This window comes from Eumetopias jubatus, unplaced genomic scaffold, assembly GCF_037043125.1.
Source record: "Eumetopias jubatus isolate StellerSeaLion01/CBP00866 unplaced genomic scaffold, mEumJub1_p1.0 scaffold_2, whole genome shotgun sequence".
Lineage (NCBI taxonomy): Eukaryota > Metazoa > Chordata > Mammalia > Carnivora > Otariidae > Eumetopias > Eumetopias jubatus.
The window spans coordinates 166,925,961-167,193,605 of record NW_028274808.1 but is presented as its reverse complement, the minus strand read 5'-3'; the positions used below and the strand labels follow the sequence as shown (position 1 = coordinate 167,193,605).

At 38.5% G+C, this 267,645-nt stretch overlaps 1 protein-coding gene, 1 long non-coding RNA gene and 1 pseudogene across 2 annotated transcripts; 2 read left to right on the top strand and 1 right to left on the bottom strand.

The window, feature by feature from the left end:
- Nucleotides 1–2,501: 2,501 nt before the first annotated feature.
- LOC114197563 (uncharacterized) lies at nucleotides 2,502–3,993 on the bottom strand. The gene is made up of 3 exons (XR_003606923.2): nucleotides 3,729–3,993; nucleotides 3,573–3,639; nucleotides 2,502–3,437 (listed from the first exon to the last, which is right to left on the bottom strand). It is a non-coding gene; the product is annotated as an uncharacterized LOC114197563 (long non-coding RNA).
- Nucleotides 3,994–25,249: 21,256 nt separating this feature from the next.
- GRXCR1 (glutaredoxin and cysteine rich domain containing 1) lies at nucleotides 25,250–144,708 on the top strand. The gene is made up of 4 exons (XM_028088637.2): nucleotides 25,250–25,651; nucleotides 95,064–95,306; nucleotides 135,331–135,396; nucleotides 144,459–144,708. The coding sequence occupies exons 1-4, from the start codon at nucleotides 25,250–25,252 to the stop codon at nucleotides 144,636–144,638; spliced, it is 891 nt and encodes a 296-aa protein (XP_027944438.2). The 3' UTR covers nucleotides 144,639–144,708.
- A 94,978-nt stretch (nucleotides 144,709–239,686) lies between these two features.
- Nucleotides 239,687–241,591, top strand: LOC114197575 (nucleolin pseudogene; annotated as a pseudogene).
- Nucleotides 241,592–267,645: the final 26,054 nt, after the last annotated feature.

Genomic DNA, 267,645 nt, shown 5'->3' with positions numbered 1-267,645 from the left:
TTTGGGAAATGATACAGTTAGGGACCATTGATACAGTTGAAGAAACCCAGACTTTTAACTAACCATATGCAGTGAATCATTGACTGAGTTCTGACTTAGAGTCTGAAATAGTTCCCTCAGGCTAGTGTCCATTCATAAAATATTGAAATGTACAAGCCAGGTTATTTATCTCTATCTGTTTTTACAACAGGGGATTGCACTCAGGGCCACTGGTGCTTTGTTGACATGAAAATGTTATTTAGTCCTCTAAAAAATGAAACATAAAGCAACAGTTAGAAAAGCCAGATGAGCTCTCCAGGTTGTTCAAAAGGGGTTTTGTCCTTTTCCATTTCCCATAAAAGCCCAGCTGTACCTTCTAAAATTGGAACTCATTCATGTGCTGTCCAGGTGCCAGGGCATAAAAATCAAATGTGGAGAAAGCTGAAACAAGATATTTCAAAAATAGAAACAAGATATGGGCATAGGGAAAGAAGTAAATGAAAAGTAAGTAAATGGAAAGGTAGGAAGCGAAGAGAAAAACTTGCCATATGGAAATACTTTGATGGTATAAAATGCACATAGGATTTTATTGAACAGTGAATTTATCGGATAAGAAATGATTGTTAATCTTAATTGTTTTAGATAGGTTGGATGCTCAGGTTCATCCATTCAAGTTATCTGGCCTATATTTTTACATTTAAAAACTCAAAATGTGTGAGTTTTTATGTGGCTGGACTTGAAGCTAGGTAGTAGGGAAGTTTGGAATACAGCCAGATCTACCAGTTCTGAGTGCAGTTTTCTTTTCACACTGAGGACTTAGGCGTAAGCAACGGTATGCATCTGAGGTATGTTTAGAAGGGCGCACAATAGTACTTGTGGGTTTGGTAACCATGTGCAGAGAGACAAAGGAAGGGGATGGGATTGGAGAGAAGAAATTCTAAATCTGCTCAAAAGGAGTGCTATTGGCAGAAGTGGAGCTGATTAGAAAGAAGAGAAGGAGGAATCATGATGTTCTATTTTAGATATTTTATGCTTAGGTAACAGAGGCACACCTTGTTGGTAATGTCTGGTGAGCATGGGGACGTAAAGGAAAGTCATGAAATAGCTTTGAACCATTAATATGTTTTCATTCCGATGTTCCATTTCCCTAAAGCCAATCTATGTATAATCAGCTCCAGAGAGCTAAAGGTTTTCCCATCTGGAGTTTTGGGTCACAGAGAAGTGAGCACCAGGGAGTTTATGCCTGGATGATGCTTTGCAGAAATAAGAAGGAGCAGTTCCTTTGGTGAATTTTCCCCAGTGACTCAAGAGTTATTGGTTGTAAGCCGCATAAAGCTATTCAAACTAGGTTAAGTAAACAGGTGCATTAACTAGAGGTATACATGGCAGGACATTATCCCAGGCCTCACGAAGAGCCAAGAGCTGGAAATCCCTAGGAGTGAAGGCAGCTATTTTCTTTATCTTGTTAACGTTTGGAAGCTCTCAGAACTGCTATGTTCTAATTCCAAGTAATCTTGCTGGGCCAGCCAAAGGGTAGGGTTATATGACCCACTGCAAACTTCTTAGTAGAGCTGTTGGAATGGACACTCTCGAGAGGCTTGCCCAAGGCAAGCAATTTGAAAATATGCCTGCTAAATGCCATTGGCAGAATACTCTAATGGGAATGTGGAGGGCAGTGGGTCCTGAGTATGTTGGAGGAAATGCTGCAAGGCAACAAATTTGCAAAAACAATACTGCCATATTAGAATGCTGAAGCATTTTAAGAAAAGGCTGGATAGGGACTTAGTTGATTAACTTTATTATTATTTTACCAGATAATTAAAATAAATATTACTAGTTAGAAGGGAAACTTGTCTCATTCCTTAATTTTTAAATTCATTCAACAAGATTTTTGGAAAACCTTCCAAGTGCCTTCTAGTGATTGTTCTAGATGCTGGAATATGGAATATAGCATTTATCACAATTGTGGTTTTTTTTTTTTTTTTGCATTTATCACAGTTGTTTAAGTCTTTGCTCTAGAGCAGCTTACAATGGGAAGACAGACTATAAGAGACAAATCGTTAGGATGTGAAGAATAATAAAGCAGGTTAAGGGAAATAGTGGCAGATTTTATCTAAGTTGTCAGGGAAGGCAGAGTGATTATATCATTTCTCTTTTTTTAAAGATTTATTTATTTGAGGGAGAGAGAGAGAGCATACACATGTGCAAGCGGGGGGGAGGGGGAGGGGGAGAGAGAACATCTCAAGCCGACTCCCCGCTGAGCACGGAGCCCAAGGCGGGGCTCGACCTCATGACCCTGAGGTCATGACCTGAGCTAAAATCAAGAGTCAGACGCTTAACCGACTGAGCCACCCAAGCGTCCCTCATTTATTTTCTAATGGAGATATTCTGAGTATGAAAGCAAGCACTATTTAGTAATTCTGGAATAACAGACATCAACTGGCACTGTCCCAGGCACCCTTGACAGCAATCTGATCACCCCACTGATAGTGTGACATAATAAACAGACCAGGAGAAATCGGTGAACGTGTGGTGTATTTATTTAAGGGAAAGTGGTCCAGGAAGAGGGAATGCTCGAACCACTCTGCACAGACTTTGGGCATTGCGAATTTATAATTTTAGAATTTCTAAAACAAGAAGAGGACTCCACCATGGCATTGCCTCTCCTAGGAATGGCACCTTAAGGACTAGCCATACGGGGACTGGCTAACCTGCCCTGTCTGAGCCTGGCCACTGAGAGAGCTGATTGTCAGTGTAGGAGTATGGAGGCATTGCCAGTCAGAAGACCTGTTCCACACTACGGTCACAGAAAGATGGTATTAATGTAAGGTTGCTTTTTGGGGCACCTGGGTGGCTCATTCGGTTAAGCGTCTGCCTTCCACTCAGGTCATGATCTCAGGGTCCTGGGATAGAGCCTCACATTGGGATTCCCTGCTCAGTGGGGAGTCTGCTTCTCCCTCTGCCTCAACCCCTCCCCACCACTTGTGCTCTCTCTCTGCCTCGAATAAATAAATAAAATCTTAATTTTTTTTTTTTTTAAATGTGAGGTTGCTTTGTAAAAGGCTGAGCTCAATTTGTGGCTGTATTTTGAGAAGCTCTTTCTGTCTAGAGACTTGGCTCAACCATGGTCTGAGAGCTCCTGTAGAATAAGCCGCTGCTTCTGTTTTCTGGGTGTGATCTTCGCCTCACACACGAGCCTCTGGTCCTAGCGGTCTTCGAAGAGCTTGGGCTGCTCACCCCGGGGCTGTCGGCTGTCACAGTTCAGTTCATGGAGCACCATGCAGCTACTTTCCTGTTGCCCCTTGTTCTCCACAGGTCTTGCTCAGCTCAGCGCGATCATGTTCTGTCAGGAAACCACATTCTGGGGTAAGGAAGCTGAGGAGCCCAGCAGCATGGGGAGGTTGCACCTTACGCCATATTAGCTCTTCCTGCTCCTCCCCTTCCTCACCATAAAGTACCTGTGGGCACAAAGGTACTGTTCTGGATAACAATACACAACAACACATGAAGATTGATAGCTCTTACTCATTGGGGGTGTACTTTTGCCAGACACTTAAAAACATTAGGCATTCAAAACTCAAATTCTCACTCACCTGTGAGACAGGTATAATGCCATTAGGTTCATCCCTGTGAAGTTACTTATACTCTATCATTTTTGACCTACAGAAATGACATTTTCATACAGTGAGACCTAATATTTTACAGGCAAAGAAAGGAAAGTTCAGTGATGGTAAGAAAAATAAACTTACCAAAGTCACACAACTTGACTCATAATTAGAATTTTCATGCCAGTTGGTTGGCTTCTGGGTCTGGGTCCATGCACTTTTCCTCACTGACAGCTCTATCTTATATAAAATAGATTAATTCCTTCTTTCTTTGGAGAGCTTCAGGATAGAACACACTGATCCAGAGGGATTTGTAGAGCCTACGAATTCCCCTAATTCTGCAGAGAACTGACCCATTGCTGGAACATTTAGACCTGAGGGAAAGACCCTAATGCACAAGCTCATAAACATTAAGAGGGCACTGGGAAGTCAGAAGCAAAAAGGGAAATGGGCAAATGAGTCAGCTCAGAGGAAATCCTTTTAAGAGGTTATGCAAGGACATTGCTGTGATCTGGATGTGAAACAGTTGGCTGCCAGAAGCTGGCACCATTTCCCAATGGGGGTTCCTCACATCCCAAGTTCCTCAAGAGATGTCTGAACCAAATCGGCTGGGAAACTAACTGTATTCTCCAGCAATCAGACCAGAGCCAGTAATGGCAATGAGACTGGGAGCTAAGGGGCATTTCTCTGTTTCTCTGTCCTGCTAGCACCCCCCCACCCCAAACCCTGCTTCTGTTTTCCTCTGGATATCTGCATTTCCTCTTTCCCTCTCTTTACAAGTGGCTTTCTCAGTTTCTTCATGCATATGGTAGAAAATTATCCAAGAATGACCCTAAATTTTAGTGCCTACAGACATGGATGAGAATCACTGCATAAAGTTAGAAATTCTCCAGAAAGACAAAGCCAAATGATTAGGGTTAGGTCTGAGGTCTCCTGAGGCCAGGGATAGGTTCCATGCACACTGTCTAAGAAGGAGACATGGTACAATAGGCAAATTGATGTGTTTGCTATAATTGGTGTCAAGCCACACTGAGAAACTAGAGAAGTCTCTTTTCATGCCTTTTTTTTTTTTTTTTTTTTCCTCTTCTGGTGTGTCTTTGCTCAATCAAGAGTCTTCACAGCCTACCCCAACACTGGGCTCTATCTTCCCTCTTCCCAAGCCGTCCCATGCCACAGGAGGCTGTAGTCCTGGCTGTGATTCAGGTAATAGATGTTTGAGTTTGCAAATAATTACATATTTGGCTGCTAACATCATCATCTGATTGAAAATTAAAATTTTCTCTCACGAAGCAGCTATTTGGGTGATCATTTTGCAAAGTCAACTTCTTCAGATCCCTTTCCATTGACCTGATGTGTAAGGCATGTGAGAGCCATTGGAAGCTAAAGTACTAAATGAATGCAAATTGTTCCCATCATAACTTTATGATGCGTTGAGGGCCACCTGGAAAGCTTGTAGGGAATTCTTCTCAAGATTTTAGTCTCAACTGTCCTTGGTCATCTTTTAGATTACAGAAGAGTATTTGATGATCATTGCATTCCCAATAGGAATAAGAAACCTGACAAAAGAATAAAGTCAACGATGCTAGTCCATTTTCTGTGCTTCTTTGGAGTGTGTGTGTCCTGTGCTGGCTGAGCCTGGGCAGAATTCAATCTCTTGAACAGATGCCTGTAACAAAAAGTTAGCTGGGCTCTAGGGACGGCTAATGTCTCCATGGGCTGCAGAATGTTATTAAGGCTTGATGGCAATCTCCTGACATGTCAAAACTGAATTAAAGAACAGGAGCTGCCTGCCTGGCAGTGCTGAGGGCAGTTGGGAAGCTCAGCAAAGGAACAGGCATTAAGGAAGAAAGAATGCTGACAGAAGCTGGGCAGGCAGACAGAGCTATTTAATTCAGAGGGGTGGGTGTTAATTAATTGATTTTGGGTGAGGGAGATCTGATTTCTGAGCTAGACCACAAGCTGTTGCCAGTCTAGTTGGGAACAATGTCCTAACAGCTGTAGGAGTATCATCCATCGTCTGGATGGCTGACCTCATATTGTATCCATCTTCTTGTGTCCAGACTCAGCGTGCTGTGTCAGTTGGATGCCGGCAGCTCATTTTTCTTCCCCTTCAACATTACTCTTGTCTCTGCTTCTAATATCTCCAAAAACTCCCCTAGAGCCCCCAAATGATCCATGGCAAGTAGAAAGAAGGAAACCAGGAGTGAGTGGAAGTTATCACTCCTTCTAGAATGGCATAATTTTAAAGGTATGAAGTCTTGGCTTCCTATCCTTTTAAGATGGGTCAACTCCTCCCCAGAAGAAAGGTTAGTCATTAAAATTCACTAAAGCAAATGTCAGGCTCACGATGTCCTGATTTCCTATCTGGTCTCTGCTTTCTCACTGTGAAAAATTACTTTCTCTCAATTCCATTGTTTCACATAACAAAGGGCACATCCAATGATGTCCTCCCACATGCAGTTGTATGGAGACATTTATTATAGTAATTAATTTTTCAAGGTAAAAAATGGTATGATGTATTCTGAAATACAAACAGAAATGAATGGGGGTTTTTGGGTAGTTTTTTAAAGGTTATTTTGAGGTAGTGGGTAAAGCCCTGGATCTGGGTACAGAAGCTCTGGTTCAAGCAAGTCACTTAAAAATCTAAGGAGTCCTGTATGTATTTGTTAAAACTCACCAATCTGCAGTACTAAAAGGGTGCATTTTATTGTGTGTAAATTAACCTATATTTATACAAATATAACTCAAAGTCCAAAGAATAACTTTATTTAGTAAGTATGAAGGTAAAATATGCTCATCTGGAAATACAAAAAAGTAAAAACTAGCTATCACATCTCAACCACGAGATAATCACATATCTATTTTGGGTTACAGTGAGCTGAGTTAATTACATCCTACTACTCAGGATGCTCTGTCATCACTGGTCCATGCAAAGCCCCACAGTCCCCCTTCATCTATTCCTACTTTTATTTCTCTCTTACGTACCCTTACAAAATATGCTTTGATTTACATCACCCTTGTAAAATATGTAGTGTTGCTTTGTGCGTTTGTTTGTTTTTATTCCACTTAAATGAAATATTAGTGTCTGTAGAACCCATTCTGTTTCTAGATTATTCTAGTCCATACTAATACTGTGTTAAAGATATATCAGAGTTATATGGGAACTTAGCTCATTGATCCTGATTTCTACATAGCATTTACAAGGCTGTTGTCTCCAGTTTCCTACAACCCCACATAATATTGAAATAAAGCTCCTCTTACATGTCCCCTTGTGGACCTTGAGGTAACATCTCTACAGTATAGAACTGTGAGTGGCTTTCCTGGGTCATGGGATCCATAATGTGTACATCAGTGTATACACCCATCAGTAATTGTAGGAGGCTTTCAATTTTCCACATCCTCCAACATTTATGTATTTAATTAGTTTTCTGTCTATATTTTTTTAAAAAATAAATATTTTCTTGTTATAGAATTTACTTTTAAAACCTCTTTTACCATGACTTTTTTATGTTTTAAAATAATGTTCTAGTGTTATATTCAAAGCTAGACCTTAATTATTGGACTACCATCCTTTGTTTAGCTGATAGCCTATTTCGTAATATTCAGGTAAAATATGCTTCTAAGATAGGACATAAACAAGTCTACAGCAAAGGCGACATAGTTATCAAATTAGTAAGTTGAATCACTGATATTTGGACATGGGTAGGGATCAGCTTCTTGCCAGTCATAGGTTATTCCTAAGTATAACTCTTTGGTTAGAGGAAACTAATGAAACTTGGACTATATGAAGAGAAATAATTCAATAGGTAAAATGACAAACTGAAAAGAAATGGAAACCTAACTTCTAGAGCAATTCTACATATGATATCCTCTGACAATCATGTTGCTGGGCACGCGCTGAGTCAATGAAGTAAAAAACAACTATCAGTTAATCATGCCTCTTATGTAGAGGAAGAGTCATTGACCAGAATTACCTTATGATAGAAGGTATTTTTTAAAAATTTCTCCATTTAGCCATATGTTTACTTTTTTATATGCTAAACTTCTTGTAAGGTTTTTTATGATGTTGAGTAAAATTAAGCCAACAGTTCTGTTAAATTCTACAGTGATTCAATATGACCAGATGTTTGATGTAGATATTGATTATTCTCCACTACTCACACCATCTCTGATACAAATCCTCCCATTTATATTGAATGTTAGACTGATACTCTGAGAACATCAATGATTTGCTATACCTCAGTTTTGGAGAATTCAATATTGACATGTTGAGCAAGAGAGTTGATATTAAGAAGGATTTATTTCAGCATACGAAAACTAAGTAGATCCATAGACTTTGATTAAGAATTCTTCTTTGAAAGAGTCTTCAGCCTTTTATATTGAAGATTTCTTATGCATATAGTGTACATCATGATCGACATAAAAGGAATACCAGAAACCCGAGTGTGGGAAGAAGAAAGATAAGAGTGCTGATCATAATTCTTTTCTAAAATGTAACATTCTGGGGCGCCTGGGTGGCTCAGTTGTTGAGCATCTGCCTTCGGCTCAGGTCCTGGTCCCAGGGTCCTGGGATCGAGCCCCGCATCGGGCTCCCTGCTCCACGGGAAGCCTGCTTCTCCCTCTCCCACTCCCCTTGCTTGTGTTCCCTCTCTCACTGTGTCTCTCTCTATCAAATAAATGAAGAAAATAGTTTTAAAAAAGTAAAATGTAACATTCTGCATTTGTCTGAGATTTCATTAGACTTATGTAAGGGGTGATGAGGAAAACTGGAAGAGATGACATAACCTTCCATGAAAATGTTCTTTTTTGATGACAGGATGTTATTCACTATACACTGTGCTAATCAGGACAGCATAATTCAAGTCATTTATTTATGAAGGACAAATATATTTCTTAATAAGGGAGCTCAAAGCAGACTATAGAATAGGACATGTGGACATGTCTCCCTTTTTTCTTGTGTATTTACTTGGAACAAAGGGAATTACTTTCTGTGAAGAACACTGTATTTTGAGTACTACCACTTAAGCAGAAACAATTGCAGATACCTTGGGAATTTTTGGAGGTTAAAATATTTATGTTCAAATTGCTGTGTTGGTATTTGAACTGGATGTCAACTTAGAGAGGAAGAAGTAGAACAGGCCACTTTCTATACTGATGGAGATCAGTCTTGTTCATATTTGTATAGGCAGGGCCAAGGACGATGCCAGGTACAAGAAACCTACTAAAAAGTATTTGCTGAATGAATGAATGGGTTGGGAAATTAAGCAGTTGAGTTTGTGAGGGACAAAGTGAACCTATAAAGATGAGGATTGCTTTTCTGACTTTTGAAAGGTTAGTGGCATTCAACTTCAACTCAGATGTTTCATTTATGTAGGACCTAGAACAGTGGGATAAATAATGAATTAGGAATAATTTTATCTCATTGTGCCTCATTTCTGGAAGTTGGATATATTAATATTTACCTCCTATCTTTATTTTTCCTCCTTTTTCTGGCTTATTTTAAATTTATTGTATGTTGCTATCTTATATATATTTTTGTAGCCTTCTTTTAGTCTCTATAAGAATTGGGTAAATACAGGGACACCTGGGTGGCTCAGTCGGTTGAGCGTCTGCCTTCAGCTCAGGTCATGATCCCAGGGTCCTGGGATCGAGCCCCACATCGGGCTCCTTGCTTAGCGGGGACCCTGCTTCTCCCTCTGCCTTTCTCTCCCTCTCTCTGACAAATAAATAAATAAAATCTTTAAAAAAAAGAATTGGGTAAATATAAATTGAAATAAAAATAGCTGTTTTGTTTTAAATCAAATTAGACCCCTTGTAAGTAAGGCCTCATAAATTCGTCATAAACAAGCATTTGTAAACATTTGAGAGGCCATTATTAACATACCCTCTGCTTATTACTATTTTAAGTGAAATAAAAGACTGTTTCCCCCCAGTGTGAATCACAGCTAATGCGCTGTCCCAGCTCCTCATTTTACATGTCCGTGTTAGAGTTAGTGCATGACTCACCATTTAGGCCCAATTTGCCATCTGTAAAGTGAATGTTTAGTAATCCCCTATTGTCAGGAATGTTCGGAGATTGAAGGTAAAAGGAAGTGTTCTCTGATTTACCCAGTTCATTCCTTCCATCTTCCCCCTTCCCCCCCCACCTACAATGCATATTGCATTTATGCTGTGAAATGTGATCAGTATTGGCAAGAGAACATCTTGGGGGTTTCAGAGAAGCTCCATTCTGAAATATCTGGAAGACCTGAGCTTGTCTCCATGGAGGGGTGAGAGGAGCCAGATGCAGTGACTTTGACCACATAGTGACAACCCAATGGAGCCAGAGTCTTGGGAAGAGAACAGAGAGGCAGGAAAGGAGGGTAGTGGGAAGATGGAAGTGGGGAGGAACACATGTTGGATTCCTCTTTGAGGCTGACCTTATTGGATAGAAGGTGACCCCATGCAGATAGCAAATAAATTAATAGCCCATCCTCTGGACCCCCGTGTGTTCCAGACCTATGGTTAAGAATGCATCCCTTTGGGAGAAGATGGCAGAGGAGTAGGGGACCCTATTTCAACTGGTCCCCAGAATTGAGCTGGATATCTACCAGCTGAACACCCACGAAATCAGCCTGAGATGTAAGAAGATCTAGATGTCTACAAACAGAATATCACTGGTGGTTGGTTCCGAGGTACGAAGCAGGGACCCGTGATTCCGCGGGCAGATATCGGAGGATAAACAGCAGTGGGAGCGTGCCCGGCCGTGGGGATCCTGCACCGCCGGTGAGTGATAGCCTCCCACACTGGGGACCGGGCAGAGACTCGCAGACCGGTAGTGGCGGGGAAAGGACTCTAGACAGAAACCAGAGCGGTGGGGCCATGCGTGGGAACTGGGGGCGGCTGGCAGTTTTAGAAGCACAAAGGACAGGGACGTGCCCCAACCTGGAGGCAGGACTGGGGGCACTGCGGAGGGGTGCACAACCCAGGACACTGCAGTTTATAGCAGCACAGACAGAAACGTAGACAGTGTGGCCTGGAGAGCTCACTGAAGAACAGACTGCGATCTCTCTGCTCTGAGGCAGAGGGTTGGAAACGGTCTCCTCTGCTCTGACTCTCGGAAGAGATGCGGAAAGTCACCAGGGAAAGCCGCCAGAGAACAAAAGAACAAAAGAACAAAAACCGGTTTCCATTGAGCCCATCCCCCACCACAGGGGGCAGGGAAACTCTGCCCAAACAGGTAACAGTGCGGCAGGCCCGTCCCCCAGAAGACAGGCTGGGAGAACAAGAGGCCAGCAACCCTAAGGTCCCTAGAAAACAGGTGCAACTTGCTTGGGTTGTGGTCAATAATTTGGACTCTATACATTCCCTCAACCACCCCTCAACAGAATGACTAGGAGGAGGAAACCCCAAAATAGGAAAGACTCAGAGATTATGACTTATGCCACAGATTTACAAATGGATACAGATATAACCAAGATGTCAGGGTTGGAATTCAGGCTAGCAATTGTGAAGACAATAGCTAGAATGGAGAAAACAATTAATGGCAACATAGAGTTCCTAAGGGCAGAAATGAAAGCTGAATTGGCAGAACTTAAAAATGCTATCAATGAGATCTAATCTAATCTAGATAATCTAACAGCTAGGGTAAGTGAGGCAGAAGAACGAATTAGTGACTTGGAAGACAATTTAATAGATAAAAAGGGAAAAGAGGAACCCAAGGAAAAACAACTCAGAATCCATGAAAATAGGATCAGAGAAATAAGTGACACCATGAAACGTTCCAATGTCAGAATTATTGGAATCCTGGAGGGAGTGGCGAGAGAGGACTAGAAGATATATTTGATCAAATTGTAGCTGAGCACTTCCCTAATCTGGGGAATGAAACAAACATTCGTGTCCTAGAGGCAGAGAGGACCCCTCCCAAGATCAAGGAAAACAGGCCAACACCCCGGCATGTAATAGTAAAACTCGCAAATCTTAGAACCAAGGAAACCATCTTAAGGGCAGTTAGGGGGAAGAGATTCCTTACGTACAGAGGGAAGAACATCAGAATAACGTCAGACCTATCCACAGAGACCTGGCAAGCCAGAAAGGCCTGGCAAGACATATTCAGGGTACTAAACGGGAAGAACATGCAGCCAAGAATACTTTATCTGGCAAGGCTGTCATTTAGAATGGTTGGAGAGATGCAGAGCTTCCAAGACCAGCAGAAACTGAAAGAATATGTGACCACTAGGCTGGCCCTGCAAAAAATATTAAGGGGGGTTCTATAAAAGGAGAAAGACCCCAAGAGTGATATACAACAGAAATTTACAGGGACAATCTATAAAAACACGGTCTTCATAGGCAACATGACAATAAATTCATATCTTTCAATATTCACTCCCAACATGAACAGCCTAAATGCTCTCATAAAATGGCACAGGGCTGCAGATTGGATAAAAAGACAGGACCCATCCATATGCTGCCTATAAGAGACTCATTTTGAACCTAAAGATACAACCAGACTGAAAGTGAAGGGATGGAGATCCATCTTCCATGCCAGCGGACCTCAAAAGAAAGCTGGGGTAGCAATTCTTATATCAGAAAAATTAGATTTTAAACTAAAGACTGTAGTTAGAGACACAGAAGGACACTATATCATTCTTAAAGGGTCTATCCAACAAGAAGATCTAACAATTGTAAATATCTACACCCCCAACATGGGAGCAGCCATCTATGTAAGCCACCTGTTAACCAAAATAAAGAGTCATATTGATAACAATACGTTAATTGTAGGAGACCTCAATACTGCACTCTCAGCAATAGACAGATCATCTAAGCAGAAAATCAACAAAGAAACAAGAGCTTTGAATGACACACTGGACCAGATGGACCTCTTAGATATATACAGAACATTCCACCCTAAAACAACAGAATATTCATTCTTCTTGAGCGCACCTGGAACTTTCTCCAGAATAGACCACATACTGGGTCACAAATCAGGTCTCAACTCATAACAAAAGACTGAGATTATTCCCTGCCTATTCTCAGACCATAATGCTTTAAAACTGGAACTCAATCACAAGAAAAAATTTGGCAGAAATTCAAACACTTGGAAGCTAAAGACCATTCTGCCCAAGAATGTTTGGGTCAACCAGGAAATCAAATAAGAACTTAAACAATTCATGGAAACCAATGAGAATGAAAACACATTGGCCCAAAACCTATGGGATACTGCAAAGGCAGTCCTAAGGGGGAAATACATAGCCATCCAAGCCTCACTCAAAAAAAACAGAAAAATCCCGAATTCACCAATTAACTCTACACCTTAAAGAACTAGAGAAAAACAACAAACGATGCCTAAGCCATGCATTAGAAGAGAAATAATTAAGATTAGAGCAGAGATCAATGAATTAGAAACCAGAAACACAGTAGATCAGATCAACGAAATTAGAAGCTTGTTCTTTGAAAGAATTAATAAGATTGATAAACCACTGGCCAGACTTATCCAAAAGAAAAGAGAAAGGACCCAAATTAATAAAATTATGAATGAAGGGGGGGAGATCATGACTAACACCAAGGAAATAGAAACAATTATTAGAAATTATTATCAACAACTCTATGCCAATAAACTGAGCAATCTGGACGAAATGGATGCCTTCCTGGAAACTTATAAACTGTCAAGACTGAAACAGGAAGATATTGACAACCTGAATAGACCAATAAACAGTAATGAGATTGAAGCAGTGATCAAAAACCTCCCAAAAAACAAGAGTCCAGGGCCTGATGGATTCCCTGGGGAATTCTACCAAACATTCAAAGAAGAAATAATACCTATTCTACTGAAGCTGTTTCAAAAAATAGAAACAGAAGGAGAGCTTCCAGAATCATCCTCTGAGGCCAGCATTACCTTAATCCTCAAACCAGGCAAAGACCCCATCAAAAAGGAGAATTTCAGACTGATATCCCTGATGAATATGGATTCCAAAATCCTCAAAATCCTAGCTAATAGGATCCAACAATACATCAAAAGGATCATCCACCACGACCGAGTGCGATTTATCCTTGGGATGCAAGGGTGGTTCAGCATTCGCAAATCAACCAATGTGATAGAACACATTAATAAGAGGAGAGAGAAGAACCATATGGTCCTCTCAATTGATGCAGAGAAAGCATTTGACAAAATACAGCATCCTTTCCTGATTAAAACTCTTCCGAGTATAGGGATAGAGGGAATATTCCTCAAGTTCATAAAATCCATCCATGAAAAACCCACAGTGAATATCATCCTCAATGGGGAAAAGCTGAGAGCCTTTCCCTTAAGATCAGGAACATGTCAAGGATGCCCACTCTCGCCACTATTGTTCAACATAATACTAGAAGTCCTAGCAACAGAAATCAGACAACAACAACAACAAAAAAATAAAAAGTATTCAGATTGGCAAAGAAGAAGTCAAACTCTCTCTTTTTGCAGATGACGTGATACTTTATGTGGAAAACCCAAAAGACTCCACCCCCAAATTACTAGAACTCATACAGCAATTCAGCAGTGTGGCAGGATACAAAATCAATGCACAGAAATCAGTTGCTTTCTTACACACTAGCAGTGCAGAAAGAGAAATTAGAGAAACGATTCCATTTACAATAGCACCAAAACCTGTAACATACCTCGGAATAAACCTAACCAAAGAGGTAAAGGATCTAAACTCTAGGAACTACAGAACACTCATGAAAGAAATTGAAGAAGACACAAAAAGATGGAAAAACATTCCATGCTCATGGATGGGAAGAATAAACATTGTTAAAATGTCTATGCTGTCCAGAGCAACCTATACCTTCAATGCCATGCCGATCAAAATTCCAATCACATTTTGGAATGGAACAAACAATCCTAAAATTTGTATGGAATCAGAAAAGACCCCAAATTGCCAAGGAATTGTTGAGAAAGATAAATAAAGTTGGGGGCGTCACATTGCCCGATTTCAAGCTATACTATAACGCAGTGATCACCAAACAGCATGGTACTGGCACAAAAACAGACATATAGACCAATGGAACAGAATAGAGAGCCCAGATATGGACCTTCAACTCTATGGTCAACCAATCTTTGACAAAGCAGGAAAAAATATACAAAAGAAAAAAGACAATCTCTTCAATAAATGGTGCTGGGAAAATTGGACAGCTATATACCGAAGAATGAAACTCGACCATTCTCTAACACCATACACAAAGATAAACTCAAAATGGATGAAAGACCTCAATATGAGACAGGAATCCATCAAAATCCTAGAGGAGAACATAGGCACTAACCTCTTTGACATTGGCCACAGCAACTTCTTTCAAGGTACATCTCCAAAGCTAGTGAAACAAAAGCAAAAATGAACTTTTGGGACTTCATCAAGATAAAAAGCTTCTGCACAGCAAAGGAAACAGTCAACAAAACAAAGAGGCAACCCACAGAATGGGAGAAGATACTTGCAAATGACACTACAGACAAAGGGCTGATTTCCAAGATCTATCAAGAACTTCTCAAACTCCACACCCAAAAAATAAATAATCAAGTCAAAAAATGGGCAGAAGACACGAACAGACACTTCTCTGAAGAAGACATACAAATTGCTAACAGACACATGAAAAAATGTTCATCATCATTAGCCATCAGGGAAATTCAAATCAAAACCACATTGAGATACCACCTTACACCAGATAGAATGGCAAAAATTGACAGGGCAAGAAACAATAAATGTTTGAGAGGTTGTGGAGAAAGGGGAACCCTCTTACACTGTTGGTGGGAATGGCAGTTGGTACAGCCACTTTGGAACACAGTGTGGAGGTGCCTCAAAAAATTAAATATAGAGCTACCCTATGACCCAGCAATTGCACTCCTGGGTATTTACCCCAAAGACACAGATGTAGTGAAACGAAGGGCCATATGCACCCCAATGTTCATAGCAGCAATGTCCGCAATAGCCAAACTGTGGAAAGAGCCGAGATGCCCTTCAACAGACGAATGGATAAAGAAGATGGGGTCCATATCTACAATGGAATATGACTCAGCCATCAGAAAGGATGAATACCCAACTTTTACATCAACATGGATGGGACTGGAGGAGATTATGCTAAGTGAAATAAGTCAAGCAGAGAAAGTCAATTATCATATGGTTTCACTTATTTGTGGAACATAAGGAATAGCAGGGAGGACATTAGGAGAAGGAAGGGAAAAATGAAGGGAGGGAAATCAGAGGGTGAGACGAACCAGGAGAGACTATGGACTCCTGGAAACAAACTGAGGGTTCTAGAGGGGAGAAGCGTGGGGGGATGGGTTAGCCCGGTGATGAGTATTAAGGAGGGCACATACTGCATGGAGCATTGGGTGTTATACTAAAACAATGAATCGTGGATCACTACATCAAAAACTAATGATGTATGGTGAATAACATAATAAAATAAAATTAAAAAAAAAGAGAAAAGAATGCATCCCTTCCGGTAATGAAGTTGTTTCTTGCCTGTCCCTTTGGGTGTTGCACGATATTAAATAAAATTTACCTGTATATGAAAATTGTAGCATAAGTCCTTTTTTCATCGAATCTGAGATGCTATCAGCTAGAAGATGCATCCTTATTTTATGAACCACTGAGAAAGAAAGAAAAAAAAAAGCCCTGCTAATTTAATCATGGCACAATATTTTATTATGGCTTGAAATTTTTAAACATATGGAAAAAGCTCTTTGAGATGTATTTATATAGAGATTGTTCTTGTATATCGCTCTTGAGCATACATATAAAGGCAAATATATGTAAAATGAATTAATTAGGATATTCCCAAACACTCAGAGTTTGAGTCTTGTTAGTCACTTTTCCACTCAGAGTCATTGATGTGTGTGATTTTTCACACAAGGCAGTCAGTCCTTCTTGTGATCAAAAATGTTGGTGATGCGGTGTTTATCAAAAGTGTGCTTTGCTGTTGTCTTGGATTTTCTTCCAAGTCAGGGAAACTGGTCTATAAGTTTTAATGTGCAGGCAGTTATGTCATGACCATTCCAGATCTATCTGAGGGTCAGATGCCCACCAATTTCAGAGACGCTCACATGTGAGAAAATGCACATCTTAGAACTGTCGAAGCCCCTAGTAAATCCTCAACAGTGTGAGGGTGCACAGATCCCTTCTTGAACTACCAGAGCCGCACTCTGGGTTGAGCCTTTCATAATTATGCACTGGTGTACATATCACGCGGGCTTCTGCAGCCTGAGAAAATAGACGATTCCTAAATTACAGGCTTCCAACAGATGGATGGCTGGACCTCAGGGTCCCTTGCTCCAGAGCCTCCAGAATTATTTCAGGAAAGGGGACTCAATGGATCTCACATGGAAAACTGCCCAGCCCCATGTGGCAGGCTTTCCCCCTTTGGCTCATTCTTATCAATAGCTCTGAAGCTGCCTAGCTAGGCCTTACAGTTGTCACCTTCTGCCCCTGCCCCTTGTGAAACCCCAGTGTCCATGCCAGGGGTGTTACCTTCTAACAGTCCCAGCAATTATTAATCTTCAGGGTGTCAGAAATGTAGCAGTTCTCATATAGAAGTGGGATCATGGTTTTCTCAACTCCTCATCCTATTTTATTTCCTGGGTCTCAAAGCATCAGAGTTTATCCCTAGAGTCCACTGAATCTTCCAAGAGACTCCCAGCTTTTGGAGCTAATAATGGGCAGTCAATATAAATGATTCATGAATTTTTATTTAGTTTCTAATATGGCTTATATATTCATACTTGAAAAAGCTTCTATTTGCCAACAGAGCAGATCAAAGCCAACTCAGTCAGATTATTTTAGAGTTCCAAGTTTATATATGCAAAAGCTTTGGAAACTGCATTAACTCATTTGCAAAACACGATGCAAGAAGACATATCTGCAAAAGGTCCCCTTTTCAATGTGTAATTGATACTTTGAAAGATTTGACTGAACTCTGTGCTCTCCGGGGTGGCTGTGCCTTTCTAGCCCAGAGTCATCATCCACATTGCATCATGCCTTTTCTTTAGGGGAACGTTCCTGGTCATTTGGGGACTACTTGTGTGCTCTTAAAAAACTTTCTAGTTTATCTGTGGACTTGAAACTACAATCCCACAAGGAAAACAAAAACATCTCTGGATTGCTGAACGAACACAGTCAGTTTTTTTTTTTTTTTTGGTCTGGGCTCCCTGTTTTTCTTCTTCTTGCCAGTTTTAACCTTTATCTCAGACAGTAGAATCAACAGTCCCCTGTTACCCCAGCAACAGTGGTAGGATAATAGAATTAGGTTGTCCCAGGGCTCCATTTTGTCATCATGCTTTTGGAAGAAAAAAAGCAACATGATTATGAAATATAATTTGTGATAAATTTATGGCAGTTATTGGTAAAAACTGACGCATGTCAAATTTTCAGTGATTTAAAAAAATTCAGCCACAAGAATCAGACAGGAAGTGTGTCTAGGATAAGGATTTCTTAAATATATATTTTCCAGTCAGCTTTGCATGTTTCTTTGGACATTTTATTTATTTCATCAATTTAAAAAATAATGACTAAGAAAAATCTATCAGCAGGGTGGTTTCTGAGAGCATTGCTATTTTACCTCAATACATTTGAAAATTTGTAAGACTCTTTTACACATTCTGCAAGCACATTCTCATGGAAAAATAAATTGCCACTCTAGGGATTTACATTCCTTTGCTACCACATGCAGCACTGACGTTCTGTTGAAATCCGCTGCTGATCTGGAGAGCTGCTTTTAGTTTTCTAGGTTGATGTTTCTAAGACTGTGACTCTGTTTCCCTGTTCTCTTGTTTCTATCCTGATTCTGGAAAAATCTCAAGGATAAACTCTGGTCTTTATGATACTTAGTAGGATGCCTTGAGCATCTCTGGATTTGATTCAGTATTTTTAATGCTTTATTCATTACTCTTTATTCTTGAGTGCCATGTTCATTCATTCTGTCCGACCTTTTCTCCATCCCAAAGCAGTTGGATTTCCTTTGGATGGTTCCAAGCAGAACTGTGAGAAGTAAACTTCCCGTGTGTAGGATAAACATGTACATAATTTAATTCATTGATTATCTCTTTATTAAGAATTAAGAATGTTGGATCCATACACCAATATCTTGGAGTAATAATATAATACAGTTAGTTTAAAAAATCTTTCTACCATAAGACATATTTATAGGTATTCTCCATAGTGACAGTCTGATTGAGGAAGGATGTAAAAGTGATTTTTTTCTCCCAGTTTGAAGAATCTTAGTCACACAATACACAGAAACTCCTTATTCTAGAGGAAAGAGCAAAGTCCTTGTTTCATGCTTGAGAATGAACGTTGAGCTTATATAAAGCTCCGTGGTGCTAAGTGGACTGGATGTTTGAATTGCTTGGCTTTTATAAGTTGAAGGCAGCCAAGTCAAGTTTTCAACACCTAAATTGGTAAACTTGATTTATCACTCTTTGATTTTTTTTCTAGGACTTGGGTTCTATGGACAGAATACACTCTTTACTCTCTAGCATCCAACAATTTGTAATGTAGGATAGATGGTGCCTTTAATGACACCAATAACATTAGATATTTTGCCTGAAAAGTAAACAGCCATTATTTCCTACCTCACATATGCACTGGAAGCAAGACAGAAATAGATGAAAGTAATCATGTCAGTTGTTCTTTACCTGTCTCCTAAAATGTGAGGTCAGCATGTTCTGACCTGAAAATCTAACTTAGCTAATTTCAACTCAGGAAATATTTCTCTGAGCATTGTTTATCTGCAGAACACTCTACAAGATATAGAGGTGAATCAAAGATGAAAATTGAACTATGAAAGTCCATTGTGGGAAGTTGTTTCTCTGGGGATTCTTTATTGATCTTCCTTCATTTGCAGTTTGTGTTAGTTTTAGAGAGTTTATATAATTATCCAGTGGAAATGCTGGGGTGCATGTTGAATCCAGAGCTGAGCAGCCCAGGATTCAAAGACAGCCATGCCTACTTAGGGTCCATAGTGACAGGATGTAAACTAGTACCTAAGCCTCCTGCCCCCAGTGTAGCACTTAATATATGGTAAAGTCTCAGTCCAGAGATGTAAAGAGTGAACAAAGTTTTGGAAACTGAAGACCTTCTCCAAGACCTTAGTGAGGACAGACTCGTTGAGCCTTAAAGCTCTAGAATCAGACCAGAAACAGAATGGGATTACATTGACTCCCTGTCAGATAATTATGCTCATCTGGTTCCATTCTTCTCACTGTCCTCCAAATAGTATGTACTGTCTATTTAGCTAGTTAAGTAACTGATAAGAATTTATGGCTGTCATTTGTTGAGCAGCATGCTAAGCACTTCATATACATCATTCTATTTAATTTTTCCAAACATTCTATGCAGTAGGAACTACTATTTGATAGATAAGGAAACTGAGGCTCAAGGTCATTCAGAGGATGGCTGATCCAAGATTCAAACCCAGCATTGTGTGTACCCACAGCCCCCATTCATAACTAATGTATAAACTAAGAAATCCTCCATCTTTCTTGTTATATAATAAGAAAATAGTCCTGTTTTCAAAGAATACTTTCTTTAATGCACTTACTTTCTTTTGTGACTAGAAGTTCTGTGCACTTCCAATTAATAATTGAACTGTAAATTTTGATTTGTAAAGTCATGTTGATTAAGAAGGGTTCAATATTCTATATGCTGAAAAGTTTCAGGGACACTTTATTTTCCTTATTTCACTGATGGTTAGTGAATCTCTTTTCCCTTCCAGTCACCAGCATAGTTAGAAAATAAAAATCAATAGGTTCTCTCCATCCAAACAGGAGTTCTGAAAACAGCACTTGGGGAGTGAGTCATGGCTTATTGCTTCTCTGTTGTCAAGGGTTGCTGGAGAAAAGACAATCACTTTGTTAATGAGAGGCAGAGTTTCTGCTTCACTTCCAATGACCAAGTTTTACTGTTTCAATACCAGAAAACAAAATAGTGAATGTAATAGTTATAAAATAACAGCAAATGGAGACATGTTGTATATATTTACTATGATTCAAGGGATTTTTAAAAATTATGGTTCAAAAGCCAGGAATATGGTTAAAATTACTTCTCACCATGCAGCGGTAATCAGACACAGAATAGTATGTGGGGCAATATTTGGAGATAGGATAAGTAAAAGAATAAATTTTGATGTTCTGCTTTCTCTACAAATAAGGAAATAATTAGATATTCTGATTAAAAAACTGACACCAAGAAATACCCAGGCCTAGGTCTAGCTGCTGGGTTATTATTTCTACTGGGAATTGAGCAAGGAATTTTTTTTTCCTTTGAATTGATCATTAATAGTATTTCCCAAAGTAATTCTAGTTTGGTTAATGCAACATTCTGCCCTCTATTTAGCTTCTAGAATTTATAATTTACTATTTTAAACAAACAGATGCCCATTTGTGTTAAATTTATGAGTATTTGAAATATTTCTATATTGGTAATATGGTTTACAAGTTTTTGTTTTATGTTTTGAGGGGGTTGCATAAATTAAGGAATTGGGTTAAGAAGGAAAGGTCTTGTTAGTTAGGTTCGTTAGTTAGTTGGCCCTTTTTAGAAGGGTTTTATAGAATAGGAGTCGTAGTTGTCTTCAGTCATTCTGCCTCTATTTACTTCTTTGAACCAACCTGCTGATTTTTGGCCTCAGGGCCTTTACACGTGTCAACACAGCTGAGGAACTATCTCCGACTGCTCCTGCCTACCTCAAACCTTTCCATGATCAATCTCTTCTAGTTTTGGTAGACTCTCATTTAATGTCTCCTTTTCAGAGAGTCTGGTTGAGACTATTTAGTCTAAAGTAGGCTCCCTTCTTTTATCGTTTCTTGTTACAACCACCTCTTTTTCTTAGTAATGCTTGTTATAATTTCTATTATACCTTTATTTGTTTATTGTGTGTTATCTAATTCTAAAGGCAGGGAACATGCCTGTTGTATTCACCTGTATAGATCAGGCAACTCTCTGGTATTTCTTAGGTGCTTGATAAATATTGTTAAATGAATAAATGATTGAAAGAGTACATCTGAAGGAAGAGAAGAAGGACCTTCTTTCTGAAGGGAGGCTGCTAACCTGGCAGAGTGAGTAAAATGTAGGGAATAATAAACTGATAGTAGGAAAAGGTGGCAAACGGAGTAGTTAGAAGTTGCTGTATTAACATCAGGCAGTTGGGAACAAATTGTAAGCAGAATGAGAGTGGAAAGTGTTGAGAATAGTGTTGATGTTTTCTATTGGAGAGGACTGTCAATCTGGTTATTTCACGGAAATGGAATTATATATTAGCTTAAAATACACTGCATTGAACTCTAGCTGTTTTGTTTAAGCAGTGTTACCAATGGAAGGCATGGGCATAATTTTACATATCTTTATATTTACCATAGTGTCTAGCTGTGTCTTATCCTTGGGTGCAATTCAGTAGATACTTGTGGAATACTCATTGCCCGAATGAAAGAATAATTGCAAAATTATCTGCTGAAAAGAGCAGCTCAATTCTTATATCAGCTTAAGATAAGTATGTGAATTACAATTATCAAAATGTATTCTCACACTAGCAGATACCTCCTTATACTTGTGGCTGTCTGGTTTCCAGTTTACTGGACTTTCAGTTCATCCTTGAAAGAGAGATGACTCTTAACTAGTCTCATTATTTTAAAATAGTATATAAGTATATAAATATTAGATATGCATACATATGCATGTGAAGGTGCATATACACACACTATATATTTTTAATGTATATATTTAAAATATCACAAACTTTTTAATCATTCTATTGAATTTTTTCTATCCTTCAAGTATACTTATTGACTGTAATCTTGTGTAGCCCTTGTCTTGCCTTATTCAGGCTAAAATTAGTTGTTTCCATCCAGAGGACACGTAGTGTATATACACATCATTACAAACACATTGAGCATATGTTCCAGCTACTTTGCAAGCACAACTCACTAAGGCAGATATTGTTACCTCCATTCTACTGATGGGAAAATTGAAGATTTGGTTGGTGAAAAGAGCATTCTCACTGAGGTATGCTGGAATTTGAACCTAGGCTTTTTGACTTCAAAATTCTGCTCATGCTATAGCACTCTGTCCAACCCAAACATCTAGAAAAAGGGAACTAGGGCAGATTATATGAGGAGTTCAGGGCAAAAAATAATTGGGACAATCACAGAATTTTGATTTTTTCTTGATTAGGCTAATATTCATGCCTCCCCATTCACTTTGGTGTATTTTAAAGATCTGGACATTTGGGTATAAAACTGAATTATTTTTCTCTTCTTTCCCAATAAGTATTTCCTTACTTATGTTCTCTTGTTATGTACTTTGACTACATACTCTTTTACTTTGCCAAGTTAAAGCCTATGTCACTTATGTCACTTAGAGATAGTTGATAGAGTGCTAGCTCTTTCTCTCTCCTTTCCTTCCTCTCTTCATCTCTCCCTGCTTCTTTTTTGGCATTATATAGAATTCTCTAATATTTGATTCCTAATTCAATTAACCATGAGGCAGAGATTTCTATTTTTCTCCCATCTTTTTCTTCAGCGAGCGTTCTATATGAAGAAAATATTCAGAATGAAAGTCATCAGCAGGGTTCAAAGCTGGGAAATTATAACATCACTGAAATACTGCTTTTCAACTTGACAAAATAAACAATAAATTGGTAATATGCATTGTTAGCATTGGTGAGAGTGCAGTAAATAGGAACTCAAATGCTAGGAGAAGTGTAAATTTTACAGCTTTTCTTATCTGTAATTGGCCATTTATGTCAAAAGCTTGACATTAAAAAAAAATTCTTCCCTCATCAACTTTACCCAAAGGAATGGACACTAAAGAACTACTTAGATGTATCTGCACTGATTTTTGAACAAGAACGTTCAGTGCAGCGTTATTTTACTAAAAAATATTTTAAATAATTTAAACATCTAGCAATCCAGAAAGAGAAAGAAAATATGGTACAACTATTGGAAGGACTTTTAGCACATACATTAAATTCATGTTTTTCGAAATAAAGATCTAGGAAATGACTCGCTATACAATGGTGAATGAAAAAAGCAAGATGTTAAATATGGTATGATTTTATATTTGAGAACACTGACAAACAACCCTTAAATTTCAGCCTCCATTGCTTAACATGATAAAGGCTTATTTTTCACTGTGAATTTGTGACTCTGACAAGCTCAGTAAATGGCTTCAAGACTGCTGGGGTCATTCAGCTAGCAGATGGGGAGAGGGGAAGAGAAAGGGCATGGACAGGGGACTCTCTCTCTCTTAACTGCCTCGTCCACAAATGATGCATTACTTTTGCTCACATCCCATCAGCAAAAGCTAGGCACCTGTTCCTTTTCCCCTTAAATGGCAAGAGGCTGGGCAATGTAGTTTTGTGACCATCAGAGCATCTCATCTTCATAGAGACTGGAAGATATTTCACAAAATTATTAACATCTCTAGTGAGGTCATTCGTGACTTTTCTTTTTTGGTGTGACTTTTATTTTCAACGCTGTGCTATTATTGTCTGAATTTTCTAAAATAAATGTAAATTCAATTTATATCAGATAAAACTATAAACATTAAAAACCTTGAAGTGCAATATGAGGGCCAGCTGTGTGTCCTCCCTTTGGAGGTGCGGACAGGTTGGGGCACTCACCATTGTGTATGTTTTAATATGGCCTTTTATCTTAAGAGATTGTTCAGTCACTGGTCAAAGTATCAGCAAATCTGCTGAGCACACCATTAGGAGGTCCCTTCTCTATGCCTGCGTGATTTGGATATAATATTTATTAATACAGTTCAGGCTGGCTTGGAGGATTTTCCATTCTTCCCTCATTGTCCCATTAAGTTTCGTTCCAAAACCTTTCCCTTTGTCCAAGAGAATGTTTGCTGCTAGCAGAAGTGGGAAAGTAACAGCAAATGTTCTCTCTTTTCATAGTTTGTTAAAAAGTTATTCTTTAGCAAAACCACTTGTGCATGAAGATGCAGATTGAAAATGCATCTTACAATGCTGATGAAGTCTAATAGATGATTAAAGAACTAGTTTTAAAAGCTCTAGGTTGGCATGTAGTCCACTGCCTTTTTTTTTTTCTTAAAGTGAAGTGAAAGTTTATTAAGTGAAGGTGAGAACAGAAAGGAAGAAAAAAAAGCTCTCTAGGGAAAGAGGGGTCCCGAATGGGTTGCCCAGTCCACTGCCCTTTTTAAAGATCACCTGCTGACAGTGTGGGACTGAAGATAGAAGCACTGTGGGAAGACCAAGACTTGTCCCATCCTACACATTAGATTCCACATTTTGTCTCTGGCCTCCATCCTGGACAGAGAATTGTAGAGATACTTTTCTGCTAAGATCCTTTTCAACGCTCATGGTTGGCTTCAAAGTTGAAGTCTTTCATTTCCTTGCTCCCTACTTACTTTTTGTTTCACTGCATGCCACTTTCTTGCACTTGTCCTGTTAAAGAGTCCACCATGGCTGGTTAATATTTAAAGGCTGGGATCATTTGCAGGTGTTAGTTTAAAGGTAACCATAGCACACACACACACATTCATTATTAATAGCAGAGATGCACTGTAGGTTCTTAGGAATCTTCTTTCCTTTCGTTGTTAGTTTCGTATGGGTGTTGCTGTCGGGAGAATGAAGCTCTCATATAGCTATGTGGCAAGCGGACTCTTGCAATAACAAGGGATCCAGAATTATGTGAAGTGCTTATGTGGGTGGAAGTGATCATGCTGAAAAGGGACATAAAGGCAGAAAATGACAGGCCACGGAAAGTCCGGTTTCGGATCGCATCATCTCATAGTGGGCGGGTTCTGAAGGAAGTGTACGAAGATGGGCAACCATCAGGCTCTCTGGACTCTGAGTGTGCCAGCATCTGGGGGATAGATGGACTGAGTGAGTCTGATGGACAGCAAGACGGCCACATAGGATTGGAAGGTGATGAGTGTGAGAATGACCAGGATAACTTGCTGGTGTTAGCAAGGGCTGCCAGTGAGAAGGGTTTTGGTACAAGAAGAGTCAACATTTTAAGCAAAAATGGCACAGTCAGAGGCGTCAAATACAAAGTGAGTGCCGGCCAAGCTCTATTTAACAATTTGACCAAAGTACTGCAGGTAAGTCAATGCACTTTGCTCCTCCGGGGCTTTTTTCCTAACTCACCTTCTCAGTACCTCTCTGCCCTCCAGTTGAAAGCAAGCCTCTCTTATTCATGACTCCTACATACTTCATGAGTCACTCCTCCATCTTAGATATTGTCTCAACAGCCATCGATTAAAAATAGGGTCATTATGCTTAGCAAATTAGATGGATTCCCAAAGCCAAATTTCTAACATTTGAGTGGTCTTTTCTTCCAGTGTGCAATGACTAAAACAATGCATCTGTTTCTTAGCCAAGAAAAAAAAAAAGACAGACTATAGTGTTCAAAGCATCTGAGCACAATTTAGAAATTAATTTCTGGTTTATCATCCTTGAGATACCAGATTAGCATTTATCATCTCTTGTATAGATTTTAAACCAGAGAAGATGGAGTGCTGCATTCAGTGGCACTGGATTCAGTTGGAATAGTATGAAGCTGTAAAGATGAGCTTGGACTCTCTCCCACTGCTCTAGAGGTTGCAGGTTTTATCTGAGGTGCATTTCTTCATTCATTTGCCCATGAGAACTCTAGAATGGCACTTGAAGAAGTTATTCCTCTATAAATATATAGACTGAGATCCAGATTTTATAGTAAAAACATTAGCCTTGAAAATGTGATAGATTCTGCACAGTAATGTAGAAATGTATTATTCAGATCCTGGGGCCTTTGGCAATGATCTAATGTTTAGACAAATTTTTGAAATTGCCCGGAAGCATTGGTAAAATGATTTTCTGTTAAAAACGACATCATTATTTCAGGAATAGAATTCATAATCACTATCATTAAGGTAGCAAGCCAATATTTTTCATTGTAATACCGTTTTATATGATTCTCAATATTTAAATAAAATCTCCTTGATGAATTATTCAGTGCCTCTGCATTATATAAGGATGCAGTAGTGGTAGGGAGAAAGGGTTTTAGCCAAAGGTATTTGATTATTTTTCATTTCGAAGGAAGTATTTGGAAAGATCACATCACCAGGATTTTAAAAAAAGAAATTAAAGGGTAAAAACAGTTAAGATCCAGGGTTCTTTTCATATATAGAATTTATCCATGAAAGATTTCACTGGTTAAGGGTGGGGGTGGGGAATCAAAAATTAGCAACTGATGACTATGTTTGACTAGGTTGGAAAAAATCTTGTATGGATTTCTAGAGATGTGACTATTAGGTTGAGATCATCTTGGTGGCCTCTGTGTTTCACCCACTGCAGAAATTATTACTATTTGGTGTAGACCAAGACTCTATAATAATTAAGTTTAAAAAATGTTTGCATTTATTGTGATTAATTTAGCTTTTACTTGAATCATGATTTGAATTGCTTTATGATCTGGAGGGCTTTACAAAACTGCTGCACCAGTTTTACTACTTTGATTTGAATTTGTTCAATTCTCCCCAAAAAACTATTATTTATGAGTAAATAATTTAAATCTTCAAATCCTACAAGAGAAAAACTTTTCCTCCCTCTGGCTTTGTCCTGGTGGAGCAAGAAATTCACACATAGGAGATAAAGGAAATTCCAAAATCAAATGTTAGCACTAGATTAGTTTACAGTCATTTACTTGTATATTTTTCTTTCGCTTTTTTAAAGATTTGTTTATTTATTTGAGAGAGAGAGAGTGAGAGTGAGCACAAGCAGGAGGAGAGGCAGAGGAAGAGAGAAGGAGAGAAGCAGACTCCCCGCTGAGCAGGGAGCCCGACGTGGGGTGTGATCCCAGGATTCTGAGATCATGACCTGAGTGGAGGGCAGACGCTTAACTGACTGAGCCACTCAGGTGGCTCTACTGCTGTATTTTTCTATGCGTAATTCCATCACCCTTTTTCTTGAGAAAAAAATCCAATAAAACTGTCATTTCCTAATAACTTATCCCCACTCCATTTACCCTTTGCTTTAAGAAAACAATAGTGGTTACTAACAGAGGCCCCTCAATGTCTCATATTTAATCATTTTTTTTCTAGCTGGTCCTTCTTTCTTTATAATGTGGGTAAAGTAATCAGCATATTGTAGGTACTCACAATTTTGACCATCATCATTAGTTTCATCGTAATCATCACCACTGTTATGGAATGTTCTCTGATTTCTCCAGGACATAACATAAGTTAAAGGAGCTCTTACCTTGGATGGGAGCTGCCGGATGCACTATTTTAGGGGGTTCCCTTCACATCATTGTGTAAACAGCACCCCTTGGAGTGGTGCAATACACCTACACAGCATTATAGAGAGAACTAACTTGGATGCTTGCTGCTTGCTAAAGGATAGGTATGTCGTAAGGAGTGACAAATGTCTGCGGCATGTGCCTTAGGGTGACTGAGTAGGTTTCCCACAGTGCAGTAGCAGGGAAGCCCCAGGGACTAAAGGTAGAAGTTACCATTCAGTTACTCCTATGGCTATGGGACCAGATGTGACTCTTCCCTGGATCTCTGTATATTTTCTACATCTCTTAGAAAGTAAGCAAGTAAGCGGCAAACTTAACTGGATGTAACTGTGATGTAGCAATTTTTCTCAGGGAGGAAAAAATGAGGAGTGGTATCTTAGATATTTGATTAAAGTTTCAATGCACAATCTTATTGAAGCAAGGAACTATAATTGAAGAAACAGGTCTTTCTTCCTGTTTTAAGTTATAAAATCTTAAAGCACTCAACTTGAAACTTGAGAGGAAACACTGAATATAAATAAAAGCTTCCAAAGAATCTGTAAATCACTTGGCTTCCTCACTGTTACTTTCCCATTCTGTTATTCCTGTCTCCTAGAATATTGGCATGTATCTTGCAAAAATTTCAACTGTGCAGAGAGTAGTCTTTGAAATTATTTGCCTCAAACATTTATACTTCTTTAGCAGTACTTTTTTTTTTAAAGATTTTATTTATGTATTTGTCAGAAAGAGAGAGAGAGAGTACAAGCAGGGGGAGCGGCAGACAGAGGGAGAAGCAGGTTCCCTGCCGAGCAAGGAACCCAATGTGGGACTCCATCCTGGGACTCTGGAATCATGATCTGAGCCGAAGGCAGATGCTTAACCAACTGAGCCACCCAGGCCTCCCTCTCAGCAGTATTTATTTAGAAAATTATCTATAAAAGAGATGTTAGAGCAAATTCCCATTTCACTTGTTAATTAGTTTACCCTATAGAATTCTGGGTGGTTGAGGATACACAGTATCAATTAAGGTTTTTGTGGGTAGGAACGGACCAGGAGGTAAAAAGAGAAAAGTCACTTGGATGCTTAGGTGGGCCTTATAGAGGGTGGTTCATTGTTTCATTTGTGAATCACTCAAGGCCTCCAATGGGTCTAGATTATGGCTCTTCAGATACAGGTGCTTGGCTTTTCCATTTCTCCCAGAAACGACAAGAGTATAATGCTCAAGAGAGGCGGGTTTGGAAATCTGAAAACCTGAAATCTAGTTGTGGCCTGGAAATATGCATTTATTAGCTGCTGTTTAGGTTGTTTGTACATACACTAAAGTTTGAGAATCACTGACCTAGCGTGTAAAAGGGAAATCCATCCAGTTCACTAGAGTTAATAAAAATATTCCTTAATGTCCTTTATGTCTTCACTATTTAAGGGGGGAAACAAAGAAGTTATGTATTGATCTGTTACTTGTTCTTCTGATCATGTTAGATCACCAGGAAAGTCTTTCCTGAGCCAAAGATAAATACAGATATCCTGACAGACTTGTTTCCTACTGGTATCCTAATTTACCAATGTGTTGGTTTAGAAATGGTTCCTGAAATTACCAGTACATTATGATGTAGGTATTCTGTTTTAGCTCTTTTTAAGATATTCTGCTGAAAGGATAATCCTACCTAGATAAATGATTTTACTACTCATAACTGGAAAATTTTAGAAAAAATTATTTTTTATTTATTTTTTTAAATTAGTTACTTCATGGAAGACAAGTTACAAAGCCACTATATAGCTCATAGCTCTCGTCCACTTGGTGCATGATTAGATTTGAGATACACCTGGATCTTAGTGGCAACATATTTCCAAAGTCTCTTGGGGTGGGTCAGTGATGCAGATAATTAAGGTCATTTGTTTTTTCCTAATATTTTCTTCTGGGATTAAATTTCAGATGGTAATTAAGAATCAATAATCTTGTCTTGACCCTATCTTCAAATATGTATAATCTGTTGTATACTCAGAATCTCTTTCTGTAATTTCTATAATTTTAATTCCCTCTTTTTACAAATTTAAAACTACTATATTAGAGAAAAATAGATGCAAAAAAGGAAAATAGTTATACCACATATTATGCTGGCTCTTTTAAAAAAACTCAAACATATAACTTTCATCTTTGTATTTACATGAACATCTGTGATTGATGTGCTTATAATTATGGGCATTTTAACAATTCAAGATAAGGAAAATAAAGATAATCATACATTTGCAGAACAATTTGCATTTTGCAAAGGTTTTCACATACATTATTTTACTTGATCGTACTGAAGATTTTTGTGAAATAAGCAGGAAAATGAGTATTATAATGCCTGTTTGTAGATAACTGAGTGTCAGAGAAATCAAGCGTCTGACCCAAAGCTAGTAACATGAGAACCCTGCCTTTCACTGTTTAGGCTTTGTTAGTTTTTAAAAGTACAATGCTATCTACAAGAACACTCAGCCTTACCTTTTGAAATGTTATAATTACAAATAAGAAGATTGGTAAGACTAAATCATATCATAATATACTTATCATAGTTAACAATGTTATGATATGATTTAGTCTTTTGAAACTTCAATATTTGTGTAGCAGATTTAAAAACCTATTGTTTATTGAACATTCAGATCTTCACCTAGGGAAGGTTTTTCTGCAGAATTAAATAGCTTCCACTCAGTTTTAAATTTTATTTTCAAAATTTAGCAAAACTTATCATCTCTATAACATCATTTGATTAAATTGTTTTGAGATTGAAAGGAAGGGGGTGATGGGTTAGCTCAAGGAAGACCCCTGCTCAGCGATGTTCACTAACTTTAGAGATGGATGATTAACAGAAATTCCTGGCTGTACCTATTATTATTCATCTCTGGTTCACTTCATCTAGCTTTGGCAATAGAATAATATTCCAGTGAAAACAAGGTGATACTCTTGATGACTCCGTGGTCCCGGTGGTTTATTTGGATCATGCTGGAAAACAGCAACAGTAATACTAAATACTGATTAAGTATAGAATGCACTGTTCTTATTATTTAGGTGCATTGACATATTTATTTCTCATAGCAACTTTATGAGGTAGTATCATTATTAATAATAATTTGAACATCTTCTCTGTGTATGAAACATTGTTATAGGATTCAATATCACATTTACTCAGAAAAAATTCTTATGTAATGTTCTATCAAAATAAGCATTTACTGGGGCGCCTGGGTGGCTCAGATGGTTAAGCGTCTGCCTTTGGCTCAGGTCATGATCCCAGGGTCCTGGGATCGAGCCCCACATCGGGCTCCCTGCTTGGTGGGGAACCTGCTTCTCCCTCTCCCTCAACTGTTCCCCCTGCTTGTGCTTTCTCGCTCTCTCTGTCAAATAAATAAATAAAATCTTAAAAAAAATAAGCATTTATAAATGAAAATATTGCCTCTTTTAGCTATCAGGAAGTAGCAAGAAACTGTAGGATTTTTGATACAATTCCAAATGATGCAAGAAACTACATTAAGAAATTAGGTGACTTGTTATCCAAAAAGCAGGGAAAGAAGCACCAAAAATGGGCTGGTATTACTGATCTATTTTTTATGTACAATTAAAGCCTTGCCAACTGATGGACCTGAAGGTCCTATTGTTCCCAGACAGAGAACTGGTCCTAAACTCAGTTCGGCTACTCACCTGATGAATATCAGTACTTGAGAGATGAGTGACAGGTTGCTTTATTCAGGAAGCCTCAACTTGGGAAGACAGTGGACTAATGTCTCAAAGACCATCTTCCCAGTCTAGGCAAAGGTGGAGCGGTGGAGGGGTGTTTAAAGCAGAAGGCTTGGGAAAGGATGGGGGCTGCGTGCAGGAGACGCTGATGCTCAGGACATTAATCATATGTCAACGTGACCCTGAACAGGCTAGGCTGGTTGGTATCGGAGGCAGCTGTTTCTAATGGGGTCAGGCCTTAGCTTCCAGGAAAGTCTGGTCCTTTATTCCTCAAGGCCCGTGAAACCTCAAGCAAAGGAGGCTAGTTCTGCTTCCAACCAATGAACTGCAGTTAGCAGGCAAGGAGTGCATAAGCTTGAAGCAAGGGAATTGTTCAAACTAGCTGGCGTGCTGTGACCGTGACCATCTTCCACCTACCAACGCTTTGCTACTGGAGGCCACAGCATTTGAAACACTGACACTGTTGAGGACCTCAGTAAATGTTCTTTCTTTGAGTTAATGAACTAAGTGAAATTCTCTTCCACAGTGATTATTTTCTTCTTTTCCACCCCCTCTGGGTTTGGAGATTTCCCATATTGGATAGTGTCAGGAGCACGCCAGGAAGGCGCACACACGAGGAATGTCTTTCCACAATGTCAGCTTTATTCAATCAGAAAGCAAAGTTAAATCACAATTACGAAGCAGTTTCAGGATTCCAAACTCAATGACAATTCACCATGGGATTCAACATGGCTTCTTACACGGCACACAGAGCGGGACAGAAGATAAGCCACTCAACAAACACGATAACAGAAGGGCGCAGGAAGTTAAGGAACTCAACTCAAAGTCAGTCTCTGGGCGCACAGTTGAGATAAGGCCTTGGTCTGGTCCTGGTCAGCTCTCGGCACTCACTGCTCCTGATGTTCAAGCAGTGAAGGATCTTAGTTCTGTTTGGAGATCCATCAGGCAGAGCCTTCAGCGGCAGTTGCCTTTTTTAAGTGGTCAGACACTGAGGGGTCATGTCTGAAGAATCTGATAGTTTGTTGCCAAAATGCTTCCCCTCTTAAAAGGATTTCATCAGTTTCGGGTCTCTGCAGACCTCCTCTGGTTCTGCTCATTATCAGTTCTGGGGGGTCAGCTGACATGGGTCCCCGCGATGTCTCCTATCAGCGGTACCTTACCTGCTTGTGTCATGGCTTGACACAGGCCGCTGCTTGACATGAGAGACTCCATTTTGCTCTCTACAGATAGGAATTGATTTTGCATGGTTAAGTGTCAGTATCTTGCTCCGTTAAATTCTTTCTGTTGTAGGTTATCTTCTATATTCATTCAATCATTATTTTAATTACCATTTACTACATATCCATTATGGAGCCGTCACTAAGCTAGATAATGTGAGGACTAAAACCCAACTCCTGCCTTCATGAACTATTCAGTGGTGTATTGTGAATGGTTGTATAAAGTGATTTCTGTAAGAATTCAGATACAAAACTTGACTTTCTCTTCCTTTTCCAGAGGATTTTCCCTCTCTGTTTTCTTATTGGCCTAACATAGCCTCTGCACACATTCTTCATTTCTCCAATGCTTATCTTTTCCTCCATTTAGTCTTTGTCTTATTAGACCATCATTTTGTTGTAGTCCTTTCTTCAATTTCTCTTGCTTTCCTTCTAATTTAGTTCCATCTCAAGGTCCAAGAACTGAAGGGTTATCTGCATAATTAATGACTCTTACTTTGATCCTATGAGGGGCTCCAGAAGTCAGTTAACAGTGACTCTGACCATGAACATTTATCCAAGTTCCATGAATCTTACTACAACTTTCTCTCATTAGTTCAGTGAATATCTCCTTGGAATAATTCTCATTCTTGCCTTTTCATCAGAGCGCGTGTATCATCAGGACATGCGATCATCATGACATTTTAATTTGTGGAAGCTTGAAGCTTAATCCATTAATTTACCTGAATTCTGACTTTAGAACAACATGCTGAGCAAACCCACAGATTCCACAAGATGACTGGAAACTGCTTAATGAACTCTTACTGGCAACTATTGGTTGCCACATAATTAGGAAATTAGCATCTGATGTTTCTAAACATTAAAAGCAATATAATATCAGGACCAGACAAACATCCTTTGGGTGGCCCTACTCATGCTTACAGAGTTTCTGATATTTTCTCTCAAACCCAGTACTTTGAATTTTGTATAAAAGCAATATAAACATTTAATAGTCTATAAGTTGACACACTATATAAATGTGTCAATTCCTCAATTGCTATTGCCTGGAAGGAATTTTAGAAATTACAGACAGATTAAAATGTCATACAGAAATTTTTGTTAAGGGACGTTGGTTCATGTGCAAAGGTCTATTCAAGTAATAGTTAGGATGTCGTTGCTCAATTTTATTTTTGCAATAATTCATTATCTCACCTAATTTCTGACAAATTATTTATGCCTTAGAACATCTTGTTAGGAAGAAAGAGATAGATGCACATTTTGTTCATGTAACTCTCCCTCATAGTTAATAGAACTAATTGTAAAAGTATTCCTTATTTTTTGATTCCCAAACAACAAAATTAGCATTAATTCCCAACCTCTAGAGCTTTCCCCAATGATATCTGAAATGAGCTCCCATACATCGATGGCAGGAATTGACCAGGGAAAGAGGCAGGCCAGTCCAGATTGGTAGAAGGCAGGTTTAATAAGCAAGGGAACCTACATATAAAGCTTGTCTGGACAGCCACAAGATGAGTGGATCTCCATACCTGCCAGAATTTCAAAAGTTTATATAGAGGCCTTAACTGGCTTCAGTCACAAATACTATCCAGATGACCTCAACATCTTGCTGTCTCAAGGCTGCCTCCTTGAAACTGCTCCCACTGTGGGAAAGGTGGGCAGAGCATACATTCCAAGGGCAGGGGACGAAGTGAGGAGCCTCTGATTGCCTGTCAGCCGACAGTCATGTCTTCTTGATTAACTCCTCCAACAGTTAGGCCATGAAAGAATTATGTTGCCCCTTTTTTGCACCTTTTATGTAACTAAGGGTATGGAATTGAAGATCTTTATAATATGAAAAGTCTGAAAGCTTGACTCATCCACAAAAGGGGTAGAGTAGTGAAAGCCAGGTTACTGATTGGCAAGAGAGAGTTTTTGTCAGAAGAGTAGGCACAGGGGAATTATGTTCTAATGAGTCAGTGGAGCACAAACAGGGGAGAGTGTGCCAATCTGGAGGAGACTGAATGAGAGTCATTTTAGGAAGGGAGAAGAGTTGGGTGGGCTGTGACCTCAGGGGAAATTGACAGGTCTTGCAATTGGGGGGCAGTGGGCTTCATGGGTTAGAGCAGGGGCTGCATGGACAAGCTGTGGGATAGCCCTGCTTGTGAGTGTCCCAGAAGCAGCCCATGCTGGCAGAAGAGCTGTGCTTACCTACACGTGACCTTGGTTGTAGAGCCAGCTTTGTGTGTCCTCTCGTGACTGACTCGTGAGGCCTTCCTTTGACAGCTGTCAGCACACTGCTTGGGAATCATCTGGCAGAGGTGATGCCCTCTCATGTTTCAAGATTCTGCTGAGCTCCTTCCAAACTATTCCATGTGAACACTTCCCTTTTCAATGACACGGAACTCCTGACTTTCCCCAGAAATAAAGAGCAAGGCCTTTGACATCCACATTAATTGCGTGGTTATATGAAAGATAAAGCCTGCAGTATCCATATGTAGGGGAGACTGAACAATGATAATTACTCACCTGGTATATTACTGTCCTATTTCTTTTGAAACAGATTGCCACCAACTCGGTGGCTTACAATGACATAGATTTATTACTTTTTAGTTCTGGAGGTCAGAAGTCTGGAATGGGCCTTATGGGACTTTCTGTAGGGCTGTGTTCCCCCTGGAGGCTTTAGGGAAGAATCCATTCCTTGCCTTTCCCAGCTCCTGGTGCCTGGCCACATTCTTTGGCTCCTGCTCTTGCCTCTGCTTCCAGTGTTATGTCTCCTTTTCTAACTCCCCATCTTCTTCTTTCCCTTCTAAAGACCTTTGTGATTATACTGGGCCTACCTGGAGAATCCAGGATAATCTTCCTGTCTCAAGATCCTAAGTGCAATGATGTCTGCAAAGTCTCTTTTGCCATATAAGGTACTGTATTCACAGGTTGTGGGGATTGGACAGGGGCATTTTTGGCCAATCATTAGTCTGCCTGCCGTACCTAGTAGGTGCAGTAAACTTATTTTGTCTATGAGAATACTATGGCTTTGTGGTCGGTTAAATTTTTTTCCAATGTGTGTCACACATCAACACACTTCTGCCATGGCCATGTGAAGATGCAGCCCTTGACTTAAGTGTTGGCCACATGGCTCCCTTTGGACAGTGGGATGGTAATAGATGTGGCACATGCAATGGCTGAGTTTTCCCTCTTGCACCCCTTCCATCACCAAGTGGAGGGCATGCTGCAGGAGGCTGGCAGGTCCTAAGAGAGTGAGAGACACGAAGAACAGACCTGGACCCCAAAACAGTTTGAAGCCAAATTGTGCATAGCTTAGGCCAGACCTGCCTATTGCCAGCTAAACAGCAGACTCATGAGTGAGCAATAAATGCTTAGTGTTGTACTGCACTCTGTTTGGGGTGGTTGGTTAAGCAGCAGAAGCAAGCTGGTACAAGTTCACAGATACTGAGTACCTTGCTCAAAGTCACCCGATGGTAAGTGATGTAATTATCAGAAAGTTTGACTCCAGAACCTGGGCTCTTATCCACTAAGCAGCTAGTGCCCAACCACTCATTTGATGCCTGGATTTTCTCTATATTATCTCTGCCAAGATCGTACAAAGTCTAGGGGCAAGAGATTCAGAGTCTTTGGCAAGATATGGATTCAAGTCTCACCATCGTGTGGGTGTTGAACCTACCAAAACTGATCATACCAGGATAGGGAGAAGGCCATCTCATCCACTTCCATGAGTGTAGATTAAGACTAAATTAATATTTTTGGTGGCCACATCATGATGTTGGCTTGTTGACTCGTTCAAACATCTTTTCTCAGTGAAACGATTCATGAGGTTAAATCTTTCAATCCCATAAAACATCTGTTTTTATTTAATATGATACTCATTAGCTTTTTTCTCTGTTTATATACAGGACTCTATGTTCAACAAAATTTAATTTTGTGTTAGTCCAAGATGTTAATCCTTTTGGGCTCTAGTCTTATAACTAGCCGTGCCTTAGCCCTTTTTATGGAGTCAGTGGAACACAGTTTTGATAATGGCAAATTATCAGCGTGGAATGATATTAAGTGAGTAAAAAGAAATGAAATAAAATAAAGCATCCCTAATGAAGTAGCGAATGTACTTTAGTAAGTGTTAGAAAGCAATACATTTAAACTAGTGGTCTTTTTTTTTTTAAGATTTATTTATTTATTTATTTATTTATTCCATTTTTTTTTATTATGTTATGTTAATCACCATACATTACATCATTAGTTTTTGATGTAGTGTTCCGTGATTCATTGTTTGCGTATAATACCCACTGCTCCATGCAGAACGTACCCTCCTTGATACCCATCACCAGGCTAACCCATCCCCTACCCTCCTACCCTCTAGAACCCTCAGTTTGTTTCTCAGAGTCCATAGTCTCTCATGGTTCGTCTCCCCCTCCGATTTCCTCCCCTTCATTTTTCCCTTCCTGCTATCATCTTCTTCTTCTTCTTCTTCTTCTTCTTCTTCTTCTTCTTCTTCTTCTTCTTCTTCTTCTTCTTCTTTTAACATATAATGTATTATTGGTTTCAGAGGTATAGGTCTGTGAATTAGTGGTCTTTCTCTAACACAGAAGAAGGAGAGAAATGAATGATGTGTTAAGTGGTTGTACCACAGACTGTGTCAGCCTCAGAGGGTTCCAGGGGTTTCCCTTTACAGGTTCTTTAACAATGATCTTTACACATGACCCACAGAGTGCCAGAAACTTAGTTCAGGAAGGGAGTCATTTGTCTCCTAGGGGCCATGGATCCTATTTCCTACAATCTCAAGAAAATAACTGAGATTTCTGGGAGGCAGGTAGCTTGTAGTCATGGCACAAATTTTGTATGTTGGGCCAATTGAATCAATACTCAGTAGTATTGGCTTCTAGAGTCATGGAACTTCACTCACAATTAAAACTCAGTAGCAGGAGCCTGAAGTCTGAAAATTGGCCTCTCGGAGTAACTTGTGCTTTTAACTATAGTTCTGGGACAGCACAAAGTTATGCACATTTGTCAGGTAAAAGAAAGTATTAGGAAATCTCTTAAAGGGTAATACAAATAAACCAACCATCCTTTCCTGAGGTGACCACCTCTCTTTTTAATCATACGAAAAACTAAATCATGGAACCTTGAGACACAACATCATAGAGTCTCTTAATTAATCACAGCTGTCAGGGCTCCTCCTCTAATTGTGGGATTTTTCTTTTCATGTAGATATATTTTTTCTTTTATTGTTCCTCTTAGTTTGTGCCTACTTCAGCATCCTCCATGGCCAGTGCTTTCTGCCTCAGTTATTAAGTTGGCTTTCTCAAGAAGTGTTTTTCGTATTTCTGAGATTTCTGGAGATGAAACTGTACCCCTGAAGTGGAGGCTTGGTGGTGAGAGCTTATCAGGACTGAAGCAGACCCAAAGCCTGTGCTGGAAATTAGGTAGCTGCCCACTCAGTGTGCGCCACAGTCCCTTCCTCTCTCTTTTCCTTCCCTTGTTTCTGTTGGAGGTGGAAATGTGAGGCAAAACCCACCACTGCTGGAAACATCATTTGACTTGATTTTTCCATACCAGATTAAAAGTGACTAATAATTTGCCTCCTATTTCTCAGGGTGGACAGGAAAGTCCTATATTAGTTATCACTGGGGCTTCTTTCCCTACCCATTGTGATCTGCAGGATATGCAGTTTTGCAAGAGGCCAGAAAACCTAGAGATGGTGCTGGTCGTGGATTCTGGTGCATCCATCTTCATCTCTGCTCCTTCAGCCCCGTGATGCTTTACTGAGGCTGTAGGAGCTCACGCGGCCCCTCACATAAGTTCTTTCTCAGGATGCCCAACTTTTACTTTCTCTAATTCTTGAAACTGCCCAACTTCATCTTGTTTATGTCCAGGCCCTTGAAAACATAGCTCTATCAATTATTCACAGGGGCAACCCCCCCCAAGTTTCTAAGAATCCCCACTTTCCCTTACGAGAGAAAAAAGAGACAAATACCATAATTCTTCAGTAGTGTCTTAAATGATTTTTGTGTTCTCTCTCCCTCCATGAGGAACACTATTCTCTGGAGGGAGGTGACCTGGTTTCAGATGCAGAGTCTGCTATCTCCTGCGTGGGTTTTCTGGGGAAATTTATTTAACTTTCATAAGCCTTAGTTTTCTCATTGCTGAAGTCAGGATAATGATTGTGATGATTTCCTATGAACTATTGTGTATAAACCATTTTGCACAATGTCTGGCACATTGTAAGTGCTCAGTAAATACTGTTATTATTTTTATTACCCATATTCTTTTTTTTTTTTTTTTTAAGTAGAGCCCAACACAGGACTTGAGCTGAGATCCTGAGAGTTGGATGCTTCACCAACCGAGCCACCCGGATGCCCCTATTATCTGTCTTCTAAACAAACTGTGAATTGTTGGGGAGGAAGACCTTTCTCTGCTCTACCAGGTCCTTCTAGCTGGACTTAGAGAATCAAATTGATGTGAGACAGATTAACAGGAGAAAATAAAATTTAATAGTGTATATAAGGGAATCCCCACAGACATGGAAATTCCAAGGACAATGAGGCAACATGAAGTTTGCATGAGGAGAGGGGTGGGGTCTGAGGTTACAAAGGGGAGAGAGGCCATTAGCGGAAAGGTGAAAGGAGATGTTTCAAAAAATAAAGATTGCCCTATTATACAGATAAGAGTCTTAGGTAAAGGGGAGTCTCTGTTAATAACTCTATTCCTGGAACAGGCTCTCCTTGCCAATGTAAATTTAGGCAGTTGAAGACCAGGAAGAGAGCTTTTCCTTATCTAATGGGTTTTGATTACTTTTAACTCAAAATGATGTTCATGTCAAAGTGGCCCATCTTAGAGCAGCCTGTCATTGGCCCCTATAGAATCAGAGTCATTGCTAAGTACTCTGATAGGTAATGAGACACAAAGACAAATAAAGCATGATTTCTGTCCTCAGAGGAACTAAATTCTTTCTTATGAGAAGGACAAACTCAGAGTTACTGTAAAATATTGTAAGTACTCAGAGCTTACTGGGGGACAGAGGCAGGACATCTAAATTTGGTAAATCTTAGAAAGATCTTGTTCCCCTCACATAAGGTCTTTTAAAACCACGGCTGCATGGGAAGCCCTGGGCCACTCCTTCAAAGGCATTATGGTACTGCAAGTTTTGTTGGCTGAACTCGTTTCCTTTGGGAAATCTTAGCTGCTGCCTTTAAACTTGGCTTAGCCTCTGCCACACAAACCTGTTTTCCTGAGGCCAATTCCTCTGTTTGAGATTCTGTCTTGGCTTCGGCTCCTAGCTGGGTCCTTGTCTTGGATTCTGTAGTCTTAACCTCCTGTGAGTACTTGGCCTTGTGTTTGCCAGCCTTGCCCTTGGCTCCATACCTGGGAGCTCAGCCAGCCACCCATGCACCTAGTGTCTGAGCATTCCTGTACAGCACCTGTCATCCTAAAAGCCTGGCCTGGCTCTCCTGGGCAGAGGTGGTCTCTTTCTCTTCTTTAATAATAGCCTGGATTGACTTGTTACGCCTTTCAACACTAATCAGGGAGTTATTTGTAAATATACGATGTGCTCTGTTATAAGCCACAGGGCAGACTACTAGACATGGCTTAAAATACTCAGACATTTATTCGTTTATTGTATCAATTAAGAAGTCCAGAAAAGGCTGGTATGCTCAGGTTGTTTGGTGGCTTGATAATGTGGTAAACAACCCAGTTCCTCCTGTTTGGCTTTCTCATCCTTAGCTTGTTTGTGAACTTCCCTCATGGATTCGAGATGACTGCCAGTGCTTAAAGCCAAGCCAGAGTCAAAAACAGAAGAAGAAGCATAGCAAAAAAGAACATTCTACGTAGGTGTGCCTCTTCTCTCAGAAAGAAAAAAAAGAAAATTCTGGAAACTTCCTAGAAGTACTGTCTTACATTTCATTAGCTGGAAGAGGGTCTCATGGCTACTGCTTGTTACACCAAGAGGCTGGGAATGTGAATATATGGTGTTGTCTCTCTGGTGGAAGGGAGCATGGGGCATGGGCTTGGAAATAACTGTTGGACAAACAAGCAACAGTGCCTGCCACACCATTACTCCAGAACTTTGGTAAGATTTAATTTTTATTTTATGCAATTTAAATCACATCAGATCATGCTACTTGAATTACAAAAGCACTTTAATAGTGATCCTATTTCATAACATTTATTCTGCCTGTCCTTGTTTTTTCCTGTCTTCCCAGGTTCATTTCCTCTTATTTTATCTTGTTTTGTTTTGTTTTCAGTATTCATTCCTTCTGATTTCTGGCTACCATCCATCTTTTCTAAAGCCTAGAGCTTTTTACCTGATGCTATTATTCTAACACCAGAACTTCACAAACTTCAAATGACCAGAGGGATGGTAAACAATTTATCACTAAATGACCGCAATAGAAGTCTAAGTCTATTAGTTATCTGCCATCATCATAGCAGGGCGCTAATTGTGTCATTTTAAAAAGGTGCATGCCACATCTGATTTAAGCTGAGCCATCTAAGGCACCAAGGAGCATCCCCCAAACGCTGCACATTGCTTTATTTTTCCCTTCTGCTTGCCTACGTTGAATCAAAAACAAAATAAAATACAGAACACAATGAGTTACAGAGTCACGGGGATCATTCCCACAGCTTCTTCCTTCGCTGTCCCCCTCCTGCCCCCCGCTCCCAAGCCAATCACCTCAGGGGCTCTGCAGTCAGTGAGGCAGAACTCATTTCACATTTGAGGAGAACAATGATAGAAAAGCTCTCTGCATGCAGAGCAGGGCAGACTGTCTCTCAGCAAGCCGTTCAGCAAGGCTGCTCTGCTTGTCCGGATTTTGCTAGTCATAACAAGCTTTTTAAAACTATTATTTCAAAGAATATTATTAGTGTTGGTAGTAAGAGCCATCCTTTATTGAACGTCTGCCTGTGACAGAAATCATCTTTGGTACCTTTCTAACAATACTGTTTCTTTAATCCTCCACACATGTGCAAGCTCGATGTTAACTTATTTTGCATGATAGAAGCTGACAACATCCCAGTACGACTTGAAGGAAAATGAAAAAACATTTGTCCCCACATATTTTGGTCTTTATTTTGATCTGCCGCCTGAAATTCTTTCCATTATTTTCCCCATTTTCCTGCTCCAGCGATCTCTTAGGCTTAGGTTGAAGTCCCTAGGAGCGGAACCTGAGATTAGGTTCTTGTGAAAAGTGATTTATTGAGGGAGTACTCTCAGAAGAAAGGGGTGAAGGAAGCAGGTTAGGGCAGGGGAAGAAAGCTCAGCAAGGGAGAGATCTTGGCTGGAGACCAGCTTCAGTCTGGATACTCAGAATACAAATTGCACCATGGATTTGTTCCCACCTTGCAGGAAGGGGCTGGCATTTAGTATGCCTGTGTCAGTCTGTCCTTGGCCATTGGCTGTCCATGTATGTGTGTCAAGGCGTCATCCATTCTGCTAAGACATTTACCCGGAGAAAGGGGAAGCTGTGAGTTTTTAGCAGCCAGTGCTCACAATGCTGGGGATGCAAGGGTAATGGGTCAGCTGGCCTTGTGAAAGGAGACTGGGAGCATCCACTAGAGTCACCTCTTGCCCTGTTCAGATTTATGTGCTCCTTCCACTGAGTGTATTCCATCCAGGCACAAACTTGGCACAGTGAGTGGGAGAGTTAATGGGATAAGCTATAGCCCCCACACTATGGTTGGTCTGGAAGTGATAACTGGTGTTTATTTTCTCCCTCTATTATCATCCATTTTAGACCCCCTCCTCCTACCTAGCTAGCACTTCTGCTGGTCTAGGTGGTTTGCTTGGTTGGGTGGCCCATATTTTAAGTCCTTGTGGAGTCTGAGCCTCTGATCACTATGCCCTTGTCAAGAAATGGTTGCTGTACTCAACCATTTACATTTAAAACCAAGTAAGTCCCAAGAGAGGCACTTGGGTACCAGATATATTTTTATCTGCCCTTAAGATGTAGCAGCAGTTCTATCTCTTCGGGACGATCAGGGTCAAATCCTTCTGCCAGTAAAATAACTCCTTTTTATACTAACTGGATTACTGTCATGGTGAACCTAAGGTGACTAGATGTCAACCGTAGCTTCAAGTTTAGTGAGCCTCTCATTGTGTTACTTGGTGGAAGTATTACCTTCTGGGACCAAGAACTTAAAACTAATAATACTTAAAGTTGAAGGAATTCCCCCGCTGGGTGCCTAGGAGTGATGGTGGATGGGATCATTCCTACATCTTCCCATTGGCTCCTGGACCCATGAATTCTAGCTTTTGGCTATATAGCACCCTATAACAACCCCTGGCTTAAGGTATAAGTGGCATCCTGAAGAAGGATGCCCCTTTCCCACAGGGTGTCATCTAAGCTGATGCATCATCTGTACCTTCAAGATGCTACTCTAAAGATCTATCAGGTGGCAGGTTCTGGACGGTATGGTACAGGGTATGGCATGGTCTTGGTCTTGATCCAGAACCCTAGGGATTGGTGCTGTGTCTTTGCTGTTGAGGCTGGCTAGAGATTCTGACAGAATGCCCGTCTTCACTACAGATACTCTAGGAACATGGAATCTGCTGGGTTGTAGGAACCACACTTCAGTGTTGCTCATATTTCAGCCTGCAGCTGTTCTTTGTTTGAGCCCTGGCCCAAACGAGCAAGCTTCTGTGCCACCTGAAAAATGGATGTGTCCTCTAACACCTGAAGAGGTCCACAAAGCACTTTGCTTCTTTCTTAGACGTAGAAAGGGCAAAATAATTTGTCTTTCCTTTTGGGAGGAGTTTCCAATATGCCTCAATCCACCAGACTCCTAAATAATTCACCAGGAGTTGCAAGTTCTTGGATCTTTGTGGGGTTTATCACCCACACTCTGGAACAGTGTGTCTTATTATATTCAGATCTTCTTGCTCATCAGGTCTTATTAAGATGAGTTGTTAATACTGGTAGATCAGTGTGGGGTTCTGTGTCATGTCAATAGTCAGCTGCCCTTCCCCCCTGCAGTCTCCTTGATAAAGTGGCTCCCATGGTCTGAGGGACTTATCCTCTGTTCAGAGCAAGAAGCAGCTGAGAAGAATTAGCAGCCACCACTCAGTAGGTGAGGACAATGTACCAGCCCGGAGGAGTGTGGACAACCCTAGCACCCACCATACCTTGTAAACATAAAATGTTCTCTGGAGACAAGGGAGGAGAAGCATTGGGTGGGGAAGGGATCAAAATCCAGGATTCTAGAATCTCTCCTGAAAAGATTGCATTGAAGAGCAATGAAAGGCAGTTTGCATTTCGAGAAAGAGGGGACACCAGAGTACTGGTTGCCTGAGTTCAGAGTAGCGAAGGGCTTTCCTGTGGAAGTGGCAGTTGTGGGGGAGGGAGGGGGGAAGGTGTCGTGAAATGTTCAGGAAGTTAGTGAGTCGGTTGTGAAACGCTTGGCAGTTTGAAATTGGCTGTGGTGGGAGTATTCCCAAAACAGAAATTGACTAACACTAGAAATCGGGGCTTTGTTCCTCTCCCTGAAAGTAGTTTACCAGCACATCATTGTTACTAAAAAGTTTCTGAAAAGAATGTCAAAACAGGAAAAGGTGAAGAGTAGGAGAGCCCCAAACCCCCAAACTCTACCTACTTAATAATTTATCCTAGAGCCAAAGCTAGTCCCTGCACATTTTTCTTTTCCACAAAATGCAATCAGAAAGTGCCATCTGGTTAGCCATTTTTAAAGGCCATTATTGTCATTTTCTCATTAAAAAAAATCCATTTACTTCCAGGGCTTTCTCACTAACTTTATGTTGCCATAGATATGAAGAAACTCTCCCCCATTCCGTTTCTCAGCCTCCTGGGGATTTCTTCCTCATTCAACTGAAAAGCTAATCATGTTACTCCCCTGCTGAAAACACACCCATGGTTCTTTGGAGCATTTACATATAAAATCAAATTTCCTAGTCTGCTGTATGAGCCTGAGTTCTTCTCAAAAGCAGAATATGAAGTAAGGACTTGCATGCAGGTAGTTTATAGGGGAAGTGATCTCAGGGCAGGAGGAAGAGATGTGGGAGAGGAAAGGAGAGAACGCCAGTACAAAGGTTCATTGATTACTGCCATGAGCACCTAGCGTTCTTTTGATCCTACATCCTGCTGGGGCCTTCTGAGGAGTGTCTAGAATGCCTTTCAGAATCCACCTCAACAAGGGGAAGTTTTGTTTTTTTTTTTAAGATTTTATTTATTTATTTGATAGAGAATGAGACACAGAGAGCACGAGAGGGAGGAGGGTCAGAGGGAGAAGCAGACTCCCTCCTGAGCGGGGAGCCCGATGCGGGACTCGATCCCGGGACTCCAGGATCATGACCTGAGCCGAAGGCAGTCGCTTAACCAACTGAGCCACCCAGGCGCCCCAAGGAGAAGCATTTTTTGTGGGCTCTTTCCCTTTGGTGAGGGTTGCCCCAAGAGATCTATATCCCTCCCGCTCACCACACACACATTTCTAGGCTACATATGCCTAAGAGCTGAGTGGTCTTCTTTCAGTGCCCACCCTGAGGGGCTGGGGAAAATCCAGAGCTTGAAGCAAAAGATGTATGGCATAAATTCACGGGGGGTATCTCTCAGCACAAAATGAAACAAAGCTCACATGGAACTGTTTCTTGAAGCCGTGGTTAGGAGGTGGAACTGAAGAGGCGGCTGATACGCATGATGTATAAAGCTTTCCCTGATTTTCCTATTTACTCTCCCAGTCTCATCTCTAGACAGGGTATCCCTTAGAGCCTATATGTACCAATACAGGTACCCTCACCATACTTTGCAATTTTATGTAATCTGATTTTTCCCTTTCTTTTTGGTACATGCTGATTTCTCTTCTTGAAATTCTGCCACTTTTCTCTCTTAGTTAACTCAATCTTTTAAACTAACCTCAGATGTGCCTGTTTCCTGGAAGCTTCTGTGCTTCCCCCCAGTTAGTGTTAAGTGCCTCTATAGCTCTTGAAACACCCGTATCATAGCTCTACTAAAGCCCCATTACAACATACTACAACTCTAACACAGAAATCTGTTTACTACTCAGCCTGCCACAGAGATCTGTGAGGGACTGTATTTTAAATTTCCATATCCTGGGTGCCTAGCATAGTACTTGGCTACATAATACATGTTCCATAAGTACTTGTGGACTAAATGAATTGAGTACATTTTGATTTTGCAATGGACTGCTCTTCCCAAACAAAGAAAATCTAATCTAAGGCCATTCCAAAGCAATTAAACATGTGGCTATATTTTGAAAGAAGCTTACTACATATCCATATATATATATATATATATGTGATATATATAAATATATATATATATAAAATCAACAAAGCAATAACAATGAAATTGTAAAAAAAATCACGTGATAAATCAGTACTAATAAACGCAGGACTCCTACTCTCAAGAATTAAATAGGTAAGACACAGACACATAACATTATGAATAATAATAAAGGAGAAGATACCACACTGAGAGATGAAATACTGTAAGGTAGTACAGGTGAACAGGGAAAGAACTAGCAGAAAATATAATTACTAGGAGATCAGAGGATTGTGGGATCTTCTGGGGCTAGATGGACAAGGAAGTTTCTAGGCAGTGGATAAGATTTGAACTCGGCAGTATATGGAGTGGTGGACAGCAGTGACTCTGGAAAGGACCCCGTAGTTCAAACTCCTCAATCACATCTCACCTTTATCCATGTCCTCCTGGACAAATTGTGGTTGCCTCATCTATACATTTGAGTTTGTAATGATACTTGATTTGTGTGGGTATTGTGAGGGTTAAAGTAAGCAACATGTTTATAGAGATTAGAACAGTGCCTGGCATATAACACTTTATTACATATGATAAACTTACCTTAGAAAATGGGGCGGTGAGTCTCAGCAGAGACATAAGATATGTTTGGGAGCCAATAAAGGGAGTTTGTGTGGGGAAATGGTGGGAGGTAAGACTGGAAAGCTGTTTTGGATTCTTAGTGAGGAGCCAAAGGGTCAGCCATAGCCAGCAATGAGGGCAAACAGAGATAAGGTGACTATATTGTCTTAGTTTCCCCTGTGGTTTAACTAGTGCCTTGGTCTAACTCTTAGGACACCTTTCACTTTCCCAAGTGTCTTGTTTGGATAAAAGATATCTAAAAAACTGATATGTAAACAGGGGTCATAGGGATTTGTGGAGGTTATCTGGCATAAATATGTAACATGCACTCAGAAAAACATTTCATGGGTTGGTGACAAACTGTTGCATGTTTGTTTAAAATAATATATGTCTCCACAGAATCATAAAAACCCAGTACAGGAAGGGGCCTGGAGATATATGGTAGAGTTCCTTCTTCATTTTTATATTGGCACATTGTAACTCGCTTTCAGTGTATTTGGAATTGTTCAAAGAAATATGTGAAGCTGAATTTTTTTTTGTATAAACAACAACAAAAAACAAACAAAACACAAAAAATAGGGGGAAGTCAAAGTTCATGGCAAATAAACTACAAATAGCTCATGCACATGGGAAGTCCTTTACTTCATATTCAAATGACAGACCTGAACTATTTTCATATGCCAGATTTGGAATACATTGTCATATACATTCATCAATAGTTGGTTTGGACAGTGACAACACCATTATGTGGCAGTGTTTGTGAAGTGATGTCAACATTCTACACTTTGCCCTTATTATCTAATGAATATAATTGAGAAATTGGGAAATGAAAGTACTGATACCAGTGATATGAAACATGGTTCTTATGAGTTTAATAAGGCAAATTTGAAATCATCAGTTGGGCTTAAAAAAACAAATCAATCTGGTGTTGAGTCAACCTATGTCCACTCACTGGGCAGGAGTAAGTGGTGCAGGACAGGCCTTCCATGAGCCCTGTTGGCTTGTACCAGCTTGAAGCTGGTCAGAAGCCATGCAGAGCTGGTCACCACAGTGGGGAATGGGATATGTGAGATGTGACACCATGAAGATCTGAAGTGGTATGTGAGAGGTGTCTGATACAAAATCTTCTTTAGATTGCACTGGTATTTTCATTTCACCTGTGCTAACTTCTTCTTTGAGTTCGGTTCATTTGCTTGAAATGAAGGTGCAGGGCCACCTTGAATGGAAGAATATTTCTTTCTCTCTCTCCACTGACCGGTCTGGTAGTTTTTGGCACCACTACTTCAGTCTACAACCACATCTTAAATGGTTACTTAAGACTTTTGTTCTCTGGTGATACTGGGTATGTTTTATATCCAATTACAAAACTTGTATTGGAGGTAGCTTGGCTCAGGTTCTGTTTGCAGGGCTCTGTCTTGCTACATTTTGTATAAGCTATATTTCTAGGTAGCTAATGAGGTTATTTTTTTCCCCCCAGGTACCTGTCAGGAGATGATAAGTCCTAGCCTAGCCCCATTTCAAGTAATGAGTCTGGCTTTAGTCTATTGCTGTGGGAATTATGTGACTTCATCCCCATCTACCACTTTGTTTCTATTTCTGGTCCTTGATATAAATATCATGTTTTGATTTTTTCAAAAAATCTACCCTTTTTCATTTTAATCTCCCATACTGCTTGGAGCATTGAGTTGGGGCATATCTATACCTAAAGTTACAATGGTATCTTGACTGGGCATCTCTTGGAAAAATGATTTTGAACAGATAATTTCCCTTCCAGTCAAACTACTAATCAAGTATAAGTGTAGAACAAAAATGTTTCCATATGTGCCAAGATTCAGGAGCATTTGCCTTCCTCATATCCTTAAAAAAAAAAAAAATAAACATGCACTTTTACAAAAAAGAAAGGTACAAACCAAGAGATGAGAAGTTTTGGAATTTAGGAAACATCGTGGGTTACCTGAGATACATACACACATTAATCAAGAGAAAAGAAAGTAAATTATAAACATCAGGTAAAACCACAAGCTAAAAAATAGTCATGACCCAATATGTAGCACATGAAAATTCATCATTTTGAGATGGTAGTCAATGTTTTTTGGTCTTTCATGGCACTGACATTTTGAAGAATACAGTTATCTAGTAGAACATCCCTCAATCTGGGTTTCTCTGATGTTTCCTCATGATTAGATTCAGGTTACACCTTTTAGGCTGGGATATTATGTAAGTGATGTATCTTTCTGGGGGTATCATATCTGAAGGCACATGTCCATTTATTCCTTATGAATAATATTACTTGTGATTACTTTATTACAGTGTTGTCTAGTATCTCCACTCTATTTTTGTTATGTTATTTTATTTATTTATCTTTTTTCAGGTTCCTTGTTTTTTGTTTTGTTTTATTTTTGTTTTTGTTGTTGTTTTTTATTATGTTCAATTAGCCAACATATAGTACATCATTAGTTTTTGATGTAGTGTTCAACAATTCATTAGTTGAATATAACACCCAGTGCCCATCACAATACATGCCCTCCTTAATACCCATCACCCAGTAACCCCTTCCCCCCACAGTCCTCCCCTCTGTTACCCTCAGTTTATTTCCTGGAGTCCAGAGCCTCTCATGGTTTGTCTCCCTCTTCGATTTCTCCCCCTTCATTTTTCCCTCCCTTCCCCCGTGGTCCTCTGTGCTCTTCCTTATGTTCCACAGATGAGTGAAACCATACGATAATTGTCTTTCTTTGCTTGACTTATTTCACTTAGCGTAATCCGCTCCAGTTCCAACCATGTCGATGCAAATTCATCATTTCTGATGGCTGAGTGATATTACATTGTATATATGAACCACATCTTCTTTATCCATTCATCTGTTGAAGGACATTTGGGCTCCTTCCACGGTTTGGCTGTTGTGGACATTGCTGCTATGAACACTGGGGTGCACATGCCCCTTCTTTTCACTACGTATGTATCTTTGGGGTAAATATCTAGGAGTGCAATTCCTAGAGCGGGTTGTAGCTCTATTTTTTTACATCTCAAGGAACCTCCATACTGTTTTCCAGAGTGGCTGTACCAGCTTGCATTCCCACAAACAGTGTAAGAAGGTTCCCCTTTCTCCGCATCCTTCCCAACATTTGTTGTTTCCTGTCTTGTTAATTTTTGCCATTCTAACTGGTGTGAGGTAGTATCTCATTGTGGTTTTGATTTATACTTCCCTATGGCTAATGATGTTGAACATTTTTTCATGTGTCTGTTAACCATTTCTATGTCTTCTTTGGAGAAGTGTCTGTTCATGTCTTCTGCCCATTTCTTGATTGGATTATTTGTTTTTTTGGGTGTTGAGTTTGAGAAGTTCTTTATAGATCTTGGATACCAGACCTTTACCCATAATGTCATTTGCAAATATCTTCTCCCATTCCGTGGGTTGCCTCTTAGTTTTGCTGACTATTTCCTTTGCTGTGCAGAAGCTTTTTATCTTGATGAAGTCCCAAAAGTTCATTTTTGCTTTTATTTCCCTTGCCTTTAGAGACGTGTCTTGAAAGAAGTTGCTGTGGCCGCTGTTGGAGAGGTTACTGCCTATGTTCTCCTCTAGGATTTTAATGGATTCCTGTCTCACATTGAGGTTTTTCATCCATTTTGAGTTTATCTTTGTGTATGGTGTAAAAGAATGGTCCAGTTTCATTCTTCTGCATGTGGCAGTCCAATTTTCCCAACACCACTTGTTGAAGAGACTGTCTTTTTTCCACTGGATATTCTTTCCTGCTTTGTTGAAGATTAGTTGACCATAGAGTTGAGGGTCCATTTCTGGGCTCTGTATTCTGTTAATAAATAATTTATTGGGAGATACCTTGAGGCTGTGTGATTATCTTGTTACTCATCAAGCTTCTACACACAAGATTAAGTACACATTGGTGATTTTTGCCTAAATAAATTTTTAGGATTATGTTTGCACAATGAAGATTTTCCTACAGTGATTAGTATTCTTCTGTAAGGAAGATTTTGTTTCTCCTTTGTTTATAGGTTTATTTATCCATCTATTTATTAGTGTGTAAACTGTGGATTCTTACTGGGTTATAATCCATCACTGTCCTTATTTATTTTAATGCTTTAAATATCACAGTTTTGGCCATTAGGAGCCCCTTAAACTGGCACCGTTGTGTTTCTGACATGCCCCAATCAATTTTCTAAGCATTTCCTGACTTTTTGGCATAAGGTATTCCAAGATCACTTTATACCTTCTCTACTCATCCCAGGAATCAACCATTTCTTCAAAGAGCCTTGGTACCTTTTGGTGCAGAATGGCATTAGGAAACCAAAATCTGGGTAGTAGGTTTGCTTACTGCTGCTTGTCTGTCATTACTTGCCTGTCCTTTCAGTGAACAAAGCGAATGATCACGGTGGAGGGAGCTCTGTTGTAATTTGGATTTTTTTTTAGTTAATTTGAAGCTTATCCTATTCTTTCCCTCCTAGGAATGCTGATGCATGGAATGTGTCATTTTATTTTTGCTCCTTGTTGATCTTACTTTTGGCGGGGAGGATGCGTACAGTGATTTGGACTCAGAAAGCCACCAGTAGGGGCGCCTGGGTGGCTCAGTCGGTTAAGCGTCTGCCTTCGGCTCAGGTCATGATCCCAGGGTCCTGGGATCGAGCCCCACATCGGGCTGCCTGCTCAGCAGGAGCCTGCTTCTCCCTCTCCACCCTGCTCATGCTCTCTCTTGCTATCTCTGTCACTGTCTGTTTCTCTCTCTCTCAAATAAATAAATAAAATCTTAAAAAAATAAATAAATAAAGCCACCATTATGAGTGCTGACCAGAACCTCTGAGATCCAGTCTTTTGGTGTCTTCCTTATTCAGGGCACTTTCAGTCTCCAGGGTAATTAAAATTTAAATGGAGGTTTTCAACGAATTAATGTACATGCTGATAAAAACTTCGAGACAGGAAATTTATGCTCTATCTCCATACGATCTTTTACCTTAATGGTGTGTGGTTGCTTTAGGGTCAGAGAAGAAAGCTTAGGGGGAAATAAAGCTAAGGATTACTTCCTTAAAAAGAACACTGATAGGAGGATGGCTTCTGTAATTTGCTTTTATACATTGTCTTCAGAGGATGCTAATGTTTTCCCAATACATTTGGTATTTTCTATTTTCTCTTTCTCTTTCTTTTGTGTGTGTGTGTGTGTGTGTGTGTGTGTGTATCCAAAACTATATTCCTTGGCATTTATGAAAGTCTCATCTGATTTTATTGCTGAAAGCAGAAATAGAGAGAGGAGGGAAAAAAGTATCCCATTTCCTCCAGTATTGATAGCACAAATGAGAACTTAGCGTCGCATTCCAATGAGATTGCGGCTTTCATTAATTTCACACTCACAGCTGATGAATGAGAATTGTTTTGTTGTACGAGGCAGACTGCTCCTGCAGAGTAATTAATCCCAAATGAAGGGTTGGAAAAACAGCCACTGCAAATGGTCGATGTCTGCAGCTCAGCTGAGACTCACGAGTGAGCGAGGGCTTTACTGGCGGCAACTCGTGACTTTATGATTCCTCTTCACTTACACAGGGAGAGTGACACATGGAACTCCTGACTCTCATTTTAATTAAATAGACTCCGAAACAGGTGTCCAGTCAGGATGAAGGAGGGACAGAGGGCTTCTTAGATAAGAGCTTTTTAGAGCGACTACATTTCGCTGTAAAGGAAGCTGTCTGGAGCAGAAAGGCTACCTCAATGTTTCCGGCTAGAACGAGAACAACTGGGACTAGGCAGCACAAGCCCTAGTCCTCTAGCAGGGAAACAAGATGGGAACTAGACGAAGTGATGGGAAGGAAGGAAGTCCATGAAAGAGGCACCTTCATGTTTAGTTTTTTAACGTCATGAGATCTGATATGGAACCCCACTGGTGAGTATGTGTTTTAAGATCCCAGCGCTGCCAGTGCTGACTTATATCTGAGTGTGGATCCAGTGGTTTGAAATCAGTTTTATATGCACATATTTCTCTGGAAGTCACCCCAGTGCATATCTCCCCTGCCACATCAGCCTCACCTTCAAGAGGGCATAAACCTGGGGTCACAGTCATGTATTTCTTGAGCAATTCCAGCCCTAACAAGGTTTGCTTTTTCCTTGGAAAATTCCCAGAAAGAGTTGAGCCTCCTTGCTTCTCAACATGTCATGTAAGGACCAGCAGCTGCACCTGGAATTTTACTGTAAGAAACAGACTTTTTGGTTCCACCGGACCTAGGGAACCAGGGAACGAGTTGCATTTTAACAAGATGCCTGGAAGACTCCTTTGCAAACCACAGTTTAAGAAGCATAGCATGAGAGGACTGGATCTCACCATTGACTTTATGGTAACCCTCCATATTTCTTCCCCTCATTCCAGCTCCATTTTCTGCCTCCCACTGTTGCTGGTCACAGGCATGATTCCTTAATGTTTCAGGTTTTTCTGTCTTGTTCCCTTCTAGATTGTATGTTCCCCAAGAGCATGTCTTATATCTGCCAGAGCGCCATTTTACATGGCTTTCAGTAACTATTGGCTACAATCAGTTAACTGGTAGATTTGATTGATTAAAGAGTGAGAATTGGAAAAAAACAACAGCAACAACATGGAAACAGCCCCTGCTTCTGCCCCTGATGAAGCTCTTTGTGCTCTGTGTTGAAGGAGCAGATGACAGCACAAAGGATACTTGTCCCCATCTCCTCCATCCCCCATGCTACCTCCCATCAATTTTATAACAAATTCCTGTGCTTTGACCATCTCTCTTCTGATACCCGCAGTTCTTTCCCAGTGGGTGCCTGAGTTTACTCACATGAATAAAGCACTAGAACATTCTCCCCCTTACATCTTTTATACATGCTAAACCTTGGGGTGAATCTGTCTCAGGTTCAAGCTGGGAGCTCCACTAGCTGACATTTTCATAATAACTATCGTATGACTTAATAATATTCTGGGTTAAAAAAAGCCCCTCTATTAGTTGCTAATATTTTTAAATCAGGAGATTTTACACAAATACAGATAAGTAGCATCTCTTGACACATCTGGGCCTGCATTTCCTCAGGTGACATTAGGTAGAGGTGTAGTGGCTGCCTGGTCAGACAGGGTTGCACTTTCCAAGATGCCACTTTTTCTACTCCTCTTTATTATGTCTCTAACCCCAAGTTCAAGGGTCCTTGGAATTTATCCTCATATCTACTCTGTTGGTTTTTTATACCTGGTCCAAGTCCCTCCTGTTTCCATTACCTGCTTATCTCTTGTGGGGATTTGAATTCAAGGCCATAGGCCAGCTTCTGAGTCTCCTTTCTTGGACATGGTATTTTTAAATTGTGCCATTTTCTTTTGCTTTCCATTTTATAAAGGTGCACTATAAAATGTCATTCCTTTCCAGGGTATACCTGGGGTACTGTGATTCCAAACACAGAAAGATTCACACCGTTCAGATCAGCGCCTTCAGAATTGGGAGTTTGACAGGATGTGAGAATACATTTGAATGATATAGAAACACACAGGCCATGTTTTCTTGATTGCTCTCACTGGACCCTTTAGAATACACTAAACCGGGGCACCTGGCTGGCTCAGTCATTAAGTGTCCGCCTTCAGCTCAGGTCATGATCTCGGGGTCCTGGGATCGAGCCCCGCATCAGAGTCCCTGCTCCGCGGGAAGCCCGCTTCTCCCTCTCACTCTGCCACTCCCCGTGCTTGTGTTCCTACTCTTGCTGTCTCTCTCTCTCTCTCTGTCAAATAAATAAATAAAATCTTAAAACAAAATTATTAGAATACACTAAACCAGTGGGCACTGGCCATTTCCAAGAACATACTATGTACTGAGTTAAAAAAAAAAATCAATTCCCCAAACCCACTCTTTATTTTCTTCCTGGAGCTTGAAATTTTAATTTCCAGGGGTGTAAATTTCTATAATAGTTCTTCTCCACTTCCATTATGGATTTTGACATCTATCCTTGACTTCTGTAACTCTCAAGGAGACTGATGTGTATTACTACTGGTTTGCTTTGGAAGATAGGGAGTGTGTAGAATTATCACATATATCTCCAGCATGCCTGTGGAGGGTCTCCACAAAGCAAAGCATTATGGCTTTTGTGTCACAAGGGAAAGGACCCTAGATCTCAGAGAGAGCAGCAAAAAGTCTGGCCTGTGTGAGAAGAGAAGGCAGGAAATTAGGCACTGCTGACCGTCCAAGGGAGGGCTTTTCCACAGTGTGCTTCTTCTGCACTTCTGGCAGGAAGAGTTGATTATAGGACAAGGGATACATGGACAGATGACTTCTAGGACTGGCTGCCTTACTTGGAGTCAGCAATTGGAAAGGTGAAGGGGGAGACGTGGGGGGAAAGATGAGCCCTGAGCACAAACAGTGAATACATTCCTTAGCAGTCATCCTAACTAAAGAGAAAAATTTTAATATTTCTAATCATATGCTTACCCATTCAGCCAAAAAACCTTTTATTTTACAGCTTATAATGAACTAGTGTGAGAACTAATTTGCTTCCCCTGCCATCTGCACTTAATGCACACATCAGACAGAACGGTGTTCAAAACCAATTACGAAATTATGATATATGTGTTGGGACAAGGTGTCACAGAGAAATAGCAAGTAGCAGTGTAATGTGTGGCAATCATTCCTAGAGGAGCTGGAAGCTTAGAGAATGTGTTCCCATGGTACGTGCAGAGCACCCATCGAAAGGGTACAGAGGTTCTGCTTCAGATCCCACCTCGGTGCAGTGTGTGGGAGTGAGTCCTCCTCTCAATCAAATTGGGTTAATCCTGAAGAATCTGCTTCCTTTCCTTCCTCCACCCCTTCTTTATTCCTCCCTCCCTTCCCTTCTTTCCTCTTCTTATTTCTTGCAAAAATTTCTTAAAAGTAATTTTCAGAAAATCAGATGTTTCATTCGTTTCTCATTTCCGACACCAAACCATTACATTAATCCTGATTAAATCCTCATTATAGTGATGCTAATAGTTCTTCTCTTTGGTTTTTCTCCTTCAGTCGTTAGTAAGCAAAGGCCAATACATTATTGCCAGTAGCCTTTGCTCTGGGGTTATTATTCAGACCTACAATAATTTCCTTTCAAATCTCTGTCCCAGAAAATAAATAGCAATGAGCTGTCCCCACAGGTTCCATTTATACCCACATTCCCAGTTTTATCCATTTCTAGATTTTCCTTTTTTTCTCTAAGGATCATCTAAATTTGGGACTTCAGAACTGTATCATGGTTCTGGTTACAGAAGACCCCACTGCAAGAAATACTATGATGGGGGATGGTGGGTATTTTCTAGTTAGAATGTTGAGGTGGGACTTCTTGTACATAGGAAATACTGCAAATGCACAAACGTACACACACACTTAGTCCATCTCTAAATAGTTTTTTGAATAGTTTGAATGTGGTGAGATTTACTTAATAAATGGTTTTAGTCCTCTTAAATCACTCTCTTTAAACATGTTTCATCCAATCTCTCTCTCTCTCTCTCTTTTTATTTCATAAACATCTCAGACAAATCCCATAATTAGGCCAAACCTTTCTACTCCTAAAACATTACTTCGCTTATCCCATTCAAGGTTTTTCTTTCCCTGCCTGATGATTTGACTTAGGGCTGGGAGGGCTTGGAGAGATGAGAGGGTGTGTTCTGCTCCCAGAACATACCATCTACCTTCCTTTCCCTCACCCTCCTCCCTTTCCTAAGTCCCCATGCTTATGCTTCAGGAAGGAGAGAAGTGATTGAAAGTGACAAGTATTTCTCATTTATCTCTTGGCTAACACTAGTTGGTTGTCCTAGATGCCTCTAGGGCATTGTTGCCTGGCCCTAACATCTGTGGGGCCTGGGGCGTGAGTACAGATGGAGGTCTACACACCCTGTGTCTAAATATGAAAAAGCTATATATCAAGCCAACAAAGTGTTAGACAAATATATTTGTATGCTTATCTTGACATATATATGTGTATATATGTGTATATATATATATATATATTCATAGTGATCTTCAAGGCCAGGTTAGAATTTAAATTCTTGAATTCCTTGCAATTTTGTGTGTTAACATGGGATGAACTGTCCCTGCCTTTCTCCCCGCCCATGTCCCCAGGCCTATCATCCTTACCTTTCCAGTCCTGGATCTGTTTCACACTAATCATGGCCTTGCACACTTGTGTGTAGTTGCTGGAGCCAACATGTTCAAGCTCTGACTTCCTGCCACCTGCTGTAAACATGGCCATGCCTTGGCCACTCTTTGGGTGGAGCAGTTGTGCTCCTCAGGGAAGAAGTCTTTGTGGGCTCTGAAAGCAGGTGTAGGACCCCTGGGAGAGAGAATTCTGGAGTACTCAGCATGATCTGAAGAAGGTGCAGGTTTCAGATAGGCACACCCTTTTGTCCCTCACCTTATAGGGCTGGGCATGACTGTAGGAGGGCAAGAGTAGAGTCCTCTGTAGAGCAAGCTAACAACTAGCTATGCTAATGATCCTCTCTGCTCCCCTCTGTCTTCTGTTGATATAAGGTGGGGTGGGGTTGTGGTTGAACTGAATGGGGAGGTGGTTGGAGGACAGCAGAGCTCCTTTATTGCTTAATAAACCCAGGAGGGCCTGTTGGTCCCCAATTATTAGGTAACTTACGCTCCTGTGTTCTCAGTTTATAGTCTCAGTAACCATTCCAGGGCCAATAAGAAAACCTCTCAATAACCTAATACATACGCAAACCAAGTATCTTTCCTATTAGAGGGGGTAACTTTGCCAATTAAAAAGAAAAAGGACTGTTTAGCCAAATATTTACCTTGATCTTTGCTTTTTGTGTATAGAAATTTTCTTTTACTTCACAGTATACAAATAGCATAATTGTAATTTGGCTTAAAAATGTGTTCTGAGCAACATGCAGATTACCAATTTAATCCCTCCTCTTCCTAGTTTCGCCCCATGCTTCTGCACCACCATCTGTCACCAGGGTAGGCGATGCACATACACAGCATTCCTACAAACACCGATTCCTAAACAATCTCCAAAGATGTGTCACCATGTTTGGTATCTTTTTTCTTCAGAGAGATACGTAATAGATCTATTGCTTACTTACTAAGCATCATTCCATAGGCAAGGTGATTTGATATGGGACCTTCTCTCTAATCTTTCTCACTCAAAGATCATTTCAGAATGCTAATGACTGATCATGAAGTTGTTATGGGGATAACCTTGAATTCACTCTATTTTAAAAGGTAAATCATTTACAAACACCATTGTTACTACTGGTAAAAATTACCACAAATTGCACAACTGATTGTGATAGTAAAATGACAAGCGATTCCCTCAACGATCTAAAGTAGAAAAGGCAATAGACAGCAGGATATTATAACAAAGACAGAGAATCTGATTCCTGGGAGGGACTCTAATTTATGGAAGGTCCTAGATAAATGGAATACATCCTATATTTCACTTTCAGATTCAACAGCAGTCAGTAGCTGTTACTGCCTTGCTTTCACATAGATATCAAACTTTTAGAAATATTTATGTGAAAACGTGAGAATTGTATAATAAATGTGTACATGTAATATGCCAGGAATAATGATTGACAAATTGATGATTTAACCTATATTTCACATTTAATCCTTAAAACAACTCTGTGGAAGAAGTAAAGATAATTTCACTTTGTATGTAAGGAAACAGAGGCTCAGAGAATTTACATAATCTGCCCAAGTTCATACATTTAAAAAGCAATGAACCAGTATTCTCTACTATGGAAAATAGTATGGAGGTTCTTTAATTCAAGAAATTAAAAAAAGAACCACCATACGGTCCAGCAATCCTACTTCTGAGTATATATACAAAGGAAACAAAATCATTGTCTTGAAGAGATACCTGGATTCCCATGTTTCTAGCAACAATATTTAACAATAGCCAAGTATGGAAATAACCTAAGTGTCAGTCAATGGATAAATGGATAAAGCAAGTGTGATATATATACAATTGAATATTATTCTTCCTTCAGAAAAGAAGGAAATTCTGTCATGTGAGACAACATGGGTGAACCTGGAAGGCATCATGCTAAGTGAAATAAGCCAGACAACTATGGACAGTCAATAATATGTACTTAAAAGTTGCACAATTGCAAAACGGGTGTATTATCCAGGTACTCGTACACTATTTTTTTGTACTGCTGGTCCTATACCAGAAACATTTTCTTTTATTGTTACTTGCTTTTTAAACTTTGTTTAGCCACTTAAAGAAAATCTGCTTATGGCACAATTTGCTTCAAATCCATTCCAAGTTGTATATTTGTTTTCCAATAAAAAAATTACAATTTACCCCCTCCAGAAAAGAAATAAGCCAGACAGAGAAAGACAAATACCGCATAGTATCACTTGTATGTGGGATCTAAAAAATATCTAAAAATATAAAATATTTAAAAATATGTACACACACACACACACACACACAGAACTCATAGAAACAGAAAGTGGAAAAATGGTTGCCACAGTTTGACAGTGGGGGGAATAGGGAGAGGTTGGTAAAAGGGTACAAACTTTCAGTTATAAGATGAATACGTTCTGAGGATCCAATGTATAACATAGTGACTACAGCTGATAACACTGCATTGTATAATTAAAATTTGCCCACAGAGTAGAAATTAAATGTTCTCACCTACACAAAAAGCTAAGTATGTGGAGGGGTGGAATGTGTTAATTAACCCTTTTGCATGTATACATATATCACATCATCACGTTGTATACTTTAAACATCTTACAATTTTATTTGCCAATTACACCTTGCTAAAGCTGGAAACAGCAACAACAAAAGAAGCAATGAAGCTGTGTTGCAAGTTCAGGACGTTCTAACTCCAAAATCAGTCATCCTTCCCACCATTTACGTCCCTCCCATTTTCTTTTACTGCTTTCCTTTACTTAACAGAAATGTGGGAAGTACTTGTTATGTGCCAGATATGTTTCCAGGTGCTGTGTATACACCAGGGACAATCCAAAGTTCCTGCCTTTGGCTTGGAAAGGCAGATGGTAATCAAATTAAAAAAAAAAAACAAACCAACTAAAGTACATAATGTACCTTCAAATGGTGGTAAATTTTATGAAGGAAATCTTCAAAAGGTAAGGCAATTGAGAATGAGGAATGAGATAACAGGTAGGGGGTAGGGGTAGAATTGTCTTTCAGATATGGAGGTCAGGGAGGTCTAGAAACTGATGTGCTTCACAAGGCATTGACCGCTTTATTGAAGTGTCTAAGTTTCACCACGGCCCTGTAAACAAGATGCATTTGTCGATGGAGACCCTTGGTTGCTTTCTGCAGTTTGTTTGTAGCTCATGGTTTTATGTAGCAATGTCTGCATTTGCATCTGTTATGAAAAAGAAGTGTGTGAGATGTCTTTAAATGCATAGGAAAACATCTCAGTATATGTAAAATGATTTTAAGTTCTTACATGGCAAGTAGATACAGATGTGTTTAGGTTGAATGCCCATTTAATGAGGACCAATATTACATGCTTTGGAAAGAGGAAGAAAATTAGATGGAAAGGAGAGAGCGAGAAATTAGGTATGGCATTAGGGCAAATTGCTGACGAAAGCAGAATGTGAAACCTATAGATACAAAAACAAAAGCCTCAACTTTGTGTTACTCAGGAATATATAAACCTTAGGATAATTCAATTCTAGAAGCAAATAAAAAGTGAGTCATTTTATGAAATGCCTCAGCATCCTAATCAGAGGTTCATTTTAAGAATAAATCGCAGCATTCCACCAATAGATAAATGGATAAAGAAGATATATGTGTGTGTGTGTGTGTGTGTGTGTGTGTGTGTGTGTGTATAGCAATATATATATGCAATGGAATATTACTCAGCCATAAAAATGAATGCAATCTTGCTATTCAAAACAACATGGATGGAGCTGGAGAGTGTAATGCTAAGCAAAATAAGTAAATCAGAGAAAGACAAATACCATATGATTTCACTCATATGTGGAATTTAAAAAACAAAACAAATAAGCAAAGGGAAAAAGGAAAGCAAACCAAGAAACAGACTCTTAACTATAGAGAACAAACTGATGCTAACCAGAGTGGAGGTGAGTGGGGGGATGGGTAAAATAGGTGGTGGGGACTAAGGAGTGCACTTGCTGTGATGAGCACCAGGTGTTGTATGGAAGTGTTAAATCACTATATTGTACACCTGAAACTAAGATCACACTGTATGTTAACTAACTGTAATTAAAATAAAAACTTTTAAAAAAAGAATAAATTGCGGCAGACCAATTATCTGAATTTTGCTGATTTTAATTGCCTATTATTTTTTTTCCAGCAATTTGATCATTATTGTAACTTATTTCAACAATTTCCTTACTCTTCTCAGAGTGACATTCTCAGATGTAACTGCCTTTAAAAAAATGCTGATTCTGTAGTTGTAAAAACTTTACAGTCAATTTTCTTCCTTTACAGTTATAAACGAAAAGGAATCACTTGGGTTTGTACCCTTCCACCATCTTTGCAGGGGATTTAATGAGGTGGAGAGGGAGGGCAAGATGGAGAGAAAGTACTTTCTTTGATGGAGGCAAAAAGTGGAGGAATGGGTCACACCCAAAGACAGCTGATTCATTTAATCTCATCAACCATTTTCACCACCTCCAAGATTCAGACCCTGAAGCAGAGTTGGACACTTCTGGAAGTAAGTGAGCAAAAATTTCAGTATAGGATACCTCTAGGTGGGAAAAGTTCAGATAACTCTGCCTCAGTAATTACTTCGTTAAATACTGCCATGAGATAAACTGCTTTGATTGAACATTTCCAATCTCCTCGAGAGACAGGGTTTCTTTCAAATGGGTTCTAACCTCCTAACACTTTCCATCTGAAGATGCATAATTGTTATTTGTTTTTAAATTTTTTTGTTGACACACAATGTTACATTAGTTTCAGAAGTACACATAGTGATTGCTATTACAATACCACTGACTGTATGTCCGATACCGTACTTTCATCCCTGTGACTTACTCCTTCCGTAACTGGAAGCCTGTATCCCCTACTCCCCTTCACCCATTTTGCCAAACCCCTCATCCCCCTTCCCTCTGGCAACAATTGATTTGTTCTCTGTATTTATGAGCTGTTTCTGCTTTTTGTTTGTTTTTTAGGTTTCACATAGGAGTGAAATCATTGGTATTTGTCTTTCCCCATCTGACTTATTTCACTTAGCATAATACTTTCTAGGTCCATTCATGTTGTCACAAATGGCAAGATCTCAACCTTTTTTATAGCTGAGTAATATTCCATTACACATGTAGATCACATCTTCTTTATCCATTAATCTATCGATGGACATTTTCTTCCATATCTTGGCCATTGTCAGTAATGTTGCAATAAGCATAGGGGTGCATGTCTCTTCAAATTAGTGTTTTCATTTTCTTTGGGTAAATACCCAGTAGTAAAATTACTGGACCATTAGGTATTTATATTTTTAATTTTTTGAGGACCCTCCATACTGTTTTCCACAGCGGCTGCACAATTTTGCACAAAGTGCAAAAGTTCCCTTCTTCCCCACATCCTTGCCAACACTTATTATTTATTGTTTTTTTAATCTAGCCATTCTGACAGGTGTGAGGTGATACCTCATTGTGGTTTTGATTTGCATTTCCCTGATGTTGACATCGTTTTATGTATCTGTTGGCCATCTGTATGTCTTCTTTAGAAAAATGTCTGTTCAAGTCCTCTGCCCATTTTTAATTAGATTATTTGTCTTTTTTGGTGTTGAGTTGTATAAGTTCCTTATATATTGAATATTAACCCCTTATTAGATATATTGTTTGTGAATATCTTCTATTCATTAAGTTGCCTTTTCATTTTGTTTATGGTTTCCTTTGCTGTGCAGAAGATTTTTATTTTGGTGTAGTCCCAATAGTTTATTTTTGCTTTTCTTTCCCTTGCCTCAGGAGGCATATCTAGAAAAATATTCTGGTAGCCAATGTCAAAGAAATTACTGCCTATGTTTTCTTCTAGGAATTTTACGGTTCTTTGTCTGGTGTTTAGGTCTTTAATCCTTTTTGAGGTTTTTTTGTGTGTATGGTGTAAGAAAGTGGTCCAGTTTCATTCTTTTGTAGGTAGCTGTCCAGTTTCCCCAGCACCATTTATTGAAGATACTATCTTTCCACCATTGTATATTCTTGTCTCCTTTGTTATAGATTAATTGACCATATAAATGTGGGTTTACTTCTGGGGTCTCTATGCTGTTCTATTGATGTATGTGTCTGTTTTTATGCCAGTATCATACTGTTTTGATTACTACAGCTTTGCAGTATATCTTGAAATCTGGGATTGTGATGCCTCCAGTTTTGTTTTTCTTTCTCAAGATTGCTTTGGCTATTTGGGGTCTTTTGTGATTGCATACACATCTTAGTATTATTGTTTTCTAATTCTGTGAAAAATGCTATTGGTATTTTGATAGGAATTGCATGAAATCTGTAGATTGCTTTGGGTAGTATGGACATTTGAACAGCATTAATTCTTCTAATCTATGAATATATCTTTCCAGGTAACAGTATATAATATTTCTATATATAATATCAGTCACTGTAAATAGTGACAGTTTTAGTTCTTCCTTTCTGATTTGCATGCATTTTATTTCTTTTTATTGCCTGATTGCTCTGGCTGGGACTTCCAATACTGTGTTGAATGAAAGTGGTGAGAGTGGGCATACTTTTTCCTGACCTAAGAGGAAAAGGTTTCAGCTTTTCACCATTGAGTATGTTAGTTGTGGGTTTGCCATAATAGGACCTTTACTATGCTGAAGTACATTTTTAGTAAATCCCTGAATAACCTATTTGTTTTTAGTGATTTTCTTCTTTCCATTTCTGCTGGAGTTACTTCTCCATTCATTTATTAATTCAACTCATGCTTATTGAGCATCTACTCTGTTTTGTAGTATAGCCCTCATTGCTGCCAATGCAAAACTGATCACTATACACTGTAAGCTCTGGAGTTTGTGGGAGAGAGAAAATAAAAACAAATCATTACCCAAATCACTGTTATTATTCTGAACTGTTTGATTTGTCTTTACCTTTGTACCACTATTGACATGACCTAATGTGGTAGGGGACTCTTTTAGAGAGCATTAGTTAGTTTGAACCATTCCCAAAGATCCAGAGATGACCTAGTTTAGTTTGTAGGGTAGGGATGGATCCACTAATAGTTTTACACTAAGACTTGGAAGAGTTGTCTGGGTTTTACAGGTTAGTATGAAATACATTGTGTACTGCTTCAGTAAGGTGAGGTGTGGTTGGCTTGCTCTGAGCTGAGTACCATGACCAAAGAATCTACAGCAGAACCAGATATGGGTACAGATACTAGAAATGATGGTACCAAAATTTATGAGGACAAATTTGAGGGGAAAGTACTCTAAATCCCTTCCTATGGCTATACTTCCATAGATCTCAAAGGAATCCCTCTGAGGCTGGCACCTGACAGTATTCAACCTATACTCGATAAATTTGCTATGAACTTAAGCACAGATACTGAATGTTTATGTGCTAGATACTATGCTATGCATTTTGAGGAAGTAGGAAGGTGTTTAAGAGTCAGTTCCTTTTTTCAAGTGCCTTACCTGTTACTTGGAAGAGACAGATGAACGTGTGAAACGATAGTAATAGCGAAAGATGGTTTGAATGCCTGGATTCAAGGTAGAAAGGGATATAAATAAGTGGAAAAAGGACCATTTTACTAAGATCTTTGGAGAGCTTGGAGACCTAAGATAACCTTGCTTTGAAATCTGGGAAATAAAAATAGAAATGTGCTTTGTTGGGGGTGGGGAGGGGAATTTTCCCATCAAGGGTAAGTGTTTGTTTTAGATTGGGTTCACCAGATAAGGATTTGAGTGAAGTGATCACAGGAAGCCCCAGTGGAAGAGTGGAAATTGAGACAGAGAAGGGAAGGAAGCACATAAACATTGTTATTGAGCAAGTTATTGCTCTTGACAACCAGAGCTCAGTTCTACAATATAGAATGCACTTCAGAGGGGCAAGGAACCTGGGATATTTATTCTCCAGCCCTCCTATATCCCTGGTGGAGGGCTATTCCACACAGGTGTTAACTCCTCGGAACTTCCAGCTGAGAGAAAGCCAACCAGTAGAGAGTCACGGGTTTGTGTCCTAGGATCAGTGGCATACCCTGAACCCACACACCATGGTGAGATGGGGCGGGGGGGGTGTCCTACTTTTGGAAGTAGTCCTGCAGAGGCTCTCAGGCTTGGCATTAAAAGCATTCTGATACTTAAATCTGTTTGAAGTTGACTTTGCTGCAATAAATGTAAAAGATACACACTCAGCCAATGGCACCAGCAGGTATTAGTCCTGAGAATGTTCAGGAAGCTTGGTTTCTTATGTCTCTCCATTTTCTCTTAAGAGATGTGTTTTTATTAGCAGCAGTGGTCCTTCTTCCTCCCTAGGGTGAGGTCTGGCTGGGCAGAGGCTTACCACAGTTTCTATACCAGTAATGCTTTACTTGGTATTCTGGATTCTTTTATGAGACTGTCAGTCAGGAGAAGACAGAGGAGAGGCCCAGGAAAACAATGCTTTTTGTACTCCTGGCTTCTAGAGACAGGAGGCGTGGTGTGACACACAGAGCCACATGGAAAAACCACCAGGGTGAACATGAGGCAGAGTACAGGAATGAGGGGAAGAGTTTGGGTCACAATTTTACTGGGCTTTCCATGGGGAGTGTAAGGTGGGGCAGGGTAAACAGTTTAGAATTGGCTAGTTTGAATAATTTTGGCAGACTCTAAACTATGGGAGTGGTCCCTAGTTGTCCTAGTGGCCCTGGGGTGATTAAGGCAGAAGAATATTATCTTTTGGGGTACACAGACCAGATAGAGGAAGCAGGGTTCTAGATTGGTTAATTTGCATATCTAAGGCATGCTCCTGGTGGAATCCTTTACTATCTCCAAAAATTGGCCAGCCCCAGAAAGGGCAGTCTTTCCCCAGACAGAATTTTTCTTTTTTCTTTTTTTAAGATGTCAAAACATTATAATATACAGAAAACTAAAAAATGTATCCAGTATACTCTGGATCTCCAGATACTACCTTATTTGGTTGTAGAAATTGCTCACCTGGACTTAATGTCTGGGTTCTGGGTATAATTTCTTACTCTGCCACCAGCACTCTCTTACTATATTTCCCATAGTTTATATAATAACAACCGGCTATCACATATAGGCAGTCACTTTGCAACCATGAAAATAATGACCAGCCTATGAGCAAAAGCCACCATTTATGTTTTAGATGGCAAGGCCTGGGAAGGATTCATCCCAGCAGGCAAACCTATCACACAAGGAGGTTTGCACAGTGGTGTATACCAGTGTGCATGGGGAGCAGAAAACTATAAAGGAGAGTACTTTCAATAGGCACTCATGAGTCTCAGCATGAGGACCTTTGGCAATAATGATTTCACAAAGCCTTCTCAGCAGAAACATTGTCAGTAGACGAGAGAGAGAGAGAGACGGTAGAGGAGAGGAGAAATGTGGCAGGCTCAGAATGGCTGCTGAGACAGTTGTACTCATTAACATATGTGAGTTCCCTTATAAAAACCTAGGTGTGTTTGCAGAAGGATTTGGAGGTTGCTCTTTGTGGGGTGGTGGACATGGTGGGGGGGTGGTGTGAGGAGGTGGAGGGCAGAGAAATGCTATTCCTTATAGTAACGTAAGGGTAGGCTACCCGCACATCTCAAACATTTTTGGATTATGTAGGTCACATTTTCATGCAACATCCAGTAGAATGATTTAGCTGCCATCCAATGAATGGGGGGAAACCCAGTATTCCTTAAAATCATCTTGAGTGAGCACCACCACAACATCACCCACCAAAGAGTTCCGGGTGTTTTTATACTCTCTCTACATACATTATCTCTTATATGCTCATGATAACTCCTTGGAGTAAATTCTATTATAATTTTCATTTTAGAGGTAAGGAAACAAGTATAAAGAGGTCAAATACTCATCTAAGACCACTGTTTTAGTCAGCTTGGGCTGCTCTAATAGAATAATAGACTGAGTGGCTTACACAACAAACATTTATTTCTCATAGTCCTTGAGGTTGGGAAGTCCAAGATCAAAGTGCCAGCAGATTTGGTGTTTAAAGAGAACATACTCGCTGGTTCATGTGTCCTCACATGGCAAAATGGGAGCAAAGGAGTTCTGTGTGATCTCTTTTATAAGGGCACTAATCTCATTCATGAGGTTTCCACCCTCATGACCTAATTACCTCCCAAAGGCCCCACTTCTAATACCATCACATTGAAAGTTAGGATTTCAACATGAATTTGGGGGATATCATTCCATTGCATTCTGCCCCTGCCTTCAAAGTTCATGTCCTTCTCACATGCAAAATGCATTCATTCCATTTCAACAAGCCCCCCAACTCTTAACTCTTTCTAGCATCAATTTAAAGTATAGAGTCCAAAATTTCATCTAAATATCATCTAAATGAGATATGAGTGAGACTCATCTTGAAGCAAAACTCTTCTTTAGTCATGAACCCGTGGAATCAAATAAATTATGTGCTTTCAAAATACAGTGGTGGGAGAGGCATGGGCCAGACATTCTTATTCTAAAAGGCAGAAGTAGGAAAGAAGGAAGGCTGAAGGGTCCCAGCAAGTACAAAACCTGGTAAGGCAGCTCCTTGATATTTTAAGGCTTGCGAATGATTCTCTTTGGTTTGATGCTCTGCCTTCTGGCCCCACTGGAGCAGTGGTCTCTCCTTCTGAACCCACTGGGGCAGATGTCCTATCTTCTGGACCTATTAGGGTAGTAATAACACCTTCAGAACTCTGCAGAGCCCTGCCCAGTCCCTGGCTTTCTGCAGTGGCACCGCTCATGTTCCAGGTCTATCAGGGCTAGAGATGTGACCCAGAGCTCTACAGGGCAGACCAACCCCACTGCTCCATTAGGCATCCTCCCTTTGAAATCATGGTGGAGGCAGCCTTGCCTTTCTGGGCCTGTGATGGGACTGGCAGCCCTAATATCTGAATTGCCTTTGAGGTTCCTCTTCTCTTCTTCCTTCTCCTCTTCTCTTGTACTTGCAGCCAAAAAGTGCTCTGGCCTGGTCCTGTTGGATCTAAGAAGTCCAACAGTCTTCCTTCATTTTGTCCTGCTTGCTCTGTTTCCTTTAGTCTCATCTGGCAGTGTTTCTGCTGGTCTAAACCCATCTCTATTGCTGGATTTTGTTGAGATAGTTGATTAAGTCTTTGATGGTTCCCATCTCTACTAATCTCCTTATAAACAATTGCTCAACCACACCATTGGTGTTCCCTTCCAAACATGCTTTCTCATTTTTTGCAATATGGACAGGCTGAGAATTTTTAAAATCTTTAAGTTCTGGTTCCCTTTTGTTTAACAATTCCATCTTTGGCTCATTTCTCTCTTCTTTTCTTATAAACAGTCAGAAGGAACTATGCTACTTCTTTAACATTTTGCTTAGAAAGGTCCTCAGCTAAATATTCAATTTCATTGTTGCAAGTTCTGCCTTCCATAAAACACTACAAATTGAATACAATTCAGCCATGTTCTTTGGCACTTTATGACAAGGACGGTCTTTTCTTCACCATCTAATAACAAATTCCTCATTTTCATCTGAGCCTCTGTCAGAATGGTCTTTATCATCTGTATTCCTACCAACTCTGTGTTCATGACCATTTAGGTATTTTCTACGAGGATGGTTCTCTTTCCTTCTCTGTCATTCTCCTCTTTTCTTTCTGAGCTACAATTAGAAACACCCTTACAATTTTGTTCATGGCAACCGTGGCTTTTTCTAGCATGTATCTCAAATCATCTAGTCTCTAGCATTACCCAGTTCCAAAGCCACTTTCACATTTTCAGCAGCACCCCACTTCTCAGTACCCATTTTTGTCTTGCTCAACCACACTGTTAGACAGCAGGACTGAGCTATGAACCCAAGCAGCTCTCTATGCTCGGATTTTTGCTTTTTAGTGGATTCTCTGTCTATTCTATATCCATTCTCTATCTCACTTCTGGTTATGTGCCCTTCTTGACCAACCTGTCATCACCCTTACACATTTTTCTCGTTCCCTCAAAATTCCACTAACGTAAGAAGTCAGTTGTGTGTAGGAGATTGTTAGTAAAGTTTTGGAGACTGAGGGAAGGGGATTCCAGAGTAGCCCAGTGCAGGTGAAGCACCAACTTAAGACTTATTTTTAGACACCACGGTGCTAAAAATCCATCAGCCGTTCTCCATTGTGGGGGATTTCTCTAGACCACTTCTCTGTCTGAGTCAGGCCTCATCTCCTCTTTCTCTAGGTTATTCCTTGTAGCAGATTAGCTTCAAACTTCTGTTCTAAACCAAGCAGTGGGCCTGGGTTTGCATATCCAGAAATCGGTTTCGGACGTGTTAATTTTGAGATACTCATTAAGTTCGCTGTGTTTCCTGTTCTTCCTTTCCCTTTATTCACCTATTTGGCTCTTTAGCCTCTGGCATCCAGATCGTAGCGCTAGTATTGACTCTTACTGAAATTGAGACTGGCGGCCCAAGTAGAAATTTGTGTTTTTTTATAGTACTGGTTTGCTCAGATTGAAGTATAATGGTGTCAGTGAAGTCTAGGTTAAAAGCTAAGGCTTGCAGCCAGTAGCTCAGCAAAAGGGAAAGTAAAATATTGTCTGACTTCTTCTCTCCATATCTTTTCTTGTTTGTACAACATGTACATTGAATGAGCTGCCTTTGTTATAATATGAGCCCAAAACATCTATGCTCCGTTTCCTTGATGTCTCTCAAACTTACGGGATAATTCTTCCTGAAACTTTGGGAAATTTTCTGGCAGGTTACATACCTGTATCCCTTCTTAGAAAGTGAAAGGTCTTCTGGCCTGGTCACAGGCCATTGCCATAAATAAACTGCCCAATCTAGTGCAATAATAAAAACGTTGAACTACATTCAAAGTTATTTTTTTTTTCCATCCTCCAATTGGGATCTCTTGCGTCTGGTCAGCCTGCTGCAGGGAGTTGGGTATGAAGACTTCATCTCTGTTTCCCCACCTTCTTCTTCCCACCCATTCATTAGACTTCTTCTGCCTTCTTTAGGATTTTTGTTGGTGGGTGAAGGTGAGGTCTCAGGTGGCTGATAAAATGTCATCTGTGATGGTATCTTCTGGGAGTTCCACCTTTCCAAGGCTGATTCTGCCTTTCATGGGCTACCTTTGTGTTTGTCTGTGATATCCCCTCTGGGTCCTTTCAACTGCTGTCCTCGAGACGCATGCAGCATTAGTCCCACCAGGCCTGCACAGATTCCTTCTTCAGCCTCTGGCATCCAGCTCTTTATGCCGCATCCCTGGAATGTGTCTCTCCACAGCAGTATTCTTGGGCATGATTCATAGCAGCTCCTGGCAGCTCCCTGATTCATGGCCCGCATTTGGTCCACAGAGAGAAAACACATTAATCCCCCAGAGGGGGTTTCAGTGCAGTTTGTTCTCAATGCCACTTCTTTATTAAGCAGCCAAAGCTTCTTAGCTGGTCTCTTGCCTATAGACATTTTCATAAACTCCAAGAGAAAAGAGTTAGGCCAAGAGTCAGGCATAGCATCTAATTTAGTAGGTTGGCACTGTGGCCTGAGATTCTGCATTTCCAGCAGGGCCCCAAGTGATGCTCTTGTTGCTGGTTCATGCAACACACTGGTTACCCATTCTAGAGAATCTCCTTTTAGGGTACAGGAGTCATTTTGGCACCTATTGACTTATTTCCACTTTAGGTCATGGTCAAATTGTAACAGAAAGAGTCCCACCTCATCCTTCTGTCAAATGTCCAATGGTGAGATAATGGCCAGGAAACCTTTTAGGTATGTTATCATACTGGATAAATAGTTTCTTATCTATTAGATAGGCACTCTTGGGGCCTATCAGCTAAAAATTGACCAAGCGCCTCCTCTGAGTCAGGAAATCTTTTGGAAGCTAAAGGAACTACCATGTTGCAATATGCAGACAGGATTCTAGCTTATTCATGTAACTTGCCCCTCCTTTTTGGAAAGTCAACACCAAAGATTGGTAAGCTGGTGACCAGTGTCTTTCCTTATTCAGTATCACCCACTGAAGTTTCAAATGTGGTTGAGGGCATCTCAAAATTCATAAAGGTAAATATTTAAACATGGATCAAAGTCTCTCTCTGTCTGGCCTGTAAAGCATACAGAGAAAGTTTACTTATCATCACGATCAGGTGAGTATCCTCAGAATGCAAAGACTAGGCCACATTGTTTAGGATCAACCACAGGTAGCTCTCAGATGAATGAATGAGTGTTTTTTTGAGCATCAGCACAGGGCAATCTGCCACATGTGGGGCCTTAAAGAAGTGTGTAGCATCTCTGTCCACATAGTTTGCAGTTTATTTGTTGAGAGAGAATTTATTTCCTTTTGCCCTGGAAAGACCAAGGCTAAGTATAAAAGGAGTTAAGTGGTCCTGAGTTTTAGAGAGCTAGCAGCAGTTGGAGATGCCTACCTCCCAGAAGGGTTTCCTGGGAGAACTTACCGCTTCATTGACCACCATCCTACCCCTTGAGGTGGAGAGAAAAGTGTGCTGGTGTCTCCTCTTTTTTAAGCTAAGGAAGGTCAGTGGAGAGAGTGTTGAGAGAATAATCTTTGATTTCCAGGAGACTCAAAGAAGGAGAGACTGCCACTTTGCTCAACTTCGATGTGCTTCGTGAGAGAACCTTCTAAACTGCCAATGTATATTAAAGCACAGGAAGAGAGAATCAGAGAAAGATGGCCCGATGAGATATTACTAGGCAGAGAGGAAGCCAGGACACACCCCACATCTAGTTCCTAGTTCAAATAGATATGGAAGAGAGGACACCCTTCCATATGCCTGGCTATTGAGGGCAGTGATACTGGAGTCTTTCTGCAACCAGTGCTTTATGGAGTGAAAGGGGACCATGTGTCAGGGGGATGTCACCTGAATCCACAAGCTGGAGATCATCCAGAAGAAGTGGTCCCATTTTTAAAGGGCCTGCCAGAGTGGAGGAGTCCTGCATAGGCCTATTAGGGCTGCACCCATGCTCCGCTATCTACCGTCCTGTAGCTAGAACTGCCATGGTGCATCAAGGGGAAGCCAGCATGTCCACTTAGTGAATTGAGATGTTTCCCCTTTCCCCCTTCTTCTTCCTCCCCTACAAGGAGGAGGAACTGGTGCTCTGAGAAAGGAAAAAGGGGAGCAAAGAGCAGACTCCATGACTCCCCTTCTTTCTGCTGAGTTAGACACAAAGAGATATTGTAGCTGAACAGGAAGGAGAAAGAGGAGAATCTGCTTTAGGTTTGAGACTGAAATTGTAAAATCATTAGCACTACTTAAAATATCTAAATGACGCCATTTTAAGTCCAAAAGGAGCAGAGAAGTTATGGCATCCTTAAGGAGACCTCTTCTTCTTAGTGGGATTTGATAAAGCACAGTTAGGGGCAGTTAACTGAAAAAAATAAGAGTGTTATGGTCAGTGGAGAATATACTGTAATATACCCATTACACATGTATGATATGACATCATAGATAGTCAAAAGTACCCACACGGTTTAGCATATCATAAGTGCAATTTTGGTAATAGAGAAAATAAGCAATAAAAAGGGCAGAAGAGATGCATTGAACAATTTTGTAATGAGACAAATGGTAATTCAGTTTAACACCCTGCCTCTGCACCACACACACACACACACACACACACACACACACACACACACACGGAGTCTCTCTTTTTTATGTCTGAACACATGGATCAGCACTTCTTTTCATAGAATTCATACAATTTTCTTGAGAATGCTCATCTACAGAGAGGATTTTGAGGCTGCACCAAAAGAAACAAGTTCTCTCTCCATCTTAGCTAACAGTAAACTACACATTTTCCTAGTCCTGCACTTGCTCCATCACATGACACAGTTAATTTCTTTTGACTTGACTTCTATTTTGTTTTTTAGAAAATATGTTCCCTTACCTTTTCTCCATGTTTGTATTAGACCCACTGTATGAATGAACTCTGAAAAAAATAAGAGCCCCATATATAATAGCTCAAACTAGTGCCTTGGACAGATTCAGGTGCAGATAGGAGCTTGGACATGAGATGAATGGGGATGACAGAGCCCCGTCAATGAGCTCAGAGGAAGCTCAGGATCCTGGACAAAGATTATGCTTATGGTTAATGACACTTTTCTTTGAGATCTAATACATTTAGTTAAGAACACTTCCTTCCCAGGATCTGAGTCTGGGATTGGGATTTTGGTTGGAGATTGTGGTGGGGACTCCATACTCTTGGCTTCTGATGATAGGAGGAAGATCCTTAAACAAGTTCCTTGAATATACACATGTTTTTGGAATACCTGAAACCATGACTGCTCAGGAACATGTTAATGCAACACGTATTTGTCATGTACCGTGTGTTAAACATTACATTTGGTAGGTTACCATCAAGTGAAGGACTTATTTTTTTGCTTCAAACAATTATAAAAAGGAAATGGCAAACATATGCATTCAGAGACACACAAACAATAGCCAAATTAGCATTTTCTCTACTGAAGTATATGGATTTCTAGTACTAAGATTTGGTTGGGAAAAACAAAACCAAATAAAAACTGGATCATCTATGGAAACACATTTTGAGAAATACTGAGTGAAGTCATTGGACATTGTCTAGTCAATGGCAAAGTAAGATCATAGACAGTAGGAGGACGAGTGAAGAAAGAAATGGTTAGGGTCAGGAGAGATCAGGGAGGGCTTTGTGCAATAGTGTGACTTAAGCTGGTCTTTGAAAGAGGGAAGACTTTGGAGAGGAGGAGAGGAAGAAGGCATTTCAGATAGGTAGACATAAGCAAGTCTCAGAAATGAAATTAATCTGCAGATGAAGAGAGAGGAAATTTGTACGAGCAGAGTTTTGTGGTGAAGGAGTCCAAGGTAGGGGCTGGACATGTAACGAAGGATAAATAGACTGTAGAGTAGAGTGGTATGAATGCCAGGCAGACGCATCTGGAGTGATTAAGAAGGGCATTTTTAAATTATTTTGATTAACGTTCTTCCTGAATGATCTGAATGCACTTTGTTATTTGGAAATCTGGTGTTCTTTCAGATGTTAATATGTGCTTTGTGAGGAACTGTACGATGGCCACACAAGGTGTCTTTACTCTAGGACTTCTCAGTCTTTTATGCTGAAGTACACTGTGGCTCTTCAGGAGAGGAATGTAATATTTCGTTAAAAAACTCCCATTCTACTTTTCTGTTTTTCCTGTGGAAAAAATTTGTGATTTTGTGAAATTAATTTTGGAAAATGCTCTACCAGGTATTTTCCCACTCTTCTCTTGGACGAGGGGAAGAATGAGATGTATCCTTCTTTGGAGCAACTGTGTTTCTTTATCAAATGATAGAAATATTGAAACAAGAATAGAAATAGAAACAAGACTGTCATTTTGTTTTCTACTATAATTTCAATAAAAATTATAGTAAGTGCAATATATTTGAGGCCACGTACCAAGCTGAAAATTGGTCTTTAATGAGGGAACAACATCCAATTCTTTAATTTTAATTAATAATTACCTGAGTTATAGCAAACTATTAATATTTACATTATTTTGTAAGCTTTTCATTGCTAGTGTTAGATTTTTTCCATGTTTATTAACCTTTGCTTTTTAAAAATTAAATGTTTTATTTAGAATAGTTTTTATAGAAAGATTGTGAGGATAATACAGAGACTTCCCATATATCCCACATCCAATTTCCTCTATTATTAACATCTTAAAATTAGTATAGTACATTTGTCACAATTAATAAACCAATATTAATACATTCTTATTAGCTAAAGTCCATAGTTCATTCAGATTTCCTCGGTGTTTACGTAATATCCTTTTCCTGTTCCAGGATCCCATGTAAGATAACACAGTACATTTAGTTTCTCAGACTTTAATTGGTTTTGATAACTTTGATAATTTGGGGGAGTATTGCGCAGATAAGGAATTTCTCCCAGTTGGGGATTGTTCAATGTTTTTCTTATGGTTATACGAGGGTTATGTGTTTTGAGGAGGAAGACACAGAGGTAAAGCTCCATTTTCATCATATCGTGTAAAGGTACCCGCTATGGACCTGACTTTTCACAGTTGAAGCCGAACTTGACTGCCTAGCTGAGGCAGTGCTTGTCAGGTTTCTCCATCGTATACTCACCCTCTTTCCCTACTTCTTCTGCTGTGCTCTTTGGAAAGAAAGCATAGCCCACACTTAACGATGGGGTATTAGCTCCACCTGCACTTCACAGGGCTTACTCTCCCGCGCCCCCCGCCGCCACACCTCCTGGCAGAGCCTGGAGGGATCTTTTTTGGTCCTTCACTGTGAGAACCTGTTGTGGTTCCTGGAAGTAAAACTCATGAAAGTGTGGAGATCCCCCTAAAACAGCAGCTCCTTGGACTTGCACACTGTCGTGCTAGTCTACATTTAGCTTCCAGCAGTTTATCAAAATTAGCATTTAAATGTCCTATCCACTTATGGCTCCCAAAGACTTGGGTTCTAGGTAAGCAGAGCTCAGCTGTCTCCCTGAATCCATCTGTCTCCCTAGGTTTCAGGGTGGCAGTTTGCCCTGCAACCTCAGTTCTTTGATGGACCCCCCCAAAAGTCAGTGATTTTAATTTTGTCCAGCTTTTACTTGTTGCAAGGATGGAAGTGACAACTTCCAAGCTTTTACATGTTGGAGCAGAAACCAGAAGTCCAAACGATCAAATTTTAATGATTATCTCTTTTGGTATTTTGGATTAAAATAAAATAATTATTAATTCCTATAATCTGATTGCAGCTATGGTACAGTCCAATAAATGGGTCAAGGAACAGTGTCTGTTGGTTTCTAGAAATCTCTTCTAGTTCTATTATTCTGATTCTATGACTTTATTAACTTTCAGATGACATCGATCGAACACTTCTTAATTTTAAAAATTATTAACATTTTAGATAATTCATTTTTTTGTGAAAATTTACCACCGTTCTTATTCTCTAGCTTGTTAATAACAACTAGTCCTCTAAGTACACAATGCTAGTTCAGTAATTTAGAGACATCAAAAATAACTTTGTTATTTATTACTGATGGAGAGAAAATTAAATAATGTTAATATATAAAATATTACCTAAATTTGAAATATTACTTTTAGCTTTCATTAAGTCTCTTGATTAAGGTTTATAACTTGAATATTTAATCCATTTTAAAATTGATTAAGCATGGTTTGCTCTATTGCATAGTGCTATTGTAATTCTTTTTTTTTTAATGGTATTTTAGGCATTTATTAGGAATAAGACTTAAAAGGATTTCTTATGACATGGAGAAATGCTTCTGACAATATGTAGCATAAAACATATCAATTAAAAACCTAAATTAAAAATAATCTAAAGTATTCAGTATGATCTTGGAATTCAAGATGCATAGAAAACTGACCATAGAAAATATGCCGAATGTCAAGAGTGGTGTGTTGCTTCCAGGGAGCAAGCTCATGCAAGTAATAACTATTTCTTTGGTTTCTTTATACTTAAAAAAAATTAATCCAAAGCAAAATTAACATATTGTAATCACAAGACTTGAGGATAACATAAGGCAATTGCAAAACGGAAACATACCAATTAGCTTGGATAAGTTATTTAAACTCTATGCTTCGAATTTTTTCTCTGGAAAAGAGGGATTATAACCACATACCCACTTCACTGAGTAATTATGAAGATTAAAATGAGTTACTATAAGTAAAGTCTTTAGCTAAGAGCCTGGCATAGAGTAAGAACTAGATAGATGTTAACTTTTATCTTTGCTTTAAGGTGATTTCAATGACCATTAATTGTTATTTTTTAAAAGATTTTATTTATTTATTTGACAGAGAGAGACAAAGCAAGAGAAAGAACACAAGCAGGGGGAGTGGGAGAGGGAGAAGCAGGCTTCCCGCTGAGCAGGGAGCCTGATGCGGGGCTCGATCCCAGGACCCTGGGATCATGACCCGAGCCGAAGGCAGACGCTTAACGACTGAGCCACCCAGGCACCCCATTACTTATTATTTTAGAATCACATATGGTTAAAGCTGAAAGGTACTTGAAAAACTATCTAGTTCAGAGATCATAAGTAGCTTGTGGGCTAAATTTGACTTTCAGAGGTTTGGTTAACATAGTGTTTTAAAATTACTTCCAATTCAAATGCTTTTTTTTTTTTTTTTTTAAGGGTGGGGAAGTGGAGGCAGAGGGAGAGAGAGAATCTTAAGCAGGCTCCACACCCAGTGTGGAGCCTGAGGTAGGGCTGGATCCCAGGATCCCAAGATCCTCACCTGAGCCGAAATCAAGAGTTGGACACCTAACTGACTGAGCCACCCAGGCGCCCCAATTCAGATGCCTTTTGAGAGGGCATAAAATCCAGTCCTGATAATCACCACCACATCCTGTCATCTTCTGTTACAATTTTGCTTCCTATGCTCGCTTTAACTGCCCAGCTCCTGAGAAACCTTTGAATTTGTGGCCCTTAATCTCGTCCACTCCTCTCATTTATTAGAGAGGCTAGTGAGTTCTGGAGGGATTATATAAAGACCCCAAAGTTGTGACCAAACTGGAAATAAGATCTGGGACTTCTGATTCCTAGGCCAGCCTTATCCCCCACAGCTTCTACTTCAGTTGGGATTACTTAGATCAAATCCCTCTTTAATGACAATTGACCGAAGGGCCTCAGATGAACCCGTCATCTTATAATACATGTCAGTGGAGGGAGTGTAAATTTTTAAGGATAAAATTATCTTTATAATTAAAAACAAAACAAAAAGCTAAACAAAGCAAAACGAATAGACTTAAAGTATGTGGCAATGTCCCCTTCCCCTTTTAAAAATGATATAGATGGTTCAAACTAGGAAACCATCAAGAAGCTTTTTTTTTTCTTATTAACTTGGTGTATCCTCTAAACTAAAAGAACAATTTGAGCACATCATTTGAAAATCTGCTCACAAAGTTTTCAATTCACAGCCTGTTCTTGTGCTGACTTTAAAGGAGGGAGTGAGAGAAACAGACTCATAAATACAGAGAACAAACTGGTGGTTTGCCAGAGGGGAGGGGGTGGAGTGTGGGTGAAATTGGTGAAGGGGGTTACGAGGTACAAACTTCCATTTATAAAATAAATAAGATGAAAATTCAGCATAGAGAATACAGTCAATAATATTGTAGTAAGCTTGTAGGGTGGCAGATGGTAACTACACTTAACCGCGGTAAGCATTTGGTAAGGTATATAATTGTTGAACCACTGTATTGAACACCTGAAACCAATATAAAATTGTATGTCAACGGTACTTCAATTAAAAAATATAAAGTTCTGGGGCGCCTGCGTGGTTCAGTCATTAATCATCTGCCTTCAGCTCAGGTCATGATCTCAGGGTCCTGGGATCAAGCCCCACATTGGGCTCTCTGCTCAGCGGGGAGTCTGCTTCTCCCTCTCCCTCCGCTGCTCCCCCTGCGTGTGCTCTTTCTCTCTGTCTATATAACTAAACAAAATCTTAAAAAAAAAATTTCACTGTCTCCTGTCACATTTCCTTCACAAAATTGGGAAAGAAAATAAGACAGTGTAGGTGCCTGCACCTGACTCACTGTCAGCTCCGTGGGAGGTTTGAATTAGGAGCTCTTCTTTCCATAAAAAAGAGAAAATGAGAAAAAGGTGTCAGTCTCATCCACTGATAGTCATAGGAATTAGGCACATTTCCTATTAAATGTTTGTTTACTCTCAAGGGGCACAAAGAGAATATGCTGTTTAAAAATTCTGTCTTGTGGCAAAAACAAGGAGAGATTTCAGGTTTCAGTGATTTGTAGTCTGTAGTGTGCATAAGAATTGTCCGGGGCTCTTAGTGCAGAGTCAGGGCTCCTGCTCCTGAATCAGAATCAGTAGGGGTGGCGCCCTGGGACCCCCCTCCTGGCGATGTGATGCAGGGGATCTATGGGCCTTATTCTGAGAAGTGATGATAATGCATCTTGTTTCCTATAATAATTTTAGAAAATTTGATTTTCTTCTCTCCTTTTTCCTTCCCTCTCTTCCTCCTGTTCTCCTTCCCTCTTTCTCTGTCTCTCTTTTTTGCTATGTTCAACTTTATTTTAGGAGCAGACAATAATACAGAGATGGAAAACTTGAAGATCTGAACGTTGCCATCAAGGTATTCACAATCTCTGTGGCCATTGTGCCTTGATGCCACGTAGGAAAGCATAGATTGAAGGTAAGGGGAGAATCAGAAGATGTTTAAGAGTGAACGGAAGCCACACAACCCTTGATGGAAGGGCTGAGATGTGACAAGTTAGCGGAAGAACTTGCATTATCAGTTTGGGAGGCAGAGGCACTAGGTTCCCTTCTGTTTTTCCACATCATAACTACATGATTTAGGGCAAGTCATTTTATATCTCTGACTCTCAGCTTCCACATCTTTCAAATAAATAAAGACATTTACATTGCAGAATTGCAATGTGTTCATGTGTATATATATATATAATACATATGGGATCAGTAACTTCCCAGGAAGAAGATTTGTAGAAGATTTTTCTGACATTGTTAGAGAGGAGATAGTGCATGGGGTAGAAAAATAGAGTAGACAAGTCAGTTAGGGTATTAGTAATCTAGGCAAAAGGTGATGACGATTTAGTGTTGCATAGGGGCAGTAAGAAGAGCAGCAATACAGATGTGAGAGAAATTTATAAGGACATGACCACAGTAGAAACTGGTTTATGATTGGGTCTGATCAATAGAGAGGAATGGATGGAAGGTGACTTCAGGACCCAGTAGAAGATGAACAGTCCAAAGCCAGAAATGGAAGATCAGAAGAACATGGATTTGCGGAAAAGTCTGATTTTAGACTTGCTCAGTTTGAGGTTATGTCAGGATTTGATCTTATTTTTTTAAAGATTTTTTTATTTATTTATGAGAGAGAGAGAGAACAAGCAAGGGGGAGGGGCAGAGGGAGAGAGAGATAGCCCCCAACACCGGGCTCTATCCCAGGACCCTGAGATCACGACCTGAGCGGAAGGCAGACGCTTAACTGGAGAGGCACCCCTATGTCAGGATTTTAAAAAGGAAATGTTTGTTCAACTAGCTGAGGTGAGAACACAGGAAAAAATGTATTGACCTGGGAGCCAGGGGCAGGAAGGTGGTAGTTGACGGCAATTGAATAGGTTAGTCCTTCAAGGGAGAGAATTTTAGAAAAGATATCAAAGATTCAAAGATTCAGTCTTGAGAAATGCCAGTGATTAATAGCAGTTACTTATGCATGGCTATACAAAGTACGGTGATGCCATCCATTTTGTTTGATCCCCAGAAGAGCTGGGTGATGTGGACGCAGGAGGGTTGTACCTATTCTATGAATGTGAGAATCAATCTGTTATAGCTAATTTTACTACAGATTAGCAGAGATGGGATTCACGACTTATGTTTCATACCTCCAAATTCAGAATTCTTGATACCATGAAGTCAAGAGGGAAGAGATCAGCCAGGTCTTCCTGAAGCCTTCAGTCAATTATTCTATTTGAGCCTAGGTGATATATGAGTGTAGAAATAGGCTACATCCCAAGCATGTGAAAACGGTTAAAAAGTCTGATTTCCATTATTTTGGAAAAATGTTTATTTCTGGAGAGAAAAATGTAATCACTAAAGTTCATTGAATCTGCTGCAATCCTGGGTATTGTAACAACATCTCTGGTTGGTTATGACAAACATGACCAAAGCAAAAAACACAGGAAGAGGAATTTATTTATTGACTCATGTAAATAAACCATGGCCATGGCCGTGACTGGGGTGGAGAAGGAAATGAAAATGGATATATTGTTGTGAACCTTTCTTTCCTCCTGCTTCTTTCCTCCTTTCTTTTTTCTCCACATTTGGGGGTGACGAGAACACCATGTCTGGCACCTTCTATGCGTATATTCTCATAGCTTGGGTAACAGAGAGAAAGATGGTTTCTCTCCCAGAGCTGGCTGAGGGTATGACTGTGGCATGCAGGTTTGGGATCTCTTCAGAGGGTGGTTGTTTTCTTACAGACATTTAAATACCACTTTAGTAGAAGCTGCCAGGTAGATGGTGGATGACAATAAAGGCAACAGGCTAGCCTTTCCTCAGGCATGGCTAACATCTGCATAAGCATTTAGCCACATCTTGATGGAGACTAATGTAGAATAATGATGCTCTCTGTTCTGTTTTAAAGGTGGTTAGCTAGTTTTTATCCTACCTCATGCTTCCCATGTGTGTGTGTGTGTGTGGGACCACTTCATAGTCAGTTCCATATACCTACTGCAATGACCAAGCAACAAAAACCTGCGTTTTCACCTTGAGTACTGTGCTAAGAGCAAATTTGATATTATGTCGTAAGCTTGTTAATGACATAGGGAAATATCCACTGTAAATATTTCCTTAAGTAAAGATCAGTTTGATAATAAAATAGTGTGGTTTTGCTTATTTTGGATTAAAAACATCACTTTGGAGAGTTTTCTTTTTTTCTTGATTTTCTCCTATCATGCTATATTGTGTTGTTGTATTATAGTGCGAAGTGCGTAGACTTTAGGATCTGATGGTCATAGGTTTAAATCTTGGTTTGTTCTTCATTCAACAAATATGTGCTCAATGTCTCTGATCGTGCTGCAGACATTCTACTAAGTGTAGAGGATGCAAAATTGTATAACACAAACCCTTCAATCTCAGGAAGCTCCTGGTCTCATGGTAGGGGAAGAGAGGGTGGTGCAGAGTGAATGCTGGGGGTGCAAAAGAGGGACGGCACATATCCCATTGGAGGGAGGAAGGTGGGGTTCCCTTGAGAGGTGCTGCTGGATGTGAATTGTGTCTGTTGAGAAGGAAGAGTGAACAATGGAAGAAAGTGTGTTCTAGGCATAAGACGACAAGAGAGTCAGAGGCACTAAAGGACATGGCATGTTTTGGTAAAAATGTTTTGCTCTGTCTGGAAAATTTGGCACATAGTTGGAATTTATAAATTTTAGTGAAATAAATAATCTTATTTATTTCTTTAAACTTTAAATGTGAGTGCATGGCAATGAGTGCTATGGGAAACAAAGCCAGGGGACAAATTAAGAGCCACATCACAAAGGGCTTTATGTATTTGACCTTCATCCTGAAAGCTGTGAGAAGCAATTGTTTATTATTATTTTATATAAAGAAATGACATGATCAGATTCTCACATGGGCTCTGGAGAATGGATAGAAAGGGTCTACTTTAGGGCCATGGAGGCCAGTGGAGAGGCTATTGTAATTCAGGTGAGAAACTGTGGGAACCTGAGTTAAAGCTATAGGAGGGGACAGAGAGGAGACAGGCTTGAAACATACAAAGAAAGAATTGATAAGACTGCTTGATGTATAGTGTAGGGGGCAGCGATAAGGGAAAGCTCTGGAGGAATCAAGACTGTTCCCAGATTTCAAGCACTGGTTCAGTAGGTATAGTGACAATGGTGAGGTTAGCTTCAGGCATTCTGAATTCAAGTATAGAGGGTATATTCCAAGTGGAAGTGTTACATACATAATTGGATATCCAATCTGGAGTGCTGGAGTGAAATCTGAGCTGAGGCTATATCCTTGAGAGTTCATTAGTCTTCAATCAGTTATTGAGGCTTTGGATGAGATCATCCACAGAAAAGGAGGTGGACCAAACTGAGAGCCCATGGGAACCAGAGTTCTTAAGGGAAGAGGGGCTTGAGCTGAACATGGAAAGGGACATATAAGACATATAAGAGAAAATCTAGGACATGTAAGACATATAAACCTAGGACATGTAAGACATATAAGAGAAAATCTATACCAACAGGAAAAGATTTTTATGATTACATACCTTGAGCAAGTTTGCAATCTTTCTGTGACTTTTTTACTTTATCAATGAAAATGGAATAATGATATCTGTTGCATTGTATGTTATGAGGTTTGTAGTGACAATAAATGCATTCATTTGACATGGTCCCTGTGACATAAAATTCATCAGTTTTTTTTTTGTTTGTTTGTTTGTTTCTAGTATTGATTAGGTCACTAATAAAATTGTTCACGACAAGATCTTCCACTTAATGGGACTTATTATTTTGTTCAACAATTTGGTCATATTTCTTTCCTAGTAACTGAATCTCCAAAATTCAATAATCAACTCCAGTTAGGAGCTCTGGTATCAAAGCAAGCAGTGTCCATTGAAGAACATTTCCAGAAATTTATTTTCTTCCTTCCAATAATACTGTGATTAATCTTATTTAAAAACACCTGCATTGGGGTGCTTGGGTGGCTCAGTTAGTTGAGTGTCTGCCTTTGGCTCAGGTCATGATCTCGGGGTCCTGGGATTGAGTCCAGCGTTGGGCTTCCTGCTGAGAAGGGAGCCTGCTTCTCCCTCTGCCCCTCACCCAGCTCATGCTTTCTCTCTCTTTCTCTCTCACTCTCTCTCCCTCAAATAAATAAGTAAAATCTTAAAACACACACACACACACACACAAACACACACACCTGCATTTCTTATTTGAATATGCAATCAATATCAAGTAAACTGCCTTTACAAAATTACATCGGTCATCCCAAATAGTATGGTATATACTTGAAAAAAATAGGACTTGTAAGGTTTCAAGCATTATTCTTCACATCTGCTTCTGTGGGCTTTGTGTGCCTTACAATTAAGTTGCTTTTATTAAAGCAACCTAATTTGGGGAAATTTGAGAAGAAATGGAAAGGCAACAATTTTTTGCCTTTGAAGTTTTATTTGTTCTCTTTGAAGCTGAACTGAAAAATTAGCTAGATGCTTTTGTGGAGAACACAGACAAATTCAACCTCTGGCTTTATGTAGAAATTTCAAACATTTTCATTTGTGTTTTCTTTTTCATGTAACACAAAGTACCTCCTCATTTGGTCATGCTTAGGTCTGGTTTTCAGAGCAATTTCTAAGGCTTGTTTGGAGGAAACAAAGCATATTTCTAGGTAAGAGGTGGAAAAGAGAGAAAACACACTGGGTAGATAAAGATCAGGCAAATCTTTTTTTTTTTTTTTAACGCACTTGCTTCTTTTTTAATAGCCTTTCCATTTCTTCAGTAGCAACTTGGAGAAAGTTCTACTCACAGGTAATTGTGTCAAAGGTCTTAGAAGAACAATATGTTTCACGCCTACCTTACTAGAATTACCTCATTTCCTGTTTATAGATCAAGCTGATAAACACAATGAGGAAGATGTAGCTCAATAACCGGAGGCTTGAGTGTATTCTTGACATTGCCATACCTTTGTTCAAGTTGGATTAGAGGATCTCCAAGTTTCCTTTCTGTTTTAGGACTATATAATTTGAAGTCCTTTTATTCCTATACCTGTGGTCCAGTATCTTAAAATCTATCTGTCTATCTATGGTAGGCTAAATAATGGAGTCCCCGACCCCCAGCCCTATCAAAGTGTCTATGTCCCAATTTGTTATGGGACTGTGAATATGTTACCTTACCGCAAAAAGGACTTTGAGGATGTAATTGTTAGAGATCTGGAGATGGGAAGATTATCCTGGATTATTTGATGGGCCCAATGTCATCACAAGGGTCGTCATAAGAGGGAGGCACAAAGATCAGAGTCAGGGAGGAGATGGGGCAACGGAGACAGAGACTCTTACAGTACACTTCGAAGATGGAGGAAGGGACCAAGATCCAAGGAATGCAGGTGACCTCCAAAAGCTGGGAAAGGGAAGCTAAGGGATTTTCCCCTAGAGCCTTAGTGGGAGGCATAGCCCTGCTGATCCTGTGATTTATTCCCAGTCCCATTTGGGACTTCTGATTTTCAGAATAGCAAGGCTATTTTTGTTGTTTTAAGCCACTCAGTGTGTTTGTAGGAATTTGGTGCAGCAGTCCTAGGAAACTACTACACTATGTATCTAAAATCCGTGTATATATATGAAACTTTAAGATTCATAAGTCCTGTATCTGTCCCTCTAATTTCTTGTTCTCTACCAGATGAGATGGGGTATAGATACACTCAAACAGAGTCAGCACGTGACTAATAGGACCATATAAAGATTTGAGTTCCACGATTTACTCAGGTCAAATACTAGGGCCATCATTTGTTAGTTGTCTGACTTTAGACTTGTCATATACTTCTTTATGCCTCAGTTTCCTCCTCTGAAAAGTTAGGATAATGAGAGTGCCTATGTTCCTTATGGAATTAAAGGACTCAATCCTCATAAAATACATGTATCAGCTTTGTGTGGCAACTCCAAGCTTCCCATAAGGGCTCATGACAATCAGAATAGTCAGGGGGACATGAGTTAAACCTGGAAACCCAAGGAGGAGGCAGGAATGAGGATTTGCCTGAGGCTGGGTCCAATTTTCTCAACTCAGTTTTCACTGCCTTTGTTGCGCTTGGTTCTCAGTCTATTCTGGGAATTCCACAGAGACTAAGATCACTTCCCTTCATCACACTGATATTTATGAAACTATCAAGCTGAGAGGAGATGCAGGTATTTCAACCTCTAAAGTAGATTCTTACCACATCCAAACCCACTAAAAGGGATTGACATCATTTAGCTGATTATTCAGGCATTTTCTTTGATGGAGAGAATTGGAAAGAGTTTAAACTTTTATTGTTTGGTTTTTATACATGATATGTATATATTTGGGAGAATGGAAGGAAAAAGGCACCTGTACCTTTAAGAAAGAGCACCGGGTTTTTTGTAAAGTAAAAAGATGAAAGGCATGAGGGAAATGGTCAAGGCAGGACTATCTAACCACTTATTATTCTGGAACACATTTTCGTTCTTTTTCTTCTGGTTTTGCTGCTTGAATTTTTCATAGGATGTGAGGGAAAGTATATTTTTTCAATGTTTCCATTTGTGGGATGTTCCTAATTCATTTGCTCCCTGGCTTTTCACTGTTGTAAGCATATAACTTTGGGATTGGATGCTCCTGAATATGATGATTTGGGCACTCACCTTGATGTCAGTGTTATCTGAAGAGATGAGCAGAATAGTAAATGGCAATAAATCATATTTTTGATGATGTCTATAGAAACCCAACTATTCCTATTGGAGGAGATGCTTTTGTTTGTCAATAGGAAGGTGGTTTCCAGTAGAGGCCAGTTCCTTCTCTCCCAACTGTGTGACTGGGCAATGAAAGCTGCTAAGTTTGTAAAGTATTATAATTTACACTGTGCCTTCAGGTGCATTTTACATATGATCCTACAACTCCTTTTTGGGCTGGATTACAGCTATTCCCATATTAGAGAAGAGAAAACCTAGTTCCAGAAAAGTAAACTGATTTCCCCAAGTTCATACAGCTAACCAAAGCATTGGCTCGGGATGGGTTTTCTTTCCACTACGTGTTGCTTCCCAAAAAAAGTTGATTCAAATGAGTAAACTTGGGAGTCTCAGTTTCCCCCCATATAAGATATGTATACAGACTCATTAGAGTAGATGCAACATCACAAACTCAGATTGAAAGGAGCATTGCAGGCAATGTTAGTGCAAGAAATTGTCTAGATGTAAGGGAATGGTTATTACATGTGACTTCAAGAGACATGTGCCCCTAAAGGGGGTAGCTTCCACCAAGCTTCAGTTACTGTTTTTGCACAAGAATGCAACAGAATTAGTGTTGTCAGATTCTGTTTTTTCAAGAACAGACAAAAATCCAGATTTTCAAGTAAAATCTCCCTGTGTTTGATTAGTGCTAAATTGGCAGAGCTATGATCTTTTTCAAAGGTCTCTGTGGTAGGGGAGTGGGACACCTTCATTTTCATGAACTCAAATGTGCTGTAAAATCAACATTGTTTCCGTTGAACTTTTTGGAAAAGTCTTTTTCATTTGTTTGTTTGGTATGGAGAATTCATTAGGTTCATTGACTTTTCAATTAATGTCTAGGCCAACTCAATAATTGATTTGGACAAATAGATAATTCCTAAGATAATAATGGAAATTCATTTTTTTTTTTTTTTTTTTTAGGATTTTCTTTATTTGACAGAGAGAGAGAGAGACAGCAAGAGAGAGAACACAAGCAGGGGGAGTGGGAGAGGGAGAAGTAGGTTTTCCGCCGAGCAGGGAGCCTGATGTGGGGCTCGATCCCAGGACCCTGGGATCATGACCTGAGCCGAAGGCAGACGCTTAATGACTGAGCCACCCAGCACCCCAGGAAATTCATTTATTTATATGCTCTTAGAGCATTACAAAAACAGAAAACACATTCTCCAGAAATCGTTGCCTGCAAAGATTGTGCTCATGCATTTCTTTCATGCCGCTGAGGGGACACCCGCAGTTATAAAAGGAGAGATTTTTATGGCATCTGATATATATCCTCCACTTTGTTGTTTTCATTGTTAGAATTGATGGTGCATCCAGTCAAATGTAAATGGTAATTTTACTCATTAAAGAGATTGATTGATTGATTATTATTTTTAAAGATTTTATTTATTTATTTGGGAGAGAGAGAGAGAGCAGGAGCCAGGGGAGGGGCAGAGGGAGAAGCAAACCCCTTGCTGAGCAGGGAGCCTGGATGCCGGATGCGGGGCTCAATTCCAGGACCCTGAGATCATGACCTGAGCCAAAGGCAGATGCTTAACTGACTGAGCCACACCCAGGTGCCCCGAAGAGGTTTATATCTTGATCACTGTGTAATTTATAAGATTTAACTTTGCCATTCTAGCTTATGAGGTTGATGACATATGTGAATTTGGACTTCATGTTCTTTGAAAAGGAGGTGTGTGCAAAATGACCTCCAATGGCCAAAGGAGCTATGAGACTGAAGAAAAAGGTCCATAAGTCCAACTTGATAAAAAATGGTTTATTAAGGGGACTTACGGACAGAAGTCTTGGGCTGCTACACGAGGAGTGGATCTCCACAACCCCACTTCCCCGTAAGACCTGCTTTTGTAGCCTACAGGCTGGGAGTACTGCTGGGGAACCACTGGGGGAACTGTTTGAGAATAGTTGTGTGTCATAGTCATAGGGCAGATCAAGGACAGTATGCCTCCAGGGCGTACTTAAGGGCCATTATGTGGTTAAATAAAAAGAAAGAATGTGGGGGGAGGTTGCTGTGCTCAAGAAGGCTTCAGGTCACTGGGTGGTCATCATGGCAGTTTTGTCCAAGATGACGTCAGTCTGGTTCACACGGTTGTAATAAAAGGGGTAATAGTGCTGCTGCTGGTGTGTGTCGGTAACGTTTTATAATAGTAATGATGATAGTAATAATCAAAAGGTACCATTTACTGAGTGTTTATTATGCTTCATGCCAAGGGTTTTTCTATTCATTAAATTATTGAGTCCCCACAAATCCTCATGAAGGAGGCATTAATGTCCCTATATTACAGATCAGAAAACTGAAATTTAAAGAGATTAAATAACTAGGCCAAGATTATCCAGTTATTAGGAGGCAGATTCAAATCAGTTCTTATTAAATGTGTGGGAAAGAGGCCAGAAGATATTTATTAAGCATCTACCATATACCGGGTCATAGTTCGGGTTCTTAGTTCTAGTGAACAAAACTAAGTTCCTGCTTTGTTGGGGTTATATTTTATTTGGGGTTATATATTTATTTGGAATAGACAGTAAATCAATAAACAAACATAAATGTAATGTCTTGCAGTACTAGGTACTGCTAGGAAAGAATTGGGTAAGAAGATAGAGGGCCTATGTTCCATAAGATGATGAGTGTGTGAGGGGGTGGAATCTAGCCAGAAATAGTAGAATGACGTAGAGGGATGAGCAATGGGAATTTCTAGGGCTGTCCCTGTGACAGTCTCTCCCCGGTATAATCCACCACTCAGTTCTAGAACAGTATGGCCCATTGGTTTGTTGTATTTAAGAGGGTTATGTAAAGTATCTTCCTATGGCAAGAGTAAGGACTTAGGAAGCAGATCCAGATTAAAATTTTGGTTCTGTTCCTTTTCCCCTGAGGTATTTGGGCACCTTAAGTTTATTCCAAGCTTTAGTTTCCTTATCTGTAAAATTTGAATTATAGTTCTTATGTCATGGAAGTTGCACATGTAAAGTCCAAGTACCACATACAGATACACAGGAGTCATGTCATAACTAATGTTATTATAATTATTTTTATAATCTGTGTCTAATGAAGGGACACAGAGAAGTTCCCTGGGGTGCATCCCAGAACATGCATACAGCTACAAGGGTTTACAGAATAGCACGAAGAGGGAGAGTCAGAGAGAGGGAGAGAGATGTAAAATTCCTTGCCCTTTACAGAGGCCCACAGCCCTGCTTCCATGGGCATGCACTTGCTCTTTAAGATGGCGGTTCTGGAGCCAGGTTGACCTATTGCCTGATAATCAAGAAGTCTGGTCTGGTCCCAGTTTGCCTTCTGACATGCTGTATGGCTCTGAGCTCATCACTCCACCTGTTTGTTTTCAGGTAGAGGAGAAAAGATCTCTCCACCTTCCCCATCTCAAAAGAATCTCTTTAGAGTGAAAAAAGTTTAAAATGCACCTCTTGTGATGTTACTTCCTATTATATGTGGGAGCATAATTTAGCAGAGGCAAACCTCTTTAAATCACAAACATTATTTCACAGGCGATGACTTAGGTCTATAGCCATCTGTGTTTGGGCAACAACTTTATCCTGGGGAGGGAGTAGTAAAACAAAAGGGCAATTCTGTGGTTCATCTTGGCTCAGGGGAAGCACATGGATTATGGAACGGTATGGATCTGGGTTCCAGTTTCCTAAATTGCTTAATTTTAACTCTGTCACCTTGTTTAGGACACTTATCCCCTGTAAGCCTAGGTTTCTTCGTCTATGAATAAAGCCGCAACATGTCAGGTATTGTGGGGATTAAATGAATGTAAAGCTACCAGCATTATGTCTTCCATGGACATCATAAAATATGACTTTTCATTTTATTTTTGTTTAAGACCTGAATTCCTGGAGGTATCTGGAGGCCCCTATTTCGGGAGGCCTTTTCAAAAACCAGCCAGGCTGGACAGGCAAAGGGTCAAGTGGAAATAACCCACTGGATTAGCTCCAGTCTCAGGAGCTGGGTCTGCTCCAAGCTGATCCTCTGTCAGGGAGCGGTGGGGACTGATTCTTGGCCTGAATTCCAGTGGCAGTTCCCGTGGGTGTGGGGGCTCCAGCGGGTGTGGGGGCTCCAGAATTGCCCCAAGATGACGAAGTACTACCATTTCACAGTGCCTCTTGTAGGGCAGGTGCAGGCTGAGGACATACACTGGCTATTTGGAAACCTCTTTGTACACAGCAATATCCATCCCTTGCCAACACATCTACTTTTGCTTCAGGCTCTTGTGAGGCTTCAGACCACTCCTAAGGTTCATCTTAGGAAGGACGAAATGGCCTGCCTTTATTATTATCCAGGTCGGCTCTCTCAAAACAAGCAGGCTGCAAATCCCAATGGCTTCTCAGCCCTGTCTCAGATGCATCCATCCTTCATTACGCTATTCCCATGGTAACCCTAGGCAGGGAGAAGAAGGACAGCTAACCATTGAGTGGCTATTTTTAGATTTCTGGCCAGATGCTTTGACAAATCTGTTGAGGGAAAGAAAATGAAACAAATGTAGGAGAGGATTTTTTTTTTTCCAAAGACAATATCATTGAAATTCATATTATAAAACTGGAAAAGACCTTGAGAAATCATTCAACCTACTACCTCTAGGAAGATCTACTTCTAAATCATACCCAAAAATTGTTCAATAAGATCTTTTTTAGAACATTTTATATAATAGCTTATTCTAATAGATAACCAAATTTTCTACCCTGATTTTGTTCTGTGTTCAATCTCAGTTCTCAGACCAACGGAGTTGGGAATAAGACTGAGTATGATTGCTCAAGTTGTCAGCTACACACCCCTGAGGCAATCATTTATTAGACTACACTAATAATGACATTCCTGAGGCTTGTGCAGTGCACATTCTGTGTAACTATCTGCACTGGCCTACTTCACTCACTTTTTTTTTTAAAATGTAAATTCCTCCCTTCCTCCTTAAAAACCTTCAGGAATTTCCCATTGCTCTGAGGTTAAAGCCCATAGATCTTTAAAGGGAGCATCATGTTGCCTGATTTCAAGCTATATTACAAAGCTGTGATCATCAAGACAGCATGGTACTGGCACAAAAACAGACACATAGATCAATGGAACAGAATAGAGAGCCCAGGTATGGACCCTCAACTCTATGGTCAACTAATCTTTGACAAAGCAGGAAAAAATATCCAGTCTCTTTAATAAATGGTGCTGGGAAAATTGGACTGCCACATGCAGAAGAATGAAACTGGACCATTCTCTTACACCATACAGAAAGATAAACTCTAAATGGATGAAAGACTTCAATGTGAGAAAGGAATCCATCAAAATCCTAGAGGAGAACATAGGCAGTAACCTCTTCGACATCGGCCGCAGCAACTTCTTTGAAGACACGTCTCCAAAGGCAAGGGAAACAAAAGCGAAAATGAACTTTTGGGACTTCAGTAAGATAAAGAGCTTCTACACAGCAAAGGAAATCATCAACAAAACAAAGAGGCAACCCACAGAATGGGAGAAGATATTTGCAAATGACATTACAGATAAAGGGCTGGTATCCAAGATCTTCTGAAACTCAACACCCAAAAAACAAATAATCTAGTCAAAAATGAGCAGAAGACATGAACAGACACTTGTCCAAAGAAGAATGGCTAACAGACACATGAAAAGATATTCATCGTCATTAACCATCAGGGAAATTCAAACCAAAACCACATAGAGATACCACCTTACACCAGTTAGAATGGCAAAAATTGACACGGCAAGAAACAACAAATGTTGGAGAGGTTGTGGAGAAAGGGGAACTCTCTTACACTGTTGGTGGGAATGCAAGTTGGTGCAGCCACTTTGGAAAACAGTGTGGAGGTGCCTCAAAAAGTTAAAAATAGAGCTACCCTATGACCCAGCAGTCGCACTACTGGATATTTACCCCAAAGATACTATTGGGGTAGTGAAAAGAAGGGACACATGCACCCCAGTGTTCATAGAAGCAGTGTCCGCAATAGCCAAACTGTGGAAGGAGCTGAGACACCCTTCAACAGATGAATGGATAAAGAAGATGGGGTCCATAAATACAATGGAATACTACTCAGCCATCAGAAAGGATGAACACCCAACTTTTACATCAACATGGATCTTCCTCCCATCTCAAGATCTTTGCACTTACCTATAATACTCCTCCCTATGCTTTCTTACCTAGCTAATTTCTCGAACTCCTTCCTGTCCTTAAAAGCAGAACTCATTTATCAGAAAACACTTTCTCGACCTCTGAAACAAGAAAAGTGCACACCTTCAATAGCCTCTCCTCACAATTCATGCATTTCCTTTCCAACGCTTAAGAGTTTGTGAATATATCTTTATTTATGTAACTTTTTTTAAAACTATGAGCTTCAGATTGTGAGGGAATGATATTATTTGCTCACCGTTATATGTCTAGTACCTAGCACTGTGTTTAGCAAATAAATGATTCTAGTAACTGAATGAATGACTAGCAGTTATTTTAAAGGGACATAATCCCAGTTTCTCTGTCAAGTCAAGCTGTCAACATGATTGACTGGGGCTCCTTAAAGTGTAATGTGCATCCAAATTCCCCAGAGGACTTGTTAAAAATGCAGATTCTGATTCAGTAGATCTAGGGTGAGGCCTGTCATTCTGCATTTCCAACCCATATCTAACCAGCTGTAGAATTTGGTTGTAGATTGGAATCTCCTTAGAAGCTTAAAAAAAAAATCACAATTCTGAGATTTCATCGTTGGTGATTCTGGCTTAATTGTTATGTACTTGGCCGGGGCTTGGAGGATCTTTAAAAACTCCCCAGTTTAAAACAAAACAAAACAAAACAAAAACACCCCACAAAAAGCAAACAAACAAACAAAAAAGCCTTTCCAGTTTATTCTAATATCCAACACTCTCGGAGATCCACTGATTCCAGGCAAAGCTCATCCTTAACAGGAGGTAAAGGGATATTTTCGTTGCCCTTTGCATTAAACAGCATCCAACATGGCCACCTGATAGGGGTCCATCTTATTACTATTTTTTAAATGCATATCTTTAGAGACACACAGCAAAGCGGTACCTACCATTTGTTGTGTGAGCCAAGAGAAGCCCATAGGAGTTGGTTAACACGGCAGCAGAATGGTCCGATCTTAAACTCTCCCACCTCTATCGGGGGGAAACATGTCTTATCAAATATTCGAAAGTAAGTGTAGCTATTGAAAAAAGTGGAACATTTTGGTAGAACCAAATGCAGTTATAGCAGCCTTTGCAGCCGGAGGAACAATGCATACTTACTCACATAATAGCATCAGAGAAAAGAGAACTGGAGTGCACTTCCAAAAGCTGCAATATTTGTAGTGAGTTTCTTGATTCCCTACTTGCCCATAACCATGAACCTGAAGACGAGCCATAGGCTCTTGGGCATTTGGTTTACTTTCTTTGAAGATCAGTGCTTTTTAATCTAAAGCATAGTAACAATCCCCCTTTCTTGTCATTAAATCCGCTGACTGCTGATTATTTCCACTGATTTATTTTTGTTTGTGTGTTTTTTTATTATGTTATGTTAATTACCATACATCATTAGTTTTCGATGTAGTGTTCCATGATTCATTGTTTGCATATAACACCCAGTGCTCCATGCAGTATGTGCCCTCCTTAATACCCATCACCAGGCTAACGCATCCCCCACCCCCTTCCCCTCTAGAACCCTCAGTTTGTTTCTCAGAGTCCATAGTCTCTCATGGTTCGTCTCTTCCTCCGGTTTCCCCACCTTCATTTTTCCCTTCCTACTATCTTCTTTTTTTTTTTTAATCTTAAAAATTCCCCAATGTGGAGTATAATCTTTTGCACTGGGTAGCTGAGCACAGTAGTACATGTCAAGCCCTACACTAGCTGTTTTCATAGTCTTGGTTACTTAGTCTCCTCAGCAAACCTGTTAGGCAGATCACATTTTACAGATGACAAAATTGAAGCTTACTAGTTGACTAGCTTCTGTGAAACACACAGATGGCCAGTGGCAGAGTCCAGATATATCTGATGCTCTCTCCACCCCGGTGTTAGTTAACAGTGTGTAGGCCAAATTTGGCCTTCAAATATATTGGTCCACATGGTCTCAATACATTTTTAATGAGGTGCTGCCATTTAGAAAGCAGAAAATTTCCCATAAAAGTCCAGATTTCAAGCTTATATTTAGAATAATCATGTCTAAAAAAGGTAAAATAAAAAAACTAAAAAAAAAAATCATATCTGACAATATTGAGTAACATGCTTGCCAGCCTGAATCTTGCCTGAACCTGAGTGACATTTTCCTCTTTCAGCTGACTTTCTACCCCTCACTAATATCTCTTTTACTCCTGGCCTGGCCCAACATTTTATGACACCGGTTTGGCCCCTCCAGGTCTCTGGGTTTTCAGCTTTGCCTCTGAACTCTATTGAGGGAAGAAATATATTTTATCATCAGGAAAAAAGAATGACCTCTTTCTTGGTGAGATGGAGACCATTGCTTTGCCATCTTTATGACTTAAGACCATTTTAGGACTCTATATTTGCATCTGGTGGACTGATTTCTTTGAATATAGAGTAGTGGATTCTACTTTCTGATTCTAGTATTTTAGCTATTTGGAGTGGTTTCCAGTCAAAGTTTTGACTTCAGAGGGGTTTGTAAGTTGCATGGTTGCATGGTTGTGTTGCAACAGCCATAGCCCCACGAAAACTCATGGATCACTTGGACTCATGGTATAGTGTATTCCGTTTAGTCTCCTTCAAGGAAGACTGTGGTAAGGAAGAAGAGGATCTTCCCTAATGTTGTCAGGGCCTATGTGGTCTGGATCTAGTAGCCCTGGGCAGGTCGTCCCAGGAATGTAGTCACTGATTTCTGATGTAGCAGGAAATACAGAAAGCAAGATTCACACACGGGAAGTCTTCTCCTTGGTTTTGATAGTTGGTTGCCTCTGTTCCCATGTATCTGTTTCCTTGTTTCCTTTCTATGCCTGACTCTGACCCACAGCCCACTATGCTGTTGGTTTCTCTGTGTTCCCCGCATCAGTCAGTCTTTGCAGAGCCTTCTCATTGCATGTCGGAGCCCTGTCGCTCAACGGAGTGCAGGCACATATGCTGTGCTACTGAAACCTCAGAACAATCCTCTGATATACTTCTTTTTATTCCCAGGAGATTGTGGCCCAAAGATAAAGAGAAGGATTTTCGAATGGTTAAATACTAATCTTGACTGTTCTGTCACATATTTCACTTGGGTTTAAGAGGCTGATCTCGTAATTGAACCATGTCTACAGAACATGAGAAAGATAATTCAACCATTCCTTATTTTACTACATGGCATGCCATGTGAGACATCATCGATTTTAAGATATGCCGTTATTTGATATGCCACTGAGAACAGAAAAAACACTGTCAAGTAAATTATGTCATTTAAATTATGTTGATTGTTATCCCCTTCTGAAGTACAGATTTTCTAACATAAAAATACGTCTGAGGATTGACAAATATGGCACTTTAACTTTTATTGCATGCCTTTAATGTAGAAGACACTAAAATGTTAATTGTCTCAATAAGATGTAAGAAAGTAGATGAAAATATTTACACTACCATGTTCTTCCTTCAGCAACCATCAGCTGACCTAGAATTTGACCGTGTAGTGATTTATACCACTTGCCTTCGTGTGGTACGGACAACCTTTGAAAGATGTGAACTGGTTAGAAAGATCTTCCAAAACCATCGAGTAAAATTTGAAGAGAAAAACATAGCTCTGAATGGTGACTATGGAAAAGAGTTAGATGAGCGATGCCGACGTGTTTCAGAAGCCCCTTCCCTCCCTGTCGTGTTCATCGATGGCCATTATCTTGGGGTAAGTACTCTGCTAAGGAAAATCTTTTTTTATTGAACCCAACCAGTATTGTTAGAAGTCTATAAGCCTATGACAAGGCGACTTGCAACATAACTCCCAGGACATTTGTTATTTTTTTTGGAGTTCAGACCAAAGGGATTGAGGCACTCATTTCTATCCCAAATGATGTGTTGCTAACAGTGTTCATCCCTACAGAAGCATGGTGAGATAAAATCCACATGAAATTGCCTTTTTAAATAGGAATACGTTTTTCACTTGTTCGGTTGACTTGAGTTTTGCATTATGAAGCTTGACATGTGAGATAAAAACTATTTTTTAGTGCACACAAGAAAAAGGGAGTATTTATAAGATACACATTTATGAATTCTCTTATGCCCCATTATCGAACACTCAGTTTCCTACCTAATGAAACTAAGATGGCAGTCGCAAAACGAAATCAATAAGAAATGGGGCCTGGAGCCAGAATTTTACCTGCCTGTTGTTTAAAATTATTCTGGATTTTGGTAATTTGGCAGTGTGAGACACAAATTTAGGCTTACAGTAGCAGAGAAGGGAAAACTCCCGAGCAGCAATGAAACATGATGCCTCCTTTCTCTTTGAATAACACTGTTAGCCTAATAAACCCCCATTGATCTATGAACACACTCAATCACTAAGAAGCCCAAGAAGAGGGCTCTGGAGAGTGCACTTTCCAAAGAGTAAGAACAAAGAGCCAAAGGAGGCCAGCGGTTGAGGGGATGGGACTGACTCCCCCAGATCAGTTATCAGAGAACAAAGAGCTGCCTTCAAATGGCAGATGGATATTTGGATCTTGGCTTTGTTTCACATTTAGTCTTAGCCTTCAGTTTTCAGAGATGGTTAGAAAAAATCCAGAGCAGGAAATGCTCATGTTTTGTTACAGGGAAACTGTTCGGCTATCCTGTCTAGAACCATCGCTGTTAGAGGCAGCCTGTCATCTGATGGAAAGGTAAATGCAGAGAAGCCATGATTCACTAGCTTTGCCTTCTGCAATCTCACTTTAAACTTGTGTTGGACACAGACTACATTCCGAAGCAGAGGAATTTTGATTTGAAGCATTGAGCCTCTTTCATTATATTTCCACATGTACCCTTAGGTCCCAGAAAGCGACAACACTGACAGTGATAATAATGATAAATTAATGATAATAGTAGTAATAATGTTACTATACTGTCCTCTCAGCTTTACACATTCATCTCATCTAATCCCCAGGATGGCCTTAGAGAATACCTCTCTGCTCTACTCGCTGAGAGGCAAGACAGCCTTGTTTCAAATTCCTGCTCTGATACTTCTATGTGATTCTGGGTAATTTATAAATCACTCTGTGCCTTGGTTTTCTCATTTGTAAAAGGAGCATGGTAATAGAACTTTTCTCACAGACTAATTGTGAGGATTTTACCGTATATATAATATATAGAAGTGCTCAATTCCTGTGCCTGGAACAAAGTATGTTTTTAATCAATAGTAACAACTATTATCCTTGTTTTGCCAAAGAGAACATTAATTACTTTGCTCCAAATCACATGGCTGGTCAAGTGACAGGGCCAGGACTCAAAGTTAGGTCTGACTCCCCAAACCCCTGCTTTTTGGCACATCACCTCAAATAAAGGGATCTTTGATACTTTGTTTGCTGAATATGGTCTTATGCCTAGGACATGTTTTGGCACAAAGTGCTCAGAAACGTATGTTGAATGGTTGTATGAATGATGCTATACTGTTCTCTCACATTCTTTCCTTCTCTCCCTATGACATTCTTCCACCAGGAAAGGATCTGATAAACTCACTCACACCAGGGAGAAAATCACTGATAAGGGTTGTGGTCATTTGCCTTTTAACCCTGGCAAAATTCTTCTGATGATGTAAGATATTATACATTGTAGAATTTTAATTTCTGTGAAACTGCCCAATTAAATTTTGTGGGTGACTGCCTCCTTACACAGGTGTAATATGGTTGGCTTCACCTGATACGCTGCTTTTGGCCATACTTAATCTTCTTCCTTCTTCTAAGGCAATCTAACAGGCAGTGATGCTATTTTTCTTTCCGTTCGATGGGCAGAGGCAGAGGGCAACAGACAAAGGGGTGGGGTGCAGATTCTTTCTCAACTCCTTTTTCTCCATGATTACTTTATTACCACACAGTGGCCTAGAGAAGGAACGATCACACAGGTGCTACCTTGTTGCTTCTGCAATTTGAAGCTAATGCCCCAAATATGGAAAGAGACCGGAGACAGAGATTTTCTTTTCCTCTTTCTTTTTTCTTAAAAAAGGAGAATTACTTTGAACTCTATAATTCAAAATGGACGTAAGCACTCCAGAAAACAACTTCTACAACAGTTTCTCCTTCTACTACAAAAATGCCTTGATTTTAAATTCCAGTGCACAGTTGTAAATGGAATACATTGCTGGACTCATAGAGCCTTTTCCCTGCAGTATTCATTCATCTGAAATGGAAGGATGCCCTCTGCTGGGTTTTGGCACATGGTGAAGCATAGTTTTTAGGGAGGAAAAGAAGCTGACGTTGGTAATTTCCTTAACATCTGTGATGTTTTAAACAGTCACATGAAACCATTTGATTTAGTTTAAATTTAGATGAGTGAAAAATCAAGATGTATGCATCATCTGTGCAATACAACTTTTTTAAGGAGGGAGAGGGGGAACCAGGGAGGGCCAGAGAATGAGGTAGATAGGGACAGAAATAGGCCTATGGAGGCAGTGAGATGGGATGGGGCGAGCATGAGACCATTTTTGGGGCTCCCTTATTTTCCTGCCATCATTGTCACCAGAGCCAGGGATGGGTGGTACCAAAGAAATTCAGTTATCTTCAATGAGGGGAAGATCACAGAGTTCAATGGGCAAGAACAGAAGAATTGAAGAATGCTGAGCTCTTTTTTCCTGACAACTCTGGTTCCCAGCCAAACTTCTATGTAAAGATGGAAGCAGTGAAATAGTCAAGGGAAAGAAATTACTTTAGAAAACAAATCTCCACTGCCCTGGAATGCTCCATCGGGGGAGGAAACGTCAGTCAAGGAGTGGGGGGCTAAGAGGGGTGGACGGTGGGGAAGCAAGTTCAACTTGAAGCTTGCTTAAAGCCATTGTCCTGTTGCTTTGGCATCAGGAGATCTTTACACAAGAACATTGCATTCTGATAGTTCGGACATAAATTATCTTAGAAATTCTAGTAGGAAGTAGGTTAGAAGTACTGTCTTGATTCTGGACCAACGATAAAACTTTACGGTAGAAATCCATAAAACCCACATTGGAACTGAGCTATAAAACATGGAATGAACTAGAGTGGGGACTCTGGTAACAGAGAAGAATAGAAGGGCTATGGATCTAGACAGGTGTTTTAAACTAGCTGATATTGAGCTGTGACTGCTTGATAATTCTGTATTCATTGAAAGTGCAGTTTTTTTTTTCCTTCAGTTTAAGAATGAAGGAATTGTTATTGAGCACAGGTAGTTTATACATTAGAAATATAGACTCTAGGCATGTGTTTAGGGACAACTTGCAAAAATTCTCTGCAAAAATGGGCCACCAAGGAAGCCTCTGCCACGATCAGGAAGTGGTTCACTCTAGAAATGCTGTCTTTGGTCCTCTCCAGAAAAACAGATGATTTGTTCTCTGCCCCTTTTTCTACAAAATTCTGTTCCTAAGTAAAGTCTTGGGTGAGTGTATCTGTAGTTGCTGAATCTGTCACATATGAAAACAATGAGGGAAAATGGGAAATGTGGTTTTTAGCTTTCTAGCCTCTACAGTACAGGAAGACATTCTAGAAGGCGATCAGATTGGTTACTGAGTGAATCAAACCATAGTATCTGCCAGGTATGCTGTTTTCATTTATTTTTGTTTTGTTTTAATCAGATTATTGAGGTACAATTTATATATAATAAACTGTATCCATTTAAATTATAATTTGATGGGTTTTGGCAGATACTCATGAATCTATCAACACATTTGAGATCAGAGCATTTCCATAACACCCCAAATATTCTTCATGCCATTTGGCAATCTCTTCCTCCAACCCTAGTCCCTTGGTGGTCATTGATCTTTCTGTCAATATAGTTTTCTATTCTTCTAATGTCTTTGGTTTTGGTGTCAGGGTAATGATGACCTCATCAAGTGAGTTTGGAAGTGCTCTACCTTCTGCAATTTCAATTTCTCATTCTCTTTATTGCTTGGTGTAGAGCATTAAATCATTTGACATCATTTCCTTTTATGTGAAGGACTTTTTATGTGCTACTATTGTAGTGTGGGTCTGCTGTAGATAAATTCAGCATTTTTATGTGTGAAGAGTTTTTATCTCATCTTTGTCTTTTACAGGATATTTTCGCTAGGTATAAAATGCTAGGTTTAAAAAAGTTTGTTTTTTTTTTTCCCCTTTCAATACTTAAGAGACATTGCTCCTATGTCTTCCCATTTACATTACTTCTGATAAACTATATGCTGTTATTCTTATCTTTGTTCCCTGTATGTGTGTCTTTTCCCTCCAATTGCTGCTTTTAAGATTTTTCTTTTCGGGTTGCCTGGGTAGCTCAGTAGGTTAAGCATCTGCCTTTTGCTCAGGTCATGATCCCAGGGTCCTGGGATCCAGTCCCACATCGGGCTCCTTGCTCAGTGGGGAGCCTGGTTCTCCCTCTGCCTGCCGCTCGCCTTGCTTGTGCTCTCTCTCTCTCTCTCTCTCTGGCAAATAAATAAATAAAATCTTTAAAAAAAAGATTTGTCTTTTCATCACTGGATTTGAGAAACTTGATTATGATATATTTTGGTATAGTTTTTTCATGTTTCTTTTGCTCAGAGTTCATTGAAATTCTTGGATCTATAGTTTTTTGGCTTTTTTAAAAATAAAATTTGGAAAACTTTTAGCCATTGTTTTTTCAAATATGATTTAGCCCCCCCCCCCATTTTCCCTTCTTTTCAGAGACTTTACTTACATGCATATTAGGCTGCTTGAAGTTGTTCCATAGTTCACTTATTTTCATCTTGGATTGTTTCTCTTGTATGTCTCCTAGATCCCTAATCATTTCTTGTAAAATGTCTAATCTTTTGTTAATCCTATCCAGTTTATTTTTTTATCTCAGGCATTAAAATTTTATCTTTAGATATTTATTTTTTTATAATATATTTTCCACGTCTCTACTTAACATGTTCAATATGTCTTCTAGCTTTTTAAACATATGGGATATAGGTATAATAACTTGTTTTAATCTTCTTGTCTGACAATTCTAATACCTGTGTCAGTTCTGAGTTGGTTTCAAGGGATTGATATTTATCTTCATTGTGAGTCATATTTTCTACTTTTTTTGCCTGCCTAGTAATTTTTTTATTGGATTTTGCATATTATGAATGTGACCTAGGTGGGTTAAAGTATTCCTTGTTGGAATATTTTTGTATTCCTATAAATATTCTTTAACTTTTTGCTAGGATGCCGTTAAATTACTTGGAAAAAGTTTGCTATTTAGGGTTTTGTTTTTAAGATTTTCTAGACAGAGCCAGAATACTGTTTAGTCCAAAGCTAATTATTCCCCAATGTGGAGGCATAATATTGTGGGATCTTTATCTAATGTCCCATTATAAGGTTTTCCAGTCTGGCTGATGGGGACAGACATTCTTCTCAGCCCTATTCCTAGGTACTGTCCCTTTTATCTTTCCAGGTTCTTTTGCTGGACTTCAGTAGTTTCCTTACATGCATGTGCTGATCAGTACTCCACTGAACATAGGCTGGGCTCTCTGCGTATCTCTAGAGGTCTCCATGAAGCTCTTTACTCTCTAGTGCTTTGTCCTGTAAACTCTAGCCATCCTAGTCTCCTGGGTTTTTAGGTTTATTTCCTCAACCCAGGGTGTCCACCAGGTTCTGCTTGGACTCCCCCTTCACCTCATTTATTTCCTGCCTCGCATAGATCATAGTTCGTTGCTGCCTAATGTCCAATATCATGCAGACGATCCATTAAAAGTCATTGTTTGTCAAAGTGAATCAGCAATTGGTCCACTTTTAGGCAATATAAGAAAGTAAAGTGGAATTTTCAGGCTGGATGTCTATGGTAGTTGTGAATCACCTTCTTTTCTGAATGACAATGATTCCTTTCTACACACAAAATAATCCCTAAACAAAAAACAGCAACAAACTCTGAAGCCTTAAAAATTGGGAGTTTTACGGTCTTTTTTCTCACATAAAAAATGTACGGGAAGATGCTTTAGATAGGGCATAAAGTTCATGATTTCACCTAGGACCATTTTCTGTTTTATAGTATTGCCATTCTTAGCACGTCTTCTATCTTTGAGATGTCTCGAAAGTTCAAGGTAGTTGCTGAAACTCTAGCCATCATACTTGCATTCCAGGCAAGAAGGGTCTGAGAAAGAAGAGAGGAAAGAGAAGTGCATTCTATCTAAAGGAGCTCCCTTTTAAAGAGTTCTTCCAGAATCCCACCCAACTTCCATTTGCATTTTATGGTTCACCTTTTATTGCAAAATAGGCTGGGAATTGTGATCCTCCAGAGGGACACATTGATACGTTGAAAAAAAATCAGATTTTTTTTTTTTAAGAAGAAAAGAGGAATCATGGATATCAAGTAGGTAGTTGGTGTTTGCCACACTAAGCAAAACTCTTTTTGAGTAGTTGACTAGAATAAACTCCTCCGGGCTTTGTGTTTCATACTAATTTTTTCCTTGAACCAGACAAATCCCTAGTATATTAATGAGGGCTGCAAAGATGGTGGGAGGACTAGTGGAGAATCTTTGGTAAATTTGGTTTCTTTATGGGAATGTGTTATGATATGAAATAATAACTAGTGTTATAAACCATCCATGTAATCAGTGTAAAGTTAAATGTTTTGTTAGGTTTTGAGACTGTTCTGTTTTAAACCTCTTCAAAATATTTACCATGTACATATAAGAAGTGGTTTTTGAAAAGATTTTATTTATTTATTTGAGAGAGAGAGAGCATGCACAGAGGGAGAGGGAGAGGGAGATGCAGACTCCCCACTGAGCAGGGAGCTTGATGCAGGGCTTAATCCCAGAATGCTGAGACCATGATCTGAGCTGAGGGCAGATGTTTAACCAACTGAGCCCAGGTGCCCCAAGAAGTGGTTTTTAAACATCGTATTCTTCTTTGAAAATCTGATGAAATTACAGACCTTCTCATAATACATGTATACAATCTTCTTTACAATATCAGGGCTTCCTGAGAATTTATCCCTAGGTGCCTAACTTTTCATTAAAAGGAGTGCTTTGGAGATGGTGCCTACTGGAGTGTACTCCACTTCTTTGTTGTCTTTGAAGATTTTATTTAGTAACGTGACCCACTTCATCACAAGTAAGTACAATCATAGCTCATTTTGATATTTTAGTATTTAATTATGGAATCGATGAATTTAGATCTTTATCTTTTCTTCTTCTTCCTCTCCTTCTCCTCCTCCTTCTCCTCCTCCTCCTCCTCCTTCTTCTTCTTCTTCGAAGTCATCTTTATTCCTTTGTGGTCATTTCCTTGATCATTAACAACCTCATCAGAGGTCTAGATGGAATGAGACTCTCCTGAACTTTCAAATCTACCCCTTTTGTCTTAGATCTTATTTGTAATAGACACAGTAAATGTTTAATCTTCAAGCCTCCTTCTTCAAAGTCATGAAGTATTTGTTCCTGGCTGTTCACTCTACTTCAGAAAGCACAGGGATGGAGAAGACTGAAATTTAAGCCTTAAGTCAGGTTTTTGGAATTTAAATTAAGCAATATTTTCTTGTGTGATTGCTTCTTTGTCCTTTCTTCCTGAATATCCGAGGGTAGTTTTTATTAGCAACAACAATGACAATAACAGTAAAGGCTAACTTGAATGGTATACTCTACCAAGCCTTTTGCCTGCTTTTTCTCTTTTACATTGTCAAATAGTACTGTGAATAGTACTATCACCTATTCCACCCCAAATTTTGTGCCTGAAGAAAAGTAAGGCTTAGAGAAGTTAAGAAACTGTTTAAGTACCTCCAGATCACAAGTGGCATAGCCAGGATTCCAATTTGGCTGTGTCTGACTCTAGAGATTGGACCCTTTAAAATGGAGGCTGCAAAGTTCTTAACCCTCATCTCCATGGCCTTCAACTCCACTCTTTAGCAGCATATTCACACCCTGAATTACTGTATCATTTGAAACCGCTCCACATTCAAGATCTTGAACTTAGAAACATCCTGCTGTGGCCATGACTTTCTGCCCTTCAGACTATCCCCTCATCTCCCTATTAAACTTGCTCTACCATCAGTGATATTGTTTGTCCTTTCCCTTTTTTCACTTCTCTCAGCTTATAGTGATAATTTTGGTTCCACTTGTTTCCCTACCTTACTGTATTCAGGAATATGATAATACCTAGTTTGTTATCACCTGCTGAAAAAGCTCTGTTAAGCTCCCACGTTTGTCCATTCCCAGTCCCATGCAACCCCCTTCATCTGTTTTTCCTCTTTTGCTCCAGTACAACCCAGGACATTATTGGAGAAAATCTCAAAGTCATAGCAAAGAAGTCTCCAACAGAGTTGCATTATCAGCATTATCAACATTATCTAGGCCCATTATCTCTTAATATCTTGTTGGTTTTCTATTGCAATCCACATAAGCAACTGCTCCAATGCTTTCTAATTTCACCAAACAGAAGTCCCATTGCCATCTCCTGCTCCCTCTTTATCACATCCATTATTATCTTTCTCTTTTTCCAGTCTTCAAGTCTATTTGTAGTTCCAATCTTGTAGGGTGTTTTAATTTTTTGCAGATATTTTACTTCAACATTAAACACACACACACACACACACACACACACACACACACACACACACACCATAGAATGATTCCTCATTATTAGTTACTTAATTCAGTTCTCTGGTTTTGATTAGTGACCCCACGATTTTCCCAGTCGCTGAGACTCAAAATCTTAGTTTTCTTTTATTCCACCATCTTTCTCTTATGCATATCTGGTCTCTTGCCAAGATTTGCATTGTATCCTATGGGTTCTTCACTTTCACATTTTGGGAGCTCCTCCTGGAAAATAGGAGTAGCAAAGTAAAGTGGAAGCAGACAGCTGGAATAAGTTCTTTTTCTTGCTGGTATGAGTGTTGGTCAAGTTATTTACTCTCTTTAAGAGGAAAATAGTAGGGGTGCCTGGGTGGCTCAGATGGTTAAGCAGCTGGCTTGGCTCAGGTCATGATCTCTGGGTCCTGGGGTCGAGCCCCACGCTGGGCTCCCTGCTCAGCGGGGAGTCTACCTCTTCCTCTCCCACTGCCTCTCCCCTCCACTCATGCTCTCTCTCTCTCTCTCTCTCAAATGAATAAATAAAATCCTTCTAAAAATTTGCAAGATGAAAACAATAAAATACCTACAACATTAGGTATTTTGAGAATTAAATGAGATGAAGCATAAAAACTCACAGTACCTGTAACCTGGTGTACTCTAAGTCACCCTTTGATAATATTAGTCAAGCAGAAACTTTAGAGAAAGCTTATATTTAGGATGTATAGGTGGAAAGAGACGGAGTGAATGAAAAAAATTAAGATAGGGCTGGATCGATAAATCATGAGAGGAGAAAAGGTGGAGTATCATTCTGAGTCTGTCCTCAAACATCAGTGTCCAAATGGTCTGATTCATGGGGGCAGGATGCTGCACAGCATCTGAGATTCTGGATAGTGGTAGTGTTTTTAATATGAAGCGGGTATTAAGGCCAAATGCTATTCAGTTTCACGTGAGCTGATATATGGGCTATTAGAGATATTCCATCTCCGTTCATGACACTTTTCCATGAATATTAAACATAATTATTTAAATAATGTTATATTTGTTCATTTTAATACCAGGTAAGTTATTAATGTTTTTAATAATAATGCTATCTACAACATATTAGTGAGATTTTTTTAATATATGAGGTTTGGAAATTATTAGCAACCTACATATTTTCTTGGGATGAAACCTAAGAGTTATATATAAGAAACTCTACACCTTAATTATTATTTCCTTACAGTATGACACTGATTTTTCTCTTTTTAATAGTAAATCCAATTTTACCTTTATTCAACTCAGAAAGCATTTTGTTATGTGAAAATGCCAAAAGGTGACATCCGATTTATTCTTTATTTTTAGAGCAAAGCTATTCCATTTAAACACGTGTGCCCAAGTAAGGGGAGAAGGGTGAAGGAATTAATTTCTTACATTCTCCTGTTAGCACCTCTCCTTTCTCATATCCTCTCAGATCCAGACCAAGTTGGGATAATAGTGGGGCAATGATCAAGATGAGGTTGCAGAAGACTTACTTTATTAGATTTTGTAAAGACAAATGTAGATAGGTGCATACAGAAGTGTCACACAGAAGCATAGAACCTTGGATTTAGAAGGAACCTTAGATGTCAGCTTGTCTATAACGTTTCTCTCAGTGCAAGAATTCTTTCTGCAACATCCTTGGGCAAAGATGAACAACCTTTGAACACGTCCAGTGACAGCAACCGCATTGTGGTTCAAGGCAACAAATTTTATTCTAGCATCCCTTTAAGTATTAGAAAGTTCTGCCTCTAACTTCCTTCACTTGTTGGTCTGAGTTCTTCTACCTAGAACAATGCAAATTCAAACTGTTCCCTCATCCATAACTATAAGTTCATGTATGTGTTGGCAAGTTTTCTCCATGGTTTCCTTAACTTTTACTCTTACCTCCTGATTCTCTGAACTTCCACATCCTATTATTCTCCTTAGGACACAGTCTAGTCTTTAAGTGCAGCACCCAAAACTAGAGCCAATCTTCTAGATGATTATCTCTGTGAACATTATCTCTATTGCTCTATTAATGGAACTTACATTTACTTTAAGCGTCTATGTCATACAATTGATCATATTGAGTCTGAGGCTAGTTAAAATCCTTGTGTAACTTGGTCCATTGACCAAATCTTCATCTTCAGCTTTGCTGATTTGTTTGGCTCTCATCTTATTCTTGCAGAGGAAATACAGAAGTACTATGATTACAGTGTTTTCATCTCATATTTTGGGTGCTGCTCTTAAATCAATGACATGAAGAATCACATAGCCATAAGTACCTTGAAACCTGTTTATGCGCTCTTCAACTTTCACTCCAAAAACTTAAGAGTCAGTTAAAGAGAGAGCTTTGGAAACATGCAGGCATTAAGTATTTTGAAATTATAGGCCCAAGGAACAACTTCATCCATATACAGTCTTTCCTTAATGTATATATCCTGGCTTTGTCATTTCACAAATTTCAATGCATTGTCCCACTTGACCAAGACTTTGCCACCTTTCATTTTGCCTGCTGTAATTCTCTGTATGGTGGGATACTCATAAAGTGTCTGGTAGGTTCATTGTTTGCTGACTTGCATAATCCATCAAAACCTGAGTCTTGAATTTGGTGCTATGGACCTAGGCACTGTGGAAATATAAAATAGTTGTGTCTATTTGTGGCTTGGCCATAAGTTAAAAGAGGACACAGAGCATGCCACCTAATAAAGGGTTCTAAGAGCCAATTTGCCTGTATCTCAATTTAGATGTAAATTGCTAACTATTCCCAATCTGATTGAAAAGAAAATATATTTGTGCATAATCAGTGCTTTCTTATTTGGATTTAAAGACATAATGTAAGCATTTAAGATCTTTTTTTAAATCTTAGAGAATGCAAGAAAATAATGTACCATTCTATGACTAGGTGAAAGTTAATAGAAATTTTAATGAGCATACATTTCTAGTAGAACTTGAAATCAGTATCTCACTAAAGAAAAGCTTTGGTTGGTAATGAACTGTATTTCTGTTCTTGTGAGCATAGAGATTTAGTGTCCCCTCAACCACCAGAGGGCTCTCACAATATAAGAAAATACACTGCATATATACTAGAATAAATGAGCTCAATTAAAGTTAAGTGTCTAAAATATATGGATAACAGACAAAGCTTCAAATCCAGATTTTCTTTTAGGAAAAGAAAAAAAAATTAGCAGGAACAATTTTAAACTGACTATTCAAAAACTTAAATGTAATAAATACTTTATACTTTGGGGGCCTAACCCTAAATCAAACATTATTACCATTCATTTATATTTTGAATGGAAAAAAAATAAGAATAAAGTACATGTATTTTCTCTGAGAGTTTCTAGCCCTTAGGATGTATTTTTCTATAAACATTGTTTGTTACCATGATATTTATAAGATATGTTTACAACCGAACAAATATCTCACACTAGGATTTGACAAAGTAAATAGCTCCTGAAGTGGCAGGCTTCCATATATGCTCAGGTAGGATTATGATACATTGTGTTGTGTGTTTTTTTTTTTTAAAGATTTTATTTATTCATTCATGAGAGACAGAGGGATAGAGAGAGAGAGAGAGAGAGAGGGAGAGAGAAGCAGAGGGAGAAGCAGGTTCCCAAGGAGCAGGGAGCCCGAAGCGGGACTCGATCCCAGGACCCTGGGATCATGACCTGAGCCGAAGGCAGACGCTTAACCATCTGAGCCACCCAGGCGCCCGTGTGTTTTGTTTTTAATCACTCCTTGCACTCCCAGCTTGGTTGAACTCAACCCAAGATGCTTCTCTCTCTAAAAACGAAAATTAAGCTAAAGACTTGACCATATGTTTGGTCCTGGTGGTGTTTATTTTCTGGATTAGATTCAAAGAATCAATAGAATGAGTAAAATGAAGCAAAGTCTCTATCTAAAAACGAGCCCTGAAATGCTGATGCAAAAGCTGCACCCTGCGCTTCCTCTTTGGGTGTAATGACGTCCCTCTTTCAGGAAGTCAATAAGGTTTGGTGGCTCCATGGGCCAGTGCTCATCCATTTACTGTGGATTTCAGCAACTCTCTGTGACTCCTATGGCCTATTTGAGAATCTGAGGAAGTGAATCAAAATTAGTGATAACCAATGTGTTCTCTGTGGTCCCCCAGATTCCTTCAGCCTTTCCTTAAGGGGCACCTGATGAGTAGTGTGAGTGGGAAGGATTTCAAGCTCTCCTTGGAATACCAAACTACACCCTCCAATCCACACATTTTATAGTATTCTACCTATGGTTTCTGTTGAAATATTTGAAATAAACAAAAAGGTTCAGTTGAGGAACTTGGAAAACACAGACACAGATGTCTAAAGTTCCCTTCAGTGATTTTGCATTATTTGAATTTTTCTAGAACTTGGGTCACATTGCTAATATGCAGGGTGGGAGTCATGATCTACAGTAGGTGGGGCAGGTTTAGATATGTCTCTTTGCAGGGCCTCCAGGCTATCATAAATGTAGTCATCCTGAAAAACCTAGAAGGAATAAAGTGAACAGTCATGGAGCAAACATTGGGCACCCTCTGTGTACAAAGCACTGTGCAATGTTGTAGGGATTCAAAGATTTTAAATGCACAGTCCTTGCCATCTAGGCTCAAAACGTAAGAGGTGTGTGTGAGGGGGAGAAGGAAGTGAGCATGACATAGGCTAGGTCACCCTAAGCTAGTTGTGCTAAGTGCTAAGTTCATTGTAAAAGTTTAGAAGGGGAAGAGAGACATATTTCAATCAGGGCAATGAGGGAAAGTCCTAAGCAGGAGACAGCATTTGAGCGGCGCTTTGCCAAATGTGTAAGATTTTAATTAGAAGCGGTGGGAATGTGCCCCTAATTCTGTGACGCATGTGTTCCTAGCATAAAAGATTTCTAGAGAGAAATCTAGTGTAATGCCTAACTTGTGAACATCTTTATTTTAGAAGATATTATTTATTTATATGAGAGAGAGAGAGGGCACCAGCATGAGCAAGTGGGGAGGGAGAGGCAGAAGCCAACTCCCTGCTGAGCACGGAGCCCAAAGGGAGCCAAAGCCAGATGCTTAACCACCTGAGCCACCCAGGCGCCCCACTTGTGAACATCTTTGATTCTTTCTAATGAAGTGTGATTCAGTTTAGTTCTGGGAAAGATCTAGGTGATGAAATGCAGGGTAAAAGAATTCTAGGGACTTACTGGGTTTTCCTGAAGGAATAGCAGATCAACTTAGACCTCCATAAAATGGTATTACCTAGGGAAACCGTTTTTATGAGCTTTTTCTGACATACAGCTTAGCTCTGTGCTGATTGTATTCAGCTTCCCTGCTACCCTTGTGGCTGACAGTCAATAGCCTCGAAGGCGTTAAGAGTCCACTGAGGGCAGGAGGGTCCCTCCTTGTTCTTCTCATTGGGGTCCTCCAGTGTCACACATTTTTTGGACTGTGCTGTGCTCTGGAGCTTGAAATGACCTTAGTCTGAACTTCAGTCTTTTGGTTTAACCTTGAATGAGTCAGGAGAATTTAAACATGTAGTAAAGGGGGTGAGAAGGACCTGGGTGCTGTCTTGGCTAGGGGAATGCTTGCTGAGAATCCTGGCTCCTCTCTGGCTATCGTGTTTTGTCCCTGAGGAAAAAAGGGTAAGATCTAAATTTTCAGATTTTTATAAGTCAAAATGAGAAGTAAATCAATTCCATTCTGTCACTGACTGAGAATACTGACACAGAATGACCAAATCTCAGTCCCTTCTCAAGCAAAGGATACAATAAAAATAACAATATGATTTTTCCTGAAGATTGCTAGGTTGTCTACTCTTTCACTTTGGGTAGTGCAGAACTCAAGTGAAAGGGAGGCTATTCCCAAGGAATATTCATTCAAGATCATTCTTTTCCCTGGGTTCAAAAACATTTATTTTACTTTAAAACATATATTTTAAAAATGCATTGCAATGTAATAAATTGAGGTTGAAAATATAATTGAATATTTAATTATATTTTTATTTTGTAGAAAAATGCTTGATACATTTTCCTGAACTTCCCTTTATTATTGACTAGTTCGATACTTTGTAAATGACCGATTAATAAAGGATTGAGAACCTATTATGTGCTATGCCGGGCCTTTTGGAAGATTTAGCAGCAATATAAACTGTGATGTTTGCATGCCAGAAACTTGCAGTAAGGCTGTGAAGACAAGCGTATATGGAGTATTCTTTGTTCCATATGGATATTTTTTCAGGTTATAAGTGCTATTGGGCATAAGAAGAGAAACAGATCAATGAAAGATGGAGTCATCTGCAAACACTTCTTGAGCTCATAGAACTTCATTCTTTCATGCTCTCTATACATTTAACTCAACTTTCTGAGTGACCTTGAGCACATTAACTTAGCACCCTATATGTCAATTTCCACATATATGAAACAGAAATAATCCTTTCTGCTTCAAAGCCTTACTTTTTAGGTATTGTTTTAAGCAACGGAAATATGGAAATGATAACATCACAGTCTCTGACCACGAGGAACTCAGAGTGTGAAGGTAGACATGGCACCAAGTATGTCTCTCAGTGTGCAAGGGCAGTGAAAGAAGTATTCTGTGTCAGTATATTAGGACATCTGGAGGTATGAAGAGTAACTGCCTGAGATATTCTGGGAAGACTTCACAGAAGAGAAAATGCTTAGTTGGGTCTTTCAAGTGGACTAGAAGTTTATAAAGTGTGCAAAGGCAGGAGCAAAAGCGTAGAATGTGCAAACTCACAGACATAGTAGTTTCTGAATAGTTTGGTGTGACTAAAGTATCAAATGTGTTTCAGTTATCAAATTCCTTGTAACAGGTCATCCCAAAGTTTAGTGATTTAGAACAACAATTTATTGTGTTTCACAATTTCATGGGTTGACTGCACTCAGCAGGGTGAGTCTTCTGCTCCATATGGCATCTGCTAGGGCCTCTCACTAGATGCGAGGGCATCTGCTAGGGCCACTCAACTAACTAGTTGCGCTTAGCTGCCAGTTGGGCTGGACTGCGAAGTGCAAGAACCCTTCCCTTAAAGGTCGTCATCGCCTTTTTCTTCCTCTTCCTCTTCTTTTCTGTTGACACAAAGAGTACCTTGGTGCTCCTCCACATGGCCTCTCCAGGTAGCTGTCTTGGGGTTCTTCACAGCATAATGATCTCAGGGTAGTCAACTTTTTATATGGCATCTGTCTTCCAAAAGAGAAGAAGCAGAAGATGCTGGACTTCTTAAAGTCTGGGCTCAGAGGTTCCAGAACATCATATCCCCCCACTTCCTAAAGGTCAAACAAATCGCAAGTCCAGCCTGGATTCAAGTGAGAGGACAGACTCCACCTCTTGATGGTTGGAGTGACATATGTCTATAGGGAGAGAAGAAAGTGATGGTGGCCATCACTGCATATTATCTATCACAAATGTATACAGGGATGTAAGATTGGAGAGGTTGCTGGAGCCAGGCAATGGAGTCATTCACAGGTTGTGCTCTGTTGTATGGAGCTGGTTGGCTTCGCTTATATTCTTCTAGAGCCAGACTGTGGTGGTAGAGGGTATCAGGAAACATGCCCAATATTTTCCACCCACACTGTGAACTCCCTTAAAAGGTATTTAGAGTCTCCATAATTATAAAGTCTTTTTTTAGTGGTTTCGTGTATTTTTATCATATATACCACATTATATTCATCTTTCCCCTGCTATTGAGAATTTGGGCTCAGCATTGTAGAAAATACTGCAATAAATATCTGTGTGAATGTAATTTTTATATAGTTAGACTAACTTTTTTAGAGAACTTTCAAAAAATGAGAAAATTAAAGCCAAGGGCATTAACATTTTAATGTAACTCAAATTTAGAGCAAGGAATGAAGCCATTTTAGTATAATCAGGACTTGAGCTATTGCTATTCTCTGCCTCTTGACTGTCTGGTTAACTTGATTCTAAATTTACAACTTTATTATTTTCTTCTTTTTGCTTGGATAGGACACTTTTGATGTTCATTGTGTAATTTCTTGAGTTTACCTTTTTTTAAGGAATAAAACCTCATTGATCTGAATTTACCTCTTAAAACTGTTTTCATTGCGTATGTAAGTTTGATCTGTAACATTTTAATTTTTATATCGTTAAAGTAGTTGGTAATTTCAGGGTTTTTTTTTTCTTTGACCTAATTGTTCTTTAGGAAATTTATTCATTTCAAAGAAATTCCGCCCCCCCCCCCCCACGGTTTTACATTTAACAATTTGTTTCTACTTGTACTGCATTGTGGTCAGATAATATGACCTATGAGATAGTTAGTGTTTGGAATTTATTGATGTTTTCTTTGTAGTCTAATATATAATAAATTTTTGTAAGATTTCCATGGCTTCTTGGGAAGAATATGTAACCTCCATTTTTATGGATACATATATATATAAATAAAACATTTGAATTATATCATTATATCATTCAAATACTCTGATTTTTATTTTAATCTCCTTTTTGCATCAAATACTGAGGGAAAGCTATTGTATTTTAGTCTTTACCAGTGTAGCTTCATATATTTAAATATGTAGAGACAGATATATTCATGGCTTTTCTAAAAATCATCTTTGATAAATCAGTGCTTTTTGGCTTGAATTTTTCTTGTCTTATATCACTGCTCCCACAGCCCACTCCATATCTCCCATGGCATATTTATGTACTTTGTTTTCGTTTGCCTGTATTCTTTTGCTTAGTAATGTTGATTTAGGTATCTCTTTTGTAAACAAAAATATAATTGGAATTTATTTGACATAACCTGTGAATCTGTTTCAGTAAGAGAATTAACCTATCACTAGAATTTTCTACTTTAGTGTTGACATTCTATTTTATAGTTTGTGTATTTTTTCTGTTTTCTTTAAAAACAAAACCAAACTCGGGGCGCCTGGGTGGTTCATTCATTGGGCGTCTGCCTTCGGCTCGGGTCGTGGTCCCAGGGTCCTGGGATCGAGCCCCGCATCGGGCTCCCTGCTCCGCAAGAGGCCTGCTTCTCCCTCTGCCTGCTGCTCCCCCTGCTCATGCTCACTCTCTCTCTCTGTCAAATAAATAAATAAATAAAACCTTTTTTTTTTTAAAAAAGAAAAAAACAAAACCAAACTCTTTCTTTTGTTAAAAGCACTCTGCTTTCTTTGCAGTCTAAGGAGATCAGGATGGGGATTGCATTTGAGGTATTTGCCACAGTAAACTGCCTCTTCCAAGGAGACCTCTGGCAGGTGCTTAGGGAGTGCTGTGAGTGTGAACATTGTTACTGCGGCTCAATGGTTCCTGTCCAAAAAGCCCTTCTCAGTAGCTGATGCTATATAACAGTTTCTCAGTCTTTTTATTTTTCATTATTGCCTCCTTGCTGCTTAAGTACGTATATACTTATAGAGTATATATCTTTTTCCCCCACCCTTAAGAATCAACTTTCACCCCCCTGGAGACAACCTTGTCCCTTTTGAGGATCCATACTGGACAGAGGTCTCCTGACTGCCACTCAACTCTGAATGAGCAGGTGTTGGTCAAGTGTTTGGAGGTATCTCTCACTTTTCTCCCTGGCCCATAGCCCCTTTAGTGGCAGAATCCATGGAACTTTCAGTCCTGTTTGCCCTTTCTTTTACAGCGTTTCCTTTGAGAACCTGGCATGTGGATGTTACCCCACCCTAGTTCTTATCACTAAATCACACTTCCCCTGACTCTTACATTCTGTTTTCTCTTGGGAAATTTGGTAGGGGAGGAGTTAGACCCATAGGGTTATGTCACCATCTTACCTAGAAACCCATATGGCTGTTTCCTAAGACATTTCTGGAATACAACCATAAGCATGGCGTTCAAATGAAACTCAGCAAATGTCCTTCTTCAGAGAGCTAAATGATTTAATACGATTGATAATTAGTAGTTAAGAGAAAGAGGAGTGCTGCGAGTCAAACCTGGGATCGTCGTTTTATTGGAATGTCAATTTCTCTGCACACCAAAAGTCATTCTTCAAATTAATTACAACACAGATGACTAATTTATTGTGATTTTGTGCTTTGTATATTTTTACATAAGATGTATCATGCTGCATGCTATTTTTTTCCTACCTCTGAAGACTGCCAACACTTTATTACTTGGATACATAATTGGCATAATTTCCCTGCTTTAGAACTCCAATATTAGTGTGGAGAGGAGTTGAAAATAAGATTTGTTTACATTACATTAAATACATTCATAGTGGATCATGCTATTTCCTCAGTGACCTGGAAACCCCTGCCCTGGTTTTCATCCTGGGACCCAGAAGCCCATAATGTTTAGTAGCTTGATTCAGGCACATAACGTGCTAAGTAAATGACTTCGCATTGTTCACAGCTGTGAGTACCTTCAGACTATTGAAGTGAGGTGATTGTGGGTGGGGGTAAAGTTCACATGTTTTAGTATAATTACTTAAATATAAAATATAATTAAATGGGTTTCTTAAAAAGATTTTCACATTTTTTTTTTTAAAGATTTTATTTATTTATTTGCCAGAGAGAGAGACACAGTGAGGGAGGGAACACAAGCAGGGGGAGCGGGAGAGGGAGAAGCAGGGAGCCCGATGCGGGGCTCGATCCCAGGACCCTGGGACCATGACCTGAGCCGAAGGCAGACGCTTAACGACTGAGCCACCCAGGCGCCCCCACATATTTTTATAAAGATGAATATTTTTGTAGTTCTTTTGGTTTATTGATTTTTTTAAATTTCTTACATTTCTTTCGTACATTTCCGGTCTGGGGAGAAAAATAATAAAAGTGTAGTTTTTCTTAAGACCTCTCTTTTTTCCCCTCCTTTCCTTTCTTATTCCCCATTTCACATATTACACTTCATTTCAGCTTTGAAAATGGCAAATGCTGCTTTAATTAGTGATCGGATTTTCTTCTTTCCTCCCTTCTTTTCTTGCTTCCTTCCAACCCCAGTGTGTTTTACCTCTCACAGGCGAAACATACCTGACATTAGAGGAACCCCTGAGAATTGCTCCTGGCCAGATGGAAGCCATTCACTTCTGTAACACCTCAGGAACACTCCCTTCGTCTTCATTATCTGTCTCCTTCCTGTTTTTCCTGGACTCCGGGTTACATTCCTTGGTGCATCTCTACCTTGAGCTGAAAAAGTGGGAAAATGTAGGGAGGATGTAGACTTTTGCTTTTAGCCTATCATGACCGTTTCTGAACAACAAGCTCTAGTTTTCAATCACTTAATTCCATCTGAAAAATATTGTTAGGCTCTAAGTAGGCTGTGCTGGATGCTGTGTACATTCTGAAGAGTGGGGCAAACATGTCATCTCTTCTCTTTCACTTGCTGATTAGCTAGTGTGGAAGAAAATGGATGAGGGCTCTGTGAGCACAGCCTTTACTTGATAATGGCCGCTATGAGAAGACGTGGCAGCAGCTTAATTACTTGGGAAAGGAGGAGGAAATGTTTTACAGGACTGCAGCAAGCATAGGTCAGTGGAAATTCACTAGGTTTAAGGAATATTGGCTGAAACTGGTTCTTGAAAGAGGGGCTACTGTTTTTGTAGATTTGCAACAACTTTTGGTCAGTTTGGATAGTATCAAGAAGGATGGAGAGGACGGGTTTGGGGCTGAAGTCATTATGCAGGAGGGTATGGGAGAGAAACAGCTTTAGGAGACAAAATAGGGGGCCCAAATGAGAAATTTTCAGTCTTTCAATGTGTTTCATTCTAGATGATATAAGGAGTTGATAGGAAATAAAGAGACAGAGATTCTAATTAACTCTACCCCAGGGTATTAGGTAATTCTAAGATCATCAGGATTCTTTTTTTTTTTTTTAAGATTTTATTTATTTATTTGAGAGAGACAGAGACAAAGAGCAAGAGCACGGGAAGAGTGGCCAAGGGAGAGGGAGAAGCAGACTCCCCACTGAGCAGGGAGCCCCATATGGGGCTCGATCTCAGAACCCTGAGATCATGACTTGAGCTGAAGGGAGACGCTTAACCATTTGAGCCACCCGAGCACCCAGATCATCAGAATTCTTATGTGGACTGGTGAAAATTGCAGACTGAATGAAGGATCACACCTGTGCCTTGGTCTGATCCAGCTGCTACAGCAGTGGGGGCAGGAAGTTGTGCAAGTTAAATACCTCATTGAGTACATGCTGCCCTTCAGTTTATTCCACAAATTGTATTGAGTGCTTCCTGTACACACAGTGTTTCTCTCACAATCTAGTGGAAGACACAAACCTTAGCAGTCACTCTAATAATCACACAGTGAGAGATACGTTCTGAAGGAAAAGAATAGGTTCTCAAAGATGAGAACATTTAATAAAGTACTTCTACCCAGACTAGGGTGTTAGGGAAGACTTTCCTGAGGACGTAAGAGGGTGTGGGGCTATAAGGGTGGAATAGGTGTTGGAGAGAAATAGCGGATTAGATTTGAATTTTGAGAAGTTCATTGTTAGCTTATCCTTACATGTTACTCTGAAAGAAATTCACGATTTAGATATTTTCTTTTCTTTGACTTTTTTTTTAATTGGGAACACAAAAGATGTCTGAAACATTAAAAGTATAGAATACACAGGATTCTTAGGGAAAATACTCTGCATGATACTATAACGATGGGTATGTGTCATTATATATTTGTCCAAACCCCTCGAGTGTACAGCACCAAGTGGGAACCCTCATATAAACTACGGACTTCGGTGATAATGATGCGTTGGTGTAGGGTCATCAGTTGTAATAATGTGCCTCTCTGGTGGGGAATGTTGATAATGAGGAAGGAGGGTCTACATGTGTGGGAGCAGGGAGTATATGGGAAATCTCTGTACTTTCATCTCAATTTTGCTGTGAACCTAAAACCACTCTCGAAAAAAAATGTCTTTAATAAGAAAAATACATGATATTACTGCCTTGATACAATCATGTCCGTCTTTTCTCTAGTAGCTTCCAGTATGTATATACATATGTATATATATTTTATGGTGACATTTCACAATAAACGAACCATTTTTACTCTGCTTTTTGAAACCTAGTATTTTATCAAAGCCAGTGTTCATTTTTTCCCCTAGTATTTATAATTAAACTTGAGAATGATTTTATTACATATCATCATATCATCATGGTGACATATTTGAATTTGTTAACATATTTCCTTCTTGTTGGAAATTAATCTTTCTAGTTTTGTGGTTTGCTTTATAGATAATGTTGGACATTAGGGAATGAAGCAGTATATATTATTTTTCCCCTCTTTTTGACTTTGCTGGAAAGAGGTAATTTGCACAACTATGTACTAACCACTAGGAGTCACTAGTTTACCACATCCACGCGATAAGGAGCCTGTACCTACAATTTTACACACGCAGCTAAATTGGGTTGCCTGGGAAAGCACCTATGGTGCAAATCTTACTAAAATGCAGTGCATTTGCTGCCTTAAAAAGTATGTGAAGTAGGGGCGCCTGGGTGGCTCAGTCGGTTAAGCGTCTGCCTTCAGTCAGGTCACGATCCCAGGGTCCCCCTGCTTGTGCTCTTTCCCTCTCTTTCTGACAAATAAAAAAAAATCCTAAAAAAAAAAAAGTATGTGAAGTATATGTATGCCACACTTTAAGTCAATACAATGAATTGGTAAATTTGGGGATGATATTTTAAATTTTTTTTTTTTTAAAGATTTCATTTATTTATTCATGAGAGATGGGGGGTGGGGAGAGAGAGAGAGAGAGAGAGAGAGAGAGAAGCAGAGGGAGAAGCAGGCTCCCAAGGAGCAGGGAGCCCGATGCGGGACTCGATCCCAGGACCTCAGGATCATGACCTGAGCCGAAGGCAGATGCCTAACCATCTGAGCCACCCAGGCGCCCGACATTTTAAATTTTTAATGCTTCTTCCCTTCTAAGGTAATGTGCAAGTAAGCAGAATTTTACCTTTAAAGAATTGGGAGGCCCACTCAGCCAGCTCAACCAGCTCAAGACAAGGTCTCACTGAGTCTGAGGGCTTAGAAGTTGTTTAAAGCAAAACTATGGTATACTTGCTCAGGCAAAACCAGGCCTCGCCTACTGCTGTGTAGTCTTACCAGAGAACACTTCAGATATAAACATCCTGAAGCTTTCAGATTTTTTCATTACCCTACTTTATCATGGGCAGCATTTAATCAATAAAGAGTAGATGTTATTTTTTTCAGATTACTGTGGTTACTCTAGAAACCTGAAGAAAAATTTATATATTTTCTCCAAGTATGTTTTTAAAGATGAAATTTAGGGTCAAAATGCTTTCATTAGAAGCAAAATTATTATGGAAGTGAAGTGGAAATTTAATTTGATTTATAAATCCTGCTTATATGCAATGTCACAGAAATCTATCTCTAACATAAATAGAGTTACAGTCATCTGTCCTTGTGACTTGTGGTTTGCTCTGCTGTGCCTAATACTGTCTGATTAAAAATACACATTATGGCAGGGTAGAAATAGCTTTGGTTACAATATGACAGGGAACAAAGCAAAGACATAAATTTACTACATCCACTGCTATTTTATGACCCTAATAAGTCATCTTTAACTTTGACCTAAAGTTACTTGGAGAATAAATCATCTTAGTTTTTTCAACTTCTGCTTTTTGATATGTGGACCCTTTGGTTTGCACAATGAAGAAATCTTGACTAATAATCTATGTATTTTAAAGATTTATTTTTGTAATTCTAGTGTAATAACAGATTTGCCTGTGACCAGTTTTTACTTTTGCTTTAAAAATTGTCAAGCATTCATTTCATTGCAAATTTACATAGCAAAACTGTAAGTTCTCCAAGTTTAGATTTATTGTGGAGAGCTGTCATCCTTAATTATAGCGTTTTGAAGATGACTCTGTTATGCATCCTCAAAATTGCAATTATAGAAGTGGCAAAATAACATCCTGGCGATGTAAAAATATAAACTCCAGTAGGTGCAATAAATTTTGTGAGTTAATATTTCAAACTAATAAGATAGGCATTAATCAAATGTGAATGTCTTACAATATGCATGTATCTCATCACTCACAGTGGGATGATCGCCCTTGGTTACAATCCCTTGGCCACCAAGAACTCTTGGTTCTACCTCCTGAATATTGTTTATTTCTGCTCCTTTTCCTTATGTTCTCATTCAGGCTCTTAACATGTTTGGTCTGTAGCCATTTTGACTATTGAGCAAATGAATGACATCCAAATTCTTTGTATGCCATTTATGGATATCTTAACTGATAGGTGTATAAAAATATTCTATATTAATAGGAGATTATTACTCAGAGGTATGATACATTTTGGGGAGATGGTGTCTTAAAACAGATTCACTGAAAGTTGAAATCTGGATTACCTCTATGCTATTTTTCCTTTTTTTTTTGCCATCTGTGAGAAACTTCAAATATTTGGTGAAGTTAACGGTAAGTTCTAAAATTGTAAATGATTGAATAAAAAGTCATCAAAGTGGCCAAGTTTTATAAGTTTGTGCCTTCCCATTAAAAAAAATAAAACAAAGAAAATACAGCAGGGTCTGCATTTGGGCAGTGTCCCTGAATTTCACAATCGTTGCATTTCCCAGCAGAGAATCACCTAATCTAAAAATGTCCTGTGTCTCTTGACTACTCCATAATGCAGAGGGTTTTGTTTCAAGGAACAATCCCCTCTGAAAACGGAAATTTAAACAGAAGACATTTTTGTACCTTTCTGATCATTCTTCTTGACTCTAGTCATTGTTCACTTTTGTCTGTCACAGATAAATTTTGAGAATGTACTTCAAAAAACTGATTAACAAATTAGATTTGGCTTCCTTGACCACGAAATGCAACTCGTGTTGTTGATTTGACATTTGGTCCTTCTGGGACATCAAAAAGTATTTTCAAATGAACACAGACAATTTAGGAACAAATGGCTTCACAGGAGCAAAACGCAGATGACACCTGGGATGCCTGACCCCTGAAGATATGGGTGACATTCAGTTTAGCTGCAGAACTGCATTCCTAATGCAGGTCCAAAATCCCCACCAAGACCTTCATGAATTCTTGACGGTGAAGGGGAAATGAGGGTAGGGTGATCAGCATTCTTAAGATCGCTTCTGCCACAGACCTATTTGTTCTTTGTGCAATTTATCTCCTGGGCCATGGTGAAATTTAGCCCTCTTCTGGTTTCTCTGCACATGATACCTGCAAAGCAAGCAGGAGCAGAATTTACTCAGAACTCAGAGCAGAATTTACTCAAGACTTGCTTTGCGCTAAAGAAACAGGCTTCGACAGAGACAGCTTCCAATTAAACATGAGCTTCTTTAAAGTTGTTTTGGCTGGGGGGCCCTTCAGGTTCCTCATCACAAAGCCTTAGATGGCTCCATTTATCACTGCCCTGCCTGCCCGCTCCCCATCCTGCCGGTCTCTCTGTCCTCTTTCTCTGAGAGCAAAAACAAAACAATCTTTCTTGTCTCCGACACAGCAGCGAGGCCATCCTCCTTTGCTGCCTCTTCGCTTCTATATGCCTTCCATCCTCAGACTCACCTTTTCCCTCAAGCTACCCCCCAACAAGGCATATCCTTGAAACAGCTTTTTCCATTAAAGGTATCTTGCTTGGGGTGACAATGAGAATCTTTTAAAACTCATATAAAGTTTGTCATTCAATGAATTAAAAAAAACAAACAAACCAGTTTTAATTCACTAAGAGCTCAGGAAAGCATTTGGTGGATTCTGTAGTTTGTAAGCATCAGTAAGCAGACAAGCCCACTACATTCCATATCAGATGGTTGCCGGAGTTTAATTTCACCTTAATATCCCCTTTGTTACCTGTGGTGATATATAAGCCTGCAGTGGTTGTGTTATTATCAAAACATATGGTGGGAGGAGGCTGACTATATTACCAATTCATAATTTTTTCAGCTGCACACTAGGGATACTATGTGTAGCCACAGGCACTTCCTTCTTCAATTCAACTCTTACCTCTTTGTCAGAGATTTTGGATGCCTTTGTACAACTGCCAAATTTGCTTCCCTTGCTCTTCAATGAGCTGCGTTTTCATAAAATATATTTTCAGTGAGTTGCCTGCCTTAAAAATGGTTGTCTACTGTGAAGCCAGTTTTAATGGCTTCTGTCTTCTTTAGATTCTAGTGTGGGGGTCGGCAAACTAAGGCCCATGGGCTGAATCTGGCCCACTGACTGTTTTTGCAAATAAAGTTTTATTGGAACATAAAAAAAATGGTTGTCTACTTGTTCAGTTAGTTTTTGAATTCGCCTGGGTTTTGAATTCACTAAGGCCCATCCCGCCTCCGTGGGTGATGGCTTGGCATGGGGTTTGGTGCTAGACTTTGCAAAGGGTCCTGCTTGCTCTCACAATTGAGTCTTAGACTCTTGGAAAGTATCTGATGTGAAACACTGAATTCAAGAGTCAGTGACATTTATTCTGCACTATGAGGAGCGGTATCCGGAAGGATACGGAGTTCTTCTGGAGGAGAAATCTATGTATTCATGCTCTTCAAAATGTAAGTCCTTAGCAGTGTATGTACCTTACTGGGGGCTTCTGAATGCCTTGCTGGTCACTGTTGGGCGTGTGGGATATCCGTCTTATATTTTAGCTGATTTGTTCCTGAATGCTGGGCTGGGTGAACCAGTGCTATGATTTTTTTCCTGCTTTTTTATCCTGACCAGAAATGTCAGGGGTAAAGAGATGAGAGTTTATTTTGGTCTCATGGAAAAAGGTACTGATACTTATGGTCTGATATAGACAAAACCGGTATTGAACCAGAATTTAGTTTCTGAGTGTTTGCCGGCATCTTTTATTTAAAAATATGCCCATATATATGCAACTGATGAATTACTGAATTCTACGTCTGAAACTAATGATGTACTATCTGTTGGCTAAGATAAAGAAATACATATATACACATAAAAAATATGCCCATATGTCGCAGTAGCCTTTGAGAGACTGGTTGGATACATTTTATTATTTGTAGCATGTTCTTTAGCATTAATTCTATGCTCCCTCTTTTGTGGACTGGTGTGTATGGACTAAGTTGAACAATAAGAAATCGCTGATGTTTGATCATTTTTGGCAATGATGGCAATGCCGTGTCATTCAACCTTATTTTGTTCAAGAACAAAGAGCCACTGTAGGAAGGGAGACTGTGACCAGATTGCAAACTATACCAATCAAGGAGATGGGCCACAGAATTCAATCTTGTTGTGCCCAGTTATCCTAACACTAATATCTAAGGTGGGCAGTACTCATAGGCATGTGGGAGGCCAGATGTGGGTGAAGGGCATGGAGACCAAGCATCCTGCTTTCTGTCCTTTGGTTCTGAATCTTGAGGATTCTTACCCACCAGGGAGTCCAAAGCTTTGGAAAGGAAGCCCACCCACAGTATGGTGTTTCATTCAGCAAATAATTATGAGAAACTAATGGGAGTCCAGTCCCACACCAGGTGCCAGCTATACATAGTGTTGAATTAAATAGCTATTGTCTCTGCTCCCATGGAGCTTACATTCTGCTGGGGGAGATGAGTAGGTAAATAAGTATGTACTGAATTACGGTTTGTAAACTTCTAGGAAGTTAATAGGATCTGGGATTGGTAATAATTAGAAAAAGAGTTTAATTAATTTGGGTGATTGGAGAAGGTCTGTCTCCTAAGGATCTGGGACTTGAGGCTAAGACTTGGAGCATTACAATGAGGCCATCATAAAGAGATCCTGGGAGTTGTGCATTCTGATGTTAGAGATTGTGTGCCCTGAAGCATAGGCCAATACTCTAAGACAAGAAAAACTTGGCTGTTCTGGGAGCTAAAAGAACATAGGAAGAAAGCCCAGTGGGAAGGTTGTGAGCTTGAGACCGAGGTGAAACTGAGGTGGGCCAGAGAATTGGGGCCATCTACACAGGATCCCAGAGGTCACGGTATGAGATCTGGCTTCTGATATAAATGGAAGGCAGAGGTGTTCAATGCTTTTAATCAGGAGAATGGCAAGTGAAGTGACCCTTCTGACTTTATAGAATATTATTCTGGCCTCCATGGAACAGAGAAGTGGATCCATGCAAGAATAAAAGCAGGGAAAGGGCCAGCCGTTGGAGTGGGATGTCAGCCGTAGAGGTGATGAAAAATGGGTGGATTCCAACTGAACATTGCAGGTGCATCAACAGGATTTCCTGATTGGGGTGGACATGAGGTGAGGAAAAGTGGAGTCCAGATTGTTGGCTAGGATGCTGATTGGAGGAACTGGCTGCTTGGTGGCGCCTTTTATAGTTTAGTAACTTGGTGCTTTGGCTTTGAAAGCCTGGGTAGTTTCCATGTGAGGGTTTATGCTCTGGGCCTTGGAGGCTGCCTCATTTATGCATGCTAATAAAACTCTCTGGCTTTTATTCTCATACCTCATAATACCGTAACTGGTTAATTTTCTACTTTCAAATGTTTTTTTCCCATTTTGTTTTATTTTTGAAATGTTTCTGGGGCTCTCTTCATCTTAATTTTCTTAGTCTGCAGTGGCTCTGGTTATAATATTTTATTTCACTAATATCTTTTTCCTAGTTTTTATTTGCTTCATTTTATCTAGCTTTCATTGATTATATTATTTCTTTTTATTCTTGGAATCTACTTTTTTATTTTACTTTTTACTGCTTCAGGTATGCTTTCATTTCTCATAGATTATTTCATCTTTTTAGTATTAGTATATTATTTTGTGTCTATGACCATGCTTTGCCTTATTAAATTGGTTGGTAAGGTAAATGGTCATTTCAGGGATGACTTTTGCCTTAGCCCATCTTCTAAATAAGAACCCTACATATTTACCCTCTGGATGCTCCAAAACGAACCTTTCCTTTGACAGATGGCCTCTATGTCCCCCCATTTACTTCTGTACTTCGGGAAGGCAAAGAGGAGATACACAGGTCAGAAACTTATAGCAGAAATTTGCCTTCCCTGATGGCATAAATGAAATGCTGGAATGGTCTAGGGGACCTAAGAAATGACAAGATCTAAAAGCTATGTTCTTTATCGTCTACCATCACTGAACATTAGGCAAAATTTGTAATTTATTAATATTATGGTGTGTGAGGATAATAATAAAGGTTATAGGAATAGTAGTAGCAATGGGCATTATTTATTAAGCACTTGCTATGTTCTATATTAAACTGTGGCTTAACATGTTAGTATCATGCTTTATTCTCATAGTATCCCTTAGAGGTATGTGTGTGTATATATATATATATATATATATATATATATGGGAAAAGGTGAAGTTCAGTGAAGAAGAACATAGACTTCAGAGACAGGTAGATCTAGATGTGAACCTTGACCCTGCCAACTGTTAGCTGTGTGACAATCTTGAACAAGTACTCCTGTGACACTTAATACTTTCCTAATCTCTTTGAGTCTCAGTTTCCCTATTTTAAAACTTAGGATTTTAAAGAATGTTTTGCAGGGATACAGTAAAGATTAAATTGGGTAATGCTTGTAGAGCACATGGTTAATGGGAGGTGCTCAGTAGACTACTAGAGGCTTCACTTAGGGCCATTGCTCAAACCCCTCCCCCCCCACCCCGTAAGAACTGTCCTCCTGGCATTGTCCTACCCCTGCAATAACCGAGTTTCTCAAGAGATGAATCACGGGAGCCTTATAACTTCGAGAAAAATCCCAAGCTTGCTTTCTTTGGAGGCCACAAAGGCCAAGACAAAGGGAAATGACAAAGGAGTACTGGGCTTTGTTCTTAGTCCAGGTTTAGAGACCTGAGTTTTATTCATCCTTCCTGACCTGCCTCTACAATCAGTTCCTCGGTGTTCTTCTCCAAAGAGAAGAAATTTCTGGCAGGGAGAGTTCCTAAAAGAAAGGGTAAAGAGTCTAAAAATATATATAAGATATCTCTCTGGACAAGGCTATTATTGCTATCCTGTTTTACTTCTTTTCCTAAATCTTATAGCTGAAAAAATTCTTAAATTTTGGACAGTACCCAGGAGTTTATGCTGGCCTCCAGCTCACTTCTGTAACATCATCTTCATCCTATATCTATCTCTCTCTCTCTCTGTCTCCATATCCCTACGTAAATCTGTCTATCTGTCCATCCGTCTGCCCAACCATCCATCCATATGTATGTATATCCATATCTATGTATCTATGTGTTTATCCGCCATTTATACAACTCATAGGTTATTGGTTCAAACAAGGTAGATATTTATTTGCCTCTCAAGTAAGTCTGAGCTGGTAGTGGTCCAAAGTTATAGATTGTCTCTGCTCCGTGAGAGATTTTTATCTTACTGCACCTCCCTTCAGGGTGAGTCCTCACTTCCTGTTTAGAAATGGCTCATGTCCATTACATTTTTTCAGGCTTGTTAAAAGGTAAAAAGAATAAGTATCGGATGATCTGTTTGCTCTTAAGAGTCTGGCCTGGAAGCTGTACGCATCACTCCTGCTCACATCTCCCTGGAAAGGTCTCAGTCCCATGGCTACACCTAACTACACAGGAGGCTGGGGAAAACAGTCTTTTGCTATAAGCTGTGCATAAATAAATTTCAAAGGATTCTCCGACTAAAAAGGAGAATGGATAGTGACAGTGGAGTGGCGGTAATTAATATTCTCTCCTCACCAATAATAGAAGGAGGATAGTCCCACAATAAGGAGGTCACTCAGTTGATTTAAAAAAGAAAACAGTTGACAGTGAGGCTTTCAAAATAGATCTTTGGCATTAGGCTCAGTGGAAAATCCACTACTTCTACTAGTCTGCTGAAAACAACAAAGAGAAACAAATATGATTCTCATTACTAAGGCTCTATGTGTGCCTGCCTGGTACTATGTTAAGCACGTCACATGCCTTATCTCATTTATTTCTTACAACTCTACCTGATAGTCATATTTTTCTCTTCATTTTAGAGCGGAGAAAACTGAGGTTTTGAGGGCTTAAGTACTTGCCCAAGCTGCACACCCAGTTAAGTAGCAGAGACAGGATTTAATATGTGGCCAAACCCACAGTTTTAACTCCAGCCGTTCAGCATTTCCAACATACCTTGTTTCCCACTCGATTCACTTCCTTTCACCCTAAGCTTACAGAAAGAGTCTCATATTCTTATCCTCTTGTTCTGGAGACGCATAATAAATGGACTCAAACAGCGATTGACTCCATTAGGGTGAAAGGAATCATGTGACTCATGGCTGGTGGGCTGGTTACTTTCTGTTTGCCCTTCCAGATCCATTCTTTCCCCTTCACTGGCCTGTTCTGAGCCAAAGAAAGGTAAACTTGACAGACGCAGAATCTTTTGCCTTCTGACTTCAGAGGGGGGCTAAGGGGGAAATCTGAGTGAGGCTGGATAGAGAGACTATTTATGTTCTGTGCTCCCTTCAAGCTGAGGTGCAACTGGGGCAGTTGCTGAGTTCCCCTCAGCCCCCTTCCCATGGCTACCTCTTTTGTTAGGCTCTGTCATACAACACCTTCCTCAAGATTGCTAGGCTTGGCCTTTGTTGTTGCCCACCCCCGGTGTCTCACCAAGTGAAGTGTTTGCTTAGTGTCGTCCACACTTCTGTAGATTATCCTTTCATTAGATGCTCCTCACTTAAACTCTGGGCATGCAAGTTTAAAGATGCACTGGGTTATTCTCATGAGTTTAAAGAGAACGATTATGCAACAACTCATGACTCTTTAGCATTATAGTACCTTATAAGAATGGGACATCTGTGTCATCTCATTACCCTGAACTTCAGAACACTGCAGAAAAATCTTTCTGGGTAGCAGCTAGGTAGGGGTGATAATTTCACGAAGCTCATAATAAGAAAGATAGAGTGATTTTTATTGAATGTGTAAGCTTCCGTGACGATTCTTCCGTCACCTGTCTATGTCTAAACATCCTGGGATCCCATCTGGGATTTAGGCCTATTTAGGTAGGAGCTCCCTCCTATTAATGGAATTATAATTGACATTTTGATCAACTAATTATATCTCTCAATTCCCCTCACCATGTGAATCTTCCTCATATATTTTTCCTGCTGAGTGATTAAATATTCATGTTATCCAAGAAAAATAACTTGGTTTTATTCAGTAATATTTTTCACTAACTGTCCTTAGTTTCTGACTTTCCAGAGAGCCCTAGCTGAGAGCTAGTTAAATCTCTCATAATGAAGACTACATTAACAATTCTATAACTTAGCTAGAGAGTCTTCAAACTTCTTATCACATTTTCTTTTCTTTTCTTAAATTGAAATTCAATTAGCCAACATATAGTACATCATTAGTTTCAGATGTAATGTTCAACAATTCATCAGTTATGTATAACACCCCGTGCTCATCACATCACATGCACCTTTTTTTAATAAGCCACTTTAATCCCAGTTTGTCCGACACTCCACCTCCTTTTTTTTTTTTTTATTGTGTTCGCTTTACTTTATGGTGGCATCACCCAAAAACAATATCATACTCCTGTTGATCTCCACTTTTCTTTTATTATTTATTGAATGTAGATAGGAAATGTTTGCAGATCAAATTTTGTGCACTCAGAATTAATCCTAAATTACAAATTTTCTCAAAGAGTTCAATAATAATAATAATAATAAACAACTACCATTCATTGAATTCCTATTATGTATCATACAGTGTTCTAGACTTTTATATTATCTCATGTAATCTTTACAACAACACTATAAACATAACTATAGCCAATTTGCAAATGAAACTGAATCTTAAAGAGTTTACCTTTTTTGTCTAAGTTAAATTAATTTGTAAGTGGGGGCACCAGGATTGAATCTGGAGTCTTATTCAGAAAACCTTTGGTTGTAAAAATGTACAAGTGGGATTACATCAAACCAAAAAGCTTCTGCACAGCAAAGGAAACCATTACCAAGTGAAAAGGCAACCTACCAAATGAGAGAAAATATTTGCAAATCATATATCTGATAAAGGATCAATACCCCAAAATATAAAGAACACGTACAACTAGAGAGCAAAGAGATAAGCAATCCAATTAAAAAATGGGCAGATGATCTTTTTTCCAAAGAAGACATATAGATGTTTAACAGGCCCATGAAAAGATGCTCACCATTACTAATTATCAGGAAAATGCAAATATAAACCACAGTGAGATATCACCTCACATCTGTTAGAATGGCTATAATCAAAAAGACGAGAAATAACAAGCGTTAGGGAGGATGTAGATACAAGGGAACCCTTGTGCACTGTTGGAGGGAAAGTCAATTGTTGTAGCTACGGTGGAAGATACAATGGAGGTTTCTCACAAAATTACAACTAGAACTACCATATGATCCAGCAATTTCACTTCTGGGTATTTATCTAAAGAAAACAAAAGCACTAACTCAAAAAGGTATATGCACCCCCATGTTCCCTGCAGCCATGTTTTCAATGGCCACGACATGGAAACAACCTCAGTGTTCATCAGTGGATGGATGCATAAAGAAAATTGTGATATGCATATATATTATATATATATAATTCAGCCAAAAGAAAGAATGAAATCCTGTCATTTTTGACAACATGGATGGAGTTGAGGGCATCATGCTAGTAAGTGAAGTAAGTCAGACAGACAAAGGCAAATACTGTATGACCTTACTTATTTGTGGAATCTAAAGGAAAAAGAAAACCCAACGAATTCGTAGGTATGAAGAACAGATTGGTGGTTGCCAAAGGTGGGTGTGGGACAGGGAGGCAAAAGAGGGGAAAGGGGCCAACAGGTACAAACTTCCAGTTATAAAATAAATAAACACTGGGATGTCATGTGCAGCACGGTGACTGTAGCCTACAATACTGCATTGTGTATGTGAAAGCTTCTAAGAGTAGATCTTAAAAGTTCTCATCGCTCGAAAAAAATGCATAACTATGTGCTGTGACGGACATTAACCAGACTTACTGTGGTGTTCATGTTGCAACATATACAAATATCGAATCATTATGTTGTATACCTTAAACTAGTAAAATGTTATATATCAATTATATCTGAATTAAAAAAAAAACTTTGGTGAACTTAATCACTGCATTCTAAAAATCAGTTTATGCAGACAATTTTGTGACACAGAAGATAATAGTCTTAAGTCTATTAAATAAAACAGTCTTCTGGCTTCTAGCTCAGCCCCTAATACTATCTTTTTTTTTTTTTTAACCTAGTGACTTGATGTCACTTTTATATGATTTTATGTTAATTTTAAAGGAATAAGAACAAATAAAGGAACAAGAGAGATGGCCTTCTGCATAGAAAAGAGAATGATATATCCCCATGATCATCTACTTGGATGATATGGCTTTATTATAAAAAGATCAAGATTGGCCTCCCTGAGAAATTGTTTTTTTTTATAGCTACACTGAAAATAAGTGGCTGGGCATTAATTACCCAAAACCTAAATACTGTCTTTGGCAGGCATTTTTTTAAAACCCCGATGTCAGTATTATATAATTACACAAAACAAGTCAACTAGTTTTTAGTCAATTTGGCATTTGATTCTTCCTGCCAGGGACTCAGGAAAACCGCGCTCTTTAGAATGAGATTCTTTATGGAGGTTTTACTGTGTTTTATAAGACACTGGAGGGATATCGCTACACCTGCTTTGAACATTTTCCAGGCCTAAGTGTTTGGTGTAGGACTCCATGGTCTCAATGGAGTTTGTTCATGTACTGGAGAAGATCCAGAGCTGATTCCTAAAGTAAATTCTGCCTTTGTCAGCAGGGCTCAGGTGGCCTGTCTCCAGGGTTGAGGTAACCTCCCGTTCTGGTGAGCATGGCAGCCCCAGAAACAAACATTTATTGAGCGCATCCTTTGGCAGTCACCATGCTAGGTACTGGTTGAGCTCCTTGAATGCCAACCCTGCCATCTGCTCTCCTGATGACACAGCGGAAAAATCCTTTAGCAACCGACACTAGAGAGTCCTAGCTTCCTCATCTTCATCAGAGCGTGGCCTGCAGTTGGTTTGCTCTTCACTTCCCATCAAGTGTCCGGCTGAAAGAAGCGATGGTTAGGAGAAAGCATTTACGCCGTGTTCATTCCTCTCACTCTTCTAGGTGTCTGGCATTCTATCATCAAATCGAATCAGCTTGCAGATTTACCTCCACCAAGGTGCATTTTGATTTATGCCTTTGCTTATCTGTCCTGTTAAATCAGCCTTCATGATAAGAAACAGCCATTTGGAATTTAATGCTGTATTTACTACAAAATGGCTGAAGACATTAATATGGCAAATACTTATTGAGTGTCTCTGGTGGCACCACACAAAGCGCTGGGTCCGTGAAGAAGTAATAGCCCCTGTAATCACTGATGGGCTCACTGTGCAGTGGGGCATAATGTGATCGAGAGCCCAGAGGAAGGAATACTGATTTTTGTCTGGGAAAATCAAAGAAGCTTCATCAATAAGGTAACACTTTGTTTGGATTTGGAAGGACGTCGAGAAGTTTTCCAAGAGAGGGTGGGAAGGATAGAAGAAACTGGGCAAAGGTACAGATCATGGGCAATGGCACATTATCTCATGGAAGGACCTGGTACGCCCAGGAGAAGGAGAGAGATTCAGAGTATCGGGAGTACATGGTATTAAAGGCCAGGGCTGGAAGGACTGGTGCCACCAGATCGTGGAGGTTTTTGTCGGCCATGCTGAGGAGTTGGGGTTTCATCCCAGTCACTAGAAGGGATACTCCAGCACGCAGTTTACTGATAAAATAGAGAGAAATATATGGCAGGGAGGTGGTTAAGTGGGAGGCAAAAGGAGCCTGCTTGAAGCCAGCGGGAAGGACGGAAACTTGTACCATTTGAGTCAAGAGCTACTTCTGTGCTGGTATTTATTTGGCGACTATATTTTTATGGTTCATGAAAAAGCAGGGGTATTATTTATTATAGTAGCCAGATCGTCTAAAGTATTACAGTAGGGCATTGCGTTGTTTGACGACCATGTTAAGAAAAACTTTGTTTCAACTGAGGAGCTGGCTTAGAATTAAATTTAAGGCTCAATCGTAGCTATCATTTTGAAACGTATTTAGGACATTTCTTATGTCCTGAATTTTTATTCAAATTTTATTTTATTATATCATTGTATGGATCTTGTATTGTGGGCAACTTTCCTAGTAAGATGAAGTGGTATGTGAATAAATGTAAATAAAAATTAAAACAAAATAATATGCAATATAGATATATAACACACAATATGCTTATGTGTATATATACATTAAGAGTTGTGTTTGGTTTTGGTTAATGAGAATATTTTTTTTAGTTCTTCTGGACCTCTCAGAAATTTCAGGTCAATGGTTTCCAAACGTGGCTGTTCAATGCGGACTCGCAGAGCCTGGATATCAGCATGGAGATCCATCAGCCTGGAGACAGCTAAAATCTATTATGTGTGACTTTAAGTAATTCTTCAGAAAAAAGTACTTACATGTTTGTATTTGTTTATTTTGGTTTTCGATGATGATGTTTGGAAACCCTTGACCTACAACTCTTCACAGAGATCTGGAAGAGTATGATGAATCTAAGCTGGCTTATACCAACTTTATGTTCTCCTCAGCTTATTGGTAAAATATACTGCTTACACTGTGGCCTGGTATCTTCCCTATGTTTCTTCCAGGGCACCAATCCAAAATACTATGCAGAATCTGATAGGAAATTTCATTGAACATAATTTTTCTTATTTTGGATCAAAGGAAATGGTGACCATAAAAAGTCGTGTACATATGATATTTGGTAGCCTTATTTTCCCAATTAATTTCCTTCCTTTCATTCTATGTGCTCAGTTACCTACTCGTTTTCATAAAGATAACAGCTTAATCGTTACTCAACAGAGTTTTCCCTGATCTTGTTGATTAGGTTAATTACACCTTACTATATATACTTTTACAATATCTTGTACCAACATCTCTTTTGTGGCATTTATGACGGTAATAAATTTACATTTATTTGTGTGATCTTTTGTTTAATATCTGTCTCCTCCAAAAGATTTTACCTCCCTCAGTACAGGGGAGACTTTTTGTTTCTTTGTTTATTGTTTATATCTCTAACACTTAGCACAGTGCCTAACCCATCGTGGAGGCTCCAAACTGCATTGAATGTGGAAATAGGTGAATGAACATAAGTATGAATGAGTATGGTGGCCCGCTTTTGCACATTCATGGATGAAAAATGATGGGTAAGTGGCTGGCAGTCCTAATCAGCAAGGGGCTGATAACTTTTCTCAACTTGTTCTTGTTCCTTGAAGGTGTGAGTCTCTTTTTGGTGATTTATATGAGGAACGATTATGTAGAGTGTCTTATCTTCATCTGAGAAGCTTGTTACACGTAAAATAAAGTGGTTTGTTCACGTGTCACAGCTCACTGCTCAGAATTTTGAGGTGGGAAGAATTTGAGAATAGAGCTAATTTCATGTATTAAAGTTGATAATGAAGTAAGTCTTTTCCTGGAATATGCAGTGTATTTGAAATAACCAAATAAGGCATAACACTGACCTAAGAAAGAAACTGGGATGTTCCTTAGCTTCTCTGGCACATTCAAATGAATTGTTTAGAGTCCTTGAAGTGAAAGCTTGCACTCACTTGACTTTCTTGGGCACCTTGTCAACAAGGAATCCTAATCATACACGGGTCATGTTCCACAGACTAGGATTTATCTGTAGCATTTTTTTCACTAATAAATTATTTCAATGGGCAGACAGCATGCATGGCATCATGGAAAGAGTGCAGGTTTTAGAGGCAGCGTGACCTGAATTCAAGATCTGGCCAGGCTTTGTGTTGATGAACTAAAAGGTGCTGGGCGTGTTCCTTATTTTCTTCAAACTTTATTTTCTTTATTTAAAAAAAATGAGATAATAACGCTTACTTTGCATTGATGATTAAAAGAGCCAGTGTCTATAAAGCACGCCGCACATTCCTATTATCATTAATTTCAGGATTGTATTAATTTTCAGAAAAATATTCTGAATCACTTGAAAAATACATGAGAAATATTTCCATAGGTATCCTGGAAGTCTTGGAAAACTATGCCAAGGAAGAGAAAGATTAATTAATTTCTACTTGCGTGGAACTGAATGGTAGACTTACATGCTTGCACTTAGGTTCGGCAAGGACAGGGTCAGGTGGAGGTTGGGGACGCGGGACCCAGTGGGGAGGCAGGGGACTATGACCACTGTTTCTGCTCAGTAGTTGGCAAAAGAGCAGAGGGCTCATTCTGAGGAAATGATCTGAGGGCCGCCCAGGTGGACTTGTGGGTGGAGGCTATACTGGGTAGCAGCCGTTGAGAGAGAACCGAGTACTCAGCTCCCAGGTCTCCGGTACAGAGCAGAACTTTTCCCACCTTCAGCACTTGGTACACCACCTATGCACCAGACCCCAGGTGTGTCTTGAAGAGCAGGTGACTATCATGCATTTAGATATATTGCTTAATGTGAGCGAAGCCTGTGTTTCTATTGAAACGCAGAACCTGCTCTTGCACTATTGATGGTGCTGGAATTACTTGGCTGAGGCAGGGCAAATTGCATGTATTGATGGGTTAATGAGAAGTCCTTTCCTGGCCTATGCATTGTATTTTAAACAACTGACTAAGGCTCCTTGACGGCTAAGATAAGAAAAGTGCTGGGAAGCAGATGCGTGATAGCTTCTCTGGGACATTCGTTTTGTTTGGGGTCATTGTGGCGCATGTGCTTTCATTGAAGAAAAATGAGTCATATATTCTCCTCGCTGCTTTCGCTCATGGACCAGATTCCCCAGGAGCTTTTCCCATTTTAGCACATAGCTGACTCTTAAAAGAAATGGAATGCAACGAAAGTAGAATATTACCAGTTATGGTTACGATTTAGAATGTCATGTTTTCTTCGCTGCTTTCGTTACCTTGGTTGCCACCGTAGGTGTGTCTCTTTGTACTCTTGGCCAAGCCACCCCCAAGTAAAAGAATATAACCTGCCCTGTAGAGCTACATATATCCTCTGTAACCCTGCATCTTCATTCACAGTACTTTTTAATATATCAAGCCGACATTTCTGATGGTGATTCCGATGACATGAGTTTTATAAGATAAACTGAAATAAAATCCAGAACTAAAGGCTCCTCTACACCAGTTTGGTGAAAATTGCCTACCCTGTCTTAGAAACCTCCCTTAAGCTTCAGAGTCCAGATCAAACGCCACTAACCTCAGAAAGCCTTCTCTGCCCTTAATAAGCAGATCCCTCCCACCCATGTTAGGATTTCCTCACTGTCCTTCTCTGCACCACCCACTTGACACTTTCCTTTTCCATTCTGCATTGTGGCTTACTTTGTTGGGTGTTTGCATAAAAATCTATTGTAAGCTTCTTAAGTACAAAGACCTTTTAAATTTTTTTGAGTGAGTCTTTGAGTTTTCCACCCTGCCCAGCACGCAGAGGAATCCAAGAAGCATTCATATACTGTGTGATGCTATTTCTCCCCATCTTGTTGACTAATCAAAAGTTGATTCAACACCTCTTCTGTGCCAGCAGCTGTTATTCTGCTGCAGGGAGATGTGGTGAATAAGGCACTCATGGTCTCTGCCTTTGATCAGAAATAATTTCCTTCCTTCTGTATGCCTCTACTTTGGGAAATCGAGTAGGAGAATGTAAGAGGCTGGTCAGGAAAGGAGAATGCGGTAGTTGGAAGAAACACTGTGAGTTTGTTGGAAAGTGCGAACATTGCCCCTGTTCTTGGTTTCATGGTCAAGTTTGGGATTGGCTCAGGGTTGCATTCAGATTTCTTTTGCTCGGAATCCTTTCTGGAGTTCCAAATGGCACGGATTCCTTCCATGTGGGGTGAGTTCCCTGCTTGTGTTCAAATTCCCATTCCGCTTGCTTTCTGCGTGGCCTTGGAATTGTTGCTTAATCTCACTGAGGCTCACTTTGTGCTATTAATAGAGTCTACCACTTCTAATCAGATGATGTTGGGTGCCTGGTTCATAATGCGTGCTTCATTAGTGTCAGTGGTTTTTAATTTCATTATTGCTATTAGCTGCTGCTATCTTTACATGCATGACTGTAAGAAGGGTCATGTCAGCACTGCTGGGAATAGGGTGGAGACAGCCCCGGCTGGGAATTGGCTGAATGGTCTCCTTTCCCAGGCGGCAGAACTGAACAACTCTGTGGGGAGGGGGTGCCGGAACCTTCCATATCTGGATGTGATCTGACAGTTGTGGGCTTCCCGGCTCTCACCTCCCGCTGGCAGTCTTCCTTCTGCTCCCACTAAGCCTTACTGAGTGGGAGACTATGTGAAGGGAAAAAGAAATTTCCTCCCCTCTTGGGCCTCCTGGCTGTAAGTTTACTTAGATCTTAAGGGAAGAATGGTGTTCCTATCTTGTGGGTTAAGCTCTCTCCCGGCTAGAACTTTGTTTCCTCCAATACTAACAAAATGGATTTTCTCCCCCCCACCCTTTCTTGTTAATAGGGTGCTGAGAAAATTTTGTCAATGAATGAATCAGGAGAACTGCAAGACCTTTTAACCAGAATTGAGGTAATTGTGCTTTTAGCAACTTATTTTTAGTAATCAAAATGTTAAACACATTCTGATTGTAATTGAGTTTTCCTAATTGCATTTTTCTCCTCATGTTCTAACAAATATGGAACAGGATACGTGTGGCAGTTTTAATTTGATATCATCTGCCATTAGGTTTGCTCCAGCTGGAGTGACTGTGGTGTTAGCTTCTCCCAACCTCGTACTATTAGGTGAGAATTCCAGTCAGTGTTATTAGAGCCTAATTCTTTGTAATAGAGATGTTGATGAGGTGTTTCAGAATCAGGCAATTGTCTTGAAGCACATTTACAATTTTTCATTTAAATTATTTTTCCCATGGACCAGCTTATCATTTCTAAAGATTACAGAAAAATGGTTTCTCCAAAAGTGCACACTTTAATTTTGTTCCAATCCTTATAATTATAGCATCAGAGCAGTGCTTGGTTCAAATATATAATGTATCGCATCAGTATGGAACCAGGAAGCCCTCTGCTAAACTATTTTATCAGCCTGTTTCTCTCTATCAGTAGGAAAGTCATATGTTTTCTTGCTCAAACGGGGACACTTTGAGAGTGAAAAGGGTCTTTTGATAATTGTTCTGGGCCTGCACACACGAACCAGGACATTCTCAGGTGAATTGGGCAATATGGTCACCCAGTATCTATCTATATGCCACTACCAGCTCTTCTTGCTTTAGTTTCCTTTACTGACCTCATGTCTGATTCTCTACCATTTTTTGTACTTCACTTGAAAGAGAGAACTATTTGTGGCTTCTTCCTACCATTCCTTTGTGCAAGCTGTCTTGTCTGACTAGAATGCCCTTGGTCCAGTTCCTCATTTCCTTCCACCATCTTCAAGACCAACATAGAGTATCCCTTCTTCCCCACATCATTCCTGGTCTCTCTCGCCTTGGAATTCCTATAACTCTCTTTTTGTTGGATGCTTATTAAAATTTTTTTTTCACTTTTGTATTGTTTTTCCTTGGTTATTTGACTCATGTCCCAAATGAACTATGTATGCCTTGGTTTTAGGAGTCGTGTCTTATTCATATTGTGATCTTTTCCGAAGGACAAACACCATGAGGGCAAGTACTCCATAGTCTGAAACTCCTCTCAGCTTGAAAATCTGTATGGATGGATTTATTTTTTTCCTTTTGTCTCTATACTCAACTCCAACCTCTTGAAACCATTAATTTGGCATATCTTTTTATTTAAATGATTTAACTGGGTTAAAGTGTATTATTATTTTCTGTGTACATTTTTAATTTATGTAATGTTGTTATGTACTTTACCTAATTTTGGTGCAAATTATTTTCACTAGATGCTATGTTTTTAAAGACCATCTATGTTACTGTATGAACATTTAATCCATTTCTTCTAACTACTCCATGATGGAAATATTTTATATCTGTATTATCCAAAGTAGGAGCCACAGGCTACATATGGCTACTGAGCACTTTATAACCACTATTATCATGAATAATATGGCTAGTGTGACTGAGAAACTGAAATTTAAATTTTATTTAATTTTACTTGGTTTAAAATTAAATTTAAATAGCCACATGTGGCCAGTGGCTCCTGTTTTGGACAGTGCAGCTCCATGGTGACCACCCACTATTTTTTACCTGCCTACTTTTCCACCAATGGATACCCCGATGTCCTTCAACACCCTGCCAGGAACAGCCCTGAACGTGTTCCCTTATGGATTTCTCTGGGAGTAGAAATTGCTTAAGCATACGCTTAATTTTCCAGGTAGATGGGTCTCTGAAATGGTTGCATCTTGCAGATATTCCCTCTTGTAGAGAAAGAAGTTTAGTGTGTTCCCACATTCTTTTATTTGTTTGTTTCTGCATTCTTTACTCTTTTATATTGTTCTCTAATGTACTGTTCTCTAATTTTTGCTAGGGTATAGGTATAAGTATATATTGCCCTTTTGTTCTAATTTACATTTTCCTGATTACCACTGAGTTTAGGTATCTCATTTAAGCTTGTTAGATTTTAAATTTCTTGTGTGAATTGTGTATTCTTACACCTTACATCATAAAAGTCTTGGAATTGTCTTTTTTTCTTGGTTGGTTTCCAGAAGCCCCTTCTGTATTCTAAATATTAATTTTTTGTTTGTTTTAGTCATTGTCAATATTTCCTTTCCTTTTTTCAGTTTCTTTCATGATGTCCTTCATCCAATAGAAATCCTCTGATATAATCAAATTGATCATTCTTCCTCATAATGAAGTAAATTTTCATCTTAAGGTCACGTAATTATCATCCTGTATTACTTTCTATTAACTTTATAACATTTCACATCTAGGTCTTAATTCATATAGAATGCACTTTCATTTTGTCTTCTTTTCTTCTTTCTTTCTTTCTTTCTTTCTTTCTTTCTTTTCTTTTCTTTTCTTTTCTTTTCTTTTTGTTAGTAAAGCGATAGAAGTTTATTAAGTGAAGATACAGAAAAAGTTCTCAGGAGTGAGAAGGGTCCCAACAGGGTTGCCCTTCATTTTCTTTTTTAAAAATTTTTTTATTGTTATGTTAATCACCATACATTACATCATTAGTTTTTGATCTAGTGTTCCATGATTCATTGTTGGCGTATAACACCCAGTGCTCCATGCAGAATGTGCCCTCCTTAATACCCATCACCAGGCTAACCCATCCCCCCACCCCCCTCTAGAACCCTCAGTTTGTTTTTCAGAGTCCATCATCTCTCATGGTTCGTCTCCCCCTCTGATTTACCCCAATCACCTATTAAATAATCTACTATTGTTTTTATTGCTTTGTTGTGCCAATTTTATATCATAGTAAATCCCCATTTATACTTGGGCCTTGGTTTGAGCTCTCTAGTCAGTTCCATTGTCTGTTCTTACTGTACCAATGTCATACTGTTTTCATTTCTGTGGTTTAACAGCATCTTTTAGAGTCATATAGGGTAAATCTCTCTCATTGTTCTTTTTAAAGATTGATGATTGGCTTAGCTGTTCATGAACTTTTATTCTTTGAGTCTATAATCCCTTAATTCAACTTGATTAACACCATCATGCTATATAAATATAACCTTTCTCTCTCAGCTCAAAGAATTTTGGAAAGAAGATTTTGTTCTCTTCGTTAAGTCTGTCTCCATTCTACAGATGACAAAAATAAAGTGCAAATATTTAAGACTATTGGTAATGTTGAAAAGAATTGTATGGTACTGGCTTCTGCTGCTGTAGTTGCTGAAAGGTGCTATAACTCTGTTGGGCTGTTTTTCCCATATAACAAAACTGGTAGAGAAATTTCAGCTGTCCAAGAAAGCCCTAAACTCTGCTGAAAGAGAGGCTTAAGGCTCACTAACCTAGGTAATGACTGACCTTCAGGAGAGGCAATTGGAAGAGCCAAGAAAAGTGGATAAAGGATGCAAGATTCAGGTCTAAACCCATCCCATTCTTCAAGTTGACTTTTGGCAGCAGAGTAGGAGTTAAATATTCATGAGGTTGGAAACATTGGAGACTTAACTAGGTAGCAAGTAATATTCTGGATGTTTTACATGTACTGAGTCATTGAAACCTCACAACAATTCTGCAGGTTGGGTTCTGTTATTATCCGCATTTTACTGACAAGGAATTGGAGGCACAGAGGATTAGATCAGTTGCTGAAGATCTTACACATAGTGTTTGAGTCGTGATTCTAATCACCTTGACTCCAAAGCCCATGGTCTTAAGCATGAATCTATGTAGCCACGACTCTCAAATTAAGTGGCATGTAGTTGTCTGGGAAATCTGACCATATGTGGCAAGACCCAAGGCTCAAGTAGACAGAGCATTAGATCCAGGGAACAGGCTAGATTTTAACACTAGGATCTTGGAAACTAGGGGTGGGGCATCCTGGAAGATAGGTAAATTGGTGATAACTTTCAAGAGAAACCAGGCAGATCTTGCCAAGTTCTGGTTTGCTGTTACTTGGTCCTACATGGTAGACAATGACTGTCTTGGTCCTCATAATTCAGGTTCTAGTTTTCAGTATTTTATGTAGGATAATGCTTGGGTGAGAAGGATGAAATGAAAACACCATTTGAGTAAAATTTATTTATTTATATATTTATGAATTCCTTTATATAAATAAACAAGCTGGAGATTAGAAGCAAAGAAGTGTTTAAGGCTCCCCCTAAACAATAACTATGATGGATAGCTGATCCTGCTGGTGTCCACACAGAGAAAGCCACGGGAGCCTTGAGATGTATTAACAAACACCTGGTTTTGGCAGATACTGAATTAAAGATTGCAGATGGTAGAGACGCTCCAAGTAAGCTTTAGCCTCGCTATTTTTTTTAAAGATATGAACAAACATTCTTGTCATTCTAATGAGATTGCCAACATAGTGTCCATTCCCTGTACTTTTTTCTTGTAAAAATCTGATTATCCCCTGAGGGCTGGTGACTACTTATTTATTGTTCATGAAGAACAGAAGTAAGATTTTCAGCTGCACATGGAGGATGCTATGGGTATTTTTACGGGGCATTGAAGCTGTCAGAAACTGTCCTAACCCTCCCTGGAGAAGCAGAGTTCTGGATGATCGCCCCCCTGCCCCTCCCGCTGGGGGTGGCCATGGCGTATTCATAGACCACAGCAGGAGAGCAGAACCCACTCACCTGGGAAATCAGGCCATGTACCCTGTCTGCCTCTTTCTGAAATCTGAACATCTTTTTAAGTAGATCTGTGGCAAACCATCACCCTGGGTTCAAGAATCGGACTCGTGTATTTAGACTTACACATTTAGGATAGTAAGCTACAAATTTCCTCTGTGTCTGCATTTTGTTCAGTGGCTTCTTTCTCAAGTCTGCAAATTGAGGGTGCTGGAAACTCTGATTATCAGGAAAGATTGTGTCTATTAGCAGCTTGATCAGACAGAGGTGTTTAGCAGGCACTTAACAAGCATTTGCTGAATTAAATTGTTGACTATAGTTTAAAACAAAATACATAGACAGAGGTAAATTGTCCAGAGATGATTATATGCCAAGTGTGCACTCTTTGACAGTCTGTTATGTGGATAAATTTGCTCCATAGACAATCTAGATGATGAGGTTTATGGTTACAGGAACTCAGATAAATCACTTCCTCTTTGCTGGAATACATGAGTCTTTCAAGCTCTACTAGAATAGGAAAGGGCAATCTGAGGTTAAAAGTAATAAATATATTCATTTCCTAATCTCGAGGAAGACACTGAAACCCTTTGGTGTTTCTATATTAGATAAGGGGAAAATCTCTTTATATTTCTGAATTTGAGTTTGTGCTACAAAGGAAATCTATGTGATAGCCATTCATGAGTTCTCCCCTTTTATCTTTGTCCCCTTGGTCCTTTGTTAGAGACTCTGGAGTTCTGTGCTTCAATTCAGATGATTGCAGTATGGAGTAGACTTATGCAAAGACCTAAGGGTAGGGCTGAGAGCTACTATGAAGTGAGCAGGAAAGTGTCTGGCTCACTGCTTTATCCCCAGTGCCTTGTACAGTGTCTGGCAAGTAGACACTCAGTATTTGTGGAATGGATGAATACATGAAAGTGTCTCACCTGCTGAGTATCTATTTGTTTAAAATCTCTCACCAAGTATATGTGAACAGAAATACGTAAAAGGAGAGGATGAGTTCTCCCTCCTTTTTTCTTGAATTCCACCCCAAAGAGACATGCTTCTACCCAAACGCCCATTCCAAAGAATGGCCATTCTGTAGACTCAGTCCTCTGTGTGTTATTCTCACCCAGGTCTGCATAATTTCTTGCTTTGCTGGGCTACGGGCATGGAAGAACGAATTGCTTCACATTCAATGTTTCTGCAGTAAATCTCTTCATTGAAAGAGAAAGTCTGTTTTGTTGCTATGAATAATAACTATTGTTAACTTCGGTTATTCCTTCTTCCTCCTTCCTAGAACATTGTCCCTGCTTAGGGGACTTTTCTAGCTGTTTCAACATCTGTCCTGAGGGCAGAACCGTCTATTTAGCTGTATCTAATACATCGAATCCAAGCCAGTTCTTTCTCTTTGTTGAAACTCTCTTAAGTTGGAACCACAGTCTGATGAAAGTATAACATTATAACAAAAGTACTCTCTGGAGGACACAGCTAGAAATGACTGAATTATTTATTTTTATTAGAAGAACAAATGGACTAGATTGTGCTGGATGACTTAACAGGAATGAGATTCCTGGAGGCTAATAGACCAGTGGGAGCTCCAGACCCACTCACCCTCCCCCCACTTCTGTTTCAGTCACGGCACTTATATTAACTCTTTTAGGTTTGGGGATCCCATGTAATATGTTATTGGAGACGAGCATGGATGTAAATAAAGTTAAAAACTACTATTAAAGAGGAAAGACCATGGGATTTGCTCTTTTTTTTGTTTTTATTTAAATTCCAGTTAGTTAGCATACAGTGTAATATTAGTTTCAGGCATACAATATAGTGATTCAACACTTACGTGCAACACCTGATGCTCATCACAACAAGTGCACTCCTTCATCCCCACCACGTATTTAATCCATCACCCCCCGCCTCCCCTCTGATAACTATGTTTGTTCTGTATAGTTATGAGTCTCTTTCTTGGTTTGCCTCTCTCTCTCTCTCTCTCTCTCTTTTTTCCCCCCAATGATCATTTGTTTTGTTTCTTAAATTCCACATATGAGTGAAATCATATGATTTTTGTCTTTCTCTGACTTATTTCACTTAGCGTAATACTCTCTAGCTCCATCCACATCCTTGCAAATGGCAAGATTTCATTCTTTTGGATGGCTGAGTAATATTCCATTGCATGTATCTGCCACATCTTCTTTATCCATTCAAGCATCAAGGGACACTTGGGCTGTTTCCATAGTTTGACAATATTTGGGACAAACCTATACAGAGATTTATTTATAGTCTATCTGAAATTCAAATCAACTGGGCATCTCATATTTTTAATTGCAAAATTTGATAACCCTATTCCACTTGGAACCCAAACCTAATTATAATCTGGCACTAATGGGTGAAGTCCTGAACTCAAGGGTCCTGCAGTTCCTTTCCCCAGGACCTAGGCCAGCCCAACATCTGTTCTGACAAGTCAGGGCTCTTGCTGTACAAGTCATTATATATTTTTAATATAAACTTCTAGCATAGCTCTAGTGAATGTCAAGGGCCTATCTTTATCATATTTTTCTAGAATTTGATAAGAACACCATTATTTACTAATTCTCCTATAATTTGCTTTTAAACTACCTTCATTTCCTATCTTGAGAGCTACTAAAAGTAGCTCCCTTTCCTATGAAGGAATTTCTTCATTTCCTAAAGAGGGGACTTTTCTAAAGACTTTTTTTTTTTTTTTTAAGATTTTACTTATTTGACAGAGAGAGACACAGCGAGAGAGGAAACACAAGCAGGCGGGGCTTGATCCCAGGACCCCGGGATCATGACCTGAGCCGAAGGCAGACGCTTAACGACTGAGCCACCCAGGTGCCCCTAAAGACTTTTTAGTGTTATGTAAAATTATAAATTCACACTACCATGTGTTGGTCAATTCTTGCACAAAGGAATGACAAGAACCCACCTACATAGTAACCAGATTGCTGTACATGCTCAATCTAACTTTTTGGGACAGTTTTGAATCTGTAGTCTCTATAAAGTTCCTTGTTTGTTTCATTCAGCTTGCCAGTCACTACTTTCCATCAAAGTGGCACTAAAAATGAGATATTACATGTATTTTGCCATCTTGCTGTAATAGCTAAGTCAAACTGTAATTGCAAGCAAACGTTGCTATATAGAGAAAATGTGTATCTGAAAAGGAGTCTGGGAACATACAGATTTTCAGGCAATCATGCCCTTAATGTTTGTTCCTCAAAGTGCATTCCTTAAGGTACTAATTGTGAGAGAATTATAGTTGTTTCCTGGGAAAAGTGTTAACATAGCTGTATGTCCTGGGAAATGATGGGTTAAACCTAATTAATCAGGTTCCTTTTCATTTGGGTGCTTTGGAGGCTTTAGTATGTGCAGTTGTGAGTCTCTAGAGAACAGCCATACATATGTGTATGTAAAATATGTTTGTCTGAGTGTATTTCTGTGGGTGTGTATAGATTCATATTTCCCAATCTTATTTTAGCAATTATTCTCTTTACAAAGCCAAGCTTTCAAACATTGCTGCAGACTCCTATTTTGCAAGTCAGAAGCTTGGTCTTACTTCACTTTTCTTCTTGTATTCATTCTGTAATGACTCTGTCCTAATTTCCCCACAGCTGATGGATACCACTAGTGGACTCCAGCAAAGGATATGTGCTCAAAGAAGCAAATAGAAATGTGTGTGAATAATTTTCAAAATATTATCCTCAACATACCGCATAGTTATTTTTATTCTAGTAGGAGGGTATTCTATCTTTACTTGAGGTAGAACGGCGGATAGCCATTGTGGGAAGTTTTATGGACTTAGATAAATGTCTTAAGATTTCAATGTCTATTTCCTTAATGAGGGCAAAGATGCCTGAATTATCTGTTTTGCAGTAGAAGGTGTCTGTATGTGTAAAGGATGGGGTAAGGAAAGATTCTACGCAATAAGGCATTTGAAAGTGCTTTTTAAAAAAACAAAGCATTATTCAAATGTGCAATACAACAACAAATCTTCAGTTGGTAGTGGCTTCTCCACTCTTCAGCTTTTTGTTTTCTGATTTTCCAGACTCACCATTAATGATACTCTTCTATAAACAAAGATATAAAACTGTTAAGAGATACTAAAGGGAAAGCTACCGTACTTTCCCCTAATGCGAAGAACCATTTCCTGAATTGCTTGGTTTGTAAATATGTGTTTTCATATGATAGATTTCCTGGGATATGGACCCTTTAACCTAAAATGTCCCAGCCTCCACAAACCAAGGTTGTGCGATTGATGGCCGTCAATGGGATAATAAGGAAAACTTCAGCGAACTTTCCCCCTGGGTCTAATGTGCATAAATGGTCGTTGATTTCAAGTCCACGGCCATATTATGCCAATATTATTTTACGACCATCTACAATACAGAATGACAGGAAGGCTGATTGAGTTGTTCATGCCAACGCATTTTCTGTCCTCTCTTGTCCCTCTACAGAGAGTGCAGCATCCACATGAGTGTCCCTCCTGTGGAGGCTTTGGCTTTCTTCCGTGCTCTGTCTGCCATGGGAGCAAGATGTCAGTGTTTCGAAACTGCTTTACAGACTCTTTCAAAGCTTTGAAGTGTACTGCCTGCAACGAGAATGGTCTTCAGCGCTGTAAGAGCTGTGCTGGTTAGGTGGACCTCCCACCCGGGGAGCACCTTGTTTTATTTACCAGAGTCAGTTGTATGGTTTATACTTTTTTTTTTTAAAGGTCATGTTTATGGACTAATCAATAAACTTTGTTTATTGTAATTGCCTTTGTTTTGAATTTTTGCTGTGGCCATTTTCATTGATTTATTAAATAAATGTTTGTTTCACAACGATGTGCCATGCCCTGTGCTAGACCCTCGTTCCTACTTGAAATCAATGGAGTACCCAGGAGCATTCCAGGATATCCAAACTCTGATTTGTTAAATGTGTTTGGTTTTCTGAAGAGAAGACCGAGTATGTCTAATGGTGCCTATTGCAGTGTCACCCATTTGTCTAGAATGAGTTAATCCAACTTCCGAGATGCATAACACGTTTCTATGTGTCTCAGCTACAGAGGGGAAGAGAGCTCTGGATAGTGGAAAAGGATATGATCATATTTATACTTAGTAGATTTTTTTAAAGCTGTAAAACAGTCTTGGAGCTCATGACATGAATGATAAATCATTCATGTTATCAGGTGGATTTCTTGGTGATGATATATATAAAAGCCACCAGAAGACTTATCTGGACTTAGTTTTTTAAATATTTGCTTTGTGCTATTGATGCTGAATGCCCTCCAAAAAGGTGCTATTGTGCTTCTGAGCCGGACATAGTTTGAACACACAGGCAATGTTAGCAAAGTGGACAAAAAAATTTTGTTATAATTATTGGTTGATGCCTACCTGTACATGCATCTGTATCCTGATGGGTTCCCTTATGAATGACTTTAATAAATCACTTGCTCAATATTTGTGAAAAGGTAATCAAAACATTTTACACTTTGGCGTTGTAAAAAGCTATAATCTTTACCGAGTACTTTCTTCTCAGTGAGGCTTAGTATAAGGTACGGTTTCTGTTCTCAAGCGGCTTACACTCTAAGAAGGAAGAAAGTGTTAAATAAGTATAGGCAAGTTGAGTCTTATACCACAAATGGTGCACTGTGCTACGGGACCAACCTGTGTGCATTAGAAATAGTAAGAAAAGACTTTGGTGGAGCAACTGATGTTTCTACTCCTGCATGAAGGATAATTGGAAACAAGGTAGCCACAGGGCAAGGGTGATTGTGCTCCAGGTAAAGGAATAGCGGATGTGGAGACCCAGAGGTCACAGAAAAGTTGTGTGTTTGAGGAACTGTAAGAAATCCAATATGGGGAGCGACAATCAGTGAGAGTGGAACGGTTTATAGCAGGCTAAGCATCCTACTCACAACACATTTATTTTGAACAAAATAATGAAAAATAACAACTCTCAAAGGCATTGGAAAACGACTACAACCAGAAAGGAACTGGAAGGGATTCAATCACTGGAAGAAGGGAAACAAACAAATGAATCTACACTGACCCTGCTTATTCTCTGAGAACACTTCCCAGTTTGCACAGAATTTAGCCCACAATGAAAGTGCAGACTTATCTGACTAAAGAAATAAATGTTGACATTTGCGGTTGCAGGATGCCTGGAACTAAATGGAAAATTCTAAGAAATGAGAGAACCAAACAAAGAGGAGCCACCAAATCGGCTTATTAATTCCACCTAAATCCTGGGCTGATTCCTAACTGACCTATGCAGAGTAACCAGTTTCAGTGTGTGTGGGTTTTCCCCACACCACCAAGGAATTCTCTGTCACCTTCTGGGGGTCCTACAGTTCAACTCAATTCTGACACTGTCTACCGGGAGATGGTGTCAGATCCCATAGGTTAAGGGCTCAGTCCCACAAGACGGCCCTCCCATCACCACCACTTCAGATGTCTCTCAAAACTCTAGGTTGTCACCTGTGCTTCTAATCAACCAGCTAGAGATACAAGGTTCCAAAGACCCCCAATCCGGGATTGATTAGAGAACTCAGAGAAACATCTTACCTACTAGATCACCAGTTTATTATAAAAGGCTATCACTCAGGAATAGCCAGATGGAAGAGACGCATAGGGTGAGGTGTGGGGAAAGGGACTTCTACACCCTCTCCCAACATGTCACTCTCCCAGCATTGCCGCATGTTCACCAACTCAGAAACTGTCCTAAATTCCAAGGGTTTTAGCTCTGTGCCAGAAAAGGGCACAAAGACCAAATATATATTTATTATAAATCACAATATCACCCAGAGGAAAGAAGTAGCTGAGAGACCAGAGAATTGAGCAGAAATTTCAACAGCTGCTCATCTTGCAAAGTCAGAGTTTGGAGTTCATGTGGTAAACACAATGTTTCCCTGAAATCCCAGAAAAGCCCCATATTTAGAGTTAAGACCAAGTTAAGATTAAGGGCTGTATTGTAAAGAAAAGGGAAAAAAAAAACAAAACACCTTGCCTTTAGAAGACCAAAAACAAAGCTTCCATGGTATCATGGTATCTTTGGTTGCTTGCTAGAGCAAAACTCAGTTCTTGAACTAAAGATAGAAAGGAACTCATTGAGTATGAAAATCTATAGCTCACATTATACTTAATGGTAAAAATATTAAATACTTTTCCCCTAAGATCAAGAAGAGTACATAAATGTCCACTTTTATCACTTCTATTCAATATTATGATGAAGGTCCTATCCAGTGAAACAGACCAGAAAACAAAAAGTCATAAAGATTGGGAAAAAATAAGGCTCATTCTTTGTAAACAATGTGATTGGCATGTAGAAAACCCAAAGAAATCTACAAATTACTGAACTTCAAAGTGAAGTTAAAAATTGTTGGAGTTAAAGTCATTTCATAAAAATTAGAAATACAATACACAAGTAACAAACAGTTAGAATATAAAATTAAAATAATACAATTTATAATGCTGTCAGCCATCTTTAAGTCTATGGAATACATTTTACAAAATATGTGTAAGATTTCTACATTTAAAACTACAATAAATTTTGCTGAGAAATTATAGAACCCAAATACATGAGGAAATATACCACGTTTTGGATTGGAAGATGACATCTTAAAGATATCTATAGTTTCAGTGCAATCTCAACTAAAATCCTCAACTAAAATTTTTTGTAGAATTTGACCAATAATTTTAAATTTATATAAAAATGCAAACAATCTAGGGTATTCAAGAAAATGTTTAATAAGTAGAGTAAAATAAACAAACAGACCAGTGAAATGGAATAGAGAATGGAGAAATAGACACACACAATAAGGTCAATTGATTTTCAAGAAAGATGCCAAGTCAAGGCAATGCAGAATGGAAAGTCTTTTTGACAAACAATGCTGCAACCATTAGATTCCCATATGCAAAAAAACGACCTTGAACGCTACTACGGCTACCATTACCACCACTCCTGCTACCGGCATCTAGTAGCTAGATGCCGTGGATGCTGTTAAATAGCCTACAAAACACAGGATAACCCCACCCCTCACTAAAGCATTCTCCAGTCTGAAATGTCAGTAGTGTCAAGACTGACAAACTCTGATCAAAATGTTAACACTAAAGCAGGAGACTATCTTCAAAGTCTCGGGGTAGGCAAAGATGTTTTGAATAAGTCACAAGACAACTATAGAAAATGGTAAATCGGACTTAATTAAAATCTCCTCATTAAAAAGAAATGAAGAGGGGAGCTACAATGGGAGAAAATACTTACAGTACAAATATCTGTCCAAGGACTTATATTTAGGATATATAAAGAACCCTGAAAAATCACTATTAAAGACAATCTAATAAAGAAGTGCGCACTTCACAAAAGAAGACGAACGGATGGCTGAAAACAAGGGGAAATATACATATTAGTCATTGGGGGAATGCAAATTAAAACCACAATACAACATTACTATATCATATTTAGAATAGCTAAACTTTTAGGGGCGCCTGGGTGGCTCAGTCGGTTAAGTGTCTGCCTTCTGCTCAGGTTGTGATCTCAGGGCCCTGGGATCAAGCTCCACATTGCGCTCCCTGCTCAGCGGGGAGCCTGCTTCTCCCTCTCCCTCTGCCCCTCCCCCTGCTTGTGCTTGTGCTCACTTTCTCTCTCTCTCAAATAAATAAAGAAAATCAATATTAAAAAAAAAAAGAATAGCTAACCTTTTAAAAGACTGAAGATCTAAAGTGTTGGCATAGATATATAACAACCGGATCTCTTACACATCGCTAATGAGAATGTTAATTGGTGCAACCAGTTAGAAAAACCATTTGATGGTTTCTAATAAAGGTAATTGTATGCTTAATAATTTTACTCCTAGTTATTTATTCAAGAGAAATAAAAAAAAACCTATGTCCACATCGTGTATGAGTTTCAGGGACTCTATATTCATAATAGGCAAAAAGCAAGATGCTGGCTGACAGGAGAATTAATAAGAAAATCATGGGTATATTAATACAGGGGCACACTACCTAGTAATAAAAAAGGACCGAACTATTGATTTAGCAATAACATGGATGAATCTCAAAAACATTATGTGAATAAACTAAGCCAGAAATGAAGAATATATCCTGTGTGATTCCACTTAGATGAAGCTATAGATTAGGACAAAATCAATCTATAGAATAGTTGCCTCATGGGAAGGAAGGGGCAAAAAAGAGGAAATTAAATATGGCCAGACCAGAATAAGACAGTGGTGCAAATTATTGCTAGTTGAGGGCAGATTTCTCTTCTGTCAGGAAAGGGGGAAGAGTTTCTCCAATCAATGAACAAATTCTCATCACAGCTCCAACATGTCTCTGAGAATCTTTGAAGCAGTAGGGCTTATCCAGAAATTTCCTGACTAGTCTGGCACTGGCTATGTGTCTGCAAATCCAACCATAGTCCCCACATCCTCCTTGTCTGGGGTATAACCAGGAGGGAGAATTAGAATAGTACAGGGAATTCTAATTTTTAGGCCCTATCTCAGACAAAAGCTCTCTTTCATTTGTATTCAGGAGGAATTTGTTTTTGTTTCTCTTTTATTCTTTTTTTCATGCATTGGCATGGAATTAAAGTGTTATGTTTTCTGCTGATTATTTGTGAGCCTCTAAAGAAGAACATTATGGAAGAGTAATGAAATTAAAAAAAAAACCTCAGACATCTCATAGGGTTGTAGAAGTTAATGAGAGTAATAGGCTCATAAATAGGCTTATTTAAACATGAACTTATGTTAACTTTCTGAAAGAACTTGATTTAGAAGTTTCACGTCTATCCATTTCAGTTTTATAAAATGTAGGTAGATCATTATACCTGCTATATTTATCCCACATTGTTTTTCTGTGCAATTAATTAGAATATATAGGAAAGTATATCTATTTTAAAAACACAAAGCACTACACAGAAGCATAGAACAACCTCATAATTACCATAAATTTATGTATCAACAGTGTATCTTTTTATTAACCAGATAAGGAAATGAGCTAACATTTATTGGGCACCTTCAGCGTGCTTGGGTTTTTAGGTGTCTTATTCTTTACCATACTGTGAAGAAACTGATTCAGAACGTTATTAATTTTCCTGAAGTCTTGATATTTGTATTAATTTGTGGTATTAAGTGTCCATGTGAGCTGGCTTTATTTCTGGTATAAAGTGGGAAATCAATGAAGCAAATAACAAACTTGCTCAAAGATACACACCTACACAAGCAATAGAATAGGAATGAAAAGTCTGCCCCATGCTCTTACACTGTTAGAGTTTCATACATTCTTGCCTGCAATTCTCCATGTATTTCAAAAGCCAGGCAACGCTGGTTTTGGCTAAGGATGCATAGTGATACCATCAGGGCTAGGATGGTCCATGAAAACATTTTTAACCAAGATTAAAGGGTGGTGGGGAGATCTTAAAAAAATTAACACCTACCTAATAAATATAAATGCATATTTGTTTTTTAATCTTCTTGTAATCCCAAGGTCTTTTTTAAAAAGGCTAAATTATTGGTATATTGATTAGGGTTTGGTCTTTCATGCACAAGCCTCACACCCAATAAAGAAGTCAGTCTGGCGTTCTTCAAAGTGGAGTGAAAATGTGAAGACTATTTGGGCAAGTAGTCTGAATGTGATATCCTTTTAGATTGGGGGGATTTTTTCTCCTGATCTTTTGTAGTTTCCTCACCCACAAGAATTTGATAATATATATTTTTTTAGTACTTGATTTTATACAGTTATTTCTAAAGGCATTAAACTTCGTTTTCGTAAACATCTTTCTCTTTGCTCTCATAGTTAACTGGTCCACGCGACATTGAGTAATAACAAACTATTTCACTTAGTTAAAATTAATGTGATTTAGTTATACAATTATATATATAATTACTAACACAATTAGAAATCTAACGGATTTGGGAAGAAACAGCCGATTCCTGGGAGATCTATTTGTCTGCTGGTAGAAGAGTGTTTCTCCTGGTTGCAAGCATCAGCAGGGAGAAGGCATCAGAAGGAATGTTATTACAGAGGGAATGGGGAGCATCTGCCAACCTGGAGCGTAGGTGAAGTGGAACTGGCCTAAAAAAAGCTTTAGCTAACTGGGGCGCCTGGGTGGCTCAGTGGGTTGGGTGTCTGCCTTTGGCTTGGGTCATGATCCCGGAGTCCTGGGATCGAGCCCCGCATCGGGCTCCCTGCTCTGCGGGAAGCCTGTTTCTCCCTCTCCCTCTGCTGCTCCCCCTGCTTGTGTGCTCTCTGTATCTCTCTCTGTCAAATAAATAGAAAATAAAATCTTAAAAAAAAAAAAGCTTTAGGTAACTGATGTGACCTTAACAGTAACCAGGGGCGCTGATGATAATATGCTCAAGGTTATTTACCATTACCTTCCTCACCACCCTTCAGGCTTAACAGCAGCTGCTATCGCTTAGCTACCAGCATTTCTAAGGCAGGCCGTGTTTGACCTGCGGTGTTTGACCAGAGACCCAATTACTCAGGAAGACATGTTGCTCTCCGCAAGCCTGGAAGACTCCCACACCTGCCTCCCTGAGAGACAGTCTCTTTCCGTGTCTGGCTTATTTCACTTAGCGTAATGTCCCCTGCATGATCTCTCTTATGTGTGGAATCTAAAAAAAAAAAAAAAAAGGAATGCATAGAAGCAGAGAGTAAAAGGGTGGTTAGCAAGGTGGGGGTGGTGGGGAAAAGAGATGTTAGTCAGAAGATACAAAGTTGCATTATGTAGGACCAGTAAGTCTTAGGGATCTCATGCACATCCTGATGACTATAGTTAATACTAATGCACCGAATACTAGAAATTTGTTAAGAGAGTAGATTTCAGGTGCTTTCTTGGACACACACAGGCAGAGGTAACTATGTGAGGAGATGATATGTTAATTAGCCTGGCTGTATTAATCCTTTCACTATGTATATGTATAGCAAATCATGTTGTACATCTTATGTATAATTTATATTAAAATTTTAAAAAATAACACTTTTAAAAAAGAGAGAGTCTCATAGAACATGCAGCTGCAAGGGACCTGCGCTTTACTGGAAGCAATCTTCAGAGAACCACTGGCCTGTTGGAAATTCCTTGATGAGACTAAGCTTTTCTTTTACTCTGGGGAGGTATCCATGTCTCAAAGTGCAGTTCCTCCAAGAAAAGAAGGATTACTCATTCTGATGGAAACATCTTGTTCTGGTCCCATTCTGAACTTTCTGAACTCTTCTGTTAAACTTAGCACAGAACACACTGAAAAACTCAAAATGCACAATTTGGTGGCAAGGTGACTTTGAATGGGAATATAGCTCTCATAAAAGAATATAAGATGTCCTGAAAGCATCACCTATACGCAGCAAAACTGAAGACTACTCTTAATATTAATCAATATCTGGAAAATCCATATTGATTCTCCACACCGCACCTGCCCCAGTTAGCATTCTGCGCTCTGCTCACTTTTTCTATTTTCTGTGATCTTAATTCTTCTCTCTCTGCAACCTTGCTTGAGGAATACCAAAATTGATGTTATCTCAGGACCCGAAATTGAAGTGATAGAAAGCAAAACATGGGCAAAATCTGGAAAGTGGTGGTGTGAAAATCTGGAAAGAGTGCTTATTTATTACAATAAAAGAAAAATGTTAAGACTGCTGGAAATAGTGATCTTTTAATTTTTTTTACACATTGCTGATTGGTCCACATATTGCATATATTGTGTATTGCTTCACATTTGCTGAATAAAGCCATCAGGAAGCCTGAAAAGGCCCCCTGAGGAGAACCAGTACAACATCTAAGGTGTTGTTTCCTGGAGAAGCAGATGCCACTTCGTTGCTCTGAAGTTTACATGTTGGCTTTGACCTTTAGAGGTCTATTTTGAGGGGCTTGCTGTCTGCTGTAGAGTTTACCCAGAGACAGAATTGTCAATATATTTTCTGTCACACTTTTGGGTGCTGGCTCGGAAATATTACAGCAGGTTTCATTCTTAAGAAAGAGAAATATATCTGTTTTTCAGAACATTCTTCCCTAAGGTAAAATTGTCTGTTCTCTTCATGTTTTGTTTTGTTTTTTTCAAGTAGTTCCTCTGAAGCCTGTGTTGTTATAAATAGTGAACAGCTAGCAAACTTGTCTTCTTCCCACTTTACTCTCCTTCCATGTTTGCAGAAATAGGAACTGGGAAGTATTGGCGAAAACTCCCTGAATTTCTGGATCCCAAACTAAGCATGTGACTCTCGGTCAAGAGATGTACCAGACATTGTGAGGGATACAAAGATGAGTATACTGTAGCTTTGTCTTTACCATGACTGGGGAGATAAGACATGTCATGGATAAATAGGACACAAATTCTATCACGAAATTATTGGTTTTCAGATGTCTGGTAAGGACACTATTCTAAGTAGCTCAAATGAGCAGAATATATGAACGTGGAAGCCTCCTTGGGGGACCTAGCTTGAAGCCGTGCCTTTGACAATAGCTAGGATTTCTATTAGCCACGTTATAGACGGAAGTCATGGCCCATGCTCCACACTATGCCTGGCAGATGGCAAACATTCATTACATGTTCCAAGTCAACCCAAAGATGATGATGCTAGACAATGTGTCACTGTGGTTAGGAGCACAGGCTCTGGATTCTATCTGGTTTTGAATCCCAGTTCTGATATTTACCAGCTGTGTGAACTTAGGCAATTTTCTTAACACTTTGTGTGCCTCAATTTTATTTGCAAAATGAGAGTATCACTAATACCTAAACTATAGGGTTGTTGGGAGAATTAAAGTATTTATTTCAGTACCTGCCACGTAAGAGTAGAGATAGTTTAGAAATTGGTTGTGAAAAGCTTTGAAAGCACAAAACTTTGTATTCATCCTGGAGGCAATGAATACTTTTTCAGTCAAGTTATTTATTCCATGAAAGATTGGTTTGGAAAAATAAAGTGATTATATATTAAAAGAAGTGATGTGGTGGGAAATAATAACTCAAGAATTTAGGGTGTGGTATATACTTTTAACCAATGACAGTGTATGGTGCTGGGTTGTTTTGTTTCTAATAATCAGAATACATAAAAAAGGAATATATGAATCTGGGAACTAAGAGGTAGAAATAAGAATGGATCCTGTAAATATTACTCTTAAGCTTTAGCTCAAAATATTTTCACCTCTAGCCCCATGATGTTACACTCTTAATATCTTAGCATTCAGAGAAGGTGTGCTGGCATCTGGACCCAAACAATGGTCTATTGAACTGAAAGTTGAGACTTCAATGAGGCCATTTTTAGCTTCTGATGACACCAAACCTACAGAAAAATAAGTTACAGTTTGGCTGACTGATTGATCCTGTTTATCAGTGGAGAATAGTATGAGGGCTACACCATGTATTCAAGAAGGAGGATATCCGGAACTTGGGACATGTCTTCTAGTAACTAGAAGTAACCCAGTGATAAAGGTTAATGGAGGATTACAGTCCTGTAATGAAAGTAGAGCAACTAGAGGGTAAGATAACCTGCAGAGAAAGTTTTGGGTCATCCTACTAGGACAAGAACCTAGTCCACCAAGGTGTTGACAGAGGGCAAATTTAACACAGAATAACATGAGCAAGAAATTTGGAAATACACACCAAGTGTGATGACCTGTTGTAGAAACAGGTATCTTTGCAGCTATCGATATGTTATGACTTTCTCCATTATCTCTCTATATATCTCTCTATGTATCCATTAACCTCTGTCTTTTCTCTCCCCTCACCTTTCCCTACTACTGTGCAGAGTGTGGAGTTGGTAATTAATTTTATAACTGAGTCCATATTTAAATTCATATCAAAAACTCATCAATCATTGTCAGTCATTTTCTCTGTCTCTGAGTCAGTTTCATTCCTTCTCTAATGCAGCTATAATTTCATTTGGGGGCCTAGCAGTAACCTGAGCTAGAATCAAAGATGTGTGGGTCCTTGTGGGGAGATAGTTTCAGCATAGCATGAAGCTGATGAGAAAAGCTTTTTAAACAGTAGGCAAGTTTATTGTTGTGCTTTGGAGAACAGGGTCTGGAAATGAAAGTGTGAACTAAAAAGAATAGAGCTGGTTCCTTTACTGTATCCTGCACAGGAATCTGGATTAGGAAGTGTCCCCCACTAAGAAGTGACAAGCACCAGTCATGAGACTGTGCGGGATGTATCTTCAGCAGTGACCTATGGCTGTGAAAATCATGCCCCCAGTGGAATGACCAGATATTAGCTCAGGAAACCAGGGTCTCCCCAGAATTTTAGAAAATCCAAGGGCTTAAAAAAATTCTCAAGTGAGAGATATTTACTCCCTGCTGATATGGAAGACGCTTATTTGAGCAATTGCTTGGTAAAATCAAAGTAATGTTACAGTAGGCTTTTATGCCAGCACATTTTCTTTGCATATCTGAGTTGCAGGAATGATTTTCAGTGCATATAATTACTAACTTCTGAATATTAAATTTATACATGACCATTTTTTTTTATAAAATAAAGATAAAACTAAAGGAGAAAAACCAGCACAAATGCACATGTTGATGCTATTTCCTTCAGAACTTTTCACCTTTATTTGTATGAACTGTGTGCATTTGGATCATTCTTTTTTATTTCCATCTTTATGCAAGTATAATTTACAAATAAAAATTGTATATATTTACATCGTACAACGTTATGTTATGATATGTGTATGCATTGTAAAATGATTACCATAATCAAACTAATTAACTGGTTTTAAATACCTCATTTGGCTATCTTTGTACACATGTGTGTGCATGTATGTGTGATAAAAACATTTAAAGATCTAGTCTCTTGGCAAATTTCAAGTACACGATGTAGTGTTATTAACTAGAGTCACTATGTTGTACATTAGATCTCCAGAATTCATTCATCCTGCATAACTGAAACTCTGTGCCCTTTCCCCAACATCTCCCCATTTCCCCAAACCCCCAGGTTCTGGGAGCCATCATTCTACTCTCCGTGTCTGGGAGTTCAACTTTTTTAGGTCTCAAACGTGAGTGATCAGAAACAGTATTTGTCTTTCTGTGACTGACTTACTTAACTTAGCATAATGTCTTCCAGGTCCATCCATATCATTGTGAATGACAGGATTTCCTTCTTTTTAAAGGCTAAATAACACTTCATTGTATATACATGTACCATTTCTTTAACCATTCACCCATTGATGGACACATAGGTTGTTCCCATATTTGGTACTGTGAATAATGCTGCGGTAAACATGAGAGAATGGGTATCTCTTCTAGATCCTGATTTCATTTCCTTTGGGTATATATCCAGAAGTGGGATTGATGGATCAAATAGTAATTCTATTTTTAATTTTTTGAGGAGCCTCCATACTGTTTTCCATAAAATGACTATACCAACTTACATTCTCACCAACAGCACATAAGGGTTCACTTTTTTACACATCCTCGTCAACACTTGTTATCTGTCTTTTTAATAATAGCCATTCTAATAAAAATGAAGTGATATATTGTGATTTTGACTTGTCTTTTCCTGATTTTAGTGATATTGAGTACCTTTTCATGCACCTGGTGGCCATTTGTATGTCTCCTTTTGGAAAAAAAAGTCTACTCAGGTCATTTGTCCATTTTTTAATGAGGTTATTTGTTTTCTTGCATTGAATTACTTGAGTTGTTTATATTTTTTGGATATTAACCTATCAGATGTATGGTTTGCAAATATTTTCTCTCATTCCAGAGGTTGTCTCTTTGCTCTGTTGATTGTTTCCTTTGTTGTGCAGAAGATTTTTGGTTTGATCATGTCCCACTTGTCTATTTTTGCTTTTGTTGCCTGGATTTCGGGGTCATATGCAAAAAAAATCATTGCCCAGACCAATGTCAAGAAGATTTTTCCCTAATAGTTTTACAGTTGTAAGTCTTACATTTAAGTCTTTGATTCATTCTGAGTTGATTTTTTGTATATAGAGTGAGAGAAAGGTCCAATTTCATTCTTCTGCATGTGGCTATCTAATTTTCCCCACAGCATTTGTTGAAGAGACTATCCTCTCCCCATCGTGTGCTCGGGGCATCTTTGTTGAAGATTAATTGACCAGACATGTGTGGATTTATTTCTGGGCTTTCTCTTCTGTTCCACTGCTCTGTAAGTCTGCTCTTATGCCAGTTTCCTGCTGTTTTGTTTGCTATAGCTTTGTAGTATATTTTGAGATCAGGTACTATGATACTTTCAGTTTTGTTCTTCCTTCTTGAAGACTGCTTTGGCTACTTGGTTCCTTTTGTGAATTTCAGGATTGTTGTTTTCTATTTCTGTAAAAACACGCATTGGAATTTTGATAAAATTACATTGCCTGGGTCAGCAGGTAGGCAGGCCTGGTGCCTGGGTTCACAGAGTCCGGCCTGGAGCTTTGCTTCATGGGGGTAGGCCTGGAGATGTGTCCATGGAGTGAAGCCTTAAGCCTGGGTCCATGAGGGCCAACCTGATCCGGGGCATGTGTAGTGCCTGGGTCCCTGGGGATGAGCTTGTCCTGAGTCTGGGACTGGCCTGGCACCTAAGTCCATGGAAGCAGGCCTGGATACCTGGGTCTTTAGGAGGCTGGCTTATTGCCAGGGCAGGTGTGTTGCCTGATTCCTTGGCCATAGACCTGGCCCCTGAGGCTGTGAAGACTGACCTGGAGCTGGGTGCACAGGGGTAGTCCTAGACTCTGGGTCCACAGGAGAGGACCTATACTCCTGGTTTGCTGGTGCTTTGGGCCACAGAGGTTTTCTGGCACTGGGGTGGACTGGGAGCCTAGGGTTGTGGAGCTGGCCTGGCATTGAAGGAGGGTCTGGAGGTTGAGGTCCATGAGAAGTCCGGTGTTCTCTTCACTCTTTTTCTCTCAACCCAGAGGGAGGGTATCTCCCTTGGTGCTTCACTGCCTGGGTTTGGGGAAAAGGTGACGCAGGTAATGTGAAGCTGTCCTTCCTACACTCTTCAATATGTCTTTCTTATTTCTGTGCTCCATCCAGGTGCTGTAATCCCTCACCTGGAATCCTTAGTTCTTGTGAAGGTATGTTTTGCATGGATAGTTGTTCAAATTGATGTTTCTGTGAGGGGACAAGGGATGGAAATTCCTGTTCTGCCATCTTGCTAACATCACTCTGTATCTTTCTGTATATATATTTCTTCTAGCTAATTTTTAATTTTCAGATCAAGAAACATAGAACTATCTAGTCAACATTTTATTTGAGTTTGGCTTAAATGTCACCTCAACCAGAGAGAGCCTTCCTGACTATCCTATTTAAACTATTACCTTCCCAACTCCTGTATTTTTCCCTCTTTGCTTTTCTTCATAGCACTTATTGGTAACTGGCATTGTAGTATATATTTAGTTGTTATTAGGGCACGGATTTTGTTCACTTCATTATCCCAAGATGTTAGAATAATGACAGTTATGTATAAAAATTCAGTAAAATTTATTGAATAAATTTATTAAAATATGCAATTCAGTAACATTTTATTTATTCATGTAGGTAATTTAAATATTTTGTTAGAATTATTGTTATTTATTCTATGCTTTTTGTTTTTTTAATTATGCTAGAATTACTTTTTTTTTTTTAAGAGAGGGAAAGAGAGAGAGAGGTGGGGAAGGGGCAGAGGGTGAGGGAGAGAATCTTAAGCAGGCTTAATGTCCAGTGTGGAGCCCCACACAGGGCTTGGTCTCACAACCCTGAGATCATGACCTGAGCCAAAATCAAGAGTCGACACTTAACCCACTGAGCCACCCAGGCGCCCCAATTATGGAAGAATTAGTTTTATGTATCCTCCGTCTTTCTTTTGTTAGAGTTATTATGATGAAGGATTATGTTTTCCAATTGTATTTCTCAGTGATTTATATGCAGTTTTCTTTTTAAAAGTGGTAGTTTGTTTTTTAAGATTTTATTTATTTATTTGAGAGAGAGAGAATGAGAGACAGAGAGCATGAGGGGGGGAGGGTCCGAGAGAGAAGCAGACTCCCCGCTGAGCAGGGAGCCCGATGTGGGACTCGATCCCGGGACTCCAGGATCATGACCTGAGCCGAAGGCAGTCGCTTAACCAACTGAGCCACCCAGGTGCCCTAAAAGTGGTAGTTTTTAAAGGTATTTTGTATTGGCCATTTTTTTGAACTCCATTACTGATTCTTAAAATACTAAAATTGATTCACTTGAATTTTCTAGATATATATTCATATAATTGGGCACTGAAAATGATTGATTGATTGGTAAGCTCATGGAATATTCTGAATAGGCGGCAACCTTCTTGTTGGTATTAGTAATATATTTTAACCTTTATATTGTCAATGCTAAGCATGAGGCTTAACTTATACTATATTCCTAACTAATAATTGCTGAGTGGCTATCTGATTGCTGATGCACTTTTACATCTCTTGCCACCCAACTCTGTTAAGTATAGAAACGTATCAAGTCAGAAGAGCCAAGGAATTGATTCTGACTGCAACTGGTCAAAATCTGTAAATGAATCATTTGCTTCTTTTTAGTCCCATTCAAATCTTCTTATAAGGAGGTAGAGGAAGAAGAGTAAATGAAGTTCAGTGACCTGACATGTGTCCCAGCTATGCAAATAACTACATTTGTTGTCAGATTGAGGAATTTCAGGTTTCTCCCCTTATTCTTCCCCATTCTATTCTGAGCAGTGCTCAAGGACTCAGAAAGAGGAGGGTAAACCACACTCAAGGAGTTGGCACATTTATCCATTTTCTCATTCCAAATGTAATTACCCCTCAGTAGATCTAGTGGCCAGAAAAGGCTCTATGAAATATACAGAGATTAAATTCTTTTCAAAATTCTCCCTGGGTGGTAGTGATGAGGCTTCTGAAGACCCATCACCAAGTGAATGCAAAGTATTAGAGGAATCTTTTAACCACCTAAAGCTCTACCCATGGAATCACTGGATTTAAGGAAGAGCCTGGATCAACTGGTAATAGTCTAATCTTCATAAAGCCCTTGGCTAAATTCCATGTTTTTTTTTTTCTTCTTCATAATAGGGCAGATGAAATTCTTGCCAATAATATTTGGTATATACTACCTTCCTGAAAACAATATAAATATTTAATAGACAGGAGGGCAGCTATAACAACATGAATTGAAGAGTGTATATGTAGAAGTGGTGATTCACTCCTAAATTTTATTTCATGGTTTGAAAAAATTACTTTTCTAAATAGAGGTAAGGTGGAATGCCTGGGTGGCTCAGTCAGTTAAGAGTCTGCCTTTGGCTCAGGTCATGATCTCAGGGTCCTGGGATCAAGTCCTGCATTGGGCTCCTTGCTCAGTGGGGAGCCTGCTTCTCCCTCTGCCTCTGCCACTCCCCCTGCTTGCGCTCACACACTCTCTCTCTCTCCCAAATAAGTAAATAAAATCTTAAAAAAATAATTAGGGGTAAGGCAATCACAGTTCAGATTATAAATGAAAAGTTGTTTAGGCATTACTTAGAACTTCCCACACATGGCATCAGTCTACATCTAAACTTTTTTTGTTCTTCAGAGAGAACGAATTCTCCCTTTCATTTGCCAACTGGTCCCTGATGTTGTGTATGGAAAAAATGCAATGTGCATTCCAAATTCCACAGAGATACTAAAAGGGAACAAATGGATGAAGCTCATTAGAATACTCATGAAAGATTATTGAAAAATAATTAGGATGGAATTAGAGATCTTTTGTTTACAAAACAAAAGAAAACAAGCTACTTCTATGACCTTTCCATATATGTTTTAAGTAGCATCAGAAATACAATTATAACCTATGTATTTTGCAGTTTCTGATGCTCTGGCTTACTTTCTTCATACTAGAGCATATTCACCAATATTCTATCCCTTCCATTTTTCTATTCAGGTACTGGAAACTTCAGCGCTACTCAGTAGAGCTCATACCTTCTAGAATGTTCGGAATTGGCATTCCATAATCATATAATGAATGTTAAGTTGAATTATAGAATATCTGACTTATCTTTGGAGTTTATTGTTGTATAAGTGTGTTAATATTTTTTCTCACTGGTTCATAGTGCATTGATTCAAAGTGTGAAGTGTTTGCTTCTTAATCTTAATTGAATCTTGATTCTTAATCTGAAATCCACGAGATGCTGTGAAAGATATTCATCATTATTCAAAGAAAATAGACAAACCTTAAAATAAAAAGAAAACTGGAATGCCATTACTTTGTACTTCTTCTAATATCTAGCTGTGCTTATTAAAGAAAAGTGACATAAAACTTAGATATTACTTGGTAGATTCTATTAGTGCTGACATTCCATCTGACAGCTTTGAAAGAGGTTTTAAACGAAATTATTCAGTGATTTTCAAAAATAATGATCCAATGAAACAAATATGATCAAAAATTCACAACATGTGTAAATACATCCCTTATCCCTGCCATATACTTTCTCAGACTGCATTTGTACAATGTTATTCCAAATAATTCTATCAATTCTTCCTTGCTTAGGAAGTCCTAACACAAAGGCTACTAGTATTTCTAGATTTTTTTTCTCTGGGTGACACTATAGGTTATGAGCTCAAACACACTATGGAGGATTTGACATTCTGAGATCTGAACAAAACCCACCTGAGTAGATAATTTTGACAAGGAAATTGATGGTAAGTTTTTAGTAAAACATCTTCTGAGATCTAATGTAGACATAGGCTTTCTTTTGAAATTCTTGTTGCCTCTTATGTTCAGAGCTTAAATATAGTTTGAGGGGGATGAATCTCTAATTCTTCTCTAATGGATTCTCAGTTTTATTTCACTTTTTCTGAGATGACAGCCACCTGCCATCATTTTTCATTGCTCATAGTTCAGAGCATGGGAATAGAAAACTTTGATTTTTTTTTTCATGCTTTCTTCTTCCTCAAACTGTTGTCTTAAGAAGAGCCAAGTGATGAACTAGAGTATTTGCTAAAAATGTGCCGCTTGATGATATCCTGAACAATTCCCTAGTAGTTTGAAAAGTAAAGTATCTAAAAAGTCAGTGTCTGAATTTTTGATAAGTGAGGATGACTTAGAATTTGTGGTGTAATATCTGCCTAAGTTACAGGAAACATTGATTGAGAATCAATACATGTAGTTATATTCATAACTTTTTTCCAAAATAGTGAACAGTGAAGTTGATGAACACATTTAAAATTAAATGTGATTGAAATAAAATGGCCAGTGTTTGTTTTTCAGTCTTTTTTTTTTTAAATTCAGTTAGCCAACCTAAAGTACATCATTAGTTTCAGATGTAGTGTTCAATAATGTGTAATTTGCATAATACACCCAGTGCTCATCACATCACCTGCCCTCCCCAGTGCCCATCACCCAATTACCCCATCCTGTTTTTCAGTCTTACAGATATTTTTTTTAAATATTTTATTTATTTATTTCAGAGAGAGAATGAGAGATAGAAAGCACAAGAGGGAAGAGGGTCAGAGGGAGAAGCAGACTCCCCGCTGAGCAGGGAGCCCGATGTGGGACTCGATCCCCGGACTCCAGGATCATGACCAGAGCCGAAGGCAGTCGCTTAACCAACTGAGCCACCCAGGCGCCCAGTCTTACAGATATTTTTCAAACCCTTGCCAACATAGCAGATCTAGGTGAAATGCAGTGACATTTTTCTTTTAAGATTTTATTTCTTTATTTGTCAGAGAGCGAGAGAGCACATAAGCAGGGGGAGTGGTAGGCAGAGGGAGAAGCAGGCTCGCCACTGAGCAAGGAGTCTGATGCGGGACTCGATCCTAGGATGCTGGGATCATGACCTGAGCCGAAGGCAGACGCTTAACCCACTGAGCCACCCAGGTGCCCGCAGTGACTGTTTTTTATGGTCTGAAAGGAGGTTGTGGATGCTGGTGAGGTATGTATATGCTACTACTCTTCACTTCTTGGCATACCTATCATGGACATCTGTTTCATTCTAATGTAGATATTGTTCTATAACAAGAAAACAAGTTAAGGAAATCACTGCGGTTTGAAAACCAAATTTTCACGTGAAACTATAGTAGGGCTATAACAATATCACTTAACCAACTGCGGGGTGTCAAATTCTGCTGAAAGACTTTCATCAAGACAGGCCTTGATAATTATGAATCTGTCCTCACCAATATATTCTAATTAACTATAAGCTTTAGCTCATCACTTCAAAAAAGTCCAGCCAAGAGAATAAAAAACCGCCAATAGATGTGTTTATTTTAATGTGTGACAGTCATAGTAGAATCCAGCGTCCTTGGTTTCAAAGTGAAAAAGAGGGTTTCAACAGCTGGGTTTCAAAGACCATGCAAATTTGAGCAGGACGGGCCACTGAAGTGAAGTATTGCCTTTGGCCTGCTCATTTGGAGCCCTTTCCTAGCTGTGCATGCGTTTTCCAAAACCATTCATCTCGTATTGAATTTCCTGCAAACATACAGACACTTCTGCCCCATTGCACAACCCACCTAATGCTTTATTCATTTGATTTGATTTATTTATACTACGCCTATTTCTCCCAGTGCTCTAATGTGAACTTAATACAAATTCAATATCCAAGGCAAACCCAGCAGCCAAAACTAGTTTTAATGAAAGCAAATACTTACTAGCGAAGTGTGGAAAGATGAGTCATGTGTTATATGTTAAGTATCCCATTAGTAGTGGGCAATGAAGGTTCCAAAAGGGTTCTAAAGGGGTTCCAAAAATATAGATACTTTTGCCCCTGAAAGCTTTTAGAGCACATAATCGGGTTGGCAGTCACATCCAAAGCAGTGCAGAAAGAGAAAGAGAAGTTTTTTTTTTTAATTTTGTAAATTTTTTATATATATATTTTAAAGATTTTATTTATTTATTTGAGAGAGAGAGAGAATGAGAGAGAGAACATGATGGGGGGAGGGTCAGAGGGAGAAGCAGACTCCCCGCCGAGCAGGGAGCCCAGTGTGGGGCTGGATCCCGGGACTCCAGGATCATGACCTGAGCCGAAGGCAGTCGCTTAACCAACTGAGCCACCCAGGCGCCCCGAAAGATAGAAGTTTTGAAGGCAGCTTTTTCATGATGACCAGACTGTCGGTTTTTAAGACTAATTTATAACCATTGCTAAACTTCATTCCACAGGCCTCTGGATATATTAGGGGGGGGAATAATACATTTAAAAAGTAGTGATATTATACCCTTCTAAAAAGAAATAACGATGTTTTACGGGACTTCTGAGTTTGAAAGCTTTTGAAAAGTTTGGTTATACTGAGTGAAAGTGACCAGACTCCAGATCACATAAGCAGAAGTATTATTTAAGATGAAAATGATGTAACTGAATGTCTGGAATTTAATTTGAGAACTTCTAAGAGCATAGACTCCAGATGACGGTGCATTCCATAGCATACAAAAAAACAGCTGATAGCAGAATTCAATAATCTTTTTATTAGACGTGGCACAATCACGAACACAGAGGCCACTCATGTATCGTTGCTATAAAGGTTTGATCCATGAATTAAAGAGATACACACGTGTTGGAGGAGCTGCAGTCAAGGGAGCCAACGTAGAGGGTCTCAGCCTGATACATCAAATAGATGTAGTCCTCACCTGGTAGCCACTATACTCCTTAACCATCCCCAGGAAGCTCCTATCAACAGGCTCAGTCTTCAGTCTTTACATCCCTAGGGTGACTGGGCCTCCTGATTGTCCACACATCTGACTTCAACCATCTCTGAAAAACAACGACTTCTTACTAATCTCATGCAAATGCCTTTCATTGGCAAGCTCTAACCCAGAACCACACAAAGTAGAGGATGGTGGAAAATACAGAACATAGTTCTTATTTTTACAGTCCTTACCTGTAGTCCTGGGTTAGATGTCAGAAGGGATAGTGGTCATGATAAATTGACAGCGAGCTCTCCAGCCCAGTTTTTGAAGGCAACTTTGCACAAGGACAGGAAATTGTGGTTCAGATACAAAAACCTGAAAAATCCCGGCACTGGAGGGAGAAAATTGGACACACAGTTTACAAATATCTTACATTTGCAGAGGCAAAATGTGGAATTCTGGAAGTCTAACTTCTTAGTGTTTGGTAAATTACTTTAGGGATGACAGTTATTAAAGGATATGACCTAAAAGGAAAATTTGCTTTAAAATGGTTGAGCTACAAGTTTTTGTGGTAAGCATATATTGAGTATCTGCCCAGCTCAGGAACCAATAAACTCTCCTTTGCTCTGGAAATTTATGACAACCCTAGTCCCCAAAGCCACGTAATGAAATCTTGGTTCATAGTTGATTTGACCGTGGGAAGGCAGCAGGCTCAAGGGAAGCTGAAAAGATTCTTCCTCCAGGGAATTTTTGGTGAGCCTGCACATACCAGATCTGAACTTGCTAACTCGGGGTTAGCCAAATTTTGCTGCCATGTGGGCAGGGAAGTCAATCTCCGAAGAGAGAGAAATTAAGTCCAGAGAGAAGCAAGCTGAAGGGGTATAATGAGAGCCTTACATCTTTACAATTCCTACAATTCCATCTCTGCTGGAGACAGAATTATTGCCCTTGGATTCTGTGAAATGTCCCTGTGTCCATAGAGTAAATTCCATCTCCTCAGCCTGTCTGAGCTATTTTTTTTTCCTTTTTCCTTACTGTACGGTGATTTGGTTCCTGTTACTTGCCACGTAAAGCAACAGGGATGTTTATTACATTGAAAATACTATTCAATTTAGAGGATATCTCAATTTAATTCAGGAGAGTATCTAATGAACAAAATAATGCCATTATTGCCTACCACCTTTCTGATTCATTTGGTCATTTCCAAATTTTTATTTTTCCTGCTGTCCTGTGGTTTTTGAACTTTTAAATGACTTTCCTCCTCCTGAATCCCATCTTCCCAACTGATAAGAAGATGAAAAGAGAAATAAAATCTGAAACTCAAACTGTGTGGTTTGGACTTGCTAAAAGCAGCAATATTTGAGAGACAATTAAATTTAATGACAAAAATGAGGTTCTAGTAAGGCTTCAAGGTAGTCTCTTCCTAAGCCTGTGAGGCAAATAAAGCACAATATTATCTCTTAGCAATATAATCAAAGCTCTACCCCAGAGAGAATGCACTGGATTTCACATCAAATGACAGATTGCCAATTTCTCTTCAACAAGGTAATTGGCCACACTGGTAAGTGTATTATTGCTAATATAAAATATTGTAATAGGTAATAGGAAACCTGAACTAGTAGCAATGGCAGATTTAGAAGTGAGTTAAAAATTTGGTACAGGAACATTTATTTGCAATCGACTTTCATATAAGTTTAAGAGAGAGAGAAAGATGGAGACAGAAGGGAGGAATTTCTTGTTGGCACAAGGCTTGACTAAAAACTAAATAAATAAATAAGAAATGTGTATTATTATTGAGATCGACTTCATCATTTTCTTAGGAAAAAACCATGACAATCACTTCATGTATTATTTCTAACCATTGTTTTTGTATTATAGCATTAAAGCTAATTTTATTCACTTAGGCCAAGACACAAAATGTGACCACAAAAGCATTCAACAGGAAACATTTATGCCTTAAATAATTCAGCCAGCAGAAGAATTTAGGTTACTTAGTTTCCTTTAAATAATTTAGGGGTGGCACTTAGGGCACTGAAAAATCCACCTATGAATTGAGGAGCAAAATTACGGTGCATAAATTTTGATATTTAAATGTTAGATGTCTTTCCTCTTTTATTCCAGCATATTGAATCTGAAAAGAATGGATTTAAAAGGAATGGGTGATGAGTAGACTCTGAAACTACCAGTTCTTAACAGCTTATCAGTACTCCTTTGTTGAGTGCTCTGCAAGGAGCTGAAAGATTATAGACGACAAGGCCCATCTGTTGTACACCTTGCTATTATATACTTTTCCTGCAAGACTTACATCACATAATCATTTTCTCTTTTCTGACACTATGTATTTCCTTTTTTTTTCTTTTCAAGTTTTTATTTAAGTTCTAGTTAGTTAACATGCAGTGCAATGTTGTTTTCAGGAGTAGAATTCAAGCCATTAATCACTTAGGTAACACCACCCAGTGCTCCTCACAAGTGCCCTTCTTAATCCTCATCCCCCGGCTAGCCCAACCCCCAGCTAGCCCATCCCCCACCCACCTCCCTCCATCAACCCTCAGTTTGTTCTCTGTCCTTAAGAATCTCTTATGGTTTGCTTCCCTCTCTCTCTCTTTTCTTTTCTTTTTTCTCCTTCCTATATGTTCATCTGTTTTGTTTTAGAAGGAAGGACCACTGTCTCCTTGAATGTTTGATATATTGCTCTTAAAAGATGTTCATCCTGTAGCAATTAAAAATGCTTTTAGTTTTAAAGACTAGGTAAGTTGTGTTCAGGTACGTTAGAGTCATGATAAAGCTTTTGGTACAAAACATTTCAAATAATTTATAGGAGATCTGGATGATGAAGTCAGAGTTCTGCTCCTTGGCCAAGCCAATCAAGGCATTTGCTAACTGAATTGTTTGGTGTTAAAGGACATTGTTTTAACAAAGCTTAATTAAAATAAAGTTAAACTATTAAGCTAAAGAACACCATGAATAAACAAATTTACATAATGAAGTGGTTTGGTTTAGAAATTTTTTTTTATAGAATTTTATTAAAAACATAGCATTAAAATTAAGAGACATAAGTAACTTAAATACTTATAAGCTTATTATACTTATTAGCTGATTTTCAGTAAACAGGAAATTTACCATTTTGTGGCTGTTTATTAAAAATAATTCCAAAAAGAACAGTCGCAACTGGCTTTTTAAAATTTTTTATTGATATTTTACTTAGTATTTTCTTTACTCTGTTGCTATTGCTTTATTATAACCAGCAATATTTTATTTTAAAATCAACTTTAATGAGATATAATTGCATATAATAAAGTTCAGGGGCACCTGGGTGGCTCAATTGGTTGATGGTGTGACTCTTGGTTTTAGCTCAGGTCTGGATCTCAGGGTTGTGAGATTGAGCCCTGCACTGGGCTCTGCACTCAGCGAGCAGTCTGCCTGAGCTTCTCTCTCTCTCCCACTTCCTCCCCCTCTGCCCCTCCCTCTGCTTGCACACGTTTGTGGGCATGCTCCCTCTCTCTCCCCTCAAATAAATAAATAAATAAATAAATAAATAAATAAATAAAATCTTTAAAATCAGAGGGGGAGACAAACCATGAGACACTATGGACTCCGGGAAAAACCGGAGGGTTTTAGAGGGGAGGGGGTGGGGGGATAGGTTAGTCCGGTGATGGCTATTAAGGAGGGCATGACTGCATGGAGCAATGGGTGTTATATGCAAACAATGAATCATGGAACACTACATCAAAAACTAATGATGTACTGTATGGTGACTAACAACATAATAATAAAAATAAAAAAAAATAAAATAAAATCCAGATTTGTGACTTTTGACAACAGTATACATCTGGAAACTATGATTCCAGTGAGCACAGCACATTTCTGTCCTTCCAAAAAGTTCTCTTGTGGCCCTTTGCTGCCAGTCTCTCCTGATCTTCCACCCTCCATAGCCAGGAACTACAGATTTGATTGCTGTTATTATAGTTTGGTTTTTCTTGCTCTAGTATTTCTTATCACACAGTAATATGTAATAACACAGTAATTATTTTTTTGTGTCTGCCTTATTTCATTTGGCGTAGTGCTTGTGAGATTCATCCATGTTATTGCAGGTATCAGTAGTTCATTCCATTTATTTACAGTAGTATTATGTTGTATGGATATGCTACAATTTCTTTATCCATTCATTTTTTTATGGACATTTAAGTTGTCTCCAGCTTTTAGCTTTCGTGATATTTAATTCTAATTTTTATTTATTAAAATAATTCAGAAATAATTTCAAACTTAGATAAAAGTTACAAGAAGAGCACAAAGAATTTAGTTTTCTTTTAGTCATTTAAGAATTAGTTGACAATATGATTTTTCCTTACCCTAAATACTTTGGTGTATAATTCCTGTAAACAAGGACATTCTCCAACATAATCAACACACAATCTTCAAAATTAACATTGATACATGATCACTATGGAATCTACAGGAGCGGTTTAAATTTCACCAGTTTTTCCAAGAGTTTAAACCAAGGTTGCATGTTGCAGTTCTTTTTCTTTTTTAAATTGACACACAATGTTACATTAGTTTCAGGTATATAATATAACATGTTGCAATTTTTTTAATGCCCTTTAATCAAAAAACAGTTGGCTTAGTTTTTCTTGCCTTCTCCATCTTAATTATTTTTTGAAGAATACAGCCAGTTACCTTCAATGTTCCTCAATTGGGATTTTGTCTGTTTTCTCATGATTAGATGTAAGTTATACATTTTTTGGCAATAATATCAAAGAAATAATGTGTTCTTTTCACTGTATACTATTAGGTGGTACACAATTTTAATTTGTCTGGTTACTGGTGGTGTTAACTTCGATCATTTGATTAAGGTGGCATCTGCTATGTTTCTCCATGTAAAATTACTCATGTGCCCTTTTGTGATTAATACGTATTTTGTAGAGAGGTACTTTGAGACTATGCAAATTCCCTTTGCTCATAAACTTTAATCATTTTAGCATCCACTGATATGTCTTGGGTAAATTAATATTACTATGCCAAATTGTGATTTTCTAATTCTATCATTCACTCTACATTTATTGGTTGAAATTGTGCCAAAAGAAAATGTTTTCTCTTATCAGCATACATTTATTCATTTATTTATAGTGGTATGGCTTCATGGATTCCTATTTTTTAAATAGCATTTAATTTGTTACAGTCAATATTTATTTTGATATTCAAATTGTCTTAAATACGGCCAGATAATCTTTATAAGCTAGGCTTTTTTTGTTCTTTTAGCATGTCTCCATCATTTGAGCACTTTCTTCTTCTGATTCAAGACTTTCCAGGCTCATATTTTATTCTCTGCTCCAGCTTTAAAATTAGCCATTCCACCAAGAAGCCCTCTTCTTTTCAGTGGAAACCAAGATCTAGACATTAGCTGTGCTTTTGCTACTGGGGTGTCAGTACTCCAGACCTTCTCAGTGGACAGTGAGGGGAAGTATGTATGTAAATACATAGACACATTTAAGTATATAAATATTTGTATATTATTTATCTATCTATATCTACATATACCCATGAGTTCAATTGATAGCTTCAATTCTAGTTCTGTAACAAAATGGTTATTCTAATTTACTCCCTTTTTATATTTGAAACTCTCTTTGGAAAAACAGAGATCCCACTGAAGGGGGAAACAAAGGCAAAAGAAAAAAGTAAATTTCCTTACTGCCTACGGCCCATCGTCAAGTCCTTGAAACAGGTAGAGTGACCTTCCTCTAGGAACTCAGCTGCCTCAATGTTGACACTTTGCTAAGAGGGAAAGACAATCTTCGCTTAACATTATCTCAATCTCCCATGATCCGGTAAGTCTACTTCAACATAAAAATTCCTTTAGAAACTTCTTTTATCTCTATGCCCATCCCCCCCGGAAGTTATATGTTAGCAATCATCCTCCAAGCATATGGCCCACCAATAGACATCTGAAGGGTCTCATGACTCAGGTTTCACTAGACAATAATAAATGACCTTTTCCCAACAATAGCTAGCTCCTTCAAGGTCCTGCAAACCTTGCTTCCAAAATTCCTTAGAGACTTACGCTCTCCCTAAGAGCTCTCCCTCTTACGCTCTCCCCTCCCAACTTGAAAGTATAGAATCAGTCACCCCTCACAATCCCAGTGCAGCTCTTTCTGCCCATGGGTCCTGTTGCTGTGCTTTAAAAAAAAACAACTTTTGCTCCAGAGACGTCTCAAGAATTCTTTCTTGACCATTGGCTTCAAACCGCAGCATTTCCATTTCTCCATAACCTTCAATCTGTAACTTAGTGGATTCAGTCTCCCAGCATGTTTCCAACCCCCCAGGGCCATGGTCACCACCCTCTTACTCTTTTTGGGGATGCCGTCCTCACCCTGCTGGGGTTCTCTTAACAACCTACCAGGGCCAGTCACCAGTGAGTAGACACACTCTTCATCTTGTTCTGGCTCCATCATCTTATGCCAAATGACTGCCACTGTCCCCTGACTGACACATACCTTGCTTGCCCCCTCCTAGTGGCTAAATTATTCAGGAAGAAAAACAAGATGGAAAGAAAGAATGCAGGCAGAAATTATATTTAAAGAGTTTCTAATCTCAAATGGGATTTTTTAAAAAAGTTATCTGTTCAATCACTACTTCAGGGTAACTAGCCAGATAAAGAGAATGGATGATGGCTTTTCTATTTTTATACAAGAAACATGTTGATTAACATAGTATTCATTTGTAATATTACACTTAAGAACTATCAGATCAAAGGTTTGGAACTGAGAGCGGAATTGGAATTCATCATCCAGTCACTTTAGAGCTAAAGTGGCATGGCAAAGGTGGGGTGATGTTCTCAAAGTCATATAATTGGTAGGCATTAGAACATCTGAGTTTAGTTAATAAAATCAGAAAAAAAAATTTATATCTTTGATTTTTCCCTCACAATTTATATTTCATTTTTCATAAATGCCAGTAAGGACCTTTCAGAAGGATTCATTATTTCTGTGGTATAAGCAAAAAAACAAAAAACAGTAACCATCATCTATTGCGTGCCTACTACATGGCATATACTGTGGAAGCTCTCCATAGGCTTTTTATTGATCATTTGGATTTTATTATTTGTATAAGAACACTGAATTGCCGAAAGTTTAATTCATTTACCAAGAGTTATACTTTTGGAAGTGGTAGAATTAGGATTTAAACCCAAAATCTCTTCTACTATGTTGAAGAACCTTGCTATATTTTAGGCAGAGGTCCATGCGTTAGTATTAAAGTTGACCTAATAAAAACAATGAGTTTTTTTGTTTTTATACTTGAAAAGCCCTGGGCTAAGTCTGATCTCAGCTGCAGCTTGATCAAGCTACAACCTCAAACCAGGGCCGTGTCTCGTGTTATTTTTCTGTGTCTCTCAGCTCAGCAATGCCCTTCCATATGTGTTCTCTATTCTCAATTTCTACGAAGGGCAAGTTGGTTGTAGGAATTACCGTCTACATTCAACCAGGTTTCAGGGCAGGGGAAAGAGAGGGAGTCTTTCTCCTCAGGATTCCTGGCAGAAGCTCCGTGATGTTTCCCTGTCTCTGGCTTTGTCATGTGTCCACCCCGTGACTAATTACTATGGCTAATTAAAGCTGTCTGCTAAGCAAATCTCCCAAACCCTCTAGCATGGCATTAACGTAGGTGTAAAGGAAATTTGGAGTCTGTTTTAAAAGAAGAAAACTAAAGGGATGGTAGGTGGCATAAGCAAAGGATATTTCCTAAATGTCATAAAGAATTATTATCAAGCAGAGCTTCTGATTCTATTGTAGTTGACTGCCATTTACACTGCCCCGATGGGCCAATATACCTCACACAGCACATCTTGAATGTGCCTGAGGCTTTATGGTTACATCGCAGCCAAGAACATGGGTGTCCTGGGGTTCAGAGGGGGGCAGGAATAGCAGGCTATACTTCTACCAGCGTCTCTCAAGCCTCCACATTCTGCCAGTGTCTCAGCTGCAGATTTTAGTCACTTTTTCCTGATCTTTCTTAATTCCCATAATTTACCATTAGCGCCCTTTTCCCCTGTGATATCTGCCTTCATTTAGTTCCAGATACTGACCATCTCTCTGATCTTCTCTCTCTGAAGCAGATGATGAAATTTCAAAAGTGAAAAAAAGTCAAGTCCTAAATTTCTCATTTTATTTCAATATGCCCGTTCAGAAGGACAAGCTTAACATGAAACTTCATACATCACATTTCTTTTTTTGGACCTTTTAGTGGGTATAAGGCTTACTCTCCAGGGATAATCAAGTGTGTTTATCTTCTCATTAAGTAAAAATTTAACATATTTTGCAATTTTCCATATTGTCCTGTGAACTCTTGAAAAGTAGTTCTCAAGCTGGGTGATTTTGTCCTAATCAAAAGTATGAAAGATAGAAAATGCTTAAGTGAAAAATCTGATTTTTTTTTAAATGCCATAATTAACATCAGAGATAAGAATTAGATCATGAATCAGTTAAGGAAGACTAAATGGAATAGTTAATTCACGTCATGCCGGATGCTGGAACCAAAGTTTTCAGCCCATTCAGTATCTTCTTACCTTGGTCTACTTCAATCTTAGACTTCTCTCCTTTAGTTAAAACATTGTTTTTTTCTTAAATGGTTGTATCTCTCATTGTTAAAATTTGACCCTGCATAAGAATCAAACACTGGCTAATTTTTGGATCTCAGAAGCGTAGTGGATCTTTGAGGAATTGGGAATCACTCACAGTCACGGCAGCTCATCTGACTCTTAGTGACTTGGGTCCTCGGGCTCTCCAAGCAATAGAAATTGACAGACGACAAACGGGAGTGCCAGGCAAGGCTTTTACTGGGACTCATGCTGGAGGACAAGGGAGACTACACAAAGGAAAGGGTCCTTCAGGCTGGCTCCCTGAACAAAGGCTGGGAAAAATTTTAAAGGGACTAAAGCAGGAAAGGAAAGACATTTAAGCATACAGAGGCGGGGATTTCTTGGCGCCTGCGCACTTACAGGTCAGGCTTTAGCATGTAGTTTATCTAATTAGCATGCTAAACCTCCACTCCTGAGTGTGATTTTTAGTATTATAATTGGAAAGAAAGTCCGTGAAAGGGCAGCTCTGGGGTCCACCTTGACAGAGACTGATTCTGTTGGGTCTTCTCTAGTCTTCGTAGTGGAGCCCCTCCTTTAGGTAAACACCCTGCTTTCACTTGCCTGCAGCATGTGCTACTCAAGGGGCAGAGAGTTTCAGCCATGCAGGAACGCTGGATTTTGCAGTCAAGGTTGAGGGGACTGGAGTCCAGTCTCTGCTCTATCTCATGACCACCAGTATGTAGGCTGTCTGAATTTTAGCCAAATTTTTTTTTTACCTGTTTTGCATATACAAACTACTAGTCTAAGAGTTCCTAACCACGGACTCATGAGTATCTTTTTGTCATCCTAACAGCAGATAAGTAAGTTATTCTAACTGAAGATGAATATATAATTACACGTTTATACTGTTCACTTGATTTTCTCAAAACTTATACCATGATCTTAGAGCATTAGGAGAGATTATTATGTCTACAACCTCCATTAACACTCGATTCATAATTTGTTTGAAATTGATACCAAAATACTGAGGGTGAATCCTTTCAACGTGCCATTAATAATGACAAAAAAAATCCATATACAAAGACACTTAGGGGTTCATGATTGTGTGTTCTGCTAGTTAATTAAGAAGAATAGTAACTTTTTTTTTTTTTTTAGGGGGAGTTGCTTAAGCCGCACATTCCAAAATAGATGCCACAATGTAAAAAGGGATAAGAGTATGACAAACTAAATGATCTAAAGAATTCTTTGGAGAATGCACTGAAAAAGAAGTTGATTTCTCCCTCAAAAGGGGCCTGCTATGTGGGGCCAAACTCTATCTGCCATTTCCCATTCTGAAATACCGTAATGTGGAAATTCTTTTTAAAAAACAAACAAACAAACAAACAAGAAAGGACAAACTTCATGCATCCTTCAAAGTAATAAAAAGCGATAAACTATAAACAGCAACAGTTCTTTCCAGTTACAACCATGTTAGGAAACTAAATCGAATGTGTGATTCATCATGATCTAAAAAACTTCTAAAATCCTTAAAAAGACATTGATAATAATTATTGCAAAGCAATCCTTCATGATATGCACACTACCCAAAGATAATGGCCTTATTTGCATTGTGTTTGAAGAGCAGCTGGTGTTACCTGTAAATCTCTAGGTGTCCGTCCACACCATAGCACATACTTTGAATTATGAATGAACAGCGGTACATATTGGCACTAGAAGATCTCCTGCTTACAACAATGCTGGTTTATTTTGTCTCCTCATCAGCATCTAACAGATTGCTTGGCACAAAGAGGCGCTTAATAAATGTTTGCCGAGTTGGATCAGTAATCATTCCATAGTGAAGTTCTTACCACATTGTACTGTGCTGGCTTATTTACCTTTAATTATCTGTTTCATTATTTAGCTTACTGAGAGTAGGTCCCTGTCTTTTCAATACTGAGTCCTGAGAGTCAAGTGTCAGGCTTGGCACTTATCAAGAATCCAGTAAACATTTGTACCACAAACAAATGGAAGTTGAATTAATTTGATGCCCTTGAAAAGTGCTAGGTGAGAAATGCCTCAAATGTGAAAAATGAAGTCACTGAAACCGGAAGTCTATGATGGATTTTTCCCAAAGACAGAGAACAAATCATTGACTATAATTTAGCTATTTGGTTTTCTATTAAAATGGCTTATGAATCATACGCATAGACCCGTTTTGCCTGTTACTTTAAAATCAGAAATGCTTAATCCTTCTGCAATAGATATTGCTGAACGATAAATCATTTGCTTCCAATGCTGATTGCCCCAGAAAATTGTCTCCAGAGAGAGTACACAAACCATTTGTTTCCCCTGGTAATATCTCCCAATAAAATAGGAAAGATTCGAAAGAGATTTCAAGTGCTGAGATAATTTCTGTCTTACTATTTATATCCTTACTGTTTTTCCTTACTTGATCTAACTGTCCTTTTGAGATTTTGTTCTTTGGTTGACACAAAACATCTTTAGTCTATAAAATAGCCTTCGTAGTTTTCTTGGTATGATGAATGTCACAGCTTTTCATCTTTCCCTTATAAATGCTCTGTTTAGGTCTCTGACAGCGCGGGGCACGGGTTGCCCAAACAGCTTTGTTTGTCAGTACGTTGCCCTTCACCTGAGACTACTGAGGATTTTCTGCTATCTGAGGATTCCTAGTGTCTCAAAGGTAGGCTCGTTATGTCCCATGGCCTGTGGTGATGCATGCTCACAGCATAGATGTGGAATCAGGTAGTGGTCAATTTATACATTACGTGCTGTCAAATTTTTCCATGTCCAGGATTATATGTAGGGAGACAGAGGAGACAATAAAAATCCAAGTACTTGAAATTTGCTTTCAAAAACATTACGTGACGATGGGGAAATACAATGACAAGTTTTCTAAAGTAAATGCTCTAAGAAGGGAAGGGGAATCTTTCCCCTTATTTTCAACAGGGAGAATTTGTAACATTCATTCGTCCTTATAATATTGGAGCATTTGTCACATTCTAATTTATATGATTCTCGTGTTTACGTGTCTATCATTGCAGATACTGCCAGGGCCCCTTCCATCGGCCCTTGACCCAGTCTGGCCTCCACACACAGAATGTTGTTAACTCTGAACACCTCTGACTTTTTGTCTGAGGGTTGTTTGGCTGCCCACGTGCTTTTGGCTCAAGAGCAAGGTGGGCTGAGTGCTAGAGAATTAATGCCCCCAGAAGCAGCTGACAGCCCATGTTGGGCAGGAAGCTGAGGGATGGATACCCCAGCTTCTCTGCCGCTTGGTAGGGATAACTCTGAAGTTCTTGTCTCTCTGCCTATGGAGTAAAGTTCTATTGCCCAGAGGCTAGAGAATGCACCATTTGGGCTCTCTTTACTTCCTTGTTTTGCCTCCCACTCCCTGTGCTATTTCCTGGGATTGCCTCCTAAATAAAGTATTTATGTTTGAATTCTCGCCTCAGAATCTGTCTCTGATGGAACCCAGAGCCTAGGTTATATTGCCGTGGACTGAGCAGAGATCCCAGCTGCTCTATCCATGCATCTGACATCATAGGCCAGAACAGACTTGTACAGAGATGGAATTCAATGCCAGTTGAATGACTTTCGGAGTTTGCATAGTAATGAATTTTGCTTTTAACAGAGATCGGTGTGTAATATTAGACATGCTTCTAAGAATCTTCAAGACAAGCTATTAAGAAGTAGGCATCACACTCAAATGATAAAGTTATCACGTATTGAATATCTCTAGATTGGTTGCTAGATTCTGAGGTAGACCTTTAGAATGGGTATCTTATTTTATCTTCATAGAAACATAAAGAACTTGTTAAGAAGGACAGTGTCTCTGGGGCCAGACTGTCTGACTTCATGGTCCATTGAAACTTTGGAAACTTCAGGAAAAGAATTTTCCTACTTATGCCTGTTTGTTTTCTTATAAAATGAGATGAAATTACCTACCGTACAGGGTTGTTAATAAGATGATATATGCCTTTAGCCAATACCTCACACGTTCAATAAATATTAGCTATAAAAATAGCTAATATGATATATCATGATGAAGAAACATGATTCATCCTATTAGAGTTGTAGCAAGTGTGGCTCGGGGAGCTCAAGGAACTTGTCCAAGATGGTGCAGTTAGAGAGTATTAGAGACTGGTTACACATTTTGTCCTTCTGAACTCGCACACCCAAATCCATCCTTTTTCCTGTATGTACCACTTGCTACCTTCATCTTGACTGCTGTCGCTGAGATGGATATGTTGAAATTAGAACTGTTTGACCTTTTATAAGTGCATCACTCTTTTTCTAGTCAGTTTTATCACCACCATGCTGTCCCTTCCTTCCTACCCCCAGCTCTACCTTGCTCTGGCCAAACTGTGAGTATTCTTGCACTAAGGCTCTTCATATACTGACTTCTGCTTGAAATGCTCCCCTGCTCTACCCTCCACTTATTCAGCTTAACTCATAGTTGTTGTAGGTGTCAACAGAGATTAGGCCCTCCACACACTCTCTCTTGCCCTCCCCGCCACAAGCCTGAGTTAAGTGCTGCAGTGGATTGTAGATATTTGACACGGCTCCCTTTCAGGATATGTGAGAGGAATTTGACATGGGCATCTCATTCAGGTCCACTTTGACCAAAGGCCCAGATTGTAAGAGACTGGTAATGTTTACTCCTTGTGTCTTGAAACATCACCTCTTACAGCCCTGAACCTCCATATAAGATGTCCTACTACAGTTGCCGTATTATGAGGAATCCCAAGCTAACAATTTGCAGAGGGTGGAGAAAGAGATAGAGCTAGAGACAGACAGAGACAGAGAGAAGTATGCGGCCAACCTCCAGATGTTCCAGTCCTCAGCAATTCTCATTCTGATAGCTGAGGTCTCAAGCATCATGGAATAAGGATAAGTCATCCTGTCTATGTTCTGCTCAAATTGCTGACCCACGAAATTATGAGATATAAAAATAACAAATTGTTTTAGCCACTCTCTTTTGGGATAATCTGTAACATAACAATAGATATTGGAATTGATACCTCTCTGGTTGGCTTACATGGTGCTCTGTCCTTACCCTACTGTAATGCTCATCACAGTAGTTCATAATTGTTTCTTACTGTATGTTTCTCCCACTGACTTACAAATACCCTAAGTGTCTGGTTCACCATGATTTCCTGGCATAGATCTGGTGCTCCATAAATATTTATTGAATGAAGAAATTTGATATTATTTATTGATACAGAATTATGGGGAATAAAAATAAGTTTTGCATTATTGATTTTATTAATGATAATCTCTTTAATTTTTTTCTCTCAAAATTCCCATTATCTTTCTCATCTTTTTATTAAATATCTATGGCACAAACGCTATATTGCAGACAACATTGTGAGGGTTGGGAATTACGGCGGGGAACGAGGGCAACATAATGCTTGCTTCCCTGCGATGGATCTTACAATTTTATAAGGGTGACAAACAGAAATTTGCATAACTAAGAATATAATTAAAAGCTGTGGAAGTGGATGCTTATACCAGAGCATCTACTGGGGAAGCATAAGATAGCTTGAGAAGTCTGGAAGGCGTGCCTGAAGAAGTGACTGGAAGAAAAAGCAGAAATTAGGCAAAGAATTGAGGGGAGTTTGGGGCAGAGTAAGCATTCTAGGGAGAGGAAGTGGCTTATGGGAAGTCTCTGGAGTAGCCAAAATCTTTGCAATAATTTCAGGAACTGGAAGAAGGCCAGTGGAGCTGGATCTTAGTTTCCTTTAATTCTCAACATTCCAGAAAACCTTATTTTCATTTTTTTAGTCACAGATTTTCTCTGTACCATCCCATAAGGTTTTTTTAGTATCACAGACCTCTTATTCACCTTGAAGAATCAAATATTTTTTTTTAAATTAAAATTCTTAATAAGGTTAGTTCTAGCTGACTCACTTAGAGGTAATTTTTCAAAAGTTCTTAGATTTAAATATTCTTTTGTCAGCTCAACTTTAATTTCAGGGGTTTTAGAGAAAGAATAATTATATGCTGATTCTGATCTCAAAATGTCACTGAGAATAATTAACCAGAAAAGAAAGGGGTATTGTATTTAAATATTTTGTACCAGAATAAAGTGAAAAAAAAAATGAGTCTTATTCTTTTGGATTTTGAACATTATCTATGAATGCCTCTGTTCATATTATTTAGGGTTTCTAAATATTTGAATAAAAATCTAAGGACATTCAGGATTTAACAGCTATATATACAATAAAACTTACAGTAATTTCATTGATGTGGGGTGTTATTGAAATATTTACTAATTTATAATATAGCTGCTTACAAAATAGTAAGGTTGGCGTAATAGCAATAGTTTAATGTTATCCATAAATAAAAATGATGAGCTTAAAGTCTCCATGTTTTTAATTTGTAGTTTCTTGCTATTGCTTTGATTGGCCAAATTAAATAAGATAATACATGTAATACATGTAAAATACTCAGAAGAGTACTTAGCACATAGTAGTAAGCAAATACTTCACTCCAAATACTTCACTAACATTCATCTATAAAAACGTTAAAAGCCTCTGATATGCAAATAACAAGCTTTTATTGATTATCAATCAAAACTAGGATTGACCCCACAATACAATGACCTGGAAGTCTCTCTTCTTAGTAAGCAGAACTCAGCATTTCCTATGACAAAATAAAAATCATTGGATGGCTTATTTCTAAGTAATTCAATTCAAAAAATACTCCAGATATTTCTTTCTTTTTCTTGCTTATTATTTCTAAAAATCAGCCAATCCTATTGTTACGACACTTTTGTGAAAGGAGCCAAAGGTACTCCTCATCTCCATGGCTATAGAGAGAAGTGTGGTTTTCCAGAAGTGGTTTTCTCAGTCATTCATTTTACCTTTCCTTGCTGCAGTCTGGGCTCTCAGTGCCTCAGATGGACATGAATCCTTCACTGGGGTGATATTATATATATTATTAATATTATATTATATATTTTATAATATCTATAAATATATAAATATATAAATTATATATAATATCACCCAGTGAATTTTATATACAAATTTATATATAAATATTTACATATTCATATATAAATGAATATTATATATAAATATATAAATAATATATAATACCCCCAGGGAAGTTATATATTTATATATATAAATTATTATTATATATTATATATTATATATAACTAAATATATTATATATAGCTAATATATTATAGTGGGGTGGGTACAGAGTTAGGGTCTGTACTATAATTATAATAATTCAGAGGTCATGTTTGTAGACAACCTGTCGCTAACAATAAAATCATGGAGAAAAAGGTAGAAGGGAAGTAAAGCAAGGTAAGAATCTTTGCTCATAAACAAACATGGAATAGCACATCGCTTGCTTTTTAAAATTAGCCCACTTTTGAGCATTCCCTTTCCTTTTGCTGGAAAGAGGTGGTTGGGAAGGGACCAGGCAATCCATCCCCATCATTGTTGCTGCCCCCTTTTTCCAGAGAAGTGCAAGGCCCTGTGGACTGTACCGGAATGTGTCCAGGTCCTGAAGATACCTTCTTGTTATGTTACCAGTGACACAAATCACTGTAGAGACATCCAGGAATCCCAGTTGGTTCTGCTGATTCTGGGTCATACCTAAAGCATGAGCATCTATTGAAGCTGAGGCCCCATGGCTAAAATTCCTAAGGATGATGTGCAGTAACTCCTTCCTAAGATCTGGCCCCCTCTTGAGATATGTATCTGAAGCAGTGTACAGACCTTAGCTCCTAATGAGACCCACAGACATCTGTCTCTTATCCTGGTTTTCAGAATGGTGTTTGTCCAGATCTTTTTTTTTATGTGTTTCTCAAATGGACTCCTCTAAAGTCAAATTTCTTCTCTCTTTTTCTAGGAAATATACCTTAATTTCATCAGTGGGCTTGGTTTTGGGAAACAACAACTAGGAAGGGAGACGTCTTTCCAATAACTTTTGCTTTCCGTACCACTACAATATTTCCACTAAACGAGGATGTACGGAGCAAGCTACTGAAGCTCAAATGAATGAAGGGATAGCAGAATGTACAAGAACAACAAAAAAATACTTCAAAATTCTATCTTGAAACACAGAAACAAAAGCAGTAGTAGTCAAATGAATTTTTTTTTTTGGTTGCTTTGACCATGTTTAATGATAGAAGGAAATTTAAATTTATAGAGGAATTAAAACAGTGAGATATATATCTAGACACAGATATAGACTTTAAAGTCTCTGAGGAGATTTGGAAGTGGAATTTACTTTTTCAGACCAAGTTTCAGCTGTGGCTCCCATCGTCTGAGCAATGGGCTTGAGATACTTAAGATCCATGAGAAGAGTGACCTCAATTATTTCTCAGATCCCCAGAGAAGAGCATCACTTATACTCAAAAAGTAATCTGTCTGTTTCAGTCATCTTTTTTTCCCCCTTGATTGCACTCACCTGGCCAAATCTACTGCCCTTGAATTTTCCTGAAAGAGCCGTACTGATGCCCTGTGAGACTGGCCAAGCCCAAACGAAGAGACTTGTTTTGCAGATTTCCAAACTTTGGCCAGATCAACACTCCTTGTGCTTGGAGACTTACAGAGGCTTTCAGAAGAGCAGTTATTTCCACTTCTCCCCTCTGGCCCTTCTCTTTTACAGATACTAACATTTTACTGCCATCTTCATGCTGCATCTCACTTTTACAAGTATACACAGTAATTTGGGCCAGTGCCTTACAAGTCTCCATCCATATAGAGTTGAAATCCACCTTTCCATTTCAGTACCTCTCCCAACACAATAACTGGTACGCAGAATAATGGTCCCCAAGATGTCCATGTTCTAATCCCTAAACTGCAAGCAAGTGTATGACCTGACATGGCAAAAGAGAATTAAAGCTGCTCATCAGCTGACCTGAAAATAGAACTATTATCCTGGATTGTCCACTGGGCTCCGTATAATAATGAAGATCCTTGTAAGTGGAAGAGGGAAACAGAGGAGGGTCAGAGGGAGGTGTGACTACAGAAGAATGGCCAGAGAGGTGTGATGTGTTGAGTTTGCAGATGGAGGAAAGGGGTGCAACTGGGGATATGGGTGACCTCCAGAAGATGGAAAAGGAAAAACACACAAACAAATACACCCCTAGAACGCAAGAAAGGAAGGTGGTCTTATCAGTACCTTGATTTTAGCCCAGTGAGACCTGTGTTCGACTTCTAAACTACAGAACTGTCATTGTGTTGGGTTGTGTTATGATTAAGTTTGTGATAATTTGTCCAATAGGAAAGAAATAGAAAACTACTATGATAAGCAAATTTACACATAGAAAACCAAGAAAGTCTGAAATTACAGTTCTTCAGTAACATATAAAGTCATATGGTCCATGTAAAACATAGGTGTTTAAGTTAATGTTTGCACCACAGTTTAACTTCTGACTTAATATTTGAATAATTGAAGAGCCTACTTGAAGTGATTTTCCTTGGGGGTAGAATTAGCTGCATCAAAGAGGAATTAAAATCTTTAATCTCGAGAACCAGAAAACTGTTTGCAACTTCCATACTGTAGCTTTATTTCAGTCAGTGTTTCAAATACCTTGGGGTCTACTCTCAGCTGGGGCACATGGGTAGAGAGAAAAATTGGATCAATATGGCAATGAAGTCCCATAGGGAGTAGGAAGAGATGGAAGGTTGTGGTGAACTTTATATAAGAGGGCACTTTTAAGAGGCAAAAATGGTAACATAAGAAGGAGAAATGAAGAAGCTTACATGGAACGGCTTGGACAATTTCAGAGATGGAGGAGGGTTATGTTGAACATGGTGATTGAATAGAAGGGGTAAAAGCGTTGGACTGTAAAGCAATAGACATGAGTCTCTGTTTAGGCTCTTCTGTTACCGTATGACTTGATTTCTTTATTACAAATTTCTAAGTGGCCTTTTTTAAAGTAAAATATTTAAGGCAACCTATAAACCAGGTAATGTCTGCAATTAAAAAAAAAAAAAGCTTCATTATATTTCTCAGCCTCCCTTGCTGTTAGATGTGTCCATGTAACTGAGCTCTGGTCAATGAAATGTGAACTGGCAGGATGTACTCCCAGTCCAGACCCATTAAAACCTCCTGTGGAACTTTTCATGTACTTTTTTTTCTTCAACCACTGGTTTAAAAAAAGAGGAATCCAAGGGCTCAGATAAAAGACCCTGGGCCCCTAACGTATGCATCTGCCATCCTAACTTGGTCTACGATTTGAATGAGAGATAGAGTAGCATTGTGCTAAGCCACCACAATTTTTGGTGTTGCGGGTTATAATAATTAGCCTGCCCTGACTGGTAGAGGTCCTCCTTATCTTTCTGGGGCTCAGTTTCCTCATCTATCAGATTCCTCTTAACTCTGATACTGTGAACTTTAAGGCTGTAGAATACCTCATGAGTATACTTTCTTGGGGAGTGAAAAATGTTTAATGCTGAATCTGGGACCAGGGTAGATGTTGGTTTGCAACCCTCCTTGGGAGCTTCCCAACCTCTTTGGGAACCTCCCAGGTGTAATCTGAAGCTACCCTCTGTCCATGGAAAGCAGGGAAAGACTGAAGAAAAAGGCAGGTCATTCCAGATTAGTAGGTGGCAGGTTTAATAAGCAAGGGAACTTACACATGACACTTGCTTTGGGCAGCTGCAAGACAAGTAGATCTTTGCATCTGCCTGCCAAACTTAAACATTTCTATGGAGTCCTTAACTGAGTTCAATAATGATAACATTCAGATAGTTCCAACACCACGTTATTATCTAAAGATTGTGTCCTTGAGACAGTTTCTGGAAGTAAGGAAGGCAAGCAGAATCTACATTCCAAGGTCAGGGGAGGGGTGAGGAGCTTTTAATTGCGAGGTTCTAGCTCACAGGTCAACCAGTGGTCATGTCATCTTGATGGCCTTTCTCATCAGTGGAATTTGACGAGACCTGGATGTATAGGTCTCTCCTTATTCTGTGCATGAAGCACATAGGTGATGCATATGTATGTTCTGATTTTTTTTTTTATGGGAGATTGAAAAGAATGCTATCAGTTGTTAAAAATGGTGGGCTAGGAGTCCTTACCATCTGTGACCAGGTTACTATTCTGCAGGTTCAAGGTGAGAGGTTTGGGGAAGATGGGAGTGAGTGACTGAAGGTTTTGGGGAAAGTGGAGAGCAGTTTGAATGACTAAGTATCAGGAGGAAGACTGGTGGTGGTCATACCTAATTAAAGATTGCCAAAGTGGCTCATGGCTTGAGGTGCTGAAGTCCATCCACAGGGAAGTATATAGAAAGTAGAGGTGGAAGTCAATGGCAACAAACAAGGCCACTAAACTTGAATAGAAATATCTGAAGGGCAAATAAAGATGTCAGTGACATCAGAGAAATGGTTGGAGATGAAGATTGTGAGCTTGGGGTTGGACATATCTGAGGAGATGGGAATGGGTCATATTTTATAAATGAGATATAAAAGGAAAACATAAATCACCCAAGAAAACAATAAAAAGTGGGATGGTGTTAGGATGCTTGGGTGGCTCAGTCGGTTAAGCATCTGCCTTCGGCTCAGGTCGTGTTCCCGGGGTCCTGGGATCCAGCCCCACGTCAGGCCCCCGATCAGCGGAGAGTGTGCTTTTCCTTCTCCTTCTGCCCCTCCCCCTGCTTGTGCTCTCTCTCTCTCTCTGTCAAATAAATAAATAAAATCGTTTTCTAAAAAAGTGGGATGATGTCGTGGAAGGGAAGCTAGTTCTTCTCCTTACCCAACAGGGGGGTGACCCTGAACAAGACATATCTTGAGTCTCAGATTTCTCATCTTCACAGGTAAGGATTTTATTGCCTGGACTGCCTCAAAGATCTGTTGGGGGATCAAATGAAATAACATTTGTGGGGACACATTCAGTAATATGTAAAATTTTATTTCAAAGTAATAAATTGAGGTCATAATCCTCTGACTCCAGATTAACTAAGTGAATCTAAGCATTACCTGACTGACAGTGAAAAGGAGCCAAGGGATAGAGCACAGAAAAAAAATCTTAAGATGTGCATATGTGTTGTAAGGAATAGTTCTATCATTTTAAAATGGGGTTTTTGGTGATCAGTCTGGTGTGGACATGGAGAAACTCTATAGCAAGGCATATGAGAGTGGAATAAATTTATCATACTCACAGGTCCTAGAAGAGGGAGGCATGGAACACCAGGCAAGGGTCCACACAGAAAGACCTCCAAGGGAGTGGGCTCAACCAAGCAAGGGAGGGGGGAACTGAGAGCAAGTGGGGGCCTGTGGGCAAGTGTTTTCACTGGCGGGTCATGGCGGAGTGCTCAAGCAAAAGGTATGAGGGATTTCACGTGTGCATTTGAATGTCACTGGGTCACAGTCAGGGGAGGGTCCAAAGGGGAACTTGTAGCAGAGACCAGCCTTAAACCTTCTGGTGTATTTGGTTGCCTGCACAGGGTATTCATAGCCTGTTTGTGGGGAAGTTGAGGCCTCAGGAAAACCTGGAGTCTTAAAAATGTAGAATAGTGTGTTGTTCTTGTTCTGACTAGAGTGCCAGTTTTATCAAGGCTCCCATGGCTCATTTCTCAGTGGTAACTCGGGATATGCAGTGAAAAAGCAATTCAGGTGAGGAGGTACTTTTCATCTCAATTGGATTTTGCCCTCATTTAGGTAGACCCAAAGTGATCATGGGCTAAGGCTGCCCCTCCTTCTTCCGTGTGTCCTATTCAATGCTTACTAGAAACTAGCACTTATTCAACTACTGGTCTCAGAATAATACTGATAAAAGAATAATTCAGGTTTAAAAAAATAATAAGTATAGCTTCACAATAAAAGGCACTGGCTCTGTGGCCAGACTGAGTGGGTTCAAATCCCGGCTCCTCCATTTATTTGGTACATATATATAGTTATTTAATTGTTCTGCATGTTGGTTATTCATCAGATAAGTCTACATTTTAACTCATAGTGCTGTTGTAAGGATTAAAAGAGTTCATCTATGTAGTTAGAAGAGTAGTTGGCATATACAAAGTACTTAATAAATATGAACTATCATAATTTTATAGTTATTTATTTTTTTCCAAGAGAGGAATTCTAGTGTAGTGAGGAACACTGAAATATGGGTCTGAAGATCTGAATTTTTGTCAGTATTAGTCAGGTAAAAGTGACAGAAACAAAAAGCAGGCTGGATTAAACAAAATAAGAAGGAATTATTGGTTTATATAACTGAAATTTCAAGAGTAGGTCTGGTTTTGGGCACAGCTGGATGCTACAATCAAGAGATTCAAACAATGAACCCAAATGATCTCCTTTCTCTCCCTGCCTCCCCTATTTCCTCCTCTACCGTCTCTTTTTGTTGGCATTACTCTCCTTTAATTTGGAGTTGCTAGGCAGACATGAAAATGACATACCTTTGATAGACCTGTTTCCACTAAGCAACTTATATAGCCCCAGAAAAAAGAAAGAGATTCCCCTTTCTTTGACAAATCTAGTAGGAGTTCCAAAACACGCTCTGAACCTATGGGTGGTGTTAGTCACATTAAAGCTACACAGTTGAAGGGAGGAGGAGTGGTGGTTCTTGTTGGGATGCCTGGGTGGCCCAGTTGGTTAAGCATCTGCCTTAGGCTCAGGTTGTGTTCCTGAGGTCGTGGGATCCAGCCCCATGTCAGGCTCCCTGATCAGAGGGGACCCTGCTTCTCCTTCTCCTTCTGCCTCTCCCCCTGCTTGTGCTCTCTCTCTCTTTCTGTCAAATAAATAAATAAAATAGTTTTTTTAAAAAGTGGGATTTAAAAAATCAGGATATTATTTTTAGAATAGGTAATAGATGCCAAGCAGACAAAAATACAGCAGAGGCTCTAAACATAGACCCACCTCTGAAATGTACTAACTCTTTGGCTATGACCAAGTGACCCAAGCTTTCTGAATTTTGTTTTTTTGACTATATAATGGGGGTTAATACCAGTTTGCCTAAGTCATTATGTCAGTAAGAAGGAAAAACAAAAGAATGTGAAAGCCCTTTGTAAACATGTTAGTCCCGTAAGAGCCAAAGGAAGCAATATTCTCTTCTGCTTGACTTCTCGAGGGTTTAAAACATCTGTCAGCACCACTATTTCCTATTCATTTAAATTGATGTGCTTTAAAATATCTGCTTCTTTAATCCATTCAGGAAAATAATAAGCCAAGTAAGAAGCAGGCTGGACCTCTATGGATTCTATTAATCACATCACCCCAACTCAGCACACCGTCATTTATCATTACTCTGTGTTGATTAACGCGTCAGCCAGTCTTCAATCCATTTCATGGGAGCCCTACTACTGCTAATTCATTCTAATTAGTGAGACTCTGCCTCTCTGTAACAGAGCAATAGACATTGTGTTCAGGAACATTTTCTTCCACACAGCGCAGCAACTGTGTTTCTTCCTTGTGGCTACTCTGCTGGTTGTACTTAAAACGGCTCTGAAGTTTACACATCACAATGTGCTTTACTACCCACAGAGCTCTCTCAGGTAAAAATGACCTAATTTTTTTTAAAGGTATTTACTTATTTTGTTAGAAATGGAAACGAGTGCATGCAGGTTTTAGGACCATCCTCTGACACGTAAAGGATGTCCTACAGCCCAAACCCCAGCAGCCTCTTTGGACCGTTGCATCTTATTACTGTTTTAACCATAATGATAGATGAATGATGCTTTTTTGTGAAAAATTGATTCTGGGCATGTTGCTCACTACATCCTTATCTAACAACCCTCCTGAGGTGGGTATGATATTCTCCACTCTACAGGTAAGCAAAATGAGGTTCTGAGAACCAAGGTGTTTAGCACAGTGTTACACAGTTTGGAAGTGATGACTCAGTGACAGGACTCCGTCACAAATCCAATGGCAGAGAGCCACTGGCCGCACCCTGCCTCCCAGATGAGAAGAGCAAGGGAGATGAGGTAGGGGTGTGTGTTGTGTGTGTTAAAAAAATCAGGATATTATTTTTAGATAATATCCTGTGCTGTGCTGCGGAGGGGGCAGCTACCTCTGAGTGGCATTTTTACTCCCGGCAGGTGGTTTTGCTCAACAACTTGAATGTATTGAGCTTTCAGTGGCGAGTGCAGGGAAAGGCATTCACCGTGTTCCCGGAGGTATGAATCAAGTCACGGTCAGCCCAGGTGGGCCAATCTAATACCTGAAGGGCCGCTTCTGGCATACAGGCTGCAGGTTGCCAAGCCCGGGAATGAGTGGCTTTTAATCATTTCTGTAACATGCCCTAGAAATATTTTGAGCAGTTTTACTGATGTACAAATGACATGCAACAAGCTGCAATACTGTAATTGGATGTAGGTAGAGGGAGCAGTGTATGAGGGAAGAATGGAAGGAATCATCAAAGGACAGAAGGGCACTTTGGGAATGAGGAATATTTTCATTATGTTGACTTTGGTTTCAAGAAACTTACACCACTTCCCCTACCTGCAGGCACCCACTGATCTACTTTCTGTCACTATAGTTTTCAGTTTTTAGAATCTTATGTAAATGAAATTATATAATATATACTCTATTTTTCCCTCCGTGCTAGCATAATGATTTTGAGATAATATCCATGTTGTTGCATGTATTTATACTTCATTTCTTTTTGTTGATGAGTAGAATTTTGCTGCACGGATAAAACACAATCTGTGTATGCATTCACTTGTGTTGACAGGCATTTGGCTTGTTTCCAGTTTTGCCTATTGCAAATTAAATTGCTATGGATATTCATATACAAGTCTCTGTGTGGACTGAAACTTTGAATTCTTCTGAGCAAACATCTGGAAGTCGAATGGCTGGGTCATAAAGTAGGAGCATATTTAATTTTTTAAGAAAGTCCCAAAGAATTTTCAAAAGAGATTCTACCACTTATATTTCCACCCATGATGTATGAAAGTTTCAGTTTCAGTTTTTCACAGTCATTATGTTCTATAAAGTTTCTATGAACACTGAATTATCAATTACTGAACTATTGCTCCTAGGAGAAACACAGGGTTAATTTCCTAAGAGCCTCTGGTTACATTTTTGTTAACTGATCAATACATAACCTTGTTTTATATGTGTTTCTGTTTAAATACACTTTACTTAATATATATTTTTGACTTATGAACATCAAACTCACGGTTAACAACACTATAACTGATACGTGAAAAAAACTTGTCTAGCACACTTTTTTTTTTTTTTTGGTAAAACTCATCACAGCCTTCTTGCACTGAGGAACACTAGATAGCACTTCAGGCTATGCTTGGAGACTATTTTAAGCAATGAAATCATCAACAAAGAGTGCAGAAATGTGAAAAACGTGGCACTCAATAGATGGTGAAAAGGACCCTTGTTTATAGTATAAGAGGCGCAACAAAAAAGCAGAGTGTTGCCTTGTTCCATCTCAGTTGGGAACATGCACATCAACCAGCTCACTTGTTTGCTGCTTTGAGCAAGTCCGTAAATGATTAAGAAAGTGCTCTGAGTACTGATTTGAGGGTTACAAATACAATTGTTTTCCACTCTAATATATGTTTTATTTTATTTTTTGGATACTTTGGGTTTCAGTCGCTCTTCTTTCTTAAGTTTCTTAAGGAGGAAGCTGAGGTCATTGATCTGAGACTTTCCTTTTTCTGATATGTGTTTAGTGCTAAAAATTTTCCTCAAGTACTGCTTTAATTGGATTCCATAAATTATTATACATTGTGTGTTCATTTTCATCCATTTCAAAATTCTTTTTAATTTCTCTCTTTCTCTCTTCTTTGATTCATGAGATGTTTAGAAGTGTGTTACTTAGTTTCAAAATATTTGAGGACTATCCAGAGTTCTTTCTTTAAAAAAAAAAAAGATTTTATTTATTTGAGAGAGAGAGAGAGAGCACACAAGTGCGGGGGAAGGGGCAGAGGGAGAGGGAGAAGCAGACTCCCCACTGAGCAGGGAGCCTGACTTGCACCCCAAGATCATGACCTAAGCCAAAGGCAGACATTTGCTGACTAAACCACCCAGGTGCCCCAAGTTCTTCTGTTTTTGATTTTAGTATTCCATTTTTATGGGAGAAGGTATTTTGTGTTATTGAATTATTTGTAAATTTATTGATTCTTGTTTTATGGGCCAGAATATGGTCTATTTTGTCAAATTTTCCACATTTATTTGAAAAGAATTTCATTCTGCTATGATTGGGTGGAAGTCCTGTAAATGTCGGTTGGGTTAGATTTGTTGATAATGTTATTCATGTTTTCTCTTTGATTCCTGAATTTTGCATTTTTAAAAATCATTTATTGTGTGGATGCTAAAATTCCAACTACAGTTGTGGATTTTTTTTTTCTTTGCAAATCTATCCATTTTTGTTTAATGTATTTTGAAACACTATTATTAGGTACAGAAACATGTAGGATTTTTATCTCCATTTGATGAATTGATCACTTTGTTAAAATGAAATGGTACCCTTCATTCCTGGTAATGTTCTTTGCTCTGAAATCTATCTTGATACTAATATGGCAATTCCAGATTTGTAATTTTGATATTTTTTTACATTCTTTTACTTTTCATCCATGTTTGTCTCATCCAGTGTTTCTAATTACTCATTTTTTCTTATATGGGTATCAAATATTCTCATTCTGTTCTATTCACCTTTTCCCTATTTTTTCAATTTTCCTATCTATCCTTCTAATCTATAATCTGGGAAAATCACTCTTTATTATTTTTTAACTCACTAATTTGTTCTTTATTTGTATCCAAACTATTATTTTTTTAACATATTTAATTAAATGTTTTAATAACTGCATTTTCCTTTTCCATTTGATTCCTCTTTAATAAATATGTACATTCTTGTTATTTATCATAGAGGAATTTACTCTGGTTTCTCTGGAGATATCAGATTATTTATTTAAAAGTTCTTTTCAAATTATTTGAGATTTTGTTTCTTGTTTGTACATTATGTTATTGAGTTTTTCATATATGGTCTATGGTGTTAGATTTTCTTAAATATTTTGAGATTATTAATTATTCTCTTTTTTTGTTTTCTTTTTAAAGAAAATCCCCTCACTGCTTTAGAACAGGGTCAGCTACAGATCTGTGGAAGTAACTTTTGTTTAGTGCTTTACCTCTAGTTTTCTTTTAGGATAGAATCTCCATTTCTTCTCTATAAGAAAGAGAGAATTTCTGTTTTATAAGGGAAAAGAAAAAAAAAAAAAGGCTAGCACTACTGTATTCCAAGCAAGATGTGAGCTAAATGAAGTAGAGCTGAAAAGACATGTCCAATAATTAGTTTTGTGATGCATCACTCCTCTTGCACTTTTAAGGTTTAAAAGTTGAAGTTGCTGAGACTATAACTGTTTGGAAAGTAGGAAAAAGTATTTCTTCATATTCCAGTATCAGTAAATTTGAGAAGGCCGTGGAGGGTCCTGGCCTCAATCTCCATGGAGGAAAGATTGGTTGTACATTATTTTCATCTCAAGCCCTTGGAGAGAACTTGAACTTCTTCCCGGAGTTCAAGGGCTACAGATAACCTGTGTTTGATCCATCCCTTTGAGAGACGGAGGTTAGTTCTGAGGAAAGGTAGCCGTTTGGCCATAACCTGGACTTCCAGTGTCACATAAGCCAAACCATGTATAAGCACTCTTTGTGGATGAGACATGAGCCATGCACAGAGAGAGTTGGTCTGCAGCCAGCTAATATCCTGCCCGAGAAGCCTGCCTACAGTGGCATCTTACCTAGGTTCCCCAAACTGTTGGGATTCCCGAGTCTCCTGCCAAAGAGTGCAGCACCCATGTCAGGGATCTGCAGTGAGACATTTCAGCAACTGGAAGCAATATGAAAAGTTTGTCTTGAGAAAACCTACAAAGACCCTTAAAAGGAAAAAAAGTCAGTTTTGAACATTTAACACACCCAGAGAAACCAAATATCCTGAAATATCCTGATATGATCACATAAAATCCTAATCTTTTCTCCTTCTCTGGGGCCAGACACTAGAGCAGACAGAATTCTCAGCTTAGTGGTGCAAAGATGAAGGATGATTCGGTGGTAGGAGAGGGAATAGGAGGAAGCCAGTCACACAATCCTTTGCTTCTTCAGGTGACAACCTTAAGGAAGCCTGAGCGTGGGGAGAGAAGAAGTTTGAACTTTGACTGTGGTTTACAGTTTTGATTACTACCTGAAAATGAAAATTTCACTCATTAAAAAGAAAATTTTGGGGTAACTAAAATACGACTAAAGGAATTTTAACTATCTGAGAGTGATACAAAATATTATGGATATACTTTCTCTTTTTTTAAAAAAGATTTTATTTATTCATTTGAGTGGGGGAAAGGCAGAGGGAGAGGCAGAAGCAGACTTCCTGCCAAGCAGAGAGCCCAGTGCAGGGCTTGACTCCAGGACCCTGGGATCATGACCTGGGCCGAAGGCAGATGCTTAACCGACTGAGCCACCCAGGCGGCCCTGGCTGTACTTTCATGGCTTATGAGTAAATATCAGGAGTGGCATTGTGGTACCATTTGGGAGGTTTATGTTTAGTATTTTAAGAAACTGCCAAACTGCTTTCCAAAATCATTAAAACCATGTTAAATTTCCTCCAGCAGTGCATTAAAGTCTCTGTTGTTCTGTGATCTCTGCAACACTTGTTAAGGTCAGTCTTTTTAATTTTAGTCATTCTAATAAATGTGTTGTGGTATCTCTTTGTGTTTTTAATTTGAATTTCCCTAGTAATGAATTTTGGTGAGCATCTTTTCATGTACTTATTTGCCATCTATATATCATCTTTGGTGGTACCTGTTTAAATCACTCCCAATTTTTAATATGATTGTTTTCTTACTATTGAATTTCGATATTTAAAAGCATATATTTTGTATATAAGTTTTTCAACGTATATATGATTTGCAAGTATTTTCTTTTCACCATTAGCTTTATGTCCTCTAAACAGTGTTTTTCCAAAGAGCAGTTTTTAATTCATTCTTTTACAGATTGTGCTTTTAATTTTTTTTATATAAGAAATCTTTGCCTAACCCAAGTTACAAAAGATATGTGCGTACAAAGTCGTGTACATGAATGTTCACAGTAGCTTTACTCGTAATAACAAAAAACTGGAAACAATAGAAATCTCCATCAGTGAGTGATTAGGTTTGCAAAGTGTGGTGTATCCATATCATGGAATATTAATCAGCAATAAAAAAAGGATAAACTATCAATATACACCATAACATTGGTAATCTCAAAATAATTATGCTGAATTAAAGTAATAAAAGACTACATGCTATATGATTTCATTTATATAACATTCTAGAAAATTCAAAGTAATGTATGGTGACAGAAGTAGATCAGTACTTGCTTAGAGAGTAAGAAGGGAAGATGGGAGAGACTAAAATGGAGCATAATGAAACTCCGGAAGTGATTCACTATCTTGATTGTGATAATGGGTCTGAAAGTACATATTTATACTTTCAGGTATCACAAGTAATCAAATTGTATACTTTGAATACATGCAATTTACTGTATTTCAGTTAGTCCTTAATAAAGTTGTTACAAAATTGTGTGGGATCTGACTGAGATTTCTCCCAGACTCACAGAAAGAATCTGCCAAGTTTGTTTTTTTAATTAATTAATTGATTAATTAATTTTAAAGATTTTATTTATTTGTGTGTGAGAGAGAGAGAGCACAGGCAGGGGGAGTGGCAGGCAGAGGGAGAGGGAGAAGCAGGCTTCCTGCTGAGCAAGGAGCCTGATGCGGGACTCGATCCCAGGACCCTGAGATCATGACCCGAGCCGAAGGCAGACACTTCACCGACTGAGCCACCCAGGCGTCCCATCAATCTGCCAACTTTGAATGGACAATTAAGGATAAAGAATAGAACTGTTTTCTGAATGGATTCCAAGTATTTTCCTTATTCACTATTTTGGTTACATAATTTTAAAATGGAAAATCTAGATGAGACTCAGCAGAAAAGTAAAACAAAAAACAAACAACAACAACAAGAATTTAATGGTTTATACACTCTTCTGCCTTTTACCTCTGCTGGTTCTGTCAAGAAGAACTACCAAGCCAGTTGGACAACATGGTAACACATCGATCAGCTAGGAAAGAATCAAGTCAAATGAAGCATAACTGTGAATTGTACAGCCGCAGTGAAAACAAATGATATTTCTGTGATACGATGTGACAGTTCAGTCAGAAACTGGAAACAGTTATGCATTTTGTAAATGGTGTGGTAAAAGAGCCGAGGTACTTAATACAGAGAAGAAAATGAGGTAACTTGGAAAGAGCCTCTTGGGTGGGAATTCAAATTCATCATACCTCCCTAGTAACTATGCAATTTGAAAACACAAGTGATATTATAGATAACAGAGGTTTAATCTACTGTTCTGGTGAAAGCTGGACAAAACTTACTAATGACTATTGAGACTGACTAACATTAACAGGTATAAATACTCCACAATAACCAGGGTACTAGTTATGGTCCAATTTATTTCCACACTCAGCTAGAAAGAATTCTATATCCTTATCTGTTTGCTTGACAAGAAGCTGGTATCACATTCTAGGGGCTTCCCATTTATGAATGATTAAGAACTCCAAGGCCTATGTAATCCAAAAGGAAGTTCCATATGATTTCTCTTTCCAGCAAGAAAAAGCCCTCACATTCTTTAGTCTGTCACTGCCATTGGTATCATCAGTTCTAGTTTCCACACAACTAGCTAATCAGATACTCCCAGTCTGTCCAAAATGAGGGGGGTGGGTGGAATCCGGGATATAGCAAAATCTCCTTCCTGGATTCCATGTCCAAGGAGGGAGACATCACAAATGACAATGTTCTTTCTGGATTTTCTGGCTTTGGTTTTCACAGTTACAGCTCTACGAGTGTGTCCTGGCAGGAACACTTCCATGAACAATCAGTCTAAAATAGGATTTTTCTATCACAACTGAAAAAAGTCAGTAAAATAAAAATATGTGTTTTAAATATTGGCTTTCACTCCGAAGGAATCAATATACCTCTCTTCACTCCTGAACACTCACAAGTTATTATTATTATTTTTTTTTTTGTAGGCTTCAGTGGCTCCAGAAGTTAGCTGTCTATAATTGACAACACACACCTTATTCTAATAGAATCCCTGGAGTATCACCTATGACAACCTGGTATATGCTCTGGGGACACAGCCTTCCCAGCCAGTGGCCCATCCTACAGGTCCTCAAGAGCAGAAGCCACCAGAATGTTCTGGAGCCATGTTTGAAACTTGTTACCTTACCTACATGTCTCTCTTTCTCTCCCCAGGTCTGGCCATGTATTTCTCCTGTTGTGCAGGTAGTGATGGTGGGGATAAGAGAAATTCACATGGACTGGAGGAGTCAAGGAAGGGAGAGCTTCGTAGCCCATCCAAATATGTGTTTAAAGTAAGATAAGCTATGGGTAGACTCAGAGGTATCCCAGTAATAAATTCAAATCAGAAAGAAATGCAAATTTAATTATCGTTTTGTATTTTCCTACAATTCTTCACGTGGATATATTAAGAATGAGACAATTCAAGTGGCAAAGAAGACAAGTTAACACAGAAAATGGTATACATGGCATTTGCTGGTTTTGATGTAAAGTAGTGAAGTTAGCAGGGAGGACAGGGTAGGAGAGTGAAGGGAGCTAAGGTATACTGAACACGTACAAATTTATTGAGCTTAACATAATTTTTAAGTGATTCTGTCCTAAAAAAATCCTGTGGAAGAAGTAGTATTACACACATTTTGCATGTGAGGAAAGGGAGGCTCAGATAAGGAAGTAATGTTCCCAGGTCAGAAGTGGGGAACCTGGGATTTGTACCTGGATGTCTCTGAGTCCAAAATTCGTACCCTTGTCATATCATTGCAGAACATACTTGGACTGAGAATAAAGAGAAGTTGGAAAAATGAGAGTAAGAGAAGGAAAGAAGAGGAAATTCAGTCAATCTTCAGCCAACCAAACACATCCTTAATGCCATTCTGCTTTCAGCATGAAGAGAAATTAAGAAGTATTTTCTAACCTTAGTTGCTATTTCTAATATTAGAAAGGTGTCATCTATTCATGTAGGGGGAGGCTTCCTTGTCCTGTAATGTATCTTTTTTTAAGTAGGCTCCAGAGCCAGCATGGAGCCCAAAGCAGGACTTGAACTCATGACCCTGAGATCAAGACCTGAGCTGAGACCAAGAGTCAGATGCTTAACTGACTGAGCCACCCAGGTGCCCCTGTCCTGCAATGTATTTTATCTCAAATATTTTGAAATTAAAATAAATACAAAAACATCACATTTTATACAAAATGATAAAACCGTGTCACGCATAAAATGTATAATAAACATTAAAACTTTTTTAGACCAAACAATGTATTCTGGGCCCTAAACCTGGAAATGTCTATTGACCGTCATTTGTTTTCACTTCAGTATCACATTACAAGCCATACTTGGTTTCTATCCTGGGGAAAGGCAGGAATCTTAAGGCATTCATATTGTCTGCATGCAGAATTATTATTGAGCATTTAACTCAAGCCTGAGGAAATGGCAAAGAGAGACCTAAAAAAAATTCCCGTACACTGTATTTCATTTGAAACTTTCCAGTGATCATTTACATCTTAAGACTAAAATTTTGAATATATTTTCTGTTAAATTGAAAGGCATCATGCCTACAATGTGAGGTTAGGTTTATATTTTTCTTGGGCATTTGGCAACCTGTTGTACACGAACAGAGTTCAAAGCAAGGAGAGAGTCATCTTTTTGTTGTTGTTTCTTGAAAGCCCATTTTGCCAGATTGCTCCAGCAGTAGTATATTTTTTTAAATATATGTCACATGTGAAGGACTTGAATAATGAACTGTTGCAGGCTTTTTTTGGTAAAATCATGTGTGATAGTTAACAAAGTGTTAAGAATGTAGTCTATTTCTAAAGATCATACTAAACAGAATTGTATACTGTCAAAAAAAAAAGAAGAAATCACATCAAGAACTTATATGCAAAGGACTTAAATACAAGGAAATGGTCACACAAGAAATGGGATGGTGACAAAGACAAATGGAGTGGAGAAACAGTCCAGAAATTAGCCATGGAAGGAAGCCTGGGCCATCTAAATAGGGAAGAGAAGGTGTTATTGGAACCCACGTGCTGTAGTCCCATTGTCTCCATCTTCCTTACCAACCAGGAAGCTGGAACCATGATAGACTATGGAGGAGTTGCAGGGAGGGGATCAAGTACCCTGGCTTCTCCTTACCTCCCCATCTCCCAGAAACTTTCCACTGGCTGAACCCACTGTTGGAGGCATCTGTAAAATACATCCTGTAGGGATCAGAGGCCCTGTAATAGGAGCAAAGGAGGAATTGGAGGATTGGATTTGGGAGCAAATTGATCCAGGATCAGCACAAGAGAATATGAGGAAAGTCACCGATCTATTGATATATGTTAATAAAGGTAAGATACAAAGCATTTTAATAAACACAAAAATCAAAATGGAGACTGTAGTATTAATTGTAGATATGAAAGTACAGTTAAGTAAATAATTAAAAAATAAGGAAAAAGAAATCGATAATAAAATGGTTTGGATAGTAAAAATAAGGCAACAAAAGGGCAAACTTGTATGTATGTTTTGAATTCTAGGATGGATAGAATGAATTTGGATGCACATTATTTGTGACATCTTCTGATTACGGAATTGCTAGAAGAAGATTGATTATTCAAAAAGAAGAACCTTGAGGAGGATTCCTCTAGACCGGGGATCTGCAAACCTTTTCTGCAAAGGATCAGATAGTAAGTATGTCAGGCTTTGGAGGGTCATACAATCTCTGGTGGCAACTACTCAGGTCTGCCACTGTAGTGCAAAGTCAGCTTATTGACAAGAAGTAAATGAGTATGGCTGTATTCCAATAAAGCTATTTCAAAAATGGTGGATGGCTGAAATTGGCTCACGGACAATTTGCCAACTTTGCTCTAGAAAGGTTTTTAGTATAAAAAATACCATTTCTACAAATTTCCAACGGTTAACTTAGAGAGACACAAGTATTTCTCATATTGAGGCTCACACGGTGAGCTCTAGTTTCAGCCTGCTTTGGTTTGAATTCCAGCTCTGCCACTTACCACCGATGTGGACTTTGCTGAATCTCTCTAAGAAATTAGGTTCAGCAACGCACTGACCTCACAGGGTTATGGTAGAAATCATGAGATTATATGTGTAAAACACTTGCGCATCTAACAATAACGCCTGGCACATAGAAAGAGCTGTATTTGAATTTGTCGATCTGACCTATTCCAGCTTTCACTGTTTCATAGATATTCAGCTTTAGGGGAATGTATTTACTTGAACTAACACCTATAATTAAACACATTTATCAATAAAAATGAGGCAACGCTTAACATTTATTCAGCAAATTTTATTTCAAAATTTCTGTTATCCACAAAGTTATGAATAGGTATAGCCAAATTACAATCCAGGACACTAAAGAGTTTATCAAGGCAGTGAAAATTATAGGATCCATTGGAACAAAATATGACAATTCAATGTGAATGTTAAATGCCGTGTAATTGATGCATATATTAAGTATGGCAGGTACTCAGAAGAAGGAATAAGGCAATTCACAAATGGCCAAGGATGCCCATGTACTAACTATGCTAGTAAGTTAAATTGACTCCAGTTGTCTTTGTTACCTCCCCAGTGACCTCTATAATGGAATCACTTTCTTCATGATCAGCTTTAGTTGAAGAACTGGGTCAAATAAATAAACAGCAGAAATGTACACATATCCAAAAGTTCAATTTAGTACATTTTTGAGCATCAGAAAAGATTGAAAGTTAGAGAAAAAAGGGTAACTGAAGATTTAAAAAATGTCTATTTCAGCAATTCCATTTAGAGGTAAAATTCCATTTTAGAGTCACCCAGCAAGTGCCCAGTGACACAAAGCCAGGGAGGAAGAGAACCAAGATCGGAGATCTAATCCCCTAACAACCAGATCCCCTAATTTACATTTTAATTAATTTTCCATATCAATATTGAATCTTTCTAAATTCTCCAAAATGTTCAATTTTAATATTCCAGAGATCGATTTTATTTTTTTTCTATATTTCAAATAGGGGTCTCATCCATGTAAATTCAGCCACACTGTTTTAATATCTCCTATCCAGGACTCCATGCTTACTCCTTGATAACTTATAGCCATAGAAATACAATGATGCTCTACACAATTTAACCTGTGTATTGTACATGATACTGGGCACCTAAGGCATCATGATAAACATGGAACTCATGGCAGAATAATCACAGCTGACCTATCACACCTAAAGGTTTTATGTATGCTCAATCAATGTCACTACTTAAATACCATTTTCTCCTCTTTGTTCATTTGATAAATTCAGCCAGGACCACGAAGATTTTCTGAACTACCTTACTGGAAAGAATGGTATTGGAATAAACTCGGTTATGCATTTCTGAATAAAACTAGAACAGTATAATACATACCCACCACATTCACTCTAGGACACAAAATATAACAGCTTGTTTCATCTTCTCATAATTTTTTTTAAAAGATAGTTTGCTTCTGGTGCCAAGAAAGAAAGAATATCAGCTACCACTTATGGCCTTGAAAAGATTAACTGTGAAATAGAATCTTTAATACAGAATATGGCCAAAACAAGGTATACAGTAAATGTTATTATTTTGTTTCCTTTTATTATTTTGCCTTTTGAAATTCTCATCCTTTTGAAACCAGTGGTATTATTTAGATTCTATGGATAAGTGTCTTGGATATAAAGCAAACAACAACTTGTCCCAATGATGACAACAAATTGAGGCAAGTCAATATTAGGTTCAGAAAATCCCTAAAGCTCTGTTTAGAGATTTAACATAGCCTATTGTAAAACCATAAAAGACTCAGAAAATTTAGAATGAGAGGACACCACTGCACCATCCAATCTGTCACTCATTCAGGGAAGAATTTCTCCCTAAATAATTGCGTGCAACAAGTGCGACTGTTGGATTTTAAGTGGAATTTCATTCTCCTTTCTAGGCAAGCCTCCATGGTCTTTATTCCCTGCCTCTCTCTAGAACTTACTCCGACGGGGAGCCGTATTTCAACACATTAAATAAAGAATCATCTAATGCAAACTCTGCCACGATAATTCCCATTGAAACTCCATTAAGGAAAGAAAAGCTGTCATGTATAAAATCTGCTGATCCTTAGGGATGACTTGGAGGACATTTTTCCTTTAATGGCTTCACATTTTGCCAAGCCATAATTCACTTATATTTCTGTCAACAGCTTCATCAGTGTGTGTGTTTGACTTTCCTGAAAATGACAGTATGGCAACTTTCCTTACTATGCAAAGCTATTGCCTTGAAACCTCCATGTGGGAAAACGGAAGCTTTTAGTCAACTCTGCTGTGAAAGGAGACATTATAGAACTTTGCTCTTGTGTCATAAGAAACATTTTAGCTTCTTGAGCAACCCCAGGATGAAGTAGACAGAGAAACTGAGTGATTTTAACCACCAGAAACTGTAGTAATTCCCCTAAGGTGCTTTTCTTGTGTTGCTTTTGCAGCTTTAAGAAACTGAAGTCTAGTGGATCTTCAGAGTTAACTAAGTCATGAAATTATTGATATAAGAAGAGAATAAAAGGGACTAGATTTGTTCTTATTTATTTTTAGCCTTCTAGAGTAATGTAGAAAATATTGAAGTTATATTTTATAGGTTGTCTGCCAACAAAACTGAAAGAAACAGATCCTTCACTTGAGAGTGGATTTGAGTAAATTAACAGTGGAATAGAATTTTGGTATTTCTATATAAAAAACCTTTATAGACTAAACATATATGTTTGCCTGTATATACACCCACACGTATATACACACACACACTATAGTACATGTATGTATACATGCATATGTATGTAAGAGAACACACATACAAACACACACTCACATTTGTGTGTTCATCTGAGAGGAAAAACCAGTTGTCAGAACTGCTGCCGGGACATGGTAAGAAGAGTCTAGGACTTATGCCAACATTTAGTTCCATGTATCACGATTGGGTGGGAGGGAACGGTCAAGCTGGAAATTGGAAATTTGTGCCATGACCCTTCTATTCAGATAAGGATACCCAGAAGTGAGACTATCCCTTCTTGCTGCCTGTTTCAGAATCTTCAACTTTTTTCTCTAATGAGTTACTCCCAGAAAGAGCTCAATTTGTGCGTTAGAGAGCTAGAAGGGTAGTTAAGGCACTATTTGGACTAGAAGAGAACACAGAGTAGTTGAGGAACATCTTGGAATGAGAGCATTCTTGCTTGTCAATGACTTATAAGAATAGCAACAAAACTATGAGACCCAAGGGAGGAACAATATATCTACAATACCAGAAGCTGCTGTTACCAAATTGTGCTATAGGACCTTAGTAGGGTGTCCGTCTATGAAAGAAGGCCTCCATGGTCCTCGCTATGCCTACAGGAATATAATATTCCCACAGGTGAAAAGGGGTGTTTCACCTTTGCTCTTTGTGGGGTTTCCAACCCACAGAGCTTGAATCAAGGATTCAGGTGCATGTGTTTTATTGAGGAAGGAATGAGAGCTCCACAACAGGCCAAGGAAAGCAGTTTAGGAAGAATGTGGTCTCATCAGGAATCTCGCTTCTGCCCGATTCCAAGGAGAGTGCTGGACCCTGAATTACCGAGGTGGACCAGCTTTTTAGCAAGGAGGAGTCTTTTGTATCTTCGCGTCATTGGCTGCAGGCTGCTCTGGCTGGGGGTACAGGAGGAAGCACAGAGAAAGAGGCACCGTCTCCCCAGCAAGGTGGCTGCCGCTGGCTGAACAAAATTCTCCAGAGAAGGATGCAGCTGTTGACTATAAGTAGCTAACATGTAGAAGGGGACCAGAGCAGAGTACTAAAAGCGTACACTACAGTTTTCCATTTATGTACCCTCATATTTCTGGTGAAATAAATGATTATTATAAGTTCCTTTTTGTTTTACTTTTTCCTACAAAATTATGAAATAGTGTCCTCTGGGTCAGGAAATATTCTAATTATCTTATGTCTCACAATTTCAAAAGGCCATGATAATTTTTATTTTAATACCACAGATTTATCAATCTTCCCCTTTGAACCTTTATTATTATTATTATTATTATTATTTTTCATCCTACCTGTTTTCCCACTGTGAAATACCCTTCCGTGCGTGGAGAAAAGTCAAAACTTTCTCCACTATGGAGGCATTCTGGAGGCCTGGGTCTTCTTTCTGAGTCATTGTTTCTTCTCAGTATCCCTAAGTTTGAGTGTTCCCTGTGTCATTATGAGTTTTGGAAAATGAAGACCAGAGGGTTGTGCAAACAACCCTAGATAAAACATCTAGATACAAGTTGATTAGCCTTTGGACGAATTGGGGGAAACTGATCATAATCTCACTTGGGGTTTAATATTATTATAGTATTGGGTATAGAAGGCCTTGAATAAAAACTAAAATTATATTCGTGATTATAATTTCTTCAGAATTTATAGAGGAAAGAATAGAATATTTCTTCCTCTTATAGATTGGAAGTTCTGACTAATCAAATTAGTGACTGGAGTAACAGTCAGTTGCCCACCAATATCTCCTACTAGTTCTTTGCTAAAAGTACTCCAACTTTGTTTGAGGTAGCAACACAGCAGGCCCTAGGTGATAGGTCTTAGTGGATGTAAACCAACTGTGACAGTTAGTTTCCCAGTTTTCTGTTTCCTTTGTAGTTTGGGGTGGCCATGTCACTCCCTCATGAGATTGAGATCTATGCATAATTCTTCTGGGCAGTTTTGAAAAATACATGCCTTGGTTCCTTCCCCTTTATTCCTGAGTTGCCCATGTTATATCTGAAACTTATAGAAGCAATTTGTGACCACGGGGGAAAAGCTGAGTGAATTACAAGGGCACTGAGCTGTATAGATTAGCTAAATAAATGGATATATGGATAGATGGTTAGATAAATAAATAAATTAACAAAAACTGTGATTTGAGAGAAGTAAACTCCTAATTAAGTCCACTGTGTGTTGTGTTTTCCTTTTACATGCAACTGAACACATTCTTGATAGGTATTTAACAGGTTAAGGGCCAGTTATCTTGTTTCTCTTCTGTGGACCATGGTATAAGATGCACAAAGGAAAGATTAATTACAGTTTATACAGACACTTTGTGGTTTCACCCTATTTTAATTCACTGCATGTCATCATCACATTTGGCATTGTTCCTGCTTCTGTATTTACCATTTTGTTATCTGCCTACTCCACTAGAATGCAAATCCTCAGAGCATGGACTTTGTTGGTCCTATCTACTATTACATCCCCACTTCACAGAAGAGTGCCTAGCGCACAGTAAACATTATCCTTTGATATCTTGTTGGTTCAACAAATGCATGGGTCAACCCAGACCATGTCAAAGCAGAAACTAGGACTCAGAGTGCAATGCAGAAATATTTGGCCCCAGGCTTGAACAGTCAGAAATTCCACTTTCAGAGAGTAAATAAAATAGGGTCAAAGGGGGAAGGTGGGGTTTGGGTTGGAGGAGGAATGTAGCAGGACAGCTGGGAGTAGAGAAAAAGTTGTATAGGTAGCAGAATCCTCCAAGTGAGAAAGGGAAATAATTTCCATTCCAAAACCAAATGGGATGGACTCACAGAGGAGCTGCCCTTGATTTTAGTCACCAGTATTTTGACAATTTCTCATCTTAGGAAAGTCTTCTGTTTATCAGACCTGGGTAACTTTATAAACTTTAAACAGAAAGTGGCTATGAGTAAGGAGTTTAGAAAACCTTTCATTCCTTCAGTATGAGAATTTGGTCTTCAGTCAAATTAACGTTTAGTTCTTTAGTTAGCTTCTGTTAACTTTCTAGTTCTTCCTCTGGAAACCTGATAAAGATGAAAAGCCAACTATGTTACCAGACAATATTGCTTATGGTTTAGACACCCTTTTATTGGCAAATTTCCTTAGGAATAAGATAAATTATAAATGAACTACAAATACCGCATGGCAAGGCCATATTTTGGGCTTTTCTGAATGTAATGATTCTTAATGGTGCACATCCCCTGTAGGAATCCTGAGAAAGATGCCCGTGGAATTAGTACAAAGGAAAAAGCTTCCTGTACCTGCCAAGTATCATTCCCGTGCACTTGGACAAAACAAAGAGGAGGGCGTTTAGATGGCCATGTGGACCATTACACACAGCTGTAAGGATTTCTACACACACACACACACACACACACACACACACCCGATGCTGCCCTTCTCCACACAAGAGCAGTATATTATTTTAGTTATTGTGCCTCGAGAATATTTTCTAATATTTGGAAAGGCAAGTTGTTCTGAAGGAAAATTTAATAAAATATTATGACCTAGATTATGGTGAAACATCTCTCCAAAGCATATTTTTCTTTCATAAGCCCTTTCTTCCTCTACATCTAGGACTCATGCTGAAGATCATCTTTTCCCCAGACTGAACAAGTCTCTTATATCTTCAGTATGTGTTTGCCAAGTCAAACTGGTGATCTCTATCTGTCGGCAGAGATGGGGCTTAAAAATTCCCCAAATGCAGTCACCTACTTCTCCGTGAGTCAGCTGGTAATTCAGAGCTCCAGGTTTTATTCTTACCAATATCTTAGTCTACTTTGACATAATGTTTAACATACTGCTAGCATTTTTTTTTTTTGTGATTGACAGACCCTCGAGTGGTTACTGCCCCATGTGGATGACCTAGATTATGTGCCCACAGTTTGTCTTATTCCAAGAATTTGGTGGACCATATGGCCAGATATGCTTGGCCAATGGTTTTCAAACCATAGTTTGTGGGTCATGAAATCAGTTTAGTGGCTCACAAGCAAGGTTTGTTTGTTTGAAGAATATAAAGTAATAGAACAGAAAAGAAAATCCGACGTCACCTAGCATATAGCGAGAGTAGATACTGTCTTGTGAAACTTTATTTTAGTCGTGTAATACACGCAGACACATTATTATGGACTGAATTGTGTCCCCCTCAAATTCACATTTTGAGGTCCTAACCACCAGTATCTTAGAATGTGACTGTATTTGCACAGTCTTTAAGGAGCCTTTAAGGAGATAATCGAGGTTAAATTAGGTCTTAAGGGTAAGGATGTAATACAGTAAGACTGATATCTTTATAAGAAGAGGAAGAGATACCAGGGATGTGTGTGCATTGGGGAAGGCTCATCGAGGACACAGTGAGATGGTAGCCACCTGCGAGCCGAGGAAAGAGAGGCCTCCGGAGAAACCAAACCTGCTGACACACTGATCTTAGACCTCCAGCCTTCAGAACCATGAGAAAATAAATCTCTGACATTTAATCTACACACTGTATTGTATTTTATAACAGCAGCTCTAGCAAACTAATGGACACATTCATTTTTGGTGTACTGGGTCACATGTAAGGTGTGTTTGTGGAAGTAGGTTGTGGTCAAAGATGTTTAAAACCCCTGAACTAGGGCACCTGAGTGACTCAGTCAGTTAAGCGTCCGCCTTCAGCTGAGGTCATGATCCCAGGGTCCTGGGATCAAGTCCTGAATCGGGCTCCCTGCTCCGCGGGGAGCCTGCTTCTCCCTCTGCGTGCAGCTCCCCCTGCTTGTGCTCGCTCTCTCTCTTTCTGACAAATAAATAAATAAAATCTTTAAAAAAGTGGGCTCCATTTCCCACCAGCTGTTTCCTTTAATGGATTCCCTGCTGGATGTGCTCTCTTTTCCAGAAGAGCAAACTTTCTTTCTCCTCAGGGTTGTGGTCAGTGAGTGCTGTAGTCCGTTGGGGTGGAATACCATAGACTGGGTGGTTTGTGATGAACAGAGATTTATTGCTCACAGTTCTGGACCCTGGGAAGTCCAAGATCAAGGAACTGGCAGATTCAGTATCAGGTGACAATCAGCTTTCTGACTTCGAGATGGACATCTCCTCCCTGTGCCTTCACACGGTGGAAGGGGAGCGAGAACCCTCTGGGGTCTCCACTAATGCCATTCCTGAGGGTTGCATCCCCTCCCAAAGGCCTCACCTCCAAATGCCATCACACTGGGGTTAGGTTTCAAGATAAGGATTTTGAAGAGGACAGGAGCATTCAGTCAGTCTATGGCAGCCAACTGGTGGAACAGCCTCACTGATCCTCATGCCTGTCTCCTCCGCCACCATCTCTAGGTCTGAGTTTTTCAGGCAAATACTTTAAATTAGGAAACAGGGGCTCTTTTTTTTTTTTTTTTTTTTTTTTAGGTTTGGCTATTCTATTGATTGGCCACTCTATCGATGTGTTGAGATATTTCTTAAGAATAATATGATCATTTGTACCTTCTGTTGAATTTTTCTGTCTTTAAACTATGGACTGGAATCATGTGAGTTACTCTGCATGAGCTAAAAATTGGCTCTTGGTTCTTAGTGCATACATTTCATCACCTCTGTGAGGAGAAAGGAGGGCAAGGGTGTTCTTCTGACAGTTTATATCATAATATTGAAGGACATTAAGTTGTAGTCTTCTGAAGTCGCAGCTCTTTTCCTTTGGAAATGCTTACATCTTTGGATGATTTGGATGTTTGGATGCATTTCTTCTGAAACAAGAGAGAATGCAGAAAAATGCTTAAGGTATAGGTTAGTTTTAACAAATTATTGATTTGGCAAATTACCGATGCTGATATCCAACTAACATCAGAAAGAATGACATTATAAATACTAACAAATTATGTTTATTAATTTGATACGTGTCCTAGTAGCTGCCTAGAACAGATCGTTAGATGTGGTAATATAGAGTTACATTTTTCAATCTATTCAGTCTTGCAAGCAACAATGTCTAAAACTGGAAGCACACTGAGTTACATTTAAAATGTATGACCTTAGCTTTAACTGAGGATCTCTGAAAGAATCCCACATTCTAGAGGGTTGTTGACTATATTGTCTATCATCTCTCAGGGTTCTATTATGAAAAATTTTTTTAGAAAGGACTTTTGGGAAGAGCTTTGTTTTCCCTAAAAAACTGAGAATATTTTCCCATGAAACATGAAAACCATGTGCCATATGTCTAGAATTATTTCTCTTGTTGTCCTTTAGTGATCAGGAAGCTTAGAACTCAATTGCTAGCCTTAATTTTTACTGTGTAGATCCTCATGCTATAGATATATACACATAATATATATTTTATACATGTAATATAAAAACTACATTTTAATATATTAAATATATATCATTATTTATATTTATTATTTTCCTTTCCTGTTTTTTCTGGCCTAATTTGTGTTTTTCTTTGCTCTGATTTAAAAGTATATACAATTATTTACATTTTACTATTTTATTTATATAATTTGTGGAGATATTTAAGATATGTTAATTAAGGTGGGGTAGAAGTAATAATAATAATTTATTTGGTGAGTATCTATTGAACCAGTATAAATGCATAGCACAATTCTAGGTGCAAAATATCTGCAACAGATAGTTTTTACTTCCAATACTTTATGGTCTAGTAGAGGGAAATGGATATGAAGCAGATAAGTAAATATACGATGTGAACCAATATCGAAAATAATTTACAGGTGATCAGAAGGAGGGTAGGTAAGTGAAATCTCTAAGATTATCTAAACAATATGACAATGACTTTGGATCTCCTTTCCTGCTGATAGCAGTAAGTGGTAAACATGTATGTTCTTTTGACTTTTAACCTTTTAACCTTGTCTGTACAGTTTCCAGGTTTATTGCATGTGGTTTTTCATTTTTAAAAGCTGAAAATAACTTTTTGATGTGGTTGAGTAATAAAGATGATATTAGACTTTTAGAGCATATACTAGAGTGTCGTTTCGTAATTCTCAGTCATCCACAAACTAATGCCGTGGTTCCTGTTGAGTGCATGCAATCCTGTTATTATTTATTTATTTTTTTAGAGTGGGAGAGAGGGAGAGTTAGGGGAGGGGCAGAGGAAGAGGGACAGAGAAAATCCTAAGCAGGCTCCACACCCAGCGTGGAACCCAGTCTCACAACCCTGAGATCATGACCTGAGCTGGACCCTTAACTCACTGAGCCACCCAGGCACACTGCACTCCTGTTATCGTTAAATATTAATTTTAAAAATCAATTTATTTTTTGTGTAAATAAATTTGTTTAAAAAAACTTTATTACTGTTGAGGGAAACAATATAAAACAATATAAAAGGTAGATTATAGCTGTAAAAATATAAAATAAAAACCAATCTTTTTAAAATTAAAATAATTGAAATATAAGTAATACTGATTCTAATACATTTTACAAAAAATTTCCCCTGAAAATATTGCTCAGTTAGGGCTCTTTATGTTTAATTTATAATAAAGAAATATTCAGGTTGATTAGGTCGAGATGAAGATAAGCTGTTAAAGCAAAAAATAATTTGGGGCGCCTGGGTGGCTCAGTTGGTTAAGCGACTGCCTTCGGCTCAGGTCATGATCCCAGGGTCCTGGGATCGAGCCCCGCATCGGGCTCCCTGCACGGCGGGAAGCCTGCTTCTCCCTCTCCCACTCCCCCTGCTTGTGTTCCCTCTCTCGCTGTCTCTCTCTCTCTCTCTCTGTCAATTAAATAAATAAAATTAAAAAAAAAAGCAAAAAATAATTTTTTAGTGTTAGTTTTAATAGAATCCCAACACAACGGTACAGGTCATTGGAAAGAACTAAAGCTATTTAACCACGCTCTCCATTAAGATTTAACACCCAGAGTTATTTTTCCAAAGAAAATGATGCAAGTGACTTCAAAACAGATTTTTGTTTGATGAAGTCATCTGATGTACTCTTTCACCTGCTTAATTTCTGAATAGGTCAAACTTTGGAAAATAAATGAGAGTCATGGCAAATTTCTCCTTATTCGTGAATTATTGTGATCTTGTTTGGAAAATATTAATATAGACCACTTATATTATCTTTCAAATGCCTCTGCATAATGTTCATAATACATTTAGTGAATTATTCACATGAGTTCATTAACAAGCCTTTTAGACACCAAAGATCCAAGCCAGCTCAATAAAATGATGTACTCCATAGCTCAGTTTCCCAATTCTTTCATTTACTTGTTTTTACACACAGAATGCTGATGTAAGCCTCTCTTGTGAGAATAACTGTAAGTTGTTCAAATGGACAAATACATCAGCACTACATGTACCTTAGCAAAACCAGTGTCGGTTACACAAAGCACTGTACAACTGATGGTTTTCTCCAGGAAGACTTAATGTTCTTCTTACAATTCAAACAGATGAATACAAATGCCTCTGCATAAAAGCCAATGAGCCTCAGTATGAAAGAGTAGTTTGCACTGATAGTCTTCTTCATAAAGCTGAGAAAGATGTTGGGAATTCAGTGCTCCATCCTTAACCTGACTGATGATTTTAGTAGATTTCATTCAACTTAGTCTCTGGAGCCTGTATACGTTTGAATCCTGGCTCTCTTAGCAAGACTCTATCTTATGAGCAGGATAAACTTGGGCAAGTTAACATTTTTGTAACTAAGTTATCTCATCTGTAGAATAGTGATAATAATAGTATCTAGCCCAAAGAGTTGTCAGGAGGATTACATATATTGGTAAACATTAAGCTCTTAGAATAGTATTTGGCATATTGTAAATGTGTAATTGTTTGCAGTTGTTTTTACTCATTCTTAAAATTCAGTGTGTTAAAGACTGAATTGTGTCCCCACAAATTCATTGAAGCCTTAACCCGCAATGTCACTGTATTTGGAGATTAAGGTTAAATGAGGTTGTAAGGGTGTGACCCTAATCCAGTAGTACTGGTATCTTTATAAGAGGAAGAGATGCCAGAAATCTCTCTTTCTCTCTTAATCCTTCCGAGTGCAGAGAAGAGAGCATGTGAGGACACAGTGAGGAGACTATCCACAAGCCAGGAAGAGAGCTCTTACCAGAAACTCTATTTGCTGGATTTTTAGGATCCAGGACTTTGAGAAAATAAATTTCTGTCATTTCAGCCACCTGCTTTGTGGTATTTTGTTATGGCCACTCTAGTGGACTAATGCATCATGCCTACTTTCAAAGTTAATGTTTCCTTGTGTACACTACAGGAAGTAGATTTTCTTTCAGAAGTGACAATGCAACATATCAAAGCAAAAAAAACACATGTGCTTATAGAAATACACCATAATGCATTCATACAGATGGTCCATATAATTTGAAAGCTCTATTTTTTAAAATAGCTATGGCCAAAATTCAAATGATCAAAGGTTTGAATCATTCACAGGTGGCAATGACCAGGATGCTACAGTTACTGAAGTAGTTTGCGTAGGTAAATTCCACAGGCTTTTAGGAACATCTGATGTATCATTTAAGACATAGTCTGTTGTTCTGATTTAGCTCTATTTTATTGTATATTTCAGTTTTTGTAATGGGTTATAGGTTGCGTTTTTTTTCTCTTTAACTATATCTTAAACATTTTAGGGTTGGAACCATATCTATTTTTTCATTATATGTTGTATTAGAGCTGTAGAAAGAGTTAGAGATTGTGATGTCAGTTTACTTTGTACTCGAGGCGCCTTGGGTCCCTGAAGTATATCTGACTCATGTGAGGCGACGACAGGACTGGTCAAGTTAGATCTTTCATCTTTACCTCATAACACTTTTGTGTTTCTCACAGAATTGGCACAATAACATGCACAGTTAGTATTTAATACACTTTGGTCATTCATAAAGGAACTACTCTTTTAGGACCCAGTTTGTTTTGTATACTGAGTCAAGAACTGAATGTATGAGATAAATTAGCAACATTCCTGTCTTTTGGAGCAGTATTCACAGTTTAACTCAATCACAGTTATAGTGACGTTAGTATCAGGATATCCATAAATATATCTGACTTTAATTCTCCAGTTTATGCCTTTCTACTCTGACTTTGTTCACCCTGCAACATTTTATGGATAATGAATTTGTGGAAAGTGATCGCGCTTATATACAGTTTCTACAAGTTATTGATTTATTTGACCAAGGGTACAGAAAATTAACATGAGTGAATTGGAGGTACCGAGCAATAGATGAATATTTCTTGAATCAGCTTTTTCCTGGCACGTCAGCTCACTAATCTTGTATACACCTTCTGCTGAGCCCCTCTACAAATGTAGGATCTCTTTAGAGTTGAAGTAACAGTTAAATTCTTCCTATGTCAAAAGCCATAGCTGTTTGAGGCTTACCAAGTGGCGTACTGCAGCTGGCTCATGCCTGCTTGTGAGAGAGGAGGGACGTTGGCGAGCTAGTAAACACAACCATTATTAATAAATAAATTATGTACAAAATTACAAAAATAAGTTATATTCAAAACTTTGTTAGGTTTACTATCATAGTCATATCGAACACTTACAAACTTAGTTGCATTAAATAAATTGTCCTCAGCAGTCATCACTTCCTTTTTACTACTACATATTTGCATTATCTATGCTGTTAAGTAAGATTATATATATTGTATCTCTATGGTGGGAATGCTGTGTAATGGTGTGCCACTGTGTTTATAAACTGAAAGCATCTATGGTGTGGGACAATTTACACCACAGAAATTGGGAAACTACGGTTGAGGATTGGGTCTACTGTTTTGTTGATTGTCTTGTCGTCAGAAAGTAATGAAGAAAATGTCGGTAAAATAAATTAAACTTAAAATTGTGGCATTCTGTTATGTGTTATATTATGAAAGGCAGGCAAAAATTTTTGAGGAAGCATCCTTTCAGTATTCAAAACTATTGTCTGATTCAGGAAAGGTGTCACATTACTTATAGATTAGTAATTCCAATATTCATTTTCATTGTTTTCTTTAATCATCCTTGTTACAAAGCCCAAAGTATCAACCAACATTCATGTTAGAAGTGTACTTGTTCATCAGTTGCAACCATAAATCGGCTACAGATATGAGTTTGGCAAAGATCAATGAAAAAAATCTATGATAGTCTCTTGGTTATACAGAACTTATAATAAAGAGTAATGTATATTTTACTATCATTTGTAAATTGTGTGCTACACACCCTTAATATCAGTAAAATTTATAATAAGCAAATATATATATATGTATATTTATACACAGACAAACACACACACACATCTCCTCTGCTGGAAAAATGGTTGTTGAACATTTACCAACACACCACCAACGGCCATACCTACACCTTCCAGATAACTGACTTTTACATATGTAGTATGTTATATACACCATTTATGTATGCTGTATTATTTGTACTATTACATATGCTATTAATATAAAATATAATCAATATTTAGTGCTTTAAAAAATAAAATATTTGCCAATTTGTCTCTTCATTTTTTTAAAAGATTTATTTATTTATTTATTCGAGGGAGAGAGAGCATGAGCAGGGGGAGGGGCAGAGGGAGAGAATCCCAAGCAGACTCCCTGCTGAACATGGAGCCTGAGCGGGGCTCAGTCTTACAACCCTGAGATCATGACTTGAGCCGAAACCAAGAGTCAGATGCTCAACCAGCTGAGCCATCCGGGCACCCCTAAGTCTCTTCATTCTTGAATCAAAGTTTGCACTGGCAAGGGCACTTCTTTTCCAGGAGGAGAAAGCAGCAAAGTTTATGCCAGGTGTCCCTGAGTCATATTTCTGTCAGCCATTGGCTAGAATCTCTCAAATCGTCTTTTTCCATAGTCTTGCTCTTGATTTTTATTTCATCTCAATGTATCTCAGTACTTCTTTTACTTGATTTGGTCCAAGAACCATGACCACAAGTCCATTTGCCTTCACTTTCCTCCAAAACTCAGACAACCATAGAATTAGTACTTCTTGAAGCAATTGTCAATAATTTAGAATTTCTTAATTATTGATGCCTCATCAATTTTTCCTGGAAATGGTTTATTGGCAAGTAAACAGAGACATTCATAAATCATAAGACCATGATTCATGGAAGAGAATCTCCATAAATTTTTTCAAGTGAGGAGGGAAGCCATTAATAATTATGTTTCTTGGGTTGCATATTTTAGCATGTTTTTAGTGTTGAGTGGTTGCAAGTCATCCTTCCTTGCCAGGACGCAGAAGGCAGTTGGATGGATGCAGAAATCTGTGACTATTATAAGTAGGGTTAGAAGTAAATTATTTTAAACAGGATTTGTGGAGCAATACTGCAACAATGAGACAAATTAAAAAGTTAATGCCAGTTGCACAGCTACAGATCGCTGAGTTTTAAATTATAGATAAACAAATGTGCTGTGTTAGAATTTTCATATAAAAAGGGTTATTCAATTTAATACTGGATTTAATAAAATACTTCACTTATTAAAAATCTATTGTATACATTAGGAACTATTTAATGAATTACAGTCGTATTTCAAGCAGTATTAAAAATGTCCCGACTGAATAAGCTAACAACTTTTGATTTGGAAAAGTATTGTTTTCACAAGGTACTAGAGAAACAAGGCAGTATCACATGAAAGGTATCTATTGGTACATGCCAAGTTAGAGCTACAGATAATGATACTATTGACTGATAATTGTTAATGCATAAACGGTATTTAAAATATACTAGGTGGTGTTTTGGTGTTTTACTGTTTTACAAATAGATTCTAATTTAAGCTTCAAAACTAGCCCAACAAGAGTTAAGGTCTTTCTGACAAACATAGTCACAGATAGTACCTATAATTTACATAAATTTACCATATCTGCTAGGGTCTGGACCCGGATGGTCTGGCCCCAAAGTCTGTGTTCTTAATTCTCATTCTATATGCCCAAGGCAGAAATTCCAATTGTTCCTCCTCAAGAGCACTGGTCTTTGTGAACAGTTCAGGTATGCATTAGCCTTGGGGTTGGATAAGATTGAAGCCCTGTGTGTTGAACTATATATTTGACATTTTACCCTGCAGAGTAATGTACCTTAACAAGATTTGGGATGAGTGATGGTTGTTCCTTTCTTGAAAAATTGGAAAATGGGTATTTTAAATGCAGGCATGTTCCTAGTCAGATCAGTTTTTATAAAAGAATATTATGCAAGTTAGGAATTTGGATACTTAAAACCATCTTTGCATAACCTCTGGAAGGTTGCACAGGTCTTAGTTTGAAGAGCACTGATGTATTAGACCCACCTCTGCAATATGTGGTTCTGGCATTTGGGCCCAACTTTAAGGTCCTTACTGAGGCAAACTTTGTTCTAAACAAGGATGCTCCTGGTTCAAGAGTCATCTTAATTATCAGAGGTCTCCCCATCAGGCACTCCAGGCTAGGTTAGCCACCAGGCCGGACTCACTTATCTACCTGCCTCTTGTTGCCACTTCCATAATTCACTGTCATGCCATATTGGAATTCGGTGCTGAGTCCTGGTGAAGGTTCTTCTAACAGCCTGTACATTTCTCCTGTTACTGTGCCCAGGAAAACAGGGCTCGAGCTCTGACTTTCTTGGTGTCCCCATACATATCTGGGTGTTTAAAACAGTCTATTCAAGGTATAGTCTGAAATGTGGAATAAAGGGTTGGGAAGAAAAAGACGCTGGGGTCTGATCAATTCTATCACTTTTCTTTCACAATTTCTGGGATGGAAAAAGTGGACTTAGTGTTTCTGCCTTTCTCTGCATGACCCCCCTTCTAGCTTTGGGCAGCAAGACTCATAGTCTAGTTTTTATAGAACTAAACAGAGCCTGGGGCATAGGAGAGACTTAAAGCATACTTGTTGAATGATTGCTTGAATCAGTGAAAAGATGATTATATGCAGAAGTAATTGGTAAAATCTGATTCTTCATGCTTGGTTGTAGGTAGCTATTATAGTAGCTCTCAAGACTATTTCTTCCATTCCCAAACCCTACACTGTTAGTGAAAATGTGAAGCACATTTCATTAATAACAGGCCAAACCAGTGATTCCCATACTACCTCTCATCCGTTCCACCATCCTATCTCATCATCCAGAAGGAAAGCTTTTGATGATTAGCCAGAAGGTTATCCTCATGGAAATGCAAAAGAGGCAAGCACATTCATATATTTTTAAAGCTCCCATTAAAATTTATCTACTATTTAATTTATTTAAACTATATTGAATTTTCATAGCTAATTTATCAATTAATTTAATTTCTGTACTATGGAGCAGTTATTTTTGGCATCTCAAACTCAAATGGCAGAACTAGAAATCTTGCTCTTCCATTCTCAACTGCTCTTTCCTTGGCTTTCCCCATCTTGGTCAATGGCACCACCATTTACCCAGTTGTTCCGTCCAAACACACAGAAACCGTTCTTGATTTTTCTTTCCTTCATCTCTCACACCCAACCCATAATTCAGACCTGTCCATTTCACCTCAAAACTTCAAAAATGTACCTTGGATCTCAATCTATCTTTAATCATATCTTGACTGCTTCCAGGCTAGATCTCAGTCACCATCTTTTCTTCACAGTATTGTTTTCCTAACTGGACTCTAACATAGGCACTTCACACCTGGTTACTTTTTGTCTATTATCCAATACCCTTCACTGCAGTCCTTATGGTGCTTGTCATTCTCTTAAAATATGTCATGCTATGTATTTTTTTCTCTGTGTCTTATTATTTTTGTCCTACTATCATGTCAGCTCCGTGGGAGCAGAGACCTTGCCTGTATTGTTCGCTGCTGTGTCTCTATTGCCTAGAACAGGTCCTGATGCCTGAGACTCAGGGTGTAGTTGCAGAATGAATAAATGACCAAATAAGAGAATCCTGACAATAAGGGAATACCTTAAATTTTTTTTTGAACAGGGGAATCATAGGATCAAACAATCCAATTTTGTTAGGTCATCCTAGCATTGGGAAGATTTGGAGATGGGAGGTGAATATGGAGAATATTGTTAGTATCACAGGAAGACATGCTGGTGGTCTTAACTAAGGTAATGGTGTGGAAATAGAAAGAAGGAGGTACACTTGTGGAATGCTTATGAGACAGAATTGATGTGACTTAAATGGTTAGATGGGGTCAAATTAGGGGGAGGGATGAGGTTGGGGAGCCTGCTAGGTTTTCCTCTAGGGGACCTGGTAGTGCTGAGACAGGGAAACTGGAGGATTCCATAAAAATCTGCTTTTTGCTCCTTTTCTTTCTTCTCTTGTTGCTAGGACCTGCACCCCTGCCCCCTCCCCCAGTTTACATGCCCTATAATGCAAATAGCATATGCCCTCTTTATAAGGGACAAGGAGTTGAAGATTTCTCTAGAATAGAAGACATCTAAGGAAGGCCCATGTGAGAAGGACCAGCCAAAGTCATCATATGTGTAGCATATTCCAGACCACTGGAGTTAGACATCTCCACGCCAAGGCCCCCTCACTCCAAGAAGAATACCTGTGCCCTCTTCTTTGTTCTAACCGGTTCCTAGATGCCTGAGAGGACGTACACACCAGACCACCATCCTCAGTAAAAACCCCCAGACCCCGAACAAAGACAAGACTCACGCTCTTTTCCTTTCCGAGTCTCCCAGATGCCTTATTTCTCTCTCTAAAACTCCTATAAACTCTGCTCTCATCTCCTGCTGTCTCGTGTTTGATTTCCATCCTACAGGAAGCCGAGGACCCTCTTGGCTGGTCCTGTAGGACCCCCTCGGGTCTCTGGAACTGGCCTGCTAGCATCAGTGCTGATTACTGAGATAAGGAATACAAAAGACAAGACATGTGGGAGTGGGGAAGATTCCATTATAAACGTCATCTTTGAAATATTTCTAGAATATTCAGTTAAAGATATTTAGAAACCGGTTGAAAATAGAGGCTCTGAATATAAAGAGAAGGGCTATAACTGGAGGTTCAACTTCATGAGTCATTTGCTTAAATTTGGTTGCTGACATTAGGCCAACCAAGGGGAGTACAGAGGAGGGAGGAAGAAGACGTGGCAAGTCTTGGGGCTGTTAACATTTGAGGGGTGGGATGAAGGCGATGATGTAGTAGAGGACACCGGACCCATGTTTTCTCTCAACAACATTTCAAATTATTCCTTTTCATGTTCTCATTATTTCATTCAAATTGAACCTTTCTGAATATGCTCTGTATTTTCTCTCACTGGCATTTTCCTGTTTATAAATAGAGTTTCCTTTTCCAGGGATGCTTTTCCTCCATTTCCACTCAATTAAATGGTGTCTGTTCCTTAATGCCCGTTGTAAATATTTGCTTTTAGCCTCTGAACTTGCTCAGATTTCTCTTAGATTGTGCATTCTTTGAGAGAAAAGGCAAGTCTTCTTCCACATTATTCTAGGAACATGGCACGTTTTCAATGAATATTTCCTGAATAAGTCTGTGGTAGATTGCATTCATATCCTTAATTCTTCCCTCCTCCCTGTACGGGTGCCCTTTGCCATGTAAGTCTGCAGTGTTTTTCCACTCTGACGCTGGCCTCATCTATGTGACTTTCTTCGGCCAGCGTTAGGCAGAAGTAATGGTATGCCTAGACCTCAAAAGACCTCGAACGTTTCTGCCGGCTCTGGTGTTTCCACCATCCTCCTGAGAAGGATATGCTTGGGCTTGTTTGCTAAATCCCAGAAAAACGATGTGGAAAATTTTTGTGTCGCTCTAGCCATGCCCAGCATAGATCACTGGAACCTGCAAAAGCATGAGAAATAAACAATTATTGTTGTATGACATTGAAATGTCATGATTATTCGCAATGATTTTATGGCAGTGATTTTAGAGCAATGAGTTTATGGTAATAGCTAACTAATGTAATTTCAGAGTAGATTTTTAATAGAGAAAGAAAATGGAGTTTCTGCAATTTTAGGAAAAAAAAGGACCCAATGACAAAGGATAGAATCACCTATAACACTATGTAAAGAGACTTTTTAAACCAGCTTGCAATAACTAACATATTCAAATGAGTGCTGTCCTTCGGAGCCCTCCTCTACGAGACTATTCACTTATTTTAATCATGTTGCTATAGGTTAAGAATTTCTCTTTGTAAATTTCTTACACAGTTAGTGTCAGAATCCATAAGGAAAATCTGGGTTATTTACTGCATACTCACATCTTGTGAATACAGAAAACAATGCTACATTTTAAAGCTCATTAACACACTTGTGGTACAATAATTGGATGCTGACCCAGACAGCTTGTAACTCCCTTGGCTTGACTAAACCACTGACAAACGTCTTCCTCACGCTAGGCCTTGACCTCCCTTTTCCTAGGGCATTTACTTTAGAAAACTTGCAATTGTAATTTCTTTCTTTGCCCCTTTGAGATATAAATTCTCAGCCTCTTGCCATTTTTACAACCCAGGTATGTCTTTGTCAAGAACCTGAAAAATGTACCCGGGTGACTCAGTCGGTTAAGTGTCCGACTCTTGATCTCAGCTCAGGTCTTGATCTCAGCATCTTGGTCTCAGGGTTGTGAGTTCAGGCCCAACACTGAGCTCCACACCGGGCATGGAGCCGACTGGAAAAAAAAAGAAAGGACCTGAGAGCCATCCCTTTGACTTGGAATCATCAAGAGAGATAGCACCTCTATCTTTCAGTTTCCGTGGAACGAGAGGAGCCTAATTTAGATAAGCACCAATTAGCAAGCGAAGATGGCTTAATCTCATTGACCAACTTCCTTTTCAGTTCTCAGTACATTTTCATTAGCTCACCTCAGCACTTCAAAACCCTCCCATCTTTTTTTGTTCAATGTCTCTCTCCTACTGTGGTAGTCTTGAGCAAAGTATTCCTTGCTTGTTTAATTCTAACTGGTGTAATTTTTTTCTTCCTTCCTTCCTTCCTTCCTTCCTTCCTCCCTCCCTCCCACTCTCTCTCTTTCTTTCTTTTTTCTTTCTTTCTTTCTTTCTTTCTTTCTTTCTTTCTTTCTTTCTTTCTTTCTTTCTTTCTTTCTTTCTTTCTTTCTTTCTTTCTTTCTTTCTTTCTTTCTTTCTTTCTTTCTTTCTTTTTTCTTTCTTTCTTTCTTTCTTTTTTCTTTCTTTCTTTCTCTTTCTTTCTTTCTTTCTTTCTTTCTTTCTTTCTTTCTTTCTTTCTTTCTTTCTCTTTCTTTCTTTCCTTCTTTCTTTGTTTCCCTCCTCCTCCTCCTTCTTCAATGCATAACAATCTAAACTAGTTTTCTCAAAATAAACCCAGCATGCATATCTTTTAAAAATTGTTATTATTGTAACCACACCCAATAGGAAGAGTAAAGTTGAAGTGATTTCATGCAAATTTTTATCTGAACTGCTCTTAAAATTCAACTTCCCTTTGCTCTATTTCTTTTGAGGATTTTATGTCTCATCATTTCTTAACACATTGAATTGGTACTTTAAGATTTGAAGACACATACTTCTTCAGAGAATTAACTTTCTTCTCCTTTCAATTTGTCCCCTAAAATTTTACTAATGTTGAAGTAACATTCTCTCTCCATAGAGGCTTAAGATATTTAAGAATGAAATGCAGGAATTTTTTTTTCAATGTAACTCTGACATAAAGGATATTTTGTATTCCTTTTGAGGAAGAGATCACATTCAGTAATGAAATATTTGGGGTAGGCAATTATATTCCCCTAGAGAGATCTCTCTTAAAGACGCAACAATCAATCATCATTATCAATAACAACAAAAACAACAGTGATCAAAATTATCTTTGCTAATCATTGGAACTTTTGAGGCTTTTTGAGGAAATTTTGAGATTCTCAAGGTTTGTTTCTATTGTTTATATTAATTTTAATTAATTCTTTGGAGCCAGCTTTAAAATGTTTCTAGAACTGTCTGAACAGTTGCCTTTTTTGAGGTCAGTTTTTTTAGTAATATGAGGGAGAAAAGAGAGATTTTTCTGGACCTAATTTAATCAGAGCTGAGGAGAGAAATAAAAATAAGGGTTAAAGAAAATTTGCCTTTACAAGATAGAAAGATATTCACGTATGGCAATATTAACTTTTTTTAGATTAAGGATAAAAGAAAGAGAGCATTCTTTTCATGGAAACATACATAGAGAAGGAATAATGGAGAAGAAGAGAGAAGTTTTTTATTTTTTAATTTTTTTTTTTTTTTTACAAATCTGAGTCTCAAATACCCGTTCATTGAGCACAGGTATGAAGCCTTCTGCATTGGTCACTAGGCTGCAACTGGTAAGTTGATTTTACTTTTTGAATCATAAATTGGGAACTTATCCTGGTAATCTATGCAAGGAGGATAGTAAGGTAAATTGCTTTTTGTATACTGAAGTTGGTTTTTTTAAAAGATTTTTTGTAGGATTGTAGTGGGCTGAAGTTTAGCTACTCTGTAAGAGCATCATAGAGAAAAAGTGTCACACGGAGTGGTCATAGAGTTGGAAAGAAATCAGACATGGGGGAAAATGTGAATGTCAAACAGTAAAATTCTATATAATGAAATGATCTTGGTAGAAGAAAACAGGACAAACACCTTGCTGGCTTTTCTATGGCATGGCCAGCAGGTGGCGATAGTGTGCTTCTGATAGGTGACAAGCCATAAAAGTTGACGTTTGATGGATAATGCAGGTATTTTGCCCTCTGTGGGTGTCTAGGGATGAAAAAAAAACAGCCTAGTAAAAAGCTGAGATTTATACCCCTTTTAGTATATATGTATTAAACACATGAGCATACAGATAAGAATTTGCATTTGTAATTACAAACGTGGTCATGAGTTATTTCTAAAATAAAATGCCTAACAGTAAAAGGATGTATTTAAAATTACTCAGTATAAGTTTAAAAAAATTTCCAGACCTCAGTTTTCTTTTAAGTTCTAGACTAATCCATCTGTCAAGGGCCACAATATTTTGTAGGTAGATAATGAAGGAAATTAGCAGCATGCTATAGAGCAGTGCTGCTCAAAATTGAACGTGGTGCACATCACCTGAGGGTCTTGTAAAATGTAGATTTTGATTCAGTGTATCTGGGTGGGGCCTGAGATTCTGCATTCCTAACAAGGTCTCTGGTGATGCTGATGCTGCTGGTCCTCATCTACACTGTCAATAGCAAGGCTGTTGAGAAATTCATATCAGACCTACATCCTGCCCTGGTAATCTTTAATTAGCTCTGTGACCTTGGTGAGGTCATTTCATCTCTTTGGTTCTCTAATAATGAAACAGAAGAATAAAATAATATCTCTTCTTTTTTTTTTATAGCAACTATCTTAGAATCCTGAATCATCTACCAAAGAAAACATTCAGTAACTATTTTACATGTATTCAGACAATAAGTTGAATACAATGACTTGAAAATTTTAGACAATGCTTGTTGCGTGAAAATGAAAATAATATTATTGGCTTAACGTATAAAGTTTATTTAATTCAGGGTGTGGTTTTCTGGATTGACTTTTAACCCAAAGAGGTCATTAAAATATGAAGTATGTGCAGTGAAAGATATCTAAAAGGAAAGCATTGACAGCAAATCTGAGAACTGGGTAAAATACTTCACTAGAAGAAAGAATGAAAAAACAACAGTTCTAAATAATGTAATTATAATTTTAAATAGCGCCCCAAGATGGAATGAGAAAACAATCGTTAGTCATTTAATGATGTGATTATAATAATAAATTAAGATCCCAATGGGAGTATAGAGATCAGTAAGACAGCTTTCTTGGTGCCGATGATGTCAGGGAGATGGAGCTGACAAAGTTCTGCTCCTTAAATCAAGTCTTGCTGCGAGAGTGACACCTGATCTCTTGTTTGACCGGAGTAAAAGTTCCCTGATACATACTGCTTGTCCATATGCGTCTCAATAGCAGGACACCAACTAACCGCAGTTTTATTTGATTGGACATTTGTTACTTTTGTAATTAATGCTTGGATGTTGAGCAACTGAGTAGCTTCAGTAAATGGCTTCTCGGACTGGCAGGCAAAATGAAGCAGGATGCCTTCATAGGCTTAATCCAGAAGTGATGCATTCAGTCATTCAAGTATTCAAGTCATTCAGTCATTCCGTCATTCAAGTATTGTTTGCTCTTTTCTTAGTGGTAACTTTGGAATCGTATTTCCTAAGGTCTTATTCTAGCTCCAAAATTTAGTATCTGCAGTTTGGACAAGTTATTCCACATCTCCAAACCTCAGTTTCCCTTCTTCCTTCCTCCCTCCTTCCTTCCCTCCCTCCCCCTCTCTCTCTTTCTCCCACTCTCTCTCTCTTTCTATTTATTTTTATTTTCTTTTAAAGATTTAATTTATTTATTTGAGAGAGAGAGAGCAAGAGAGCACCAGCAGAGAGAGTGGCAGAGGGAGAGGGAGAAGCAGGGAGCCTGAAGCAGGGCTGGACCCCAGGACCCTGGGATCATGACCTGAGCCGAAGGCAGACGCTTAACCTCCTGAGCCACCCAGTCACCCATCAGTTACCTTATCTTTAAGGTGCAAATATTAGCAGAGCCTAACTTGATAGGGTTGCTGAGGAAATTAAATGAGACAATACGTGGAAACACAGTTCTGTGTTGTGAGCCATCAGTGTGTATTGGGGGTTATCACCGTATCTGCCATGTTTGTTACCAGCCGCTACTATTGCTAGACTGGAGGAACGGGTACTAGCTCATTTCTGAATTCCCAGGTTGTGGTTACTTTGGGGCCACACTGACGGCCAGAATTCAACTGTCAGCTATGGACTATTAATTCAGTTTCATGGTTTCAGCCCAGTTTTAAAGTCATATTTTTCCTGTAGTTATTATTTTAATCTTTGGCCATAGTTTCATCCTTTCTTAACATGGAGTCATGTTAACTGGTTAATTACTCTAGCTCTTCTGGTAATTCTGTAAATATTTTTAATATTTTGGATCATTGTCATGACTAATAACTTCTGCAGTTTTCTTAAGAAAGCAGTAAGTATATCTCTTGCATTTTTCACATTGACCTTTAAAAAATATGAGCTGAATTTTTCTATACATTAATTCTCCTAAAGGTCAATCTAAATATTAAAGTTTAAGTGCATCCAGTGAGGTTCATATGTTCTGTGTGCTTCACTAGAGCCATCTTTTAAAAGACATACAGCAATTCCATCAGGTAGGTAGGTGGACGTTGTCGTCTGAATTTCATGAATGAGGAATTAGGTTTAAAATGTTGTGTCAGGTGTTTGTCCACAGTCATGCAAATTATAAGCAGCAGAGAGGAATTCCAAGCCCAGCCCTCATTACTCTGCATCAAATACTCTTTTTCAAAACCACAGAGAATCTTTGACCTCAACTGTAAGGTCCAGATGTATACTGCAAGGAGATGTGGCATTCAACTTTGTGAGCAGGTCTATTAATCTCCTCTACAAAGTAATTGCAAGTTGTGAAAATGATAAATATGAGAAGTGCTGTCAATGGGAGGAGCAGACTCTTGGTGCAGATGGGGAACTGGAGGTGGGGTGAGTGGTCAAAGAAGGGTTTCTAGTCTCCTTGCTTTGCAGATTAGAAACTGAGGTTCTGGGGCACTTGGGTGGCTCAGTCGGTTAAGCGTCTGCCTTTGGCTCGGGTCATGATCTTAGGGTCCTGGGATCAAGCCCCACATCGAGTCCCTGCTCAGTGCGGAGCCTGCTTCCCCCCACTCCCTCTCCCTCTGCCTGCCACTCTGTCTACTTGTGCTCTCTCTCTCTCTGTCAAATAAATAAATAAAATCTTAAAAAAAAAAGGAAAGAAAAAGAAACTGAGGTCCTGACAGATAAAGCCCCTGGCTAAGACCACCTAGGGAGATGGTGGCCATCTCTGGGACCTACGTCTCCCCACCCCAAGATCCAGGCTTTTTCACTTGATGTCTTCTTGTAAATTAGTATTTTCAGATAGCCTACTGGGTTTTAAAATCTGGTAACTGTTTTTCTCAGATACACATAACACTGCAAATATGTGTATTTTTAAAAACAGAAAAGGAAGTCTTTTTCCCCAAGGAAAAGGCATTAAGAATAAGTAAAATATTTAAGAATGCTACCCTAAAGTGAATTATTGTTGTGTATTAGTGTATATATTTGTACAGCTATATATATATATACATACACATACATAGATAGAAAAAGAAATAGATGTTAACCATATAAAATTGAAACCTCTTACCCCAGGCTTATTGTTAAAGTTCTGCCTGGCACCAGCATGATCTCAAGGTAGAAATCACTAGCTGTGTCTAAGACACCTAAGGTATGACCTTCAGGGAAAATGGCCTTGGAAAAAGATGATCAAAATAATATGGGATTTTTCAGAGACTATATCTTTTATCGATACAAGCAACAGCATTTATTGGCCCCCATATGGGACTGTGAGTCAAATCTATCTCTAACGCTCTGGGAACTACTTACTGAAGCACAGTACTCATCCATTAAAGGCTAGTTCCATAAAAATAGAATTATTAAGGGGGTGAACTCAGTTCTTCAACTACAGTGTAAAATGGAGCACCTATCCAGAAGATTCGGTCACATTCATTTCTATGTGCTGAGATGGGGGAAGCAGAACAGAGAATTAGATGCATCGGGTCACCTGGCAGTCAAGTTTAGTGCTGGTCTATGAGCTTCATTCTCAAATTTAGTGTTGATAAACATGAACTTCTGGTCCAACTCTGTCATCCCATGGACATCTCTAATTCATGGGACCAAAGCAAGCAATGGGCACATTCAAAATAAAAGGCTAATTCTTGGGGCTTCTGAGGACTGAATGTCAGTGGGTATGTGGCTCTCTGCATTGCAACATGTCCTTGAAGGTGTGACAGTCTTCAGGGAGGGGTCCCAGACTTAAGGAGAGCCTCCTATACTGATATTATAGAATTAAGCCAGTTATTGCCAGACTTTTACCCCAAGAGATCCTTTTTATTGATTTTCCTCTAATGGGTTGCAATTTTTTATTTTTTCCTTCATTGTATTTATTAAGTGTAAATAATTAGCTGTCACATGGTTATTATTCAGATGCATAGAATCATTAGTTAGAATTTCTAATTATCCTCTGATAACCAGTGGTACCATACTGAGTTATGATCATTTTAGCCAAATCGAAACAAAACTAAAACAAAATTTGCTGTTTTCATAAATCTATGGAGTTTAATCTAAGACTAACTTCAGTATTTTTTTAAATGTTGAATTGAGCACCTCATTGTTAATTGGGACATCTTTTGCAGGAAATAACTAGGCTAAGTTTGTCTCCTTCCTTTCCTCTTTCCTTCCCCCTCCCTCCTTCCTCTGCCCTCCCTCCTTTCCTTCCTTCCTTCCTTCCTTCCTTCCTTCCTTCCTTCCTTCCTTCCTTCCTTCCTTCTTTCCTTCTTCAAGCTTTTAAAGTAGGCACGGAAACATTTAATGAATATACATTTGCTTAACATATATTATATATGACTTCACTGTGGCAGTCAGAGTTCTAGCAGAAAACAGAATTTCACTCAGATTCATCAGGCAAAGACATTTTCACAAAGGGACACCTTCCAGAGATGTGGGCATGGTTAATGGAATCAGTATGGGATATAGAGGCACCTAGAGACCAGCAATAGAAGGAAGCCATTATCACTCCTAAGCATGAAGGTATACGAGGAATAAATAGTGAAATGGAGCTCTGTAAAATTTGGAAATATAAAGGAGGGCCCCTTGTCAAGAGCTTTAATTCTGGAGGGATACTGAGACTTCGAGAAATATGGTGTCAAAGCAGGGAAGGATTAAAGAAAAGATTCCTGGACTCTCTACTCCAGCCCTCCAATCTTACTCACTCCGGTGGGCTTTACCTACCCTAAGAAAGGTCATAGCATTCTGCAAAAGTCTTGTTTGGTATTTGCACAATTTAATTTAATGTATAGGGATGGCATGGTCAAATATTACTAAACATATACAAAAATTTAGGCCCTGACTTGGTCATGGCAAATCCAATCAATTCGGTTCTGAGGACTGCACAATGATGATGAATGCACTTTTGGTTCTGTGATTAAAATGAGTGGAGAAACATTTTCCTGCATTAGCAATTTCACTGGAGTCACATCAAGTATTTTGTTTCTTAGAATAGCAAGTTTTACTTAAACTCCATTGGTTCTTAGAGGAAAGCAGCAGAATGCTCCCAAAATATTTCCACAAAGGATATTAGCTTCAGACTTATGTTCTTCTTCCCTGGAAATATGAAAGATGCAATTATATGTAAGCAATCATAGGTCATCACCTTCTAACCTCTACCCAGTGTGCTCTGTAAGAAATGAGAGACAATTTTCATAATCCCCAGCTCAATGACCAGCTTCATTTCTGTCTAATCAATGGTCTTTAGTGTCTGACACATGTCTCACATACTAGGTAATAATCCAAGAGCTAGAGGGATCTTTCATCATTACTATAGAGTATAATATTATTCTGATCAACTCTTGTCATTTACAGTCTCTTATTAAATTACCTTGACTCCATTCCACTTTAGAAGCACCTAGACAATGTAAAATAACATAGCTCTCTAATTATTCTGCTAAGGAGCCAACTCTGAACTTGACAGTCATTGGGCTTATAAGCAAAAATTTCTTCTTTACATTTAGTGTAGAATGAATCAATTCTTTTAGTGTCACTGTTGAAGTGTGGGCTGAGGGGAGCAGGGACCACTGAGGGGCTGAGGAGGAGAAGGATTTAGTAAAACAAACAAACCCCAAGGACGTAAATGATTTTTTGGTCAAATAGTACATTTTTTTCATTTTCATGTGTTGTCCCAGGGTTTTCATAAATATATATATATATCAGTATATATATATCAGTACTGAACATAGCTTTGTTGGATTCTCTACTGGGCTCTCCACTGAAACAGGGAAATATTTTACTCTTGTTTGTATTTAGCGATTAGATCAACTTCACCAATCACCTAGCTTCTTAACCAGCTCCACTCTAAACCAAAGGCTGTATATTGTAATCATGCTTAATTCCTTAACACTTTCTTGGACACACGGTTAGTTGTTAGGGTTAAAAAAAGCAAAATGACTTCAGTTTTAGAGACAAAATGATCAGCTTTGTTAATTAATTTACCTTGTTAATTACAACTTCTGTGACAAGCTACTTAATCTCTATAGGTCTCAGTGTCCTCATATGTAAATGGGGGATAAAATAATTATCTATGTTGTAAAAATCAAACAAAACAGCAGGTGTAAATTGCCCAGCACAGTGCCTGGCACATAATGGGTGCCTAATAATGTTGGTTCCTGGTTTTTTTTTGTTCACCTAATATAATAACCAATAGCTAAAAAGAAATTATTCAATGCAAGTGTATAATGTAAAAAGTAGTCTAAAAAGCAATTCTTTAATGCAAGTGTATATAAGAAACCACCAAGAATAATAATCTGTAAGAGCTTGAAACTAGAATATATTCAGCAGTAGCTCATTTAGACTGGCAGACCAGAAGACCATAGTATCCAGATCACCACAAAAGAGAAGAGTCCTGGTCTTAGAGACATCCTGCTATACGCATATGGAGAGAGGTGATCTGAAGAGAGAAGATACAGGAGGTACAAAAATGGAAACTTCCTTGATAAGTCTTGATCACAGACTTATAAATATTCTGTCTACATCAATCCCCACTCTCTGACCTTCACAAAGTTATTTTGTGGTATCTGAGAATATTGACTTACAAATGTGCTGTTATTGTAACTGGAGATCAGCCAAAGGCAGAGCATAAAGGATTCTCTTGTCATGAGGGAGCAGCTGAGTTCTTTTTAGTTCCCACACAATAATATCCCTATTACAGTAGTGAATATTCATCATTTTATACACTTATTTGACATGTAGTTATTGAAAAACTACTAAATGAAGGCACAGTATTAGATTTTGGAGATAGAGAAATTTAGAATAGCACAGAGTCTCTTTCCTCAAAGATCTCATATTCCAGCGGTGAAGACAGACTAGTACAACAAAAATGATAACTCATTGCCTACTAACACCTACATCATTCTGCATATGTACTTAATGACTAAAGTTTGTTAAGCATTTACTCTTTGTCAGGTATTTATAATCGCTGAGGCTTGTAACAACTGTCCCCATTTTGCAGGTGGGGAAAATGAAGTAAAAAGATGCTAAGTGACTTACACAAGATCGTATAGTTACAAAAAGCCCCAACCCAGATTTTACCCTTTCATGTTGTTTGACTCTAACAGTGATGAATACTTCTGGGGTGATGGAAATTAGACACTGTAAAAAGGAGACCTAATGATTTGGGATTCAAAAGATAGGTGGACAGTTTTCAGTTGGACAAGCGTAAGCACAATCCAGTGGAAGGGGAAGGAGTCCATAGGAACATGAGATAACGTAGCATGTTTCTGAAATGTTAGGAGATTAGAGTCACTGGATTTAAGTTTAGAAGGGAGACTGACAAAAGAGGAGTCTTTAGAGGTAGGCAGGGGACAAGAAATTAAAAAGCCCTGTATGTTATGCCCATCATCTTACTCTGAGGTCATTCAGATACTGATAAAAGGTTTATTTCCTGTAGCGACAGATATTCTGTATTTTGCCTAAATATTTCTTAATTTTTTATTTTTATTTATTTTATTATTTTTTTTTTATTACTGGTAGTGTAGACTCTGGCCTAGAGAGGTAAAAACTAAAAGACTGTCCTGGATCCTTCCTTCTTCTTTCCTTCCTAGAAAATAGAAAGCTGTCACTGCAGTTCAGGAATGAGGTGACAGGGACTCGAACTAGATAGGGTCCCTTGGAGAGGAGAAGGTGGATCCTGTATGCTTGGTAGGTAGAACTCACTACATGCGGTGAGTGGCTGGGTGTGGGGAAGGAAGGGTCAGCGCAGAGCAGGTAAGACCCAGGAGATGAAGAAATATTGAATGACTCGTGTTTCAGATTTGGGAGACAAGTTGCCTTCAACCAACACTAGGAATATACAAGGAAGAACAGCAGACTATGTTTGGGGAGAGTGGGGGAGGAGGTAAGGAGGTGAAAAAAGGAAAAAGACTTTCCTTTCTCTCCTTCCTTCCTTCCTTCTTTTCTTCCTTTCTTCCTTCCTTCCTTCCCCATTATAACTTATTTACTTTATTTCTTTCCAGCTTAGTATATTAATGAATATTTTTGAGGTGCTTGACATCATTAAAAACCTCCTTCTATTGCTCTGTTTGAACGATATGTTGAATCATATGTTTTCTACTGAAAATATGTTGAACATATTTTCTCCAGGGTAACATGCCCTCAAATCCTATGTTGCTTTGATTTTTTTTTTTTTTTTTTTGCTTTGATTCTTTTTTAACAGTGAACCTGACTCAGGCCATGTCTTTGAGTGGAGATTGAAAAAAAGAGATTGCACATATCTGAGTTTGGACTGACAACATCTCACAGCTACCTTTTTATTGAGTGTTGGAAAATACCTACTTTAACTGAAAGAATACTAAAAGGAATATGTGACAATCACGTCCAAGACCTCTTGGTAAGTTAGTCTCAGATATAGCATGTACCATGATTTCATATACCAACCCTTCCATCATAAAGACTTTTTAATCAATGTATAATCAATTTATTACATTTTCATTCTGATTCCTCCTCTTTACCTTACCCTTACCCTATCCCCACCCCACAAAGAGCTTTGTGGCCTCTGAGTGATTATACCAGTCAGTGAAATAATAAAATATATGAAATCAAGATATTTTATTTTTTGTTTGCAAAATCAGCAGTACCCTGGTTGATAAAATCCAGCTATCTTATTCTCCATGGACTTTTCAAGAAAAAAACATCAATCTATTTTCTGACTGAATTGACTGACAATTTCTTCCTTAATTTTGTTCCTTGAATTGATCAGTTTTATCAAATTGACTGGCTCACCCATCAGCCAAGATTCTGTTCATAAAGCAAGAATTGGCTATACATGTATTAAACTAATTTATTTAGGGTACAAAGTAACTTCTTTTAGAGAAGAGATATTTTTGTTAAATAGCAGTTTCAAAAACCTCTTCCAAAACAGAGAGACCCCCTCAGGGATAAAATAGCTAGAGTAGAATTTTCATCTCTCTGTGTTGGGTTATAAAAATGAAAAAGAAGTTCATATAGCCTGTGTTGCATAACAAATGAGGTTTATGTAACCCAAATATTCTCTGGCCTGACCAGCTTATGACTACCACACATCATAATAAATAACTCTGAATATCCCAATTTCTAAGGCATCATCCTTATGTGCTTGAATGACAGAAATTAGCATCTCTCAACATGTCCTCTAGCTATTTCTAAGAGCTCCACAGATAGCTGTCACATGAGTGCTCAGAAATAAGTCTCCCACATTATTCTGCCTCAGCCCCCAGACAGGCTGCCACAATGCTGCCTCTGTTGATGATGGTTGTGGTGGTGTCACCACTCTCCAGGCACAGCTGTCCTTCACCAATGACTGCTTTTGTCATTACCACTATAACCTTATGAAAGGGATCCACCTCTCCTTTTTTTTTTTTGCTTCTAATTGGAAGCCTAGGTGAGATGGATTTGTCATTCTACACGTGAATAGAAAGTCCAAGCTCTAACTTTCAACTTGACTTCACGGAATGTTCAGAGTAATAGAAATGATGTACAGTTTACAATGTGTGTTACTGTAGGTTGATATGCTGGGAGACTCTCGACCTGTTCCTTTTTCTAGGCAAACCTTACTCAATCTGCTGATATCTGGTTTTTGTTCTTTGGTGTTCTCATAAACTTTAGATTAAACATATTATTATTCTTAAAGTCTAGGTTATGCATTCTCTCTCAATACAGCATGTGAGGGCCATGGGGAGTCCAGATTAAGTCATGCTGTGCCAAGCTCAGGCCCTTTGGCACAATCTCTCTTACAGTGCATAGTGAAGGCACTGTATTACTTCCCTATGGCATTTTCCCCATCTTTATGTTCCATCTACCCTGAGCAACTCTTTAAACAGACTATGTCTAATTTTGCAAGAATGTGCACTAGTAGACAGGGATGGAGAATTTAAACCATAGGCAATAAAGAAGCATTTATTACATAAGGGAAATGATCAACAGATAATCAGATCTGGCTACCCATTACAAAGCATTATGCAATGTTAGAATGAAATTGTCTCAAGTATTTTCATTTCTGAAAAGAGCCTTTGATGAGTATTTAACTGAAATGACAATCAAAAGATTATTTCCAAGGAAAACAATCTGAGGATGAAGTAAACAACTCACAGTTTTGAAATTTCAGGTCAATTCCCAGGCTACTATACCTATTTTTGAAATTATATAAAATTTTACTAATGTTTTTGTGTATTCTATAAAGTCTGACAGTATAAGGGATAAGTCATAATTCCTCTCTGAGATGCCATTACAATTAGAATAGTGGGATTTTCTTAAAATACAAAATTACACACTGTGTTATTATGATTTATAGCCCCTAGGCGTGTTGCCATAATGTTAGCTTTGCTGATAACACTTTCAAGAAATATGTGTTTGGTCTTTATCCATAGTTCCTGGCTCACAGCTCCCCAAACATTTGAAATTTCCTGAGCAATAAGAGCAATGGGAACATCTTTTGTAATGATATGTAGTCTCTTGTCTTCAGTTGGGGGTTGTGGGGGTGGAGGGCAGGAACTTCAGAACCATAAAAGTGAAATGGGTGTCTTGTTATTCATAACAAGCCCTTCTCCACCACAGTTGGGTTTGTGTGACTTTTGGAAAGAAGCTAAGGATGGGGGCTGGTCACCAGAGGAACCAAACTTGAATAGTGGGTTGGAACTTTCAGCCTCACCCCGCAACCTCTGGGGAGGGGAGAGGGGCTGGAGGTTGAATCAATTGCCCAAAGCCAATGATTTAAGCAATCATGCTTATATCCTGAAGCCTCCATTAAAAACCCAAAGAAGAGAGTTCAGAGAGCTTCTGGACTGGTGAATATGTGGAGATTTGGGGAAAGTGGCAAGCTCAGAGAGGACAAGGAAACTCTGAACCTCTTGCCATATACCTTGCCCTGTGTATCTCTTCCATCTGGATGTTCATCTGTATTCTTTACCATATCTTTTTATAACAAACTGTTAATCCAGTGAGTAAAATGTTTCTCTGAGTTCTGTGAGGCACTCTAGCAAACTAATTGAACCCAAGGTGGAAGGCATTGGAACCTCCTATCTATAGACCATCAATCGGAAGCATAGGTGATAACGTGGGCTTGCGACTGGCATCTGCAGTGGGAGGGGGATAGTCTTGTAGGGTGACTCTGTGGAATCTGACCCTGTCTTCAGGTAGATAGTGTCAGAATTGAATTGAATTGTAGGAATCTCTGCTGGTGTGTCTGGAACATTGCTTAGTTGGTAGCATAGAAGGAAAATTCCCCCTGCATACATTGGAATCGAGTTCAGGACCCCAAAATACACACATAACACATTTTCAATACAAATTGAATAAAAAAGGATAGGCAAATACTAATTTTAAAATATAATGTCAGCATTACAACTATTCAGTGTTTAAAAAATTAGACTATGTCCTTCTAAATATTTAATACGATCTAACATAACAAAACAAAATATCACTCTATTATTATCTAGATGAGTACCTTAAGAGGCAATGTACGTTTTTTCTGCTCTTGATTCAATGAGGAGGGATTCTTTCTATGTGCTTCTTCTCCTTTATTTACTACATCTCCATAATGCTGTATATAGGGTCTAAAATTTTCAGTCACGTTAAATGTAAGTTGTGTTGTTGACAAGTTAATGAGTGGCCAGGGTGGGCCAGCCGGAGTTCTGAAGATCTGACTTTGAAGGAAGACTACCTCCATTTTGACCTCAGTCTGTACTTTCTAATAAGTTCTTCTTTTCAGCTTATCTTTTAATTCAGGCAAAAGACCCAGAGGGCAAAGCATCCCATGATGGGAACTGAAACTACCCACTCAGGTGACAGGGACTGCCCTGAGCCAGCCAGACTCAGTGTAATTGACCCCACAGCAATGATCCACAGCGATGACCGATCTGACCTTTACTGCTCAACAGCACTCACCCACTGACCTTTGTCCCACATTTTCCTTATATAAACCCAGAAGTATTTTCAGCACTTTGGAGACTGTCTTTGGGACATTAGTCTGCTTGCTGTCTTCCCTGTGTTGGTCTCACTGAAATAAATGTCTTTCTTGTATCACCACCACTTGCTTCTCTGCCTTTGGATTTTGTCCGGAGAGAATGGCTAAACCTCATCTCTTTGGGACCCCCAGAACCAGGTCCTCTTACAACCCTGTGTCCCAGTTACAACTTCACAATTCAGATCAATCCAAATTCTGATTATGTTTGACATTATCTGTTGATTTTTATCGATCCAAGTTAAATATTGATAGGGATCATTCTGGATCCTAAGGTTGGCAAGGACTTGTAGAATAGAGGCATCAATTCCCAAACTCTTCTGGTTTGTTGCTGCCCATTTCAGCAATCTGATAGAAGCAGATTTGGTCAGCAGAATGAATACTGATGACTGAGGATGCACCTTCCACCATCCAGCTTCCTGAGGTGGGATTGGTTACCACTTCACTGCCATGCCTCATCTTTTCCTCTACGACTTCCTTTCTTCTTCTGAAGCTCAGGAGTTTTTTCTCTTCCCATTTGATGGCTAGGAGTCTGGAATCAGGAGAAAAAACAATCATGGTACATATAACACATGAATTTGCTTAATTATAGGGTATGAATCTCAGCATTTACTACATCTGATTTCTAAATTTGAGAAGAATAACTAGATATTCTTGCTTAATGCTGTCCTTCTTTCTCTTGGAACCAATTTGCCTGAAAAGAGCATGGAATCTGCTGTACCACAGGTGTACCATATAAGACTGCCCCCGTTTAAATCATCATGAATAAATGAGTAAGTCTTTCAGCTTTAAGACTCAGTATTTGCAAACCTATTTAGAAAATAAACTTAAAGTCACATTCCTCAATCTGGCCTCTTCTAACAAGAAAAATGATAGTTTGATTTCCCAATTTTCTTACTAAAAGGTAAGTTTTATTTCCCAATTTATCCAGAAACTGGGCAGGGAGGAAAAATAACATTTCTTGGGTTATCCCTCAAAGTGACATTATATATGACATATATTATATGGTATCAGATAATTATATGATCATATATGTAATCATATATATAATCATATATAATCATATGATTATCATGTAATATGTTATACATAATGTCATAATGTCATCTTGAAACATATATGTTACACATGAATGTCTCCATTTGCCCCTCTAGAACTACTCCCCATCCTTCTCCATGTTGCTCATCACTGGAGCACTAATAAATGTGGGTTACATCAAGAGTCTCTGAGGCCTCTAATCTTCTAGTTGAGGTCTGCCAATAAGGACTACCAACAAGAGACTAGAGAGAATCAATAGAATAGAGTCAGGGTATTTATTCCATAGTTAACTTCCTTGGTGTGGTCTCCAACACTCTGTGTCCCTTGATTGAAAGTCACTGCTCCCCTCAAGACATTTAACTCCACATGACTCTCTGTCCTTGTTTCCAGGCACTATTCTCTCTCTCTTTGTCCTGCTGAGCTTAGGGTTGTGAGAGCTTGATTGGTATCTAGATTATTTCATCATGCCTCATGACAAACCTTGGTAAATGTTTCCTTTGTTAATAAACCCCCTTTGGAACATTGTGTTCTGCATGAGACATATTTCCATATTTCCTCCTGGGACACACATGCAGAGTATAAATCATCCATGCATTCATTTATTTATTCATGTATTTATTCAATAAACACTTTCTGAGTATCTTTCACATGTTTGGCACAAGAGGTACAAGAAGAAGTATGAGGAACTCACAGCCCAAGGATAAAAGAGAACAGAAAAGCAATTATAATACAAGAAGATAAATATCCTAATGGTTGACAAAAGTGATGTGGGCAGATCAGAAAGTAGTACTGATCTGCCTGGAAATGTTGCCAAATGCTTTACAAAGGAGCTAACATTTGAGAAAGGTGGTGGAGAAAGACAAATAGTTTTCCCTTTGAAGAAAGAGATAAAGATGAATAAATAACCTTTATAAGAATAGACCATAATTGATAGTCATCAGTTTGTTCTCTGTATTTGTAGATCTGGTTCTGATTTTTGTTTGTTGATTCATTTGGTTTTTAGATTCCACATATGAGTGAGATCATACAGTATTTGTCTTTCTCAGTCTGACTTATTTCATTTAGCATAATACCTTGTAGGTCCACCCATGTTGTTGCAAATGACATAATCTCATCCTTTTTTATAGTTGCATAATATACCATTTTACATATATATATATATATCTTCTTTATCCATTCGTTTATCAACAGGAACTTCTGTTGTTTCCATATCTTGGCTACTGTAAATAATGCTGCAATAAACATAGGTTTGCATATATCTTTTTGAATTATTGTTTTCATTTTCTTTGCTGAATATCCAGTAGTGGAATTATTGGATCATATGGTATTTCTAATTTTTGAGGAAACTTCATACTTGTTATGCACCTGAAACTAATGTAACATTGTATGTCAGCTGTACTAGAAGAAGAAGAAGAAGAAGAAGGAGGAGGAGGAGGAGGAGGAGGAGGAGGAGGAGGAGGAGGAGGAGGAGGAGGAAGAAGAAGAAGAAGAAGAAGAAGAAGAAGAAGAAGAAGAAGAAGAAGAAGAAGAAGAAGGAGAAAAATATATTATGGTTGAAAATGGCCAAGAAAATTAAACATTTGGGAGTGTTAGCATTCTTATTAGGGAGAAACAGAGAATCAGGATTAGTTTGGAAAGGTGAACTGTAGACGTATTTCAAGGTCCTTATGTCTACGTTAAGGGATTTCAGTTTTGTTCTATAGGCAATAGAGAGACATCAAAGATTTTTAAACAGGAAAGATGTATTAAGGTTTGCTTATTAAATCTCTACTATAGTAATATCCAATTCTGAGCTGGCTTTGGGAGTCTAGTATTAGGAAATTAGAGAAGCTTATTATAATGCCCATGGGTGAGATGAGTGAAGGCTTAACAAAAGCCAAGTGGACTGGCTGTAAGTAGTTTAAAATTGCACTTAACACACTCTTAGGTAATACTCTACATAATCTCTTCACATATTGTTTTGTTTGGGATCAGCCTCATTAATTTTATTTAAAAAATTTTTTTAAATTTGAGTATAGAGGACACAAAATGTTACATTAGTTTCAAGATGTACAACATAGGGATCGAATATTTCTGTACATTATGCTGTGTTCACCATGGTGTAACTACCATCTGTCACCATACAATGCTATTACAATACCATTGACTATATTCTCTCACTGCACCTTTTATTCTTGTTACTGATTCATTCCATAACTGGAAACCTTTATCTCCCACTCCCATTCACCCGTTCTGCCTATCCCCTACCTCCAATTCCCTCTGGCAACCACCAGTTTGTTGTCTGTATTTATAGGTCTGATTCTTCAGCTGCATTTCCGTTTCATTTTTTATACTGGTTAAAAATCTGTGCAGAGAGTTATAACTGCATTTAAAAAAAATAAATGTTGAAAGTACAGTGTTAGTTTATCAAGAAGCAAAATAATAAAATAACCAATAGGTAACTATTAAAAAATCAGACTGGTTCATTTTGGTCATTCAAGTAAAGGTAACCATCATTTTATTTACATGTGAAATATTTATTCCATGTAAAGACTAACGGCAACTTTTATGTAATATCCTTAGATATATCATTTTCTTATTTTAATCCTAGTAGAGTTCTCCATTTTTGTACTTTTAATCTAGTTCATTATATCGCTCACCTTCTACACTTAATTTGAGCGTCAGCAAAGACAACTGTTACCGAGAGTATTATGTCTTGAAAATTATTAAAGTAAAGCTGAGTATCATTGATAAATGAGAGTTACTTATCAGGATTTGCCATATAGTGAAATATGAAATTGACTAGTGTAATTTTTCAAAAGCAATTAGTTGTCTAAGTAGAAGATAAGGGATTAAGTATAAAATATTTCTAAAGCAAACTAAGGTAAATTAAACATTACATATTTAAAAGTTTAAACATGACACTTGCAAGCTAACATTACCTTGCAGCATGGTGATGAATGTCAGTGTGCTTCTTCTGGGTAAACAGAGGAAGTTCAGTATTACAATGACAGCTACAGGTCTTAAGTAATTGCCTTGAAACATTAGATGATAGGGTGTTCCAGTTGTTCCATGTTTCTTTGCTGCAAAAAAAGGAAAGTAGGATAAGCCACGTCATTCAAGGTCTATTTAAACGGCAGCAGAGTTACCAGAAAATGCCAAGTGATCAAGACAGTATGAGTTTTCTTCTCTGAAATCATAGATTTTTTTTCAACTAAAATGAAGTTATGTTTTTATCATGACAAACCAATTGAACAGTTAAACATACTCGGTAGGAACTGATTGCTTTGATTCATCATGGCCTTTAATTAGCTTGAATTATAACTTTAATTGATTTGACTGACAACCAGGTATTATAGCACCATGAAGAAACAACTTCCCTTCATATTTGCAGAAATTGATGAAATTTCAGTGTGGTTCAAAAAATATTTGTTGAACATCACTATGTGCTATACATCGTGCTGTATACTGCTGCTTTATGCAGTAAGTGAAAGGAACAGAAATATAAACTAATAACCACAATTGCTGGACCAGATAATGTGCTAATATCATAACGTCAAACATAGAAGTACTAGAGTGAAGTGCAAAACTCTCAGAGAAAAGGGTAATATCTATTTTCGTATTAGTAAATATTTCACATATAGATGCATCCTGAGCAGAATGGGCAGAAAGTGTAAAGGCACGTGTAATCACAAGTAAATTGGTATCTACAGGTCGTGAATCTAGAGAGGTAGTCAAACGCTACCTCTCAAAGGTTCTTGTTTGTTAAGTTTGTTTTAAATCTTACAGGTAACAGGAGACCAATGACTATTTTCAATGAAGGAGTAGTTTGACCTGTTTTGTTTTAGAAATACTTGTTGTGAAGGCAGTTTAGAGAATGGATTTTAGTGCTGACAAATATTCCATGAGACTAGTTAGAAGGTTACTGTAGCATTCTATCATGTAGACGGTTTTGGTTCATTGGCTGGGGACATGAGAACAAAGGAGATCTTGAGAATAACAAATAGATTCCAACTTTGAGTTACTGAGTAGATGGTCACGTTAGACTCTGGGATAAAGAATACGGGAGGTTTTCTTGAGATCAAATAATGAGTTCTTTTGAGACACAATTGAGTATAAAATTCCTTTGGGATGTCCAGTAGGTAGTAGGTAGTGGGTAGTTTACTAAATGAACTCAAAGGAGAGGTAGAGCTTTCTATGCACATTTTTCAGACATTAGTATACAGATTAATGCTGCAAACTTTAGTTAGGTCAGATTTATTTGGAGATAATATTTGGAGTGTGAGGAAGAGTGCAATTGTTGAGAACTCTTATATTGAAGGGGTGGGAAGAGAAAGAATACATCACCAAGGAAATTAAGGAAAAATAATCAGAAAGCAGGAATGCAAACCAAGAAAAGAAGAACATCATGAAAAGAGAGGTAATTTTTTTTAAAGGAGTGGGAATTATCAAAATGCCATAAAGTACGATGAGAACTAAAAAGTATGGAAGGATGTAGTGACTAGCAATTCATGCCCATGATGAGAGTCACTCCAACAAAGATGTAGAGACAAAAAACACATTCCAATCATGGCAAATTCAATGTGGTACTGAAAATGACAGAAGAGAGGTAGGCTCTCCCTGTAGGGATACAGGATCTGGGTAAGATGCTTAAGTCTTAAAGAAAAAAAAAAAAAACAACCTTATACAAACAGCAATAAATGATGTCTAGTATTACCCAGGTAAGATATTTCTTAATTTTCTGCTTTTCAATATTTTATCTTTTAAAGTAAAAGTAAAGATAAGGAAAAAAAGTGTTATCAGAAATGTTCTTATAGAATGCTATTTTGGAGGTGGTACATTAGGAAAGCTAAGATATAAAACCTTGGATTCATAACACCTCAGTTCAAATTATGCTCTGCCTCTTGCTAATTGTTTGATCCCAGCCAGTAAATAAATCCCTTCTGCCTCAGTTTTCTCACCTGTAATAAGGATATGAATGGGCTTATGTCAAGGATAAATTAGCTAATATATATATATATAAACACACACACACACACACATATATATATATACACACACACACACTATATTTATAAAAGATCTGGACCCACAAGTGCTTAATAAAGGTTACCTTTATTATTTCTCTAATAAAGTGAGACTCTTTATTCTTTATTCAATATTCCTTATTCTGGTAAAATGTATGTCATAATATGTATAGGCCAGTGAAGATTTTAAGTAGCTCCCTATGAAGCATACCACAAATTCTGGTTTTCTTTTCCCTTTTTTAAATTTTCCCTTCATCACAGGTGGTATTAGATAGTGGCCATGGATTGTTAGAAGATATTAAATAGTTAAATAGTACTCTTAGGTTACACTTAATATAGTAAAAATGTTCCACATTTTCATCAAGTCTTATAGTTTTTATTGTACAAATCTTTCATTTCCTTCGTTAAATTTATTCTTCAGTATTTTATTGTTTTTAATGCTATTGAAAGAAAGGTTCGATTTTCTTTCTAATTACACTTTGGTAGCTGGAATTGGCTTCTATTAAATGTGATTTCACATAGGTCTGAGACAAGTGTGGTTTCTGACTTCATGATACACAGCAATATTTTTAATTGACAAAATTCTCAATTGTCAGTGAAAGAAGAAGAAATCGGAAAAGAGAGACAAAGAAGTGGAGAAAGGGAAGAGAAAGAAGAAAGGAAGGCAAAAGAGAAAGAACAAAGGAAGGGAAAGAAGGGGAAAATGTACATAGAAAATAACTATATTTTAATAATTATATAAGAAAAGACTGGTTAGAAAAATCTACCAAATTCATAAAAGCTACAGTCTTAATAGTGATTGTGTTTGCCTGATGGGACATTTTTTTTCCTTCTTAAAATATTTAGTACTTTTTTGTATTTTCCATAATTAGAGCATGTTTATTTTTCACTTGGAAAAACTTTAATTAAAAATACCATATGTGGCCACGTGTGTCCTGGCGTCTGGGGAGGGGACATGGCAGCTGGTAAAAATCAAGGTGACCCCAAGAAAATGGCTCCTCCCCCAAAGGAGGTAGAAGAAGACAGTGAAGATGAGGAAATGCCAGAAGATGAAGATGATGATAGCAGTGGAGAAGAGGTTATCATCCCTCAGAAAAAAGCCAAGAAGGCTACTACAACTCCAGCAAAGAAGGTGATGTTTTCCCCCAACAAAAAAAGTCACAGTTGCCACACTGGCCAAGAAAGCAGTTGTCATTCCTGGCAAAAAGGCAGCGGCTACACCAGCCAAAAAGACCGTTGTGCGGGCCAAAGCAGTAGCAACACCTGGCAAGAAGGGGGTCACACCAGGCAAGGCATTGGTAGCAACCCCTGGTGAGAAAGGAGCAGCCACCCCAGCCAAGGGAGCAGAGAATGGTAAGAATGCCAAGAAGGAAGACAGTGCTGAGGAAGATGATGATGACAGTGAAGGGGGGGGACTAGGAGGAGGAGGAAGAAGATGAGGAGCAGGAGGAGGAAGAAGAGGAGGAGGAGGAGGAAGAAGAGGAAAAGCCTGTTAAAGAAGCACCTGGAAAATGAAAGAAGGCAATGGCCAAACAGAAAGCAGCTCCAGAAGCCAAGAAGCAGAAAGTAGAAGCTACAGAACCAACGACATCATTCAATCTTTTTGTTGGAAACCTGAACTTGAGCAAATCTGTTCCCGAATTAAAAACGGGCATCAGTGACCTTTTTGCTAAAAATGATCTTGTCGTTGTGGATGTCAGAATTGGTGTGTCCAGGAAGTTTGGCTATGTGGATTTTGAATCTGCTGGAGACCTGGAAAAAGCTTTGGAACTCACTGGTTTACAAGTCTCTGGCAATGAAATTAAACTAGAAAAACGAAAGGGAAAAGACAGTAAGAAAGATCGAGATACAAGAACACTTTTGGCTAAAAATCTGCCTTACAAAGTTACTCAGGATGAACTAAAAGAAGTATTTGAAGATGCTGCGGAGGTCAGATTAGTCAGCAAGGATGGAAAGAGTAAAGGGATTGCTTATATTGAATTTAAGACTGAAGCTGATGCAGAAAAAAAAACCTTGGAAGAAAAGCAGGGCACAGAGATAGGTAGGCGGGCTATCCCCCCGTTCTACACCGGAGAGAAGGGTCAAAGTCACGACTCTATAGGTGGCAAGAGTAGCACTTGGAGTGGTGAATCAAAAACACTGGTTTAAAGCAACCTCTCCTACAATGCAACAGAAGAAACCCTTCAGGAAGTATTTGAGAAGGCAACTTTTATTAAAGTGCCCCAGAACCAAAATGGCAAATCTAAAGGGTATGCATTTATGGAATTTGCTTCATTTGAAGATGCTAAAGAAGCTTTAAATTCCTGTAATAAAAGGGAAATTGAGGGCAGAGCAATCAGACTAGAGTTGCAAGGACCCAGCGGATCACCTAATGCCAGAAGCCAGCCGTCCAAAACTTTGTTTGTCAAAGGTCTGTCTGAGGATACTACAGAAGATACATTAAAGGAGTCGTTTGATGGCTCTGTTTGGGGAAAGACAGTCACTGACTGGGAGACTGCGTCTTCCAAAGGGTTTGGTTTTGTAGACTTCAACAGTGAGAAAGATGCCAAAGCTTCCAAGGAGGCCATGGAAGATGGTGAAATTGATGGAAACAAAGTTACTTTGGACTGGGCCAAGCCTAAGGGTGAAGGTGGCTTTGGAGGTTGTGGTGGAGGCCGAGGTGGCTTTGGAGGCCGAGGTGGTGGCAGAGGAGGCCGAGATGGATTTGGTGGCAGAGGCTGGGGAGGCTTTGGAGGGCGAGGAGACTTCCGAGGAGGCAGAGGAGGAGGGGGAGACCACAAACCACAAGGAAAGAAGATGAAGTTTGAATAGTTTCTTCCATCCCTCTGTCTTTCCCTCTTCTGTTTGAAAGAAAAGGACTCTGGGGTTTTTATTCTGTTACCTGATCAATGACAGAGGCTTTTGAGGACATTCCAAGACAGTAGAGTCCTGTGGTCTACTTGGAAATTTGTATAGATAACATTTCAAGGGAGATACCCTGTTGGTTTTGACTGGATATTCATATAAATTTTTTAAAGAGATGAGTGATAGAGCTAATCCTTATCTGTAAGTTTTGAATTTATATTGTTTCTTCCCATGTACAAAACCACTTTTTTCCCCTACAAATCGTTTTGTTTTTGTTTTTTGCAATGGGGTTTGTAAAGGAAAGCAGAATGTTTTATCATGATTTTTGCTTCAGCTACTTTGGGACAAATTAAAAGTCCTAAACTCTGAAAAAAAAAATCATATGGGAAGTATTTTCTCTGCTTCCTATGTTGAATGCATCTTTTAAACAGAAATAACTGTTGTAGTGGTTTTGAACAAGGTAATTTATGGCCGCTCAAAGAAGGCACCTAATTGAAGTCGATTTCATAGTTCCCTTTGTAAGGAACATATTGGCTTTATGCAGGAGGTATAATTTTCCCAAAACCTTTACTTTCTTTATATGACACAGCAGAAGTATACTTAGTGTTTTGTCTAGTGTGACTTAAAATGATTTCATGCTATTGATACTCTTTCAACTTCTCACTATGTAAGATCTTATTATACTTTTGTGCTCAATTTTATCATGAATCACTTCCTATTTCACCAACTCTGCCATAGAATTCATTGGTATCACTGGCTAAATGCTCAGAAAATCAAATTCCATACCTTATTTTGGAGGCCAAGATTTGAGTAATTTCTTATATCAAAAACAGTAATGCAGAAGAAACTTGTCTCTTGAAAAATATGGCAAAAACAGTTAATATTTATCTAACAATTGTCTGAAGTAATTAAAGTATGTTACAAGTAATCCTCTCAAAAGTAGGTTATGGATAAGGAGACAGACCTTCAAGGAGGCTGAAGAACAATCAGTGATGGGGTTGGCACAGCTCAGTAAGAATTCCTGCTTTTTAATTTCTATCACATTGCAGAGCTTTCTGCATTAATTAAATCATACAAATGAAAAGAAATGTTACTTATAAAAAGTTAACAGAGAAGATTAAAAAAGAAAACAATTTTTAAGTCAAATGAGCAAGTCCTAGTTTAATCTGTGATCCATATGCATGAATATGTACACACACACACACACACACACACACACACACACACTTGCCCCATGGGATTTCAACTCTAATCCATGGTTCAATCCATTCTACTACTCCCACTTCATCCTGTCTTAATTATTTTCCCCAAAAGACTCACAAAATGGAATTGTGCTAGACACTTTTTATACTTTTTCCAGACATGTCCAATTCTGTCTGAATCACATATGGAACACTGTCAACTCTCATGCCTGAAACGCTGATATACTTCATATGTCTTTGAATCTAGAAACTAATTATTATGTTCTATGGGACTCTTCTGAAATAAGGTATAAAAGAAACCATTATTGTCATTCATTCTAGTTCATTCAGGGTAAAATAACTGGTTTATATTCAACTGTATTTGGGTAAAATTTCAGTGGAAAGAACCCAGGTTGTTAGTAAATTAAATTATTCTTCCTTTACTTTTAGAGAATGATGAAGAAGACAAAAATGTAATATTTTTTCAATAATTTGTTTTATTTTATTTTTTGAAGATTTGTTTATTTTGAGAGAGAGAGTTGGGGGGGATTGAGTGGCAGAGGGAGAGAGAGTCTTAAGCAGACTCTGTACTGATTGTGGAGCCTGACCCTGAGATTAGAACCTGAGCTGAAACCAAGAGATGGATGCTTAACCTACTGTGCCACCCAGGCACCCCTCAATAATTTATTTTAGAAGTAAGCATTTCTAAAGATGTCTTGATATCAGTATTCTTTCAGCATAATTTTATTAATCATTTCATTCTACTATGCCAGAATAATAAATGTACAAAGGGGAACCCTAATTAACTAAACCAAAGAATAAGTATTTTGCACTTATTTTATAGAACTCAAATACAATTTTCCACGATTTTCAACAAGAATTAAACAAGTTTTCTTCTGAAACACAATTAACAAGAAAATAGTCTTCATAAAACACCCCATTTCCAAGCCCTCTTATTAGATAACTGTGCTAGAATTTTCTCACCTACCCTTTTCTCTTGTTTCTGTGTGGTGACAGCTCTTTAGCATTCAACTCTTTAAGTTTTCACTAAACTGTCATAAAGACACAACTTAAGATTCTTTTTAAGGATGTTAATTATTTTTAACATACACAAACATGTTTCGTTTATGGTTAAGTAGGCAACTAATTTTAAAATATGCTTCAGATTTATGCTAAAAGCTGCTTGTTGATAGATCTGTCATAAGGTTTTCCTTCACACTCAAGTAGATGTGACAAAATGTGATGGCGAATACATAAACAAATGGTTCAATAAGACTCCTAAGAACACTAGTTAAAAGAGAAAATACTTAAATAAGACTTTAAGCTTGAAAATTCTAGCTTAAAGGATATATAACCCCAAGAGAAAAAGGAACAGAAAGAGATTTTAACTTGGTTATTAGGGTAAATATAGACCTGTTTATATATTTTGTTATTCTAATTTAAGTTTTCAAGAGTTTAAAAAGATCCCCCAAAGAAATTGATCTCTACATGATATATGATGTTGCTGTTTAATAATATTTTAGAGAAAGAGAAGAAACAATATCACTAAGGGGATGAGATTCATTTGAGCATTCCACATTCAAAGAATATGTGATTTCAAGTTCCTAAGAAATACATTTATTTTTTATTAGAACTAGCTTTATGAAAGAGACTCGTTCGGGGAGCAGAATGACAAAGACGCTACTGTAGTGTGTGAGGATGGATTAATGAATTCTGAACTCTTCATGTCTGTTCCATAACCCCTTACTGTACTATAATCATGAGACAAATGAGCATACACAATACACTATGACTTTGTGAATACTGAACTGATATCTTCAGGTCATGCTATTTTCATTTTGAAATGTTTTCATTCTGATATTGTCTTTCTACCATGAGGAATAGAGAGTGCAAGGAATACACAGACATAAACAAGTATGGTGGCCATGACATTTTCACCCCTCCTCAGGCCCCTTTACTAGGGACTCGTGCAGTGGCTTCACACTGGGGGCAGTGTTTATTTCTCTGCTTCCTGATTGTATGTTTGGGTAGATGATTTCTTCTGGCCAATAGAATGACATGGAAATGATTGTGTGCCAGTTCTAAGCCTAGGCATCAGGGGATCTTTTATGCTTCTGTTTGCTCTAGTTCACCCTTGTTATCACCCCTGGAACAAACTATTGCAAACTCACTGGTTCCAAGAGGGAGATGATATACAAGTGGAACAGAGCTGCCACCAGCTGAGCCAAGCTAAGATCAGCATCCCCAAGCTGGCTGTAAACCCATGAATGAACCCATCTCCAGCCAGTTTACGGTGGCCAAATCCTCAGGTGGTCTGCAGACTGGTGAGCTAAATACATGCTTACAGTTTAAATTTGTTGATATATTATTTGTTATGCAGCATTACTGTGGCCAAAGATAGCTGTTAGAAGTATGGCTTCTTTCTTTTTTTTAAATTTTAATTCCAGTATAATTAACATCCTGTGTTAAAGCAGTTTCAGGCATATAATATAGTGACTCAACACTTCTATCCATTACTCAGTGTTCATTACAGTAAGTGTCCTCTTAGCCCCCTTCACCCATCTCACCCATCCCCCACCCACCTCCCGTCTGGTAACTACCAGTTTTCCCCCTATGTTTAAGAGTCTGGGTTTTTTTTTTTTTTAATCTTTTTTTCTTTGTTCATTTGTTTTGTTTCCTATATTCCACATGTGAGTGAAATCATATGGTATATGTCTTTCTCTGACTTATTTCACTTTATATAATACCTTGTAGATCCATCCCTGCTGTTGCAAATGGAAAGAGTTCATTCATTTTTATGGCTGAATAATATTCCATTCTCTATATATACATACCACATATTCTTTATCCATTTATCTATGGATAGATACTTGGGTGGCTTCCATAATTTGGCTATTGTAAATAATACTGCTATAAACACAGGGGTGCAAATATGTTTTCAAATTAGTGTTTCCGTATTGTTTGGGTAAATACCCAGTACGGGAATTACTTGATCATACGGTCATTCTACTTTTAATTTTTTCAGGAACCTCCATATTGTTTTCCACAGTGGCTGCACCAGTGTGCATTCCCACGAACAGTGCACAAGTGTCCCTTTTCCTCCACATCCTCACCAACACTTGTTACTTCTTGTCTTTTTGATAGCCATTCTGACCAGTGTGAGATGATATCTGATTGTGGTTTTGATTTGCATTTCCCTGATGATGAGTGATGTTGAGCCTCTTTTCGTGTGTCTGTTGGCCGTCTGTATGCCTTCTCTGGAGAAATATCTGCTCATGTCTTCTGAGTATGGCTTCTTTTTTGAAGACTTTCATAGTAAGTTGGGAAGGGACATGAGTAATGGAGATTACCTTGCAGGCTGTTACAGTGTTCGTGTGTCCAGTGATCTGAATCAGTTATTAGAAATTAGAATGGTAAGTAAGGAGAGATATGAAAGACATTTCAAGCCGAGTATGGGCCAGATTAGAAGACTTAATGCAAAGTGAAAATAAAAAAAGATAGATTAGTAAGAAAATGAGTATGTAATTTCTAGATCTTCATTGTCTAATAGAGAAGACATTAACCACATATGACACTTTAAATATAAATTAATTAAAATTAAGTAAAATAAAAAATTAGTTTCTTATTCTCACTAACCACACTTCAAGTGCCCAATAGCCACATATCCTTAGTGGCTACCGTATGGATAGTTCATAAAAAATTTTGATTATTGCACAAAGTTTCATTAGACAGTGCTAAGACAGCACTATTTAGATGACCAAAGGCTCTCTGAGCTCAAGTTTCTTTATATGCCTTATGAACATAATAATTATTGCCATAAATATCCCCTGATATAGTAGTGAGGATTCAACTCAATGCATGAAAGCACTTTGCAAACTGAAAAAATGCTTTGTAAGTATAAGGCACTATTGTTGTTCTTGTTTAGTGGATGATCATTATGCCTTTGACTATAAAAAGAGATCCTTATATCACAATGTCTGTAGGAGTTGGCTTCACTGAGATATCCAATGACCTTGGTAATTGCTCTAATTCTTAGGAAGCAAACATAAAAATATTAAAAAGTAAATTTCTTATAAATGATAACTAAAATTATTCTGTTTCAGTGCCTCCTAGTGTATCTGAGGGATGAGAAATTTTATATATTAATGCTTGGAACCCAGCAATGTTTATTGAAGTTATACATGATTTTTAAATAATTTTCCAGGGCAAAAATTAATTCTAATAAAATGACAAGTTATGGTTCCAACAATCTCCATATTTTTATGAAGTTAATTCATTATTTTATTCATTTTAAGTAGTTATAGGCAAGTAAACTCCTTAGTTCAAATTATTAGATGCCTTATTCCTTGATATTTTCATAAATTCAGATACTTTACACCATGTTGACAAATATAGCAAAAACTAGGAGTAACATTCCTTCAAATTTCAAATAGACCCTGTAAACATACTTCAATCATTGGATGGGGAGCTGGATGATGTGAACTTTAACTTCTCTTCCTCATCTTGCTGAAATGCTAGAAATGTTGAAGTTGAAAGGAAACTGAGACACAAACTGTCCAATCTACCAAGCGTTTAGATGGAGGCCCTAAGTTTCATGGTCATACCTCTAGGACCTAACAGGTAATTCACTAATCAGGGGCAATGGTACAGTCCCAGTTGACTATCCTTTCTAGTATATCAGGCAGCCTTTACAAAGGAAGATTAAAAAAAAATTTGCTTAATTTTAGTCCTTTGAGCAGAGATCACCAATTTGGGGGGGGGGTGTGTGGGGAGGAGAGAAGGCACACTAGCTGAATAACGTGGGTAGAAGTGATTTTTAAACCTAAACATAGTTTTACAGTCATTACAATAAACATGTAAAGTCAGAATATTTTATATTAAAAATGTGGATTTCCATTCTCTTTTGAAAAATCAGGATACATCGGGCATATATTCCCACATGCGAGGTGGTGACAGCCTGACCCTGGAGAGTTCTCCACACGCCCCCACCCATCACTAACCAGAAATCGATGATCCTCAGTGTATCACAGTCTCCATTCTTCCCAATTTTTTGTATCAAGTCTGTTTTCTCCTTTATGTTATCTGTCTGCTCCCTGTATCAGTTAGATCTTTTGATCTCTGCCTTAAGGCAGATTACATCTTCAGTGGTCCCTTACCTGAGATTGTATCTCGTCTTTAGAAATGGGAAGTAAAAGGTTAACACAGGCACACAGGACTGGAGAATGAAGGGCTGCTCCTGATGGAATAGCTAGATGCAGTTAGATGCAGGCATGTCAAGGTAATTTTGCAATGTTTTGATTCTTATACTTTTATGTCAGGATGCTATCTCTCCCTACCATTTAAATTGGACTTTGCATGGTGGCCATGCTATCTCTATGTCTAAAATAACTCACCTGGTTTTTCTTTTCCTGGGGATTGCCTGAATAGCTATTCTCTGAGTAATGACTGTGACTGGAAGCTTAGGACTCAATAGTTTAAAAATTCTTGACTGTCCCCTTGGCCTCTCTCTCTCTCTACACCCATTCCCTGTTGAGAATAAAAATGTGGAGGTACCTAATTGAATGTTTGAGCATATTCTTGTTTATACTGATGCACAAGTCCCCAGGGTCTGCCTCTAGCATTGTCCTGCAAGCAACACATATTTAGCCACAGCATATCCCAACTCCCCGCTGTAATCAACCCTCCAGAGAAATTTGATTTTTAATTAAGTGTAGCAGAGGGTTTACTTTTATTCTAGAGCTGATTAATCAGAACTTTGTTATTTGTGTTGCAAAAGGGAATAAATTAACTCTACCTTTAATTAGACAAGGAGGGATTTACTTTCACTGTCTTACATCTAACCAAAACAAGAGCACATGCCCCAAAACCAAGATACAGGGTGGTTGAAGTATTCCATATAGCAAGTGGTGCAGAGGTTAGGCCTTTTGATAATAAACATGCTAACTGGTGAGTTCTGCACTGCGTATTCACCGAATTCCTTATCTTATTAGGATAAATTATTTTATTATTTATTTTAACTCTCATAATATTTTTTTCTCAAATTTCTCCCTCTGAACTTCAAGTTGCTCTCATTGAATTTTTGGAATGAAAATCAAGTCAAATGCTTTCCTCACTGTATTGGTCAGAGAGGGTTGGCATAATAAATATCTCAGACTGGTGGCTTCAATAACACAAATTTATTTTCTTACAGTTCTGGAGGCTAGAACCCAAGACCAAAGTCTGGCAGGATTTGTTTCTGGTGAAAGCTCTTCCTGGCTTACAGATGGCCACCTTCCGGCTGTGTCATTACATGGCAATGAAGGAGCAAGAGTGAGCTCCCTGGTGTCTCTTCTTCTTTTAAAATCTATTTACCCATTCTCCTACCCACCTTTCCCCTGGCAACCACCAGTTTGTTCTCTCTCTGTATTTGAGTCTGTTTGTTTGTTTCTTGGTTCGTGTCTTTTCGTATAAGGACACTAATCCCCTAGGATCAGGGACCCATCCTAAAGACCTCATTGAAACTTAATTACCTTCTAAAGGTCCTATCTCTAAATATAGCTCCCTTGGGGGTTAGAACTTCAACATACGAACTTTAGGGGGACACAATTCAGTCTACAGCACTCACATAAGCCCTCCTATTACCTCTTGTCCATTATCTTTATCTTCTTTTGAGTAGAAACTTTGAGGCCAGTGTGGTCCACTTAGGTTGAATATCTCTTGCTCTTGTCAACATAAAAGGTTAAATTATAAGCACGGAGACCCAGGGCTTCTCTCACGGCCCAGATATCACAGCTTTCTATCATCTACTCCTCCTTACATAGGTCTTCCTTCAGCTTTTCCTATCCAGGAAGCAGAACTGTCAGAATCCCAATAAATGTCTTATCTGATAATAGAAGTGAGCCCCGACTGCTGAGTAATAAACTGAACAGTAGCCGTTTGGCCCTTCTGAATTTGAATCTTGATGTGAAGCTTGAAACAAAAAATAATCTTAAATATAAATGCCATTTTTTTCACAATAACTTTCAAAAGCCCCTTTCCTCCACCATAATGTGTATTTTTGCAAGCAGATTTTTTTTTTTTTTTTTTTTTTTAGAAATGGAAAGCTTTTAAAGGAAAAAGACACAGAGAGGAGTATGCTTAGATCCACATGAACTGCATGTATTAAGGGTGCGTGCATAATCTCTTTGAATCCTTACAAAACCCTCTATAGTAAGTTCTTTCCAACCATTCTATTTTAGGTGAGAAAACTGAGGTTCACACAGAAGTGATTTTCTCAAGTTTACAAACTTTATAAGTTAACAAAAATAGGATTCTAATCCAGCTTTGCTGCACACCAGACTGGAGGAAGACTCCCAAGTGGACCCAGAGTCATTGCTTTACCATTTTTTCATATAAGAGCGAACTCCATAGTGCCAAGAATAAGTAAATATAGATATACCTGAATAAATAATAGGAGTCCTTCTTTGTATGAATGGATTTTTCCTTTTGCCTCTGTGGCCTTGAGGCTCTAAGCCAAATGGGAATCCTAGTACATCAAGCTGATCATTCTACTGATACACTCATATTTTCATTTCTGACATTCTGTTTCTACTTATATTTTCTATGTAAGACAATCTATTTTAAAGTACTCCACTGAAACTTTCTTGGAAGGGAGTGAAGATATTAAGTTCAAACTGCCAATATTCTGCCTTACTTATTTCAGGAAAAATCTTGTGTTATGCAACTCCAAAAGTCTATGTTAGACACAGAAAATGTGTTTATAGCAAGAGAGCCAAAGAAGTTAATATCTTTAAATTATACTTTTATTTGGTGAAGTTAAAAATTTAAAAAAGTTGTACTTTTTTAAAGTATCAATTTAGAAAAAGCCTATTTCAAATTTTTGGAAGAATCATGTAGACATACTTTCATATATGGCTTGTTTATTTCTTTTACCCAACAAATATTTATTGAATGCTATACTTTGGGCTACATGCTGGAGATAGATATTGATTAAGTTCTCATAAAGTTTACAATCAGTGAGAATGGCAAACATTAATCAAATAACCACACAAACATGTAACATTAATCCTGAGAGATGCTAAAAAGGACAGACTTTATGTAACGGTGTCTATCATAGAGGTACTGGATCAAGTCAGGAAGATCAGGGAAGGCTTTAGCTGTTGTCTAAAAAATTAGAATTAATAAGGTAAAGAAGAGAAAGAGGCACACCATAGGGAGGGGTAATATCATTGTAAAGACTCTTACTGGAGGGCAGATGGCATCTTGATCCTTAGGGAAACTCAGTGTCATGGGTGGGAGGCAGGTGACATAATCATATTTAAGTTCTGAAAAGCTCATTCTGGCTATAGTATAGAGGAGGGACTGGCCATTGTTAGGAGTCTGTTATTAATAGTCTAGGTGAGAGTTAAAGGTAGATAATGGTAGCTAGACATTCTTGCATATGCCACAGTCCTAAACTATGGTTTTCATGAATTGGCTCCTGAAAAAAAGTCAGGAAGGTACAAACATTTTGGAGGTCAGAAATTTGTTTTATGATTTTTTAACATTTTTCCCATTTTTTATTTTTGAAATAGTTTTAGATTTATAAAATCCAGAGAAATTCTCAAAGATTCTTCTATACTCTTCCCATAGATTTCCACATGTTCTCATCTTATATAACCACAATATAATTCTCAAACCCAAGAAATTAATATTGATGCAATGCTATTAGGTAATTTGCATATCATATTCAAATCTGGCCGATTGTCTTACTTATGTCTTATATCTGATCCAGACATTGATCTAGAGTCATATGTTGCATTTAGTTGTCATGTCACCTTAGTTTCCTTTAATCTGGAACAGTTTCTCAACTTTGCCTTTCTAATCTTGACACTTGTGAAGAGTACTGGATAGTTATTTTGTAGCATGGTCTTCAATTTGAGATTGTCTGATGTTTCCTCCTGATTAAATTTAGGTTTGGCAAAAATATACAGAAGTGCTTTTCCTCCCTCTGTGCAACATCATTTCAGGAGGTACATAGTGTTAATTTTCTCACTGATGGTGATATTAATTTTGATCACTTGGATGACGTGGTGGCTGCCATGTTTCTCCACTGGAGAATTACTGTCATTCTGTTTCTCCTTGTAATTAATAATTATCTTGAGGGGATATAATTGGAGACTATCTAAATACTGTGTCTCATCATTTTTGCCCACTAATTTTATCATCTATTGACGAGTCTTGCCTAAAAATTATTAGTATGGTATTTGCTAAATAGTGAATTTTCTCTTTTCGTCATGTCTTCTAAATATACTGATTGGAATTTCATGGTAAGGAAGAGTTTTCCCTTTTTCCTTATTTACTTTTATTCAGTTATTTATTTATGCCAGTTATTTTTTATTTATATTTATATTATTTATATTTATTTATACCATTTACATTTAAATATATACCAAATGTGTTTATTTATTATTTTATAATTCAATTATTTATTTGTGATTTATTTTCCTTTATTTAGTCAATTATTTATTACATAAAGATACTTATATTTTATTAAATATTTTTATATCTTTCAATTATTTATTTATATAATTTTTATTTATATCCCTATATTATAATTTTTACTTATTTATAAATTCACGGATACTTGGTTTATTCTATAGGTTGTAACCTATTGCTACCATTATTTTATTTTGTTCTTCAAATTGTCCTAGACTTGGCATTTGGAAGTCCCTTTGAGTTGACTCTTGTGTCCTTTGGACATGTCTCTATCATTAAAAAATAAGAAATTTATTTACTTTCTGGCATCATAAGTTTGTCCAAGATTATCTTGTACTTTCCCTGTCCTAGTCCTGTAATGCCATTTATTCAAGAAGGACAGCCAAAGAATCTCTAATATGTTGATCCTCAAAAAGGGCTCTCGATATAGGATAAAATCAAATTCTTACAATAGTCATAGACTGATCTAAACATAGAAGTCATTCTTAATGGAGCAGAGTATCCCAAATTAGTTACAGAAAAGCTAAACTCTTAAGAAAGCCAAACAAATTTTATAACCAATATAGAAATGTCTATGTCTATGATAGGAACTAGTTAAAATTTAATTCATTTTAACTCAGGCAGTAGGAATGAGATGAGAGATGAGGAGCTAGACAGAACGCGTGTGAGGGTAGCTTATTTTTTTAAAGCCCAATGTCCAAACAAATATCTATGTGTCTAGAGAGATTCCTTAACACTATTTCCCTATAGATTAACCCCATCCAAGAAAACTGCCCAGACTGCAGGGTTTGTCTTCTTCTGGGAATGTCAGGTCTAAGCATTATTTACAAAGCATTACGTAGCAGGAGAACTAAAGGGTCAGTCCATAAAAACCCAACACTTTGAGCCTAAGGTTGAGGGTTGTGGAGTTCAGAAAATGATTGTTGGCCATACCATTTCACCGGCCTTTGCAGCATTTGGACAAATTAAATATTTGATTTAGCACATATTAGAAGAACCCTGTGATAATGCAACTCCTGTCTGGGACTTGGCATGCAGCTAAATACTTAGGCAAGCATGGTCCAGGAGAAAGTCTCTGAAATGTATAGCAGCAAGAGCAAGAAAAAAACAGGGCCACAGAGCTTCAGAATATAACCTATAAGATAGATATAGACACCTGCTAACGTATACATTAATATCAATTATTTTTCTTTTTTTAAGATTTTATTTATTTATTTGAGACAGACAGAGAGATAGAAAGAGCACAAGTGGAGAAGGGTCAGAGAGAGAGGGAGAGGCAGACTCCCCGCTGAGCAGAGAGCCCAACGTGGGGCTTGATTTCAGGACTCCGAAATCAAGACCGAGCTGAAGGCAGACGCTCACCTGACTGAGCCACGCAGGCGCCCCACATTAATATCAATTATTTTTCAACAAACACAAGTCAGGAGAAAATTAAAAAGGAAAGAAATGTTTAAACTGAACTAGCTATCTTCTTAAAAAAAAGATATCATTAATGATTATTTTGATTATCATTTTTTTCTATAGAAAGTGGCTTTCTTCACCTGTTTTAAGACATGATGCATTTGTAGAGAATATATAAAAAAATCAGGGAGAGTTGTGATAGAGCAGATAGCTAGCTCCAGCTTTCTTTAGATGTCTTCAGCTCACCTTTTATTCTTTTTTTTTTTAAAGATTTTTTATTTATTTATTTGACAGAGAGAGTGAGACACAGTGAGAGAGGGAACACAAGCAGGGGGAGTGGGAGAGGGAGAAGCAGACTCCCCACCGAGCAGGGAGCCGGATGCGGGGCTCGATCCCAGGACCCCGGGATCATGACCTGAGCCGAAGGCAGACGCTTAACGACTGAGCCACCCAGGCGCCCCTCACCTCTTATTCTTGAACGCTAGTGTGTAGCCTGAAGATGAAACAAAATTGCTAGTGTGAAGTCTCCAGTCTCCTACATAAAAGAGCTGATTCTGTAGTTTTCAGGGGCAATTTATGAAAGAATTTGTTCATTTAATGACATATCCATCTTACTTTAAGACATAACTATAATTCTCTGTGTGCTCAGCATGCTGCTTCACATCTTAGAGATATTCAACTAAATCAAAAATAGCAGGTATATTTCTTAAACTAGAAAGAGAAATAATTATGACTATGTTTGAAACCATTTTTAGCAGAGTAGTGGTGGGGCAAAAGAGGACATGATTTGCCATTGAAAGCACTACTAAATGGTAAAAGAGCTATTTATATAAACAGTTATGAGATAATTGTACAAGTCATTCGATTTTATCTTAGAAAGTATTTATTTGAATATTTAGTTTATTTTTACATTAATTATACCCAAGTCTCTCTTATATTCAAGTCTCTGATATCCATGTGCAAGTTAGAAATCCTGATCTGTCTTCTATCTGTCACTTTCTCTTAATGTCCACCTTAATTTTCAGCTACTGAATGACTGCAGAATAAAAAGTGCCTTTAAAAAAACCCCAAGTAAAAGATATTAAGGAACAAAACTGTAGAAATTATATATAAAACTGATTTTAAAAGATTATTAGTAGAGCTTTTCTATTTTGAATGATTCTCATCTTTGCTTTTGATTATTAATGCTTTGGTGGAGACCATAAGCCAAAATATTGTGAGGTGAATATAAGACATGATAACTGTACTTTCATAATATTTGCCCTCTCAGAGATGTTAATATTGGCGTCAAATCTGTGAGGAGACAACAGTCATAATTGCATGATGGAATAAATGATGAAATACCTTATTTATTGGAAGTAGAGAATGTGTAGGGATACAAAGGTAGGTTGGAACTTAAAAATCACAAAAACTCCACCCTGTCTCTTCTTTTCTTATTTGTCTTCCACTTTCCCCCCTTTCTTCAAAGTGTGACCTGAGTGTGTAATTCATTTTAAATGCTAGTCAAGAAGTTACATCAGCTTCTCATTTGAAGACTTTTGAATGACAGATGTAGTTCAATTGCCTGAGCGTCTAAATTGATTCTGTAATATAATTGCTGGAAGACCACAGATGAGGAAAATGATTTATGTCTCTCTACACAATTTTTTCTAGTCCATGTCCATCATTTCGTTGAGACGGAGACATCTGAAAAGTTGTTATGTGTAGACTAAGCATCAGATAGAGTTTGGCACTTTCCTATTGCATGCGACTTAAATGCCTTTGGTCGGCATATTTTGTATCCTACCTCTTCTTCTTAATAATGTGGGGAGAGCCAACTTTCCTGAACACTCATATTACAGAGAAAATAGAGGTATTGATAAATGCATAATCATAAATCAAAATGACTAAAAATTTCCAGTCATGGTACAGTACAAACATGAATATTTATGCCCTGAGGTAATAAATATTCTCCCTATAAATTAATAGGTTGGCATCTGATTTAGAAATCAGTATTTGTTAATTTTGTTGGCCTGAGTCTGTCCTCTGGGCAAACTAAATAAGATTTGCAGATCTGCAAAATTAAGAATCAGCTTAGAATAGCTTCTCCTGGTGACCTCTGAAAATAATATGTGGTTATTACCTTTATACATCACTCAAAAAAAAAAAACTAATACAAATATAAAGTACTAGGAAGCCAGGAGTAGAAGACAAGAAAATATGTAGATCCTCCAAATTCAGAAATGAATCCACCTGCTTCCTTCTTAATAGTTACAATGTAACCTCAGGAATTCTTAAGCGGTCACTACCTGATGACAAACATGTTGTTTCCAGTATTGTTTATTGACACAGAACACCTTTGTGGTTTCAGCACATTAAAAGCAACAAAAAAACTCATTGCCATTTTATAGCAGGAGAAAAATATTTTTGTGAATGCGCATGGCATACCTTCTGGGGCTTCCAGAACTCAGTCATGACATAGATAGTTTAGGGTTAGTTTCCAGAGAAATGTAGAGACCTATGGGAACAAGGCTGCTGTTAGGTAATAATTTTAAGCTGGACATACTACATCCATTCAACAAATAGCACTATTCTATCTAGGTACAGCCTCTATGGATGTTTTTCCCCCTGTACCTTCCAGGGAAGAAGGGCCTTTGCTACATAATCCAACATGAAGAATAAATGTGATGCCCCGTGTGAGCCTGCTGGCGTATGTTATTGCTCAGTAAATACTAGGCTTTCCTCTTAATATTGTCCTGCTTCTATTTGAAGAATCAGTACACAGTGAGGATTATGCTTTTGGGGTTGCGCCTTTCTCATCACTTTGGAATGGAAACACCATAAAATATATTAGAATCAATGACACAGTGAAACATATCAAGTGACAGTGTGTGATGTCTGACAATGTGTGACAATGTGTGGTGTCTCTGTATCTGGGATTTTCGACACGTGCTCTGCCTTCTGGCAATTTCCCAAGGAGACTTATGAAATAACTCTGCCTTAGAGATATCTTTATATTTTGACTGCTCTTTCCATCCAGGAAAGCACATGAATAAGAATCAGCTTTTTCCTCTGTGTAGCTCCTTTCCCATCAGATGTGAAGAAAAATGGGAAAAAAAATGCCTCTATCTAGATTTGATGAAAATATGAATCCGAGTTACCTTGTTGCTCTGACTAGTTATGAAGTGGCCACTTGTGGAGTTATTTTTATATATATTTCTAAACTACTAGAGATGTTTATGGAAGAGTGTTCATAATCTGGTGATAGTGTGGAAAAGTAAGGAACACCAGACTCACTGATCAAGGACCTCGGTGGGATCTTTGATCTCATGTATTTCATGTAGCTGTGTGATACTGCTTTGTGATTTTAGCTTGGCAATATTTGGAAAGCCCACACATCACAGTGAACCATCATTCTTTTATGTGTAAAATGGGAATAAGAACCACTTTACTGATGTGAGAAGTAAATGTGGTATCTTGTGTGACCATGATGGTGTATGATATTGCTCAGTAAATAGTAGCCATTAGCTATTACAGTAAGTCATCCCTGGCTACAAACTCGGAAAATGCATAGCAGGTAGCCAGATATCTCAAACTGAGTTTATCCTTTGTTATGAAAAAGAACCCACAGATTTCTTCTCAGTGTAAAAGATTTGCGTGCTTCTATACCATGTGTTATTTCAGAAAGGATAAAAGATTGGAGGCATTAATACTTATTGTGTGATATGGCTTTATGATATTACATTTTTCACACAATATGTATTAATACCTTCGAAGCTTTAAGAGGACATACTATTTGTCCTTAAATATTGCCCAAGTTTGGATTTCTGATAGGAGTGTTTAAAATCTAATTCTTAGTGACAGAAAAATGAATGAATGCCAAAATTCTGTAACAAATTTATCTGGTCCATAAATAATTAGTTGTGGATTTATACTGTGATTTAGGAAAATATGCATATGGTTATGATTTACCTAGAAGGAGAATGCAGCAAAATATTTTGTAGTTCTATTTTTCAAAATATCATAAATAGTTGGAGAACATGATTATTAGTCATATACTAACAATTTTCAGAATATTAGCATCCAAATGAAAATGTTCAGGTCTCATTAAACTATTCCAACTCTAAGAACAAAACCTTTATATGAAAATTCATCTTTTGTGCCATCCATTCATTCCACATGAATATTTATTGGGTCCCTGGATTTACAATGCACAGAAAATGAGTTTCCAAGTTCATAGTTGTGGTTTATGTGAACTCCAAATTATTTCACCTCTGGAAACAGTCCGAATAGAGGGTAGCTGGACAGGCATGATATATAAGGGACAACATGTGTTGACGTCCATGGTGCGGCCCTACCCAGCTTTCCAACCCTAGCCTGTGCCACTGTTGTCCTATAGGATTCAGATACAGCTCTTTTCAATGTAGCCTTATTATATCTTGATCTAGTTCTGTATATAAACCATCTCTTAGTTCTTTATACAGCAACTTGGGGCAGTAACTTCCTCAAGGCCTTTGTATACTCTCCTAATGCATCTTTCCTATTATGCCTGCCTTTCTGCATTTATGGGAATCCCCACATCCTGAATTTCACCTGCCCAACATAAAATCGTAACTCCAAATCCCTGGCTTCCTTGCGTGAGGAAGCAGATCCATGATGAGGACTCACCAATCAGACCTACTCTCAGTAAACCCTCAAAAGCTCTGGACGGTGCTTTACTTTTTGCTGTCACTGCAGGAATAGAGGTATCTGGGTTTTGGTGACACAGTATCAATTTTCCAGTGGTAACGAAGTCAAGTTTTTCACACCAAAATGACATTGGTGGGCAGGAGATACGGTTTACTCTGGTCCTGGTGGGTCGGCAGAAACATCCCCAGCTGTTACTTTGTCGTGTGCGTTTGGGTTTTGTCCTGGAATGCTTTGTCTCAGAGCGTGGCTCTCCATTCTTCCCAACAATGTTGTAAGCTACCTGTTAGGCTTTCAATATCTTCCAGTAACCAGCTAGAGTTAGCTTCTGTTGCTTGCAACTATAAATTCCATCTGTTAAACATCCCCAATGCAGCCCTATTTAATAAGAGAGACTCCTTCAGCTATTTTCTTTCTCAGAGCGTTGATTTGTTTCCTTCTTAGCACTTAACGCAACTTCTAATTATCTATTGACTTGATTTTCATGTCTCCAAAGGGACTGTGAGCTTCTTTAGGGCTGAGGTAGCCTTCTCATGCACCACTGTATCCACTGCATTAAGTACGGTACTTGACATTTAATAGTCATTCAATAAATGTTTTTAAAGCAATATATGTAGGATGTGAAAGCTTTCATTTTTCTCAGCGGGTATTGTTTGCCTGGTGAAGGAATCAATGAATTAAGAACCTTATCTCTTCCTGACTTAATCTGATTTCCCCATGAAACAGAGCCTGAGGCAAAGGTGTATGGTTTTTACTGGATCAGGGAGTGCAATCCCAGTGAGCAGAAGTGAGGGACAAAGAGAGCGAAGTAGGTCTCATGAGAGAGTCAATGTGAGGATGTGCTACTGAGCTGACTGCCAGTAGGTGAGTCTGACTCTTTGATATTGTTTGATCATTTAAGGAGAAGCTATATCCTTGTGTCTCAGGACAGTCCACTGGGAGGGTGAAAGGGGCAAGGATTTATCAACAAAGGTATACTTCATGGAGTGTTAAATTTCCCTCCCTTTCGGGCTCACCTATAGGTATTCAGAAGCATCCTAAGCCCTCAACAGGGGAGCACCCGGGCAGCACACAGGAGCACGCAGCGGTGGCAAGACAAAAGGTATTTGGCAAGGTCATGCCTGCAGGAAGGGCACTGTTGCCCTCACAGAGCTTCTGGCTGTCGTGACAGCTCAAATGAAAGAAAGGTAAAATCTGAGAAGAGCTCCGTAAGAGATGTCTAACACACTTTTTCCTTCTCAAACTGTCCTTTGAAGAAATAGTTGGATTGAAACCTTGCTCTGAGCATGAGGGGAGGCCATTCATGATGTTTTTATAGGTCTTTTTTTTTTTTTTTGATAAGAATTGAGTCTCCATCCGAATGGCCCTGGAAATGGCTCCTGATCATTTGTACAATAACTCTAGACCCCCGACCCCTTTCCATTAGTTCAAATTTGAGCACCTGACCCCTTTCCATTAGTTCAAAGGTGATCACCTTGAACTTGCAATCTGTGGCAACTAGAGTCTCATTTTGGTGATGTGAAATTGTGAGTGGAGGAGAGAGGATTCGGTCTATTCCTGGGTGCTACATTTGTAACATTTAAAGGCAAAAGCTTACAAGTAAAGTATGCTTATTAAATAAAATTTGAGGCAGCCGCATTCTGTTCTGCAAAGTTAAAATCAGCTTAGTGGGAGCACCTGTAACTATGTAACTAGAAAGCAAGCCAATGAGAGCAATGTTAAACATACCGGCATTCCATTAAGTTAATATTCTTGCACCTTTCTTCCCTAGAGACTTAAGGCTTCAGAACTTAAATGGTTTTCATACCCTCTTCTGATATCCTCCTGGCAATTATGTCTTTAGAATTGGTCTCCTTCTAAATGCTCCTACTTTTTAGCACCACTCATATGCTCTGTGGCACAGCTTTGTTGACCCAGGATCAGGCTGACCCAATACATTGCCCTTGCCCTCCCTTGGTGGTACATATTATTTTTAGTATTTGACTGCTCTTTTTTTTTTTTTTTTTTTGTGGACAAGAAAGCCATACCCATGAAGAAGGTATGCAAGGGTGACATTTCCCCTAATCCAGGAGTTTTCTTATTATTACATAATTTATCTTAAATTCTCCTTGTGAAATACGATTTGTGGATGCAGATATTTTTGTCTTGCAAGTTTAAAATAATAGGCAGCTTGGTGGCAGTGCTTGTGATTCTATAAACTGAGAAATAAAGTGTAAGCAGCAATCAACACATGAGGATTCCATCAAGTTAATATTTTTCCAGTTTCTCTTTTAAAGAATTTTGATTGCATTCCCACTATTAACAGCTAAATCCATAAAAAATGCAGGCTGTTCAAGATGATAGTATTTTCCTGCATCACTTTCTCACTTGATCTAGCAATGTGATAAAGTATCCACACTGGGGTCAGAAATATGTAATCTCTTTTCCTCCACTTTAAATTTTCCTATTACATTTTTAACTGCATTTATTAAGCCTAAGTTCAAATATTCAAATCTGTTTCAGAAAATATAGTTCAACCCCCTTGACATTAAAAACAACAACAACAACAACAACAACTCTCTAAGTGCTTACAAGATTCCTTCTCAGGTGAGATGGAAAAGTACATAATAATGATAGTAATAATTACCTACTGCTTCCAAAATATATTACCAGTTATTAGGGCAGGGCTGGTCTGAATGATAATACATATAGAATAAAACAATACTTTTTTTTTTCCAGGCAGGCATGACAATTGGACAGTATGATTTACAGATTACAAGAATGGCTCTGGATTTAGACAAACCTACATTTAGATTCTGGTTTTGCAATTAACATGCTTAACTTACTAACATGTGATCTTGGACTCTGTTTTCTCATCTTTGGTAGATTCCTACCCCTGAATAGTAGTTGTATAGAGTGAATGAGATAATGGAAGGCTTAGGATATACTGAACACTCAACATACGACTGCCTAGGAGAGGTGTAATAGCTTAGTGATTAAGAGCAGAGGCTTTGGATTTCAATAGACCTACCACCTCCTACTGCTCATGTTATCTTGGGCAAGACTATTACTTCACTGAGATTTAGTACCTCAACTGTGAAATGGTGGCTATGATATATATTTCACAGGGTTTTTTCTTGGGTAAAAATTAGATATGATACATGTAAAGTACTTAGCACAGTACCTGAAACATGATAAGTACTTAATAAACACTAGCTATAAGAGACTCAACTTCTCAGGAAGGATGCCACTTGAGGCTTCTTGAAAAATTTTTTAGGGTACTATTTAGATCTTACAATTCAAGTTTTTTACTTAAATGTAAGTAAGGGGAATTTTCAATGTATATCACCAGACATAATTGATAAAAACATACTTTTTATTTTAATAACCGATATATTAAGGTAATAGTAGCTACAAGACTTGCATTTTTTCCATTGGACAATTTATGTATATCATACCTTCCTTTTTGAGAAGTACTTCTTAAAGAAAAAGCCAAAAAAATTCACAGCATTCCTTTATAAATTGTTTATTTTAAACCATATCATACTCATAATTAGGAGTATTCTTCCTTTTTGAGTCTTTATCTCATTTTTCACACATCTGCCTAGTGTTTGTTACTTCTATTAAACCAGTACTCATTGTACTTTGAAAAACAAAAGAGAAATCTTTAAAAAGCCAATATAAATATAGAACTAGTAGTATATTCTGGAAAGTGCAATATCTGGTATTGCTCTTTTTTAGGATTTAATGTATTTCAATATTTTATCTGGATGATTTATTTTGGTAACTTCCCCCCCCATGCTGTTGAAGCAACTTTGTGGAAGAAAAAATGCTGATTGAGTGATTATAGCCCCTATTTGTAGACAAGTCTACTTTTTCACTGTTCCTAGGACCTAGAGAAACATATATTCATTCTTAATCACAAAGACCTATTCTCACAGTAGAGCAGAAAATGTGAAATTTGTCAAAAATATGTCTACTTTGTGAATGACCCCAGGCAAGCCATGATATTACTTTTCTTTAGAATCTGCAATTTCAAATGTTTAAACAGCAGTGGAAGCCTATGTAGAAATACCAAGCTTACAAATGCCTGTTCTTGTGTAAAATGACTGCCTAATATCAAAGATGTGTGCTTTTATGTTTGTGTTCCTAAAATCTAGCAGAGATTTGGAATTTGGGAAAGGAATAGATGAGAAAATATCTGTGTTTGTAAGTTGAGAAAATTTGTGACTATTCATGGGTATTTGTCCTATAAGCTGAGTAATTTTTTTTGTTTTTATGAATATTTTCATGAAAAGTTATGAAACTCTATTAAACATCTTGTTTTATGTGAGAAAAGTGTGTGTGTGTGTGTGTGTGTGATCTTTATATGTGTGTGTATTTCTCTTGTGTACATATTACTGAGGACTCATGCCCCAGGAGCTCTGGTAAATTCCTTATGTACATTTTGTCTTTGGACCTTCATGGTACCCCTATGAGACAAATGCTCTTCTTTGCTCCATTTTATAGATAAAGCAACTGTAGCACAGAGAGATTAAGTAACGCAATCGGTCATACAACTTATAAGTGGAAGACAATGTTTTAATTTAGTTAGCCCAACTTCAGAACTCCTGTCCTTAGCAACAATGCTAGAATCTTCAGAAATATGTTTTCTGTAATAGTGCTAGTTCAGTTCTGCGAGTAGTAGGCCTACTTCAGTGTCAGGTAAATCATCCCTGTTCTTTAGTTTTCCCTTAGACTTTCAAACTGTGCTTAAATCACCTTCATAAAAGTAAAATAAAATAAAATAGTAGAATAAAAATTTATTAAGCAATTAAATGTGAAAGCCTTAAACTACTACAACAAAGGTGATACTTGGTAGAGTTGTACAGAGAACATCATGCAATCATAATTATGGCCTTCTGTTAGAGAAGCTTTCATGGGTAGTTTCTGAATCCTGGGAATTTTCAAATTGGAAAGCACTTTTCTCCTAACAAAAATTGGGGGGTAAACATCCCCCCTCTTTTTTCCCCACCATGAAGTTCTGCTGGATGTTGCACTGAACAGAGAGGGAAAGAGAGGGAAATAAGTGGGTAGGTAGGGTTGAGTAGCAAGTATGGCCGGCTTGTCTTAGAGAAAATGTTGGATATTTCTGCATTGCAAAGAGCTGTGCAAACAGGGAACAAGCTTTAGAGATTTAGAAATGTAGTAGATGAAGATACTTTGTGTCATGTTTGAACTTTAGCACAACTTGGAGACTAACACTTTTTATTACTAGAATTACATTCTTTTACAGAAAAATGCCCACTTTTGTTCTGATGGGACCAAACAAGGTAAACATCAGCTATGGAGAAGATCAGCTTCAAAAAAACAGAGTCTGGAGGGCAACACAAAATGAACCAGGGTGACTTGGGGCAGATATAGTGTCACTAATCCCTTAATGAGGAAGGATTGATGATTAGGTCAGATCACATTTTTCTTACAATGAGAAAGAGAAAAGCAGCACCTGACATCATCAGCTGGGTCTTGGTGTTCCCCAGTTGAACATAAAACAATTCGTAGAATATCAGTATCAGACAAGGCCACTCTACAATCATGATGGGTCAAAATTAAAACAAGATCACTCAGTAATCATGTCTAAATGTGTAAAATACCTGCACCTTGTCTACACCACAAGAATGTCCAGAATCGGCTAAGATGAGTGACTGCTTCTCTATCAGTTGTATCTTTAGCCTCAGTCTAGTCTTTTCTTCTGCTAGATAAGATGTATTAAGATACCCAATCACAGAATTACTCACACTTCCGGACAGCAGTCAGTCCAGAGCAACACCAAACTTCCTTAAAGCTGCTCTCCAAATCATAAGTCCGAATTCTATGAAGTGTCTGTTCTAACACACTCTACTGGTCCAAAGCTCCCTGGTGAGTGTTCTCCCTGGCTGCAGTGTGCAATCAAATCCAACTTATCCAACCATGGGGGTGTTTCTGGTGGTTTTTGTCTGGACTGCACTGGCAATAGCTTGCTCTAATGACATTTATGCTGAAATTAATTCCATGAATGCATTATTTAAAATTTTGCCATGGCAAATAACATAAACTCACTTGAACAAGCTTAAGCAAAATGGAGATTTAAAAGAAATGGAATACATGAGTGGCTCAAAACACAAAAACTGAAATGTAAGTGGGCCTGAAGAAACATCTGAAAAGAGAAATCTGATGTCATCAGAACCGTAGGAAGTATTCTCTTTCTCTCCATCTTTTCTCTCTCTCTTTCTCCCCTAGTTCTCATTGAAAATCTATTTTTCCTCACCTCGCTCTTCCAGTTTTCCTGCAGAATAGCTTTCCCTAGAGTAATATGGCCTCCCTCAGTTGCTAAAATAGATGTTACACTTCAGTCACACACAGAGGCTATAGCCAAGGCTTCCATCATACTTTGTCGCACATGGATACTTAATGGCTATCTATCAGTTTCTTGTCCTTGCACCAAGTGAAAAAAAGTAGGCCTGGCTCTCAGCTTGGATCACATAGATTATGGTTGAATCAGCTTAAAAACGTGACTCATCTCTGAATCCTACTAATGATGGCTCATGGGCTAGAAAGATCCACCAAAAAGTGTGAAGTGTTTATTACATATCATTTTTATTCCATAAACTGATTTTAATCTCAATTATTTTGCTGTCTTTATGATGCCTAAGCAAACCAAATAAATGTATAATTTTAGATATTAATTTGCAAATTGAGATAATAGTAAACAATAACCATGGCTGAAGTTCTAGTGCCTCCAAATGAGCAGAATTTTTTGGGTATTTTAGACTACTATAACTTTCTCCCAGTGTGCACTATTACTTATTCATGACAGTAACCTCAAGTTTATAGTAAAACAATAGTAAGACAATGCTCGATGTTTAGATCATTATTATGACTAAATCAAACTATTTTAGTCTTTTTCTCATTAGGAGTTGGATAATAATGATTAGCTGTCTCTTTAATCTCTGATCTTTGCCCAAGAATCTCCTGCCTACCATGTGACTGACTTTAGGATATAGCTGATTCACGAAAATGAAAATGTTATGAAAATCCCACCCACACAGGTATTTATAGAGTTGATATCTGGGTAAAGCAAGGGATTTTTATTGGGTAAAAATTAAATGCTTAAAAATTAAGTGGTTTCATTTTGTTTATCAACTTTCTCAGCCCCTAAATGCTGTGTTCCATGAAATCAAAAGTCATGCACAAAGCCCATACATTTATGAAAATTGTTTAGTTGCTGTTTTGTTGTTTGAAAAAGTGTAGCGTGCTATTTTACTCAAGCATGTAATGACTTTGGCCCATATAGATATAGCCTCATTGATAGGATAAGGAATTTTTAGCATGGCTTATAGTGGTAAATACTGCTTTGATTGGATACTTAAGTTTTCAGAGAGATAGTTTGATATGCTTATACATTTAAGTATGTTAGTAATTAAGTGTTATATCTCTTACAAAAATGATGTAGTCTCTACAATAGATTTAAAGTCAAGTTGAAATAGATTAACACTAATGAAGATTGGTTTCCCAAATAGTCCATCCATATGCAATATGCTCTGGGAGAAAAGGTTTCTGTGTAACAATATGCTTAGGGAATTCTATACACTGTTTCTCTCTGTTTGATATTCACAATTCATTAAAAAATATATTGAAATTCTGTGGCAAAAAGATTGGCTCAACTTTAACTTGGTATTGTAAAAACTCCTAAATCCATGGAACTCTTTATTTGTGAAATATCTTGTCTTAAAAAATATTTGAAAATGGTGTTACAAGAAAAAAATCAGTTTATTATTTATTGCTTTTTCTTCTAATAACCACAAAATTTCTTATATGAGGGCAGATAATGTCTACACTCAAATTTGAAGGAGAATATTAGGATAATTAATGGAATAATGCATACAACCTGTATTGGCTTTCTGTTCCATTTTAGGTGAACACATCAAATTGGAATATTTTATTTCTGACACTAAGGCCCTAGAGGCTTTCCTCTTTCAGTTCAGGAAAAATTGAATTCAATAGCCGTCAGTGTCTTCCCACTTTGGTCAAGGCATGGTTCTAAGCACTATTAGAGATGGAGGGATAATCAGACATTGATTTTTGTCAAATGGAATTTCACCACCCAGCAGAAAATCACACACACACATGCACACACACACAAACACATATTACTCTATGATAATTGTGAAAAGTGTCAGAATGAGGAGTGGACAAAATGTATAGGATTTAGAAAGCATAGAGAATGGGAGATACAGATTTCCTGGAAGGGGATGCAAGAAAGCTTAACAGATTTGAGATTTGAAATGGATTTAGGATGATGGGGATATAATTTATGAGACCTGTTCACAGACAGACATTTTGAATAGAAAGAAAGAGTTTGGATGAGGTCAGAGAAACAGGGAATATTGTTTGCTTTTCAAAGAGTTGTGAATCCAGTTTGCACAATGTTCAAAGGATGTGATATTATACATGATAAAACTGGAGAAATAGTTACTGAAATATTGCAGGAGATCTACAATTCTAGGCAAAAGGATTTGGTCATGGATTTTATACTGTAAATAAGCAGATATTGAATAACCAGTTGAAAATTTAGATACAGAGATTATCTTTTTGAGTAAAAAAGTAACTCCTTTCTGAAGACAATTCAGGTCGTAAGAGATAAGATACATTGAAGGAGATGTAAGCTGGCGACAAACACACCCATTTCAAGGCTATTTCAATAACTCAGAGGGGAATTGATGGAGGCCTGACTTCCGGTAGTGAGAAGGCGGACCTGGAGCACATATGGGAGACTTTTCAAAGACAGAGCAGTGTCAGTGCTGGAGGAACAATGTGGGAGAGTGAAAGGGTCTGAAGAAACACTGAGGTGGGTATGAAAGCCTGGATCCTCTGGGAGGATGTGGTGCATGGACCTAGACCACTGGGTGGTCTTCCTCCTCCACTTCTAATTCCTGGTCTCTGACAACACTGCCCTCAGACAGCTAGGGATCACACTCATTCCAGGATACCTGGGACTCTGTATTTATCCATGGAAACTCTGAAATTTTGTCTAACTGACTGGAGGAATGAGAATGCTATCCACTAAAACGAGCGGGAGAAGCAAGAATGAGGAGGAAAAGACCGGTATTTATCTTTGACTAAGTTCCTACTGTGAGCAGGAAATAATACTAGGCCTAAGAAAACAAAAAGGTATAATCTTGTCCCTTAACATTTACAATTCTACAGTTCAGGGAGATGGGAAATAATCTAAAGAATTAATAACTAAGGTGTTGTAGTTTTGGTTAAAATGAGTGCCTTAGAGAATAAATTCTCCAGAAGTTCAGAGAAGATATCAAAGGGAACTAGTTTGTTAAAAAAAATCGTTTACTGAGATGGAAGTTTTTTGTTT

Coding starts and splice junctions, on each gene's coding strand:
- GRXCR1 (XM_028088637.2), top strand. CDS start 25,250: ATGTGGGTGGAAGTGATCATGCTGAAAAGGGACATAAAGGCAGAAAAT. Junction 25,652..95,063: donor ATTTGACCAAAGTACTGCAG/GTAAGTCAATGC, acceptor TTCTTCCTTCAG/CAACCATCAGCTGACCTAGA. Junction 95,307..135,330: donor TCGATGGCCATTATCTTGGG/GTAAGTACTCTG, acceptor TCTTGTTAATAG/GGTGCTGAGAAAATTTTGTC.